The 288,358-nt window shown below is 40.8% G+C and overlaps 1 long non-coding RNA gene across 2 annotated transcripts; it reads right to left on the minus strand.

Annotated features, from left to right (window-relative positions):
- Positions 1-22,113: 22,113 nt before the first annotated feature.
- Positions 22,114-205,069, minus strand: LOC122455815. 2 transcript variants are annotated; one of them, XR_006274306.1, is made up of 5 exons: positions 204,846-205,069; positions 190,893-191,041; positions 54,607-54,752; positions 52,443-52,624; positions 22,114-22,164 (listed from the first exon to the last, which is right to left on the minus strand). It is a non-coding gene; the product is annotated as an uncharacterized LOC122455815 (long non-coding RNA). The 2 variants fall into 2 exon arrangements; XR_006274305.1 differs by lacking the exons at positions 22,114-22,164; positions 52,443-52,624 and having other exon boundaries at positions 53,888-54,752; positions 204,846-205,065.
- Positions 205,070-288,358: the final 83,289 nt, after the last annotated feature.

A 288,358-nucleotide genomic window follows, 5' to 3' on the forward strand; every position in this document is an offset into this window, starting at 1 on the left:
TATTAATTATTATGGGACAGATTTTTCACTACTTTGTCTCTTGAGTCATCATTTGTACCTGCTTGAAGTGGGTTTAAAATGCTGCCATTCCAATTTATTATGATCCTACACCCAATTTTCACAGGTGTAAATCATGACTCAAGGTGCGAGGAATTAAGCCCTATTTTAAATCATCTGTAGTAAGGAAGATAACTTGGCTCAAATTCATCCCGATCTCCTTCCTCTCTTTCCTTACCTTCCTTTTCAATGGCAAAATGGAAAAAGGAAAATAAGGGGAATCATAGAACTGGAAGGGACCTTGAGAGGTCATCTAGTCCAGTCCCCTGCACTCAAGGCAGGACTAAGTATTATCTAGACCATCCCTGACAGGTGTTTGTCCAACCTGCTCTTAAAAATCCCCAATAATGGAGATTCCACAACCTCCCTAGACAATTTATTCCAGTGCTTAACCACTCGGACAATTAGGAAGTTTTTCCTAATGTCCAACCTAAACCGCTCTTGCTGCAATTTAAGCCCATCGCTTCTTGTCCAATCCTCAGAGGTTAAGAAGAACAATTTTTCTCCCTCATCCTTGTACCAACCTTTTATGTACTTGAAAACTGTTATCATGTCCCCTCTCAGTCTTCTCTTCTCCGAACTAAACAAACCTAATTTTTTCAATCTTCCCTCACAAGTAATGTTTTCTAGACCTTTAATCATTTTTGTTGCTCTTCTCTGGATTTCTCCAATTTGTCCGCATCTTTCCTGAAATGTGGCGCCCAGAACTGGACACGATACTCCAGCTGAGGCCTAATCAGCATGGAGTAGAGAGGAAGAATTACTTCTTGTGTCTTGCTTACAATACTCCTGCTAACACATCCTAGAATGATGTTTCCTTTTTTTGCAACTGCATTACATTGTTGACTCATATTTAGCTTGTGATCCACTATGACCCCCAGATCCCTTTCCGCAGTACTCCTTCCTAGGTAGTCAGTTCCTATTTTGTATGTGTGCAACTGATTATTCCTTCCTAAGTGGAGCACTTTGCATTTGTCCTTATTGAATTTCAACCTATTTACTTCAGACCATTTCTCCAGTTCTCTCCAAGTGAGAGAAAGGAAGAAAAACCAAAATGTTTTCATTTTTGGTTTTAAAAAAAATCAGTTTTTTTCTTCTTTCCTATTTTGATTTTTTTCATCTAAAATATCTGAAAATTTGAAAAAAGTGACATTTTCAGAGAAAAAACATTTTCAAAACTTTTTGCAAAACATGCCATTTTCAGTCAGCTCTGGTCCCCGATATGACTCAGAAGTGATGTCAGTTTTACCCAAGGGATGAATAGCATTTACTCCATAATGTTAAAAAGTGGTTTTATACTATACATTTACCCACCGGCACCTTTCTGAACAAATAAGATTTAGTAGACTTAAAAAATTTAGAACCCTTGCACATTTCCTTGAAAGATTTAATATTCCATTTAATCTAATATTAAAACATAACAAGTAAAACTATTATGAAGGCTGGAAAACTCCATCCTTTGCCCATCCAATTATCCCTATTTAGAGCAGGTAGTACAATTTTCCATTAGAGATCTTAAGAGGTGTGGGTGGTCTTACACGCTGGGGCACAAAAAGGTTCATTAAATGGTCAGCTGTATTTTATAATTTCCTTGCTTTTGTTAGTCGAAACCAGGTCCCCATATATGTGAGAGATGGACCTGGACCAAAAGCTTGGATCCAAACACACCAAGACCTTGGAGAAATTCAGCTCCAGATCATTACATTATGATTTATCCTTACCTCCATAAGTCCTAACTTGGTGTTTAAGGCACATATGTTTATCTATATGTGAATGTGTGTTTATCTTTTTGTACACACACATGCTTTATACAGCATCCATCTATATTACATTATGATTACTTTGCTATAGTTATTCTGTTTGCTGGTTTAATGCTGCTGGAATATAATATAACATTTCCTTAAGTACCAGAATCTTTGTATGGTGTCTTTTTATTATTTAAATCTAAAGAAATAAAAACAACCCCCCACATTTTATAGTAGTCATAGAACTATATATCAACACACTGATAAAGAATTAATATTTTCATCTCAACATTTTAGTTCTTACCAAATGCATATTTAGCAGTTCAGATGAGCTGGAATATTTATACTGTAACTGTAAAGCTGCATGTTAGCCCACAGAGCTGAGAGTTGCTAGTTAGTTGTTTATATGTTATACCACAGATGCTCATAAAATAAGCTAGAGAAACAAAGAGAAGTACTTAATTAAGAGAATTCAGTACCTTGAATTTCACCAAGAGCGAATGAATTACAGTGATACTTTTTGAAAGCATAGACAGCATCTATATTGAACCTAAACTAATTATAGCTATTGATGACATTTTTGGAAGAAGAATTAATTCACAATATATGGGCCTTTGGACTCAGCCTTTATATTTGGGCATGCAGACAACTTCTGGTTACCTCATGTGCACACAAATCCAGAGAGACAGAGACAGAGAGAGAGAGAGAGAGAGAGTGAACACACGCATGCACACAAATGCTGTTTACATTTAGAGGCTGATTTTGAAACTGAGGCCACTGGTGTTGCTTAAAAGATTTGAAAAGAGACAAAAAATAGTAATCAATTAAACAGAAGCTTTGCAGATTTTTACCTTAGAATAACAGTTTAAAGTGCCATGGGCTAAGTTCTCTACAGACCGATACTCCTCTGATTTCAGTGGGATTATGTTATATTATGACTATTATTGTTATTTGCATAATAGTAGCACCAAAGGCTCCAGCAAAGATTGAGGCCTCATTGTGCTAGGTGCTGCACAAACAAACACATACAAAGCAACAGTAGTCTCTGCCCCAAAGAGTTTAGATAGACCTAAATAGACAAAGAATGGGAGAGGAAACAAAGAGAGGTGAAGTGACTTGCCCAAAGTCACACAGCAGGTCAGTCGCAGAGCCAGGAATAAAGCCAAGGTCTCCTGACACCTGGCCCAGTCCCCTATCTATCAGATCATGCTGCCTTTCTTAGAGTACAAATCCACACAGGATTTGGTCTGATGAGTTTACATGAAACCAGATTCACAAAATTCTATTTGTCCATTTGCCAGGGGCAAGTAAATAAAAAAAAATCTCTTATTCTCAATCATCATGGCAAAGGGCAGGTGAGTAGATTTTGTGCCTCAGCTGTTGGTAACTTCGGAACAATTTTGGAAAGCTGAATCCTGGACGTTATATTTGGAGAGTTAAGGTCCATATGTTGAAGTGCTCAGCACCCCCAATTGGGGGCAGATTTTCAAAAGTGGGCAGCACCCAGCAATTCCTCTTGTGACACTTACAGCCAGATTTTCAAAAGACATCAGCGTCCAGTATGCTGAGATCTTTGGAAACTGTGGCTGCTTATTTTGGTGCCTAAATGGGAGCAGAGCTCTTTAAAAAAACAAAACAAAACTATTCCTAAGTGGACCCTACAGCATACTTTTAAGACTGGTAGAGATGGTCTCCAGCCTTAGTTCTGAGATCCAAATCTCATATGCTGTATGGTTTAGCGATAGATCAGATCTGAAGATTTTGGTTCACCCCAATATAAAGACAGAGGACTTTACAGCAAAATACAGATCTTGTTGTATCTCTGTCAATAAATTTTATAAAACAAATTCATAGGTGGGGATGGCAAGCAAGTAACGTGCTCAGTTAAGACTCTGCTAGCAAAAAAGTTCAGTTCTGTGGCTTTCCCTCAGCCTGGATGAAAAGTAACAGGTCTTCTTACCAAATACAAACGCTTAAATATGACGAAAGAGGGGACAGAGTTTGTAAATAGCAGCAATTTTTGAGCTTCTAAGTTAAGCAGGAAAAAGAATGATTTTTTTTTGAGTTTTCACAAGAATCTTCTGCTCTCTACATTGTTCTCATTCTTGCAAAACATAAAAAACCCCAAAAATGTGTGGATCCCAGTCTTCCTTTTCACCCCCATTCCAAGTCTAATGGGCAGTTGGCTTGCGAGCTCTTTTATATTATTAACAAGCGAAGAGGGCTTGTTGATCAGAGTTCACCACAGCTCTATTTTCTCCCCTCTCTAATTTTAGGAGCAGACCAGCCCCAATATTTGAAACTCCTCCTGCCCCTCTTCTTTTCATTCTCGCTTTCTTCCTTCCTTCCTTCCCCACCCCCCCCCCCCCCACTCTGTCCCCTTCAGAAGCCCCCGGGATGACACAGCTCATTGATGCATCTCCTTCATTAGCATTTCAGCAGCTTGGCTCAGTAGTTTCAGAGACAATCCATCATGAGAAAACTGAAGAATGTGCCCCATTTGCATGATTCTGTGCCAGAATGCAACTTTTTCTCAGCTGTTCATTGTGCAATTTCCCCTTGAGCCTTCAACTTTCCCATGAAGTCCCAGAAATCATATTATTAGATTTCCAGCCCAAAATGAAATGGCTCCAAAGTTTGGTTTTATGAACATTTTTACCTTACCTCACTGCTATACATAAACAGAGAATTCAAGTACATAAAAAACATGGGTTTGCTTTTTGTTGCTATGGAAGGGAATATGCATTAGCTGAATGAAGTCGCTTTGAAACTACAAGGGGGAATTTATTTTCCATGATCAGAACAATCCACTGAATGCATCCGATGAAGTGAGCTGTAACAAAAGCTTATGCTCAAATAAATTTGTTAGTCTCTAAGGTGCCACAAGTACTCCTTTTCTTTTTGTGAATACAGACTAACACGACTCCTACTCTGAAAAAAATAACACTAGTGAATCCTTAGGCATATTTTGAACTTGCATTTGTCCTTGCTTAACTATTTTATGCCTGTCACAATTAAATGTTTGTAATCCATTGTGAGTGTCTTTCTGAAATGAATGGATATGCAAACAACTTGATTGAAATGCTCAGTGCATATGTCTAAAAGTTACTGGCTCTCACACATAAGCAGAACAAATCAAGCTTTTGGTTAGTTTGTTTTAGAAATCAAAATGCTGTTTATAGAAAGTCGGACATATAAAACCTGCTCCTAATCACATTCCGGAGGGTATCTGCGTCTGTGGAAATAAAGAGCTTGTTATAGTAAAAGTAAACAAAAAAAATTAAAATTGGTGTAAAGCAACCAAACTACTCAATTAAAATGTATCCCAGTAGGAAAATTAGGCACCTGTTCTATAAAGTTATACAATAGGGCATCAGAGAACCACAGTGCATTTTCACAAGCAAAGGAGCTTTTAACAATCCAGTTGCTCATTATAGTCTTTATTTGTGTCTATATACACCAATAATTATATTTTCCTTTGTCTTTTTTTTAAACCTAGTATCAGCAGAACAAATAATATTGTTTTCATTCTTGTGCAGCTAAAAGATTTCAACTCAGTTTCTTCTTCAGCTTTCGTCTCTACTTTCCCAGTTACTCCTATTGAATATAGCTCTACATTAGGCTACTAAAATATTTTCTCTGCCGCTTGGTGGGCTGGGGAAGAGGCACCATGACCAATTTAATCAAGTGTACTGAACAAAATGTAATTTCTTTATCTATATATATGCAAAATGACACATAATTAAAACCTGCTCGTTTTGGAAGAAAACCTAAACAAGAGAGAAATTGGTTGCCAGATAATTTCATGCACAAACAGATAAATTAGAGCCCTTAAGTTGCAGAAGTTTGGTTGCTGGTGGGAAGCTCACACGGTGATTAGAATTAGGTTGCGGAAGATTTCATTAATTATAGGTGACTGGTTTCCCCCTCAGAGGACAGCTCAGGTCCCCTTGTCCCCCCTCCCTGGCTCATCTTAAACTGTTGTCTAACCTTTCCCTTAATCCATCTCATCTTGAGCTGATGGGAACTGCTTTCATTCCACCTTATGTGGAGGTAATGAAACAATCTTCTTATTCACTTGGTTCCTCTGAGCCTGTGACACACAACAAAAAAAAATGAGAGCTCTGATTAATGGCCGCTAATTAGCAATGTTAATGACCAGGTGTCCAAGAGCATGGCCAGCTCCTCTCAGCATGGAGTGATCTCTCAATGAGGGCCCTGCAAATCCATCCCCAGTGACCCTTCCCCTCAGCTGCCAGTAATGAAGCTGAGCTCTCTCATTACACCCAAGAGAGGCTCAGGGGGAGGCCAAGGCCTTGAGAGCCAAACTTTTCCTTTGGGTCTAGTGGGTCTCCATTAATTAAGGTCAGCATTTTTGGGCCCCCCCCCCCCGGCTACCTCTTAAAAAACCCTCCAATGGTAAAAGATTTGAGAAAAAGGAAGCTTAACTCTAACTCATTTGCCATTCTGAGCTTTCCTAGTGATGAAGATGCCTTTTCCAAACAGTCCAGGTTGCTAGTTAAAACTCTTTCCGCCGCCACCTCTGGGTTTCAATCTTGTATAAATATAACTGTATGAAATGAGTGGGAGAAAAACATATATATCATCAGCAACAGCCTCCTCCCTTCACATTCTGCCTAGATGTCTGAAGTTACAGAGTGCTATAGAAGTGAAGAGTTATTTTAGAATGTGATGTTCTATCCCTGAATCAGTAATGATAAAAACTTAACATGTATTAAAAAGCTAACGTGCATTTCCATACAGGTTGCGGTGGGTGAGACGTAGTTTGTTAATTTATTGATTTTTTTTCCCCCAGATGTATAAAATGTGTCCTTCCAGGTATACATAATGTTAATAAAAACACCCACACGGCATGTTGGTAATTCTGGAGAAGTTGGAAACTCACTTGATCTGACAACATGCATCGCAGAAGAATTTTAGGTAAACAGTGAAGCTGATCTTTTCCTCTTCAGAGAGGTTTGATAAAACAGAAACTGGAATTTGCCTTCCCTCCAGTGTGGCCTCAGTTTGAACTATGGTAAAACTAACCAGGCTGCCAGCTGTTAGCTCCAGTCTGAGCCTGTGATGATCAGAACATGAACCTGTATCTTTCAATACAGATTGTGTATGTCTACAATAGTCGATAAGCTTTAGAAATCTACCTTGCTTTTCAAATTAGGGTTTTTTCTTCAATGTGGAAGTAAAAATCAAAATGTTTAAAGACAGAAGAATTTTGGCTTCATCAGTGTGGCAAGTAGCTACTGCTGGTATAAACTTTAGCAGCTATATAAAAATAAATAAATAGTGAGGTGGAAATATCTATGGCGTTTGTACTAAAACACGATTTTGTGTAACTTCATTTAACCTGATTAATTTGACAGTATAAATGCTTACTTTTTCTTGGAAATAAATCTATTAGCAATCTACTGTTTTTCAGATGTGCATTGCAATCGAATTGCACAAGTCAGAACTAAGATGCTTTTCAGGACTCAAGCAGCTAAGGGGATTGGTAATGAGATATGCAGCCTTTCACCTCTAGGTCACCAGATCAAATACATCTTGAGATGGTAGTGGCAGAAAGTTATCACTATCAGATAACTACCATTATTCAGTGGTTGATCTGGGATGACGAGGAGCTCTGACTTCATTTTCTAGTGGACAGGTGTTTTCATAAGGGTGTCCCCAGTATATCTACATGGGCCTAGATACCATACGATAATAAGTGTTGCCCCATAAATACTTAAATGAGATATTCCTAAACTTTTTCATATCACGAACTGCATCTTGACAGAAAGATTGTCTCAGGGACTCCTGCCTTCTGAATCATGACCACCTGGATACCCTCATTTTCTACTGGCCATTGCATAATGTTTCCGCAGGATCTAAATAATTGCTTACATGGAAAATTAATATTAGAACAGTATTTAATGCCATTTTTTACTTTTCTTAATGTAATTGCAGGTGGAATAAAGGAGAAGCGAGCACCCTCTGACTAGTTCTCTGTGGAGCACTGGTAGTTCATTGCCACAGTTTGGAAACTACTTACTCTAAGAGATACCACCATGCCATTTGGCTTTCTAATGAGAAGTTTCATTGGTGAGATTGAGAATTGAATAGGGGTCCCCACCAGGCCAAGATTGGAGCATCTTAGTATGGCGCTGTGGGAAGTTTGCATCACAGCTGCTGGACTTTTTTTGTGGATATATAATTAACTGTGATTTCCAGTGCTATCCATCTGCAATCTTTCACCTGCACTAAATGCACTTTAAAAAAAAACCTAGTAAGATTTACTGGTTCAGTCCACTGTTACGTAATGATTTGTTTCCCACGGAAACATTAGAGATTCTAAAGAGACACAGCAAGTACCTGAGTCAGCATTGCGTATGCCTTTGCCTATGTACCACCAGTGGTATATGTACCGCAGTTTGGGAACCCCTGTCCTAGAGTATGGGACTTGGTGTCATGCTGTAGACCAGGGGTTCCTAAACTTTTGTACATGTACCACTGGTGGTACATGAGCCTGATGTTCCATCAATTCACTCCACAACACTCTTTTGAGAAGATCATACAGGAGCCAATAAACTTCGGTTGCTGCTGCTCTAAATACATAATTCCTGGGTTCTATTCTTGGCTGAGCCACTGATTTGCTTAGTGACCTTAGTCTGTCTAGGTTTTTATACAGAAGCTTATCCCTCTTGTATCCAACCACCTCACAAAGCCACTCTGTGCTTCAGTTTACCCACCTGTAAAATGGACATATGAATACCTTCCTGACAGGGTACAGTGAGGCTTAATTCATTAACGTTTGTACAGCACTGTAGCACTTGGATGAAAAAAGTCATGCAAGCGCAAAGCATTATTAATACGCTAATTGAATAAAAACGTGTGTTGATAACACTTTAGGAAGGAAATATGTGACTATTAATGACAGGCAACTGGAAATAAAGCAGGAACTCTGCCCTTATTTAGAATAACCTAGATGCATAGACAGCTTAAAACAGGCACTCTGTCCTCAATTTTAGGCAATTCAGGCTCCATAATTGACTTGAGAAGAGCTACTCCAGGCTACTGTGTAATTGCAGAAGTATTCTCTCTTCTGGCTCCCAGTCTCCTCATCATATTCTAACTCATTGCTCTTTATGCTAAAGCCTTTGTTGATTAGAGGACGGAAGCAGTAAGTACAAATAAAGCAATTAGCAGGTGGGGGGAAGGCTACCACTGCTTAAGGATAACGTATGCAGTCTTTATTGGGATACTAAGTAATTGGAAGTCTAGAGTATAGAAGACAAGGAAGAAACACAGCAATAATCCAGAAAAATAGATGAAGGAAATACATGGCAAACACACTCTCTCTAACACTGTATTCAGAAAAGATTGGCTCCAAGGGGATTTGGCAAATAGCTTGAATCCCAGATTTGTTTGTTTCATTTTACAGGATTATATTTTGATGGGGAATTTCCCTCAGATTTTTAAAAAAGAAAAATCCTATATTGTCCCCTTTCTTGTTTACATTTTTAACAACAACAACAACAACAAAAGCTGTAATATTTGTAGGGCTAACAATATTTGGTGCTAGACTGCTGCAGAGCCAGCCAGCAGAGGGAGCCGAGGTTATGAACAAACCTTTGTTCTTGCGGCTCTGCTGACACGTACCTTGGCAGAAGGAAGAAGAGCCATCTTGGCTGGTACTTCTTTAGAAACACTGACTAATATTAATGTATACGACAGGAAACAGACAAAAATACCCCAAATAACACATGGTCTTTCCAGGCTTCTAATACTAGATTACAAATAATGGTGATCAAAAGAGAAAAACAAGGTTATTGTGCTTTCCCTTTGGTATTGTCTCCATTGCTGCGGGACAAGTTGGTTTAAGATATGATGTATTCCTGGGATCTGTTCCTAAGATGCTTTTACCTTAATTAGAGATACTCATGAATAAAAAAAGGAGTACTTGTGGCACCTTAGAGACTAGCCCTAAATTTGTTAGTCTCTAAGGTGCCACAAGTACTCCTTTTCTTTTTGCAAATACAGACTAACACGGCTGCTACTCTGCAACCTGTCATGAATAAAAGTCCTGGATTTTAACACTCAGAAATGTTGGACACAGAGACTATGTCAGAACCTGAACGAGGATCAGGATTAGGATTTCAGGGCCCTATAATGAATGAAAACAAGGTCTCAGAAGAAACCCAAACTTTATGCAAGGGGATGTTTCTGGAATCTAAACTCTGACCCCACTCAAAAGGTCAGAGCCGCTCCCTATCTCTAAAATAGACCAAATCAAAATGCCAGATGCAAACACGGCCAGACTTTTAGATGATTTAAAATCCAGATCCAGATATGAGCTGTGCAGGGTTGGGCCATCTGTACATGTAAATGCTTTCTGCCTCAGTTTACTCATTTGTACAATGCGGCTGAGGCTTAACTCAATCATGTTTGAAAAGCACTGAGATCTCACAGGAAAGGTACTATAGAAATACAGTATATTTTTTAATGCTAGAATCAACACCATTACCAGTAGATCCACCAGTATTATTTCCAGTAGATATAATTTCTAGTCTCAGTAGATAGCTGAAAAACTGTAAATCATGTATCGAAGAATTATACTTTAATAAACATTGGCCAAGGAGTGAAAGGAAATAAGAATAAATCATTTTTAGAGCTGACTGAAGACTATTTTATTTCCCCATAAAATTTTTTCATTTGAAATTTTCCACTCAAAATTGTTTGCTCTTCATGGGAAATTTTGAATAAGAATATTTTGGTTTTGTTTCAGTTAAAATCAAAATGTTTATTTGACTTCAAATACAAAATTTCATTTCAGTGTTTGAAACCTGAAAAATGTAGGGTTTCGATTTTCCATTTGTATATTTTTGATTTTCTTCTCCATTATCTTTCATTTCCTATTTCCTGGAAAAAGGAGAAAAAATGGTAAAAAACCAGAGACAAGGTGGGAAAACTCCACTTTCACTTGTTTACTTTTTTCAAGTACAAAAGTGTAAAAAATAGATTTTAAAAGTTTAAAAAGTGAGAGTTTGCCTTTTAACATCTTTCTAGTTGAAAAACATGTGAAAAAGAAGAGGAAATGTTCTTCCCCTCCCACACACACACACATTTTACCACACTTTTAAAAAAAAAATTCTAATTTTTTCCGAGTGAGTCAAAAATAAAAACAAGGTTTTTCTGCACTTTGCCTCAGTTTTTTCCCCTCCCCTCACTCCTTTTCTTCCAGTGGAAAAAGTAACAAGGAGTAGAAAGGGGGGTAGGAGTGTCAAAAAAATCTCAATATCAAAAAAGTCTGTTTTCAAAAACTGAATGAAAAATGGAATTTGAACGGAACTAAAACAAAAATATTCATTTTGTATCATTTTGGAACTTCTCACGGAAAAAAATCAAAATTTGTTGACAATGACATTATCCTGTGAAAATTATTGTTTTTGATGAAATCTGATTTTTGGTCAGAAGATGTTTTGATCAAAAAAATTCAATTGGCTCTAATCATTGTTGATCTTAATGCTGTATTAAGAGACACAATATGTCTTACTGTGCACTGTTACTATCAATTTGACCATAACTATATATAGATCCACAAACACAAATTAGATCCTTACTATTGACTTTAATTTTTGCCTACATTACTTTGAACCTCTTTTCCCCGGTGTGTAGATAGCAACTTCTTAGTTATGCACCCAAAAGGCCTCTCAGCCATGAATTAGTAATAGAACAGACAAATTTAAAGAGCCCCTTCACTTCTTTTCTTTAAAGAACAAAGTATCTGGTCTGGAGAGAAACACACTGGACATTTAACAAGAAAAATCTTATAGAAGTTACCTATGAGATTAACATTTTGATCATAATCTGGAGATGCACTATTCTATGAGATTTGTTACAGTATGCACTCAGCTGCCATTGGATGGATACCACAGTATCCATTTGTGGTATCCTGACTGAATGGGCATGAAGATAAAACTACATTTCACTCCTAGTTGTTGTCTCTTCAGATCAGAATTGAGGCACATTATTAATACCCAGCTCTTAGAAAGTGCTTTTCATCAGTAGAGCTCCAAGTACTTTACAAAGGAGGTCAGTATCACTATCCCCATTTTACAGAAGGAGAAACTGAGACAAAGAGCTGTGAAGTGACTTGCCCAAGGTCACCCAGCAAGGAACTGATAGAGCAGAATTCCCAGTCAAATGCTCTCTCCACTAGGCCACATAGTGCAGCAGTGTTGGGAAACTGGAACTTCTGCTATGCTTGTTCTGTGGATAACAGAGGAATTCATTTCCCCGGCCGTCAGTTGGGCAGCTTCCATCAGCACAAATTAACTAATTGTTTTTAAAGAAATGAAGACAACACACTGATCAAGAGAACTATGTGCCCAAATACCATATGAAGTGAGAGGGTTTTAGAGTAACATCTCTAGCCATTACATGAATCCTCAGTCCACCCTGTAAACCCCGATTAAAGTCAAAGGGAGTTTCACATGTGATACTTAGGGGATGTCTACACTAGCACTTATGTTGGCAAAATTTTTGTTGCTTGGGGTGTGAAAAAACACACCCTAAGCAACATAAGTTTTGCTGGCATAAGCGCTTGGGTGCACAGTGCTACGTCAGTGGGAGACGCTCTCTCGCTGACATAGCTACTACCGCTCATGGAGCTGGTTTTATTATGTCGACCAGAGAGCTCTTTCCTGTGGGCATTACCTGGCTACATGAGCGATCTTGCAGCACTACAGCTATGCTGCTGTAAGCTTGTAAGTGCAGACATAACCTTAGTGACCAGTCACACACTTCAAATAGCAAAGAGCAAATCCATGAAGGCATTGTTTGAAGACAATAGGCTGCGACCAATGTATAGACTGAAATATGTTTGTGAAAAGTGTGCATGGAATGATTTGAATAATGAAGAAATTTGGAAAAATCAAAGTCTATCTGCAGATAATTAAAACAGAAAAAGGGCAGAATTGGTTGGAGATGTCGTTATGAATAGTGTAACAAGCTCTGAGCTATATAAAGAGAATGATCCCATTGTACATAACCTAAACATTCAATATTTATGCAGCACTAGTAGATTGGAAAGCGTGAAATGATCACTGTAACTATTCAGACAAGTGCCTTCCGGTAGTGTGCTGTTGAAAGTAGATTTGTTACAATGTAACAAACACAAAAATCTACACAGCCAGTCTGATGTATCTGCACTCCTTGTTCAGGACTCAGTCTTACATGGTGTTGAGTCCCTGTGAGAGGGGATGAGTTTGGATCAGGCCATATTTATCAAGTCAGGGTATGTCTATACTACACGTGATACAGTGGCACAGCTGCAGCTACATTGCTATAGCGTTATAATGCAGACATTTTTTATAGTGAAGGAAGAGGGTTTTTTTAGTTGCTATAGTAAATCCAACCCCTCAAAAGGCAGTAGCTAGACTGACGGTAGAATTCTTCCATCAACACAGCTGCATCTGCAGTATGGGTTAGGTCAACTTAACTACATTGTACAGGGCACAAAGTTTTTCATAACTCTGATCAACATTACTAGGTTGACCTACGTTTTAGGTGTAGAACAGGCCTCAGAGATAGGTGACCTTGCTGTCACTGCAATGCAATGAAAATAAAAATAATCCTATTGAACGCCCTAGATAGTCTAAAACTCTCAAACAATGGCAAAACCAGAGATTTCACTTTCCTCCCTGCACTGAGATAAGGATCTATGTATTGACTTAGTGAAATCATAAATGTGCATTTGCAGATGAGCTATGTTATTTGCTCTGCACTACACACAAAATCATACCTTCTAGCTCCTAAGTGAAAAGAAAAGGTCAGGAAACCCAGTAGACTCAAGATCAAAACTTCTTTAAAACAGCTTGTAGTGTTTGTTGACATTATTTTCACATTGCTCAAGTGCCCACCTGATGGCATAGCCACATCATTGACTAGGATCATATGGATAACATCTGACATGGCTGATGGCAGGGAATGATCATATGACTGAGAAAGGCAATTTGGGCTTCTAGAAAAACCTTTGATTAAGGTTAGAGCTAGGGAAAACATTTGGTTCATAGGTTTCAGAGTGGTAGACTAACAAATTTATTTGGGCATAAGCTTTCGTGGGCTAAAACCCACTTCATCAGATGCATGGAGTGGAAAATACAGTAGGAAGATAGATAGATAGATAGATAGATAGATAGATAGATAGATACACACAAAGAACATGAAAAGATGGGGGTTGCCTTAACAACTCTAACGAGACAAATCAATTAAAGTGGGCTATTATCAGCAGGAGGAAAATCACTTTTGTAGTGGTAATCAGGATGGCCTATTTCAAACAGTTGACAAGAAGGTGTGAGTAATAGTAGGGGGAAAAATTAGCATGGGGAAATAGTTTTTAGTTTGCGTAATGACCCATCCACTCCCACTTTAGGCCACTTTATTCAGGCCTAATTTGATGGTGTCCAGTTTGCAAATTAATTCCAGTTCTGCAGTTTCTGGACCATCTGAGATATTTATGGTGCATGGTACCTAGTGTATTATCATACACTCAGAGTTTGTCTAAGTGTGAAAGTCAGTCCAGAATAAAATTGGATGTGAATGTAAAGTGGATTAACTATTCCTCATTAACTTCATGTGGGGTTGCTCTTATTTCAAGTGGATTAAGCTAATTAGAACAAGGCATTCTTATTCCAAAATAAGAACATTCACACAAGCAGTTAATCAGGTATAGCTATTCTGGAATACCTTTCCATGGAGACAAGTTCTCAGCGATTGGTCAGGACAACAAAGTGGGTGGGAGAACCCAATCTCCAGAGAAGGTCATACTTCACCAAGAAATTTGGCTCATCCTTAGTTAGCACTATTGACCCTGATGGGTTTACACATGCACCTTTGGAAGAAGAACCTATCATGTTCATCTTGATTCTGTGTGACCATGACTTTCCACTTGGAGGTTTGCATTGGTTTAGTGACCATGACATTCCACTTGGAGGTTTGCATTGGTTTAGTGACCATGACATTCCACTGGGAGGTTTGCATTGGTTTAGTTCAGTGTCTTTTCTGAACCAGATGCAAAAATGGAGGTTTGCATTGGTTTGCATTGGTTTAGTGACCATGACATTCCACTTGGACATTTGCATTGGTTTAGTTCAGTGTCTTTTCTGAACCAGATGCAAAAATGGAGGTTTGCATTGGTTTGCATTGGTTTAGTGACCATGACATTCCACTTGGACGTTTGCATTGGTTTAGTTCAGTATCTTTTCTGAACCAGATGCAAAAATGGCATGTGCCAAGCAGTACAGTACATCAAACCACATGGTGCCTGTATAATGTGTTTTGGGTTTTTTTCAGATTAACTAGACCCACAGGATATTAATGTAGTGGTAACTAGCTCCACAGGAGATAAAACTGGAACACACTGTAAGAGCTGCTATTAGTGTGTAAGCGTCTAGTAAATGTAATGGTCTTTCATGTGAACATGTGGAACTAAAAACAAGCCACAATGGGATTTAAAAGCATTCAGTGCATATTTGTCCATAAGCCCATCATACAAATAAAAGCTCTTTTAAACAAAGTGTCAAATGAATCAATGCGCATTATATTATGGAACAACACATGTTCTCTGCTAGCAAATTGCTTTAACTGATATAATCATATTTTCCATTTTGTGGTATAGCTTATAATTTGACTTGTTGATTAAGGTCCTGTTCCTGAGGATGTCAGTGATCAAACTCCTATGGACTAAAATGGAGCAGGAAATGGCGCTAAATAATTTGACTTTAAGTGAAGAAGCAAATCTATTTTTCCTCCCCTCTCTTTCTGTGAGTGAAGGAAAAAGCCCACTGAGGTCAGTGGAAAGCCTTGCTGCTAACTTCACCATGCTTTGGATTGGGTCCTGAATATACATGTGTGAGGTAGGTTTTGGCTCTATACTGCAAACCCCACCCCATACCTCCCACCGAGACGATGTCATATTTCTATGTGCTCATGCATGCCAAAGCTTTATCTCTTTTGAAATGTTGCCCAGATCCAAACCATGTTTACATAAGTAATAAGGAGATTCTCTTGTATGTGATAATTTCTTCATGGAGAGATGGCCTTTCCCTAGTCATTCTTTAGACTTTGTTCCTAGTTCAGCTTTCATTTTTCTAACTTGATGATTTTATCCACCTTTGACAACAGGGTATTATAATATTTTTTTGAAGTTCCACACCTGGAATTAACTTTTTCTGCCAAGAATTACAGTGCACCTGGAAATACTAAATAACTTTTATCTGTATTTTAGCGGCTGTGCACAATGAAAATAGATCTCCTGAAATCTGGCCTGTCTTTTAGTAAAATTAATTGCAGCTTTACGATTATAGAGGTGCTGATATCATGAAATAACCGTGCACTAGTAGTGTTTGCTTCTACCAATCCCAAGACTAGTTAACTGAGAACCATCTCCCAGAGTCACTCTCCTCCTTAATGGCTCTGCTTACCTACATAACATATGGAAATGTGAGCATACACTTACAGCAGATTGTTTGCTATGTTTACACCAGTTCTAACACTAATCCCCATTAATGTTTGATATAGCTCCCAAAGCATTTAAATAGATGTCAGATCCCAGATCCATTGCATATGTATTGAGCATCATATATACTCCAAAAAGAAAGATACAGAAACACTGGGGGATTTCCTTTTTTGACATGTTTACTGGATTAACCACTTTGTGCATATGCAAAGCTGTGCTATATGCATGATTACTGTCAGCTTTTAACCGCACATAAAGGTCCCATTTGCATAGGAAACATAAAACATTATGGTTTTCCACTGAATGCATGCAATGAAGTGAGCTGTAGCTCATGAAAGCTTATGCTCAAATAAATTTGTTAGTCTCTAAGGTGCCACAAGTACTCCTTTTCTTTTTATAAAACATTAATACTCTCTCTTAGGATTCCAAGTTTTGCAACTGCTTTCAGTTTCTTCCCCTTATTGATAATGTTTCCTGATGTGGAGCAAAAACAACCTGCTGCCACTACATTAGATTAACTAGATTTACAAAATACTACGATACACAAGAATCCTCAAAAGCTACAGTACACAGGTGTCTCTCTCCATTCAAAGATGGCCTGCTGCCATGGTTTTTAACCTTTTCATGCAGGAACGGTGTGTTATAACAGAAAAAAAGTTTTGGTCCCCTCCCCACCCTTCATCTAGCCATAAAAAAAAGAGACTGGTTATAACCCCCCCTGGACCTATTGTGACCCCCAAATTAAGAGCCCACATCCCACTCAATATCACTGTACAAGTGTAAGGAGAAAAAAGAATTCAAAATATGGCAGCATATCATCAGCATTGAGAAACTGTTCAGTTCATCCAGTGTATTATCATTGATACCCGGAAAGAGTTGTCCAAATGTAACCTTTTTTTTAAAGTTACCTCTGCTATATTGTTAGTAGGTTGTTTCTCATATACTATTAAGCATTTTCAACAGTACCATCACTGTTGGCTCTACTTGTATGTTATATCCCTTCCCTAGCTCCAATCCATCTCTCTCTGGTCTATTTAAATTGTAAACTCTTTGGGATAGGGATCATCTCTCACTATATCTTTGCACAATGCCCAAACACCAATCTTGGGTGGGGGCCTTTCTGTGCTACTGCAATGCAAACTTTATTATTATTAATACTACCAGGGTAACAAATTACACCAGTAAAACCAGATAATAGTGTTTGTGCAAAAGCCTTGTGGGAAGGAGAAGCAGAGAGTGGATAAAATAACACTTTTAGAACCAAAGTAAGTTGATCTGTTTCTTGGACAGCAATGAGAATAATTTTCACTTTAGCTGATCATAGGAAAAATAAATGAGAGATATGAATGCAGCCATTTGTATTAAAATATAGAGCACCATTTGTTACGTTCAGAAATAATTAGATTTCACAGATGAATATATTCTGAAGCAGGTATAGTTTTACGATAAAGTGACTAAGTTCAGCCTCAGTTATAGCTAGCCTCATTATATCCTTAAAGAAGTTCAAATTTCCAGATAACCAGCAGTAGAACCAGGTAAGCAGGCAGAATTAGTATCCAAGCCTCATAAATGACTGGGAAAAATTGTATCTGTCACACAGTTCTGGTTCCCACACACTCTGGTTACATCATTAGTTAGTCTGTAAATGAGGAGACCAATTAGACCAGGGAGCTAAGGTCAGGTGACCAAAACATGAAAATGCACAAGAAATCCTACCCTAAAGATGGGATTTCAGTAGGGGCCCTTGGATAGCTGACTCCTCTTCTGCTGCTCTGCAATTTTCGTATTCCATTTCACCTTTGCTTTCAGGCTGAGCGCTTAGGTCCCACAGATTGATGGTTGAAGCTGCCTCGTTGATGTGTTTTTCCCCCCTATGCAGGTGCATTGGCAAAATTATTTCCTGCATCAAAAATTACACAAAATTATGTAATAGTTTTCTCTCTTCTATTCTGTGAAATCTTTCTGCACCTTGTACCTAGAGAAGGCTCCTTTTTGTTTACAGTTTTGAGAGTACGGCAATAGACTCAAAAGTGAATTATATACAATTAATTCCCTATGGATAAGTATATGGGATCATCTTAAAGGAAGGGTGTAGGTGTAACTTTACCACAAAGCTAAAGTTTCAGGGCAAGTATAATGTCAATAATTATTTGTTTTCAGCAAATGTTGAAGGCATTTCTCCCTGTGCTTAGGAAGCAATATAAAGTTAGTGGGGGCTTGCTATGTGGATCTGTGCATGGGGGGTGGTGGAAAGGGGGCGGGGACTGTCAAGGCAGAAGGGAGTCAGTTACCTCCACAGCAAAGTACAGCTGTTCTCCGAGACCCTGAGGAGAGCCCCCTGTGAGGTAGAGGATCCATACATAGAGAGGATAATAGGAGGCAATGGAGCCTGATGCAGGCACATATTATTACATTAGCGCTCTAAAGATATCTTACAGGTGGCACAGGAAATGCTTATAGTTAAGGTTCCCCATCACCTTCCATTATAAGACCCTGTTTTTGGTTACTTATTCATTTGTTAAACTTTAATTGTGCAGGATGAAATTTTCCATACTGGGTGGCTGCCTCAGTGTGATTATTTTTTCTGAAAATTTTAGCTAAAAATGGTTTTGCTATTTCCCAGAATAAGGTTGGAAAATACATGTTTTGCCAACATTAAAAAAATTCTTGCAATTATTTCATTGCTAGACTCTAGCACCCTTCCCCCCCCCTCATAATTTGGAACAGGGAGTTGAAATTTGGCAGAGAGTTGGACTGGACTTCATCCCCATGCCTTTTGTCATGCCCATTAACATCTTCCCAAATTTGAGCAAGTTATAAATTCCTGAAAATCTCAGTTCTCACATGCTCAGTAGAGACTTGTTACAGTTTGGCAGCTAAATGATCTGAAGATTCTGTCTCCACGAAGCATGCCCCATCCCCTCACAGCTCCTAGTGCCAACCAGCACACACACCATCCTCACAGCGTGACTGAGCATGCACAATCCGTGGGCTACGCAGGACTTTCCCTGAAATTGCTCCTCCCAGCAGCCAGGGCTGTGGATCACCACAACTGAGAGCAGGGACACAGTCTCTTCTGTGCTCCCAGTGCCAGTGCCCAGGCAGCCTGGAGGAGCAAGAAGAGCAGGTGGCAACCTGACTGAAATGCAGTGAGACAAGAGATGACAACAGTGGGTGCTCAGGGGGAATGGGAAATAGAAGCAAGAGCTGGAAAGGTTAAAGGAGCAGGAACACAGTGAGGAGAATAGGAGCTGGGGAAAGACAGAGGCACAAGTGGCTTAATGGTGAAATCCTAGCGGATCTTAAACATAAAAAAGAAGCTTACAAGAAGTGGAAGGTTGGACATATGACCAGGCAACCTGACTGAAATGCAGTGAGACAAGAGATGACAACAGTGGGTGCTCAGGGGGAATGGGAAATAGAAACAAGAGCTGGAAAGGTTAAAGGAGCAGGAACACAGTGAGGAGAATAGGAGCTGGGGAAAGACAGAGGCACAAGTGGCTTAATGGTGAAATCCTAGCGGATCTTAAACATAAAAAAGAAGCTTACAAGAAGTGGAAGGTTGGACATATGACCAGGGAAGAGTATAAAAATATTGCTCGGGCATGTAGGAAAGATATCAGGAGGGCCAAATCGCACCTGGAGCTGCAGCTAGCAAGAGATGTCAAGAGTAACAAGAAGGGTTTCTTCAGGTATGTTGGCAACAAGAAGAAAGCCAAGGAAAGTGTGGGCCCCTTACTGAATGAGGGAGGCAAGCTAGTGACAGAGGATGTGGAAAAAGCTAATGTACTCAATGCTTTTTTTGCCTCTGTTTTCACTAACAAGGTCAGCTCCCAGACTGCTGTGCTGGGCAACACAAAATGGGGAAGAGATGGCCAGCCCTCTGTAGAGATAGAGGTGGTTAGGGACTATTTAGAAAAGCTGGACGTGCACAAGTCCATGGGGCCGGACGAATTGCATCCGAGAGTGCTGAAGGAATTGGCGGCTGTGATTGCAGAGCCCTTGGCCATTATCTTTGAAAACTCGTGGCGAACGGGGGAAGTCCCGGATGACTGGAAAAAGGCTAATGTAGTGCCCATCTTTAAAAAAGGGAAGAAGGAGGATCCTGGGAAGTACAGGCCGGTCAGCCTCACCTCAGTCCCTGGAAAAATCATGGAGCAGGTCCTCAAAGAATCAATCCTGAAGCACTTAGAGGAGAGGAAAGTGATCAGGAACAGTCAGCATGGATTCACCAAGGGAAGGTCATGCCTGACTAATCTAATCGCCTTTTATGATGAGATTACTGGTTCTGTGGATGAAGGGAAAGCAGTGGATGTATTGTTTCTTGACTTTAGCAAAGCTTTTGACACGGTCTCCCACAGCATTCTTGTCAGCAAGTTAAGGAAGTATGGGCTGGATGAATGCACTATAAGGTGGGTAGAAAGCTGGCTAGATTGTCGGGCTCAACGGGTAGTGATCAATGGCTCCATGTCTAGTTGGCAGCCGGTGTCAAGTGGAGTGCCCCAGGGGTCGGTCCTGGGGCCCGTTTTGTTCAATATCTTCATAAATGATCTGGAGGATGGTGTGGATTGCACTCTCAGCAAATTTGCGGATGATACTAAACTGGGAGGAGTGGTAGATACGCTGGAGGGGAGGGATAGGATACAGAAGGACCTAGACAAATTGGAGGATTGGGCCAAAAGAAATCTAATGAGGTTCAATAAGGATAAGTGCAGGGTCCTGCACTTAGGATGGAAGAATCCAATGCACCGCTACAGACTAGGGACCGAATGGCTCGGCAGCAGTTCTGCGGAAAAGGACCTAGGGGTGACAGTGGACGAGAAGCTGGATATGAGTCAGCAGTGTGCCCTTGTTGCCAAGAAGGCCAATGGCATTTTGGGATGTATAAGTAGGGGCATAGCGAGCAGATCGAGGGACGTGATCGTTCCCCTCTATTCGACACTGGTGAGGCCTCATCTGGAGTACTGTGTCCAGTTTTGGGCCCCACACTACAGGAAGGATGTGGATAAATTGGAAAGAGTACAACGAAGGGCAACGAAAATGATTAGGGGTCTAGAGCACATGACTTATGAGGAGAGGCTGAGGGAGCTGGGATTGTTTAGTCTGCAGAAGAGAAGAATGAGGGGGGATTTGATAGCTGCTTTCAACTACCTGAAAGGGGGTTTCAAAGAGGATGGCTCTAGACTGTTCTCAATGGTAGCAGATGACAGAACGAGGAGTAATGGTCTCAAGTTGCAATGGGGGAGGTTTAGATTGGATATTAGGAAAAACTTTTTCACTAAGAGGGTGGTGAAACACTGGAATGCGTTACCTAGGGAGGTGGTAGAATCTCCTTCCTTAGAGGTTTTTAAGGTCAGGCTTGACAAAGCCCTGGCTGGGATGATTTAACTGGGACTTGGTCCTGCTTTGAGCAGGGGGTTGGACTAGATGACCTTCTGGGGTCCCTTCCAACCCTGATATTCTATGATTCTATGATTCTAAGTGTGTGGGGAGGGGGGGAGGAACAGGCACCAGGTGGAATTATAATGGCAGTCCATAGCAGCAGGAGCTGGGGATTGGTGCAGAAAGGCACAGCGGGGGGCTGGAGGGAGTTAAGGGCACAAGAGTCCAAAACTTCCAGAACTTCATAGCAGTGTTGTGATCATAAATGTTTGTAAAGAACTAAGATAGTGGAATGAGAGCAGCATAGAAAAGCCCATGAAAAAATTAATCATTCTGTATTCGGTTTTGGATGGTGTACGGTAAAAAATGCATGGGGCAACATACTGAATGATGAGAACAAAAGGAAATATTAAATAGCCATCCAACCGGTGAGCACCATCCACCCTGTGCACGGAATGAGGTGGGATCCTGTAGAAAAAACAGAATACAATTATCTAATTAAAGACTGTATCATAATGCACAAGAGGGCTAGGCAACCTTAATTTTGACAATTGCTAACTTTCGAGAGCTTCACTTTGCAAACTTAATGTTCTTTACTATAGTTTTTTGGATCTATCTATCTAATCTATCTATGATATTACTTTGCTTTGATACAGAACCTTCCCCATAGTCTAAAAGCACTTTGCAAATATGAATTGATTAAATGTCACAACACCCTTTTGAGATAGGAAAATAATGTCCCCATTTTTACTGATGGGGAAACTGAGGCACAAAAGTGACGTGACTTATCCAAAGTCACATAGGAAGTCTGTGGCAAAACTACAAATAGAATCCAGATCCCCCAGCTGCCAGTCACATGCCTGAACCAGAAGAGTATCTTTCCCCCATGTTCTTGTTTTGCTTAGTTGATTCATTTGCATGCTGATTTTCTGTTTGGAATCCGATTAAATAAAATATAGGTGTAAATCATCTGAATTATTAAGTGATGTTTTCTACAAACACATTCAATATTTTGAAAAATATCTGTCAGACAAAACTAAGAAAGTTCCATGCATCTTGCATTAAAGGAGAAAATGGTTTGTTCAAAAATCAACTCAAGATTAAAAAAGAGCATAAGGCGGCTTTTGGGTCATTGGGATTTGGAAAGATGGCAGGTTAGGGAATGTGGGCTCCCAACAATAATCTAACTAAGGCTCCCCAACATCCTAAGAGAAGCATTCAATGGTATTATGTTGATTGGGTTAAAGATTTTTTTTACTATTGTGAATCCTGTAATTTATTGTCTTTCTTCATTACTGTTTTGATCAGTAGAAGTAAACTAATCAGAAATACTTTGCTTCCTGATTATTTAGTCACACAAATAATTTGATCACTGTGCCAGGAAGACCAAACCAGTCTCCACTGGATGTCTGCCAGTGAAAAGAACTAGAGTCTGACATGTTTTCCAGTACAAGTGCCTCATTATTAATTCATGGTCCAGATCTCCTGTACATGCTGTTACTAATATTAGGTTTCTGCAGAGTAATGAGCAGAAGTAATGGACTGACTGTCTTAATATATTGTAAATAAACATTTGCAACATTAAATTCTAGCTTGGGTTTTAATTGGGACTTGACATAAATAAAGGGGTCTGTGCAGGGTATTGAAAATATTGCTAGTGTTTTCTAGCTGACATGCAAATAGGATAAGAAGGGTTCTGATCTAGACAGTGGAAGAGGTTAGTCCAGTTTAGGAAGTTCTGTTTAGGGATGAATCTGCAGTGGAACACCAAACTCCTTTAAGTTTGGGGTAGTTTGGCTCCAGGTTCTGAAGTCAGATTGGGCTCATCCTTATTATAAAGGGGAATTTTCATTATGTGACCTTGGTAAAAGTAGCCTTATTGGGCCAGGTCCTCTGATAGGATATGGGTGCTTCACATCACAAAGGTGGTGTAATCTGATTGTAAACCCAGTTTAACTACTCCAGGGCAGCTGCTGCTATTATGTACAGTTCTAGTACAACCTAGATTAACAGACACAGGAATATTGGGTGAATTATTCCTCTGGCAGAACACAGAGAGGACAGTTTGTTGGGGGTATCTATCTATATATCTAGTGAGGGCAATCGAAAGAGTGGGAGGCAAGTCCAGGTCAAAACCTTAAGGGTCTCCAGAGTCTACTGCATTGTTCCGCTCCAAAGTGCAGCCTAGGTAGTTATCCCCTCCTTGGGTAGCTGGTTACACATAGATCAAAAGACTCATTTAAAAATCTGAGCTGGGCAAAGGGCCACAGACATTTTTCTTGAGTGTGCTGTTCACATTTCTGAACTCATTCTCTTTGACAAGGGAGTTTTAATGAAGGTTTCCCAATTCTAGAACTCACTCCTCCTCCTTGATCAGTTAGAGCCCGAATACATTGACCTATGGGGCACATGGCAAAACCTGTTTTCCCAGGATTTTTCTGAATGAGTGAGTTGAGTAGATAGAGAGGGAAGCATTTCACTTCTGGTGCAAGTGGGTGGATTTTAATTAATAATGGTCACATGTAAATGTGCACTGCATTTTAAATCATCATCATAATTTGAAAGATATGCCTAGATCACTGGATAGTTATATTTCTTTACACTGAAATTAAAACAAACCAAAACCAATAAAGGCAGGACATTTCCACCTCAAGTGACTTTCAGACTTGGTCCTGGGTGGTGCACTACTGAAAGCCCTCAACTCTGTCTGCACTGGGAGTTGAATCTGCTCAAGACCTTGCAGAATCAGGCTCAAAGATTTTTAAAATCACCATAAACCCCACTATCATAATTAGCACCCTTCTCGGTAGTCCCTCCAAAGCGCTCTCCAAAACCCACCTGTGCTGGGATGTCTACAAAAGTACTTGACAACAGCTAAGCTGCCGGTGTGCTAACATCCTGATCATTACACTAAGTAATAATCATCTTGCTGTTACCTTTCCCCTCTCCCCCCCCCCCGCCTGTCGGTTGCTCTATACTTTGCTTGTAAGCTCTTTGAGGCAGAGACCCTCTTTTCATTATGTCTCCATATACAGTACCTAGCACAATGGGCCTTGATTTGCCTGGGGCCTCTAGCGGCTACCACAATACAAATAACCATTATGTCTCAAAGAGGCAAAGCTTCGAATGTGCTTATTTTTCTACAAGTTGTATACTGCATTCAATCACCACAGAATCTGAGGGCCTTCCATGTAAAATTGTAGCAATACAAAAGTCCACAGTGGACTTCATGGAGTTTCCGGCACTTCTTTTTTTGGAGTTAACACTGCGTGCGTGGGTTAGAGTTTCCTCCTCACTCCCCCTCCCACCTTTTTATATATATATTTCATTCGTTTTTCTCCCCTGTCTTTTTCTTTTACTTCTTCTTCTTCTTGTTAGAAGTTATGGGCAGCAGCAAGGGTGTCAGGGTCATTCTTATGATAGAAAGGTTTTTTGGTGGGAGGGGCCCTACAAATGGCCCTGCAGGGGAAGACACATTGCCAGGCTGGGGAAGGTTGTGCTGTTCTCGCTTCTGTTCTCTGGATGGAGGAATTCAATGCATAGGGCTAAGACTCCATATCAGGCTTTTCCAAACAGTAAGTTCCCTTAATTGTTTTTTTGTTAACAGATCATCATCCTTTTTAAAAAAAACCAGACTCTGATCCCACTGCTGAATTTTTATTTTTTTTCACTCACTGTGCTGCCAGGATTGATTTTTCTGATTGGTTACTGGAACGTACTGCCCCTTTCTAGGCTGCCATACAGCCTTCCCTCTACTGCTCAGGCAACGGTGGGGAGAGTGGGGCAAAGAAACTAGCCTACGACTTAGGAAACCTGAGTTCAATTCTCTGTTCTCTTGCAGACTTCCTCTGTGGGCAAGTCGCTTAGCCTCTCTGCAGCTCAGGTCCCCGTCTGTAAAAATGGGGTTAATGGTACTTCCCTACCTCACAGGGGTGTTATGAGGATAAATACATTAAAGATTGTGAAGTGCTTTGAGATCTACCGATGAAAAGCACTATATATTTTATACAGCTGTGCTAAGTATTATTATTGAGTACATACCCTTTTCCAAGAGTCCAGAATACAGAGCTCCATTGAGGAACTGCGTGGGCAACCACATTATTTTTCACCCCTCCCCTTAAAATATGGAGTGTTTTGTGCTTAAGCCAGGCATTGTATGAGCTTCCTCATGCAGCTCTGTCAGTGCACCTCAACCTTGACCTGCAATACTCATGTCTCTCTGCCTCTCTTGAGCAGAAATTGTACTGATTGTACAATTATACTGAATTGTGAGAAGTGCTCAAATTGTTAGTAACACAAGGCCACGGAGCCCATTTTCACTTATAAACTATAGTCCAAATTCTGCCCTCAGATGAGCATGCACAATCATTGCTTTCAACAGGCGCTCACATGGGATGACAACATTTAGTTTTAAGCTAGGGTTTGAACTCTAGTTTCCAGAACAAAAAGGCTGATGCTTTGAACTAATTCACTGAATGACTAATGTATTCTATAGACAATCTATATGGCAACTCATTGTAATATTTTTCCATTGTTATATACCCTGATGTCATGATGTATATTCCTTGTGGTTAAAAAAAATAAGCCAATTTAGGATTTCTTTTACATTGCCCGGGCAGCCCAAGAATTTTCTGATGGGGAAAAAAAATTCCTGGCTCGACATTTAAATCTCGCACAAATGGGGAAAAAATCAAATTATAGATAACAAAAAAAACCAAACCACTTTCCATTTTACTACCACCTTCTGTCTGAAGATCTTAAAGTGTTTTACAAACACTAATCAATGAAATCTGACACACACCCCTGTAAGGTAGGTAAGTATTGTAACATCGAGATATCCAAAGAAAGGAGGTGAGACCCCATTGTGTTAAAACAAAAAATCCAACAGACTTTAATGCTGCCAGAGCCCTCACACAGATGCACCTAATTCTCCTATAGCTGGTGACAGGTGGCACCGCTCAGCAAAATAACACTTTATTTCAGTTCCCATTCTCCCAGCCTCTTTCTCAAACTACACCCAGCTGCACATTAACTAATAGGGGATGAGATGACCACTGCAGCATTATGGTCTCCATTTTATAGTGTACATCAAGCTCTCTAAGATGTTAGGTGACTTGATCTAGGTCAGACGGCAAATCTATAGAAGAGGCAAGGCTAGGACCAGATCTCTTGAGACCCTATCCTATGCTTTAGCCATTATACCACAATTTCTATTGGAGGGGTTATTTTATCTGTCTCTCACTAGGTGTTTATTCAGTGCCCGGCCAATGGGGCCTCAATCTCAGCTGAGGCCCCTAGGTGTTACTGTAATAAAAAATGCAAACAACAATAATGTCTTTGATTTAGCTTTGGCACAACCAGCCCCCTAATGAGTGACCCAGTCTATGCTTTCCTCCAGATAAAAAAGGTATCCCCTCACCCCACACAAATCAAGGAAGGAAATATCCTCTACACACACACACACACACACACACACACACACACACACACACACACACACACAACTAGCTCCTTAAGCTAAAGTCTTCCTCACACGTCCCAGGGCAGAATAAAAAGGAAGAGATGGAGAATGTGTTTCCTATAACTGAATATTGCTGCATATAATAATTACTCTGGGATACCATATAGATGGGTGTGTTGGGAATAGCTAGATAAAGAGACAGATAACTTCAAAGAAAACTAACCTTGCAGAAGGTGCTTTGTAAGAAACACACAATAAAAGGAAGTAAGATGCCAACCAATCCATAGGCAACTCAAATGCAATACAGATTTGCCAGTCCTCCAACAGGGCTCAGTGAGCCTCCGGAGTCCTTTTCCTCCCCCATCACAGCCTTTAGGTAACTGTTTGCAGGAAATTCAAATACTTGTGAGCTGGCAAGCTTTGCTGCTTCACAAGCCCTAACAAATGTAAACACTTCTGTTTCAGCACATCTGCCATTGCAATACCTACAGCTTTTCCAGAACCAAAGGATTAACTTTATTGTGCCTTTGCTCAGCAGATCTGGTCACACAATATTGTACTTCTAAGACGACAGATTACTCACAAGTTTCTGGATGCTACATCTTTAAAAACTCGCTCTACTTAAAGATAAGTGTTGAATCTTGTAATCCCAAAAACATCCAGCTGATGTAAAAACCAGCTATACTACAGACCAGATGGATGCTATTTTTCCTTGGGTTATTTGGATGTTCCAAAGAGTAGTGCCTTTATGATCATTTTTTGCACTTTTATATTAAACAGATGGAGCTTGTTTGTAAAGACAGTTCCAAGCCATTTTTCTTTAAATTTATGAAACAAAACAAAAAGAGTTTTATTTTTTATGATATTGAAATTCACTGTACGAGGGTAAAAGTGTAGACATTATATAAATATAGGGACATTATAGGGTTTTTAAATCTATCTTCTAATATATATCTACACACACACACAAATATAAATAAATATACGTAAGTCTGGCTCTACCCCCACTACCAATAATGTAACTCCATGGACTTCAGTGGAGTTATCCCGGTTTTATACCGTTGTGAATGAAGATCAGGCACTATATATTAGGGTTGCCAACTTTCTAATAGCACAAAACCGAAAACCCTTTCCCCGAGGCTCTGCCTCTGCCCCGCCCCTTTTCCAAGGCCCTACCCCCACTCACTCCATCCCCCGTCCTGTGCTGTCCCCCACCCTCACTGGGCTGGGGAAGGGGGTTGGGGTACAGGATGGGGTGAAGGCTCTGGCTGAGGGTGTGGGCTCCTGGGTGGAGCCAGGGATGAGGGATGTAGTGTGTGGGAGGGAGCTCAGGGCTGGGGTATGGGATGCAGGTTCTGGGATGGTATTTGGGTGCAGGAGGGGGTTCTGACCTGGGACAGGGGGTTGGGGTGTGGGATCTGGGCGGCACTTACCTCAGGTGACTCCTGGAAGTGGCTGGAATGTCTCTGCAGCTCCTAGGCAGAAGCGTGGCCAGGGGGCTCTGAGCACTGCCCCTGCCTGCAGGTGCCACCCCTACAGCTCCCACTGGCCACAGTTACCAGCCAATGGGAGCTGCGGAACCAGTGCTCAGGGCAGGGGCAGCGCGTGGAACCTCTGTGGCCACTCCTTGCACCTAGGAGCAAGATATGCTGGTCACTTCTGGGAGCAATATGGAGCCAGGGCAGGCACGGAGCCTGCCTTAGCCCCGCTGCGCAGCCAACTGGACATTTAGCGGCCTGATCAACAGTGCTGACCGGAGCTGCCAGGGTCCCTTTTCAATCAGGTGTTCTGGTCGAAAACCAGACACCTGGCAACCCTACTATATATTAGTGTATATTCTATATACAGTTCTCTTTATAAAGGCATATTACTAATTGTAAAATGTTTCTGTTGTTCAGTAATATTTAGTACCTGATTCTACGTTCTTACTGATTGAGTACAACAGAAACACTTAAAAACAAAACAGTAAGACACCTTTATAAAGAGTATTCTTTCCCTAGTAGCTGAATGCCAGTTTTTTGACTGATTACATGTAGGGACTGGCATGTGTCCCAATATAGGACCTGAGCATGAAAGGTATTGAGTACTCACAACTTCTGTCTGCTTCCATAGGAGCTGACTGTTCATCATGTCTCAAGATCATTTCCTTAATTTCTATTGCTAGCCAGGCACAGATAGGCTAAAAATAAATATGCATTTGTGTTGTTGAACTAGTCAAACTGTGACTGACAGCCCCTAGAGCAATTTGCTAGCTAATCAGATAGGAGGCTTCTCCCATAACCCTGGCCTCCACATTCAGTTGACCTCATTGTGAAATGTTTTGCCCTTTGACTTAAGAAGAAAATGAAACTCAAACTGACCTTTTTTAAAACCAAACCATGTACAGTATATGACCAATTCCATTACACAGAATGGACACAATACAGTTAGATCTAAAAGCTTTTGAAATTAAATTAACTACTTAAGAAACATACTTAAAACCTGAAATGCAGGATAAGGACCTTCAGTTGGTTGAACGTGCTCCTTTTTCTTTTGGTCTTAAGAGGCCTGACCAAAACTGACCTCATTCCAAAATATTTCACATTCCAAGACTGCCCATTCTCAAATATTTAATTATAAGTAAGCTTGTAAGGATTACATTTTTATTGGTAAATGTCGATTTCATCAGACACACATGAACTGATGAAAAAAATATTTCCATCAATAATAATCAAAAATATATAGACAGGCAAAGTAAGACAAATGCTGCTAGAGAATTGATTAGAGCTTGATTTAAGGAGATTTACTTTGTGTATTTTGACATGTGACATTGACAATTTGTGTCTGAACAGTCATAATGCTTTAATTTTTTGCGTCTCAACACCTACTGTCATTACATAATTACTATCTGACCTTCCCCCATCCCCTGCCAATAATTTCTGGCAAATGTAAAATTTGAAACTGATAAAAATAGAAAAAAGACCTGAAACCCATAATTTCATGCAACTGAAAATTTACATTGACAAAAATATAAAAAAATGCTTAAAAATAAATATCAATATTATCTGTCAAAATTAATAAAATTGAATTCTGCCAAGTCTTATTATGAGTATTGTTATTACTACTGACTATTATTTTCAGTCTGCCCTTGCTTACTTTATTTGTTATAGCCTGAGGCTCTATTATCAAGATTATAAAACAATGCTATTATAATTCTCTATGTTTGGATGACTTAAGTTTTGGAAACATTCATGTTCCGGGCTGAAATTTGTATGCTTGGTTCCCGTTCAAAAGCATTTTTTTACTTTGAAAGTTTGAGCAACAGAACTTCAGGCTTTACTGAATGAGTGAAAAAAATGCATTTCTGCACTACTGTAAAAAATAAATAAATCAGGAGACCCTTTTTGTCACAATATCTTTGCCGCCAAAATGGCCAAAATGGGAGCCGCAGAGCTAGTGTTTGGCACAGGGTGGGGGCAGTGTGCAGAGCCGCCTGCCGTGCCTCTGCCTAGGAGCAGCCAGGACAGGTCGCTGCTTGCGGGGAGCCGCCCGAGGTGAGTGTCCCCAGGATCCAGAACCCCACACTCCTTCTCATGCCCCAACCTGCTGCCCCAAGCCCCCTCCCTCTCAGAGGCCGTGCTCCACACCCCCTCCCATGTCCACTGCCCGTTCCCCTTCCTGTACCCAAACTCCCTCCCTCTTAGTTAACGGGCATTTTTCACTTACTGGCACCCCTGATTCCCCCAACATGCCAGATAAAACAGCTTTGCTGTATATAGAGCAGCATAAACAAATCAGTGTCTGTATGAAATGTTAATTTGTACTGACTTTGGTAGCACTTTTTATGTAGCCTGTTGTAAAACTAAGCAAATATCTAGAGGAGTTGACATGCTCCCTGGAAGACCTCTGTGTATCCAGGGGTACACATAACCCTGGTTGAGAACCACTGCTCTAGTCCCACTGCTCTAGATAGTCCCTTCCTGGCAGCCACCCCTCTCCTTTGATTTCTGTCTTCCCCCAGCTATTGCTGGCCCAGCAATTAGCCACAACTGAGAAGATAACTTGTCTATCTGTTAACCGCTTAGTGGCTGTGGTGGAATGGCATCTATCCACCCCATGACACCCTGCTACTGTCCTCTAGAGTTGACTTTACTGGAATTATTCCAGATTTACACTGGCGTAGCTGAGAGCAGAATTTAAACCTAAACGTTCCCAGTCTGCCTTTCAGAACACTGCAGTGGCGTGACATGGTCACTCTTCTCTTTGGAGAATGGAATGTCCCCTGGGCCTGTCAGACTATTTGAAATTCCTTTCTGAGTTCTCATCTCCACCCTCAAAATGGATCGCTGTGCTGAAAATGGAATTTACCATGCCAGTCTGTGGATGCTCAAAACCTGCTGTCAGAGATATTTCTGTAAAAATATCCCATTATAAATGCTTGGGAGCAATGGGAGCTAATCACACGGGGTTGGTCTGGTTTGGGGGTAAAAGTCATTGATGCAATAGCTACAGACCTCTTCTTCCTGTCTGGAAACTGCCACTTCTAAATTACCCAACTGCGCTCCAGCTGAGAGTCCAGATCTGAACTCTCCCAAATTTGGGGGTATCTGAGTCTCAATACGAGAGCATTTCTAAAATTAACACATAGATAGTACGCTGATCAGGTCTGTGCATTGCCTGTAGCTGAGTTCGTCAGAGTTAGCTGTGGGGCAAATGAACAACCCCTATGGTACAAATACAAAATGAAAATAAGTCAGTCAGAACGGCTTTGCTACAGTATGTGTTCCTGAAGCATTTGGATTATGCTAAAGGATCAAGAGGGGCTCCATAGTTAGCTAGTCTCATGCCGGAGGTGCCAATGTACTGGTTTGTCCTCTTTCACCACATCCCATAAGACCAGCATATCATGGCATGCTAGAGTATCCACTGAAGGTACAGCAGCTCCATCCATCTAACTGATCAGGAGGAAGAATGATCCAGTAATTACAGTGCCAGCCTGAGCCACGGGAGACCTGGGATCAATCTACCACAGGCATCCTATGTGACCCGAGGCAAGTTACTTTGTCTCTCTAGGCCTCAATTCCCTGTAGAATGAGGGAAATAGCTCTGCCCTACCTCACAGGTGTGTTGTGAGGCAGAATAAATGCATTATAGTCTGTGAGGTGCCCAGGTACTATGGTGACGTGGGCCATATAAAGTATCGTAACTAGATTATCAACATACCTGCAACTTGCTGAGCACTTTTTGTGACGTGTTTACAGTTGCTCCATCATACAGCACCCCGCACTCCTAGACTTATACTCTACACGGGCCTCTTTTCTACCCAGGCCCTAGACCAGCTGCCCTCACTCATTGGCAGAACCTTTAATAAGGCATACAGAACAACTGGTTCTGCATAAATTGTTCAGCTCTGCAATGAATGATTATAATTATTAATTATTTGTATTCCAGTAGCACTTAAAGGCTGCAACCAAGATTAATGCCTAGTGTGCTAGGCTCTGAACAGAGTAAGAGAGACTTAACACCAATCTTATATCTATTTTTCTCAGGGTCCCCCCCCCCCAATTTTGAGAAGAAAAATCAATCTTTGTGCCAGAAGACAGACAATGCAAGCAGATGTGAGCATTTACTTTCATGGCCATGCAGTTTGGAAAAGTACTCCAAGACAGGACTCTGAAATGGGGGGTTGGGTGGAGGAGGGAAAGATTATTATTCATCTGGCTCTTTTTTTGGTTACCAAGCAGTTCTATTTATTGAATGACTTGAATGGCCAAGAGAGTAAGGAAAAAGGACAGGTTTCTGCATGTCATAATAAAAATAAACCAAATCTAACAGTGACAATTCACAGCAAGGGTGGGCTCAGCAAAGTGCTGGGAAAAGTGGAGCAAAACACCCCAAAGAAGACTGCTATGAAATTTGGGTTTTTGCTACATTTACCCATATTGCAGCAGATCCATATATATCCTGCTATAGGGGCACTGGTTGGTGAAAAGCATCTATTTTAAATACTTACAGGGCCCTGTCTATGGTAATATCCAAGAGCCTCATAATCTTTTTATGTATTTATCCTCATAACAACCTTGTGCTATGAGGCTAAATAGGGAAGTGCTATTTATCCCTATTTTATAGATGAGGAATGGAGGCAAACAGGCACACTAAGGGCATGTCTAAACTTGCCATTTAAAGCGGAAAAAGTTCCTTTTTTGCGCAAAAACTGTGGGAGTGTCTACACTTGCCAGTGACTTTTTGTGGTGAAACTCAGAAGTTTCACCGCAAAAAGAAAATCACCTCCGCGAGAGGCGTACAGCTCTTACCAGTGATGCTTTTGCGGTGATGTGCAAGTGAAGACATGTTCTTCTTGTTTACACAGCTTTTAGCCTCTTGAGGATATCCCACAGTGCCTAGGTCACCACTCTGGCCAGCAGCTCTGCTGCTCTGATGCCAGGTAAACAGACACCGCCCCTTCCCCTGTAAAGTCCCGGGAACTTTGAAACTCCCCTTCCGTTTTCTTGGCAAGTGCTCACTTATGATCTGGCCAGGTGACAATGCCTGCTCCACGGAGCAAACGATCCCCTGCTTGGAGCAATGCTGAGCTACTGGAGCTGATCAGTGTTTGGGGAGAGGAGGCCGTAGAGGGACCCAGGGTGCCCCGCGATCAGCCCCCCCTTCCCAGAAGACCCATCGTCAAAATGGAGAGAGCTGTACTGTGGGATAGCTGCCCTCAGTGCGCTGCTCTCATTGGCGATGGAAGTGCTGCAAAGTAAACACTCTCCGACACCTGTGGAAGTAGTGAGTACACAAACCAGCACTTTTTTTTCACCAGTTCACTATCACTGTTGAAATGGACAGCGCAAAAACTCTGCAAGTGTAGACATAGCCTAGGGGACAATGTGTTATATTTGGGAAACGGGGGACAATGTGTTATATTTGGGAAAGCACCTGTCATTTTGTAACAGTTTAAAAGTTGTTTTGTAGTCACACGTTTGCACTGAGCAACAGCCTCTGTGTAACATTATTGGCTGGAAAGAGAGTCAACAGAGACTTATACTATCTATCCCGCCTCAATATTTCCCCTTGTCTTATTCTACAGTCTCTTCTGCCATGTTGTTGGATGCATTTTGCTGTATAGTTCAGTATAGTTATTATGTGCAGTAAAGGGCTTTGTACTGCCAGTGTTTCAAATAAATCATTATTATACCTACCTTTTTTATATAATACTTTTGTTCCAAAAAGCTCACACTTTTAAGTGCTTTGCTGATAGGGATGGGATTACTGGCATGTTTTAATTTAAGCACTCGCTCAGCTGCTATACTAGATCAGGGCTCAGCGAATAGAGGCACACATTTTTTATTCAGTTAATTTAATAATAATTTTACTAATGACTTATTGGATGGAATATTTGTAAATACTTCACCCAGCTCTAATTCTGTCATTGGACCACCTCTCATGGCTTGAGTAATGTGTGCTTTGAGATTATTTTAATCTCACCATGCTGGTAATGTGCACTGACCATGTTTTATCTTGTTAAAGTAAATGGTTAGGGAATTGCACGGAGCTGTTTGATTGGTGTAACATTATTTAAGAGAATGGTTATGCCTTTATTCAGTTCATAATCCTGTGTAATATCTCTGTATGATTCATTACAACAATAGGCAAGTTCATAATAGCTGCCAATATATATGTATATGACAGCAAAAAAATATTTCCTGCCTCCTGTTACAATAGATTTGAAGAAAGAAAAGGTGAGCATAAGCTTTCGTGCGCAAATAAATTTGTTAGTCTCTAAGGTGCCATAAGTACCCCCTTCTTTTTGTGAATACAGACTAACACGGCTGCTACTCTGAAACTTAGATTTGAAGAGTTACACTAATGCAAAACCACCTCAAAGAATATTATATTTATTGAAGACAGTCTAACATTAAGTAGCACCTTAGTGGGTAGTCCCACTGAGATCAATGAGGGTAGTAAGCAGTATGAGTCAGGCACCGTAGATCGAGGAGATTTTCTAACACATTTGGGGTTTTTTTAATTTGCTTTCTGTTTTTTCAAACCTTTAGGTTATGCTCAGGTCACATTTTCAAGCTTTTATCTGCAATTGTGAGGCTAGATATGTGCTTAGGAACAGCAGTTTCTCTCACCAAGGCAACAAAGAGAATCTCCATATTCTTCCTCTCTCAGGTCACCTCCCATACCTTTCTTCTCCCTGTCTCCTATCACAAGCATGAAGTCTGCCTATGGGATGTACAAACTACTGTAGCTAAGGTTCACTAGGATTCTTCTCTCTCTGCTCCTTTTTTCTATTCTGTCCTATCACATTTAAGTTTGAGTTGAACTTTTGACCCACAAGCATTAAACTTGCCTTTTTATCTAATGATCATTTTGTATCATGGCACTGGCGTGTGAGTCAGGAGTAGGGTTCTATTCCAGGGCTCTACCAATGACTTGCTGGGTGACCTTGGGCCTATCACTTCATTCCTCCGTGCTTCTTGTTTTCCCATCTATTAAATGGAGAATGGGACTATTTCCTTTGTAAACCACTTTGAGATCTGCAGATAAAAAGTGCTATATAAGAAATTAGTATTTTAAATAATGTTGCTATATTTTAGGATAGGGAAGGAGCTAGATAGTAGTGTGAACTTAATCCTCATCAGGAGATTCTGTATTGTTCTTAGGACCCACCCTCTCAAACCTTAAAAAGAATCTTAGGGCCTGATCCAGTGCCCAGTGAGAATCATTCCACTGACTTCAATGGGACTGGATTAGATCCTTTAATCAGTAACGTTTCCCAAAGCACAGTGTTTGCAATCAAACCACCTAAGCATGTGAACAAGCTCCACTCAAGTTGAGCACATGCTTGCTTGCTTTGTTGAATCAAGTCCTAAAAAGGTGCATAATGTAATACCCCAGTCTTCTAGTATTTCACAGCTGATCATCCAACCTGGATAATTACATTCACTTCTGACCCTTCCTGTTGCACCATGTTAATGTGTGGATTGTCACATTTCATCTCACTGGTAGCTGCATTTCAGTGGCAGGAAACAATCTGAGTATAGTAGGAATATTTGACAGTTAAATGTATAACATGCTTTGGGATCCTTCAAAGGCTCTGTTATAAATACAGATAAATCACTATTATCATTCACAAGAGAAACCCCACTTACAGTTTTCAAGAGGAAATACTTCTACAATTAGATTTATTAATTCAACCATTCTTCTGGCAAGCTAAAAAGAAAGCAATAAGCACTTACCCATGCTCAGCTAATCTTGAATAACTTCTTTACATACCACTTGTTTTGAATTTCCAAGTATATATTCAGGTTGTCGCCTTTGCGTCATTTCTTTATCACTTTTCTCAAATGTACTGCTTCAAAAGGAAGCATATCTACAGATTTCAGAGTAGCAGCCGTGTTAGTCTGTATTCGCAAAAAGAAAAGGAGTACTTGTGGCATCTTAGAAACTAACAAATTTATTTGAGCATAAGCTTTCGTGAGCTACAGCTCACTTCATCGGATGTATCTACAGAATTACTCTAAATTACATGGATGGGATAAATAGGAATCCAAAATGTGACACACTGTCAGTTGAAACACTCCATCGGTTGCTTAATCTCACAGATCAGTTACATTTTGGGGGTTCTCTTTTATATATATGAGCCTCTTTTCATTTTTCAGAAGGATCCTCCAAGTAACAAGGATTTGTGGGTGGGTATAGGTTCAAAGATAAGGTGCGGACAAGATTTCACTAGCTTAACCCAAGGTAAATCTGAAGTAACTCCACTGAAGCGTATGGAAGTACTGGATTTATAAGCAGAATAGCTGAGATCCAAAACTGGATGAAAATTTTTTTTTTAAAAGCCATTTTCTGAAAGACTGAAACAGACTTAACCACTCAGGAAAGAGATCTTGGAGTCATTGTGGATAGTTCTCTGAAAACATCCACTCAATGTGCAGCAGCAGTCAAAAAAGCAAACAGAATGCTGGGAATAATTAAGAAAGGGATAGATAATAGGACAGAAAATGTCATGTTGCCTCTATATAAATCCATGGTACGCCCACATCTTGAATACTGTGTGCAGATGTGGTCACCCCATCTCAAAAAAGATATATTGGAATTGGAAAAGGTTTAGAAAAGGGCAACAAAAATGATTAGGGGTATGGAATGGCTTCCGTATGAGGAGAGATTAATAAGACTGGGACTTTTCATCTTGGAAAAGAGATGGCTAAGGGGAGATATGATTGAGGTCTATAAAATCATGACTGGTGTAGAGAAAGTAGATAAGGAAGTGTTGTTTACTACATCTCATAACACAAGAACTAGGGGTCACCAAATGAAATTAATAGGCAGCAGGTTTAAAACAAAAAAAAGGAAGTATTTCTTCATACAATGCACAGTCCACCTGTTGAACTCCTTGCCAGAGGATATTGTGAAGGCCAAGACTATTACAGGGTTCAAAAAAGAACTAGATAAAGTCATGGAGGATAGGTCCATCAATGGCTATTAGCCAGAATGGGCAGGAATGGTGTCCCAAGCCTCTGTTTGCCAGAAGCTGGGAATGAGCGATGGAATGGATCACTTGATGATTACCTGTTCTGTTCATTCCCTCTGGGGCACCTGGCACTGGCCACTGTTGGAAGACAGGATACTGGGCTAGATGGACCTTTGGTCTGACCCAGTAGGGCCATTCTCATGTTCTTAACCCTAACCTCTGGTTACGAGTGTACACAGGTATGAGCAAGCAAGTGCTTGTGGAAAATGATACAAAGCCTCTTGCATAGCAAGAGGGCAGTATGCCATAATTCTAGAGCAGAAAATTTCATTCTCCATAAAGTTGCAAAGGAGAAGAAAGGGGTGTGGCTTACCGCAAAATAAATGAGGCCTGAACGAACGCCAGCATCAGCAGATCTTTGCTGACAGACTGAGGAGTTTTCAGTATGCAACATCTGACCAATTTATTCTACCTCTGTGGAGTATGTTAAATGCAAGGGGACGTAAAACCATTTTGTACCGTGGTCACATGAGGTTTTTTTCAGGCCCACTGGCCCATCTTTGTGCACAGCACTGTACCTGGTCTGATAATACAGCAATGTATCAATACAACTATTGGTGCACATTCTTGAACTAACCCTTTAGGTATCAAGCAAGCATTTGTTTTTTTTCCCAAGGGCCAGCTGGAATTTGACTTAATGACTTTTCCATGGAAGCATGCTTAAGAAAATTGTGAAGAATTTTTTCCCACTTGAGCTAAGTATCTGAAAGCTCTACCAATTGAGCTAATGCAGTATCTGTGATGAATCATCCCTGAGTTACCTCTGACCCTGCTGGAACCTGAGGAATCATCCCTGAGCCAGAGAGTCTGATGAGTCATCAGAGGTAATTACCTGCAGGTCTTGTGATAGGCCCTATACCATTCAACCAAGGCTCAGCCAATCCTCAAGCAAAGACGCACTCAGGTGATCCAAAGGCAGGTATTTAGGCTCCTAAGGGAAGCAGTTTCTCCATTCTGCTCAATGTCACTACATGGCTGGGAACACTCCCATTGCCTAAGAGTGCTGACAGACTGTCCTTGCTCCTGCACTAGCCGGTGCTTGTTTCTACGCTGGCCACGCCCTGCCTCAGCTGGCCACCTGGTGATTCTGATAGTGTTTCCATTAGATATCAGTAGTGGTAGCATTTATAGCATCTTTCCTGGCCATTAGTCACAAAGACCATTACATGCTTGGCAAGTCTTATTGGACCATATAGGAGTTTTAAATTATTACACAATGTTTCCATGATTTTACCGCTCCAGATCATATGTGTCTTTTAGCCCATCATCTCTTATTGCTCACTTTCTCTCTCTCTTTATTCTATTTGCTTTGACTGTGTTAATCTGGAGTTAAAATGCTTTATAAAATAATTGCAACATTTTTACAACCTGAAGCAAGACGCGTGTGAAAGACAAAAGGAGTAAAAGACACTAACTCAAAAAAATAAAATAAAAAAGGATGTATGCGCCCTTAACATGAGCTCACATTCCTAGTTCCAAGCAATAAATATTTAAATTTCAATATCAGAAACATATTGATCATCAATTGTTTATCCTATATCTAGACTTGGAAGGATTAATGTTTTTAATCAGAAAATGTTGATTTCCCCATACACCCACAATCTTATGAAAAATATTTCCATCCATAATTGAAATTTATAGATAGGCAAAGGGGGGAAAATACTGCTTGAGAACTTTTTAGAGTTTGATTTACGATTATTCACTTTGTATATTTTAATTTGTGATTTAATTTGTGTTTTAATGGTTATAAAACTTTTACTTTTTGAATGTCAACATCTACGGTCATTAAATAATTATTGTCTGACCCCACCAGAATTTCCCAGACATAAAAATTTAAATCAATAAAAAGAGAAACCAAAACCCATAATTTTGCACAACTGTGAAAATTTAAGTATTTTAAAATGCTCCAAAACAAACAATGATATTGTCTGTCGCAATTACAATAAATAAATAAAAATAAATATCATGTTGTGCCAAGCCGACCTATATCACTGCTGTAAATATTGTAATCTAGGAAGAAATTCACCCTGAGTGAGGACCAGCACAAAGCTTATGCATCACTTGAACCCATAAAGCCAGATTTTCAAAAGAGCTCAGCTCTTAAGCACATATTTAAAAGGCAGGGGTAAAAACCTGTCCCCCTTGAATTTAAAGGGATTTTTTGCTTGCAGAAGCTCCCAGTGTGACACTTATTTTGGTGCCTAAACGGGAGCTGAGCTCTTTTGAAAATCTGGGCCAAGGTTCTGTTACAGGTCCAGCCTGCAGCTGGCAATGATCTCTCTCCTTTATAGTAACTGTTGTTGCTACATGCAGGAGAAACCACACTTTGCATAGCAATCAGATTATATTAATGATTAGCCAATAATAATATTCGTTCATAATAACAACTGGTGCTTATACATGCTTTTCATATAGGTGTCAAGAGAAAAAAAAAGCCAAGGTCAGAGATCTTTGCTAAAGGGTATGTCTACAATGCAATAAAAGACCCAAAGCCAGCCTGTGTCAGCTGACTTGGAATCAGGCTGTGGGACTATAAAATTGCAGGGTAGACATTCAGGTTCAGGCTGGAGCCTGGGGTGTGGGACTCCATGAGAGAGGAGGGTCCCAGAGCCCAAGCCTGAACATTTACACTGCCATTTTATAATCCCCACAGCCTTAGCCTGAGTCAGCTGACCGGGGCCAGCTGTGACTGTGCCATGGGTTGTCTATCACAAGGTAGACGTACTCAAAGGTTCTTACCTAAGAAGTATGTCCATCCAAAAGGACCATAAAAATCTTACTTATTCACAGCACGATAGAAGAAAAATGGTTCTAGTTTCCTTTGAAAAATCTGATTTTAAAGACCCACCAAGTTTTGAAATGCCTAATAGTGAAACATTGAGGAAAGTAACTTAGCTTTCCAAGCTCTTTTGAATATTTCTATCTTCAACAAAAACAAAGGGGGGAAACTGATATTTAAGAATAACAATCTGGCTTGCAAGCAGAATTTCGGTGATGCTCTCTGAATAAAAAGTGAAGTGGAACTTTCCCATAGTCCCAAGCACACTGGCCCAAAATGAGCTGTGGGATGCTCAAACAAATAACATGAAAGGGTGCCACGTTCTAAATTTCCAACTCCATTTTAGATACATGGAGCTTCAGCCTCTGACTGCAGACTTTATTGGGCTGGTAGATCTGTGCCTGAGTAAGGAATGGTGGGGAAAGACAAGTTCATTTTTGTGGCCTCCTGTCAAGTCAGGATGGGAATGCATTGGTAGGGTAGTGTAGGGGGAGACTTTTTGCACTGCATTGTGCTGTACCTATTAGGCAGATGAATAGAAGACTTCATTCCTGAGGGCGGTCACTTTGGAGCACTTTTCAGTGGAGTTGGGACCAAGATGCATCATTCAAATATTTTGAGGAATCTGGGCATTTGTGGGCTCCTGCCAATAATGACAATTCTTCAGTTTTAAGGGAAAATGTATACATATTTTAATCATCATCATATGAGCACTCTCCACTCCTACTGGGAATTGAAGGTACTTAGCATTTCAAGATTGGGCTCTCTATTGCTTACAATGTATCTTTGCAAGACATATGTTACTGAAATAGACTAAGAGTTAAAGCATACAATAGATGAGCTGCACAGTTCTTTGACAGCATCTTTGTTAAGGGCTTTTTTCCTTAATCTGAAGTTTTTGTGGTAAGCGTATTCACACCAATATAGGACCGGAATTTACATCTGCTGCAGTAGGTGATTAAACTCCTATTGAGTGCTAAAGGAGCAGGGCCACAGTTAATGTAACCTGTTAACTATCTATTATAATCCCTGTTTTAGGACTTTATAATTCAACCATAAAATGCTCTAGTCAATTCAAAATCTTGACCTGATTTAAAAAGAGACAGACCCAATCTGAGGTAGCTAGATAGATAACAACCATTGTGTGGTAACACCCTCCCTTTTATTAAAAGCCCTTCCCTTCAACATTACTGTTTATATATCTTATAAATATTGTACAAAAACTATATTGGTGTTGATGAAAAGGTCTGACTTAAAGATACATGTAAAAGCAAAGGGATTCAGACTTAACGTTTCCCCTGCTTTCTTGGGGGCTTACTTTCATCTCACCATTAATGGGAGCGGGATGCGTCCACCATCACAGACTTTTGTGATCATTGCATGACAAATATCTTTGGCCTGACCCATTGATTTCTATGGGATTCTGTGTGCGGAGAATTTGCAAGATGGGTTCTGTGTGCTTTGTGAAAACATTAGGCCCATAACTTAGTCAGTGATGAAAAGGATACCCTAGCTATGAATTACTTTTCTTTCATCAGGGTAAATAAGACCCTTCATTAGCCTAATAGATTTTTGCATTAGATAAAAACAATAGCTTATCAACAGAAAAGAATATTTTAGAGGATGAGTCATGCCCATGATCTGAGGAGCACTAAAAATGAGATATTGTACAGGACCTCTTGTAAACCACACGTAGGAACTCTTGTACTTGTAAACCACAGATTAAAACTCCCTAAGCAGGCACTGAAAACCATAATGACTCAAATAAAAAAAATCTTGAGTGTGCTGGTTGAAAATCTAGAGATAGGTACTGTACAAAGCTCATTTAGAAGAATGGTGGCAATGCCTTTGTCAACCTGGTGTGGAAACAACAAATCAGATAATTTTTTGTAAGCCACTGTGAGAGTTGTCAAGTACCTTATGTTCTGAACCCACTCATTCACTATTTTTCTGATATGGGGCTATGTGATCTGTAACAGGCTGCCAGGAGGTTGTAAAGACTTTTATACAATCCGTCTCTCAAGAACTGATGCCAGGTGCCATTGATTAAAGGATTTCTGACCTTGGAGTGTCAAAAACTTTCTTAAAATATTACATTTTTTTTAACATAATGAGAAAAATAATAGATCCAGGATGAAAATGCAGTACTCAGTAAAAATTAAAACACTGCTTTTAAATACAAAGCTTTTGAATATGTAAGCTCAATAGTATACATCTCTATTTTACCACTCTATAATGTATTCTTTTAGAGTGAAGTTCATTGCTATTCAGAGAGCACAGAGAATCAAGTCGATTGGGATAAATCGCAATTTAAAATGTTACATGCCAGCTGAAACATTATATCACATTGTTTAGCCCTACAGACTGGTTACACTGCCAACCCCTAGAATCCCCCAAAATTGTTGACCTAAATCATCTCCTTTTGAAATCAATGCTACAACTCCCACTGATTTTACTGGGAGCAGAAAGCAGAGTCAAGCCAATGCTGAGTGCTTCCCACTCTTATCTTTTAAACATGTCAATCCTAATAAGTACAGGCCCCCTCAATTCCCTTTATTTCAAAGGGGGTTGAGGGCTCTCATCATACCTCAAGCGATGGTTAGAGTTCCACAGCATGAGGCCAAAAGTTTCCAGGCTCTTGAGTAGTTCTAATATTGACGGATCTAAACCCATGAAGCATTAATGAGCCACCTATATCACAACTGTCTCACCAAGAATGTTATACTGACAATTCTATTTTGGCAGCAGGAACAGCTTGACCACAAATGATGATTTATAAACAGCATAAAATGATCTGAAACCCTCACTCAGGTCACACCACGAGGTTGGGTACATTAGAGTAGCAATAACCACATTCTGCATTGTGCAGAGGTCATACCTGCAATGCTTTTGCCAAATTCCTTAGCTGTTCTTCACAGGAACTCCCAGCACACTGTCTGGAAGGCAGTTCTGGAAGTTCCAGTGCAACTTAGAAAGAGTACACCTTCTTCATATTCATAACTCATTTAAAGGTGGCTATTTCATGGCTTCATTTGCATGTTTCTGTGAAGCGACAAGAGGAATGCAATTCATTACGTCCTTTTTGACCATTTCAGGAATTGTATTATTCTCTGGGAAGCAGTTTTGTTAAGATTAAGAATCTCTACTGCCATATTTGGAACAGGTTTCAGAGTAGCAGCCGTGTTAGTCTGTATTCGCAAAAAGAAAAGGAGTACTTGTGGCACCTTAGAGACTAACAAATTTATTAGAGCATAAGCTTTCGTGAGCTACAGCTCACTTCATCGGATGCATTTGGAACAATTATAGTAAAAAATTATAGTAAAAAAAAAATTATGCAACAGTCCAATGCTTGACCAAGTGAGAAAATAGCTGAAAATAAATACAGCAAATTCAGATGGGAAATAAGGTGTAAATTTTTAACAGTGAGAGTAATTAATCATTGGAACAATTTATCAAGGTTCATGGTGGATTCTCTATCACTGACAATTTTTCAATAAAGATTGGATGTTTTTCTAAAAGCCAAGCTCTAGGAATTATTTTGGGAAGTTCTATGGCCCGTGTTTTGCAGGAGGTCTGACTAGGTAACCACAATGGTCCCTTCTGAACTTGGAATCTATAATTTTACAATTAAAGATAGAAATAATGACCAAATTCTACTCTCAAATGATTGATGCAGGTCAAACTGATGTCAAAAACAACTGTACCCATCCCATAAGAGCTGAATCTGAATGTAAATATCCATAGACCTAGATAATGGTAAAGGACAATGAACTCTTTAGAGAGGGATTCATAAGTGTTTAGTTTTGCCCTAACTCTGCTCCCACTGAAGTCTTTTGGGGCCATTATGTAAAATCCTACCCTTAACTTCAGTAGGGCCAGGATTCCATCCAGGAGCACTTCAACAGGAGCATGGAGGCCAACACTGAGTGCTGAGTGCTTTTGAAAATCCAACCCTAAAGATTTCTCTGTCCTCTACCATTGTCTAGACCTGTTGTACATTCACTTATCTGGCACAAATATACAAAGGAGCTTCATGGCCATATATTTGAAAGTTTCTAAATAAATGGAGAAATGACATCTTCTCCGTTTAAATGGCCCACATGGTATTGTTTGCAACTTATATGCAATAACGGACATGTGCGAGTTGATATTACTAACAGAAATTTCTTGCTGTGCAGTCCTTTGTATTGTTCCACTGCTTGACTATGTCTGCTAAATAAATTGATCCTATTTTAACATTGTTTTTAAACATTTTCTTACACTTTGTTATATGTGCTTATTTTGAAAAGAGCAATTCATAAATTGTGAGGAATATGGACTCTCTCCACACACAGTTTTCCTATGAGGCTTTGATAATCAGGATGATTGTTTTGTTGGCATGTGCCCGTATCTACCAGAGCCACTGCCAATTCAGAGGTTTCACCTGAATTATTTTTCCAAGCAAACAATGCAGGTTTTTTTCAATAAACTAAATGAAAATTCCATTATGTGCATTGGGTATAGCAAGCCAGTGCAAGGAGAAGAGCTTTCTTGTTTTGCTTTACACTGTTGCAGGGCTTAGGAGATGACACTTGTGATCTCTCTCATTTACGGATTGTAAAGCCTGATAGAAAGGGAAAAATCTTTTAATTGGAGGTGAAACTGCAGCTCCCCATTAAACAAGCAGATGACTTAACTAGTGTTGTTAATGAAGATGTAAGTTCAGCTGATTCCCCTGAAGATGGGACTTAATTATTTGAACTAAATAGGTCTTTTATAATATTTACAATGATATCCTTACTGTGTAATAAATAGCTGACTTATCAAAAGTAAAAGTGTGTAAGTGAGAGAGAGAGAGAGAGAGAGAGAGAGAGAGAGAGAGAGAGAGACTGAGAAGGAGCAGACATGCAGGTGATTTAACAGCATTAATTGAAGCCATGATGGCAGATAAAATCATCTAGGAAAGGGTGATGGAGTTAAGGACAGAGCCCACACACCCGAAGAGATGCTGAAGACATGGACACAGATGTAGTATTTGAAGAGCTGAACTGTATTGTGATAGGACCTGGGAGAACAAGATGTCAAGAAGCATGTGTGATCAACAGTGGCAAAAGCAAAGGAGAGGTCCAAGAGGATGAAGATGCAGTGAGATTCAGTAATTTGGTCAGAAAGAGGTCCTTGGAAGACCTGACGAGTGCAGTTTCATTGGTGTGGAGAAGGCAGAGGCCAGAAGGGACGGGGGTCCAAAATGGAGTTGGAAGAGAGGAATGGCTGTAGATGACATGTTTAATGAACTTAGAGATGAAGGGAAGAAAAAAGACGGTGCAGTAGTTGGAGAGACAGGTGGGCCAAGAGATAGCTCGTTGAGGCTAGATGAAGTCACTTGTACTTCAAGAAGGGAGAGCTAGAAGACAAGGTGAGGTTAAATAAAGAAAAAGAGGAGGGCTGGGGGGGTGAATGAGTGCAAGAGAGGTTAAGATGTGGAAGGAGATGATGAGTGGACAGGAAAGCACAATGATGGCCACAGGAGAAGGAAGAGAGGGGATGATGGACATCACAGCAAATCTTTCCAATCTCTTTGAAAAAGATGGCAAGATGTTGCATGAACAAGGAGGAGGGTACAAAGGGAGTGGGATCGTTTAAGGACTAGGTGCTGTATGACCAGCTAAAATATTTATTTGTCTAATTAGAAAATAAATGATGCTTCTTACATTTAGAGCTGATATTCCAGTTTGCTGGCTGATCTGAAAAACTGAAAAAAAAATATCGGCAAACTGAAAAACAAACCAAAAAATTTTGGGTCCAACAAAATTTTGTTTTGTCTTTGAGGTTTTTTTTTTAAAATGTGCCTTTAAAATAAAATTGAAGCAAATTTTGAAAAATGAAAAATCGAAACCTTTCATTTTACCAGTGTTGAAACAAAACATTTTGATTTTTTTGGATTTTTTTTTAACCAAAACAATTTCACAAATTCAATATGAATTCATGAAACGTAATTCACACTTTTTGGCAGAAAAAAGTTTCATCAAAAAAATTTCACTCAGCACTACTAGCAGTAATATTTGCCTTACACTAACTTGAGGGTGCTCTAATAGCTGGGCAAGAACAAGCTGAATCTTAGCTACAAGAGCGGCTGTAGATGGCAAAAATATCTGCAACCAATATTAAAAAATATTCAATAGGCCTCTGTTTAGAACATCCTGTACTCAAGAGGAGATGTTTCTGGAAGTGCGATGGGCAAAAGTGACTGCAAGAAATCATATAATGAGTGACTTTTACAGTGGGGTAAAGTTTAAAGGGGAAATACCACAGTTATATTGGAAACAATTTATTTTGCTGATCTTTTTGTATTTCCTTTGCTAGCTTTGAAGACAGTTGAAATTGAATAATGGATTTCACCTTTGCAGCTAGTGTCTCCTGCTTGATCCTTTAGTGAAGTTCAACATCTTCATTAATGATCTGGATGATGGGATGGATTGCACCCTCAGCAAGTTCATGGATGACACTAAACTGGGGGGAGAGGTATACCAGAGGGTAGGAATAGGGTCCAGAGTGCCCTAGACAAATTGGAGGATTTGGCCAAAAGAAATCTGATGAGGTTCAAGAAGGACAAGTGCAGAGTCCTGCCCTTAGGACGGAAGCATGCCATGCACTGCTACAGGCTGGGGACCGACTGGCTAAGTGTCAGTTCTGCAGAAAAGGACCTGGGGATTACAGTAGACGAGAAGCTGGATATGAGTCAGCAGTGTGCCCTTGTTGCCACTGTTTGACCCACATTTAGAATTTTCTTTCTTTCTTTCTTTCTTTCTTTCTTTCTTTCTTTCTTTCTTTCTTTCTTTCTTTCTTGTTTGCTTAAATCTCAATGGCTAAAGTAGATCAAAATTGGAGCGAGGAAGCCACCAGTTTTGATGGATGTCATCACAGGTTTCAAAGTCAAATGGTTATGTTGTTCTACCTCAACTTGTGGTATCACCATGGAGAAGGGAAGGCACAGGTAAGAAATGACTGTGTATGTTCAAGGTGGGTGGAAGGGGCACATCCATTGTGTTCCTCACCCTCATTCTTCTAAGTGGCCTTTAGACTCACCAGAATGGAGGTGCTGCATTGATGTTCCTTAAAACGATGGGCTTGATTCTCAGTTACACACCACTGGCAATGAAAAAAGGCTTTAAAGTGGGCAGAAATTATGATTCCATCCACTTCAAGGCCCCTTACACTGAGAATCAGGCCCAACAAATAGACAATCTAGAGGTTCTTCCCCTAGAAAATACTGAAACACCTCATGCAATTTCTTGCGTTTTAAAAGATGTTAACATAGCGCAGAAAGAAACACTTTATGCAATAAATAAATGAGTAAATAAATAAACGTATTTAAACAGAAACTTCCCAGAGGCAAGGAATGTTCTATTAAAACAACAGGCACAAAAGTCAGCATATAAAACCAGAATGGGTTATTCCTTCTCCTGTCCATAACAAACAAAAGGCACCTTGTGCTTATCTCCTGTCTAAAACCAGGCCACTCAAACACTCTCCCCCTACACAGTCATGTCCTCAGCATCTGTACTGAACACTCCTGTGCTTTTTATTGACATATGTTGACACCAGGCTTTCAATACAACACTTTAAATATTTTTATTATGTCTCTAATGTTTTCTGTTCTTACTGATTCTTTCCCTAAGCCACTCAGCTTTCTTTCTTTCCTTAATTTTTCAGTTTTCACTTATGAATAATTCCCTCTAACATTAGTCATCCCTCTGTCCTCTCCTTTCTTTTCTCTCTTTTCCTCTGCTTTCTTTCCTCTATGCCTCCTCCCTCCTTCCCCACTCATTCCCATCTGGCTCTACATTATCTCCTATATTCCTCCTACAATCACTACCTCTGTCAAGAGTGTGCTCCTAAATTATGAATGAAATTAACATAGTTGTGCATGCAAATTGTGAGTCTGCTTGTACAAATAGGGCCAACTATGCATCCAATTTGCTATTTGCACATGCAGTTTTAGCACACAATCATGGTAACTGCACATGCAAATTAGATGCTCAGTTACACACACATAATTTAGAAAATCAGACCCACAGTTTTATTTAATATATTTTAATTTTTTGCGTGTAAGCTCTCGTATAAATCTGCAAAGCTTTCCTTATATTGTCAATCATCAGTTACTGACTGATTATTAACAAAAATGAGTCATTAACATAAATAAGTAAATAAATAAATAAATAAAAATAAAAAATAAAAAAACACTGACTGACTGACAGTAAAAGCCAGTAAAAATATTCACTTGTCAGTAAAAATGGCAAGATAATTTAGAAATGACTTTTCATTGTTTGGCATAAGTTCCTGGACTACTTGAGTACTTTTAACATCAATGGGTTTTATTTTTGATAGTTGAAATAATGACTTCTATAAAAATGGACACATAGACCATAAACAGACATTGTAAGAGTCCCAAATCATCTTGAAATTCTATATTTCCAAACCATACAGGTTTTAAAATATTAGAAATCTGCATGTATGTTGACAGCCAGAAAGCATTTAGGAACAAAAGACTGGATCAGACCAGTGGTCCATCTAGCCCAGAATCCTGTCTCTGACAATGGCGAATGCCAGATGGTTAAGAGGGAATGAGCAGAACAAGACATTTTGAATGATCCATCCCCTGTTGTCCAGTCCCAGCTTCTGGCAGCTGGAGGTTTAGGGACAACTGGAGCAGAGGGTTGCATCCCTGCTCATCTTGGGTAATAGTCATCGATGGACCTACCCTTTGTGAATCAATCTAATACTTTTTTTGAATTAGATGACATTATCATGTACATTGTTTGGGAAAAGGTCATTTGTTTAACTGAATCAATATTTTGAGCAATATAACTGAAATCACTTAAAATACACAAAGTAAAATATTATGAAAATTTGCTAAATTAATTCAGCTAAGAGGCTTCTATGTTGATTTATCTCTTGAGCAAAAATGTCTGGATATGGGTTAACATTTCCAAAAGCTCTAAATGACTACGTCCCATACTCTTAAACCGTGAAAAATGGTCTTTTATACTAACAATGTACTGAAACTTAAGTACAGTTGATAGTACTGTGACCATCGCTTGGATTAACAGGGCAAAGTCCATTTTTAACATCACTAACTCATTTCTATAGCCCACCCTTGTGAGAAAAGTGGCTTTATTTGGGAACTGCAAAACAGCTGCCCTCTGGGTGTTTTGTTTTGGCTGCCTTTCCCATCTGTTTTACCTGTCTCCGTGTATGAATAATTTATTTCACCATCTGCATAAATAGAGCACCTGGCCTGAGGCTAACTCTTTCACCTAAATTATTTAGAGCTGAAAACTCTTGGTTTTATAGGCGGATAATGTAATGGCTCAACAGGACAATGCCCTTAACTGGAGAACAACAACTACCATTTCTGGGGTCTGACAGTGTTGTGTTAAAAAGTCAGCTTGGTAAAATTTTCAAAGAAACATCACAGATTTTTTTTCTTCAAATGCCTTTACTAATGGTTCTTTCTATATACATCCCTGGCACTGTCTTCAAGAGTAGGACCTGCTTACCATGCTGTCCTCCTGCACCTGCCTGCTACTCTTTTATCCCATGGGTGGCTGTATGATACCTTGTTGTATATACAGTGGAACTATCTTGTCTGCAGTCCTTACGCAGAGCATACTCTCACTAAGTCAATGAGTTAGGGCTGCAGGATTTGACCCTATATACGGAGTTTCATTGGGACTGAGCCCATTACAAGAAGGTTCCAGTGTAGTTCAGAAAGGGTGAAATTAATCCACATGCAGCATATGCTCTACACACCATTTAAGTCCCATTTAAGCCTTAACTGCCACCCTTTACCCTTGGGAATACCTGTCCATCAAAACACAATTTAATTGGTACATAGGCCTAGTGCTGGGCCTATATACAGAAGTGAATTTCACTCAAAGTGGTTTGGGATCCATTATTCTTTTGGATGAAATGTATGATACAAATACAAGATTATTATTATCCTTTTTGGTTGTCGTGTATCTTGAGCAAGTGTGAGTCTTTTATTTTATGGGGAAATTAGGGATGATTAGTGCTTCAGAAATGCTTCCGTGTGTGCTAATGGAGACCTCAGAGATTAAGTCTACACAGCATTTTGGAGCCCATGGGAGCAAGCCTCCCAGCCCAGGTTGACAGAATAGGCTAGCAGAGCTTGTGCTAGTGCTCTATAAACAGCCGCACAGACATACCCTGTGAAGTCTCCATTAGCACACACTGAAGCACTGAAGTGCTTTGAAATTGCAGCTCAGGCTGGAGATTGGGCTCTGAAGCCCACTGCCATCCCTAGGCTTCAGTGACAATCAACTTGAGCCTAAGTGATCCAAGTCTTAGGGAGAAATCCTGGCCCTACTGAACCAGTGTAAGTTTTGCTGTTGACTTCAGCCGAGACAGTATTTTACCCTTTATCTTAAAAAAATAAATACGATATCTGTTTTTCTGCCATGGTGCCAGTGGGTTTTTTTATTTTGTAAGCAAAGTACCCATGGCTTTTTTTTTAATTAGAAATAAAAATATTTTGAAGTGGAATAGTCAATGATAGGAGGTGATTTTCTTTCTTGGAGGATATGTGTAGACATGAGTATGCATACTCAGAGGAAGCAGTTAATATCACTAAACAAATGGTCATGTAGGTTACATCCACACTATGAGCTACAGGCATGATCCTCAGCTTGCATACACATACTTGCACTAGCTCAATGAGAGCTAGCTTGAGTATAAACAGTAATGTAGCCACACTGGTACGGGAGATGTACACTAGTACAAACCTGCCTGAGCCCCCTGGGTACATACTTAGCATGGCTAAGTTGTGCCACCACTGTTGCTGGTGCCTCTGCTGCCCTGGCTTCACTACACTTGCGCTAGGTGTCACTGAGCGACCGTGAGTATGTGCACACGAGCTGGGAATCACATCCCTCGCTCGTAATGCAGATAAAGCCACAGATTTGATAGAAGAAGATATAACCTGAGTCTCCAAGGCAGGGGATATTTTTGGAGCCTTTTCCCAGGTAAATTCTTGGTTGCCAATGACATATGGACCTTCGACCATTAGCACTCATTGAGCTGAGAATTTCAGCTAGATGGGACCCTAGGGAATGATGTAACAGTTTTCAAGGGAGTTGTAAATCCCTTCTGTGTCCGTATGCAATTGCAGAAAAATGGAAACACTGCAAAGTAAACTAGTACATTCTTCAGCTGAATTACTCTGGGTGTACACCAGTATAACAAGGATCAGAATCTGGTCCAGTATGGCTAGACATGCAAAGGTAAATGAATCGTTTAATTGAAATCAGTCTGTAAATAAGAGTAACTTGTTGCTTTATTCTAGAGTCAAATAAAAATTCACGGTGTATGCTCATTTACATGTGCATTCCCCAGAATGAACAGCTTTCATGAAGAAAAAGAAAATTCTGAAATCTTTACTGAGACCTTATCCAGGCAAAACTCTCATTAATTTTCATAGCTGATTTACTTGAGTAAGAACTACAGAATTTGGCACTATCTATAATAAGTAACAATAGCTATCTACTGTAAGGATATCTATAGCATCCATCACCTTAATGCTTATAGGCACTTTATTAACTGTTTCATTTTTCTCCAAGAATTTTATCAAGTATTTGCTTTTTGCTCCTGTCCTGGAAAGCTGTGATCACAGATTTCAAATGAAGTGCTTTCTGCACTCTCAGGGCAGCGAGAAAGCACAATAGCATAGACAAAATCTAATCATGGTATTTTGGCTTTCTGCCTCCTTCTTATTTTACAATGGTGAAAAATAAATTCAAGGTGCGACTCGAATCCCTTTAGGAGTTCCCTTCCTGTGGACACCGTCTCTCGCCAGAAACATGAGACTGACAGGATGATAAAATGCGATGCCAGGCTCCCTTGCCCATTCAAAGACCCTCCCTCAGATATCAGGTGCCTTGCCTGAGCTTTGAGGTCAACCAGACACCTCCCCTGAGGCTTACCTGGGCTGAAGGATATATCTACTAGAAAATCCTCTCAGGTAGAGCAGCTGTTATCTGAGCTAGGATCAAAGTGCCCCTCTGCACTCCAGAAAAACATCTTCCAAACTGCTCTTCTTTCTCCATGATTCAAATGAATGTTGAATGAGTCTCTGGGGACAACAGTTGCTTTGCTGCGGAGCGAGCTGTCAGAAATACTTTGTTATGAAAGTTCAGTTCCTTTTAAGGTCTTTGATCATTAATACTCATAGCTCCAGGAGAGCATTAAACATAGAATCTATTTACGCTACAAACTGACACACTGTAACTAACAAAAGTCATACCGGGGCCTTATTAGTTTACCTGGAATTAGAAAGTGTTGACTAAGCAGAATTGCACAGCCTTTGGATCACCAGAATTTGGAATATGAAATTCGATTTCGCATGGACAGGTCTCACCTGTTCAAAGCACTGTTGGGGAAAACTTGGCTCAGTAGGATGTTTTTTCGGGTGGGCAACAGTGGAGGAGGCAATATGCATTCAGGAGTGCAGGGTGGCTCGGGGTACGCTCAGTGGTACTTGATTCACCTATACAAAAGAGGTAAGCATGCATTCCCCCCTCATTCGCCCCCCCCCGGCCCGTGTTTTTGTCCTAGTACTAGAGGTGAGAAGGGAGGACAGGGCATTCAATATCAGGATTCATTTTAAATGGGAAAGGGGGAATCCTGACAGGGGAAGGGAAGGTCAAGATCCTAACCTGCCCAGATATGCCCACTTTGAGTTGTGCAATCCTGCCAACAGTGCTAGCAACCCCTCTTTTGGATGGGGAGTGCAAAGAGCTGCATCACTGAAGGAGGAAGGGACATACCCTGTACCCCCTTCATACTTGTGAACCTGTACAATCTCAGCCCTAACTTGATTTACGGGGAGCTGCTAGCCACTTAAGTGTTAGTGAAGTATATTAATAGCTGTACTCAAAAGTTCAAGGTGCAGAACAAAACCATGATGTAGCTCAAACAAAACAAAACAGAACAAGAAAGGGATTATTCTACAGGTGCAAGTGGGGAGCATTTAAGTGGTACATAAATGGGGGGGGGAGAGAAGGGTGTTTTTGTCTCTCTCGCATACGACCTCTGGTTACAACCACTCTCCTACCCCACAGGGGTATTTTTGCTCAGATGGTATGGGGCATCTCTTCCATATTTTAGAAGGTGGACAATTAAAAATTGATATTTTGGATGGTACCCCCAGTAGGGTAGCTAAGGAATTCAAACATCTATAACATGGGGTCATGCTGTTGTATTTTGTGTTAATTAGAATCATGCTTCCTAAGCCAGCATTTTCTGGTTTTATATCTTATTTTTTATTGTGAAAATGGCACTGCCTGCATATGCAAACTAGATATTGACTTCATTTTTTTTTCCAGCCACCTCTTTTATTTAGTGTTTCTTTCTTTTTATTTTTGGTGGTATTTTTTCCTCCTATTCAAAAGTACTTTGACTTCTTGTGCCCCTTAATTCTTTGTAGTTAGCTGTCTAATTTCTTCCTTCCTTTCAAAAATATTTTTGTTTTTTATGCTACTTGGTCAGATACAGTGTTACTAATTTTTCATTTCTATTCCGTTAATTTATTGTTGCAGGGAGTTGCTAGTTTACAAGCTACAATAGGCCAGAAACAACACTGGACTAAAGCTTGTACAGATTCCTTTTTGGTTGTGATCACTGATAGTACAGTGATTTCTTATTGTTTCTGTCCTACTATATGCACATCCAGAAAGAGAGTCTCATATGCTGGGAACTAGGGTAAATAGTGATAAAGGGCCTGCCCCTGAGAGGTGCTAAGGGCAACAAGACTTAGGTCTGCTTAGCAACTCCAAGGATTGGGCCTAACAGTCTGAACTCCTCTGGCTTTTTTGGTCCTTCATAATTTGTTCAATTCACTGTTCCTCTATATCTCGTCACCCGCCAACCAAAACTAAAGCCAGCTCTAGAATGCTATTTGAATACTGGGTAATAGTGCTTAAGAGTCATTCCCATCTGACAGATGTTCAGTGGCCTATGTGAAATGAACTGGTGGGCCCAGTCCAGTTCTGAGTGGGCATATTTATATCACTAAAATCACCATTACAACTGACAGAAACTAGTAGTCTCAGATGAGAAGTCAAGAATTAAAGGCCCATGAAGACTGACCTGGTCTCAGCTCCCAATAAGTGGTCTCTTCAGAATAGGCTTGAGGCACATGGGTAGGTGGAAAGGGCAAGCTGACCACTCTGCAGCTGTTCTGTGTTAGAGGCCATTCTTTTCCAAGGCTGTTAGTCTGGCAACCTGAATGAGTACTGTATTAATGATAAAAAAAAAGAATGAAAGGTGGAATAGCCGTCTAATCAAAATACAGAATATTCAAATTGCCAAGTGGTATTTCAACCTCACTGGAGCAAATGCTGATACTTTGTACATTTAAAATACACAGTGTAAAAATAAAACTGAATAGGTGTGTAGCATAGTACATACTGGTAGTGCATAGAAAATTTTAGCCCTAAAAATAATAACTACTCCTGTGGCAAAGTCTTCAATAACAACAGAAACTGCAACAAACATGAGCCTGTTCTCCTGGCAAAGATAGTAAAGATACTGGGAAATGGAATACTCTATTGCAATCCAAAAATTGTAATTTTGTAACCATTCTTGGATTAAACTTCTGAGAAGGACCACACAAGATTAGAGTATTTAGATTGCAGTAAGAATAGTTGACATGTGCTCCATTTCCCATTTCCTTTGCAATCTTTGTTATAAAAGTGGACTCATGCTGTGCCAGTTAGGGTTAATATTGTAACATGAAAGGGCTAGGTTTGTATCATTTTCCACGCACATTGCATTCGCTGATGGGAGGAATGGGCTCATATTGTATTCGAGCAACTTCTTGTCTAGAATGGACCTAATTAAATGCACACAAATACTTCAGAACGTAGGTAGACGTGTCAGCTGCACCATGGCTTCAAATATTATTGGATCTCAACATTCAGAAGTACCTAAGACTTCCTGCTAGGTTGTGAAATAAAGTATCCCATTTAGCTTACACTCGAGGATCTCAGCATGTTCCTTACACTTAGTCTGTTTCACTCTCCCCTGAGAACGTGTTATATGTTCTTTCCATTCGAACTTCTGTCTAAACTGCTCACATTGTCATTGATGTATTTTACCTTATGAAGTCTCACTAGAGTTTTAATGTAGAGCAGTGTGTGGATACATTTTCTCCTTGCTGTATCTTCTAACTTTGAATTCTCCATATTATTAAACTTGTAGTAAAGCTTTATCTCAGAGCCACAATTTCCCATTTTTTGCCATCTTTTCAGCGGGATGACATTATCTGCAAAATGAGCGAGTACCATATTTCACTCTCTTTTTACATTTCACTTTCCCAACTAATCATTTAAAAGGTTTAATATTGTGCAGATTATTCACAAGATGTTGAGGCAATTGCTTCGTACATTTCAGGTACAGGCTGAACTCAGCCACATACCTTGTGATCTAAGGTATATCAGCACTTGGCAAACCGTTTCAAAATAGGTATTAGAAAAATAGTTGAAACAGTGGCGCGATAACATCAAAGAGTGGGCTGGGAACACAAACAGTAATCGCTGTGAAATTTGATTCCTGAGGAACTGCTCTAGGGAGCTCCAAGTTTATTTCTCCCTGTTGTATACTGAAATATAGTGTTTGTTTTAATTCTTAGAATAGAACTCAGTGAGTCACTATTTGCATTTGTTGATCTTTCCCAACATAAATCTCTCCATTATAGTCATATCAACAATGCGTCTCCTTTACTTTAGCATTAAAATTTCATTCATCCTTTTCAAACAGTATTTACTGAGTTGTTGAATCTGTATTTACAGAACTCCTTCAGTATCAAAATCTGAGTGCTATCACTGGGACATAAGGCATAGCACAGGTGTCAGATCTCTATGATCTTCTTTGGCATTGGTTAAAAATAAACCTGTATTTTATTGGAATATGTCCTACTAGGATGAAGATACGTCCTTAATCATAAAACATGCACTATCCTTCTTAACCCTTTGATGTATTACATCAATGGTCTTGTCCTATCATCCTACTGGGAATTTTGTCCATCTGTGGAATCAGGCTCTGTATCTCCCTTTGAGGCTCCTACGGTGACTACTGCAATTTCTTTGAAACTCAGCAAGGCCTGGGTTGCCAGTCTTTGTTTGGCACATGTCAATGTAAAAACGGTAACAACCTCCATCATTGATATACTATTTAGCTGGAGTCCTGCATATGATGAAATATATTTATAGTCTCAGATTTCCATTTTCAGGAGACAGATTTTCTGAAGGGCTTGGTATGATTTTATATGTTCTGCCATACTTCTGACTCTCATCCAATGCTTTTTCAGTAGCATGATAACTGTGTTGGAAATGCAGGGAATTCTCTCTTGTTTGGGTCCTTTCAAGCCTACACTGTATGTCTTTCATGGATATTTTTTTGGTGATGGTGAAAAACAGGTGATTCTCATTTCCTTTCACATACATTTTCTTACTCAACACCATTGTGCACATACATAAGTGCAGATGTTTATTCTGGTGTAATGAATGGGAATTTACCTGGCTTTTTTACACTATGTGAAATATGCACAGAAGTAAACTGACCAAGAGCTGCCTAGGTGCTCCATATTGACATCTTATAAGCCAAGACCATAGCTACGTCCCATAACCCCAGGTAAAACTAAGGTCCTTATGCCACTCATCACCATTACAGAAGAGATAAACTGGTATGCAGTTGAACATGTGGTAAAGCCTACTAACTATCTCAAGGATAGAGCCATGCCACATACCAAATCAAATACTTCTCAGGGGCTGTCTCACAACCAAATGGGGTCGGGGGTTATAAGAACTGGTAAATCCCAGTTAGATATAGGAAATGAGGAACCCAGATCTAACTCCCAGCACAAACAGGAAGACGTGCTCACTTCCTCTTGCCTACAACAGAGTTTTTGGATTGGTTGCACGGTGCCTGCAAATCCATCAGATTGAATAACTAGAAGAGTGAAAAATTCGTTCCCAAACAAAAACAGAGCTGGAAACTATAACAGCAATAATAACTTATTTATAGTCTGGTAGTGGCCACAATAGGTTAGGTAACATCCACACAAAAAAGACAACACAATATGCGCCCGAAGACCACATAGTCTGTGAAGACAAACAACATACAAAGGGGCAGGGAAACAGATGCAATCAAAATATGCACAACTTCTGCATACAGTTTAAAATTAAATAAATAACCAACCCAATACCTACATGATCAACATAATAATGTAGTGAAAAGTATTGATCACAATTAGTCCATTTATTTATTTATTTGATTTATATTTAAAGCTACCATCCACTCACAGAAAATGCATTCCTATGCATATTTCACTACAAACACGCTTTAAAAAAAGTAATCATTCACTGTTGGTTTTGAAAAATCAACTCTGAAACTTTGAACCTGACACAAACAAACAAGACATAATTTCGAAAAGATTAAAAGCAATTGTTCTGTTACCCCAGCAACACAAACTAGGCGCAGCCAATCAGCAAAGCTGATATATTGTTTTGACATACATGAACATATTTCTAACATAAATAGCAACAGAGACCTAACAACAATGGGTTTTAAAGCTAGAAACTGATGTCATTTCAAATGTGTCAATCAAAGACAACCTATGAAAGTGTTTCTTCCATCAAGCTGACATTAAGTATATGCTGTAATGGCTTCATAAGTGACAGTAGACTTCTGACAGGCCATACAGGAGATGCAAAATCTATAATTACATTCTAGCTTCTTGAATTGTGTCCTTTAGTATATCTAAAAAACTTTGAAGAGAAAATAAAACTTGAGGGCTATGATATCTCATTAATTTATCAAAACAGCCCCCCCCCCCAAGTATGCAGCATATCTAAGAAAGGAGAAATATTTAACTGGAGTTAACCTGGTTAGCCCTTAAAATAGATGCACTTACATTTCTTATATCTCATTTTTATGATCAACTAATGCTAGTGAAGTTCTGCAATGTGAGTTTTCAGGGATCCTAAATGTTAACAATAGATGGAGCCTACAAAGGAAGATTGTTAATGGGTTATAGAGCCTTTCCCCTCTTGATCATTGGTTTGAATCTGGCCTATGTCAGCAATAACTGAAAGCCATTATTTTCTGACAGGTGTTCAGAAGTCTGTATAAAAGGAATTAGTTCATGATTGTAATCCAGTACCTAGCAGACTGCTGCCCATATCCCCCAAAACCACCATCAAAATTGGAACCCTGGCTGGACTTCTCAGAAGATAGGGAGAGGTATGAGCAGGCCATGGAAAACGAACTATCTTCTCAATCCTAGCAGTGATTGTCCCAGGTCACTGCCAAGGAAAGTTAACCAAGTAGTTTTGAAAGAGGTCACACTGTCATTGCCTTTCATGTGAACCTGTCCTGTGGGCAAAGTGAGGTCTTTGGTTTCTAATGCTAATTGTGTAGCACTTTAAATGGAAAACTACTTAACAATTTTAAAAAATGAACAGATCTATAAATTTCTTCGTGTCAGCAACACATATTCAGAAAAAACAAAGGCTGTATCATCAGCCTTAGACTTTTGTGAGTGTGTAATAAAAAAAAAAGTCTGTATATGTCAGCACTGTGAAATGAAATACAGATTCATAAAACTCCCAGATACACAGAGACAAGCACCTTATTTTGCTGCTGGATAGGATTATGATACTATTCTAGCACATCATCTATTTTCTCTTTCTTTCTGCAGGTTTATGAGACTCTCATCATAGCAAATGCTAATACTTAGGAATTTCCAACTGGAACACATTGAAAATAAAAAAGAAACAAGACAGCAAACAGCACTGAGGAAGAAATACAAATGACACATAGGGTGTAGTACTCTCCTTTGCCATAATGTGAAAGATGATGTATTTTCTCTGAAAATTTATAATCTTTCTTTAAGGAAAGGTGGCTTTTACTTAGAATCTTAATCTACATTGTTATTGATTTGGTTTTGGAGTGGGGAGAGGAGGTGGAATAGGAAGAATAAAACAATGTAAAATGTATCTGGTTACACTGCCAGAAGTTGGGGAAGGCATTCTCATATTTAACCATTTCATTGCTGCTGAATTGCTAGGTGTAGGGGGCAAAACACCTTTCTAGAGCTGCCTCACGCGTCATGAACCTCACCGTTGAGCTGGCAATGATCCAGTGGAACGTTTCCACTTAGCTGGGACACTGAGGAGGGTTCGATAGTGCCACAGAGTAATGGCAGAAGGTCACACTAAGGTATGCTCTTTAAAATTTTGCCCTGTAGGTTATTAAATCATGATGCTGTAACTTGAATCTGTGCCACACTCTTATACTGGGATGGGACTGGAAGATGTCAATTCTGATACAAAGCAGATGCCCTGCATTGGAGGGTCTATTCCAGTGTTTCTCAAACTGTTTGTGCTGGCAACCCCATTAGGACTTAAAAAAAATTGTGACCCCCCCACCTTCAGCCCTGCGGGGCTTGGCACTTTAGCCATGCTCAGGGCGAGGGCTTCATCTGAAGCAGGGATTTGCACCTGCCTCTCCCAAGAGAGAGTGCCCTAACCCCTGGGCTATGGATACTTTTATCAGCCACTGCCCAATGAAGTGTGGTTTTTTTCTGCCTTTTGCAAGCCAGAACAATGGGGGAAAATATTCCATACTTTTAACCTCCAGACCTTTTACTAATACATATTCCAAAAAGTACAAAGAAAACATGATCCTTACATTTTTTGTAAGTAATAATGTTACTCTACTTCTATAAACAGTATTTCCTCTTATTGAGACATTCAGAGTCCTTTACACATATTAACTAAGCCTCATAACCCATTGTGGAGTAGGTATGCATAATTATGTCCATTATATAGATTAGAAATTTGAGATGAAGAAAAGTTAAGTGAGTTAAGGACCTGAAAAGGAAGGTCTCATCGTTAAATCATTGGGCTGAGATTCAGTAGATCTGAGTTAAATTCCCAGTCCTGCCACAGACTTCCAGTGTCACCTTGCGCATGTCACTTAATCTCTGTGCCTCAGTTCCTACCTGAAAAATGGGGATAGTAATAGGGTGTGATGAGGATAAGAAATACCCACATTAATAAGCAGTACGTCAGTATCTAAACCAAGACTCCTGGTTCCCAGTCTGATGCTCTGGCACTCTTAATCTTTAGATGTTATCATAAAATATTTGGCTAATGAATTCCTAAATGGGAAACGCATCTTAATATTATGAACATAGGTCTCTTACTGATGTCATTTATTTTTCTTATATCTGAATCGAAGTGTAGCAGTGTGTAAAAGTTGTAATTATCTTGTAAAAAGAAAAAAAAGAAAAGAATAACAGATCTCTTAAAATGTTATCTACTCCTAATTGTAATCTCACCTCATCTAATAGAATGAGATATTTTAAATTTGGTGGTGTGCAAGTAGCAGTTATTTCTGAGACTGCAGATTTTTCATACCTTTTCCTGCTCAAACTAATTTGTTACATCCTATGCAACTCTATCTTTCCATAAAATTGAACAGTATGTAATATAAGATATTAGCCCAAAAGAAATTTAGGTCAATTTTTAACTGAGTTTTCTTGTAATGGAATGGAATGGAGTTGTATTTTATATGCAAAAGGCCACACAAAGAGATAATTTGTCTCTGATAGTCTTTGAAAGTTAGCTTTAAAAGATTCAAATATGGAAATAACATAACAAACTAACTAACAAGGGAAACCAAATGGAAATGGTGAGATAAATTATGTTGAGAAGTGTGACAGGTCAGGGAAGCCAAGATAGGGTGGAGGAGGAAAAACCCACAGGTTTGGGGGTTTACTAAGTGAAATCAAAAAGTTTCACTCAGCCAGGGTTCTAATAAAGGAAATTTAAAAAAAAAAGGTTTTTATGACAAGAGGGCCCCTTAACTCAGGGTGTCTGACCTCTTTGCTCAGCCACAAAAGTCAGACAACAGCTCTCAAGAACCCTCTCCCTTCTGAGAAAGTAATTCACTCCTACTGAGTCTGCTATACTTAAGAATGGCCATACTAGGTCAGACCAATGGTCCATCTAGTCCAGTATCCCATCTTCAGACAGCGGTCAATGCCAGGCAGTTCAGAGAGAATGGACAAAACAGAGCAATTATCAAGTGATCAATCCCCTGTCATCCATTCTCAGCTTCTGGCAGTAGGAGGTTTAGGGACACCTGGAGCATGTGGTTGTCCATCTTACCTTTTTAGCTAATAGCCATGAACTTATCTAATTCCTTTTTGAACCCAGTTATACTTTTGGTCTTCATAAATGACAACGGCTATAGAATTCATACTACAAGATTTTGAATGCTGTCCACATCTTTGGCAACATAAGAAACATTATTTTCTATAGCTGAATGGGAAACTGTTTTCCTTTTCCATGAAAATTTGTGAGATTTTAAAATATTTTGCCATCTCAAATCAGGATGAAAAGTTGAAATCTCAAACATTTTAAAGAACTGATAATACTTCCCCCAAATGTTAGGGTCAACCTGATAATTTCAAAATGTTTCATTTTGATTTTTTTCATTTTAATAGGTTTTGTTTACTATAATTAGCCTAAATTTCTAAATGAAAAGTTATTTTGACTCAAAGCCAAAATTTTTCATTTTGAAAATGTCAAAACAAAATGCTTCAACAATTTCAAAATGTTTTTTCCAAAAAAAATTTTGAGTCAAGAAATTGTCCAAACTAACCCTTCCCTGCACAAAATATTTGATTTTGACAAATCGGTATTTTCTGATATAAAAAAAAAGTTCAGTCAAAAAATTTCCAACTAGCTCTATTATTTTCTATGAAGTTCCCTGCAAGGACCCTGATTATGTTTAAACTATCTACAGCAGGGATTCTCAAACTTTTGTACTGGTGACCCCTTTCACATAGCAAGCCTCTGAGTGCAACCTCCCCTTATAAATTAAAAACACTTTTAAAATATATTTAACACCATTATAAACGCTGGAGGCAAAGCGGGGTTTGGGTTGGAGGCTAACAGCTTGTGACCCCCCATGTAATAACCTCGCAACCCCCTGCGGAGTCCCGATCCCAGTTTGAGAACCCCGAACTACAGAGTGAAAAGCATCTGTGCATGGCAAGCAGAGACAGCTCTTTGTATAGGAAGCAAACTGCAAATTATTGAAACAATCCCACCCAGGAGGGACAGAATCCAAAGCAATTCAAACATAGAATGTGGAGTAGGGAAAAAGAACAATCCTTCTTTCCTGGATAGGCTCAGGTAAGGGCAAAGGGGAGGTGAACATTTCTATTGTTTACAAAAGCCCACCGCGAACAATGCATTATACAGAAATGACCATTCATTCTTTCTAACCAGTCAAATTTTGCCCCCCTTGATTACTGATTTCTTATCTCACACCTATTTAATTCAACCAAAATAAAATACAGGGCAAAGGGACCGTCAGGAACTGCTGCATATGTCTGACGGGGGAAGTATTAAATTAGCAAACTGACAGTGAGTGTTACAAGCCGTCCTTTGGAAAGTCTGAAGTCTATAAAGTGTGTCAGTTACATGGGGGTTCTCTGACAAAGGCAAGAGGGGGGCAAAGGGGTATGTTCAGGTTGCAGTAAGTGGAAGGGGAGCTCTCTGTTCTTAAACATGATGCTGTGAGAACTCGAACTCAGCAACATTGCAAGATCAAACTTCCCAAATTAGCTGTCTTCAGTGACAGAAAAATACCAGCCTGTCCCCTTAAGCGAGACTCTTTGCCCTACGTGGGATATTAGAAGCATGGTCCAAGACCAGAACAGGTGTGTAATGGGGAAGCTGAAAGGCAGCAGGCTTCCACATGCAGAAACATTCATGAATTGCTGTAGGGAGTTAACAAGACAAGGGCTTTTTCCTGGGAGAAGTTAAAGGTAGGTTGTGTAATACTGAAGCAGATGGTAAGTGTGTCACCCATGCTGGGGAACCAGGTTGTTCTATCTCTTCCAGCAGTTTGAGTATAGGGGCCTATTGTAGCTCTGCCTCCTGTTTTCAGAAGATGCAAAAACACAGGCCCACATTTTTAAAAACAATTAGTGATTTTGGGTGCCCAACTTAGAGGGGCTGGATTTTCAGAAAGTGCTGAGGAGAGGACCTGTCCTCCAAAAATCAGGTCCCTTTAAGGTGTCAAGTTGGACACCCAAAAATTGGAGCACCCAAAATCACCACTTATTTTTGAAAGCTGAGACCTGTCTGTTAGTTACACTTTCTATCCCACTATTGTTATGGGATCTCTCAGTCTCTTTGCTCAGATGTACTAAGGATTAGTTTTGAACTGAAACCCTGGATCAAAACCCCTCCCAGGCTATGGGAGATTCAGAATCTGGATTTTGCATTTGGGCTTCATTCCTCCTGTGGACTGAATCAAAACCCCAGATCTGAACACTCTGCTTCCCAAACTTTGGGTGTTCGGGATCTGTGCTCTCTGCATTCACTGCATATTCATTCAATTTCTTAGAACAAGAATTTTGTTCTTTTGATCTGTGGGTGGGGTTGCTAGAACCTTGGCTAGTTGCCCCTTTTCATTGTATAAATCCAAAGAAATAATCATGGATTATTAACAATAAGATGCTGAAAGGAAATTGTTTCATACGAATGCGGATAATTTAGGTTTTGGTGATGAACCTCTGTGGCTGTAGGGTCACGTATAGGTCATCTTTTAGAACATGTATCTGGGCAGAATTCCAGTACTGCACCTGGTGTCCATAGGTTCTCTAGAGTCTTTTGTAGATCAGCATAGGCTATAAATGGAGCTCTCTGCTCAGTGTCCCCAGTGTCTCAGTATGTGTGTCCTCATTTAGGCAGCTCCTTTTATTTTCTTACTGCTTTTGTTTTTCCTCTGTTAAACTCCCGGCACCAGGTTACAAAGCAAGTTGGTGTCAGAGCTGGCATTTAGAACTCAAACTTTCTGCTGTCCCGTGCTGTGCCTGATTTTTTTTTAGCAAGCCTTACCTCCATCTCTGGGACATAATAAACTGGAGGGTGGCTGTGGGTCACCTATTCAGAGTCTATGAATTGCATTTGAGTCTGCCTTGGGCTGGAATTTGGGCATCTGCTGGAGGCTGCTGAGAGGCTAAGGCCAGAATTTTCAAACCTTGGTGCCTAATTAGGTATTTAAGCCTATATTTAGGGGCCTGAGGAAGCAGCCTTATTTTCAGAGGTACTGAGTCCCAACAACTGCTGTCCAAGTCAGGCATCGTAGGGTGACCATATTTCCTTATGCTGAATATAGGACACCTAGTAAAATTACTCGTATTCAAGTGAGTTCAATAGCAATCAATCAGAACTATGCAGTACAAACATTCAAATTAACATCAAGTTGACGGAACCCCTGTTAAAAAGAAATACTGCATAGTTGGATTCTTTTTATTTACCTTCTTATCTTTAAGGCTTTAGGGTTCACCCGGGAAGGGGTGACACCCCCACCTCACACCCCACCACACACACACACACACACACACACACTCCCGTATACCTCTCTCACATGGGGCGGGGGGAGGGGGATGTGACCGACTGACCCAACCCTCCCTGCCCAGCACTCTCTGCCCTCCATGCCTGGCTGGGCCCCCAGGATGGACCCACCTCTCCTGGTACCTGGTGCTGCGTCTTACCAAGGCAACATGCGGGAGGGCATGCAGGGTCACAAGGCCCCTCTCCCAGATTTCTGCCAGGGTTCACACCAGAATGTGGCCAGCAGCAGCCTTGCAGCACTGTGTGGGAGGGAAGGGACAGGAACTGCTTCCAGCCACAGGGGAAAAGTAGGTGAGAAAGGGATGACTTGGCCCGTGTCTTTGAGAGCTCATCTCTTCTCTCCTCTCCACCCCCTCCCCATGTAGCTGGAAGCAGCTTGTCCCTTCCTGCCCCCACAGTGTTGCAAAGCAGCTAACACCTCCAGGCTGCTGCTGGCCACAGACATAACCCAGCCACCTCCGACTACATCGTGGGCAGGAGGGAGCTAAGTCCTAAAGATGCATTGTGCATCAGTGCTCAGGGAACCTGACTGCAGGGGCTCAGTGAACCTGGCCAGAGAAGTGGCTCAACAGAGGAGGGTGCTTAGGGGATGGAGCAGTCCCACGTTCCCTGGGGGCAGGTGAATAGGATGCTAAGCTCCTGTCCCGGGGGCTGTTGTGGAGCCTGCAGGTTCGGGGCATGAACAGGCTGGAAATCACTTCCTCTCCTGCCACTCCAGAGCTTAGCTGAGGGGTGGAGAGACTTCCCTGTGCCAGTAATGTGCAGGGCTTTGGCACATGAAGGGCTCGGCTTCTCCTGGCCAGTGCCCTGGGCTGGAGGGTTTTGAGCTTTCCTGGGGTGCTAGCCCAGCCAGAGGCAGTGGGGGAAGTAAGGAGCCTGCCGGCCAGGCTGTTGATGAGCTGAGCGCTCTGATCAGGGGCTGGTTCTCCGCAAGGTCTCTGCATGCTAAGGGCAGCAGAACTTGCACCCAGTTCTGTTCATTTCTGCTGATTTGGAGGGATAGTTATTGTATCTCTGGTTCAACCCAATAGCTAAATTTGGCCCAGAAGCATTGCTAAGAAATGGACCACCCAATAATTTCCCCTGATTCTCTTATCACAGTTGTCACTGGCATAATCATTAGAACACGTATAGCCCAGTCACTCAGTTAACTGCCTTGCCAAGATAGACTGCAATTTATGTGTAGTTGAGGACGTTAGGACATGTGGCACACAGCACTTCTCAGTGAAAGACTGAAATGATAAACATGGCTCAGCCTGATTTTTCTGTGTGTTTTCATATGCAGTGTCCTGGAATGGTAAGATAAAGTGAAGCGTGCTAAACAAAATTATATGTTTCACATATTTATAAAACAAGCAACTAATAAGCCATGCACTGATTCCTGGACTAAAAATCCTTCTGCAAGTGACAAAATCGACATCATATTCCCTTTATGAGATATTTTGCATTTACATCTCTGAATTGGCTGTGAAAGGATTCAAAATATATAGGCTGATATCTTCATCCTGTTTATTATTGTTCTTTTTATTACAGTAGCGCCTAGAGATCCCGACCAAGATTGCAGCCTCATTGTGTTAGGTGCTCTACACACAGAGTAAGAGACAGACCCTGCTCTGAAGAGCTTGCAATCCAAATAAGACAATGGGCAACAGAAAAATAGTATTATTTTGCCCCTGGGGAATTGTGGCACAGAGAAATTAAAGGACTTGCCCAAGGAGTCCATGACAGAAGTGGAACCTGGATCTTCTGAGTCTCAGGCCAGAGCCTTAGGGCTTATCTTCACCAGACGTGCTAAATCAGCCCCCCTGCAATCAATTCAGTGGCATTGATTTAGCATGTCTGGTGAAGACGCCCTTGTCAAGGGGAGCATGTTCTCCAGTCAATGTAATTAATCCACTTCAATTTTTTTTTATACTCCTGAGCGTCATAACTTACATTGATTTAAGCGGTAGACCTGACCTTAATCACAAAACTATCAAATGAGGCTCGAAAGCATAAGCTATTCTTTCCAATGTCAGTTGCAATTTATGCTCAGGAAGTTGCTTCAGATCCACTTTTTTCTTCCAGCAAGTAAAATGGAAAGATTCATTAGGCAAAAAAAAAAATGGCCCATTTTGGTAAAGACCACAAACAGAAAAAAACGGAGAACCTGCAGTTCTAAAGATCCATGCTTTAGAAGGATTGGGGACCACATGGCCGTATGAATGTTTAGCTTGGAAAGTCAGCGTTTCAAATTTATAAATTTATTTCAAATTCTGAGAGCTTCACAGCATGCAATTGAGAGAATGATTTGACCCCAAGGATCTGGGTTTTGCAAGTTTTGTTCAAGAAATCCAAGTTGAAAAAGCTTCTAAAAAAAGCATCAGGAACCTTTTTTTAAAATAAAAAAATCACAAAACTACTTTTGTTGATCCCTGCTGGTAAGATAACTTTCTTATGGAGTATGGAAACAATATTAAATCGCAGAATTGATAGGCACTGTCAAACAGTTGGCCTATAAGCAGTCATTTATGATGCATTATTTGTTAAAGCACTAATGATGCACATACTGCTGTATAAGACACCAAAGAAGACTCGGTCTCAGCCCCAACAAGCTGTGGACAATTCAAAATACACTGGCTGACTTAGGCGCTTTTGAAAATGTATCCTTATGCATCTTTGAATTAAAGCTGAGAGTCAATGTACAGCTTGTCCTACCATACGTTAGAGGATATGTAACAGACACGCATCATAGCAAACATATTTAGTAGCTGCCATTCAATACAGTCTCTATACCGATCAGTCTCTTCCTGAAGCTGTTTTCAAGCATTTCCAGTGAGTTTCAGAAGAGCAATTTCCTGATTTAGGGCCAAGCCCTGCTCATCTTACTCATGTAATCTGTCTCACTGAGTTGTTCCAAACCCCGCTGCTGTGTGGGATGATTGGGCAAGGAGCCTCAAGCCCATGCACAGAAGAGGGGAACAATTGCTCTTGCTGGGCTGTGGATTTCAGGGTAGAATTCTGTGTCCCTTGGGACTGTACAAATCCCCCCCCCCCCATATAGGGGTGTGCCTTAAAGCAACAAATCAGCCCATTGCAGTCAATGGAACTATCTCACATAAGGAAATTTGTTGACTGGGTTTGTCTTATACTTAAATACACACAAAAATTGAAAGATAATGATTCAATATTTTTTCAGAATGCCATCAATTCATAACAAGAAAACAGGACAAGTAATGCCTACAGCTCAGTCTCCACTAAGGGAAGAAATTCAATAATGCATCATTAGCGTAGTTCCCTATATGCCATGGATATTTTTACAGGTCAATTTATTTATAAACACACTTCTATTTAGGATGAATGGTGGCACCATTTTGACCTCTGTGACCTTGTAGAGCAGTAATGCACTTTTCAAGCACCTAAAGCCCTTCTTCAAGATTTGTCTAATCTTACATCTCCCCTGCCATCGTAAGCTATTTGCTGTTAGTGTCCATAAATAGTTAAGCAATAGTACTACTATAACCTTCCCTAACAAAAGACTTTCATTAACATTTCTAGTGACTTGAAGATTGACAAGATCCCTTCCTATTACCCAGACGCATTTCCCACTCCTTCCTGGTGATTTCTTTTCTTGTTTCCAAGAAGAAAAGTGCCTCACTGAGGAATGGCCTCTCTCACTGTAAGAGAGACCTGCTAGATACAATAAATATCATGTTAAATTTCCTGCTAGATGGCATTATGAATGAATGGAGTGCAAGCACCTCTTTGATATGCGATGCACCACTGGCAAGACTTCTCGCGAAACAATTCAATTATAAAAGACACATAAAATACCTTTTGAAAAAATGCTCTGAAATAATGTTTACCTCACTGTAGAGACCGGCAACTATACAAGTTTGAATTTTCCAAACTTATTTAAAGTGGAGAAGATATGCAGAATATTCCCAGAAGCCTGACTAACTGAGCATAACTCCGCTGATGAAATATGGAAGGTGATAATTATAAGGATATTCCAGTAGGTTTCCAGTATAACCCTAATTACTGGATATCCTAAAGTATCGGTCATAGTCTCTTCCTTTTTTGAAGATTTTGCATACTTAAAAATTTCCTTTCAAAAGTGGGAGTGAGTCCTTGTGAGTAAATCATGGGGCCTGGAGTCAGGAATCACTGTTCCAGTTCTGTTGTTTGACTCTAGGCAAGTTACTGAGCTAAAAACCACAAAATAGGCCACTGACTTAGGGTGCCTTGATTTTCAGGTGTCTAATTGTGCCTGTTCTTCTGTTGTGTCAACACATATTCAGAAAGCATTTGAACTGTAGCTCACAGAATAGCTTTATGGAGTCAAAAATCATTATGGAAGGCCAGTACTACTTATGGACCCAGTCCTCCATATTCTGACCTCATCTGATTACTGATTGCAGGATCAGGTCCTATATGCAGTAGATATTTTCCAAACGCAAATAGCTAGGTGCCCCCCGGGGGGGGGGGTCAAGTTGGGCACCGCAAAACTGCGGCATCCCCAAATCAGTGGTTACTTGTGAAAATTTAAGACAGAATCTTTTTGTGGCTCGTCTGTAATATGAGGGTAAGAATAATGCTGACCTACCTCACCGAGAGAGTTGTGAAGGCTAGTTAAAGTTTATAAGGTGGTTTGAGAATCTTGGATGAAAACAGTGACACAATGGGCAGTATTATGTATTGTCTATTTAAGATTTGATTCATAGGACAATGTTGCAAACTAAATAAAAAGTCAGAAAACTGATGCTGACCTTTTCACATGCCATCTTTGACAAGCTAATAAGTTTTTAACAGTTTAATAAGCCTTAACTTACTTCTGGTATACTTATGGGCAAGTGGCAGACTAAAACTTTAGCCTTAGCTTTTCATTTGATGAGGATATGCATCCCTCAGTAGAGTCATTTAACAAAAGAGGAAGACAAAAAAAGCTCAACAACAACATTTTCTTAAACACTTAAATCCCAATTCTCCTCTCTGGATAGAGATAAAACCTCCACGGATGTCAATGGGTATGGTTTTGGATGTCTGGAAGGCAAGCTTTAGTTGATTAATCTTCCATTCCAAATGGAGAGGGAGAGAGTGAATGACTTAATCAGAGATGAGCGAGCAGAGGAAAGTCTGTTCAAGTCTGGATTAGGTTCAGTCTGGGGTTGGTGTTTGAGGCCCAGTGAGGATCTGGGTTCAGGTTTGGGATAAATCATGCCAAAATCTTGTAAGCTAAGAGAGTGAGTTTGGGTCCCAAATGGTGGAAATCTTGAGCAGTAGCTCACGAAAGCTTATGCTCTAATAAATTTGTTAGTCTCTAAGGTTCCACAAGTACTCCTTTTCTTTTTGCAAATACAGACTAACAAGGCTGCTACTCTGAAACCTGTCTTTGAGAGCTGATATTCTCACAAGAGTTCCATCAAGGTGGGTCAGCATTTCAAGAGAATATCTGTCCTTACGTGATTTTGGCTGTATTTGAGACAGTAAAGAGCTGTCAGCCCCTTTAGGTTTGGATTCAACCAGAAACCTAACCCACAAGGGTCAGATCCAAGGACTGGCAATCCAGGCCCCATTGAATTTCAAAGGACTTTTGATTCAAAGTAATGGCCTCCATTTGGTTTCTTAATCTTTCTTCATCCAGATAACTGAGTTTGTTTGGTTTCAGAGTAGCAGCCGTGTTAGTCTGTATTCGCAAAAAGAAAAGGAGTACTTGTGGCACCTTAGAGACTAACAAATTTATTAGAGCATAAGCAGTGAGCTGTAGCTCACGAAAGCTTATGCTCTAATAAATTTGTTAGTCTCTAAGGTGCCACAAGTACTCCTTTTCTTTTTGAGTTTGTTTGGTGACACTGTACAGTCAAAGGGAGACACAAGGTCAAATATTCAAAAGCACACAGGCACCCCAAAACTAGGTGCCTAGATACTATGGCAATCGATGCTGTACAAACATGTAAGATAATAGATAGACTAATCGATCTCCAAACTGTATTAATACCTTTGTTATTTTGCATATGGACATCTGGGAGCTGGTGCCATAAAGTGTGGGCAGTCCCCTGCTTCTCCCTTTCTTCCAAAACACATGTGGGTTGCTCCCGCAGAAAGGCTTCCAAGATGTCCAGGAAGGAGGCAGCACCCTCCAAGTTCCACGAGGACAGGGGAGATCCCCTATGGAAATTTCTCTCTGTGCATCTTTATTGAGGGAATGCTCCAGGCTTGCCTCTTAGCTCACAGTTACCACATTCCTTAACTACCTGAAGTGGGGGACTTTACCAAAAGTCTCTTTAAAGCCAAAATGAATAACATCCACTGGTTCTCCTTCAGCTGCCTTCCTGCCCTGCTATACTACTAAGAACTGGTGCATATGTGTACTACTGACCTCTACTAGGTAGAATCAGAAACCCTCAAACGGTATGTATAGGCCTGTAGCGGGGTGGTCACCTGCTCGGGCCTTAAAGGGCTTAAAACAGCCCTTGAGAGGGCTGTGGCTGGAAGCAAGCAGTTCCCAGGCTGATTGGGGGAAGCAGGCTCAGCTGTGGCGATGCCCCAGTCAGGCCTCAGCTGGCCCTTATAAGAGGGCAGTGGGCCAGGAGCAGACAATCTCCTCTAGCTGTGGAGGGAGATGGGCCTGGCTGCTGGGAAGTGTACCAGAGTACCTGAAGTGGAGCAGGACTGGGGGAAGGGCAAGGGAAATGGGAAGCTCTGGCCTGGAAACCCCCCCAGGGTGCAGGCCTAGTGTAAGGCCGGATATGTACTGGGGTTGCAGGGGGCAGCGCAAAGGTAGGCAGAGGCAGCAAGTCCAAACCCCCCTTGCCTGTGATGATTGGCCTATACACTACAGTCCACCCCAATGTGCAGGGGCTCAATGGTGATTGGCAGTAGCCAAAGACTGAGACAAGGTCGGGATAGTGGGCGGGGGTTCCCCAGGAAGGGGAGACCCAGAGACTGTGGGTGTACCTCCAAGGGGCGGCCCCCTGGGTAAAAGGGACACTGGGGTCCGGGAGGGACACGGGTGCCAGCAGCAAGCAGAGGGCGCTTCGGAGGCTGGAAGAGCTAATTCCCTGAGAGACCAGCAGGAGGTGCTGAAGGAGCGAGTCTCGCACCATGACAATGCCCTATATCACTAATAACTAAGGAGGTGGCTCTTTAACGGAAGCATTAAGGGCTTGTGCTTTTAGTGCAGGAGGAACTGAGTATTCTTCTTCTGCTTTCATGAAGTTCAACGAACCACATTGTGCAGCATTTTCACACCCACGAAGTCCTTAGTGGGGACTGAATCCTTATATTGTGCATTAAGAGACTTTATAACCTTGCTTTCAGTGAACAGATAGTATGAATGAATCTGGATCCAAAGACGCAATGGGGTAATGGAACATCATGACCACGACTGCGTCTTATGGATCTAGATTATTCCATGCCAGCAGCCATGAGACACGCTTCCCGTTAAGCACTAAAAGCATCTCTGTATAGGGGAGGATGAACGTCTCTGGGATAGAATTCCTTTTGCAACATTTTCATTTTTTTTTTTAAACTGGCCATAGGTTTGGCTGCAGTAGAATTTTTAGGATTAGGGCAGCCATCCCAATGGCACAGTTAGAGCTCCGCAATGCATGATTAGAGGCAATGGCATGTGGCAATCTGATTAAGCTCAGGAGTGATCACGGCCTCTAAGGCTCGAGCAGAGCACCGTCTAATAGTTCTTTATGTTCAAACAACAAGAGATATGGGAAACTAATTGAAACAATTTCTGTGCATTTGGATTTTATGTGTGTAATATGTCCCATGTGTGTCACCGCACTCTGAACTCTAATGTGTAAAAAGGGCCAGCTTTATATTGGTTTAAGTCCATTCTATAAAGCATAAGCTAGTTATATGGCATTCATATATGTTAGCTATCTGGATGGATTGGTGGGCCACATGTTCACAACATACCGTCCTTTTTTGAGCATGTATTTGTGTATACGTTATCATTTGCACTACAGCACAATACTGCACACGCACAAAAGCAGAGGTTGCATTGAGTCCCATTTGAAAAGTTGTACTTGTACATGTTATAGGTGGAAACAGGGCATTTGACAAACGTTGAAGATTCTAGGAACAAATTCAAAGCAGATGCAACTTCATTAGAGTCAGTGGAGTTTTGATTGCTCTGCACTTGAGCAGGGCAGTAGGGAAAGTAAAATCACTGTATATATTAAAACTCTCTCAAGCAGTCACTAACGATCCCGCTTCCTTATGTGGTGCAGTGCCTCATGGCTCCTGAAGTAGATCTGTGAGGAAACAATTAGAAATGAGTGGATGGTGACATTCAAATGGAAAGAAATGTCAATGCTAAATTAATTTGCTGAATCAGTATTTGAGTCCAGAGACATTTTCAGATAAGCGTGGTGGCGTTACAGATGTACAAAAGTCAGTGGGAAAAGACCAGGAGGACGACAAATATTGAGAGCAGGGATTATGTTAAATTAAGAGGGGACTTTATCACATGGTGTAAAACGGAATACAGATGCAGCAACTATTTGCCCCTCCCCTTTATTTATTTATTGGCGGACAGCATCTATTTGAAAACATGATTCTAACATGCGTGGTTCAACATGGGCTTGGCAAACATGCTGGAACTTTCAAGGATGGGGTGGGTTCTAGGCCCAAGTGAAGGCACATTTTTCCATTGGCTAGATTTTTAAAATGGAGCAGTACTGAAAGGAATCACTCATATATTCTGGAGTATGGTTACAGCAATGGGGAAGCTGGAACTGGTGGGAGATTGGAATCGACCTAATGTGGAGAAAAAGAGTCTACCCCCGATAAGAAATAATGGTGTATAATTTTTCATTTTTTCTATAGGATTTACACCCTTTTCCTTTTAAAAATCAGTTCCCCTGGATTCTTTCAACACTAATTTTCACTTGGTTTATTTCTTTGCTGCTGCTGCCTGTCTGATTGGCTTTTGGGGTTGATATGTGGAGTGCTCCAAGTTGCTGACATGGGACCACAGAAAGTCAAAGCACCGAGTGAGTAAAGATATTGTGTGTGTCCTCCCTTTGTGCCTTTGAGTATGTGTATGGCAAGGTAAATTACAGCATTTCCATAACCTATGTAGGTGTGTGCTTGTATGTCTTGATTTTGTGGTTACATACTGCACATTCTGAATGTGATGCTATTGTTGACTGGAGAGATCAGTACATGTTTCTCAAAAAGAGGAGGGTACCTTACACCCCTGGCTTATTTATTTCCAGGCAAAGAAGTGGGTTCTTGCACCTTGTATAGGCCAGAGGTTCGGGTGCCTTTGACTGTCAAGTGTGATATTATTCCTACATTAAGAGGGTAACCAGTGAGGTCAACTGTACTCTTGTTCTTTGCTTTTGATACCCTCAAGGTTTATTGCTCGTTAGATAATTCTGTGTTGTAATGATAATAGCTTTTCAGATGAAAACACTCCCTAGTACTGAATTATTCTGATGTAAGAAGAGAGAAGTTGGAGAATGCCAATGCCAGTTTTAAAATAATCAAAGCAACGGCGCACTATTTGTTCATAAAGCGCCTTTTGACAAGGTACTGCTGAAATAAGAGGCAAGAATGAGTAAAATTTTGTAGTGCATCTGTTCTTTTTCTCCATTCATTTATCTCCACTCCAGCAGCATTGTCTTGAATGTCTACAATGCAATCACCTCTTGTCATCTTTCAGTTTCTTTTGATAGGTTTACATTGCACCGTTCGTCCTGAAGGACACCAAAGCACTCTGCAAACTGATGAACAAACTATGGACCGTACAATGTTCTTTCCTGGGGAAGGAGCCAAAAATCTACAGAACAGGTGAGTCGTAAAATGTGACAAAGCAGGAGTTTGGCTCTGTGTGCAAATGAATTTCTACACGCCACAGTTCACAAAAAGTTGTGTGTGGAGGCAAACTCCTGGGAGAAATCATACAGGGAAAAAACCTGTAGGGCTGAGCTCAAGCTCATGAGCTTGCTATGAGTGCAGGAGATCTTTGGTATATGTACTCTAAGTACACCTGATATTTATCAACTTTCATTCAGCTGTGATGAGCCCCACACCTCCATGTTGGATATTGATCGTCTCTGTATATTCTTACAGCTTCCTTCATGCCAGTTGTTTAATCACTGCATTACCTAGCCAGCTGGCTGCTGGTTATTCTGAGGATAGCCTCAGGTTTTTTTGCATTGCTAACTTATACTGTTTTATCTTTGTATCAGGGAGGCATAACTTGCTTTGCTCTTGACTCCTACCTCTTTTATCAAAATCATGCTTCCATTTTTTTGTATTACTCACAATTTACCCACTGGCTGCATGGTGCTATTTCTGGTGCAGCATCATACCAAGTTGGGTTTATTTGCTCGCTGCAAAATACTGCACTGTTGGATTTTGCAGCATTATGCTTTCCCAGCAGGACATTCAACACGTGGGAGCATATAGCTCTATGCATTTAGAGATCTTTTCACCCTGCACTCTACTGCAGCTACTTCTGGGATACAGCACATCAGCTGTCTGATAGCAGAGCAATACTGCAGCAAAATTTGGAAAAAGAAGTGAAGAAGGATATTGTATACAGCTGAAATGACAAGCGGAATTGTAGAGAAAGACAGATAGTAATTATTACTTCAATTGAAATTTGGCCAGGACACAATTTACTATGATTAAATGTATATTTATATTACTTGGAATTATTACAATTGCTTCCCTGTATCTGAACGGAAATTTTCAAGATCAGGACGAAAAATGTGGTTCAGATCATTCCTACCGGTTTTAAAACCAGGCATGGAACCGCAGCCAGCTCTTTCATCCAGAAGAGGTTTAACTGTCATATCAATTCAGAACTTCACTGGTGTTATTTTAAATCTGCATTAATAAAACCTGTAACAAAACATGTCTCTGCTGTCCACATCTTGCATCTGGAGCAAAGTTATGCTTACGTCTGATCTCTAAACTTGGTATGGATATTATATCTGGTATGTTCTGCACTTTGTAATGCAGTCCATGTGGAGTTTTTTTTACTTAGTGATAACACAACTATATGGTAAAAACATTAGATATTCAAAATGACAGTCAAAAGAAGCTAGTGCAAATGCACCAGCATTACACAGGAAAGCTTGTAATATAAAACTAAAAACAAACACCTACATTTATAGGTATTATCTGGCAGCTTACTTTGAAACAACAGTCTGTAGCAAGCAGCGTCATTTTAAAGGCTTAGCATTGGGGTTTCAGGCTGAAAGAGCATAAGCCCAGTGCATTAAGGAGCTGAAATTTTATTGACATTATGGAAAGTATTATTAGTTGGTCTTCTACCATCTGATAATATCCTGCAGATGCAATGGGGAAAAAATATCAAAAGGCAATTCTTAAATATATAACCCTCTCAAATCACAGCCAAAATGTGACTTCATACAAATAATAAATTCAAACACTTATGCGACACATGGCAGAAAAGTATTTTAAAAGTAGAGCATAGTACAGAGGAGAAATTGGATGAGATGATCACCCCTGCTCTGGCTTTTTTCCACCAGGTAAAAGGGCTGGAACAATGTAAAGGGGCTCTAAAAGCCCTCTATCTGGCAATGGAAGGATTCCACTGGTACAGGCACTGCAGAGAGTCCTAAAGCTGCTCTCCAAGGATCCCCCTCACAAGCCTTGGCATGGGGGGCATACCAAAGCTGGGAGTTTGTGGCAGCGGCAGGGCCACAGTACAGAGGGCAGCCTGGAGAGGTCCCCACATCTGTCTAAATTATGTTGGGGGCCTGTTCATCTCCTGGAGCGGCCCAGGATCAGAGGGCACAAAGGTGCAGTACAGAATCTCACCTTGGGTGTAGAGTGAGTTATAGGGTATGTCTACACTGCAGGCAGAGGTAGGATAGGCAGAAAGTGGGGACATACCTGAACTGGTTTTAATCTAGCTAGTGCGAGTACCAACAGCAATGAAATCCAAGCAGTGCACAGGCTTGTCTGAGATCCGGGGTACCTACTTGGGCAGCCATGCTGCTGCCCGAGCTTCACTGCTAATGATGTTCACACTAGCTAGAATAAAGGTAGCTTTGGTAAGTCTACATGTGCTGCAATCACACCTCTGGCTGCAGCATGGACATCTCCAAAGTACCCTTTTAGCAGTGTGAGACCTTCTCATTACAATACATTTCTTCCTTCCATTTAGTCCCGTTACTCAAAACAGATTGTGAAAGCTTCTACAATTAAATACTAAATTGAGTTACACTGAGCATTGAGCATTTACACCAAAGGACAAGAAGCCTAAAAGAAAATCTCTCTTGGGATGATCTCCATCCGGTAGTTTGAGGTTTTAAAGTAGGCTTGTTACACTGAGGTACTGACTAGAGATATGGGCTTAAGCTGAATAGTTTGACTCTTGATCTACAGTTCCCCACTGTTTGGGGGCGTTTGCTTTTGGCTCAGGCTAACCTCGTGCTGGTACATTAGCTATCCATCCAAGCCTGCAAGGTGCTGAATGCTGTCATCTCTCACTGGCTTCAATAGAATCTGAGGTTGTTCAGTTCCTTGCAGGATTGGGCCCCAGATAGGCAACACTGAGCACAACTTTTGGAATCACATAGAAGGTGCCAAAATAACTATCAAATAAGGCCCTATAAATTTAAAATAATTTGAAGAGAAATGGGCCTCTAGCAGATCATCTAGTACCACTTACATTGATTTAATTACCCCCAAATCCACCTCTGATAAACATGTCAATTTCAGCCACTGACTTCTCCAGTGATAAACAGCCTCAATTAACAGTTTGTTCTATTGTCACAATTGGTTTTAGATTTAAAAATATTTAACCTAAATTGCTAAGCCAATTGCTAAGCCAATTGCTCTTTCACCAACAGAGTGCCTCTGTTCCTTCTACAAAATCCATAAGAAAATCTACCTGGAAGTTCATTTACAAACATCTCCCATATAGACTTCAGTTTCAATTGGCAAGTGATACAGTTTCTTTCTGTAAACTTTAACTTAAAAATATTTTTTTATGGGAAGAGTTTTCAGTAACAGCTACAACCATTAAACATGTCTCTTTATCATATCGATTGCACATCTAAAATATCCAGAGACATAGCTGAAGAATTTAAAAGAATGACATCACCTGCCAAGTGTCATGACCAGAAACGTAAAAAGGTATTTTATAATTTGCCAATTAAAAAAACCCCAAACCCAGTTCTGCTATGTTTAACTAGTCAATACATTCCACACCGATCAGTCTTTTTTTTCTTATATAGATCTTGTTTTTGTAACTTTGAAACTAAGTAGTTGGCATCTTGTCAACTCATGGGAGGGAAAAAAAATCACCCTTCTTATTTCCAAGCTGACACAACATGTTTTAAGTAGATGAGTGTTCAGTTTCATTACATTAACAACATCTCTGGGCGCTCTTTGATGCATCGCTCCAGTGCTTAGTAATTTAGTAACAGGTTGGAAATAGGCAGTGGGGTAAAATGAGACTCTGTTGCTAGAGCAACAACTACCCACCTTGAATTAATGGAGTCGCAGAAGTTGACATTTTGCCATGGGGTAATATGAAATACCTTCCAAAACATAGCATAGATGCAAACTCACTTCCTCCAATGAGGGACACGTCTAACCTCATTTTTAAGATAATACAGATAAGATTGTCATACCAAAAAAAAAAAAAGGTTAAAGAGAGACTGTTAACTCTAATTTGCCCCAAAATTTAGTTTGGGGATTTATTATTTTTTAAACCTAGGGCCATTAGAAATGTTTATCTGATTTTTTTTTAAATTTTCAGTGGAGAGTTGTTTTCAAACAAATATTTCCCTGTATTGCATGCAATCCAAACATTGCAGTGTTGTGCTAATGCATGAGAACCTTACCGTGAAACTGATTAACAGCAAGTGAAAATAACATCACTCATTTCATTGTCCAGACGGAGAGAACATGGAGAAAATAAACAGCATAACCTGTGAAAAGCAAATTGAATTTGTGACGTTCTCCCCCAGTTTTACTAATGGCAGGAAATGCTAGTTACAGATGACACCAAGACATGCACATGTCTGATTTCTATATAGATAAGAAGAAATGCTGTGAGCTGCAACTGACAAATTTCAGAGTAGCAGCCCTGTTAGTCTGTATTCGCAAAAAGAAAAGGAGTACTTGTGGTTCAAATCAGCGGCACTGCAATGGGTACCCGCATGGCCCCACAGTATGCCAACATTTTTATGGCTGACTTAGAACAACGCTTCCAACTTAAACCTCCCACACTACAACTTGAGACCATTATTCCTTGTTCTGTCATCTGATACCAGTCTAGAGCCATCCTCTTTGAAAGGGGGTTCCAAAGAGGATGGCTCTAGACTGGTATCAGATGACAGAACAAGGAATAATGGTCTCAAGTTCCAGTGGGGGAGGTTTAGGTTGGATATTAGGAAAAACTTTTTCACTAGGAGGGTGGTGAAACACTGGAATGCGTTACCTAGGGAGGTGGTGGAATCTCCTTCCTTAGAAGTTTTTAAGGTCAGGCTTGACAAAGCCCTGGCTGGAAAGATTTAGTTGGGGATTGGTCCTGCTTTGACCAGGGAGTTGGACTAGATGACCTCCTGAGGTCCCTTCCAACCTTGATATTCTATGATTCTATGATTCCTCAGCTCTCGTCTCCTAATGCCCCTACTCTACGTGTGCTACATTGATGACATCTTCATCATCTGGACTCATGGAAAAGAAGCCCTTGAGGAATTCCACGATTTCAACAATTTCCATCCCACCATCAACCTCAGCCTGGACCAGTCCACACAAGAGATCCACTTCCTGGACATTATGGTGCTAATATGTGACGGTCACATAAACACCACCCTATATTGGAAACCTACTGACCGCTATTCCTACCTACATGCCTCTAACTTTCATCCAGATCATACCACACGATCCATTGTCTACAGCCAAGCTCTACGATATAACCGCATTTGCTCCAACCCCTCAGACAGAGACAAACACCTACAAGATCTCTATCATGCATTCCTACAACTACAATACCCACCTGCTGAAGTGAAGAAACAGATTGACAGAGCCAGAAGAGTACCCAGAAGTCACCTACTACAGGACAGGCCCAACAAAGAAAATAACAGAACGCCACTAGCCATCACCTTCAGCCCCCAACTAAAACCTCTCCAATGCATCATCAAGGATCTACAACCTATCCTGAAGGACGACCCATCACTCTCACAGATCTTGGGAGACAGACCAGTCCTTGCTTACAGACAGCCCCCCAATCTGAAGCAAATACTCACCAGCAACCACACACCACACAACAGAACCACTAACCCAGGAACCTATCCTTGCAACAAAGCCCGTTGCCAACGCTGTCCACATATCTATTCAAGGGACACCATCACAGGGCCTAATCACATCAGCCACACTATCAGAGGTTCGTTCACCTGCGCATCTACCAATGTGATATATGCCATCATGTGCCAGCAATGCCCCTCTGCCACGTACATTGGTCAAACTGGACAGTCTCTACGTAAAAGAATGAATGGACACAAATCAGACTTCAAGAATTATAACATTCAAAAACCAGTCGGAGAATACTTCAATCTCTCTGGTCACTCGATTACAGACCTAAGAGTGGCTATCCTTCAACAAAAAAACTTCAAAAAGAGACTCCAACGAGAGACTGCAGAATTGGAATTAATTTGCAAACTGGATACAATTAACTTAGGCTTGAATAGAGACTGGGAATGGATGAGTCATTACACAAAGTAAAACTATTTCCCCATGTTATTTCTCCCCCCCATCCCACCCCCCCACTGTTCCTCAGATGTTCTTGTTAACTGCTGGAAATAGCCTACCTTGCTTGTCACCATGAAAGGTTTTCCTCCTTTCCCCCCCCCTCCCCCCCGCTGCTGGTGATGGCTCATCTTAAGTGATCACTCTCCTTACAGTGTGTATGATAAAACCCATTGTTTCATGTTCTCTGTGTGTGTATATAAATCTCTCCTCTGTATTTTCCACCAAATGCATCCGATGAAGTGAGCTGTAGCTCACGAAAGCTTATGCTCAAATAAATTTTTAGTCTCTAAGGTGCCACAAGTACTCCTTTTCTTTTTGCAACTGACAAAGTGTCCTTTGAATTCTTCCACTGAGGGGACAATGAGGCTTTACTCCTACCCGTGGAAGAGACTGCAGGCTCCATCCCTAAACCCATTCAGGAAAATTTACCAAGAATCTTCTCCTTACTGCTCAACCCTCTTGGCTCCCTACTGCCCCCAGAGAAGCAATATGATCTAGGAAAGTGGGCCTATGGCTGGAAGCGAGGAGTTATCAGTTCTGTTCCCAGCTCTGCCCCTTCCTTACTTTTACTGAGTCTTTGTGCCTTAATTTCCCCAACTGTAAGATGAGGATAAAGCTACTTTCCTATCTTTGTGAAGCACTTTGAGATCCTCAGATGAAAAGTGTTTATGAAAATGCTAAGCATTAGCAATATGGACATCATGCCTCCCATAGGAGGGATGCTGCTAAAATCTTCCCAACAGAAGTGGCTGTCCCATGATACAATGTGGGAAACCTACACAAGTAACTGCAGACACCGGCTGATCACAACTTAGGAGCGTTTGGGGATGCACGCAAAATTTAATATCATAGGAATTGATGTTTTTATAATCTTTTAAGGTACTTTTAGGGCTGTTATGTATGTCTATAGAAAACCATTTATGAAGCAGAGTAAACCCAGATTTTATAAGGCCAGAACTCTTGTGACTTAATTTAAACCACATTTTCCATGTTCACTTTAAAAATGCATTATCATCAGTTCAGCCTCACACACCACTGACTTAGCAATGAAATACAAGTAGGGCCCTACCAAATTCATGGCCCATTTTGGTCAATTTCACGGTCATGGGATTTTAAAAATCGCAAATTTCATGATTTCAGCTATTTAAATTTGAAATTTCAGTGTTGTAATTGCAGGGGTCCTGATCCAAAAAGGATTTGTGGGGGGACACAAGATTATTGTAGGGGGGTTGTGATACTGCTACCCTTATTTCTGCACTGCTTCTGGCAGGGTACTGCCTTCAGAGTTGGATGCCTGGCCAGCACCTGCCACTGTCTGGCAGCCCAGCTCTAAATACAGCCAAGAAGTAAGGGTGGCAATACCGTGATCCCCCTAAAATAACCTTGTAACATCCCCGCAACTCCCTTTTGGGTCAGGACCCACAGTTTGAGAAATGCTGATCTCCCCCATGAAAACTGTATAGTATAGGGTAAAAGCACATAAAAGATCAGATTTCACTGGGGGAGACCAGATTTCATGGCCCGTGATGTGTTTTTCATGGCTGTGAATTTGCTAGGGCCCTAAATATAAACTTGCAGACAATCTACTCAATCACAGCGAACTTTACGGGTTTGTTGTTGTTTTGGGGTCCCCTTCTAAACCTAGCATCAAGTGCAGTGTTTTCAAGGGCCTGCTCCTGCTCCCAATGAAGTCAATTAGATTAGAGTTTAGTCATTGGGCCTGAGTGGGTATAAAATGCTACCATTCTGAATTGGTAGCATTTTAGTCCCGCTTTGCATGGGTGCAAATAATATAACAATATCTAGCTTATCTACAACCCTTTTTATTGGTAGATCTCCAAGTACTTTACAAAGATTTGTATTGTGATCCCCATTTTACAGATGGGGAAACTGAGGCACAAAGCAGGGATGTGACTTGCACAAGGTCTTCCAGCTGCAGAGCTGGGGACAGAACCCAGGTCTCCTGAGTCCAAGTTCAGTGCTCTATCCACTAAACCCTGCTGCCTCATGTGCATGTAATAATTTCTTATAATATGTAAATGACTGTGCAAAGTACAGGACAATGGAAAATCGGGCACTTTGACATTAATAAGAGCAGGATCAGGTCCCAAACCGAGCACCTTCTGTGCCATCACAGACACAACTAGAACATGGTGAGCACTCTGCAAACAAACTGTCTGAATTTGGAGGGGAATATGTCATTGGACTGATTTACTTTCCAAAGGGAGATGAAAAAAGGTTTGTTTTTTTTTTTTAACAAGGAAAAATGTTTGCCCCCATTGGTAGGTATTAGAGTAAAGGAAGAAAGGTTAGCTGCTCGAAACAAATAGACAGTCCTCTATCCTTTAAGCTCTCTATATCCCAAACTTCATTATACGGTTGGGCACAGAAAGGCAGCTCTCCAGTGGCTGTAAATTGTCATCTCGCTATTAGCTTTAATAGAGTTATGATGCTTCACACCAGCCAAGGATCTGTCCCAGAGGACTTTTAGGATTGGGGCCTTGGAAACATGACTGTATATATGTATAATTATAGTGTGTGTGTGTGTGTGTGTGTATATATATATATAAAGTAGAATTACAATTATTCATACACAGAATGCAAACTATAACATTTATTACAGAGAAAGACACAGAGAAATCAGCCCCTGAAATCAGATGCACTAGGCTGTGTGGACTTGTACCTGTGTGTAGTCCCATAGATTGCACTGGGACTTGCATAGGCCCACTGGTCTGCACCAATGCATCTGTTTGTAGGACCAGGGTCAGAGAGAGAGATGAAAGGGTGTCAAAGGAAATAGCTTTGACATGGAAAATCCTATCAGCTACTGTTATTTTTTATATTCAGATAGAAACTCCTCCCCTTTACACTACAGTAGTGTAGACCAGGACTGGTGCCACTGAAACAAATGTAGCTCCACTGGTGTAAAATTGCCATGAGTGAGAGGTGAATCAGACCTCAGAGATTTAAGGTATTTATAAAGAATTTTCAATTATTGCTAGGAATCAGTCTGAGTTCTGTAATAACCTGTACAAATCTCTGAAGGGAAAACAAAGAACTATTCATATAGATGATCCCCTTGCCAAACTGGGCGTGTGAACGCTTCTAAGAATTTGCTTGTATACCTTTAATATATTGACTTAATACCTTAAGAATAACTCCTTCAAATGCCTTAAATTTCAAGAGAGTTTTATTTTCCATGCTTGCTTTTAAATATGGGGTGCATTTAGAACAATGTAGACAGGCAAACACTTCTTTAAGCATTAAGCTGTGCACCAAAGAGGAATTAAAACATGAGATGTAGAGAATATGTTTTCTAACGTATCAACAGAGCAAGAAAGGAGAAAAGATCAGCACTGGTATTTTCAGCTACCTCTACTATGTAAACGCGAATATGTTTTTATGAGCAAGGCAGCAGCATTGGCAGTGTAGCTAACCACAATCAGCAGATGTGAGTGTGGTGCATGCAAAAGCCACAATATGTGGTGCATAGAAACTATAATGGACTGCTATAATGCAAAGTACTCCAGCTAAGTTATGGCTTAAGGCACAGTTAAACAAATCATGGGACTATTCAAATATTTCTCATCCACATCTAAGTGTAGACAGTAGTAAAAACAACTCTGCATCAATGGAGTCATCACTATTATGCAAACAGTGTGTTAACAATGCTGAAAACAGGAGGTTTTCTATTTATTGACATACAGGTTAGGTTTGGCAGGAAGTGTACAGAAAACAGTTTATAAAGCCAGTTGCACCATTGATAATGGGTGTTTGCAGTAAGCAATACATTTAAACGGGTTTTGTTATTTGTGCTTTATTCTGTTATAGCTTTTCTAGGTACCAGGGTACCAATTATATATCTACAAAAAGAAACAACCCACAACTTACACAGGGCTATTCATAAATAAAGCTCATGAGACTGACAGTGGACCTGAGACCCCTTTGCACAGCCTATTGTGCTAGACACTGTACAAACACAGAACAAGAAGATGGGGCAGGAAATATCTTTTTGTTCTGTTTGTACAAGAGCCAGCACCACAGGGCCCTGGCCCATAATTGGGGCCCCTAGGCACTACTGAAATACAGATAATAATTAATACTAAGGTCCAAGCAGATTTTCAATCTGTGTCCTCATAGGAGTCCAGATACTGCTCTGTCTCTACTCTTCCTAAAAGTTGTGGTTGCCTCCCAGGGGTAGGGGAGAAAGTGGGGCTGTTCACCCATTTCCCCCAGGCACTGATCTGCAGAGGGGGAGCAGGCTGCATTTCCTGACAGGGCACCTCAATGGGCACACACTACACTGCATGCTGGGGGGTTCAGGGAGGCAGCATGCCTGCCCCGGTGTAGACAGATGTGCAAGGTGGGGAGAGCAGAGCAATGGATGTGGGCTTACAAATAAGAAAGCCCAGCAGTTAATACAGGCTGACTGGGAAGGAGAGCAGACAGACTGCTCCTGCTTGCGGGGGAGGAGGAGGAGGGGGTAAGAAGCTTGGGTGAAAGCCATGAGCTGTCCCAGGACTGTAGCTGGCCCAGAGCCCTCTGTAGGAGGTTGGGCCTGGACCAGATTGTTGCGTTGACCAGAGCCCAAACACCTGTTTGTAGACACTGAATCAGGCTGTTTCATCTGAGGCTCTCCTGCAAGGAAGCGGGGCTGGATCTGAGTTTATTGGACTTTGTCGGAAGGACTCGTTTATCCCGAAAAAAGAAAAGGAGTACTTGTGGCACCTTAGAGACTAACAAATTTATTAGAGCATAAGCTTTCGTGAGCTACAGCTCACTTCATCGGATGCATCCGATGAAGTGAGCTGTAGCTCACGAAAGCTTATGCTCTAATAAATTTGTTAGTCTCTAAGGTGCCACAAGTACTCCTTTTCTTTTTGCGAATACAGACTAACACGGATGCTACTCTGAAATTATATATCTATACTGCTATAGAGTATATATTCTGAATGGTCGCTGTATGTATCAATATAATTGAAACTGCCCAAAGGTTCAGAATAACCCCCCCCACACACACACACCCCTTCCAACCATCCATACCCAGGGAAAACCAAGTGAAAAAGGGAGGCTTCCCCGAAGAGTAACAAATCTGTAGAGCTGGTTCGAAAATGAGAATTCAGTTTCGTGAAAAACTTTGAGGTTTCCATATTTGTTTTCCACATCTGAACAAAAAACTAGAACTTCCCATTTTTAATTTTTATTTTATTTTTTTTGCAAGAAGACATGAGACACCCACCCAAGCAGGGCCAAGTGGTTAGGGTATTCACATGGGATGTAGGAGACCCAGGTTCAAGTCCCTGTTCTCTAACCAGCCAGAGCAGGGACTTGAAATGAGGTCTCCCAGGTGACTGCCCTAACCACTGGGGTAAGTCTCTCTCCTTTGTCGCTGCCAGAATTTCCGTCTTGGGCCTGAGAAATGTTCCCCACAAAACTTTTGTCAAAACCAATGTATTTCCTAGAAAAGTTTTGGTTTCGACAAATCTACATTCTGTCGAAAAACTCTTCTAGAGGAGCAAGAAGAAATGCATTCCAAAGCTAAATCTTCTCACTGCGCATGTCTTGTCAGTGGTTATCTCCCATTTACACCTGAAGGCGTTTCATAGCTTGAGTGGGGAGCAGCAGAGACTGCTCAGGGCAGGAACAATTTTGGGGAGCATGGAACATGACCCCATGGCCAGCAGCCCTGCCCAGCCCGAATTGTGGAACCTGGCTGCTGGGCAGCGAGCCCAGTACTTGTGAGTGGGACCTGCTGGCTGGGAGCTGCTCACACAGCAAGGCCTGGGTGCTGGACTGCTCCCAGCGAGGGGCCAAACCCGGTCTTGTGGATGGGTTAGAGGGGTCCATAATCGAATCCATCCCAGTGTGGGCTCGGCCCCATAGCACCACCGTAAACTCGGTACTGATTCAGGCAAGGAGCCAACTCTAAAATGTGTTTTTTCATCCCACAAAATATAAAGTGAACAAGGCAATAATACACATGCTGAGGTGCTGGAACAATTTGTATAGTGGGGGTGCTAAGAGCCATCGAACCAAATGGTAAACCGTATACATGATGGAAACCATTTCTAGCCGGGGGTGCAATAGCAACCCCAGCACTCTTAGTTCCAGCACCTACGTACACGTGGCTTTTCTACATTGCAAGAAGTGCCTCGTGATTTCTTTTGTTAAGTTTAGAACTTTGTTGCTAGAGCCACTGCTGACATATACAGAACTCCCATAAACTTCAATGGGATACTTAGGACTTCATAGTCAAAGTTTTGCCTGAGTAAGCAGGATCAGACTCTGAAATATTCTTAGCATCCTTAAGAACTCAGAACTCTTATGGTCTAGTCTCCACTGACACATTTTTGAGGGAGTTCACAAACACCGTCATAGACCAGAATCATTCAAACCCACCCCCCATTGTCATGAGAAATTAGAGACAAACTGTGAAATAACTCAAACCAAAGAGACAACAAGACACTTTCCGCCATGGATTCTGTTTGGGGGCTCAGCTGGGTCAGTGCATTTTAATGAGACACATTCAAGCAGACACATACACACACTTAAGACACAGAGGACTGTACCTCTAAAAACCCATTTTTCAAATGATAGATGTCTGTCAACTTTGCAAAAGCCGAGCATGCAGTGGCTTGATAGCACAGAATGAAAGCAATCTACAAGTGCAAGTCTGTTTCTTTTGGCAGCGGAAGGAGTTGCTAATGGATTCATCAGTTTCTGTTAAGCATGAGTGTCAAACAAAAAAACATTAAGGGCTCTATTCATCTGAATTTCCGGCTTTGCTCTTGCCAGCCACGGAGGCACGGTGGCTGGAAACTCACAGAGTCCAATTCTGATTCAGTCTCCTAATTTCTGTGGCAAAGGCCGCATGGAACTTGGAATTTGTCCTGTTGGTCCTTGTTCCCAGCCCCCCGTCCCCTTCTCCTCTTGCATGAAGGCTCAGAGTCAAGCTTCCCAAGTGACTGCTATCTGTGGAATAGATCCACTAGCCATCATCATCACCCTATCAATCGGCTCTGCAGTGCATTCTTAGGAGGAAGAGAATGTCTCCCAGATTGATAGATTGCTACTGTACCTTTATGCCAATCAGCCCCAGAAAGTTCCAGCCACCCTTTCAAAAAAGAAAAAAGAAAAAGAAAATGAGAAAGGGTAAAAAGTTGAAAGAGGGCCTAGGAGGTGGACTCCCAGCAAGCAGGAAATCAAGTATTCATTTAAAAAGAAAAAGAACCAAGAGAGTTTAAAGGAGTCTTTGGCCTACCAGGTAAAGGCACCAGGGTGCCAGAAGAGGGGGGGCCAGAAGGCCATGGTCCCCCACTTCTTATTGGCCATAAAGGTGAGTGGGGGAAAGGGGATAGAGAAGAGCGAGCAGGGGATGGAGTCTAAGGGGGGGCAGGGAAGAGGCGGCATGGGAGTGGGGCCTAGGTGAGAAGGGGTGGTCTGGAAGTGTGGCCTCAGAACGGAGGATGGGGCCACAGTTCAGGTGGCCAGTGGCCTCCCCACACTTTTAGGAAGCTTCCGCTGCTCCCAGAAGACACCTTAGTGCTTAGGTGATTGAATGTACTTTCAATTACTGTGCACATTTCCAGGAGGGAGGTGAGTTGCCAACCAAATGCCAGTAAGTGATTCATGCTCTTTAGATACACAAACCACTTAAAGACAAGAACTACACTTGTTTTTGAAGCAATAGAAGACAACCCGGGACAGAAAAGGAGAAGGAATGGCAGAAGCGCTGGGCAGGCAGGCTGGGAGAAGCCCCAGCGCCCCGACCCTAGTCCCCTGCAGAAGCGTGGGGGAAGCCGCAGCACCCAGACCCCCGCTGTGACCTTGGGACTGGAGGAGCTTTCACTCACTGCTGTGGCCCCGGGGCCGGGGCACATGGGCAGAGCTTCTCCAGACTTGGGGCCTCAGTGGAGGGGGGCAGAAAGGAGCAAAAGGGGTTGTGGGGCTGCAGTGAGAGGGTAGAATGGGGGGGGACCCTGGGTGGAACAAGGGTGGGCGGGTCCAGGGAAGGGACAGAAAGGGGCGGAGCTGTGGGTGGGGCCGCAGGTGGAAGGGGGTAGGGAGTAGGGTTGCCAACTTTCCAATTGCAGAAAACCGAACACCCTTGCCTCGCACCTTCCCCGAGGCCCTGCCCGCCACTCACTCCATCCCACCTCCCTCCGTCACTCGCTCTCACCCACCCTCACTCATTTTTACTGGGCTAGGGCAGGGGCTTGGGCTGTGGGAGGGGGTGAAGGCTCCATCTGGGGCTGGGGATGAGGGGTGTGGGAGGGGGTTCAGGGCTGGGGCAGCGGGTTGGGCTGGGGGGGGGCAGTGAAGGCTCTGGCTGGGGTGTGGGCTGTGGGGTGGGGCCAGGGATGAGGGATTTGCAGTGCGGGAGGGGATGCGGGCTCTGGGAGGGATTTGGGGTGCAGGAGGGGGCTCAGGCCTGGGGCAGGGGCACAGGCTCTGGGAGCGAGTTTGGGTGCATGAGGGGGATCAGGGCTGGGGTGGGGGTGTGGGCTCCGGGGGGCGCTTACCTCAAGCGGCTTCCGGAACAGACGGCATGTCCCTGAAGCACCTAGGCGCAGGGGCGGCCAGGCGGTTTTCTGCGCTGCCCCTGGCCACAGGCACCACCCCAGCAGCTCCAATTGGATAAAAAGAGGGGGTTAGTGGATTTATGGTTCAGTACAACAGTCTGACAGAATCTCACACACCTTGTTTTTGTTTAACATGAGCATTTTCTTCCTAAATCACTGGAATTGTTTGCAATGGGAATTTTGCATGAGTAAGAATGGAATAAAGGGTACAGGGCCTTAGTGAAAATCACCACACCATTTACCAGCAGAATACTTTACTGTACATAAGCAATAGTTCATGGCAGGGGCTAAAATTACAGCATTTCATTGAAATGTCATTAGGTTTTGTTTGTTGCCCTCATGTTTTCTTAAAAAAACCCCCCCAGATTGTTTAAAGAACAATTGATATGAGACACCAGACACCCAAAATATTACCTTAACCCCACATAATCGTATTTTTAGATGTCTTGTTTCACTACTAGTTTCAACAAGGAATGCACAGAATGATCAAACGAGATTTAGGTAGTAGCAATTATTGGTACATTTCAGATGAGCACAGCATGAAGGATAAGTCTAAAGAAAGATTAAGACCCAAATACTAAGGGAGAAAAAAATGAAAAGCTAGAGCAAAAAGGCCTGACAAGCAGGAAAGGACTAACTATCTGCAGGAAGCTGGTATTCTTATGTGAGATGTGAGTGACCCAGTCTAGGCTGGAATGTTATCTCTATGTGATCTACAGAATTTCTCTCTTCACTGTAGTAACTGTAGAAGAGTGAATTAAAGTCTTAAGGGAAAAAATCAATAAAGAAAAAAAAATGGCAGAAGAAGAAGCTTTCAACAGCTGTATCAAAAAAATCTCTTAAATGATAATGGATGGCAAACCAATATTTCTAAGTTTGTGACAAAGAAAAAAAAAGAACCCCAAAAACCAAAACAAAAAGAGAAGAGAGGATTTTTTTCTTCTTGAAGAATATTTGTCAATGATCTCGTCTAGTGATCATCTCTCATATGGTCAGAGTTGCCCCTTTAAAAGGCCACATTGGGCTTTTTTTGCCACTCTAGCCCTGAACTAGATTTCTTATTCCTTTTCTCTCAGGGTCTTGAATTATGCCCCAACTACTCTATTGGAACGGAACATATTTACCCCAAAAGTCCTGTCCGAAAGTAAAAAATATATCTGGTTCCTTGAAGCCTAGTCAAACAATAAAGGTCAGGAAATGGGTTACTTCAACAACCCCTTGCAGCATTCAGCTTTGTCCTTAACAGAGGACCCCTACTCTGGGTGTGTTTAACAGCCCCTCCTAGTAAACCTTTGTACTCTCTGGTTTCTACTGGATTGAGCCCTGCTGTACAGGCTCTCAGCATAAGCCTCCTGTTCCTAACTAGAGCACCTCTCTTCTGAGAAAGACAGCTTTTTATACCTGCAGCTGTAATAGGGGCCAGATGAAGTATTTCCTGTTTCTCTCCAGCCTTAATTTAACCTCTTCCCGGCCAGTGGGTATGTGTTCCATCACAATACTGGACACAGCTCATCTCTAACCAATGGGAACCAGCTATTTGTTTTCTTCTGGGGATTCATGCTCCTCGGGCAAGCACATAGTGCATTGAAAGATATCAGCTTAAGTTGGGAACGTCTGAAGTGCACCATTGTTCCCTGCTGGAATCACAAGAAACAGATCCTGGTGGACATACCTGCCTGATCCCAATGGAAGATCCCTGCTTGGTGCGTAAGAAAAAGGCAAACCCTTATAAAGATCTTGGATATTATGCACCAGGGGAAACTTTCTTTTCAATCCAAGCATTTGAGATGGCTTTAATGCTGTGCACATCAGCAAAAATCACCCTTATTAACATCTATGCTCATTTCTAGTTGTACCCCAAAATACCATGGGCTACTCACTGGTAGTACAGGTAAGCATGTGCATAAACATTTGCAGACCCAAGTGATGATCACGTTTTTCTTAAATTCTGGTAAAATGGATTCTGCAGCTACCTCTAGGAGCAGTTACTGCCCACTGAGGGGTTGGAAGGGAGAGAAATAGCCTCATCATGGCCTCCCGCAGTGAGGCAGTCAGCAGCAGGTGTCAGTGCCTTGTGCACAGAAGGCTGAGGTTTCTTTACAGACCATAGTTAAGCCTATCTTTGCTTAGAAAAACAAAATGGATGCCGAGAAAAATTGGAGGGATTCCATTTCCTCTCTTTTGTCATTTCCTTTTTCACTGTTTAGTGGGTGTGTCAATGTATTATGGAGGCTACATCAGTCCTGTGACTTGCGTAAGAATTATCACCATTATTAAAGACAGGTGAACTGAAGCACAGAGGTTTACTTGTGTAAGGTCATACAGCAAGTAAGTGACATACCCAAGAATAGAATCCAGGAGTAGAATTTGACTCGCAGTCTCTTGCTGTAACCACTAGGCACACTGAAATAGAAATCTCTACCATAAGAAAAAGAAATGAATGAGCAGGATTCAGAGAAAGGGAAGCCATTTAAAAAAAGGATGCACAAACTGTCTCTTATGCGGTTTTATAAAGCCAACTCTTTAAACATCAGAATAGTGCTGTTGAGTTTTCATCACAATACAGAATCAAGGGTCAAAAGTTGAATGTGTGTGAGTCATCCATCCTTGTGTTTTTATCAGGTGTGTGCAGTCAGTTATTGAAAAATGCCTAGTGTATTTTAAATCTCTCTTTTTGGGGGTATTCTAAACATAACCCACCTATCCCATAGCCACATCTCTCACTTTAAACAAGAGGAGTGAGACACAATTAACTGGGTGTTTTAAACAGGTGCAATGTTTAGTAATATACACATTTTCATGAGCTCATACTTGGAAATAAAGGAACATATTCCTTTTGTCAGGCAGGGGGTTACGTCTATTGTATTTCCACAATTGTTCACATGGTAAAACTTATTTATTTTGTGTGAGGGAATTTAATATAATTGGGGACCACTGGAAAGACTAACTACTGTTAGGACAAAAGACATTTTTGGGTCTGGGCTTCAAGAGAGATTGTCCTGTTTAAGGATATCTCCTTAAATACCTAAAGATACCAGTTTAGCCTTTTCATTAATCCTGCAAACAGACTGATCAATAGGTCCCTAGAGCAAAATGCAAACACCGTGAGGAGGACAGTCCAAAGAGGGGGGAAATAACTATTTAAAAGTTGCCTAGTCTGGCATGTCTGTTCTAACAGCTGTGTGAACAGTAGTGACACCTAGTGGTGAAAGAGGCCAACTATCTAAAATCAGAAAGGAAGAGGAAGAAGGAGGGTGGAGACAAAGTCTACGAGGTGGGTTGACGTCAATGGGATGTGCGCTGCAGTGGAATACTGGGGTTTTCTTTGAATTACCTAGCATAGAACAGTATGTTGATGTACTGGGTATGTGGGGGCAATACCTGATACCCATATTGCTTCATATGCCAGGAATGTTCTTTTGGGAACTCAGAAGGGGTTAAAATCCAGAACTGCCCCTATTTACCAATGATGAGGTGTCCCTCCATTAAAAAAAATTAACTGTGCCTTTTTGGAAAGGAAGTGACAAGTAAATGATCTACAGATGCCATCGAAATGGTACTCTTTCCTGTGACCTTTCAGGAAAGCTCAAGGTTACGGTAATCGAGACATTTCCATTCAGTCTTGAAATGAAAGCTTGCTCTCTTACTGTTGTGATCACAGTGAGGAATGACTGGTTGCCATAATAACAATGTGCACAATGGCTGATTGACTGGGTGACAGCATCTAACTGCGTGTGTGCATCACACAACCAAGCTGGAGAAATTTGTGGGACTGCTGACAACCCCTTTTCTCCTTCACTCAAATACCTTTGTTACCCACCTGAGGAGCAAGCCCCCAAAATCAAAACCAAGTCAAGTGGAATAAATGGAGCATGCCTGGTACAAAGCATCCATATTCACTGAACAAAAGCTGATAAATGTAAGGAGTGTACACTACAGATCAGGGATAGCTTTACAGAGTATCAACAAGTTACACAGGTTTTACATGACTGTTTAATGTCATTTACTATTTAACAACAAAAGTCACCGCAGCAACTACTACATCACAGAGAGTCAAGACTGGTGCTTGACAGTGTGTTTAAAACAGCACAGGTATGAAAAGATAGTAACAAAGGCAAATTTCTGTATTGATTTGATATTAGGTTGGGAGAAAAATCAGATTTCCTATCCAGTGTTATTTTCCCCAACAGTACATTTTAATTCTGTGGTGGAAAGAATCTACAATCAGTACATAACATACACGGTTGTGTTGCACGGTAAAACATTTTTTTTTGGCATGTTCAGAAGGAGTGAGACCAGGTCATCCCAGATGAATGTTGTTAAAAGCTTGATGCCATACCATCATGTTTCCATACATTACACAGATATTAAAGAAACATCATTTAAAAGATGTTCTAGAACATCTTGAAAAGTTGCATGGCATGATTTGTTGGATCGAGGCTGTGTGCTCCAGCAGACGAAACATTGGACTGGGATCCGGGAGACCTGGAACTGTTACTTGATCTTCTGCGTGAGTCTGGGGAAGTCACTTCAACTCTCTGTAACTCTCCTTCCCCATCCTGTGTCTGTCTATTTAGATTGTAAGCTCTTAGAGGTGACACACAGAAACACTCCCTGCCCCTAAGTGCTACTATAATAAAAGTAATAAGTATTCCTGGGGCAGTAAAAGTAGGTGCCTTAGTTATGCTTGACCCTCCTCCAACTGACTACAAAGGGTGTAGGATCAACCCTTGTGAGTTCAATTTTAAAAGGGCACAGAGAGGGCCACATAATTTATATAATGACCTAAAATAGCTCTCTCTGTAGCAAAAAATGGGACATTTTTAACATCCAATATCTTGGTTCCTTCTAGCAGGCTGAGGCTTCATCTACACTAGGAAATAGCACCACTTCAGCAACTGGTTGGCAGCAATCAGCTTAGCTGAACTGGTGTTGATCACAGTTTAGTTTAAGTGTAAACAAGGACAATCCACGTTCAGCATCAATTCAGTGAACGGTGGTTAAGGCACAGGGGTTAATTATGGTTAGTTGAATGACTGTTGATCATTGAAATGTAGACAAGGCCTTACTTTCTGATGTGAAGCTGGGAAATTTCCTATTTTGAGCTCTGACAAGATGCAAAATATTGGACTTTAAAGTAATGACACAACAAAAACTTTTACTTATGCAAGACTGAACATTGCTCATCCTGGGCCTTGGGCAGATGTAAATACAGTAGAGAGAAAAAAAATCAGATCCGGCGGGAGAAAGGGGAGATTTATCTGCAGCAGGTTGATCTTAAAAATGTGATGGCTGATCAAATGTTCGAAAAGTTAGAATAATTCCTTGGGGGAGATGTATTTAGGTTGTCGAGCGAAGGCAGGATGGTCAAAGGTGAGGGGGCATGATAAATTCATCCAGCAACTCCACATACATGGTGGTTACATAATTTATACTAGTATATTAAGAACATATTAAAGCACAACTACTATAACTTGGCCCTGATTTCTCCTCCTCTTGGGGACCAGTTTCTGAAGATCTGCCCTGCCCCGACTTCACATTAGAAATTGGGTTGGAGTTGTCTTTGAAAAATGTCTCTCCAAATGCCTGTATCCTCCTCTCCCTTGTGTAGATGACAGAGAGCTCCTCTCATCACTCCCTCTTATAAGGGGTCATCTCTCCTTAGCTCGTCCAGCAGGCAGGGAACAGGCTTGGCAAGGCCTGGTGTGAGCTCTGCCAATCTTATTCTGTCTAGCCTCCAGGCAAGAAGAAGCGAAGAGAGCATGGGAAGCAGAGAGTGAACCAGATATTGAGGGATATTGACTCTTTGCTGAATATGGGAGCAGGGGCAGGATGCTGGGAGTCAAGAGGAAATGGGAGTGATGGAAACTACCGATAGGTGAGGCAAAGTTACTGGGAAGAGGTATAAACAGGGAAGGTACAAATTAAAGACAGCAGCTAAGGAGGGACTTCAGAAGAGGAGGAAGCTGGGGGAGTGATAGCTTGGGACAAGGGAGAGGAGAAAGTCAGTCTGATGCATGGGGGTAGGTATGAATAGCTGAACTGGGAGGAAGAATCTGCCTGGTTGGGGTGAGAGGAGACAGAAAGAAAATTCTTTCCAGTGGTGATGTTTCTTCATCTACTGCTTGTTTCTGGAGTTGCTCTGTCCAGCATTCAAGGACTGGAGCATGAGTTTTGCTGACACCTGGTCAGTAAACACAGGGAGAAGACTACTTTGTAGAAGCTGAATGAATGGAGTGAGACCCTAACCAGCCTCAGTTGAGCGCACAGCACCTGGAGTTAGTATCCAAACTCACCCCCTCATCCTAAGCAGCTCAAGACAGTAACAGTATTTAAATCTCAGTCTAAGCTTCCTGCTTGAGCTCAGTGATCTTTGGGGTTTCCCTTCAGGAAATTCTGTCTCCTAGCTCCCTGCTCTCATTGAGATGGAAGGAAGAACATGGCTTAAATTAATATTAGGGCAATATATTCAAATAAGATCTGCTAGGACTTAATGGCAGTATCCTCCTTTCTCCCAGTAGGAGAAATATACTAGCTTGGAAAGTACTCCTAAGAGAGATAAATGATTGAGTCACATGCAGCCTTTTCAAATATTTCTTTTAAATGATGAAACACAAAAGCAGAGCATCATGCCATCGATTGCTAGAGCTGCATTTGGGGCCTGATCCTGCACTGCTTGGATGGGAATTTTGCCTGAGCGAAGCAAGGCAGGATTTGGCACACAAATACGCACAGCTCCACAGCATTCGTGCAGCTCCCAGTTTATCAGCATTGAGCTGCACTGAGTTTGAACGGTCCACTGATGACTGAACTGGTTAGGAATACATCTGAACAGCAGGCTGAATACTCAGCGAGGTATTGTGGGTAATTAGAGATTAATTACAATCCCATAGTTTGTATCATGGATCAGGGTCAGCACGGGGTCAGTGCACATGGCAAATTTAGAGAGCTGTGACTGGATGGATGACGCCAGCTCAGAGCGGCTCAGGAAAGTGAAGCGTATAGAAAAAAGGAGCCAGTGAGACTAGGGAGTGGACTCACAGCCAGGGTGCTGGCGACAGCAGTCACACTGAGTTGTGGAGCCTGGAGGCAATGAGAAATGTTAACAAGCAGCAGAGAGAACACAGCTGCACTAACTACCCTACTGCAGCCCTGACTTCTCCAATTAACTTTCTCCAGCCTTTCTGAGATTTGAGAAATCTGGGGCACAGTCCTGTTGTCAGAGAAAGCTGGTTAAAAGAGAAGGGGGGGAGGGAAAAGCTTCTCCTGCTTAATATGTATATTAGGTTCTTACTGAGGGCTTAATCCAGGAAAATGTTTTTGTCAAATTGAGGTGGGATTTTCATCAGTTTGTATTAAAGGAAGGATGCATGTACATCTCTGAGGCAGAACGCAATTATCATCAAGCCCCCCCCCCTTTGCTAGAGCAATTTATCATATTTTTGTGACAAACAAGGTTCACAAACCAGTCTAGGACAGAAGAAGGGGCAGCCTCATATCCTGAATAGGCAAAATGAATATACTGATAATGCAATAACGGGAAGATCCAGAACAGCAGCATTTGGTGAAAACAGGAGTATATCAATACAGAGCTGCGTAACTGGTCTCACTGGCAATTAGTTATGTGCAGGAAGTTTTTTTTCTTTTTTAAATAAACCATTACAAAAAATTCACTGACCATCAAAGTAAAAAGCTAGTTTGTGGTATTCAGAGATGGAGGAAGAGGGGATTGGTTCTTGCAAGGGACAGCTGGTATATAGAGGATATACCCGTTCTCTTGTGTGCCTTCAGCCGTATCTGCAGGTGGCTACTACTGCTGTGCCTTACTGAATGAGGATCTGTGTAAATTCCTAAACATATGATCATCAGTTCCTCTCTGTATAACAAGGGAGTATTTTCCCCTCTGCCTGGATTTCATTTCCACCTGCATCTGTGCACTTTGCCTAAATCCTGCCCAGTGCCGGGAAGCACTTCCGATTATTCTTTTTAATTTCAGCAGGAGAGGGAGACTAATATTTAGATTAATTATTAAAAAGACACAAAAATGCACTCAAGTTCCTTTTTTGATGCAGGATCTTGGACACAGGACATTTCAGAAGTTTATATTTACTGATTATAACAGTAATAATAATTGCATTTATTGAGTGCTTTGCATCCAAAGATATCAAACCATTTTATATAGAAGTGGGTCTCCATTATTATCTCCCTTTGCTGGTGGGTAAACAGAGAGGTTAAGTGACTTGGTCAAGGTTATGATAATACCTAACTATCCTGCCTCCCAGCTCATTGCCTTATCCATTGAACTGACACTGGCATCAATTTTCTTCTCCTAGATACTTAGCATAAGGATGGTCCGTCCTAAGGTTTGTGGGTCCCTCTCTGAAGATGTGGATAGGCCTCAGGTAGACATCTGCCACCCAAAGAGAGATGAAGGTGAATTCACATTTGCTGTGGGGATAAGTTGGCAGGTATCTGAGGCACTTGTCCACTGCGAAAGATACAGCAGCTGCTGGGGTATGTGGGAAGAAAAAGGGAGGGTAGAGAATAGATTCAGTTGCTTAGGGATTTGGGAGAGGTAGGGAGAGGTCATATTGGCCCATTGGTGTTTGGGGGAGGTTGTAGGGTGGCAGCACTTTGGATATTACAGCAGTATAAATGCTTATAGAAAGATAGGTGAAGGTGGGGGGGTGCTGGAAAATAGAGAAATTCAGAAGTTGCAAAATTAGCACATTCCTTGCCTGTCCCTGAGTCAGCTAACACCTGCATACCCAGAGCTTGTGAAAGCTTCACAGACCTACCATGTGCCATCTCCAGAATATACCCTTACACAAACAGTACAGTACAGTAATAGACCTCAAACTCTGCAGTATCACAAATATAAGATGCATTGTTGGGATCACTAACAGAATACTGTGGATTGATTGTGAGGCTGTTTTTTTTTATTAGCTACAGTAGTAACCCAGTCACTGTGTTTTATTATTTACTGAGCTCTTATGCTTTTCACCAATGATAAAATATTTCTATCTACTTCAATCCAAGGGATACCCAAGCAAAAACGACATAAGAACGCAGTATCAAAGAACTTCTCCCCATGTTTGGCACTGCACAAAATAGATCTGAATAAAAAGTGTTTGAAGTATAATTTGAAACGCTCCCTTTAAAAACTGCTTATTTTTGTTCCATATAGGTGTATATATTTGTATGTATTTCTGTATGTATACATAGATGAAATACACACATACACGACACACACATACACGACACACCCATACGTTTACACCTGTTGGCTCCAAGAATGGGGGATTTCCTGACACTAAGCACTATTGTTAAGTGCATTAGTGCTTAGCACAGTGGGAGCTCCTGACCTGCCTGCACCAAAGGATTAAACCAAATGACACATTTTTGTTTACATCCATCTCTGAGTGGGGAGGTGAAGAGTGATGGGTTGAAGGGACAGCTGCAGTGTGCACAATGCTCCAGTCCCTTTCAATATATCAGAGATTAGCTAATATACAGTTAATTTGAATAGCACAGCCCCCCCACCTCAAAGGACACTGTACATGTTGTCCTTTTATGAATTTTGCATTATGGATAATGTAGTTCTCCAGGGAGCTTAGCTCATAGGACAGAATCAGGGCCCAAACCACAACTCCCATAAAGCAATGCACACAGACTGGGACATGTGGTTTAATGTTTTGTTGAACTGGTTTGAGATGAGTCGTTTGGTCTGAAAACTGTTGTGTGAAAACTGTTGCAAATGAAACCATCTGAGAACCATTTTCAAAACCATAGTCCCAGGCTTGACAAAACTAAGGCCTGGTCTGCATTTGAAAGTTTTATTGGCATAGCTATGTTGGCTAGGAGCATCACTTTTTTTTTTTAATTGACACAGCTATGCCCCGTGGACACAGTTATACTGGCAAAAAAGTCCTTTTGCTGGTATAGCTAATTTTGCACAGGGAACTGCTATAAATAGGGCTTTACCAAATTCAGGGTCCATTCTGGTCAGTTTCATGGTCATAGGATTTTTTAAATAGTCACTTTCATGATTTCAGCTATTTGAATCTGAAATTTCACAGTGTTGTAATTGTAGGGGTCCCAACCCAAAGAGAAAGTGTGTGTGTAGGGGGGAGGGGGGATCACCCTACTACTACTCTTACTTCTGCACTGCTGCCTGCAGAGCTAGACCCTTAGCAGCTGCCACTCTCCAACCGCCCAGCTCTGAAGGCAGCAGTGCAGAAGTAGGGGTGGCATGGTCTGGTATTGCCACCCTTACCTCTGTGCTGCTGCTGGTAGGGTGCTCCCTTCAGAGCTGGGCACCTGGCCAACAGCCACCATTCTCCAGCCCCCCAGCTCTGAAGGCAGTGCATAAATAAGGGTGGCAATACCGTGACCCCCCCAAATAACCTTGTGACACCCCCCCCCACAACTTCCTTTTGGGTCAGGACCCCCAATTTGAGAAATGCTGGTCTCCCCTGTGAAATCTGTATAGTATAGAGTAAAAGCATACAAAAGACCAGATTTCATGGGCAGGAGACCAGACTTCACGGTCCGTGATGCGTCATTTTTCATGGCCGTGAATTTGGTAGGACCTTAGCTATAAACTATCCTGGCAAAAGGACACATTTATGTATATTGAGTCTACACTAGGAGAGTTTGGTATATTTACAAAATACAAATTTTTCAAAATTATTTGAGTCCTATTATTACAAGATCACCCTTTGCAACAATTTATCTATTTTAAATATCTACTTCCATGCTAATTAACCAGTATCTTTTTCTTTATATGTGAGATCACATTGATATATTATTAAAAAAATATTAATCACTACTGTGGAAAGAACTAATATAATCAAGTAATTAATAAGTAATTTGAAAGTAAAGAACATATCCATAGTTTACTATTTCTCATTCAGGTACGCGGAGTATACTTTCTTAGTCATCACTGTTGACCAGCTAGTGGCTAACCACTTGGTTATGTGAGACTTCCCAGACCATATTTCAGAAATTGAAGAAAGTCAGCTCATGTTTCATGGAAGTAATTAGACAGGCCCAATGGCTAATTATACAGGGACATTACAAGGATGATTGACTATCATTTACTTAGTATGAGATAGGTGTATTTTTTCCTCCAGAAATATCTTTATGGGTCTTCTTTGATACAAAAGTTTGAAAGCTGTGCTAATGCAGTTGAAAAAAAATATTAATGAACAGTAAACTGATTGTGTGTAAATTTAAGCCCGGTGGGCAAGTCATGTTTAAGTCTGCTCAACACAATCATTGCATATTTTCTTCAGCACATGTTTGCATCATCCCATAGTAACTTTGTGATGCAAATGTCCTCACAGGGCAATGCCAGCCTGGAAGAGTACAGCGGTGAACTCCTGGCCCCAAGAACTCAATGGGAATTTTGCCCTTGACTTCTGTGGGGCCAGGACTTCACCTCATGTGCCTAACCATGGAATGATGCTAACCGGAGAAGACTCAGACACACAATGACTCTGCCAAGAAAAGTCAATGCTTGAAGCATGAGGAGGAGAGGGGCCGGCTGTTTCCCAATGCTCCAGGGTTGGGTTGAAGGTTCTCCATAGTGCCTACCAATTGCCCTCTGGAGCAGTTTACCAGGGTTCGAGAATCTGTAGAGCTGTGGCCGCTGCCATGGCCTGTGCTCTGCATAGTCCCAGTGAGGCCTTTCACACCAGCCTTTGAGGAGCTGGCTCAGACACGCTTTCTGGGGTGGAGAATTTTGCTAGTGGAAGTTCCAGAAGCATCTCTACAGAGTTGAGTGGCTTAAGGGCCTTCTGGTCGTTTTCAGCACCTCTGCTAAATTCCACTCCAGGGAAGTGGTGCTAATGACCCTCTCATCATTCTATTTATTTTGACTGAACACAGATAAAAAGACACAGGATGAATTTAAAAAGGATGAATTCAAACTGGAGCAGGTACAGAAAAGGGCTACCAGGATGGTCTGAGGAATGGAAAACTTGTCTTATGAAAGGAGACTTAAGGAGCTTGGCTTGTTTAGCCTAACTAAAAGAAGGTTGAGGGGAGATATGATTGCTCTCTATAAATATATCAGAGGGATAAATATAGGAGAGGGAGAGGAATTATTTAAGCTCAGCACCAATGTGGACACAAGAACAAATGGGTATAAACTGGCCACCAGGAAGTTTAGACTTGAAATTAGATGAAGGTTTCTAACTATCAGAGGAGTGAAGTTTTGGAATAGCCTCCCAAGGGAAGCAGTGGGGGCAAAAGATCTATCTGGCTTTAAGATTCTACTGGATAAGTTTATGGAGGAGATGGTATGATGGGATAATGTCATTTTGGTAATTAATTGATCTTTAAATATTAAGGTTAAATAGGCCTAATCCCCTGAGATTGGATATTAGATGGATGGAATCTGAGTACCCAGGAAAGAATTTTCTGTAGTATCTGGCTGGTGAATCTTGCCCATATGCTCAGGGTTTAGCTGATCGCTATATTTGGGGTCGGGAAGGAATTTTCGCCTTCCTCTGTAGCATGGGGCATGGGTCACTTGAAGGAGGATTCTCTGTTCTTTGAAGTCTTTGAACCATGATTTGAGGACTTCAATAGCTCAGACATAGGTGAGGTTTTTCGTAGGAGTGGGTGGGTGAGATTCTGTGGCCTGCGCTGTGCAGGAGGTCGGACTAGATGACCAGAATGGTCCCTTCTGACCTTAGTATCTATGAATCTATGACACCTATCCCACCTTCGAGGCGCCCTGACAAATTATGTGAACTACAACTATAACAAAAGGTGTAGTAGAGGGGAACAGGAAACTGGCAGTAGAAGCCCACAAAACCCAACCCCCTTCCACAATGATCTAACCAAATACCTCTAAGGAAAACAAATTCACTTGGCAGGAGAGGCAGACGGGGGAGGAAGGGAGGTACCTTTCGCCAAACCATCCTTGTTTTCTAAATAAACTGAAAAACTGCAGGTAAGTGCACTCTAATCACTATTTCAGACTTGCAAAATTCTACTCATCGGCTTGTGACGGATAAGTAATTCTTCTTTATGGTCAAATAAAACATTTACTTTTTCATCATCACCATCCTCATCATCCTTGTGGGTGAGCAGATTTTGTACCTGGGCTGGCAAATTTTCAAGACAAATTTACAAAGCTGAATGATTCAGTTGCATCTGGTATTCATATACCATAGATAGGCTTCATAAAATCTTAAATGATTATAGTTAATAAAAGTGAGATCCAATGACAGACAGCAAAATATAGTAAACGTGCAATTAGAGATGATGTATCAGTTGAGTAATGAATATGAAGCTAATTAAAATTCTACTACTTCCCACAAAAAATGGTAGCTGAAGTGTCATTCAGCCTTCCTAATCATTCTTTAAAATATTATACAGGGTACATAAAAAATTCCTTATGTCATGTACATTTCATTATTATATAATGGGATAAATTTCACTTTCTCCAACTCATGTACATCTTTTACTGTTTTTCTGTGAGCCAACAATCATCCAACATTAAGGAGGGCAAATAACACCATTATGTTCTATTTTAGAGTACAAGCCACGAGTTCTGTATTTTCTTATATCTTGTACTAGGACTGAGCTAACTGGTCTCGGTAAAATAAATTAATGATAACTAGAGCTGAATGAATAATTTACAGCAACCAATTTATTACACAGATTTTGCTTCTTTTTCTCTTTGCCAGTTGCTTGCAAGCATCTTACAATTATCTTGATTTTTTTCCCTTGAAATGATTCACTGCATAATTCCAACAAATAATGCACATTGTGCGTGCATGGTTTGTTATAAGGATCTGGTTCTCAGAAATCAAGCCATGAGGGTTAATTTTTATTGGAGAGACAGAACATGTGGTGTATTTCTGGGCTATTTCACAGAGAAGAAAGGTGGTCCAGTAGTTAAGGCACTAGGCTGACCCTCAGAAGGCCTCTGTTCAATTCCTTCCTGAAACATAGACTTCCTGTGCCTTCCTGGGTGAGTTACTCTGTCTGTTTTGTGCATTCTTTCCCCATCTGTAGAGTGGGGATAATAGCACTTCCCTATCTCACAGGGATGTTGTAAGAATAAATACATTAAAGATTGTCAGGCATTCAGACCCTGTGGTAATAGGGGCCATATATGACTGTGAGATAGAGTCTGTTTCCTGATCATATGAGCATAGAATCAAGTTTTTGATACCAAAATTCACTTAAAATGTGTTGTTTCCATAAACACTCCTGCCAGCTACTTTGTCCACTATAATATTCACAGAAAATGAATACAAAAGGGATATGAACATGGTTTATGTACATTCATTTAAAATTGGAACAAAGTGTCACCTAAAATTGGTTGAAGTATTTATCCAGATTTCATTGATCGGATTTTATTAGCCCATTGTTGCTCACAGAGAGAAGATGATAAACACAATATGCTTGAACCTTCACTGGGCAATCTGAATTTATGTACTCATGACATGCGGTGTGGATTTTCTTTTGGAAACGTACTTAGCTATAAGAGTATTCCATGGACTAGATGACTTCCTGAGGTTCCTTCCATCCCTACATTTCTATTATTCTAAACCACAGCAGCAAGAATATTCATTACACTCTTAGTGGCAACAGATCGAGATAATGTATGGTTAATACTCACTGGGAAAAGTACACAACATGTGCAGAACTATTAGCATAACAAGTTAAAAATAATTAACATAAGAATATAAAAATGACCATACTGGTCAGACCAAAGGTCCATCTAGCCCAGTGTCCTGTCTTCTGACAGTGGCCAATGCCAGGTGCCCCTGAGGCAATGAACAGAACAGGTAATCATCCAGTGATCCATCCCCTGTTGCCCATTCCTAGCTTCTGGCAAATAGAGGCTAGGGACAACATCCCTGCCCATCCTGGCAAATAGCCATTGATGTACCTATCCTCCATGAACTTAACTAGTTCTTTTTTTAACCTTGTTATAGTCATGGCCTTCATAACATCCTCTGGCAAAGAGTTCCACAGGTTGACTGTGCGCTGTTTGAAGAAATACTTCCTTATCTTTGTTTAAAACCTGCTGCCTATTAATTTCATTTGGTGACCCCTAGTTCTTGTGTTATGAGAAGGAGTAAATAACACTTCCTTATTTACTTTCTCTATACCAGTCATGATTTTATAGACCTCTGTCATATCCCCCCTTAGTTGTCTCTTTTCCAAGCTGAAAAGTCCCAGTCTTATTAATCTCTTGTCATACAGAAGCCGTTCCATACCACTAGTCATTCATTCATAAATATTAAGTATTTCATACAGGCTATATTATGAAGGTCAAATGCAACTGCTATGAGTTTCAGGAGTATTACCATATTAAACTGAAGATTTATCAGTTATCCTGCAGATGCAAGTCACATTCGCAGCATTATTATTAACAACAAATGTGTGTGAGAGAAAGGAAGAGTGACTGACTATATAGGTTTCAGAGTAGCAGCCGTGTTAGTCTGTATTCGCAAAAAGAAAAGGAGTACTTGTGGCACCTTAGAGACTAACAAATTTATTAGAGCATAAGCTTTCGTGAGCTACAGCTCATAGGCATCAAGATAGAAAAGTATGTGGTCAGGAAACGTACAAACTTAAGTGGTGGTAAGAAGAGAGAACCAGAGATAAGACAAAGTATAAACATGTGACCTTATGCAGGTTAAAATATCTGGAAACCAGTTGAACAGTAGCTGAGCAGAGAAATGTTGGGCATGAGGGTAAAGAGGTTTTGGGCAAAGGGAATGCTGGGCTTGAGAGAATCCAGCATTGGTGAGTTCAGCTAGGTTCCTTCAAGCCTCTGCACAGTCACCAGTGGCATTGCTTTTGGTTTTGTCTAGTATGTAACTGGAAGCTTCTGCTACTAGGCAATTCTAAATGGTGACATCTCCTGATAGATGGGTCTGCTTTGAGTCCAGCCAGGGCCCCTGGGCCGTTCACTCTGGACTGCTCTGATGGAGCCTCTCCCAGCAGGTTTAAACAGTGCATCCATGGATTTCACTAGTACTACGTGCTCTTGATGATTTGTGATTTCACTACTATCTGTACACTATCAGTTCTTTTGCAACTGTCTAGGGTTTACTGGAGCAATGATCTGATTCATTATGGAAAATCCTATGTTCCTAAACATCATGCATCTTTGGAAACAATGCTCAATAATGTTATCATATATAAAGTACATTATTTTACATTAGTGGGGGAGCAGAGAACAGTCTCAAAGTAAGGTCTTTAGCATTCAAGTAGACAGGCGGCTTCTGAATTCCAGCTCAGGCAAACTCCCTTTGAAGTCAATGGGACTATTGCCTGAGTGATGCCTGCAGGATTTGGAATATGCCAAGAGGTTAGTCACTTCATTAAAATAGAAACTGTCTTAGAACATGTACATACTGCTACACTGGGAGCATGTGAGTCACATCAGGCACAGCTGTGCTGTTCTAATCCTCTCTAAAGCAATAATTAGTGCACTACCTGAGTTAGGCACTGGATAATTTCAGAAAATGGTAAACAATTTTGAAAGCATTAGTCAGGCAAGCCCAGATGTTTTGCACAATTTCCCGAGGGCATATGTGCATGACACAGATATTTTCCCAAAATTATTTTCCACACACTCCTCAACAACTGAAAGAACATTTCTAAGTGATTATCACATTCTCCAGTTTACCGAGGTGCATTGACTGAACACATGTGTCCATTGTGCTGTTAATGAGCATGACTCTACAGGTCACTTGTGACCCATCACAATGTCTCTACAAGTGAAGTGGTCAATTAACTGTCATCTTCCATCAATACCAGCACCTTCATGTTTCTGATGCTTTTATTTAGTCAGCTACTCAGAGCATTGACAGTAGATAACATTGATTCTTGTCCCATTTTCTGAGTCATCTATAAATAATATACTTTCATCCCTTTAGATATTCGACTTCACTGAAATTAGATTGGACTGGACCCTGTTGAGTTTTCATGGCGACATCAGATATAATTTTTAACCCTTTTCAGACCACATCCTTCAAACTCTATGTTATGTAACAGTGTAAACTCATAAGGACGCTAACATTAAAAGCATGAAAGGCGAATAGATATTTCTGGTAGATCCTTTGTATAGTGAATTAAAAATGTGTGTATTCCAAAATAAGCAAACAAACACACAAACAAAAAAAAGCAGTGACAAGGCAGTAAAATATTAGCTTGTAGGCTGGTCGATTCTGCTTAGACAATGCATAAAATTTTCAGACACAAGAAGGGGCAGTTGGAGTAGAGCGAGAAGATGGAATTATTGAAAAAATACGACTCTTTCAAGTATTTTCAAGGCACTCAGCACTTTTGTATTTATGTGAGGTGTGTGTTTTGAAGCTAATGTCTGTCCTATTATCATTATTAAGATTTGCATTACAGTAGGACCTAGGAGCTTCAGTCATGAATCAAGACCCCATTATGCTAAGAGCTATGCTAAAAACACAGAACAAAAATATGGTCCCAAAAGAATTTAGTCTTGGAATTCAAAATGTTGTAATACTGTGTGGCTTCTTAAGTCTATTGTTTTCTAAATTATACTCAACTTTTTTCAATTTTAGAGCTTCCTGAAAACTCTGCAATGAATAATTTATCCAATAAATGTAACCTCTTTTTCTTTTGGCAGAATGTCTAACAGCTGATCATGATTTTATTGACTTTATTCATTATTGTCTTTGTGTACTTCTTTTGCTTGTTTTTTGTTCTATGGATTGATCATGAACAGTTCTCTGTCTATGCTGCATAATTAGTTGTGACTGATTAGATAAGCCACATGGTATTGTTTCTGTTCCCTAATGGGACAATGACACAAATATTCACAACATACATGCTCCAATGTACATAAACATTCATCCCAGCAAAAAGACCACACAGATATTTCTGGAAAGCAAACACAAAAAATGTGCAAAGATGACAAAAACTCTGAACATTTCAAGTGAATTTTTATGGATATATTTTTGTATTATTCACACAGCTCTAATGTGTTTCTGCAATCCCCCTATAGCAGCCATTGTCTTAAAGAGATTTCACACTGATAAACGAGGGTAGTTCTATCACCCCCTCTCTTCGTGCAAAAATCACACAGTGAATAGTTTTAAAGGTAAGCATGTTTTCTATTATTTCATCACATTCTCTTTCATTGGTGTCCACATTACTACTCTCTACCTCTTCCATTTGGGACTTCCATGGCTGGCTTTGCTGGCTTTCTGAGGACTGACCAATTACCAGATTCTTCTAATGGTTTGTTTCATGCCAGAATTTCCTCTTCATAGCCCTTGCCCAAAAACAAAGTTGACAATGTTTGGTGACCTTTTGTACTATCACTTAAATCTTCATTGTTTTAAAATGGATTCTTTTTCTGGCACACATTGCGCTAGAGTGTCAAAACCACAGGTGGCCCGTCTTGAAAGGAAACTTCAAACCATTAGAAGAATCTGGTAATTGGTCAGTCCTCAGAAAGCCAGCAAAGCCAGCCATGGAAAGTCCCAAATGGAAGAGGTAGAGACTGCTGGAGTCTACCGAGGAGCATTATTGCTCCTGTCTGCATATCTTCTGCCAAGCTGCTTCATGCACTGAAGGATTTCCAAACTCTGATGTTCTCCATCCTCTTCTCATCCATATCCAACACAAACATTAGCCCACGGCAGTCAAATGTCCTTTGCACCCAAATATTTTATAAGAAGGGGATGGAACCCACACTGCAGCACATCAGTGGCAGAAAGTCTACTGGAGCAGTTGCTGCAGTAGTTCAAGTCAGCTGCATCCTCTACTCCACTGGGATCATGGATGCCAAAGATACAGGCCATGCGAGAAGATGCACTGATTCAGTGATGCTCCTCGGTAGACTCCAGCAGCAGCCACAAAAAGCAGAAGCAACCGATGAGTTGGCAACTGTATGTTCTGGTTTGGTATACAAGATCTTTTTTCATGAGAGCAAACTGAAGATGGGCTAGCTTCAACACCACCAACCACGAACAGTGCATGTCCCATCCCCCAGGCTTCTGCAGGGGCAGGTGTGATGCAGGAGGAATTTTATCCTGGTGGGAGGTGGGACTTTACCAAGGGAGGGCAGGCTACATACCTACCTGGGACTGAGCAGTCCCACCACTAAAATGAGTTACTAACCAATCGATTAGATCCTAGGACTCCCGTTTGAATCTCTGTAGCTTTGCATATCAAGTTTAAACTTCTCAGCTGGAATTTTCAAAAGAGCCCAAGGAAATCTGGCACCCAAATTCTATTGAAATCCTTTAGATTCATCCTTGCCTCCAAGGACCTGCACAACACCACATGGTTTATATCCAATTTCCTATCATGTCACCTTCTGCGTCTCCAACTGCCCCACCCTAATTTATCCCCTCTTATTGCTCCTGTCTGCATATCTTCTGCCAAGTTGCTTCATGCACTGAAGGATTTCCAAACTCTGATGTTCTCCATCCTCTTCTCATCCATATCCAACACAAACATTAGCCCACGGCAGTCAAATGTCCTTTGCACCCAAATATTTTATAAGAAGGGGATGGAACCCACACTGCAGCACATCAGTGGCAGAAAGTCTACTGGAGCAGTTGCTGCAGTAGTTCAAGTCAGCTGCATCCTCTGCTCCACTGGGATCATGGATGCCAAAGATACAGGCCATGCGAGAAGATGCACTGATTCAGTGATGCTCCTCGGTAGACTCCAGCAGTGGGGTTCCTACACAGTCCCAAGAGTCAATGATGACCCAAGGGTTGCAAACCAGAGTATCAGGGATGACAGTGGTGTTATCAACAGTCATGGAGACTGGCCAACATGGTCCTTGAAGGTTCAGCAGGACCATTAAGAAGTGTGGCTTTGGACAATTCTACTTTGGACAATTCTACTTTGAAAAGTAAATGTGTAAAAATGGCACCTTTGCAACAGACCTGCTACCCCTGTGTGCTGTCTTGAATGCTGAGGTAAGTGGCAAAAATATTTTGTTGTACTGCTTGCTTTTTATTTTTGTTAGCCCTGCAGACTTGAAATAGCTATGGGAGAGCAAACAGAATTCTATTATTTGCGATGTATTGATAGAACGGTTTACTAAGTACCATTCAATGGCACCTCTGAAAATCCACAGAAGAACAGAAAACTGCATAATTGTCCCTAAAGGCATGAACTGAAGACAACAGAGTTGCCCAGATATAGCCAAAATTTGGCCTGCAGAAACTATTACTGCTGATAATGTGCTAGAAGGAAAAAAAGAACACAGTTTGACTCTCAGAACACAGGTTGAACAGTGGAGCTGCTTTCTCTTATATAATTCACATGGTCTCCCTTCTTTCTTGTTCCTTCTTGCCTTCCCTGTGACTGCCTGCTCCCTTCGACTTCTGATCCATAGGCATAAGACAAGGGGTGAAATCCTGGCCTCACTGAAGTCAATGACAAAATTTCCATTTACTTCAGTGAATCCAGGATTTCACCTTAGGTTTTTGGCAAGATGCTGGGACTGGACGGGGGTGGCTCACTCGAAATTGCCCTGTTCTGTTCATTCCCACTGAAGCATCTGGCATGGACCACTGTCGAAGACTGGATACCGAGCTAGATGGACCACTGGTCTGATCCAGTATGGATGATCTCATACTCTTATGTTCTCTGTAACTGCAGTAGCCCTGACTCCACCTTTACACTGCTAGATTCTGATTCTTCCAGAATCATCTTGACAGATATGATTGCAGAGAAGGAATCAGCAAAGCTACCATCATGGTTTCATGAGCAAATATCTGGGCTTTGTCAGAGGTGAATCACACCTATAAAAATGCCCAGATGGATAAATCTAAGTGTAGCTATTCTCCTAATTCAGGTAATTAGCACTTGTCAGCAGTTCTGCTTACTTCTGCTATCTCCTCTCAAAAATAGCAGCCCAAAACTTGTTATAGTAAAACCAAAATAGATAAGTTCCAGCCATTTTTTGATGTGTTGATACTGTTTTGATTTGGTGTTCCTTTGTTTCTTAACAGAAAGGTAAGCAGATAAGTTTGAACTTAGAAGCAAAAAGAAAAGGAGTACTTGTGGCACCTTAGAGACTAACAAATTTATTTGAGCATAAGCTTTCGTGAGCTACAGCTCACTTCATCGGATGCATTTGGTGGAAAATACAGTGGGGAGATTTATATACACACACAGAGAACATGAAACAATGGGTTTTATCATACACGCTGTAAGGAGGGTGCTCACTTAAGATGAGCTATTACCAGCAGAAAGGGGAGGGGGCAGGAGGAAAACCTTTTATGGTGATAAAAGGATAGCCACTCTCAGGTCTATAATTGAGTGACCGGAGAGATTCATCTTCAGCCCCCAACTAAAACCTCTCACAGATCTTGGGAGACAGGCCAGTCCTTGCTTACAGACAGCCCCCCAACCTGAAGCAAATACTCACCAGCAACCAACACCACACAACAGAACCACTAACCCAGAAACCTATCCTTGCAATAAAGCCCGTTGCCAACTCTGTCCACATATCTATTCAGGGGACATCATCATAGGGCCTAATCACATCAGCCACACTATCAGAGGCTCGTTCACCTGCACATCTACCAATGTGATATATGCTATCATGTGCCAGCAATGCCCCTCTGCCATGTACATTGGTCAAACTGGATAGTCTCTATTGACACAAATCAGACATCAAGAATTATAACATTCAAAAACCAGTCGGAGATCACTTCAATCTCTCCGGTCACTCGATAACAGACCTGAGGGTGGCTATCCTTCAAAGAAAAAGCTTTAAAAACAGACTCCAACGAGAGACTGCTGAATTGGAATTAATTTGCAAACTGGATACAATTAATTTAGGCTTGAATAGAGACTGGGAGTGGATGGGTCATTACACAAAGTAAAACTATTTCCCCATGTTATTTCTCCGCCCCACCCCACCCCCCACTGTTCCTCAGATGTTCTTGTTAACTGCTGGAAATAGCCCACCTTGATTAACACCATAAAAGGTTTTCCTCCTTCCCGCCCCCCTCCTTCCTGCTGGTAATAGCTCATCTTAAGTGATCACTCTCCTTACAGCGTGTATGATAAAACCCATTGTTTCATGTTCTCTGTGTGTGTATATAAATCTCCCCACTGTATTTTCCACCGAATGCATCCGATGAAGTGAGCTGTAGCTCACGAAAGCTTATGCTCAAATAAATTTATTAGTCTCTAAGGTGCCACAAGTACTCCTTTTCTTTTTGCGAATACAGACTAACACGGCTGCTACTCTGAAACTTAGAAGCAAGGTTCACTTAATTTTGCCAAATCACTAGGAATTGTGTTCCTTGTCTTAGCCCATGAGTTCCTTATGAATTTTAAATTTGCCGAAACAACTATTTGGCAAAGACCAAATACTTGAATTTCTATTCACCTTGCCAGATGCCCTGCCCTTTGCCAATAACAAAAGGATTTAAGATAGAAAGTGCACTATTTAGCCATCATTAATCATTCATACTGTTCAAACACATCATCCAGTAACTGAAGAGGGGTTAATGGTAGCTAAGCTTGAGTCTGTTGTCAAAAGTAGGTTTAACTTTCTATGAACTCACTGGACACAAAGAATGCAGCCTGCTTACTATTCTGAATGTCACCAGCTAGCAGCAAACTGATGACTACTAATGGTAATTAAATACCTCTGAAGCTATTTGTACCAATAACAAAGAGTTACTGTCAGAACTTGAATGAGGTCCATCTGCCCATTTTTAAAGAATGTTAACATTATGTAAGTGATAAAGCAGATGGCAACCCAAAAAGAAAAAAAAAGCAAAGATTTGTATTATAGACCTTTTTTTGGGATTTATTCTTGATTCCCTAATGTTTCCATTCAGAGTCAAAAGCTTAAGAACAACATCCTCATACAGTTTGGTTATTTAATGTCAGATTTTCTCAATATTTACCTCCTTCCATAAAATTAACCCCCAAGAAAATATTTTCTGGCCATTTTGTCTTTGTTGGTAAATCCTACTAAGTTGTTGAGGCAATCACATCCTTATTCTACTCAGCTGATACCCTCCTTGTATTGGAGAATTCCTTATAATGTGATGGCACTCCAATCGGAGTTCATCACATTCCCCGGGAAAGAGTAGGGAATAGGACTTCCCAAAGAGAGGGACATAGCTGCTTGACATTCTTTCTTGGTGGGTTGAACAGCTTGAAAACTTCCAAAGCACATCCATATGTGTGTTTAACTCAGCAGTGTAAGAGGCATCTCTGGGATTCAAGCACAGTTTCTTTCATCAACGACTGAATTACTCCGGCAAGATTCAGAGTAGCAGCCGTGTTAGTCTGTATTCGCAAAAGAAAAGGAGTACTTGTGGCACCTTAGAGACTAACAAATTTATTTGAGCATAAGCTTTCGTGAGCTACAGCTCATCCGATGAAGTGAGCTGTAGCTCACGAAAGCTTATGCTCAAATAAATTTGTTAGTCTCTAAGTTGCCAAAAGTACTCCTTTTCTTTCTTCCAGCAAGATGTTTACTAGTGCATTAAACAACTGTGATTATCCTTGTGATATTATATAGGACAAAAGCTTTTGAAAAGACAGCTAAATGTATTTAAAACTAGGGGGGTATATGGTTGGTTTCCCCCACTCCCTTGCTATCTTAGGCATTTCTATTCTGCCCATCACCATAGTATCTGAGCTCTGCACAGAGGAGGTATATAGTCAAGAGAAGTATGTCAGTTTTCACCAGCTCTGTGGTCTGTTCAATTCACTTCTTAAAAATATCAACTTAACCAAACACTGAAAAGCTTGGGCCAGGCTGTAACCAGTCCATGCACCAGTGTGCAAGATTGCAGAGGGTACAGAGTCTCCCTTCACTGCAGCAGGGCCCAATCCCATTCGGGAGTGCTGGCACTATTCCTTCACGAAGACTAGCTACTTTATTTGAAAGAGGGTAAGGGGTGTCAGGCCCTTTCCACACTGGCCAGCACAGTCATCTTCTCTGCCATTATTAGACTGAAGACTGGAATGAGTGGTTCCCACCACAAAATCCTATTTTTCCCCCATCCACTTCCTCCTATGCATTCTACAGTTTCAAATACATTTGATATAGCTATTTGTAGCGTCTAAAAGGTCAGCTTTACAATGCTCTGTCTAGATCAGGCATTGTCATGTCATGAAAGTGCATACCAACTGTTACCATCTCACATATACAGTTTGATTCTATGGTTTTGGTTCTTTATTCTGAAAATGTTAATGAAAATCTGACTCTCTCTCAGTAGATAGATATGATATAGTATACAATTAGAATTAGAATATATAATTTCTGACAGAGTAACAAGCCTTGTGGAAGGGGGGAAGTGGTAGATATGGTATATCTTGACTTTAGTAAGGTTTATTGGTACTGTCTCACATGACCTTCTCATAAACTAGGGAAATACAACCGAGATGGAGCTACTATAATGTGGGTGCATAACTGGTTGGAAAACTGTTCCTAGAGAGTAGTTATCAGTGGTTCACAATCAAGCTGGAAGGACATAGCAAGTGAGGTCCTGCAGGGATCAGTTCTGGGTCTGGTTTTGTTCATATCTTCATCAGTTATTAGATAATGACATAGAGAATACACTTAAAGGTTTGCAGATGATACCAGGATGGGAGAGGTTGCAAGTGCTTTGGAAACAGGATTAAAATTCAAAATGATCTGGACAAACTGGAGAAATGGTGTGAAGTAAACAGGATGAAAATCAATAAGGATAAACGTAAAGTACTCCACTTAAGAAAGAACAATTAATTGCACACATACAAATGGCAAATGACTGCCTAGGAAGGAGTATTGCAGAAAGGGCTCTGGGGATCAGAGTAGATCACAAGTTAAATATGAGTCCAAAACAAAACAACAAAAACAAACAAACAAACATCATTTTGGGATGTATTAGCAAGAATGTTGTAAGCAAGACACAAGTAGTAATTCTTCTACTCCACACCACGCTGATTAGGCCTCAACTGGAGTACTCAAAAAGAAAAGGAGTACTTGTGGCACCTTAGAGACTAACAAATTTATTAGAGCATAAGCTTTCGTGAGCTACAGCTCACTTCATCGGATGCATTTGGTGGAAAAAACAGAGTAGAGATTTATACCACACACAGAGAACATGAAACAATGGGTTTATCATACACACTGTAAGGAGAGTGATCACTTAAGATAAGCCATCACCAACAGCAGGGGGGGGAAGGAGGAAACCTTTCATGGTGACAAGCAGGTAGGCTAATTCCAGCAGTTAACAAGAATATCAGAGGAACAGTGGGGGGTGGGGTGGGAGGGAGAAATACCATGGGGAAATAGTTTTACTTTGTGTAATGACTCATCCATTCCCAGTCTCTATTCAAGCCTAAGTTAATTGTATCCAGTTTGCAAATTAATTCCAATTCAGCAGTCTCTCCTTGGAGTCTGTTTTTGAAGCTTTTTTTGAAGTATAGCCACTCTTAGGTCTGTGATCGAGTGACCAGGAGATTGAAGTGTTCTCCAACTGGTTTTTGAATGTTATAATTCTTGACGTCTGATTTGTGTCCATTCATTCTTTTACGTAGAGACTGTCCAGTTTGGCCAATGTACATGGCAGAGGGGCATTGCGGCACATGATGGCATATATCACATTGGTAGATGCGCAGGTGAAGGAGCCTCTGATAGTGTGGCTGATGTGATTAGGCCCTATGATGGTATCCCCTGAATAGATATGTGGACAGAGTTGGCAACGGGCTTTGTTGCAAGGATAGGTTCCTGGGTTAGTGGTTCTGTTGTGTGTGTGTGGTTGCTGGTGAGTATTTGCTTCAGATTGGGGGGCTGTCTGTAAGCAAGGACTGGTCTATCTCCCAAGATCTGAGAGAGCGATGGCTCGTCCTCAGGATAGGTTGTAGATCCTGATGATGCTTGGAGGGGTTTTAGTTGGGGGCTGAAGGTGATGGCTAGTGGCGTTCTGTTGTTTCTTTGTTGGGCCTGTCCTGTAGTAGGTGACTCTGGGTACTCTTCGGCTCTGTCAATCTGTTTCTTCACTTCAGCAGGTGGGTACTGTAGTTGTAGGAATGCATGATAGAGATCTTGTAGGTGTTTGTCTCTGTCTGAGGGTTGGAGCAAATGCGGTTATATCGTAGCGCTGGCTGTAGACAATGGATCGAGTGGTATGATCTGGATGAAAGCTAGAGGCATGTAGGTAGGAATAGCGGTCAGTAGTTTCCGATATAGGGTGGTGTTTATGTGACCATCGCTTATTAGCACCGTAGTGTCCAGGAAGTGGATCTCTTGTGTGGACTGGTCCAGGCTGAGGTTGATGGTGGGAAAATTGTTGAAATCATGGTGGAATTCCTCAAGAGCTTCTTTTCCATGGGTCCAGATGATGAAGATGTCATCAATGTAGCGCAAGTAGAGTAGGGGCATTAGGGAACGAGAGCTGAGGAAGCGTTGTTCTAAGTCAGCCATAAAAAGTTGGCATACTGTGGGGCCATGCGGGTACCCATCGCAGTGCCGCTGATTTGAAGGTATACATTGTCACCAAATGTGAAATAGTTATGGGTCAGGACAAAGTCACAAAGTTCTACCACCAGGTTAGCCGTGACAGTATCGGGGATACTGTTCCTGACGGCTTGTAGTCCATCTTGTGTGGAATATTGGTGTAGAGGGCTTCTACATCCATAGTGGCTAGGATGGTGTTTTTAGGAAGATCACCAATGGAAAGAATGAATGGACACAAATCAGACGTCAAGAATTATAACATTCAAAAACCAGTTGGAGAACACTTCAATCTCTCTGGTCACTCGATCACAGACCTAAGAGTGGCTATACTTCAACAAAAAAGCTTCAAAAAGACTCCAACGAGAGACTGCTGAATTGGAATTAATTTGCAAACTGGATACAATTAACTTAGGCTTGAATAGAGACTGGGAATGGATGAGTCATTACACAAAGTAAAACTATTTCCCCTGGTATTTCTCCCTCCCACCCCACCCCCCACTGTTCCTCTGATATTCTTGTTAACTGCTGGAATTAGCCTACCTGCTTGTCACCATGAAAGGTTTTCCTCCTTCCCCCCCTGCTGCGTGGTGATGGCTTATCTTAAGTGATCACTCTCCTTACAGTGTGTATGATAAACCCATTGTTTCATGTTCTCTGTGTGTGTATATAAATCTCTACTCTGTTTTTTCCACCAAATGCATCCGATGAAGTGAGCTGTAGCTCACGAAAGCTTATGCTCTAATAAATTTGTTAGTCTCTAAGGTGCCACAAGTACTCCTTTTCTTTTTGAGAATACAGACTAACACATGGCTACTCTGAAAACTGGAGTACTGTGTTCAGTTCTGGGTGCCACATTTCAGGAAAGATGTAGACAAACTGGAGAAAGTCCAGAGAAGAGCAACAAAAGTGATTAAAGATTTAGAAAACATGACCTATGAGGGAAGATTGAAAAAAATTGGGTTTGTTTAGTCTGGAGAAGAGAAGACAGAGGGAACATGATAACACTTTTCAAGTACATAAAAGGTTGTTACAAGGAGGAGGGAGAGTAATTGTCATCCTTAACCTCTGTGTCTAGGACAAGAAGCAACGGGCTTAAATTGTAGCAAGGGCAATACAGGTTGGACATTAGGAAATATTTCCTAACTCTCAGGGTGGTTAAGCATTGGAATAAATTGCTTAGGGAGGTTGTGGAATCTCCATCACTGGAGATTTTTAAGAGCAGGTTAGACAAACACCTGTTAGGGACGGTCTAGATCAGTGGTGGGCAATCTGCAGCCCGCAGGCCGCACGCAGCCCATCAGGGTAATCTGGTGGCAGGCTGCAAGACATTGTTTACATTGACTGTCCACAGACATGGCCGTCCGCAGCTCCCAGTGGCTGCGGTTCACCGTTACCGGCCAGTCCGCGCCACTTCCTGCAGCTCCCATTGACCGGGAATAGTGAACCGTGGCCACTGGGAGCTGTGGGCAGCCTTGCCTGCGGACGGTCAATGTAAACATGGTCTCGTGGCCTGCCAGCAGTTTACCCCGACGGGCCGCAGGTTGCCCAGCACTGGTCTAATACTTATGATAATAATACTTGCCATGAGTGCCGTGCAGCTGCATAGCCAGGTGGAGGGAACAGGGGGAGCGATCCAAAAAGAAGGCGCCACCCTCTGGAGCACTTTTACTCACCCAGCGGCTCTCCAGTGGCCAGCTCTCACTCACTCCGGGTGCGCCGCCAGGTGAGTAAAAGACCCGGAGTGCCGCTGGGTGAGTAAAAGCACTACAGCGGGTGGCGCCTTTTTTTTTTTTGATTGCTCACCCTGATTCCCTCCACCAGGGAAAATTTTAAAGGCGCCAAGACATTGACAAGGTGCTACTTGTGCTCCATGGGGGAGTGGACACTGCCCCGCTCCCCCCCATAGCTATGCTACTGGTGCAGTGTACTGGACTAGATGACCTCTCGAGGTCCTTTCCAGTACTACGATTCAATAATGTACATCTTTTTACTGCCTCTAAATTTTCTGTTTCAGCTAAAATCAGAAACAAGTTATCTACATGCAGAGATGAAAGCTATCTCCACATTATTTTCTCTTAACATTTAGAACTAATGGAAATCTTGTGAGAAAGATTTTCTATTTCTCTCTTTTCTATTTTACTTACATTTCCAAAGAAAGAAGATGCAGAATCTGAATTTTGGTTTTTATAGATATGAGAACTGAGCCTTTTTGGGGTTGAGTCTAACTGTTTCATTGTTTTATTTATGGTTATTAGCATATTTAATTGGAATTTTAGAATTTGGATCAAGAGAAATACCTTGTGAGTAACAAGAGAAAATTTGTATTAAACGGATAAAGTAAAATTAATTTTAGAACAGGGGAAATCAGGAAGCCTGTATGATTTATGGATCAGAAATATAACTTGCTTTTGTAGTACTGGCTTAAACATTTTGTCTCTCCTTCAAATAAAAGTCCATTCTGAGGCCCCAATTCAGCAAGGCACATAAGCACATACATAACTTAAGCACAATAGTATTCCTGTTGACCTTAAGGAGTACATCACACTGGGCGTTGCTCAGCACCATTGGCTGGATCCTCAGCTGGTTTAAACTGATGTAACTCCATTGATTTCAGTGGAGCTACATTGATTTACGCCAGCTGGGGATCTGGCTCTGTTGTACTTTTGATAAGAAGTATATCAGCTAGCTAGACTGTAACAGAGATACTGCATCAGATAGACTGTAACAGACCCACAGCCACATACAACTTCACAGTCATCACTACACTACACACTGAGACTATCCAGGACTCTGTAGTTGTAAGCTGGTGAGAGCTCAGACCCTACTACTTCAAAAGCAAAGACCGCTAGCCCTAGAGCTAAAGATGAATCTCACTTCACACACACTTACGCAGATCTGACATTCCACCCAGGAGAGAGCAACGTAATATTTTTAAAAGTTAACTGAACTTTTTTTGAACACCACCAAAGGTTCATTTTGGTATTGGATTGAGTTCTCTGTGAAGGTTTGGGCAGCTTCTTATTATAGCTGGCAATATTACAGTCTGACATTGCTAAATAGATGTAAGTCCAGATAACAATGTAAAGGGAAGAGACACTTCAGCCCAGTTGCCTATTCCTCTCTTACCCACCTGGTGACTTCTGAACCCTTTGGCACAAAATGACACCAAGCCACTATGCCACAAGTGGGGGAAGCTTCATTTTACATCACAACTGCAACTAGAGATCATGCTGCTATCAGAGTAATTATTCCAGAGCCTGGATCTATTGCATGGCAGTTAAGATTGTAGTCACTGTCAGAGGAATGACAACACCTTTTGATCCCAGGAACATAATAACTACACATAGCCCTCAATGTCAGAGTGGGCCAGTGAAGCCATCTGGAGGGGGAGCTGAGGACAACTCCTGACTACGCTGGCCAGGAAAGAGGACTTCTCTGTGAAATTCCAGGATCTGTAGAGCTGGGAGACCTCCCCAGCTTTGTGGGGCTGCTTTACAGGAAACTCCTCGATGCCCAACTTGCAGAATTTTACTGTCTCCGTTTGCAAGGGATTCTCCAATCATACACAATTTCTAAGATGACTTCCCAGGTTATTTCTGCAATGACCTACACAAAGATTTTTCTAATAACTGAGAAACTGTATAAAAAATATGTTATAACCTGATGCGGTAAGGCAAAACGCAGTCACTGCGTTACTTCTTTAGTGAGCCATTTATCTCTGTGATTAGATTGATTAAGATGCTGATAAGCATTTGTTTCATAAGCAACAAATTGTTGATTCTTCTCCAGACTCTGTATTCATAGTCTCAGTGAGCAGCTTTTAAAGCTCATTTGTAAAGCTGTCAGGCACATTATAGGTAAACATTCTGTGGTTGATATTGTTTTTGCTGAGAAAGATTTGTAAATTACATTGTTAATCTCTCTTTGAAGGAGAGATTTCTGTTAGTCTAAGAGAAGCGAATTTGTTAGGTGACATGATTTTTGATGAAGAACAGCAGCAGGTTATTCTTCATGTCATCTTCCAGAGGAGAGGGTTTAAATTCCTTCTTCAAAATGAAAAACTAGTGTAAATTCTTTCCCCAAAATAATAATATAAAAGTGGCAAGGATCATGCAACTCACAGGAAATGTGCACATGTTCACGCAGCTTTTTGTCTCCTTGCATTTCTGTTACTTGTTTGTATCTGTTTCACTTGTAAGCTCTTTCAAGACAGTGATCTTGATTTCATTCCTGTTTACACAATGCCTGGTATTTTAAATAACTATCCGCCTCTTCCTCTTCTAAATTAGAGGAAAAATGGTATTTCAGACACATTAAAAATGGGCCTAAATTTTCACTCTGTTTGAACTGATTGATTTGAAACATTTAGTGATTAAAAGAGGCTATCATGTTATTTTCTATTTTTTCCATGTGTCTCTAGCCTTAGCTACTATGTATTCAATAATTCTTTTAGTATCACTTTAGTTAATAAAATTGTAAGAACTTTAAAAACAAAAACCAAAAAACAATTTAATTTCCATCATTGATGCTGGCTTGTTTACTTTTTATACAGCATTCAGACTGGACAATGAAATAAATGAATCAATTCCTTGCTCTCTCTCTCTAGTCAGTTTCACTTTCTACGGCCTAACTGCTGAGCCTGGGGTTCCCGAGCCACAGTGGAATGTTCAATACAAAAAAACCTCAGAATAAACATCAACATTCAAAATTCAAAACACTATGAAAAAGGTTTCCCTTAGACAAAAAAAAAATCTGTTTTTGTTTTAGAAAACCTAAATATGGATCTCTCCGCTCTTGACACAATGTCTCTTTGCCCTACTATGCTTATTTGTATTCTAAAGTTATAATTAACAAAACAAAACTCTCTAAAATCAGAGATAGCAGGTAAGACATCACAAATAATCTTCAGATTCCAAAGTGTCAAGCAAGGGGCAGAAACAAACAAGAGAGACAGAACAAACAAGGAATAACTGACTGACTGACTTAGGACAGGAAACAAAACCAGAAAAACAAACAGACAAGGGAAAGCAACAAAAGATAAACCAACGAAAACAAGTGGCTGCCCTGCCCTGCCCTGCCCTGTCCGGTTTAGTATTTAAGAGTTCACCTGGGGCCCACCTGCTTGGTATCTCTGCAAGAAGGCTCTCAAGTTCCATGAGTGTCCTCTTTGAAAAACAGTTTTAGTTGCACATTAGGATTCTGAATGCAACTATGGCTCCTGTATGACAAGCCACATAAACACATTACCATAGAAATAGCACAAAGTCAGTCAAAAGCAACAGAAAAAGCAGCAGATGGAAAAATGTCAAGTAGGGCAAATATTTACAGTGGTGTTGTAGCTGTTTTGGTCCCAGGAAAAGTGGGTGAGGTAATGCATTTTATCAGACCAACCCCTGTTGGTGTAAGAGACAAGTTTTCGAGCTCCACAGTCGTCATTCCTGTGACAAAAGAGAACCTCTGTGTAAGAAGAAACAACTATCCTGGTCTTCAGCCATGTTGGAGGTCATAATCCAGAACAGCACCCAAGACATGGTGGTGTCATTATCTTGAATAGTTCCTAAAGATTACAGAATGTTGACAGGGGTCACTGCATCAGGCAATGTTCAAGGATTTGTCCAGGCTCTCCACATTCACATTTGGAGTCATTCCTCAACTTCCGCATGTTGTCACCAATCTTTGCCACCCTAACTCTTGCTCAATTTAGAGTGCACCAGTATTTTTCTTTTTAGCTCAGTGCGTGGAGGGAGTTGTTCCGAAGGAATCAGATTCTCCAAAATCCATGGCATTTCCCGCCATTTTCGTACTCTGCGGCTTTCCATGGTGGTATTTTGTGGCAAAGGATTTTCAGAGGCAAAGCTCTTTCTGGATGTCAGCCTCCTGGGTGATGGAATGTGTCCCTGCAGTGGCTGTTTTGAATCATGCACCTATTTTTCTCTCTCCTTTTTACTGAAGGCATCTCTCCTCACTGATGTTTATCCAGTCCCCACAGGGCAATATAGCAACAGAGTGGGAGTTGGTTTCAAAATCCCTGTGATGATCCTACAAGATTGACTGAGTTCACTGTTAATTTTGTGTCCATGGCTCAAGTCTGACCAAACTGTAGCACAGTTACTATGCAGCTGAATAACACAGACTGAGACTGGTTGCTAAGAGTGTTTTAGGATCAGTCCCCCACTTTGTGTTGGCCCGTTTCTGAAGTGCACAATTTCTGGAGTTCATTTTCTTTTTCAGCTTCTTGATGTGTACTCTGAATATCAGCATTCATTCTAATGGAGTGCTCAAGGATTGTACCATCCCACAATATCTGGAGTTTTTGTTTTGTCTGACGTGTTTCAAGTGAAGGGCACACACTTGTGTCTTTGTAGGATGCCATTCATCTGCAACAGAATTTTCCAGGTACACTCCGGGAACCAGGGAGAGTGTGCTCAGTGTCCTCAAATCTTTTCAAATGTGAGGCGATGCAAAGACCATTTGCATAAACGAATCTTCTCACATCGGGGAATTCTGGGTAGTCATTGCTGTAGACTTTAAACAGCCAGGGTGATAGCACTGAACATTGGGGCAATCCAGACTGTTGAGTGCGCCATTGACTTTTCTGACTGACCATCTCAATAAAAAAGCATCAATTCGTGAGCAGGGAAGGGATGACATGGACCATCTTGTTATTTCTCAGAAGTCTTACCAATTTCAGTGGAAGTTGACAATGGTGACATTGCGTGGTTCACGAGCACACCACACCTGTGGCCCTTAAATAAATGTAAGTGATTTTAGTGTTCATGAATTAAGCCAACTGAACTATTTGATGTGAATAAATTATTCATTAGAGTTAGCCATTTTTTCTATTCGTAAATTGTTTGGGAATTGCTAATGATTTTTCTGATTTTGTTCATTATTCATAATTGTCTGAATTGTTTTTATGATAATGTATGATATCAACTGTTCATGGTGAGATCCTTGGAATACTCAAGAGGCAGAATTCTGTATTCTCTTAGTGTGTGTGTGGTCACTTAAGTCACATGGTATGGTTTTTGTTCCTGGACTGGATGACCAATCTTTTTAAACAGGAGCAGCACCAGAAGAAATGTTTAGGGCACTGATTCTCTCAGAGAGATGGTGTGGAACACATTAGTGAAGTGATGTAGGAGATAAGGAGGCCTATAAATTTTTAGGACATTCAACATCCCTTCTTGTCCCCAAGTAAAGTATTATATTTATATTCATCCCATATTAAAAATAGCTGGTTCCTTCCTGACTGAGGTAGAAAGACAGATATAAGCCAGATCTATGGGCTGTCTAGCAGATTAGACATGGAATTATCTCTCGTCACATCCCCACCAAGTATGGGGATGAATATACATGCAGTGCCACCAGATGTGAAAATATTCATTTGTGCTTTAATATGCTTGTTCACAAGGAAATATGCTCACTCATGCATGGCAACCCATATTCACACAAATGAAATTTACTCCCCAAACATCCATGCAAACAAAACCTAGTCATACAAATGTTCACAGAAAAGCAAACAAAAAAGGGTACAGACATGGTGGGACTGAATTGCAAGCTCTATTTGTGAACACATAACCATCTCTGCTCATGGAAAATGCTGTCTTGGCATATCTGGAGGCTAAAGTCTTCTATCGTTCATAGAATAGGTACATTACTGGCAGCAGCAGTACAAGTTTCCCCACACACTAAACCTGCATTGTGCCTGAACCATTATGGGTAGGGACAACCTCTAGAAGAGAAGAGGTACTTTAGTCTCCATTCTGTCTTTTGCCTCTTTGAGACTGACACCACTAACCTATATCACATAAGCCATGGAATGGCCACCAGATGTTGGTAACGACAAGGAAAGATTTGAATGAATTGTTTTGTGTCTCATACCAGTCTCCTGAGCCATGCAGTTCTCAGTCTTGGGATATTTCATAGTAAACCTCACAACACAAGACCTTTGAAAATTCCCATAACATTGTGAAATATCATACTGATTATTGACCATTCAAAGACACTAGATGTCAGACGCTGAAATATGTAACCTAATGCTAGAGGACTAACTTTAGGAGCTCAACTTTGAAGAGAGGGTAAAACAGCTGCATCCTGTTTTACTATTACTAGATATACAGTGGGCTCGACATGTTCCCCTCTCTTTCCCCTCTCACATTTAAGCTTTGATGAGGTCACTTTGAATGTGGCTAAAATTTAATGGCAAGGGGCTGAATTCACAGCTAGTTTATAGCAACGTCTGATGTAAACTAGGATTTTGGGCCACCGTGGCTGCAGAAAGTCCAGTTGAGTACAGATCAAAATGGGAGGGTGGAGCATGCAAAGTGAGCAAGTTGTATCAACCAGGAAGACTCTTGCTCAGAAAAGACCTTATTTAAAAGGGACAAACTTTGAGCAACCCAAGGGAAAAAAGGCATTTTCACTAAAGCGACAGAGCAGTAGAGGTCTCGGTTGCAATGTGCTGGCTCATTTGCACTCAGTGCAGCAAAGACAGCTCACTGTAGATGAAGAAATGTTTCTTCTGTCTCTTGTCTCCTGTTCTGACTACCACCAGAATGCAGAGAGGAGGAATGGAATGGAATTAACTCAAGAGCTCTCCTAACTCTTCTGTCTACCACTTATGTTTTCAGTGGAGGGACAGCTAGAGATATGCTTAATCAGGACACCCAGCCTGCAAGACATTACTCACATGAACAATTCTTACCAACCTGAGTAACCCTACTGAAGTCAGTGGGGGTACTAAAGGACCAGACTACCTATCTTAGGTACTGGTTTCAGAGTAGAAGTCGTGTTAGTCTGTATTTGCAAAAAGAAAAGGAGTACTTGTGGCACCTTAGAGACTAATAAATTTATTTGAGCATAAGCACATCCGATGAAGTGAGCTGTAGCTCATGAAAGCTTATGCTCATATAAATTTGTTAGTCTCTAAGGTGCCACAAGTACTCCTTTTCTTTTTATCTTAGGTACTGATATGGCCTCCACTACCATGATATCTGAGCACCTTGCAATTTTTGTTCTCCCAACACCCTTCTGAGGCAGGGAAGTGCTACTATCCTCATTTTATAGATGGGGGACTGAGGCATAGGACAACTAAGTAATTTGCCCATGGCAGAGCAGGTCAGCTCCTGAGTCCTAGACTAGTGACTTAACCACTGAATCTTCCTTCCTCTCTGTAATTCTTCCCTTGCAAAGTCCATGCAACAAGGGCAGTTGCTCAAGGACCAACTGCAAGAACAGTCCCTGCAAACCCTTTGCTCCCTCCAGGACACACATTGACTCATAAAGGGTGGGGAGAAGGTAGAGCCATGGGCCTTGCCCATCTCTGCACTGGCTTGAAGAGCAGGATTTATGAAACAGAGGAGTACTCCCCATGTACACCAATTAGCTCTGAGAATGGCTGTTCCTCCTAAGGAGCAATGTCTCCTAAGGGTAGGGAAGCTGCCCACTATGCAGAACTTTGTGCTGCACTATCTTGCCGCAAGGAAGGATGACACACAAACCGTTGTTTGCAGGATCAAGACCTTGAAGGTAGTTACTGTGGAACTGGGGACTGTACCTCTATGGGCAAAGTATTCCAGACAGAGTCCGCGTAGGGTGTTGGGAAGCTCTTGTTATGCACAGCCAACTGGAATTGGACAGAGAATAAAGCAAATCTCTTGCAAGCACTTAAGCACGGAGTGACAACTGACCACAGTTACTTCTCGTGGTGGTTTATATGGCCTTTTAGAAGTTGCTCATTGTTTTAGCTGATACAAAGGCAAACCTTAAAGAAACAGAAACCACCCCTCTATAACTGGAAAGTTAGGTGCCAGCTTACGGTGAAAAGTGGTTTTGCTGATGGAGCAGTTTAGCTTAGTGTGGCAATGAGTGATGTTTTCTCCCCCCTCTGCAGAGCTCAGTATTTAGATACACTCTCTTTTGTGCTAAAAATAATGAAGGGAGTATTTGGAAGAAATCACAATAGCTGAGCTGATACATTATTGATAGAAATTTCAAGCAGCCTGCCAATCTGTTTTGTTGTGTGGTTGAATCTCAATTTTTAATGAAGCTACCTATGAAAATCTGATGGGGTGAAAACTCTGACCTCTATATGATACTGTGCAAGAGTCCCCATCGCATAGCTGAGTTGCACTCCTTTCACATCACATACGAGTTTTACCTCAACTTGACCTTACAGTCTACAGGCAAAAGGGACAATACAATACCTTGACTCAGACAGGAAAAGTGGAATTAGAGAGATGCACCACCCTGAAAGAAGACTAAACAAACTACCTCAGTTCAACTATTGTGTAGAGTTTCCATCATTTATATACTGACTAATACACATCCTATTTGACAATACACCTCCGATTTATTGAGAACCTGGTTAATAAAACAATTTTTGTGCAAAGAAATCCTTGGGAGCCACGCTGCCAAGTGCATCAAACCCAGAACACCATGAGAAGCTGGCACACTGAATACCCAAAGATGACAGGCAGAGATAGGTTTAAAAACAACACTGGAATTTGGGTTGGGAAAATCCAGTCCTGGAGCATCCTGCCTCTTTATCACGCAAGTATTGACAATTGAAACACTGGGTGCACTGGATGATGCACAGGCTCAGTTCCCTAGTAAGCAAGGTGACTATTCTGATTTTCTAGGGATTGTGATAGCATCGAGTATCCTCAGTTATCACTGCCTTTCCTCTACCTTCACTCTCTCAAATCCAGAAGAAAAACAAATGACTGATTCTCTGCACCCTGCACAAGCCCAAATGAAAGCATTTTCGTATTGGTGATGGAACTGAAAATATATGTGTTTTCTAAAAAAAATGATTCCAACCATGAAAATAGTCTAATTCTGTAACTATTGCTATATGCATAAAATGGCATTCTAATGGGCTGCCCTGAAATGTTGTTAATCACCAGGAGTAAAAGGCAAATGTTACTGGGGTAAATTCAGCAATTCAGTGTACATGACTAATGGAAAATGGTGTTGTAATGAAAAAGATATGTAACCATGTCAGGGATACAAGTGTAAATGATTTGAAGACTTGGTACCTAATGATGAAGCTCAACAATGGTCACAGAGCACTTGTTAATTAGACTATAAAGATAAGTTAGGTCTACACTGCAATCCGAAGTGTGACTGCAACATGTGCAGACATACCCAAGCTAGCTTTATTCTAGCAAGCTTTAGTACCAACAGCAGGGAAGCCATGGCAGCATGAGCTAGCTGCCTGAGCACATACCCTGGCTCTCTAGCTGCCTTGCCCTATGCTGCAGGTGCTTGAACTGGATAGATTAAAGCTAGCTCAGGTATGTCTACACATACAGCAACCACACCTCTGATTGCAGTATAGACATACCCAAAGTCATATCTAGATTAAGGACCAAATTTAGCCCTGGCATAAATAGGGGAAACTCTAGTGAAGTCAACAGAATTGCATTTGGAAATCCTAATAAGGAGTTTGGTTGTATGTGATGGTTCATCTTGCAATAGTCAAACTGATTGTCCTCCATTATTCAGATCACATTCTCAAACACATAATAGGGTGATATTACAGCACAGAGTCACTGTTTTGCCTTTAGGTTAAGTTTAAGGCCCTGGATCATCTGTCTGTGACTTTCTTTTTAGTTAGCAGATTATACATGATCTTATTGCATATCTACATGTTCTGATATCATTGCATAACTACATCTGAAGAAGTGTTTTTTTACCCACGAAAGCTTATGCCCTAATAAATCTGTTAGTCTTTAAGGTGCCATCAGACTCCTGGTTGTTATTGCATATCTCCATAGCCTAATACTGAATATACCAAAATTACTGGAGAAAACATGGAGTCTTTCAATGGAAATTCACAAATAAGTTCATTCAGGCAGAACAACATACTATGACCCACCCATCTAATAATTATTTACTTGGGGGAAATAATTTCTATTAATTATTTTAATAAAGTATTTCTCCATGTTATTTACATTTTTTAAAGTGCTTCCACTGTGTTACTTACCATCAATCTGAAGTTCACCCATGGGAAGAGAGACACTCACTTTCACAATGGAGGGGCAAGGATAAGAGAAGAGGAGATGGGAAAGGAAGGAGTGGGAGAATGGTTGGCACTGGAAGAAAAATAAGTGGAAAAAATTAAGTAATGTCAACATTAGAGAAAACTTGGCTTTTGTTTTGTTTCTTTAATTGCTCTGAGTTCCACAGGTGGGACTCCACAGAGGTCAGTGGGAGGTGGAATTAGAACTCACCCAGCTCTCAGCCTTACACTGAAGTCACACCGGCTCTTGGTCAGGCAGCCTTCTCCTTTCCTGATTTCTGCACTCAGATCATGACAGGACACTTACTCATACCGAGGATTGTCTTCATACTCCCCTCTGCTGGATATACTGCACCATTTCTCCAGCTATCAGGTGCGATGCACAGGCTCTCTCATTCTGATTACTAGGGAGCCACTTTGCAAATATTTAGTCAATACCAAAACTAAAACTATTGATTTTGATACAGCCCGGAGAGGAAGGACATCTTGTGGGGAAAGCACTGGTCTAGGACTCAGGAGATCTGGGCTGAGTTCCCAGCTCTGCCAAAGATGCACTATATGATCTTAAGCATGTCATTTAGTCTCTCTGTGCCTCCATTTCCAATCATAACATGGGGAAAATAACATTTCCTTCCTCACCCCCACTTTGCGTGTCTGATCTATTGAAATTCTCAGCTTCTTGATACAAGAATTGCTTCTTACCTTATCTTTGTATAGTGCTTTGCACAATGGGGCCCCAATTCTGGTGGAGATCAAGACATGCTACTGTTGTACATATAATGATAAAACCTTTATTAAAATAGCCTACAGAAAATTATCACAGTGAGACAGCTGCCACAGGCAATTGAAGAAGGGACCTCCAGATCTGAAAGTACTTATGCCTACATCTTGAACTAAATAGCCAGTCTCCGTAGCTTAGGGCTGCAATAGGCCCCACAATCTTTGTGGGTTGGGCACCAATAACACACCGTGACCAATCAGTTACGTACTACCTCTGGCCAGAGTAACAATCATTCTGAGTATTTGAGCTATTCAAATCCTGAACAACCCCCCACTTATGTGATAGCTGCCAGGTTGGCCTAGACTGGAATGGAAAAAGGAAGATCTACAGATAAAAGTATAGTTCTCTATTCTTTAAACTAATGAGAGAGGCTCCTACACCTGGGGGCTGTAACAAACTTGCATCCTCCCTGGTGTGGCACAGAGGGAGCATTACATGCCCAGTGGGTTACAAACTACGCTACATCTTATGACAGTGATACTGCAGCATACTGGATGGCATAATACTACAGGGGCGGTGGGGGAGGTTGTTTGTTTTTATGAGGGATCATGCCATTTGCTATGGTAAATTAACATGTGTCAGTGAGGCATCAGTCAGGACTGGATCAAGCCCTGAAACCTACCTGGCCAGGATGTAATTAGTTCATGGGAAAGGAGAACAAGAAACCTTGATCTACATTCTTCACAAAACAGCCCACAAATATGGGGCTGCTCCTGCCACCCTTGCTCAGTGAGTAATATCATTCTTACTCTCAGGACTACTCGTGGCAGTGAGTATTACTCAATGTGAGTAAGGGCTGCAGAGTGAAGGACTAAACTTAAGCTGACTGGCTGGGGTTGGGGTTTTTTCCCATTAATTTTTGAGGGTTAACTTTCTCACAATCAGATATTGGGAGAATCTCCATCGCCTGCCCACCAGCCTGAAGCGAGAGAGTTAAACATGATGTTCCTGATAATTTGTGTGTTTCTCATGCAGTTCTGTTTACCTCAGAGAATAGCTTGGATTCATGTGGTGGCTCATCTGTTTGTTTCCCAGGAGTGTCCTCCTCATCAGGTACAAATGACTTCTTGTTCCCCCATCCCGTCTGCCTCCTTGGTGACGGACAGATGAGAACTGTTCTCTGTGCTTTGGGACTCTAATGTGATCTGGGTCGTGTTTGTGGAAGGAGGGGGGAGGAATACAAGAGTGGGGCAGTTAACACTATGAGAACTACAATTTCTTTGGAGAAAAGTGTGTTTGTGTCTTTCAGAGCTAACTGCCATTCACTCCCAGCTGTTATGCCATCCAGGATTCATGGAATGCTAGAGAAAATCGAGAGCTAAAAATAAAACAATCCTAATTTCTTTGGCAGAATAAACTCCATGAGAACACATTAGAAGAAAAAATTCTAATCTGGTTGTATTTGGTAACTGGTTTGCTTTTGCCAAAAAGGAATAGAACACAGAACTGAATGCTCTGTACTGTATGTATACTCTCGACAACCAGTTGCTGCTCTCAGTAAGACTGGTGTAAATCTGGAGTCATTCTATTCATTTTGGTCGAGTGATTCCAGATTTATATTGGAGTAACTATTATTAAAATCTTAATCTGTGTGCCTAGAGTCATGTTTATAAATTTTCCCTAAATTCCTCTTTATTTTTCCTTTAGCTGATGATTACTTTTAGAGCTGTGCATCCGATGAAGTGAGCTGTAGCTCACGAAAGCTTATGCTCTAATAAATTTGTTAGTCTCTAAGGTGCCACAAGTACTCCTTTCTTTTTTAGAGCTGTGTGTAACTCAGAAGCTATGCTTCATAAGGATTCATATGCACTTCTGCTGTTTGATCCATGTCGTACTGGAATCCCTGAGTCTTCTTTGAATTTCAAGCCCAAACACAAACCTGACGAGTTTCACCAGGTTTGAGGCTGAAATCATGATTGACTGTGAATGTCATGATTTCTACACAAAACCTTAAGCTGACCCCATTTCAGTCAAAACGGGGCACAGATTCACTGAAAAGATATGGGGTCATTGATGAACGTGATTAATAGCTTTATCCTACTCCCAATGACATCAGTGGCAATTATGCCACTGACTTCAAAGACAGCAGGATTGGGCCCCTCGTTAATAAAACTCCCAAACCAGGCATAGTTTGGCATTTTATTGCAAACATTTCACACAACTACAATTAGTTCTATGGGTTGTGGGGGAGGGAAAGAACACTTGTCTCAATCAACTGGCTCAGTTAATAGAAATTTTTAAAAACAAGTCCAGTGAGTTGTTCCTATTGGATTTGCAGTGGTAGATCTGCCTTGCCTGAACTATCTGCTTACATGCCTAGAAGGGAATCCTGTTGATTTCATTTTCCTCTTTTTCTCTCTCCATCTGCAAATAAAATCTATGATTTCCATCATTTCCACTTAGATAGAAATATGTTGTGAAAGGTAATTTTATTGCAGAGAAATAATCTTCCTAATGTCAGCCATTATTTCACTCTCAGTGTGACAACTAGCGTAAGTGTTGGAAATCACTGTATATTTCAGCTAAAGTATCTTGACAACACAAACGAAGAGGAAAAAGGCACTCTTTTTGTTAATGAAAACTGCACTATTATTTTGGTCTATAATGGAGAGATTCATGTAAATGATTGCCTGTCGCCTACACTAAAGAAAAACAGCAAAAAACAGCAAGCAGGAGAAGTGATTTTTTTCCCTTCCTTTTTGAATACATTCTTATCTTATTTATCAACATCATCCTTTTTGCAACGCATTGCCTCTGATGTAACGTTACCTTGCTTCTTTAGTAAAACACATTCAATCCCATATGGGTGCCAGGAGTAGCATAACCGGAACAGTGGTATCTACTGGGATTTTAGCCATCAAGTAATTTAAGGACAATGTTTACCATGCATATAGAGCTACAGACATTTAATTTGTAATATTATGGGCTAGATTTACACCCTAGGTCATGCAGCTCCTGAACATAAGCAAGGCCTGCTGTGTGCATGATGGGGGGTTCCCTCCCTTGGTAGGGGTCAGATGGTGTCTTTCCATTGCCCTGGGGAGCTCTGCTGGTTTGGCATACCTTCCCCACCATTTGCCAATTGTAATACAATGAATGGCGCTGCAGACAGAAGATCAGTAGAGCTGACTGACATTTCATTTGTTCTACAATTGTTTGTTGTTGAAAATTCAAATCTTGACAGACAAAAAGAAAAGTAAAGGAGTACTTGTGGCACCTTAGAGACTAACGAATTTATTTGAGCATAAGCTTTCGTGAGCTATAGCTCAGGCTCACGAAAGCTTATGCTCAAATAAATTTGTTAGTCTCTAGAGTGCCACAAGTACTCCTTTTCTTTTTGCGGATACAGACTAACACGGCTGCTACTCTGAAAAAATAAAAGAATTGAGGAAAATTTTCATCAACAGTTTTTCTCGCTCTCAGTTCTAAGCTGGCCTGAAATTTTCCATTTTGAAAGAATTTTGCTGACATTTTGAAAAAAAATATTCAAAAAATGTTAATTTTTTAAATTGCTTTTTCAGCTAGTTTTAGCTTTTAGGTTTCAGGGTAGAGGTAGACTGGTGAGGTTCAAGCTGGTTAGGAATGCAAACCTGAGCTTCTGGGAATAGCTGCGAGGCAATGACTGGACCTTCAGCAGGTAACATTAGCCTCCTGTTTCACCTTGTAGCATCTTAACTCAATCAGCATTTTGTCTGCTGTGGGCGTTTGACTCTTTTCTCCATCATAATATCACTGAGTATTTGGAGTACATTTTCAGTCCATTATGCTAGCTTCAGTGGTACAACTTCCATTAATATTAATACAAGTCCTACAGCGAAATCTCCATGATGCAACTCATTGAAAAATTCACCTCTTCCTCCAGTGTATTTTAGGCCTTCAATCTGTTAGTCTTTGATTTTCTCACCACAATCTTGTTTTGTACCTTATTTACTACTGCTGCCAATTTTATTTGCATCACCCACACAAAAAAATCATATTTAGGAGGTGAAGATGAGCCATTTGTTGCTTGAATTTTTGTTGGCCAGTTCTGTGGAAAAGGGAAAACAGAAAAGGCAGTATTTTAGGGCTAGACAAGGAAGCTGGCTGATAGCTATAAGTTTCTTTTCAAAGTCTATGCAAGATGGTGGATCGTTGACTAGCCAGGGAAAGCAAATTGAGCCTCAAGCATTGGTCCTTTTATTATCCACAAGACGGTTACACAACAAGAACAAAATCTACTTAGACTTTTAAACTTCTTGGAGCAGAACTTTCTGTTCTGTGTTTGTACAGCATCTAGCACAATTAGGTCCTGGACCATATCTGGGGTCCCTAGGCACAATGGTAATACAGAAAATAAACAACAACAACTGAAAAACACTGGGCAATAATCACCACATGCTTTCCCCCGCCAGAAGAGGAGAAGATCCCTTTAGATCCAGTTTCCTCTTCCTTTTATATTGCACTCCAAGCAACTGTGTGAGAGGTAGGCACCTGTTAATCCTTTACAGGCTACAGCATCTTTACCTGGCCATAGTCTGATATCAAACTTATTTGGTCAAGTTTGATATCTTAATAGCAGAGACAACTCCTGGCACTCCTTAAGTGGTTGAAAATATCTAAGCAAGGCCTGATAAGGTTAAATACTGCATCTTTTACAACAAAATAAAAAATTCAGAGGTGGGTGGGGGCCTTTTTCAAGCTCTCAAAGTCTACATGGTCCAGAAGACCTGCTAAACCTCTGAAGTTTCCTGGTGGACTGGCTGGAACTCAATGAACACCTCTCCCTGGCAGTACTGAGTAGCCTATGCTCTGTGCGCCCAACCCTTGAGTGCAGTAAAGAAAAGGGCCCGTCCAGGTCAAATGGCTGAATGAACATTCCAGTTATCCCCAGACCTGCCTGAAAAGTTCAAATACCGACCTGCATCCAAACTTCTTCCAAGTTCTGGGTGTCTGGTCTGTGGCTCAGGTTTTGGTTCAGCTCTAGAAAATAGGGAGGAGTCAACTAAGAAGTTCAGCTCCAGACGTAGAGCCAAAGTTTGGTTCAGGCTGACGTCTAGTACCAGTGGGCCAACCCAACCCTCCTCTCCCCCGACAGTCAGTGGAATTGGTGCAGTTGCAATGTACATGCGAGAGACAGACAGAATACAGGGAGCTGTGCAGCAGGATCACAGTGCTCCCAGGGAGCCCCACAGAGATGAGACATGGTGTAAAGATCTAGAAGCAAAGCTAGTAAATCTATATATGAGTAGATACACTGATCACCCAGGCCAGAGGCTACTGCAGCCTTGAGGCTGCCACAGTGGCCACTCTCTGGCAGACAGGAGAGAGTTTTCCAAGCTTCATTAAATGCCACAGAAATGTAAATATTTAACAGAGAAAAAAGCCTAGTCTTGCCATTGTTCACTGCACAGAATTTCTACTGAAATCAATAGAAGTTTCCAGTACAGCTTCCTGGTCAGATCAGTTCCTTAGACAATCTCTTTTCCACATTGTTTTATTTGCCACTAACTTTGGGGGGAGGCAGCTGCATGTGCTTTCCTCTTTATTCGGCAGTGTTCCCCTAGATAACTGAGGCCTCAACTCCTCTTCACCTATTGTACATTTTCTAGAACAAACACTATCATTTCCATGTGCTTGTGTCACGTAGATTCCAACTTTAAGGGACAGCCCTTGCAGGGGTGAGAGAGGTCATGCACAATGAAGTTGGCGACGGTTGCAGCCCTTACACTTCCCTGAGTTCACAGACCACTCCTGCCAAGTGGCACTAGCTGAGTAGCTTCAGCCGTTCCAAAAGGGGCAAGAATGAACTGGGGCCATGGCCCTCTGCTCTGTCCTCACTGCAATGGCAAGCAGAGCTAGCCAACCACAGAGGAAGGCATACACTGCACTCCCTTAAGAACTGTAGCCATGGATGTCTCCCTTCTGCATGTCTGGTTGCTACCCCAATGCCTCCTAGAGCTCCTCCTGGAATGGTGGGGGGAGCCTCTGCTACATCCCCTAATGCAACCAGTCCCTTAGGGTATGTCTACACTGCAATAAAACACCCATGGCTCGCCCCTGTCAGCTGACTCAGGGCTTGGGCTATAAAATTGCAGTGTAGACATTCTGGTTTGGGCTCAAACTAGGGTGACCTGACAACAAATGTGAAAAACCAGGACGGGGGTAGGGGGTAATAGGAGCCTATATAAGAAAAAGACCCAAAAATCGGGACTGTCCCTATAACATTGGGACATCTGGTCACTCTAGCTCAAGCCCAGACTCTGGAACTCTGCAAAGGGGGGAGGATTCTGAACTGATCCCTGAAAACTTAAGATAAAAAAAATAACACAATTTGGGCTCGATGCCATAAATCTTTGCTCAAAAGTAGTACATATTCATGTGAAAAGAAAAGGAGTACTTGTGGCACCTTAGAGACTAAGGAATTTATTTGAGCATAAATATGCATAAATAAATTTGTTAGTCTCTAAGGTGCCACAAGTACTCCTTTTCTTTTTGCGAATACAGACTAACACGGCTGCTACTCTGAAATATTCATGTGAGTACTCCCTCTGACATCACTGACTACTTGCAGGAGTAAAGATTACTCTCTTGAGTATAATTTGAAGGATCAAGTCCTTCAGATAAGAGTAATGTGTGGCTTTGTACAGTTCACTATTAAATCATTGTTCAAGCGTGGATGTAGGATGAACCTATTTCCCCTTCTTGTCTTAATTTGCCATCAGACTGAAACCATGGCATTCTAATGACACATATGCATGGACTCAACTGCTTGGATCTTTTCAACATTCTGAAATGTGAGTTGACTGTCAGTTTCCAGTTCTCCACCAATCACTGCCTGATTCACTTGTGAGGACGAGAGGAAAGGACTATTAACCAATAAAAACAAAGAACACTAAAATACTTGCAGTCAGCATACTGTGTAACCTTTGCATCTGCGCCCGAGGCAATTTACCAATGGTTTCCTATTTAAGTGACTGGAAGACAGACAGCAGGGTGGTTAGCATGCAATGACCTCTGGTATTATGAACATACTCAGTGACTGCCACACAGCTACTACTGTGCACAGAATATAAGTTCTGCTTTTAAAATCCAATATATCCTTGTTGCTATAAGAAGTATGATAGGAAAACGTGACAGTCTTGTGACAATAAGATTAACAAGAACAGATTATGAAACAAAACTACCTAGTTATCAGTAGAATCTTTGAGATCTTGGCCTGCAGTCCTGACTCAGTTGGTGACGGCTCCCCAAACGCCTTGCCAGGAACTTTCGCACAGAGGCAGAAGTTATGCTCATCCAGTCAAGAAACTGAAGCAATACCATGTGACTTATGTGACTAACTAAAACAGCCCAAGGTTCAAATTTCAAGTATTGAATTACTAGCAGGCAGAACCAGTCCTTGTGAGCTATGGAGCCCTAGAAATGTAAAGGACAATTTTAGCTTTCATTCAAAATAGAAAAGGAGTACTTGTGGCACCTTGAGACTAACAAATTTATTTGGGCATAAGCTTTCATAAGCTACATAGGTTTCAGAGGGGTAGCCATGTTAGTCTGTATTGGCAAAAACAACGAAGAGTCCTTGTGGCACCTTAGAGACTAACAAATTTATTTGGGCATAAGCGAGTGGGTTTTAGCCCAAGACAGTTTATGCCCCAAAAAATTTGTTAGGTGCCACAAGGACTCCTTGTTGTTTTTATTCAAAATATAGTAAGCTTCTAGGATGGGATGAAAGTCAATGGGAGTTAGGCAAAGAGTCTTGAAAATGGAATGGATGCAAACTGATCATGGGTGTTGAAAAACCTGTCTTGGATTTTTTCCTAAAGATCCCAGCTTATTCACAATCCCATCACAGAGCACCCAGGGCTAGTTTGGGAGACCTAGAAACGTCAGTCATAGGTCCCTTGATTTTTTGGGGGGGGGGAGAGGGAGGGGAAGACAACAGCTCTGTTCATAACTGCAGGGGGCTGTTCTATTATCACGCCAGGAAAAAAGCAAGTTCTCTAGCAGCTGGCTGCCTGAGGCTGAGCCAACTTCTCTGCTGAGCTGCCAATGAGATTGGCCATTACAAGGGGTTGGCTCAGTAGCATGTGGGGCAGTGTAGCCTACTGGACTAAGCCAGAGACTAATCCCATCGCTGACACAGACTTCCATTGTGGCCTCAGTCACATAACACAGGCCTGCTGTTTTCAACAGCTGAGCTGCTCAGTGACTCCTTCAAGTGGCCACTCTGCTGGGGTTCACAAAAACCAGGACAAAACACTATTCTGTGAAGATGAGAGTGACACAGGGTAGACCCTGAAAACGGATACATTTCAGAGACCCTGTTTATTTATAAAAACAGAGGTCATGCTGTTCATTCACATCAGTACACAGTAGACTATGTCATGGTGGACAGAAGTCAGATTTTGGGGGGGGGAGGTGGAGGGAGTGGGAAAGGAATCAGTAATTTGGGGGGGGCAGTGGGGAAAGGTTTGGTAGCAAAGTATTTTGCAGGCCTGGCAAAAAATACCAAGGCCAACCCCAACTTTCCTTTCAGCAAACTCTTTGGGATTAACCCATAGAATTTAAAAAAAAAAATTTGGGAGTAAATTAAAATAACTAATTCAGGGCAGGGATTCTCTTATAGTATGTGTTAATTCAATGCCTAGAACAACTGGGCCTCAATTTGGATTGGGAACTGTGACCAGGAAAAGAAGCTTTTAACAGTAAATAATTTACTGCAAATTATTTGCTTAGTGTCAGTTTGCAGGCTCAGGCTCTTTAGAGACTGGAAATATTTTGTGCTCTTTGCATAATCTACAAAAATAGGTTGAATAATAATAATAATAATAATAATAATAAAAAGACTGCAAACTGTAGCTAACCTGTTCTGATGGCACAAAGAGAGAGTTTTGCACATCCTCTTATAAGGTTTATTTATGGGACAGGAACGGCTACTTTTCAGGACTATACTTAAACTTGAACAAAGGCTGTTGCCTAAAAAGTAGCCATTTGCCTACTTTCTCATGCTAATGTCCTGTTTATAATTGACACCTTTACTGCCTAACAGTATATCAATTTCATCTCCCCAGAGAAAGAAAAATCAGACCCTGTGACTAGTGCACAGGACTGGTAATCTAGCCTAATGCTGATAGATAAATGCACTAATTTTCTTCTGTGATTGGCTCTGCACTGCAGAATAAGCCTACTTCTAACAACTACCTTACAAGGCTCTGTAATTTGTCCAAAAGATGATGTCAAAGGCCTAGGGCCGGTATGGCAGGTAACAGTTACCCTAGGAATAAAGTTACAGGAGAGGCCTTGAATTGAATGGTTTTTTAAATGAAAGTCTGGCTAGAAATATAAGCAAAAACAAAAAAGAAATAAAAGTGTGCAAAGGAATAAACACAATAACTATTTTATGTCATCTTGGAGGAGTGGGGTGTCTTCACTAGGAAAAACAGTGCGTACTTATTTGGTGGTAGTTAACACATGGTAAAATCCTAGTGAAAACTGGCAGTGTATAGTTGTCATGTTAATGGGTTGCCAGAACGCCTATGGGGGAGCCAAGGGTTTACCTTCATCCGCTCATATATTAAAGCTACACACTGCCTTGTCTTCACGAGGATTTAACCCTGGGTTGGCTAAATTGAATTAAGAACATACCTTTTTTCGTAGTAAAGACAACAACGCCTTGGTGTTTGATAAGTGTCAGGAATGTTCCTGGCGAAAAAAAAAGTTGAATTCTAACCCAGCTGTCTGCTAAGAGATTTCATAGCATTTGTAATGTTCCATGGATACGTGAGTATGCTGTTTACTGAACTTCAATCTGAGCCAAGCGCAGCTTTATGGCAGTGTATGCCCCAGATTGGAGCTGAATAGATGGGATTACTGAGGATATTGAAAATTAGAGGGAGTGTTTATGTTTAATTTAGTTCCAAAAAATGTATATTTTTAAATTCCTTTTGAATTCTGTAACCAATATGCGGGTTATTTTCTGGAACCATCAGCAGCAACTGTGGAATGAGGGAGAAATTTCTGCTGCCTTATCCTTATTGGTCTTGTTGAATTCCAGAATCACTACTATGGTTGCTACCAGTTTATAGTGTTGGGAGTGCATTCATCATTTTGACCAAAATGATAACTTTTGTAGGCATTTATTGATTTCCCCTTTGGAAAAGATCAGAGCAATAAGATTTCAAATAAAAAGGGGTTTTGGGTTACATGGAGAGCCCCGACCCTAAGGAATATGTATCTTATGCTTCTTGCTTGTCTAAAATGTTCAATTGCTTCCTAGCCTGAAACAAAACGTAAACCCCATTTAAACTTTCTGTACTGATTTCAACCCCCTCGCCTCACCAAAAAAGTAATACAGTGTGTGAAGTAGATGATGGATAACAATTCAGCTTGGTTTTTTTAGGACACAATTCTGCAACCTTTGCTCAGTTTGAGTAGTTTTTACACTGTTGTAAATAGGACTACATGCCTGAATAACTGATTCCCACCTGAGTCAGGATTGTAGACTCAAACCCTCATCTAAGGAATATTCTCCATGAATATGGATATTGCCTTAAATACACAGAAAAAGTCAGAAGAGAACCAGAACAAACTTTCTAGAAGTAAAACAAAACTGAAGCATGTTCTTTTGTGATTCAGACATGACCCAATCTTAAATGCTATATATTTTTGGCCTAATCCTGCATTCTCTGCACAGCCAGAACTTCTCCTGAAATGAAAAGGATCGTTTGGGTGAGAAACACAGGATCTGGCCCCTCGCTTTTCTCATTTAAATGTATGGCTTTTTTTTTTAAAAGGAGAGGCTGTTTGTTAAATTGAATACAGTGCTCAAGAGAAGAGCTGGATTGACTTGTTGACTTTTTACTGCAAGTTTATACAGCACCTAGCACATTAAGCCCTGAGCAGCGCTCCACAGAACTACTGGAATGCAAACAACAAAAGTTCTCTATCCACAGATAAAGAAAGTACAGCAGGAGCAATGAAAGCGCCAGTTCAGCCACCCTGAAAATGTACAATAAGTAAATTATAGCTTACTGACTTCATTGCTATCAAATTTTGTCTCTTTTCCCCCTTAAAAAACATGCCAACAAATTAAACTACAGAGAGTTAACACTTGAGTAAAATTCTTACATGTTCTCGTCATGCCAATGGTAACAGAGGAAAATGTGTGTGTGGGGAGGGGAGGGGCGGGTTGAGGGGCAATATTATTTAGTGGCAGCAAAAAGCATGCATCCTTTGTTGTATTTTTTGAAAATTTGCCATAACTGGCACATGCTAAAGTGGATTTGTTAAAATCATTGCATTAAAAGTTATTTATCATTTCCATAGCTGATTTTATTGCAAGCTCTTGAACAACAGAAAACTGAATTCTGTATAAGTATTTTACCTGAACTTATTTTTAACAAAAAGAAAATTATATTCACAATGGACACAGTTCTACTCTTATAGAAGTCCTATGGGAGTTTGGCCATTGGTTTCAATGACAACTGGATTGAGCCCTTTGATTGTAAACTCTGTAAGGCTGTGGGTGATAGATACAGGTCAATCAACACTGTTGATGCAAATAATACATAATAGCAATAGAAAAACTTGTATATCTCTTTGTTTGAAATGCCTGCCATGGTTTATTATTAATACCTGCTTTTAAGCAAAAAAAACACCCATTAATTCTGAACAGTAATAAATGTGTTTGTTTATTGGACTGTAATGTTTCCCCCACCCCAACTCATTTTGCAAATAGTTCTGGACATTAGGTTTTGTCCTTGAATAGAAATCCAAACAGAGAATTGTCAGAAAGTCTGGAACGGAGCAGTACTCTGCTTTTCAGATTAGTTGTTAAAATTTTTCACTAGAGGGCACTACCACTTCATCACCAAAAGGTAACAAGGACAAAGGACAAAAGTGACCTGCTTGTTTAACTTATGTACTCTGTGCAGCCCCTGCTCTATGGTTTTGAGAAACAAATTTTAGTCACATTGCTGGAAGTATCTGTGTGATAGTGGGACATGAATAATGGACCACAATATATTAAACTGCTAGTAAATGGAGCCTCCCGTGTAAGAGCAATTCAAAGTTTGGGCTCCTGATCAGACTACAGAGATTACTAGAAATACTTTGTACTGAGTTAGTTGTTCTCATGAGAAGAATAAAGGAAGTAATTCTAGAGGGGGTTATTTCCTTCAATGAAAGACAATTGGTGTTGTACTTGGGAACCGTGCTGCTGAATTAACATACCAAATAACCTATATAGGGCCATAATGTAAGAGGAACTTGCGGTTGGGTTGCTACCCTTCTCTGCCTGTATGTCTGTGGGCACTCTTCCCAGATGAGGCTATGGGAAGAGATGAAGCGGCACTGCCTGCATTATTAATGTAATGCAGTGTTTCACTAAAAGACACAAAGATAGGTTTAAACATTTCTGGCTCTGTAAAAAGAAGTAAAACACACATTTTCTTTAAAAGGTGCTTATTTTATATCAGAGAATAAATCCAAATGAATGCTTTTCTTCCACACTTTGTACTAAGAGGCATCATAGAGATCGCTTGTAAGGTGCCTAATTTTTAGTTTGAAAGTTTTGGCCATACCGTTTCTCAAGGCACTGATTGACTTAGGGAGTGTTGCTGTGCACGCAAAACTCCCACTGATTGTGGGGGAAATTTAGATGCATAAGGAATGCTGGTTTGGGCTCTTGAATTGTAATCACATGGGCCTTGATTCAACAAAGTACATGTATAACTAAGTCTCACATGGACTATTCAGATGCTTAAAGTGATGCATGTGAGTATGCACATTGCGGAATCTGGGTCACAACAGGCAGTGCATTGCTTATAGTACAAGATGATCATTAAGGAAATCATTGTGATCTGCAATTTTTAATAGTGTATTTTATCCTGAAATCTTCTATGATCTTAAGCTTTCATCTGATCTAAATCTGATTTTTAAAAACTGAAAATTTTATGCCTGATAGAAGGCTCAATCCTGCACTCTTTAACATGCAAAAATCTGATTGATTTATAATTGTGGTAAGAGGTGAGCCCTTAGATAGTCAGTAAGTCCTTATAACCAGGGATCATAGATTCTTTAGGATACGTCTACAGTTCGTCTGGGAGTGAGCCTCCCAGTCTAGGGTTGCCAGACTTAGGGTAGTGGGGCTCACACTAGCACACTAAAAATAGCTGTGTGTAAACATTGCTTTGCCTTTGTGACTCAGGCTGGAGCTTGGTCTTCTAAGACTGGGGTGAGGTGGGATAGGTGGGCTTAAAAAGTCCCATACTTTTAATTGCTGTGTTTTCCAATTAAGGGTTATGGGAAGCTAGCCCTGTGCAGATAAGTCTGGGGAAGAGAGATGATTATGCAGAAGGCAAAGACATTGTAATGTAAACAGATTCTTTTGCATCATAACAGCCCTAAAAATGTAAAATGCTCACTCCAGCAGCTAGTGTAGGGCTTTACCATAATTGCTCCTGAAATGTGCATATACCTAAAAACCATGGGATAGATTCTGTAACCTGTTCCAACCTATTTGTGCTGCTGCCATCAAGTTGCATACCTCCCTCCTCACAAGACCCAGGTGCACAGGGTGTGCTGAAGATTGGAAGGAGGAGACCAGAGGGTGGCCCATAGTGCAGGGCACTACAGAGATTCTGGACTACACTGCAGCCTATAACCCACCTAATATACGCTGCTCTATATTAGAGCAGCTCCTGGAGAACCCCAGAATCCAGAATACGCAAAGCTTGTTTCTGCTCCTTCTTTCTCTTGCCCTCTGGACTGCTTCTGGGGTGTGCAGAACAGAATGAATTCCATCCGATGGGTGAAATCCTAACACCTTTGAAGTAAATGCCAAAACTTCTCTTGACTTCTGGGAAGTCAGGATTTCACCCTATGTCTAAATGGAAGCATTGAGACCAGCAACATATAGATTGGGCAGGTATTTTACTAGACCAAGGTACCTGCCCACCATTTTTACTACACCAGCTTTCAACTACAGGTGTCTAAAACTCCAGTTCCAAACAGCCCTATATTTGTGTGGAGTGGGGCTGGAGGTGGGGGATCCAAACCCAGATCCAGATATAAATTTAGTAGCATTCCCCTTCCTTGGTGCTGGAGTAAATCAAAACTAAGGATCCAAACACTCCCAAACTTTGGTCTGGGTAGTGTTAAAATTCAGGTTAGAATTCTACAGCTTGAGCCCACCCTTAGCTTGCACTTTGAACCACCCCGAAGGTTCAAATGGATAGTCAAAGGCAATCAGATTTTTATAGCCACTTTCTTTGTCACAGTATCACTTTTTCTGCCTGCAGCACTTCAATTGGTTTGTCATTGTGCTAGTGGTATCAATGGAAAGAGAATAAAAAGAGAACTAAACGTATTTGATTTTTTAAGGGTTTATGGTGTTTTGTTTCACTTTTGCAACTTTTCTGTTTTTTGAAAGAACCCCCTACTGATACGTACTTACGGGAGATAAAATAGACTGCTACATTAAAATTGTATCCGCTTCTGTTCTTAATTTCTTTCCTTGTCTGCTACTTATTGACGCGAGTTTTCTGGAGGTCTCTGAACTCTGGATTCTAGCAGGGAGCATGGTATAGGCTGACTTGCTTCTTTTTCTCTCCATCCATGTTTAGAGATTGGGGTGAAATCCTGGCCCCACTGAAGTCAATAACACAACTACCTCTGACTTCAGTGGGGCCAGGATTTCACCCAAGAAACACAGCCATGTCGTCTTTTATAGCACTGAACTAAGATGTCTCCAGCAGAGCTCAAAACACCACATGTTGATTTATGCTTAGGAGTTTTATTCCACTATCAAATTGGTCAATGATATTAAAATATGGGAGACTGTAATAGAAAGGGCAAGATTATGCCTCTCTGATTCACACTCAGTGTCACGTTAATCAAGAGATGAAGTACCATTCAGTGTGGACAGAATCTGGCCCCAAGAAAGCAGAAATATCCCCTGGTTGTGCATGTTCTAGGATTTTTTCTCCTTTATTAACCTCATTCTGAGGTGCATTAAGTAGGGACACTCGGGGGTATAACATAAATGAAGACAGTGGGCATTTCTGGTTTAGGCCTACTTTGGACTTCAGAAGAATGCCTACATGGTTTAACATAGTGTAACCCAATGGTCAACATGTATTATGCATACTCCTGGCCCGAACCACAGTCAGAGGATGTGGGTTTGTAACAGACCCTTGCTGTGGAATCGGTTTTTTTATCTCTAGCTGTAGAGGTTTGTGCTTTCAGCTTTAGAGATCCCTGGTTCCATCCCCAGTGTGTTGGCCAAGCTAATGGCTGTCATAATAGCATGCAAAACCACCTATAGGGTTAGAGGAAATTGGACCCATCTGACCTATTTCCTCACATCCTCAAGTTTCATAGGCTGCAAAATCATGAATCACAAAAGACGCATTGTGCCTTAGGCAAAGCCCTGGGAGTCCAAGGGCAGCTTTGGAACTCGGTGGTGTCCTCATCGTTACATCACTTCAGGGAGTACTTTTTGCACCCTCTTCCAAGCTTCCACACAGCGGAGTCTAGCACAATCAGCCCCACCCCCCCAAATATGAAAAGAAAACAAGTTCATGTCAAGACATGTTGGGTTTCACTTAAAAATTAAGAATGATCCACAAAGTAAATTAAGCATCCTCCCGAATTTTCATAAGTATATAAAATTCTTCAGGATCAAGATATCTCCTAGTTTAGCCTCATTTATATATTATAGATATATATAAAATACCTAGCTCTTATATAGTGCTTTTCCTTTGTAGATCTCAATGGACTTCATAAAGAAAGTAAGCATAATTAGCCACATTTTACAAATGAGGAAACTGAGGCACAGGGACTTGCTCAAAGCCACCCAGCAGCCGAACTGGGAATAGTACCCAGGTTTCCTGAGTCCCAATCCAGTACTCTCTCTATGAGGCCCACTGCCTCTGTATGTACGTCTCTCTCAATGCTATCTAAATGCTACTATAGGTATTATTATTAATGGGATTATAAATGATCTGGGAATCTTACCACAGGAGCAATGGAACAAAATTCGAGGGGGAGGGGAACATTAATACTACATCTTGATCTGCATCTGTACCCAAAACCTGATTTTAAAAAAAGCTCTGAGTACTGTGTGATCACCACTCACAATGCACAAAGCTAGTCCATGCACGATTATGTACATCTTGCTTCAGAGTCCTATGACCTGATTATTCTGGGACCAAATTATGGAAATTTCTTTAAAAAAAAAAAAGCTAAATTAAATCTAATGTTAAGCCTGGTCCAAAGTCTATTGAAATCAATGGGAGTCTCTCCAGTGCCTTCAGTAGGCTCTGGATCAGGCCTGTTGAGCATGGCATTAACCATTTTAAAAACTGGCAACTTTAATTGAGATTGCAGTTAAGTACACTGGAACATGTGTACATATAGGGCGGGATTTCAGGAATTTTACCATTGACTTCAGTGGCAACAGTGTGCCAATGCTGAGTGCCTTTAAGAATCCCACAATACCCTATGGGGCCTGATCCAAAACCCACTGAAGTCAATGGAAAGACTTGCATTGTCTTCATATGGGCTTTGGGTCAGGCACACATTCCTGCTTTTTGACCTACACATTTGAAAGAGGTTAGCTTCTTAGTAGTGACAAGATGGAATGTTCCTCAGTGTTAGGAAGCCCATACCAAACTTTTACTCAACACAAATATCTTTATACTCTTCAATTGATCCTTCTCCCTTCCTTTTCTTGTATGAGACTTCTTGGTTCATTATGTTCCTTGGATCTCTTTCTCCTCCATTTTATTTATTGTATCATAATGGGATGTAAAATCCAATACAGATTTTTAAACAAGGTTGCAGGTTCCACTTCACCATCACTGACAGACAAGATGTCATGTATTCCTGCTTTTTGTCAAGATGTTACTATTTTCTCTTGGTTGCATAATCCTCACACAAAGTAAAGAAGAGGATTTTGGAGGTTGTGTAAAAGGATTCAGTTTCATTATACTTTTACAATTGAACTGACAGCAAAATCACTTGTCTCCCTAAAATAAAGTTAAAGCACAGAAAAACTTTTTATTTTTGTTCATAAAAAGTTCTGTATGGGCACAGAGTACAAATATTTCATTTGATAACTTTACACAAGCCATCTCATTTGCCTCACCATTCGCTCTGTCTCCATCAATTTCAATAACGAACGATCAACATTGCATTACTTTCCTCAGTGTTGTACACATTTTTTCCTGTGCTGTTTTGCTGGATGGTTTAGTGAACTTTATGTACCTAGTTTGCTGCTTATTTATAAGGGCTATATTATATGTTTAAAGGTATGATGTGATTTCCACTGCCTTGAGAGCTACCCTGATGCATCCAAGGGTAGAATTTGTAGACTATAGCAAAACTTAGTTTAGAAGAGGACTAAAAGTGAAAGCAGAGCTGAGAACAATGACCAGAGGAACGTCTACCAAATTCCTAGAATATAATCTACTGAAAGAATGTTCCAACTAATCATGAGTTAGAGAGACAAGCTGTAACCATCATTTCTGCTGTTCTACTACTCATTGTCACTGGATCAAACAAAAGAGTTACTACTGAAAGTAGAAAACTCTCAGTCCCAGCTACCAACTTTGAATACCAATCCTGGTGTTAATCATCCTCTCTTATCCTCAGCTCTTCCACGACAGGAAGAGATTACAACATGATGTTTAAAGAGCCAGAATTTAAAGAAATTTCAGTTGTGTGCATGAAGGCACCAGCTGTTTGGTTATTGTGGTAGTCAGCATTTGGCAGTCTGACAGCATTTTACAGTTAGGAGGAGAAAGCAAAGTAGAGGTTAAACCACCACGTTTAATAGGCAAACTGGCTAACCCAAAGCATGCTTAAAGGCACTAAATGGTGGCCACGAAAAACAAGAGTGCAAGGAATTACTTATCTGCAAGAGCACTTGCAATAAAAACACTTCAGATACATCAGTTGATGCTCTTTTTAACATGGTTTCCAACAAACTACTCATGAAATTCCCAACAGTCCCTCTGAGATACCATGTTCTTTCTGAGTACTCTGTTAAAAAAAGGCTTTTCTGCAGCTTTGCAAACATGTGAAAAAGTATTATGGTTGATCCAAAGCCAGTTTTTCCAGATTTATATTAACATCACATGATACACAGAGCAATCTCACAGTCCAACTGTTCACCCTTGCCTAATTTTCACTTCCTCAATATCAAGAATAGTAAGAAAATATGCAGCAACTGCCACTAAAAGTAATAAAGAAGTAAACACTGAAATCAATGGCTGATGGATTTTTATTGTAGCTTCCTCCCAAGGTCAATGAACCCTTATTAAACTTAGTCCATGTTAAAAAGAGTGGGCAAAATTTTGCCCTCACACTCATAAAAACCTCTTGAATTCAACAGGCCCAATTTGGCCCTTGTCTGAGTGGGTGCGCTTCCACTGGAGATAAACTGTGTGGCCCGTTGCCTATGCATATAGACCTTTACTTTACACAGTACTTACATTTGCTGATCCATTACTTTCTGCATGATAACTGCAGAATTAGAATATTTGAATTGAGTATTTTAAGAGTGACCAGTTGGATATTTGGACATTTTTTCCACTTCTGTAAAGACCAGATAATTCTGGACTTAGAGAGTACAGAAAGCTACTGGCTAAATGTTAGTAGAAGCAATGACCAGATAAGATCAGAAAAACAGACCTTATACTCCTGACTACCCACTAACACCTGGTAGGTAACTTAGTTAACATTCTCCACCCACCTGGCTTGGGGAGTCAGAATTCCATATGAAGCATACAAATGTCACCCAGGTTAATGGGTCTGACAAAAAAATGGGAGCCAAGCCTGTTGCCGGGTAGATGACAGATGGGGACAACTGCCACACGCTCACCTTGCCAAGGGAGTTGAGCCTTGAGAGGGGGTGAACCTTAAGGAATGGAAGATTGACTAAGCCAATTAGAGGAAGGAATGAGAGGAGGACAGCTCTGTCCCAGAGAGTGTCCCCTCTGTCTCCCCCAGCCTGGGATGTTGCCTATTTCCCCTTGAAAGGAGTTTGCCCAACTACTCTAGGAGACAGCAACCAGACTTAGAAACATTGAGGAAGCCTCTCTACACTGTAACACCCATTGTTGCTGCAGAGAGGTTAGCCCCGGTGAATCGGTGCCCTCATCACCTCACCGCACTCAAGCGCCTTCAGGCCTGCAATGACTCGTCAAGGTACGTGGGTTAGTCCACATTATGAAGCCCACTTGCCTGGAATAAACTGGACTTCTGAATCCAGGGTTGTACAGTGTTGCTGATGTACCCACTCCAAATCAATCTTCCCCATCTCTTTATGTTTCCCCATGTAAATAAAGTGTATCTTGATTTTGGTTCATCCATTACAGAGGTGTCAGAACAGTATATGTATGGCCGGCATAGGGATAAATATCAGGTAGGGGGATAGTCAAAACTACATAAGGAAGTGTAGAGTTCCTGACTATCTTAAACAGGAAGGTGGAGATACTATTAGTTAGTAGCTAAGAACTCAGGCTGTTGAAACCCACTGCGGTCAAAGCAGAGGATCCCAGGTAAGCGCTCCTGTCAATGATTAGCTGCCCTTATGGGTACAGCAACCCATAAACCCCCTTACATTCCCAGAGGCACTGCTGGGATTTTGAAGAGAAAAAAACAACCCTTCCTACTGACCCCTCACAATTAGTCAGCATGAATAGAGGATAGGTCCTAGAGTGGTGCGAAGGGCATAAAGAAGACTCACAACAGGCGGTAGTGGTGGTGGAAAACTTTGGCAAGAGTATTTCCAGAGCAGACTGTACAGGCTATGGCTACAGTAAAGGCCTTGGAAAAGGTCACTTTCCATGGCAGACCCTACTGGGAGAAAGAACAGAGATGGTAGGTCTTATGTTCTGGATCCAAGAGTTTCAATGGTACCCAACGAAATAACTGTGGATGAAGAGGGGACACAGTCAAGCTGTAAGTGCTATGCCATACTTCAGGGCCCACCAGCCGGGACTTACTGAAAAATAGTGATGTTTCCAGACAGGGACAAGGCTATTGAGACTTTTCAGTTGTTTAATTCCGTAGGGCTATTAAAAAGATAAAGATCAGTCAGTTCACAAGCACAATTCTTGGTTACAATGGAAGAAAAAGCAGCATGAACACCCAGTATCAAGCAAAGTGGAAATAGTCACATGGTGTGGAAAGGAAATGAGAGGAGCTCTTCTCTTGACTGCAGGTCCTTCTGATGAGCTGGAGGGCATTCGCAGTCTAGGAGCTCACCTGAGCCCCTTGTTATTAGCACCAGCCTTTGAGCCTTGCAAAGGAGAATCTCAGCTTTCATTTAAAAAATGTCCCTAGTCCTTTTCTCTGCTAACACAGCATTGCAGACACACTGTGATGCAAACTGATTGTTGAGATTTAAAGAAATGTGAAGCTTGGCTTCAACTTCTGCAGCAAGAGGCTGGGGGGACCTGAAGATTTACTTCTGGCCCAAATTTGAAGAGTAACCCAAAGAATTATCTCATTGACCCTCTTTACAATCCTCAGGCCAGGCAAGTGTGTAGTTTTATGATTATTGTGGACAGAAATTAATTACAGATGAGGAGGTAGTAGCAACCCCCTCCCCCCCCCCCACCAAAACCAAAAAACAAAAAACCACCAACAACTTACAGCCTGCCCCAGATGCTAGTCAGCTCTGGTTGTTATTATTTTCAGCTCTTTCTGGAGCATATACTGCAAAGGGAACTTCTTTCCTGAGACCTTCACCGGTGTTTCTAGCTACAAATGGGAGACACATGATGAGTACCAGCACCAGCACCCATACCACAGCAGCTCCAACAATACATGGGAAGAAATTGATGGCAGGAAATGGGGCCAGGCTAATGTTGCACTGAATAGGAGTCCTGTAGCTGATGCAATCTGCCTCTTTGCTCCCAGCCTGCAAGCTGAACAGCTAAGCACTGAGAGGGAGCTTAGGGCTGTTCTCCTCTTAGCTGGAACACAACCCCATCACCACCTGCTAAGGGAGACCACGTACAGCCATCCCTGACCAACCAGTGAAAACATAAGAGACACAAATGCCAGAGGAAAAACCCACATACCACCACTGCTGCTGTAGTGAGGAACAGCAGCTAGGTAGGAGAACCACTTAGAGAAGTCTCAATGAGGCAATAGAGATGAGGAAACATGGTAGGGCCAACGCAGGTGGGCTGATGGAGTTCAGAAGGGGAGAAATATCTGAAACGGATTGTTTTTATTGGAACTGGTGTGTGTGTGTGTGTGTGTGTGTGTGTGAGAGAGAGAGAGAGAGAGAGAGATCCATGCATCCAAATGGAAATTGTTTGAGGGAGACCCCTTGTTAAAATTCTGGCAGTAAATGACAGCTAGTGAGTTAAAAACTGTGAGTTCAACAAGATAATCTAACTTTACAGTAAAACCATGTTGCAGGGTAAATACCCCACAGACCCCAGGATATAATGCAGAGTTGCTCACCAGTGTGTTCAAAATCTCTCCTGAACCAGGAAGATTAACACTCCTTAGGGTCAACACAAGTTTCTTTCATTGAGATTTCTTTATCTGATCTGGTACATCTATAGTACATGATCTTCATCTACTGGAGGGTCTTTGGGAGAAATTAGTTGGAAGCCTTCTGAACCCCTCTTGTCTATCATCTCTCCGTCAGCAACTCTTGCTATCACTCTTTCTGAAAACTTCCCTCTTCCTCTATATTCTCTCCTTAAAATTAAGGAACTGAAACCAGCTATAAAATTTTTCCAGAAAACAGGTGTGGAAACAATTTTCAAGGAGAGTCTCACATTCTTCTCCCGGTGCTTGGCTGGAAATAGAAGCTACATACTGTATACAAAAACATTTCATATGCTATAGTTACTCAGTTCACTACCCGACAACAGTGGCACAATATGATGAATGCAAGTTAGTTAGTATTATAACCACACATTAATATTGCCTGTACTCGATTTGACCATTTAAACTCATACAAATTGATAGTCTTAAATACATTAAAGCAGTGGATAGAAACAAACATTAGCTGTCAGAGCAGGATTGCATTTATAGAGCCACACAGACCTAGCGGATACCACTACATAAAAGCACACGACTATTCAAATTAGTAGAAAACCTGGTTTCTAACTATCCAACTACTCCAGAACCAGTGGGACATTTGATTGTAAGAAATATGTACTGGCAACACAACCTTATTTAATCCCTGTGTCAAGGACAGACAGATCACTAGAGGAATGGTCTCATAAATAAAAGGGTTTTATTTATGTGTTTTAACCTCCTTCCCCGATTTCAGACCAGGTATACCTCATTATATAAATTTGCTGTTGTTCTCAGAGTCTCAGAGATTGCACAAGAGACTAGTGGAAAAGTAAAAGTCATAGACAGAAGTAGCAATAGAAGCAGCAAAGGCTGGTAGTATTAGCGTGTGCTATGGCTCAGAGGGTGATTTGCCTTTTTCTATCATGACACAGCACGATTGGTTTGGTTAAACTCTGTCCATCTTTTATACTGATGATTGCCTATAAGAGTTACCCTGGAGTTTACTACAATAAATTCTGGGCTTAACTCTGATCTAATACTGGTATAAATCAAGAGCAACTCCACTGAAGTCAATGGACTTACACCATGGTCAAAATTAAGTGAGATCAGAAAAAGGCACACAAGAGCAGAGTCTGCTCTGAGCTACTTCCCTTACAGTCCCAATGACTTCCAGTGACTCCTACTTATTCCTAGCTGGGCACCTTCAGTGATTCTTCTCTTTCCTTGAATTCATAATACAGTCCATTCCAGGGATTTATCAGGCGTGAGCTTTCTCCACCAAAGCCTCTCTCCCACTTCTCACCAGCTTTTTCTATTTCATCCAATAACACACCCCCATTACCTGCCTCAACCTGACCATATTTATTCCCAGTGCCACTTGAACTACATGTTAATGGCAACAATACTCTTTCAAGGCTAAATCTTTGTGTTGGTGTCTATCACCTTGAAACAGGTGTGGAATGATTTGAGATGGCACCAACAGGACCCAGTTTGTTCTTAAAGTGGTTCGTTGAACATGAACTGTTGAAATAATCTGGTTCCACAAAATTTCTAACACTGAAGTTCTATTGTAGAAGTGTTCTTGCTAGTCAACTACTATTGCTGCTACTAAACTTTAGCTCTATGTGAGTTTTTCATTCATAGATTTCAATGCATGGTGGATAAGTACCATTTTCACCATTTTATAGATAGGAAAACTGAGGCACTGAAAGGTTAAATGACTTGCCCAGGGCCACATAAACAGATCAATGGCAGAGCCAGGAATAGAATACACATCTCTTGGCACCCTGACAATGCTGTATCCACTAGACCTCACTGCCTCCTAAGGGAATGTAAGGATACTTTGGGCCTACTCCTGCACCTATTGAAATCAATATAAAAAGTCTCACTAATTTCAGTGGAGTTGGATCAGGCCCTAAAATATACAAACTGATTGGAAGGAAGTTTAAAATCAAGGCATGTACAAACGAATATGTATTTTTATCAGGATAATCATTGTATTTGTGCTGCAGTCGTTATTCTTTCAGTATTTCCATGCCTAAAGTTGAGTTGAGACAATTCTCTTCTAATGTCTAAATTACGAAAGAAGATTTTAATTCCAGTATTTAACTAAACTTAAAAAGATAACAGCAGGAGAACTCTTCTACCCCGTCCCCTATATTCTAGGTGTGCAAAGTCAGTTAAAATGCTTGACTGTCTTGGAAAACATAGCTTTAAAAGAAATATAAATAAAATAAACAGGACCATGTTGCTCAGCTATTGTAAAAAAAAAAAAAAAAAAAAAAAAAAGAGCATGCTTGGGGAAGTGCGATTTGCGTTACACCGCACCTGTAATCAAATTACCCATAAATGTTATGCCATGTCACGTTGTGTTTGAGATGTTGGTGTCAGAAAGTTATACATCAGCTCTGTGGTTCGAATCAACTTGGCTTCATTTTAAGTGATTTTGTATGTCTCTGATTCATTTCCACCAAACGGTAGTAAAATACAGAAGGTAGCAATTCAATTTCATTCAACCTTTCAAGAAGGAAAGAGCAGATAAGCGTTGCTTGTTCATGTCAATGATAATATTCAGCAAAGCCTAAATCTAATACAATAGGTTCACTACTGCTCTCTTGTTATAGTGTCATTTCTGAACCTCAATCCTCCCCCCCCGCAAAAAACACTGCAAAATTTCTGATGTGCTTAACAGATGACAGAATGCCACCTCCCCCATTAAATATACCCTAGTTTAAAACCTTCTTCTTGTGCTTAAGGAAAGGTTAGATTCATTTTCAGGTCCTGGTTGCTGGACACCGTCTCTGATGACCTCATTGTAGTCACAGATGTTTACTGCACTTTAGGAGCTCTGAGTAAAACAGAACAGTAAACTAGGCCAGCTTGCGGTAAGGCTGTTGCCCACAATTCATGGAAAAATGCTGGATAGTTCCCACTAGGTTCTCGTCGGCTAGGAAACGGCAACTTATTAATCTTGTGTCAGAGGGCCAGCTGCAACCGTGGCAGTTACCATATTTCACCACCAACTCCATGTCTGGACAGCCATTGTCTTTTTTATGAAAAACCCAACAAATCAGCTGCTTTCCCCCCCCCCTCTCTACGTGCAGAAACTGAGCTTGGGGGCTGAGGTAGCCCTGGTGCATCATCCATACTGTGGTCAGATTTACTAATCAGAGAGGTGCTTAGTTTCCAACTTTAATGATATTCCCTCAGCATATCACTATGGTTGCCTGGCGACCGGATTTGAGCTAGGCCTCTCATTTGATTCCCACACATCAGACCTGAAAAGCACTTTTTTTCCTCCCTCAGCTTTTGATTCTGCCTCCTCTGAAACCCTTCCCCCTGTGGTGTCAGTATGGGTGGGCAGAACAGTGGTAGAATAAGGCCAGGGGTGAAGGGCGGCCTGTAGGCTAGTGGTCACACATCAAGGCCTGAAAACAAAGCCTCCAGGAACCCTTCCTGACAAACACAAATTCCCTTCAGAGAAAGCAAATTTGGTCTTCCCTTCATAGTGTGGGTGTCATTTTAAGACTTTTCGTAGATACTTTATTAAATCTGACGCTTTCCATTGTTTTTCATGCCATTTCTTACAAAAAGACTTCCTATTATCAACAAGTTGCTATTGGAGTACGCAAACAGGTCGTGAAGACCTGAAATAATCTAATAAGCATCGGACTTGCGTGCTTTATGTACCCATTTCTTTATAGCTTACAGAGTTTGTTTGGATAAACAATTTTCTACTTTGGTTTACTTAGCTTCAATTAAAGCACTCTCTTTAAAACAGAAATTGTGCCAAGAAAATATATTGCCTAATACATACATTTGTCCTCTCCCCATCAAGATGTTTTAATATAAATAATATATTTAAAAGATATTATATCAATTTACTATTTATAGGGCCAGATCCTCAACTGGTGAAAATCAGCGCATCTCCAGTGACTTCCTTATCCTGCTTTCAGCAATAATTAGAAGTCTTTACAAAGTTAATGGATCTACTTCAACAGAGCTTAGTCAATTTACACCAGCTATGGATCTGGCCCTATAAATAAAACAAAATCTAGATTGATTTCAGTAAGTAGAGGACATCTCATGTTAAGAGTAAAGTAGGTCATAAGAGAGCCATCATCATAAGCATATTTAATAAATCACATGTAACATTTTTAAATGGTTCATATTGACAGAAGTGCAAATAACTGCACTTAATAGCAGCTTTATGGAAATACAATTTAAATACAATGTCCCTCCGTTCAAGCACCACTGGCAAATGTTTGCATTAGTTTAGATCATGTCTACTTAAGGTATATTTTAAAATATATTGATGGAGTATGAAAATTCAGGATTTTTTTAATATAACGAACTATTTAAAACTGTATTATTGTGATACTGCTTCCATTCAAGTCAATGGCAAAACCTGAATCAATTTTAGTGGGAACAGGATCAAACTCTGTTAGAGCACATACTGTAATAGAATTGCCAACTTTTCCAATCTTATCATATATCTTGTGATAGTTAGTGTCTCTCTTAAAGCCCAACTCCTGGAGTCATGTAGTTACATGAAAACCACAGCTCTCATTTAAAAACACAGTTTCTAGTTTGCTTGGTTGTGAAGAAAAGCTGGAAAAGATCAATAAAACTCCCCCCTCCCTCAAAACAACAACAAAACAAAAAAGAAAAAAACATAGGAGCCAATGAAAAAATATCACTAATATAATTTTTTTTTAAAATCACATGATTTTGGGTGGGGGATCTGACTCATGATTTTTGAATGCTTGAGACTGGCAATATTGTATATCTGCAATGGGCTAGATTCTGCTTTGGGTTGCCTCTGTCACAACCCAGGGTGAAAGTCCATTGGTAGCAGAAAGGCTGCCCATAGAAAGCTAGTGGTGTCAAAAGGCACTCAACTGCTGATGCGCTCGGGGCTCCACAGCCATGCAGCATAATCCCAGATATCAGTGGTCATGGTTGGGGAGTTTGTGTGGTCAAGGTTACTCTTCAAAGGAGCCCTGTCTACAAGATAAAAGTTGGCCTTCCCTGGAGGGCAGTGATGCTAATGCAATCTACCTTCCCCCACTAGGTGTAGTGGCTCCCCCTGCTGCAGAAGAAAACTGTGTCCCATATACACATTGAACCAAGCTGGGCTCTCAGTTGCACTGGTGTAATCTAGCCACTCAAGTTACGCCCCCTTCATACCGGTTGAACAGAACAGAATTCTGCCCAGCATATAACGTACTGTATACCAAGGTTTCAGAGTAGCAGCCGTGTTAGTCTGTATTCGCAAAAAGAAAGGAGTACCCGTGGCACCTTAGAGACTAACAAATTTATTAGAGCATAAGCTTTCGTGAGCTACAGCTCACTTCATCGGATGCATCCGATGAAGTGAGTTGTAGCTCACGAAAGCTTATGCTCTAATAAATTTGTTAGTCTCTAAGGTGCCACGGGTACTCCTTTTCTTTTTGTATACCAAGGGAAATGCAAATAAAGGAACAATATATTAGAGCTCCCCAGTATATTTCTTTTACAGTACTCCTCCTATAGTTAATACAGTTCAAATGCACCCTATGAAATTGATTTTCACACCAAAAAAAAAGACTTAGATGTGTAGGTCGTATTATCATGTGCAAATCCCCTGAAGGGAGAACAGTCCCCTAAGTCTACACTAGCTGAGAGTAGGATTCTTAACCTTTACTCTCTCTCATTCAAAGTAGAGCAGGCTAAGTTCCATACCCTTTTCTCAGCAACAATTAAAAGTCTTCACAAAGTTAACAGATTTCCACTATGACAGTGTTTCAAAATCAATCATTTTCAGTCGCTGTTATCACTTAAGATCGACTACCTGCTTCAGTGTTTTTTTCTTACTTTATTAAGTTGTTCAGGAAGATGTTTTCGTACCATACACTTCTGACATATTAAAAAGAATGTTTCCAGATTAGTGTTCAAGCTTCATTTTTCTTTTTGCTGAAAGTTTTAATTAATACATTAAACACATTGTAGTTGTGCAGATGGGTAAAAAAGATATCTATTTATACATTCTATTGATTCACTTATTCTAATGTTCAGCACTACACTGTACATGCATCAAGAACACTGTGCCCTTTGAGAATTACTTCCATATTGTTGAGTCTAAATTGAAATGCCAAAAAAATGCCACCTGCAAAACTGGGATGAGTGCCATGGTAAACTTCCCCTACTGTAGGTGTTTGCAATAAAGCGAGGTAAACATACAGTACTGTATTTTTGCTGGGGTTTTTTAGTGCACTATGGAAACAGGATTGCCCTAGAGTTGGCTCACAGCTTTCATCTCTCCAACCCCGCACAGAGCAAAAAATCAGTAAACTTGCGCAATCAGGGCTTCATAGGGAGGCAGGAAGTATGTAATAATTATTTTTCATTTATTGTCTATAAAGCCTTTCATCTGTCCAAAAAGAGAAAAATAGGCTTAACATCTCTAAGAGGTAGGAATCTTCTTTTGTTTTGTTTTGATAGAAGGGCAAAACTGAACTCAGAGAAGTTACAACTTCAAATCCATTCAGGGTTGGGTTTTTTTGTTTGTTTGTTTGTGTTTGACACTACTTTTCACTCCTTTAACAAACACAGCTATCCATGAGTCTCCTGTGACATGTCTTGTGGTTTTACAACCAGGTTTTAAAAACAATTATTTCTCTCTTCCCTGCCATTTGAGAGATCCACACAAATGAGGGGAAACAGAAAAACTGACTATATACAAAGTGCTGTCAAAAAGCATAAAGTAAGGGAACTGGAAATATACAGAATATTTCTCTTTTCTAATATCTTTCACTTACAATAGTAATCTTTGGTGTTCTTGTAACCACAGTAGGTTAAAAAAATTCTGACATAAGTGTAATTTGTAAGTTGATGGTAACCCTGTGAGTGATTTAAGTGACATAATGCCTCGTCCAACGCTCCTTCATTTAGGATCAGACCATTAAGGAATCAGAAACAGAACCAAGAATAGAACATGTAAGTTCTGACTCACAATCCACCTTTCTCAACATGCCCCGCCCTCCCAATTAGACATGTATCCCTTGAATTTGTTGTGAAATATCTAGTCACAAAATTGTTTTTTTTAGAAGCTGCATACAATCAAGAAATTCTCCGTTTGCAGATACAGCTAATGACATTTACATGTTAGATTTAATTTTCACTGGTTTGTGGATATTTTAAATTCCTACTGTAATTATTGCATGTAGTCACATATCAGGCCCTGGATGTGACCATGAACATTAATGTGAACATTAATTTTTCTGACTCCCTTTTCTTGTCCCAGCTTTTTGTTCTTTCACATTTTACACAAGATAATTTACCTATCACTAAAACTTCCTTTACACTAGAGCACAAAAACTTATATTCATGTAACTTTAAGTGTGTAATTCAAATCCACTAAAACAAATGTAATGCAGTATTTAGAGTAGCAGCCATGTTAGTCTGTATCCGCAAAAAGAAAAGGAGTACTTGTGGCATCTTAGAGACTAACAAATTTATTTGAGCATAAGCTTTCGTGAGCTACAGCTCACTTCATCGGATGCATGCAGTAGAAAATACAGTGGGGAGATTTATATACACAGTATGGCTCTCTGTCACCCTCTAGTGGCTGGAACACAGAGATTACTGAGTCTACAACAGCCATAAACTAATGGACCTAGTCTTTTAGTTTAGGCAGGAAAGAGGCTCATACTTTTAGATCCAGATGTTCTCAGGCTAAATCCCTGCAGCTGACAAATCTATCCAGGGGCATTGTGTTATGCAAACAAATCAACTATAAAGCCTGGAACATTTCTTACTCCTTAGCTCTCCGATGGCACTCCAGGTTAAAATTCTAGGTGAGATATTGTACTCCTTCTTAGGGACCTATGCCAATACTAAGTGAAATCACAGTAGTTTTTTCTTTAATGGGATTTTGATCAAGTCCAAGGTGCTCCGCAATTAAGGGCACTTTCCCCCCATCCTCTCTCTGCTGCAACCACAGAGCTAACAGAATGGTTGGCGCACACTCTGACAAGCAACTGTTTCTGTTTTGGAGCCCTCTGCTGGAATGATTAGAACACACTGTGGGAGGCTGAAGTAGCTGCCCATGCATAAATCCTTCAACTAGAAGTGCTACTAAATTGAGATCGATGAGTGCACAGAATTAAATGAAGACAATTAAATGAAAGTAAGATAATTTTACCACAATCATCTGAATGGAGCAATGCACTGGTTGTCCAAAAGCAGAACTGCTTCTGATGATACTTTGGATAAAATAAGTAGTAACTCAAATCTCAACACAAAATTTAAACTGAAGCCAATCCTGAGGATCAAAAAATGCTACTTATCCCCACTCTCCATTTTCACCACTTCGCTTTTCAGGGTCAGAGATACAACTCTGCAAGAAGCTAAAATGTTGAAAAAACCTCTGACAGCTCAAAACAAATACACACCAAACACACAACAAAATAACACTGTACTGGAAACCTCAAGGGAAAAGCTTTTATCTTCTCACTTTGAGAAGAAAAGGTTTGGATAAGTGTGGAATGCTTTTGATAAGCCTCCAAAAATGCTGGAAGCCTATCTGAGCAGATGCTTTTGAAGTGATCCCATAATAAAATATCAATAAAACTTTCACAGCACCATGCAGCCAAGGATCTGAAAGTGCTCTGAAAACATGAATAAAGTCTCACTTTTATAGATGGAAATATTGAGGCACAGAGAGACGATGAAGCGACTTGCCCAAGATGACACAAGAAGCCTGTGTCAGAGCTAGGAATAGATTTTCCAATCCTGTGCCTTAACCAAAAGACCACCTTTTCTCTCATCACTCCATCATTCATTAAGAGACACGTAGGATGTAAAGTGTACTGTTAGCCAACTCTTCCCCAGTCAAGGACAAACCATGGGAAGGGAAAAATTACACACACACAAGTGGGCATGGTAATTCCTTGCTTTCATGCATTTAAATCAGATTGGTTGTATTAGCTGAGGTTGGATTAAAAAAAAATAAGAGGGAGAAGGTGATTTGTGTCACCAACAGAAGTAGACCCAAATAGGTCCATGGACATGTTATGGTTTAAGTATGTCTTTATGTTAGTAATAGGCTTCCACTGCACATCCTAATGGCCGCTCACTTGATATATTGATATATTAATATTAAGTGAATAAGTGGTGAGGATAACCAGGAAAGGCTTCCTTCAGTCAGGTTTTGTGTACAATTCCTGTTATGCATTCACAGCCTCAGCACTCAGAAGGGACCAAAAGAATGATCTATTTTTGTGCAGCATGGCTCTAGAATGCAGAATGAAAGTATTTGACACACAGCCCAGTCTTGATCTCCTTAGTCAGACAAAAACTCCCACTGAAGTCAATGGGAATTTTACCTGAGTTGTTCAGGATTAGCCCCAGTGTCATGACAAAATGATGCTCCATTGTTTAAAGGGAACTTAAATGAGTTATTAAAAAGAAAAACAAAATAACATTTGAAAGCCATATAGAAATCAGATTTCTGAATAGAAGTGTTTTAAAAGAGAGACAAAGATGTGATTTTTTTTTCAAGAGATGGGGCAAAGGGGGAATAAATGAAAGCCTGAATCACATATTGGGTAGGGGATTTTACCCTTTCTAGAGCCAGCAAAATTCATTTTCCAAAATATTTGGCCTTTCTCAAAGCCCACAAAAAAGGTCTCTAAGCTGAATGCTAAATCTACTGATTAGGAAACAATTAATTGGAATGCAAATAAACAGGATACAATATGCTAGGATACAGAAGTAGTTTCTTTACTGAAAGACACACAAATTTGCTATTTTTTCTGACACAGAATTTACATCACCCACTAAAGGCTGGCAGAGTAAAATCTAGACAAAAGCCCTGAGATTTCAGAGATTACTGTGGCACAGAAGAGATTTAGATCCTGTGCCCTTGCTCTGTGCCCCTTGGTGGCAGAACCACTATGTTTCTACTGTGTGAGCAGGACGGGGAACAGGCACAGGGAAACAATATGGCCTATTGGCTAGAGCACGGGCAGGAGACCTGTGTTCTATTCCTGGCTGTGCCATCGGCCTGCTGGGTGACTTCAGTAAGTCACATCACTGCTCCGTGCCTCAGTTTCTCATCTGTAAAATGGGGATAATGATACTGAGCTCCTTCGTAAAGTGCTTTGAGATCTATGGATGAAAAGCACCATATAAGAGCTATGTATTATTATTATTTTGGGGTGGCAAGCCGGGGGCACACACACCCATATCTAGCACGCAGTTCCACAGAAGCTCCCTTGTGTACGTCTGGGGTGGGGTTGGTCAAAATAGGGGAGGATCAGTGGCAAGGCTATTTGATGAATCCTTCTCCCATGGAGGTGATGTGTTAGGAACACAGTAGTTACTGGTGCCTGAGGAGGACTGTCTTCCTATTACAGACAGGCTCTTATACTATGCCTCTGTAACTCCTCAGGCTAGATGCCAGAAGGAGTGTTTCGGCCTTAATACACATTCTGTTGGTTCCTTATATTAGCCAGTTACGGGAGAGAAGCGTCAGGGCAGATCACAAGTACAGCTGAGGCCAGCATCCCTTTGAAACCTGCATTCTGCCTGCTGCATATAAGAAATACCGCTCTCAAAAAAGATCACAACTGCAGATGAATTGCCCTCTTGTGGAAATCCCAAGCTCAGCAAATGCCTCACTAACTTGTATACAAGGAACAGCTCTGGGAAAGCTTGCTGTTTTGAGGGCAATAAGCAGCTGTGGACTAATGTGGATCACCTATAGAGGCTACCTATCTAAGCTCCCTAGGGAGACAAACCTCATCATCACAAAGTCCTGAACTGCAAAGGAAAATGACGCAACTTCACAGATATTCTGACAAATGTACAGATTAAGAGCTTGATGCTGCAAGGAGCAGAGCACTGCCCAGGTGCTTTGCAGGATTGGGGACAGAGCACTGTGTCCCTTGCTGGATCAAGCTCTACATGCAAAAGGCTCATGTGAGATATATACATATATTTTACCTATTGTCTTTTACTCTGATGTGTGTGAAGTATGGATTTATTATGTGAGCCAGTGTTTGCCCCAGTTGAAGTCAATGGGAGTTCTGCCATTGACTTTAAGAGAAATAACAGTTGCCGACTATGTATTTGTCACTGTTAAAATTATGATGAATTTTTTTGAATAAAAACACCTTCAAAATTATTGAAAGGCTATTTGATGGGATCTGCTTTTATCACCACCATGTCTCAGCCAAGTATTTCAGAATGACTCGCTCCTCATTAGGAATAACGGGGTTGTATAAATCTGCTTTCAAAAACAAAGCTCGTTGGTCTTTTATAAAAAAATTAGCATGGAACTCCCATCAGACTGTCATTTCATTTTGTACCCTCTTGTCAATTGAAAATTAAGAATTTATTTTAAAAAGGTATTTAAACATTACTGGGCCAGATTTTCAGTTGCTGCAAATCAGATTTATTCCAAGGACTGCAATAGAAAAACTGATTTACATCAATTGAAAATCCAGCCCATGAGTTGTACCTAAGTATTTACATGGCTTCCCTACTGGAATGCTTGTACCAAATATAAACTCTCCAAGCAAATTTGTCTGGTCTAGTTCTAAACTAAGCAAGTCTCAACTATAGCTAGAGAAGCAGCCACAAACACTTAACTTAGAAACCCACACTAGCTGGCCTAACTACAATGCTGAGCGTTCCCTCCGTTGTACCCATGCAGCTCTACCTCCAAATGCCGATGCACTGATGTAAGCATTTGAAATGAGCTTGCTCAGGAGTGCCCAGATTAGTTGTGTTGCCAGGCTCTAGCCACTCTAACCCCCTTTTCCACTTCAGTGGGCTGAGCTTTTGACACTCTGAAAAGCACCATTTAAAATTAATTAAAGCTTCTTATTTTGCACCAAATCTCACTACTATTGACTCTGTTTATTATGTTTTATTGTAGCGGGGGGGGGGGGGAAGAGGGAAGAAGTGTTTCAAGTCAGTGGTGTGTTCTGTGTTGTGTTACCAAAGCTTACAAGCTAGGAGATATTTGCAGAGTAAACTGGATGTGAATTGGGTTTCTACAAATTGCACTTACTCTATATAGAACATTCCACTCTTCTACTGAAATCCACACATTATGCTGAAAGGGAAGGGTAATGTTCTACTGATGGCTTCTAAAGGAGCTATTTTTTATTATTGCAGATGGCGAATAAAGTTTGTATGTGCAGTATAAGCCGTGGGAATTCTTCAAAATCATTTCCATTAACTATTACAAGACAGTTTAACATATGTATAATCAGGCAAAGTATTTTCCAGTCTATTGGCTTCAGCTGATTTATGAATAATTTCTTTTAACAGCTGGAGGCAAACATTTTCTTTCATTGCTCTTTTCAGAAAGCTATTTTTGCCAATCTGATAAAGACAATAAAAAGACCCCAATGATTCTTTTAGCTGCATGTTTGAATTGTAGCGCCCAGGCCAGCATAAGTGTCATGTAAATCTGTGTATGCAAAATTTTATTAGAGGGAGATCACAACAGTGAACTAATCCAGCACATGAAGTGTTCTTCAACACTTCATATTTGGCAAACATCAAATTTCCGAACTATCCACCAAAATGTAAATGGGATACTTGATATTCAAACTAACAGCAGGATGTCCCATACAAAGTAGTGCTCTTTAAACATTAGGCATTGATTGGGATTACACTCAGTATTTATATGGTATCTTGAAGGATGATGTTGACAAACACTGAGTAGCAAAAGTGTAACACAGTATGAGCAAAGTAGAATGGTATAAAAGCAAAAGTTAGACGTGAGTACCTCGTTCAGAAGTGCAGTTGCATGAAACCTAATGTAGCCACTATATTCATGATCCAGCAAGTTCAGAGGATGCCCCGTTAATCCAAACAATTAGACTGACATGTCATTACTCATTTTGAAACAGCTTCAGTTTATGTTATTTTAGATAGAGCGGTGGCATAGTGGGCTCTTCACAGAGTTTCACAGCAAAATACTTTCTCAGTTTTGAATGCAATTATACATTTGTAGATCCTCCTTCCCAAACAAAAGAAAGGTATTTTTATCCCAAGTTTGGGGTGTGCACATAGAAGATCATGGACGAACACAAGCCCTTGTTTTCTTATTTCCAAATGCTGACCTTTATTTCTGTTGAGTAGCCCCATTCATGACAAAGGGCTACTCAGAGAGCAAAGTACCACTCCTTTGGAAAAAGTGTAGCAAAATCTAACCCTAAAACTGATCAATTTAGCTGTTCTGTCATATGTTTTCAACTTTAACCAAGACAATTACCTCTTTGTGCCAATCCCCTTTTGGCTGCATAGGGCAAAGGAAAATATACTGTACACATAAGTGCTTTCTTCTAAGGTTTAATTAGAACTGTGAACTTTCTTTACCAGGAAAGCATTTCTTCAAGGGAAAGAGTAAACACATATATTTTTCTATTCTGTTGACATAAGTAGGATATATGCTTTTATCTAAAATTGTTACAAAAATCCTTCTCCTAAACATCCCACATATGAAAATTTCCTTGCACTGGTTCTATCCAAATCTCTATTGTTTTGCTCCTTGTACACCCCTGTACAAAGTGGATATAAAATGCTACCAGTCCAGAATGGCACAGATTTAAACCCACTTTGTACTGGGGTAAATGGATACACAAGCTGCAGGGCACCAGAGAATCAGGCCTTTGTAGAAATTACATGCTTGCCACAAACCTAAATGCTATTCATACAGGGCCTAGTCCATCTCCCATTGAAAACAATGGGAGTCCTGCCATTGATCACAATGGAAGTTGCATCAATCCTATGAGCTATATTTTCATTTGGGGTGTGATTGCGCTAAGTGATCTCAACTGAGGTTAGTGGAAGTTCAGGGCCTTGGCATATTGTTGGATTGGGCCCTTGAACTATTTCTGTTGCCTGACTGGGTGATGATAACTAACTAACAGCACAAAACTCAAACAACATCTCTCTAAAATGAGAAATTCCAAATTAACACTGCTCTTGGTTAGTTACAAAGGAAATTCCATACCCTATAAATCTAAGATCCTTCCAGTCTTGCACTTGGTCTCTGACAGTTATGCTAAATTCTTCCAGGCAATGTCTGTCTGGTTTTTGTGTCTTGTACAGTGCAGGGCACATTGTTGGCCCCTAAATAATTGTTCAAAATCTGCTTTCAACAAATACTCAAGCATTAAAGCTCAACATTTGTTTTTTGGGAGTATTTGTGCTGGGAAAGATTATTTGCTAGAGTATTTGTGGAGAGTCACAATGTAGAAGGACTGAAGGTGGTGTCAAAAGGAGTTCATTTTTAAAAAAATGAAAATTCACACACAATTTTTGTGTTATGCATCCTGCTCCGGGAAGATGCGTTTTTTGGTACCCTTGATTTACTGAGATATGCAAATCAATTTATTTCGTGCTAATCCTAATACTGTGGGATAAATCCTGCAATTCTAATCAGGTCAAATTTGTTTTGATTTCAGTGGGATTTTGGATGCACATGGAATGCAAGACTGGGCTTTAAGCAAGAAATACAGTATTTATCTTCAGACTCAGTCCTACATACCCTCACTCACATGAAGCCAATGGAACTACTTCAGTGAAGGACTGCTCATCTGACTGAGGATTATCATCTGTCTGATTAACATTACCTGAAATGTTCAGAATCCATGATCCTCAAATCTAATTATTAAAAAATAAAACCCTTTTAAATTCATCCAACAAAAGTTCAAAACTGGAGTTACTGTGTTCAGGAATTAACTATGCTAAGCAAAACTAACAACAAAACAAACAACCTAACTAACACGATGAGCTATTCTCTACCACCACGGCCCAAATCAAGGATCATCTATGATTCTCTGCTACTGATTTCCGAGCAACTGCTCATGTACGGAGGCCTGTGTTTAAGTTGTAGACTAGTTTGAATACGTAACCGATCTGTTTATGAACTGTCGGTTGCTTGTTGCATTCTACTGACATGACAAATTTTCTTCCCCCACGCTCACGTGGAATAGCACAAACAAATGTTTAAAGAAAAAGCAAAAACCTCATCAGAGCACATTCTCTTTTCTTGTCAGAATGGAAACAACAAAGGAGTAATCCCTTGTTGAGAGTTCTCTCTCTCTTTCTTTTCCTTGCTTAAAAGACTTTGAACATTTGCTTCCCTTGTTTTCCTAAACAAGTCTTTGAAAAACATCAATTCATCCTGCAGGCTTTAGGAAGTTTACTGATCCTATCGGCTTAATAGCACACAGCTACATTCAAAAGAAGGCACTAGTGTTCTTGACTATTATTTCCTTTCTTAAAGCATGGCAAAGACGTCAGGCACTCTATCGTGTCCTTAGCATATGACTAGATTAAATAACTAGATAGTCAGGAATTACTAGGATCAATTAGTATTTTTTCACTCCTAATGCTACATTTTACTTATTTATTTACATCATCACAAGGAAATGATTGCTCGACATCCAGCTGGGCTTCAGTTGTGCTGTGAAAGTGAAATCCTCCCATGAGCGGATTCAACAATTAAGCATAAGGACCCAATCCGACTCAAACTAAAGCCAATAGGAGTTACTTAGTAAGGAGAATTTGGCCCTTCAGGAATAAATATATCGCAGCAAAATCTCTCAGTATCCTAGAAACTGGAAGATCTGGTCCCCACATTTTGGATTTAACATTAATAATGGAGTCTGGTTCTCTCCTGCTAGCGTTGTCCCTAGCCTCTGTTTGCCAGAAGTTGGAAATGGGCGACGGGGGATGGATCACTTGATTACAACCTGTTCTGTTCATTCCCTCTGAAGCACTTGGCATTGGCCAATGTCAGAAGACAGGTTTCAGAGTAGCAGCCGTGTTAGTCTGTATTCGCAAAAAGAAAAGGAGTACTTGTGGCACCTTAGAGATTAACAAATTTATTTGAGCATAAGCTTTTGTGAGCTACAGCTTATGCTCAAATAAATTTGTTAGTCTCTAAGGTGCCACAAGTACTCCTTTTCTTTTTGTCAGAAGACAGGATACTGAGCTCGGTGGACTTTTGGCCTAATTCAGTATAGCCACTATTATGTTCTTATGGTGATGAACAGAGTACCTGTGTGTACTGCAGAGCAGGCAAAGTTAGTTATCCGTAAAGCATGGTGTTTTCTCTCTTTTAGGACCGGATTCTGATAAATTTACTCTGAGTTGTACCTGTCTCCACAAGTAGTCTCACTGACTTACATGGGACTACTCCCTGAGTAAGGTTCTATGGGACTCATGGGACTAGAGGTATCGGATTATACCTCCCTTCCTTATTTTGATTTTATAAATTTGGAAAAGTCCTCAGAAGCTTGAAAAGAGGAATGCTTCCAATGAGACTGGATTGATGCAGCAGGTAAGTTGTTGCAGCTTTTGTTCACGGGTTCGTGTGCTGAAGGACACCAAACCTGCCTAGCAAGATGCTGAGGTGCAGCTGTCTACAAGCAAGACAAAAAATAACAAACAAACCCTCACCTGCATTAGTGAGGGAGGTTCTGTAGCCCAGCAAAAGGAAAGGATCCCAATTTCAGTTGATTAATCTAGCAATCAGAAGCAGCCATTGATATGAAAGGACTGTAATGAATGGTGAAGCCAAGTGGGAGAGGAAAAATCCATCAGTCAGTTTGTTAATGAGACAGTAGAAGAATAAACAGGGGGAAAAACCCAAAGAATAAGTCTGTGCTTGCTCACTATGGGCCTGATCCTGATCTCACTTTTATATTGGTGGAATGCTTGTGACTTCAATGGAGCTACATCTGGTTTGCATTGGTGTAAAAAGATTCAGAATCAGGCCACATGGAAGTAATGCAATGGCACAACTAATGAAGATTTACAAAGAGCCAGATTCTGCCACACTTCTGCATGCTGAGCATTCCCTTTAACCCTTCCATTAGCTCTTGATTTCAGTGATTTCATGAGCAAGCCTGACAGAACCTGGCCCTACATGAACAGAAATGTTTTAAGCCCTCTTAGATAATAAGGGGTAACAAAAAGGCCAGAGAGTATCCCCTTCCCAGGAAAAGGATAATTAATTTAATATAAAGAACAGAATATTTTAATGAAGGCAAATCATTTTCTATGACAGGCTCTTGATCCTGCCTTCATCCTGCACAGTTCCCCGGGAAATGCAACATAGGCCCATAATCAGCACTTCTCTCTGGCCCTGATTCAGGAAACCTCCCTATTCAGTAAAAGCATTTACGCTTGTGAAGTACTGAGGCCAATGGGACGTAAGCACGTGCTTTGCTCATTAGGGGGGAATTAAACACTTCCCTACATCATTTCCTAAATTGGGGCTCTGTGCTGTATTACCTAGCCTCAGGGAACTCTTAGGAACTTCAGATGTTTTTCATTTAACACGGTGGGCTCCCAATGGTTTTTTCAATTACATTTTTAACTTGCCTTTATTATTAACATATCTGCTACTTCCCATAGGCCCTGACTCTGCAAATCACTTAAGCACAAGCTTAACTTTAAGCCTGTGCTTAAGTGCCAATAACTGCACATTTAAGGTGTTTTGACTTCAATGGCACTTAAGAACATGCTTTGCTGAATAGGGATGCTTTCCTGAACCAGGGTCACCCTGCACTAGAGTGGACCTGTATTCATTTGGTAGCTATGTGGATGTGACATGTATCATACCCACTAGTGAATGCTTAGTATTTCCAATGCTTTAACAGATTTGACATATTGATCTAAACTTTACCAATCAATTGGATTTTTGTAGGAGAAAAGGGTTAAGAGTAGCCAATCTTCGTTACTTTTGCTTTATGATATGTGCTGTAATGGACATAAGTTTTTCTTGCATCATTTTATTTATGTAGCGCACTGAGCCTGCCATGGGGGATTCACACCAAACTCCCCATCATGACAATGTGGTTGTGAATCCCAATGTGAAATCAGATCATAGTTTTTGTCAGTCATTTAGGGTTTTTCCCTTTTAAATCAATAGGATTTTTCCCATTGAGTTCATTAGGGTCAGGAGCACTTCATTGCCTACTGAGGGCAAAATCAAACTTGCATTACTCAAATGAATGGGGCCATTGAAACAACTGAAGTCAATAGAAGCAAGTGGTATTTGGCCCTACGTAGTGATTTACGTTATACATTTATTTATTTTTGTTACAGTCCACAAGTACAGATTGCAATGAAGGACAGCACTGTCTCATTAAAATATTAAACACAAATCACTTCAGGAAGATAAAGAAAAAAAAACAGAAAAGCTATAGCATAAGAAAAAAAATAACATTCATTTTAATTCTGCATAATCTCTCCTGCGTACTTTAGAGGTTGTAATTTGGTTATAAAGATTGGTGATGAGTCAAACCCAATCTGTTTCAGAAGAGGATACCAAAACTATTGAATATCAGTGAAATGCAGTTTCAAGTCAATAGGATTGGCCATCTAATGACGATTAAGTATGCTATAAATTTAAATCTTTGAACTACTTGTTGAGATTTATTCAGGCAGACAAACAAAGATAAAAGTCTTTTGTGTGTTTGTCACTCATTTCCACTCCTCTGTTGTTGCAATGTCAAATAATGTCAGTTATTTGAGGACAATTACTATAATTTTAAATTCTCAACAAATTAAACTAGAAAGACTAGCAGTCCAAGGAGGACACTACCCATTTCTCTTCCACATTTTCTTTCCCCCGCCCCCTTCCGTTTTACAAGTAAATTTTAAGTGACAGAGGCTGAATTTTACTCTGACTGTTTAGAGCACTGGCCCATTTAATTTTTAACAAATTCATTTTCAATCCAGTAGAAGCTATGTCTCCCTAGTAGAAGCATCTTGGGATTTAGTAAAGGTTTTAGATAACTAAAAAACTTTTAGAAAGTGATGGAAGAAGTTCTCCATTTCAAGCCGCTCCAAGGAGTAATTATTTAAATTTTTGATTGCATGTGTTCATTTAGTGTTGGTACACCTACGTTTTTAAATCCTGCATTTAATGTGGTTATTAACTTTATTTTACTGAATTGGAATAAGGCATTTTAAAACAATGCCATAATACGAATGACTATTGAAGGGAAACTGGAAGCAAGATAAGGGAATACACAGTTGTTTTATCTTCTTCATAAAAGAACATTAGTCCTTAGTTTAGAAATCTTGAAAATTAATTGAAGACAAAGAGATTGTCTACCTATAGTCTTAATTAATTAAAATGGGATCAGGGAAGTTATTCCATAAAAGAAACTTAAAGCCGGTCATCTACAGAAATGAAATTACCACCCATTGTGCTTAAATTACGTTGAATGTTACATAATTTAGGGAGACAGGAGCAAGATATTTTACATTTCATGAGATCTTTCCTTAAGATTTACTACAGCATCTAGAATTTCTGTGCAGTAATAAAGACAATGATCCATTGTGTACTTCTATTACTAATTATTCTGTAAAGATTGTCTGTTCCAAAAGATAATTAGAAAGGGTGAAATTTAATTCCATTAAACAGAACTCAACTGGGACATAATGAAATTTTGTTGTGAAGTAGTAGGCTCACTTTGAAGCCAAATAAAATAGCTCCTACATAGACGGAATTAATAATATTGTAAAAGCTCACACCTTTTTTGCACAAGCAGCATTTAAAAATCAATGGAATCAGATTGTGTTAAACTGGCAATGAGTTTATGAGTTCTCAGATATTTTATAAAGAGGCACTCCCCCTCACTGCCTCTACTACAAGTAAATAATTAGTGCCAGTGAAAAGTGCCAGAAGTCAACGGAAGGTACAGCACAGATAACCCCCAATACAGGTGTTACCCACTGGTGCATGGGAGTTGCAGGTCCCACTCAGTGCCCATCCACAGAGGATATGAGTTGCTAGTGACCCCAGCTACAGAGCCTTGGCTTTTTAGCTCCAACTACAGCTCCCTCTTTTAGCTCTGGTGATGTGTCAGACAAGACGCTGGCCATGACACAAGCATTTCCCATACACCAATGTGGCTCAACTCTGGCCAGTGAGAGGGTCTTCAGGCTGGTTCCATTCTTTGCTTAAACTACCAACATATTGGTGGTTGTCCTAGTCATGATTTTGTGATGTGAACACTTGTCCATTAGGAATTGGTCTGAGATCTTTAGCTGAACTCCTATATTTGAATATTTCACAGGCTGCCAAACAGCCATTAGTAATGAATAAGGCTGCGAGTTTGTCACGGAGGTCACGAATTCTGTGACTTTCCGGGATCTCTGTGACTTTTGCAGCAGACAGTGTGGCTGGCCCAGGGGCCGCCTGAGCAACTCGGGCAGCCCCCGGGCCAGCTGCACCAGCCGCTGTTGGGGCAGTCTCAGGCCATCATGCCCCCGCCCCTCAGCAGCAGCAGGAGTTTGGGTGTAGGAGGGGGCTCAGGGCTGGGGGTTGGGGCACAGGAGGAGGTGAGGGCTCTTACCTCAGGGGGCTCCCCGCCCCAGAAGCGGCGACATCACCCTCGCTCAGCTCCTAGGCAGAAGCATGGCCAGGCAGCTCTGTGCGCTGCATCTGTCTGCAGGCATCACCCCCACCAGCACCCATTGGCCACGGTTGCCGGTCAATGGGAGCTGCAGAACTAGTTCTCGGGGCAGAGGCAGCATGCAGATCTGCCTGGCCATGCCTCCGCCGAGAACTGAGGAAGAGGAATATCACAACTTGGGGAGGCGCGGAGCCAGGTAAGAAGCCTGCCAGCCCTGCCAACTGCACCCCCCCCAGCACTAGCGGAGGTCCCAAGCCACGCGCCGCCGCCCCCTCCAGCACCCATGGAGCCTCCATGCCATGCCCCATCTCCCCCCCAAAAAAAGATTTAGTCAGAAGTATATAGTACAAGTCATGGGCAGGTCACGGGCCGTGAATTTTTGTTTACAGCCCATGACCTGTCCATGACTTTTACTAAAAATACCCGTGACTAAAATGTAGCCTTAGTAATGAATAAAAGGTGTGCTTGTAATAATGGTCAGTAATTGGGTGTAGGTCTTTCTTGTCTCATTTAAAGGTCATATGAGCCTGTTTAGTATCACAGAAAAGAATGTCAGGAATACTTTAGTAACCCATTTCTTTGAGGCAAACCACTAAACACAATACAGCAGTAGGTAATACACTTGGGAAAGCACATGAATTTGCTTCAGCCAAACTGCTTGAATTCATTGTACCAAGTCCAAACATTGCAGGTTTGTGTTTATCTGACTCAGCCTTGGAGGAGATATCATCACAGTGTGATGACGTTACATCACGCTGTGACAATGATTCACATCACAACCTCTATGCATCCTCCTACCACCACAGAAGACTGCATGTCCTGGAAGCCCATCTCTGGGGGATGAGTTGGAGTAAGAGGAAAGAGTGCCTGGAGAAGTGACTGGCCAAGAGGAGTTTTTGAACCCATTTCCTTGAGAAAGGAGAGAAATAATCTTTCTTAAAAATGTTTCAGCTACTCCATCTGCAGTGCTCAACTTCAATAGCTTTGCCTGCATTAGCACTTCAGAATCAGACTCATGGGTGATATCACCAAAAGTGACTTCAGTGGGAGCACTGAACAAGAAATAGCTACAAAATCAGTTTCAGTGCAATCTATTTTAGGTATTTATAGGCCCCCATTACCACTGGACCTTAGCCCTTCATAATCTTCAATGCATTTATCCCCACAGTACCCCTGTGAGGTAGGGAAATGCAATCCCCATTTTACAGATAGGGAACTGAGGGAGAGAGAGGTAAGTAACTTTCCTAAAGTCACACAGGATGCCTATGACAGAGCAGGGAATTCAGTGTAAAGTAACTTCCTCATTATATTCCTTGTTTTTTTTATTATTCTCTTAAAGTAACCACCCTCATTTTCTTTCATTCACAATGCACTGTATCCACACACAGGACCCCCCTGAACACAAGATATCCAAAACAAAAAAAGATGTCAAGGTCATTTTAAGAAGAATTTTAAGTGCTGTTGCTAAATTCCTAAAATTTAAAAGATTTACAGCAGATGCTGAGAACACATGCAGCTCTTCCTAGCTTTGTGGAATATTCCCATGAAGAGATTCTTAGCAAATGCAGCTTTGTGTACATTTCACAGAAATCTGCCAGCATTACTGACTTTTACCAGGTCTGAGCCCTGCACTAGACAGAAGTCACAAAAGAGGGGATTAGTGTGGTTACTCTCCGGCTGGCTGTCACATACATAGCTAATTAACTCCTGACTGGATCCTGTTAAGTCTGTTTCCTTTAGAATGTTATCCACCCTCCCCCCACACACAAAAATATTTAGCACGTTTAGAAAAAATAAAATAAAATTTGTAGATGAGGGCCTGAACAAGAGTTATTTTACAATGTGTGACAACAATGCATTCCCTCTTTACTTCCTTTTGCAAGTAATTTGATTTCTTCCTTGAAATGGTCACAGCCACCACATCTAATTATGTCCTGAAAATGTAAATTTAATATATATGTTCTCTGCTGAGATTTTTTTTTTAAAGAGTAGAATTTCTCAGTATATATGCTGGTACCTAACCTAATTCTCGGCTCAGTTCTACTGGGGTAAATTTGGAGTAACTCTACAGAGGTTAATGAAGTTACACACTGATGTTGAACAGGTGTAAGTGAGATCAGAATCAGCTCCACAATAGTTATACACGTGGGGCCTGAGATGCTGCTGCCTTGCACCTTGTGAAATCCTTTACACCAGTGCTAAGAGGGTAGAAAATGGTACTATTTCCCTCCCACGTTGCATTGGTGTAAAAGATTACACAAGGTGCAAGGCAGCAGAGACGCAGGCCCATATGTTTTCATTCACATCAGCAGTTTATACTGTACCAGATAAATGTCAGCCTTAAGAGTTCTCAGTCAGGAAGGTAATTGAAAGCTAAGACCTTCTTTCCATATATAGAGCAACAATAACATCCGCGCTCTCTCTCTCTCGTATTATATAGTATACTCTTCCTTGTGTACTATATTGTTCAATAGATGGCTTGTTTCAATAGATGTAAATCTTGCATCGTATATTCGTAGATTTCAAGGCCAGAAAGGATCATTGCGATCATCTAGTCTGGCTTCCTGTACAACACAGGCCACATAATAATACCTAGAGCAGATCTCTTTAAAAAAATCCAATCTTCATCTGAAAATTGTCAGTGAGAGAGAATCCACCACAAATCTCAGTAAATTGTTCCAATGGTTAATTACTCATACTATTAAAAATATATTTCTAGTCTGAATTTGTCTAGCTTCCACCCCCTGCCTTTGATCATGTTATACCTTTCTCTACCAGTTAAAGAGCCCACTATTAAATATTGATTCCCCATGTAAATACTTATAGACTGTAATCAAGTCAACTCTTAACCTTTTCTCTGTTAAGCTAAATAGATTGAGTTTTTTTAGTCTATTACTATAAGGCATATTTTCCAATCCTTTAATCATTCTCTGAACCCTCTACATCATACTTCTTGAATTGTGGGCCCCAAAACTGGACAAAGTATTCCAGCAGGGATTGCACCCGTGCCAAATATAGAGGTAAGATGGCCTCTCTACTTCTCTCCAGATGCCCATGTTTATGCTTCCCTGGATCACACAGCATCTCACAGGAAGCTCATGTTCAGCTGATTCCACCATGACCCCTAAATCTTTTTCAGAGTCACTGCTTCTCAGAATAGAGCCCCCCCTTCCTGTAAGTATAATCTCTATTCTTTGTTCCTAGATCTGAACATTTACATTTAGCCATATTAAAATGTGTATTCATTGCTTGCACCCAGAGTAGTGTGTATCTGTGACCTGCCCTCTTCATTTATCTACCACTCCCCCTATTTTTGTGTCATCTGCCAACCAAAGCAGTGATGATTTTATGTTTTCTTCCAGGTCATTGACAAAAACGTTAAATAGCGTAGAGCTGAGAACCAATCCTTGCAGGACACCACTGGAAATACACCACTCAATTATGATTCCCCATTTACAATTACATTTTGAGACCAGTTAGCCAGTTTTTAATCCATATAATGTGTGCCATGTTAATCTGATATTGTTCTAGTCTTTTTCATCAAAATGTTGTACGTTCCAAGTCAAACGCCTTACACAAGTCTATTACGTCAACTCCATTACCTTTATCAACTAAACTTGGAATCACATTAAGAAAAAGACACCAAGTTAGTTTGACAGGATCTATTTTCCATAAACTCATGTTGATTTGCATTAATTACATTACCCTCCTTTAATTCTTTATTAATCGAGTCCTGTATCAGTTGCTCCATTATCTTCCCCAGGAGTGATGTCAAGCCTGTAAATTATCCAGGCCATCCCATTTACCTTTTTAAAAAACTGGCACAACTTTAGCTTTCTTCCAGGCTTCTGGAACTTCCCTAGGTTCCAGAACTTATTGAAAATCAACATTAGTGGTCCAATAAACTCCTCAGCCAGCTCTTGGATGCAAGTCATCTGGACCTCTTGCTTTAAAAATGTCTAATTTTAGTAGCTCTTGTTTAACATCCTCCAGGAACACCAATAGAATTAAAAGAGTTATCACTATATGATGAGCCAATATCATCTGTTTTTCCTTTAATACTGAACAAAAATATTTATTGAACACTTCTGCCTTTTCTACTTTCTTGGTGATAATTCTATCATTTCCATCTAATAATGGACCAATAGCATCATCAGGATTCTTTTTGTTCCTAATATATTTTTAAAACTCCTTCTTATTGTCCTTAACTCTGCTGCCCATAGACTTCTCCTTGTGTTACTTTGCTTCTCTTACCAAATTTCTACAATTCTTAACTTCTGATTTATAAGCATTAGTATCAAATTCCCCTTTCTTCCACTTGTTGTATATATGTATTTTTTATTTTTATAGCTCCTTTCACTTCCCCTCTAAACCATGTCAGGCTTCTTCCTCGGTCATGGGCTTGTGGCTTTTTGGGCCTCTAGTAAGGTGTTCTGAAATTATTCTCAATTATCCGATTAAATTCTTCCTCCCAGTTAATTTGGCTCATAGTTATTTTTAGCTTTGTGAAACTGGCCTTATTACAGCACCAAGTATACTTCTTGTCTGGATTTTATTCTGTTTACACATTCTAAATGTGATCAAGTCATGATCACTTGTACCTAAGATACCATTAATTTTTTGTTCTCTGATCAATTCCTCTTTATCTCTTAGGCAGAGGTGTAATAAAGAATTCCCCCCCTTTCGGCTGCAACACTTTTTGTGTTAGGAAATTTTATATCTAATGTTTAGATACCCTAAGGATGTTTTAGTATAGGCATCATGAGACCTCCAGCATGTGTCACTCAAATTGAAGTCCCCCCTGATCATTCAGATTTTTCCCCCCACATTTCCCCCTCACCCCCATATAGATAGATGTGCAAGGAAGCCATCATCCTGTTCCCCAGCACAATTTACTGATCTGTAGCAGACCCCAACTAATATCCCATCTTGTGCATTATCTGTTAAGATGTCGATCCATAAGCATTCAAGATTCTGCACATAGCTGAATGGGCACTTTGGCTGTAATACAGTTAGTCTAAATATTTTTAAAATAACAAGTAGAAGAGCTAATCTTTTCAAATGTAATGCAAGTCATTAGAGCAGGTTGTAAAAAGGAAGCAACTTCAACTAGATCTACAACTCATTTGATAAGTTTTGAAAGATCAACATCTGATTTTATTTTCCAACTGCAAAGAGAAACCAGGTTTCAGAGTAGCAGCCGTGTTAGTCTGTATTCGCAAAAAGAAAAGGAGTACTTGTGGCACCTTAGAGACTAACAAATTTATTAGAGCATAAGCTTTCGTGAGCTACAGCTCACTTCATCGGATGCATGAAACAGCCAGCAACACTCATCTATTTGTGTCTGAGCTTCTGAAGTCCTCACCACCTGTGGTGAAGTACTGTGCACCCTCAACCTCTATTAAAGTGGTCAAGGGACAGATGGAGTATGGCTCTAACCCTATTTACCCCTTGATGACTCCACTTTACTAATTAGGTAGAGGAAAGGTTCAACAGAAGAGAACAATATACTCCTCAGTCTGAATCACATCTGACAGTGCAAGTTGTCTTAAATGTATATAGCAAATAAAACGTATTGAAGTCTCATTTTTGTGTATGTTAATACAAAATAAGGTACTACATAAAAATGCTTTACACGCTAACAAATTCAAGGCTACAGTTCAGTTGCACAGAGAAGCTGTTTTGAGAATGCCCTTCTCATGGATTAGGGTTCCCCTTTTCCAAGGATTCCCTGAATCTGCTTTTATAGATTGAGAGATGGCAACCCCTGCCTCCTTTGTGCTTCCCAAACCCCTTCCCTTCCTGCAGAGATAATTTTCCAAGGCAAGGAGACCCTCAGAGTTTATGGATCTATCTTGTTTGCTTCTAATGCACTCATCATCCCTAAGGTTGGTACTTCCACAGACAGATATGTTCTGACCCATAATAATGAAGACAGCAATCAGAGACTTGGATTTGTTTGTGTTTTTATTTTTCCTATGTGGGCTATGTAGTTATAGCATACACTGAAGAACTAAAACCCCATACCCTACAATGAAAAAAGAAGCTTGCCAAAGAGAAAACTATCCCTTTAAAGAACAGGAACAACCATTTCTTGGTGGTAGAGGTTTTTTCCCTTCCATTCCCATCCCCCACTCCCTGCCTCCATTATTTTAAAGTCTTTCCCTATACAAACAGGAACATTCACTGATCACCACCAGTATCTCTTTTCTTTTGATGTACATTAAGAAAATTAAAAGGAATATTCTTAGAAAGACATCTGTGCCTGGGGTGACTCACATTTGATCAATCCCTATGAACTGTGCTTTTCAGGGGATGTGCAATTATTTGCTCAGTTAGGCTTAAACTTTTTATTTATCTAATCGCCCCCCTGCAATGCTTTGATCTGAGCTTCCAAAACCTATTTTCCGACCACTTTAGCTACATATTTTAATTCTTATGGTCTAATCAACTTCAGCCTGTAAAACACGCAATGTCTGCTTAATGCATCCTATTAGGAAATCAGGCTGCCACGTGGATTTTTTAGATCTCTCATTTTGCGACCCTGTGAGCCATTTGGAAGTGTCATTAATGTCATTATTCCAAGGGAGAAGGAGAGCTGGCAGCAGAGTGAGCCCTCTACACTGCTGTCAGCCTTGCCCTCCTAACATTTGCAGAGTGACTCAGAGGTGAATCACAGGTTTCTGCAGGTGTACGCTGGGGATGGCTGGAAGATTTCCATGTCACAGTGGTTGCAAATGTTTACTTCATTAGTTCATGGGGTTACTCAGCAGTTCTAGCAAACTCAATTTCTCAGTCTTACTGTACGGTAGTTAAAAAAATAACAATAATTCAGGAGTACACCACAGCTTTGAAATAAAAAAAACAGCTATCATTTTGTAATTAGAAAATGTCTTGTTAATTTGAGCAGTGCTGGAAGGAGAATGGTGTGCGGTCACTATGTTTCAGAATACACACACATTGTGAAATATACCAGATTAATAACCAATATGTCCTTATCTAAAGGGGATTGGACTCTGGGATTTAAGGATTTTCTACCCATTAAAAATATTATCATGTTGGTAATAAAAAATCTTTGAGGCTGAAGTTTCTAACTAGAATTCTGTTTCAAAGGATTCCTTGCAATCTTGAAGTGAAGGTGTGCCAAAACCCTCAAGTACTGTAATAAATCCATGACCATCTAGAACTTCACACAGTGGTCACTTGGAACTTCATAGCATTAACAGGGACAAAAGCTCAGATCACTCTGTTACAAAGGTTCAGGATCCTATGACTTGAGCTAAAGAAGACTCAATCTGCTCTGACTCTTACCAGTAGAGAAACTAAAATACACCATTATACAATTCTGAGTCCATCCAACAGAAGGCAATGGTGTGTACATCTACACACACACACGCACACACACACACACACACACACACACACACACACACACACACACACAGTGTAGCTCTCTTTCTACTCCTGATACAGATTAGATAAAATGGCCATTTTCAAGACAGCCATGGTATGTATTGATTGTTCATGACAGTACTGGGAAGGTACTGGGACAGTACTTGTCATAGGAAAATAATAGTGTTGTGAGCTATACACTGATAAAGATTAGGTTAATTTTAGCTTTCTCAGAAGAGAGGAAGTTAGTCAGGATTTTCCCAACTATTTATTATTCTGACAATTTAAGAAACCATTGTTCCATAGTTTTTACAGTCCCTGTGGAGTTCAGGCTCCCAAAAAAGTTAGAAAGCCCCAGGCCCAACTTGCAAGGATGGCCACATGCTTGTGTGTGGTTATAGTTCTGTCTCCACAACCCATTTCATCTTTGGTCATTGGACAGAGACTGTCAACTAGAGTGCCATTTAGTGTCTCTTGGTGTCATGACTTTTTTTGAGAATACTGGTGGGTGAACCTCATCTGGCTGGTTTTAGATAAACACCCAGAAGTTTGGATTCTTCTCTGTACATTCTTTCTTGGGCCTGCAGAATTGGGCTGGAAAAGATCACAAAAACAGGCTGTGCCATGAGATTTCCAATACTTCCCACTTCTGATTATGATGAAAATCCTACAAGAATTGCAGCATGCATAATAAAGTGGTGGAGAAAATAAGTTATCCAAAAACTTAATTGAACATCAGAACTGGTTTGAGTTTGGGGCAAAGTATCAGCTTTGATTTTATCTAAACAGGTTAACATATTCACATATACAATGTGGAAAACTCCCTGTAAGAACTGGAACGAGGCCACAAACTCACCTCACAAAGGTCACTGAATAGCCAACCGATGTCTATGACTCATACCTCTATACTGAGCTAGGCTGGATATAAATTCACGTAGCTTACAGAACTGATGGGAGATCACTCATTCCAAGCCCCTGTGCTAGGCACTTCCTCCAGAGGAGCAGACCTAAGGGCACACAGCTTGTAGCTCTCTATATTGTGATGATTTAACTACAGCTAGTTCTGTTTCTGAATTACAACATTGGCCCTATGTAAGAACACTTCAATCTCTCCGGTCACTCGATTGCAGACCTGAGGGTGGCTATCCTTCAAACAAAAAAACTTCAAAAACAGACTCCAGTGAGAGACTGCTGAATTGGAATTAATTTGCAAACTGGATACAATTAATTTAGGTTTGAATAGAGACTGGGAGTGGATGAGTCATTACACAAAATAAAACTATTTCCCCATGTTATTTCTCCCCCCCACCCCACCCCTCACTGTTCCTCAGACATTCTTGTTAACTGCTGGAAATAGCCCACCTTGCTTGTCTCCATGAAAGGTTTTCCACCTTCCCCCCAACCCCTGCTGGTGATGGCTCATCTTAAGTGATCACTCACCTTACAGTGTGTACGATAAAACCCATTGTTTCATGTTCTCTGTGTGTGTATATAAATCTCCCCACTGTATTTTCCACCGAATGCATCCGATGAAGTGAGCTGTAGCTCACGAAAGCTTATGCTCAAATAAATTTGTTAGTCTCTAAGGTGCCACAAGTACTCCTTTTCTTTTTGCGAATACAGACTAACATGGCTGCTACTCTGAAACCTGTCATTATGCAAGGCACTGAATTTAGCCGTATAGAGTGGAAATCTATCAACTTCATGAAAAAACTCATACAGATACAGACAGACATCATCTTCTTCTCCAAATGCAAACAGATGGACATCATACCAAAAGGACTGAAGGTAAAAAATCCATTACAATCTACATACCACACAGACTATGGTGACAGCTTGTGCCACACGCTCTCAAAGAAACTGCGGAACCACCTGATCAACATCCTCTACAGCAAACAGGGAAAGATTAAGAATGAGCTCTCAAAACTGGATACTCTCATAAAGAACCAGCCTTCCACACAAACTTCCTTGTGGCTGGACTTTACAAAAACTAGACAAGCCATCTACAACAGACACTTTGCTTCTCTACAAAAGAAAAAGGACACTAAACTCTCAAAACTACTACATGCCACAAGGGGCCACAACAGTGGTTCCCTTAACCCACTCAGCAATATTGTTAATCTATCCAACTATACTCTTAGCCCAGCAGAAGAATCTGTCCTATCTCGGGGCCTCTCCTTTTGCCCCTCCACCCCCACGAACATGATACAGTTCTGTGGTGACCTAGAATCCTATTTTCGACGTCTCTGACTCAAGGAATATTTCCAACACACCTCTGACCAACATATTAACCCACAGAGACCTTCCTACCTACACTACAAAAAGAAGAATTCTGGGTTGATTCCTCCTGAAGGTCGAAACAGCAGCCTGGACTTCTACATAGAGTGCTTCCGCCAACGTGCATGGCTAAAATTGTGGAAAAGCAGCATCACTTGCCCCATAACCTCAGCCGTGCAGAACACAATGCCATCCACAGCCTCAGAAACAACTCTGACATCATAATGAAAAAGGCTGGCAAAGGAGGTGCTGCCGTCATCATGAATAGGTCGGATTATGAACAAGAGGCTACTAGGCAGCTCTCCAACACCACTTTCTACAAGCCATTACCATCTGATCCCACTGAGGGTTACCAAAAGAAACTACAGCATTTGCTCAAGAAACTCTCTGAAAAAGCACAAGAACAAATCCGCACAGACACACCCCTGGAACCCCGACCTGGGATCTGCTACCCAAGATCCATAAACCTGGAAATCCTGGACGCCCCATCATCTCAGGCATTAGCACCCTGACAGCAGGATTGTCTGGCTATGTAGACTCCCTCCTCAGACCCTACGTTACCAGCACTCCCTGCTATCTTCGAGACACCACTGACTTCCTGAGGAAACTACAACCCATTGGTGATCTTCCTAAAAACACCATCCTAGCCACTATGGATGTAGAAGCCTCTACACCAACATTCCACACAAAGATGGACTACAAGCCGTCAGGAACAGTATCCCCGATAATGTCACGGCTAACCTGGTGGCTGAACTTTGTGACTTTGTCCTCACCCATAACTATTTCACATTTGGGGACAATGTATACCTTCAAATCAGCGGCACTGCGATGGGTACCCGCATGGCCCCACAGTATGCCAACATTTTTATAGCTGACTTAGAACAACGCTTCCTCAGCTCTCGCCCCTAGTGCCCCTACTCTACTTGCGCTACATTGATGACATCTTCATCATCTGGACCCATGGAAAAGAAGCTCTTGAGGAATTCCACCATGATTTCAACAATTTCCATCCCACCATCAACCTCAGCCTGGACCAGTCCACACAAGAGATCCACTTCCTGGACACTACTGTGCTGATAAACGATGGTCACATAAACACCACCCTATATTGGAAACCTACTGACTGCTATGCCTACCTACATGCCTCTAGCTTTCATCCAGATCACACCACACGATCCATTGTCTACAGCCAAGCTCTACGATATAACCGCATTTGCTCCAACCCCTCAGACAGAGACAAACACCTACAAGATTTCTATCATGCATTCTTACAACTACAATACCCACCCACTGAAGTGAAGAAACAGACTGACAGAGCCAGAAGAGTACCCTGAAGTCACCTACTACAGGACAGGCCCAACAAAGAAAATAACAGAACGCCACTAGCCATCACCTTCAGCCCCCAACTAAAACCTCTCCAACGCATCATCAAGGATCTACAACCCATCCTGAAGGACGACCCATCACTCTCACAGATCTTGCGAGGCAGGCCAGTCCTTGCTTACAGACAGCCCCCCAACCTGAAGCAAATACTCACCAGCATCCACACACCACACACCAGAATCACTAACCCAGGAACCTATCCTTGCAACAAAGCCCGTTGCCAACTCTGTCCACATATCTATTTAGGGGACACCATCATAGGGCCTAATCACATCAGCCACACTATCAGAGGCTCGTTCACCTGCGCATCTACCAATGTGATATATGCCATCATGTGCCAGCAATGCCCCTCTGCCATGTACATTGGTCAAACTGGATAGTCTCTACGTAAAAGAATAAATGGACACAAATCAGACATCAAGAATTATAACATTCAAAAACCAGTCGGAGAACACTTCAATCTCTCCGGTCACTCGATTACAGACCTGAGGGTGGCTATCCTTCAACAAAAAAACTTCAAAAACAGACTCCAACGAGAGACTGCTGAATTGGAATTAATTTGCAAACTGGATACAATTAACTTAGGCTTGAATAGAGACTGGGAGTGGATGAGTCATTACACAAAGTAAAACTATTTCCCCATGTTATTTCTCCCTCCCACCCCACCCCATCCCCCACTGTTCCTCAGACGTTCTTGTTAACTGCTGGAAATGGCCCACCTTGCTTGTCACCATGAAAGGTTTTCCTCCTTCCCCCCTCCTCCTGCTGGTAATGGCTTATCTTAAGTGATCACTCTCCTTACAGTGTGTATGATAAAACCCATTGTTTCATGTTCTCTGTGTGTCTATATAAATCTCCCCACTGTATTTTCCACCGAATGCATCTGATGAAGTGAGCTGTAGCTCACGAAAGCTTATGCTCAAATAAATTTGTTATTCTCTAAGGTGCCACAAGTACTCCTTTTCTTTTTGCGAATACAGACTAACATGGCTGCTACTCTGAAACCTGTTTCTTCTGTGTGGGTTTGGCATTGGCAGAGCCTGTGTATTCATGAGCAGAAAGCTATCATCACTGCGGGGAGGCATGACATTTGAGAAAGGTGAAGCACCTTTTAGACAGCTATAAGCATAACAGGAATAGCACATAGGGATTTTCAGGATGGAAAGTGACCTCATCTGTCTTCTTCCAAATCAGGGTTCAATTGTGCCTTTAAGGTGGGAGCTATCAAGCTGCCCATACATTACTCCTCCAAGTAGTGCAATGGACTCTCCCATCCAGGACTGGCTAATTTGGCTGCAGGTGCAGAAGGGGAGTGGCCATGGCCTCACCTTCTTTCTTACCTCCTTTGATCACCCTTTTTGGGGAGCTAGTGCAGGGCAGCACAAGGACTGCAAGTGTGCTGGCCTTATTACCTTTTATTTCTATAAATGGCATTCCATAAGCCACTTATCTACTCATTTTCCTAGTCTATTCAAGCTATTTTGAATTTTCCAGTCCTCTGACCTTGTATTGACTTGTTCCCCACAGGATTTTGTCATCACCAAATGTTATCACTTTATTTCATGTTTCTATTTTAAGGCTATTAACATATAAAGTGAACAGAATCAGGCCTCCCAGTAGTGCTCCTTGATCTATGCCACACTGTAAATCATCTCCAGACGTCATGAACTTCCAGCTGTTTCTGTTTACACGTACTCTGTACCTCAGATGTAAAACCTAGTTCTTCCTACACTCAAGCAACTGCCCCTCCTCATCTCCTTCTTTATTACACCGTGTAGATTAGTCTTTTGCATGGTTACCATTTCAAAAGATTTGCTAAATTGTGGAGCCAGATTCTGATCTCTGAGACTACAGTACTGTATATTTATACTGATGTAATACCCCCCTCCCCCACCCCGCTAATGGTAACAGAGTCAAGTTAGCTCCTCCTTATAATTTGCATTGATTGGTCTTTCTTGCACCCGTTGGAACAAGAAACAAAGTAAAGACATCACCCTGCTATCCTCTCTCAACCAATTAGTTCTGTTAAAATCAATGGGACTGCTTGCATGAGTGACTGATTGTCTTCACTATGGGGAGATAGACACTGCTGCAATCACTGCAGCAGGGGTCGATTTAGCGGGTCTACTGAAAACCTGCTAGATTGACAGCAGAGTGCTCTCTGGACGACCCCGGTACTCCAGCTCCCCAACGAGAGTAAGGGAAGTCAACCGGAGAGCATCTCCCATCAATGCAGCGCAGGGAAGACACAGGGGTAAAGCGACCTAAGCTACGTCGACTCCAACTACATTATTCCCATAGTTGGAGTAGTATAATTTAGATCGACTTGCCCCCATAGGGAAGACAAGCACTTAGTAAGAACTACTTAAGGGTTGCCCCTGAAGATTGTAAAAGTAAAAGGCCAGATAAGTAAAGCAGTTTAGAGGGGCTATTTCAGATAAGGATGTAAAGGAATAAAAAAGTAAAAATACTGGACAAAGATCTGAACTCATCTACCTCCGGTCACAACTCACTCCAGACTCACAGGAGAAAAATGGCATCAGCAGACTATGAAAGTTGAAAGCATTCTGTTTAATCCCAGATTTCCTCCCCATTGTTAGAAGTTTTTCATTTGGTATCACAGTTTGTACAACCGCAACTCATATGCAAACAGAGATGTCACCAGCAGCCACCCAACAGGAGAACAGAGCTCTGGCCAAGCAATGCCAGCCACCACAGACTCTACACTACCGTTGATGGTTTATACACCAGAGTTGCACTTCCAGCACTTTTTTATAGCTAAGTTATAAATTCCTGAAAATAAGGGTGTTGGGGCAGTTCATGGAAAAATGGAGTTGCTTACCACTCAAAGATACCACTCAAAGAACATTGTACAACTCACTGCCCCCAGGGTGCTCCTTAGTGGCACCATGTGGCATTGCAGCTACTCTGCCTCAGCTTCCCCACCACGCTCTTCTGCATAGTCTCCAGTGGTAGATATGACTTGGCCCTGCAGCTAAGCCAGCTTAGAGAGTTCAATCCCTTCGGGATAACAGGTTTCAGAGTAGCAGCCATGTTAGTCTGTATTCGCAAAAAGAAAAGGAGTACTTGTGGCACCTTAGAGACTAACAAATTTATTAGAGCATAAGCTTTCGTGAGCTACAGCTCACTTCATCGGATGCATGAAGTGAGCTGTACCTCACGAAAGCTTATGCTCTAATAAATTTGTTAGTCTCTAAGGTGCCACAAGTACTCCTTTTCTTTTTTCGGGATAACGGAGTCCTTCCGACAAAGTCCAATAAACTCAGATCCAGCCCCGCTTCCTTGCAGGAGAGCCTCAGATGAAACAGCCTGATTCAGTGTCTACAAACAGGTGCTTGGGCTCTGGTCAACGCAACAATCTGGTCCAGGCCCAACCTCCTACAGAGGGCTCTGGGCCAGCTACAGTCCTGGGACAGCTCATGGCTTTCACCCAAGCTTCTTACCCCCACCTCCTCCTCCCCCGCAAGCAGGAGCAGTCTGTCTGCTCTCCTTCCCAGTCAGCCTGTATTAACTGCTGGGCTTTCTTATTTGTAAGCCCACATCCATTGCTCTGCTCTCCCCACCTTGCACATCTGTCTACACCGGGGCAGGCATGCTGCCTCCCTGAACCCCCCAGCATGCAGTGTAGTGTGTGCCCATTGAGGTGCCCTGTCAGGAAATGCAGCCTGCTCCCCCTCTGCAGATCAGTGCCTGGGGGAAATGGGTGAACAGCCCCACTTTCTCCCCTACCCCTGGGGGGCAACCACAACTTTTAGGAAGAGTAGAGACAGAGCAGTATCTGGACTCCTATGAGGACACAGATTGAAAATCTGCTTGGACCTTAGTATTAATTATTATCTGTATTTCAGTAGTGCCTAGGGGCCCCAATTATGGGCCAGGGCCCTGTGGTGCTGGCTCTTGTACAAACAGAACAAAAAGATATTTCCTGCCCCATCTTCTTGTTCTGTGTTTGTACAGTGTCTAGCACAATAGGCTGTGCAAAGGGGTCTCAGGTCCACTGTCAGTCTCATGAGCTTTATTTATGAATAGCCCTGTGTAAGTTGTGGGTTGTATCTAGCTTATCCATCACTTCTGTCTCAGATGACAGAACAGCATCCCCAGGGGATGACTGACTAAATGTCCACTTTCTGTCAACAGCAACTTTTAAAAATTTGTTTCAAAGTATATATTTTTGAAGTTTGATTAAAAATGTGTTAATTAAGATAAGATCGTTAAATCGGGGCTGAACAGACATCTCGACAATTTTTAAATTAAAAAAAACACATTACAAGGTAATCAAAGTATGAAGCTGATACAATCAGGACAGTAACTGTGCTGCATGTCACACAGCATATTAACAACATGCTTTGAGATTTGTTTTCCTTAAAAATCATTAGCATATGTCATATTTATTAAAGTAAACCATAAAAACCTCATGGAAATCGGCATAAGTGATTATAAATCCATTTCTGCAATGAGTGTACTGCCCCAGGGTAAATGAACACTATGGCTTAATACAGCTATAAATATCTTGTTTTTCTATGGGCTAATTAAAAATTATGTGGGTGTGCTTGGCATTTAACTTGGGAGAGTTGTTTCATTCCTCCCCCTACCCCTCTCCCTCTTGCTAACAATGCCTTTTGGCAACTTTTCTCTTTGTAGAAGAAATGCCAGTTTATTTTATGGGGATAGTTAATCTGACAGGAGTAGATTCAAGTTTTGGCAAAGATCTGTGATGAAACAGAGTTTGATTGAAAGGATAAGCTTGAATGACACCCTTCTTAAATGGCTGGGTCTTCTCACAGGGCTTGGACTGGGAAATCAAGACTAACATTTTTGCAAGAGCTTTCATTAGCCAGTAATCAGGTTCTAAACTCAGTTATTTGAACAGTGCAAGAGATTATGTGACCTGAATCTCCACTATCTTGCAACATGCATCATCATGTACCCCATACAAAACAAGTGAAAACTGCAACTGCTTTGCAGTTAGGAATCAGGCCCCCATATTTACATTTTTTTCTTGATTTCTACCTTTATTCATTAATCAGCCTGTGTTGCGCAAACTGATGAATTATTATTGCAATAATGCATAGAAGGTAATTAAAAAGCATAAAACAGAGTAGTTCCAATGATTTAACTATTAGCGTATAATTAGCACATGCAACTTTTGAGCCTTATTTGTGAATCACATAACTAAGTATAGGGAGTTTGGAAAACAAACAAAACAAAAACCTATCTATTATTGGTTTCAGAGTAGCATCCGTGTTAGTCTGTATTCGCAAAAAGAAAAGGAGTACCCGTGGCACCTTAGAGACTAACAAATTTATTAGAGCATAAGCTTTCGTGAGCTACAGCTCACTTCATCGGATGCATTTGATGGAAAGAGCAGAGGAGAGATTTATATACACACACACACACACACACACACACACAGATCTTGTAATGGCAAAAGGTGCTAATGGATTGTGCGTTTGGAGCTGATAATATGTAAGCACCCAAGATGAAACTCCCCACTGAAGGAGTTAAAGGGATTGTCTATACACAAAAGTTGTACTGCTTTAATTATATTGGTATAGTTAAAATGATACAATCTCCCCCCTCTTGCCCCAGTATGGACACAATTATACAGCTATAACGGTGCTTATGCCAGTATAGCTTATTCCAGTACTGGAAGAAAACTAAACTATACTGATATAAGGCCCCTTTATGGTGGTAAAATTGTCCCCACACTGGGGTCTGTACCATAACTACTTCACTTAAAAAGAAATCACATCCCTAGCTGAAATAGTTTTAGCAGTACACTAATTGTGTGTGGACCATGTCAAAGATGCCATGAAGTAACCACACCCAAAAAGTCATTAAGGGGTATTGTGTGGGCTAAACTCTTCTCCGTCTGGAACACTTTCCTCCTTTCCCCCCCCGCTGCTGGTGATGGCTCATCTTAAGTGATCACTCTCCTTACAGTGTGTATGATAAAACCCATTGTTTCATGTTCTCTGTGTGTGTATATAAATCTCCCCACTGTATTTTCCACCAAATGCATCCGATGAAGTGAGCTGTAGCTCATGAAAGCTTATGCTCAAATAAATTTGTTAGTCTCTAAGGTGCCACAAGTACTCCTTTTCTTTTTGCAAATACAGACTAACACGGCTGCCACTCTGAAACCTTTGTATTGGAAAGCTAGGTAAAAAGTGCAGAGAAGGAAAGACTGACGGGAGGAAAAGAGGCATAAAGCGAGATAAGTTATACCGACCTAAGCTCTGTTGTACACAGCACTATGTCGGTGGATGAACTCTTTACCGTCAACTTAGAGCTTCCACCCACACAAGCGCTACAGCTGCACCACTGTAAGTGCTGTTTTGTAGATGTAGCCATAGAGTTTGTTAAGCAGTTAAAGAGACTTAGGAGAGGCACTGCAGAGAGACAGAGTCACAAGACAGCTGCTTCTGGGGATGGGGCAGTGGTATCTGACCTGAGGTTTCTACAAGGAAGAGTTGCAGTGTGCAGGTTGTTGCTATCCCTGTTCAAAAAAGTGGGACTTGCATACATTTTCTAAATAAACTAATTACACTAGAAAATGTTTGATTCCACATCACCTGTTTCTGCTCCCAACAGGAAGCTGACCTGCAAAGACCCATATTCTGCCACCACTTATTTATTGTTCATACTAGGTACTATCTAGACTCCCCAGCCAAGACTGGGGCCTCACTGTGGTATGCCCTGTACAAATATAAAATAAGAGACATTCCTCTACTCAGAAAGTTTACAATCTAAATAGACAAAACAAGGGGAAACAGGCACAGAAAGGTGAAGTGACCTGCCCGAGGTGACACAGCAGATCAGTGGCAGAGCCAAGGATGGACCTCCCAGTCCAGTGCTATATCCACTGGACTATGCTGCCTCTACACAGTAAGATTTCCCACTTTGTATATTTACATAGCTTTGTTGATGCGCCAGAGAAGCGATGTTTGGATCTGGAACTTGAATAGACTTAGGTTTAAGGATAGGCAGTTTGATATGAAGCCAAATGAGAACTTGGGCTGAGTTGCGTGTTTGCATTCAATGGCACCAAAATCTCATGGAACCGTTCTTGTTAGATTTCTGTTCAGAATTGCAGGATTTTTTCAGGATCAGCAAGATCCTGAGATCTCTCGGACATACTGTACCAAAATATTGTGCTAAGGGCTGTTCTTGCCACCCCCTCAGAGACAAAATTTAGCTCCAAATGTTGCAAGCAAAATGAAGTTATGGCAAAGATAAGAACTACAATTGTAACTCTTGAAAATAATTTTCTTGAAACAAGTTTAAAATGCACTCACTTTTTTTTTAAAAGGATGTACAATTGACTAACCGCAATTGTGCAATAGTAGATTGCATCCACAACCTGATATCAGCAAGGCACTTCAACACTTCCAGTAATATTGACCATTATTGATTTTGCAAAGAAAATGAATGCTGTAAGAATAAACCAAAGTGAACTGAAAGTAACTACTATTCTATTCTATACAGGTTCTTGTACCACCCTGATCATTGTAGTATCTGAATGTCTTAGTGCATTAAGTGATGTAACTCACATCAATCACATGTGGTTTGTTTTCTCTCATCTTCTCCCAAACTGCTATTACGGACCAGATCATCATCTGCTCCAAAGTTAATGGAGCAATTATGATTTGCACCAGCTGAGGATCTGGCTCCATGTGTTTAAAATTAAGCACCCCAACACCCAACCTAACAAGCCCCTGCAGTGGCTGAACCACAAGTTGATTGAAAACTCCAACATTTAAAAAAGGAGTCTGATTTAAGAATTCATCTCAACTCCCTCAATCATACTTCCATATGAAAAAAATGGAATGGTCTTACAGCCTTTACATTTATCCTGTATCAAAATCAATATAATGGGTTACTGTTTATAGTCATCCTCTTAAAAACAGTCAGTATTTCCAACAGAGATACCCAGACTAAAAGTTTCTGTACCTCAAGTTGCACAAATACATCACTAATTGGTCAGCTTTTAAATGGTCTCTGCTTTTGAGAAAGGAATATTGAAAAAGCCAGAAATATGACACATGATACTGAAGGTATTTTTTTCATAATTGGATTCATTAGCATTATCACAAAAACTGAAGGAACAAAGCTACCAGTATGTGGAGCATTAATCATATCGCCAGTAATTAGTGTCAGAAAATAGAAATACAAGACAAAACAAGGAAGTAAGCAATAATTCTAAAACCCAACCATGGTTTACAGGAAACACTGTCTAAGAAAGACTCAGAAGTTACACAATTACATTTATTAAAACAGCTAAAGGGAGGAGTATGATTGTCTAGGTCAGTTCAGCAGAGCATGGACGAAAAAGAAATATCTAAACATCTGAACGAAAATGGGAAGCACTGTCGAAACCTGGCTTATCCAAAGATGCCATGATAGGCCAGGTGCAGAGTCATCAGTGGGCAATGTATAAAGAAGTGCATCGTGTCCACATGTGGATGAGGGCTGTTGCTATAACTCATGTAATATGTTGCTCCTTGATGGCTCATGGCGAATGACACACAATCAAACAACAGCATACAATGTCAGGCATGAAACAAGACCGCATCCAGGGATCCACACTTGGCAATCAGTGACACAAATGAAAATGGAAGCTACTCACATAATGACCACTTGTGCTCAGCAGCCCAAGTTTGTGTGTCTTAGTGTCATCAATTTGGAAGTTCTAGAGTAACACAGAACTGGAGGACTTCACTGGCCATTTATGCAACCATCAGATACACTGTCAAACATTAGGACAGTTCCCACATTTGGAATATGAACAATGAACATGCACGATTACGTCCATGACAACTACTGAGCATAGCAAAGCAAGCAGGTGTGAGAGATGCCAAGAAGATATCCAGGTTGTCATCATAGAATCATACGACCAGACATGTCCAGAGCCTCTATTATGCAATGAGTAAACAACATGTAGGTAGTGAAATATGCATCAGGTATCATTGGTCCCTGAGAACAAGCCTCCAACACATCCCCATCCACAATCCATCCCGGTTAGTGATGCTAACACATACCCTTGGAAAAAGAAAAGGAGTACTTGTGGCACCTTAGAGACTAACAAATTTATTTGAGCATAAGCTTTCGTGAGCTACTGAATGCATCCGATGCAGTGAGCTGTAGCTCACGAAAGCTTATGCTCAAATAAATTGGTTAGTCTCTAAGGTGCCACAAGTACTCCTTTTCTTTTTGCGAATACAGACTAACACGGCTGCTACTCTGAAATATACCCTTGGCAAATACTTTACACATACCTGGACTGTATTTTGCTTTAATTTGCATCTCTGATATCGTTATGGTTCCTGATACTGAGTCTAGGTTGGCATGAAGGTTTCAAGTTGATAGGTGTGTTACTGGCAGTCGATAGAGGTGGCTCTTGTAAAATCTCGGAACCTTCACAAACCTGCAATGAAATTATTTTATTCTTAAAAATTAGCTAACATCTTTGAAGTATTAACTACAATTTCTCACTTAGTTCCTTATTTTGACATGCATATTTTCATATCTAGTCAGGAAGTTTCCTAGTTTGAATTGTGTATTACATCTTAAGGAGAGAGCAATAATTAGCAATCAAAAGGAGAGGAGTTACAATTCTTTTTAATTCTCTGAATCCTTTCTAAACTTCTCCATAGAGTACAGGCATTATAGGGATTCTGTTACAGATTATTTTAACTACAGCTGGTCAAACTGTAGTGAAATGTGTGAATTGGAATTGTGACTAAATTACCTGAAACTTTTAGCCAGTTTTTCTGTTCTCAAATACTTCACAGACTGGATGAATGAATGCTATTCATAGTTTGGATAAACGATTTTCAGCCATAGGGTGAACACAAAGTGATGACTTTTGACTATTTGCTCTTCATTATTTGTAGTCTGTGAACAATCATTTAAGTCACATGGTTTCAATGCAAAATTTGGCTTCTCATCATTCAGGTCTTGTGCCAGCAAAGTGCTTAACTACATGTTGCTGAAAGGGATGGCATTGCTCATGGATTTATGCTGAATCGGGCCACAGTGATTTTATTCTAACAAAAAGCCTAAAAACCAGCAGTACAGTAAGATCTTTTCTTCACGTATGGTTCATTTGTTTGTTTGTGGATAACCACTCAGATTCAAATAATAATTTGAAAGAAAACAGCCTGAGATACAATCAGTCTGGAAGCAATTAGCCAAATTATTCAATGGATTAATATAAATTACATTGTTTAATTAAAAGATCGTATCAAATAAATACTGGTTTCAATTAGAGCAAAAACATAATTGAAGCCAGCGAAGAGGCAAGGAAACCAAGTGATTTTCAGATGCCTTCGGGATCTCAGAAGTTCTTCCACACAAAGATGTTATATTCAATACACAGACACTAGCAAATCTGCAGTAGCAACAACTGAATTCTAAATAGCTGCTTAGTGACTCTTGAATGTAGTTCATCAACTAGTCAGTCACTTGGTTTCATTAGTGCAAGCTAAATGAGAGAGAAAGAGACTGGGCGACCAATAGAACCAGGAATTTACCTTTTTAATGTTTGCTGTATAAAAATTGCCTAGTGGGTGATACTAAGTTGTATTAATTGTATTATTTATTTCTATTATTTTAATTAGTTTGTGTATATAGCACCAAAGATGAGCCTACCTCACAGACACAGATGAAGACAAAGGAGCAGACATTCGGCTGGTATAAACTGGCATAGCCCCTATTCATTTACACCAGTTCATTTGCACCAGCTGAATATAAGGTCCTCTGGCCCTGTCCCAAGTCATCAGCAATGCCATCCTAGAAAACCTGCCCAACAACATCCTTGAACAAGCCCCTGCGGTGCTTTAAAATATTAAGGGCTCTATTATGCTTTTACAACATTGAGCAATGCTGCCAGGACCAAATGGACAGGTGGGAGAGCAGTAGCCTCTCGGAGCGCTAGGCCTTTGCAAGGCTCAATAAACATGGGTGTCAGGAAAGCTCAGTGAGCAGTGGACTTGCTACGTTTGTAGCCAGTACTGGCAATCCACTAACTGCAGTGTGAAGCAGGGCTATAGCCATGCTCTCAACCTTGGTCAGATATGCCCCTTCTGAGGCGGGAAATACTACTGGCAATACAAGCCATTTGCTCTTTGTGGGTCGAACTACTGGAAGCCAAACTCTAGCTTCCTTCTGAGTAGGGACAAAGAGCAGTTCCAGTGTCTTCTTGTCCTCTTAACACACCTGCTACCATAACGTAGCTTTAAAACTCCAGTGGTTCCTCCATTCATTTCCGGGCCTACTTCACTAGTGATTTTAAACTCTTCATGCCAATCTACCTCATGGCTTGCCTTCCTGCACTCCTTTTTTTCTACTTGCCTATCCCTGGCCACCCCTCTGCTCCTCCACAGTCTCACCACTGCTGCTTTTAAAGGATTCTGCTGTCTGGCTCCTTTGATCCGGAATAGCCCTACTGTATCTCTCCACCTCCTCAACTCCCCATCTGACTTCTAGTCTCCCCTGAAAATCATCCTTCCTCAGTGTCCTACAGTAATTAATTCCTCTCTACCTGATCATATCTCTGTGCTTAGCTTTGTAACTGCATTATTTAACTCTGTGGACTATTTAGGGATGTACGAAAGGTACCAAATGAAATAAAATGGTCTCATCAGGAGGTTGTTCTTTGGTGGCAGAAAGATTAAGTTGCTGCATCCTGGGTCAGATCAACGCAACGAGTCCCAGCAGGTCCCCAAATTGCACCCCATCATCATCATCTTAACCCTTGCATTACTTCAATGAGAGCTCAGGAAACACAGTGATGCAGCAATACCAGCGAGTTACAACCCTTTGTTTTTGGAGTACTCGCTTTCCTTGACAAACTCTGCTTCTCTTTTCTCAGCCCCTCACCTCTCCTTCAGAATTTACTTAGGCCTTCTCTGCTGGCCTGCACACTGCTCAGCCAGCCTGCAAACAACTGCCAGCAGTCACGAAGAACAACCAGCATGCAACTGCAGCTCCTTCCCTAGGCCAGCCAGCGTAGCTGCACCTACTAAACATATGCAAGTCAGACAGATTGGGCTGAGGGTCACTCTGCCCACTCAGCTTCCCTTGCTGCTGCTGTTCTGAGCTCTCACTAAAACAGTGCAGCACCACCTGCCTCTCAAAAGCAACAGGAACAACCTAGGCCCAAGCTGCACGTGCCTAATGGGTGCCATCACCCTGACTGCACTCTAGTGGCCCTGCACCCTTTCAGCATTAATGTTTTGGTCACTCACTAGCCACCAGATCCAATTCCCACATGAACTATTCATATAAAAAGGAGCAAAAATCAAAACAAATGCCCTGCACACTCATTAGGCCTAGCCCAGGAATGGCCAAACTCTGGCTCGTGAGCTGCATGCAGCTCTTTTACAGTTAAAATATGATTCTCTGAGCCCCCCGCCCCCCACACCATCCCATTTTCTGTCTACCAGCCTAGGTGTGGGGGAGGGAGCTCAAGGCTTCTTCCTGCAACGGGGTGGTGGAACTAGGGGCTTCTGTGCTGCAGGGAGGGGAAATATAAGGGCTTTAGCCCTGTGCGGGGGTGCATTGGGGCAGAAGCTCCATGCCCCGGCAGGCACCACCCCATAGAGCAGGTTGTGCATGTCTTGTGACTCTCAAACTTCTGAAGATTATTGTAGGCAGCTTGGAGGGTCAGTTTTGCCACTCCTGGTCTACCCCAATCCATTCAGATTCATTTGTAAATGGGGAGCAGTTATAATAGCCAACAAGCATCAGAGGGAGACGACTGTATACATATACTAAATGTTGTTATTGCAACTGGGCCAACAGTCAGTGACTCAGACTGAAGCTCAATTTTGCATTGAAAACAAATATGTAGTGAGAGACAGCTCCTGCCCCAAAGAGCTTCCAAACTAAATAGGGAGGCAGTGTTTCCAACTGGATATAGCACTGGGCAGGAACTCAGCAGACTAGGGTTCTAATCATGACTTGGCCACCGACCTTCTGGGTGAACTTGGGCAAGTCTTGGGAGGAGGGATAGCTCAGAGGTTTGAGCATTGGCCTGCTAAACCCAGGGTTGTGAGTTTAATCCTTGAGGGGGCCATTTAGGGATCTGGGGCAAAAATTGGGGATTCATCCTGCTTTGAGCAGGGGGGTTGGACTAGATGACCTCCTGAGGTCCCTTCCAACCCTGATATTCTATGATTCTATGAAGTCTCTTTCCCTCTCTGTGACTCAGTTTCCTCATCTTTAAAATGGGGATAGTGCTACTGACCTTTGCAAAGCAGTTTGAAATCTACGGAAGAAAAAATCTATATAAGTGCTAGGCATTGTTAATAAATAGACAATTCAGATAAGGGATGGGAGGGGAAATAGAAGCAGAGAAAGATGAAGTGGCCAAGGTTACATAGCAGGTTAGTGGCCACATCATGAACACAATCCAGGTCTCCTGGCTCCTTATGTACTAGACCATGATGCATATATAAACGTTAAAAAAATATTTTATACAGTGCAGCTAAACAACATCTTCCAGCAACATTAGCAGAAACAAATTTCTGTTGAGTTTTGCCATTAATATTTGTATAAATCACCCAAAATACCATAACATCACAACTACTTATTTTTCAGCTGTTTTGCAATACAGTGTAGAAATTGACTTTCTTTAAAGCCACTGTATTTATTTGCACACCAGATCTACTGCAACATCATTACAGCCAGAGAAGTTGTTTCATCCAGCATTAACACTGGATTTAGTCTTCATTTTAATAATGTTAATAACATTCAATTACATATTGGAATGTGTGTACTTGAATGGATTTGCAGGTATTAGAGATTATTAGTCATTAGCACTTTGTTTTCTACAGGAAAATACTTGATTTGTTCATGAGCTACATGCAAAATGAGTTTAAAGGAAGAGCCAATGGGTTTATTATTACATGAGGTTCAAGCAGACAAAAATTTAAAGCTGTTAATGAAAAATGTATCTAAAGCACTACAGGATAAATTAAAAACAAATATCTCCCCTTGTTTAAATATGTCCCCCTCATCCCCACCCTCAACTCTGCCTCTCATCCTTCTGGCCATTAATAACAAAAACAAAAATAGGGCTGAAGAAAATGGCTCTGAGCAAACTAAACCAATATGAATTATGCTAACCTGCCCATGAGAATCTTTAAATGGTGTTAGGTTTTGCTCTGCTGTTTGTATCCCCAACAATGTAACACTGTTGCTTTACAGAAATACATGCACAGCTAGTATCAGGAGAATGCTGATGATTTCTGCTCAGGACTCGCGGGGAAAAACAGATCTAAAGCTTGAGCTCACTGCAGCTCTAATTAAAAATAAAGTATGGATGACTCATTTCACTGCTTATTGTTAATGGTTAAGCTACTGGAAGAAGCCCTACCAGAGTTCCTCCTGACCGAACAAACTCTTGCACTAGGTCTAGCTGGGATCTTGTTCTATTAAGATCAGGAATACTGTCATAGGTTAACAAGCAACAGTTAGAGACCTCGAGTTCAGAAAATGTATTTGTAATATGTTAAAACAGATGTCCACACTAGAGAGAAAAATACACACACGTACTGTGTAATTACTTTCTTTTCTTGTTTGTATTTAAGGTTATTCTTGCCCATCAGCTCTAACTTGAAGCATAAGATAAAGAATTATTCCCCCTCTAAAGAAGAAACTGAAATTGACTGGAGTGAGGTTGCGTGCATGTCCATTTTTTGCTGAAAAGTTGGTCCAATAAAAGATTACCTCACTTACCTTGTCTCTCTAATATCCTGGGACAGACCCAGCTACAAAACTGCATACAACATTTTTTGATGGACATACTTCCTAAGAAAACAGAACTTTTGGACCTGATCTCTCCATTTACATTCAGGCCTTTGAAACTCAGGCAGACTATGGAGGCCTTAAAGGGGAGCAAGTTACATTCAGGCCATATCTACACTAGGAGCATTTTGCTGGCATAGTTATACCGGTTTACCATACCGGCAATGAGCTCCTAATGTGGATGCGGCTTGTACCAACAAAACTGCATTTATGCCTGTATAGCTCATTCCAGCTCATAAACCCCCCACTCCCAGGGGTAAAATAAACCATGCCAACAAGAGCACAGCTTTTGCTTGTACACGAGAGGCTTTTGCTGGCACAGCTATGTCAGTCACAAATCACAACTCATCACATCCCTGACTGACAAAAGGCTGTAGAGTAGAACTGGACCTATACTCATTATAAGGCCCCTTTGCACTACCACAGTGCTGTAAGGTGGGCTTAGCGTAAATAAGAATCATTTGGTCCTTACAGCCTAACATCCCATTGGGTACATATTCCTTTGAGTGGTTTGGGGTAATCTGTTAACATAGAACTCTTAGCCGTTATTTAAAAAAATACTAGAGTAATGACTAACGCTTTCAATCGTCATGCTGAAATGTTTTGAGCTAGAAGACTAGATGAACTAGATGTTTTGAGCTGCAATGTTTTTGCATAAGACTTAGTATGTTTATATTTCATATCCCAATTCTCATGGGGCCGGTGGGAAGGTTGGTGGTGCTAAAAGCTATTTTGACTGCATTGTCTCTCTTTATTTTATATTTGTTGATTGAGACAGAAAACATTTCCAATATGATCAAGAGTAAAAGTGTGTGTTAACTACAGCAGAGCCTACTGTATTATCAAGGCAGATTTGTTTTAAGTTCAATGGAGAAAAGTTACCTTTGAATCTGAGAAGTTAAAACGTGTTGCAATACCTAGGCACAATGGGATAAGTTAATGATGAAGTTTCAGCTTTAACTCAGGTTTCAGAGTAGCAGCCGTGTTAGTCTGTATTCGCAAAAGGAAAAAGAGTACTTGTGGCACCTTAGAGACTAACAAATTTATTTGAGCATAAGCTTTCGTGAGCTACAGCTCACTTCATCAGATTCATGAATGCATCCGATGAAGTGAGCTGTAGCTCATGAAAGCTTATGCTCAAATAAATTTGTTAGCTTTAACTCAAACTCCTGGCTTTTGTAGGTTTCAGCCTGACACTAATAGGTATATTTTAACGAGATACATGGGGATTTAGGGAGAACAACTCCCATTAATGTTAATGGGATTCACACAGCTTGTTCCTCTAATGTATCTTTTTTGTGTGTGTGTGGGAGATGTGTGTGTGTGGGGGGGGAACGTGTGTGTGTGTGTGTGTGTGTGTGTGTGAGTGGTTAAATACATAAATAGGAATGTTAGGCCTGATAAGTGTCACAGTTTCATTCTATGACATGTGGATAAACTGGAGGTAAAGTACAGTTCCTGGGACTGTCACTTTTCAACAGCAATGGGAGTGAACCTGGGAAAGTTTGAAGGGGGGCTAGATTCTCCTTTGTGGGCACAGGGAAGTGCAATCTGCCTCCCCTGCCCCGACAGGAGCAGCTGCAGTGAAGGTACGGTTTGCTCGTTACGCAATCGTTGCCTCCCACCACAGCAACAGTTTTGCCAGAGGAGGGCTGTTGTAAGTCTGGTCAGAGCTCCATAAAAGAGGACCCCCCACCTCAATCTCAGGGCTGCCCAAGAAAGGTGCTATATCATTGCATGACCTGAAGTCTGTCCTGAGCACTTTTGTTGCTGCACCAAGCAACTACCGGGTCCCGTGTAATAATCTGCATGGAACTTGGAGAGAGGAACATAGATGGCAGGGGGGTAGAGTTTAAGGGAGTCACCAGGAAGCCAGTCTCTGTGCACCTGCCTGGAATTCTAGCTGCAGCAACAGCACCTCGGTCAATAGTTCTCTTAATAAAGAGCCAGTTTAGTTTTAGAAACATGGAGCCCTCTCATGTTATCACCCAGCATATCGTACATGAAACACCCTAGAGGGGTAGGAAAAGGAGGGATCTGAAAGTCCCTGTATTCCCTTTCCAGGTGCAATTACTGCTTCCGCAGGCCTAGGTAGCCTTGGGCTGGCTGATTCCCAGGAACAAACATCCATTATTTGGTTTGGATCAGGGACCCAAAGTTTGGGTGCTTACACATGCCCCAACTAAATCTCTTCAGCTAAGTGCCCCCAAAGGACCCTTAAAGGTTAATGTGAATCTATTGTAAGGAGTAGGGAATGTGGTGCTGGGAATTAATTATTATCTTCATGTCTGTTTACTGAAGAGAGTAGAGGGATAAATATCAGGGCCAAGCTTAACAACAGGTGTAAATCCTTTCAAATCAATGGCCATGGGTTGCTAGATTTTTTGCAACACAAAACAGAGACAAATTTATTACTTAACATTGTCAGGGGGAGTAGGAAGAATGGGAAGAGAACAATTAAAGGTTGGCAGTTTTAAAATCATGGGGGCAAATTCATCCCTAGTTTGACACCTTTGAAGCCAGTAATATATATTTTGGGTGGCATAAGATGTTAGACTCATAGAATCATAGAATATCAGGGTTGGAAGGGACCTCAGGAGGTCATCTAGTCCAACGCCCTGCTCAAAGCAGGACCAATCCCCAACTAAATCATCCCAGCCAGGGCTTTGTCAAGCCTGACCTTAAAAACCTCAAAGGAAGGAGATTCAACCACCTCCCTAGGTAACGCATTCCAGTGCTTCATCATCCTCCTAGTGAAAAAGTTTTTCCTAATATCCAACCTAAACCTCCCCCACTGCAACTTGAGACCATTACTCCTTGTTCTGTCATCTGCTACAACTGAGGACAGTATAGATCCATCCTCTTTGGAACCCCCTTTCAGGTAGTTGAAAGCAGCTATCAAATTCCCCCTCATTCTTCTCTTCCACAGACTAAATAATCTCAGTTCCCTGGATGTGAAGAATGGGATGTTTTGGTTTACAGAAGAAAAACAGACTATTACTTCTACGCAGTTGAAATAGTTCATCCATCCATACTTTCAAACTGTATTAGCTAGTAGTGTTGGTCCCAGGATTTATTAGCCGCCAGGCATATAGCTAGTCTATATAAGCATGAGAACCATGAGTTTCTATCACTCTTACCCTTGTCTTCCAATTGCTACTTACACCCACTTGTATCTTGACCTAAGCTCACTGGGGTAATGAATCTCTGACTCTATATGTTTATCTAGCAGCCAGCAGAATGGGGCCTTGAGCCTGACTGGGACTTGTGGTTATTGCTTCATACTAATAAATTAATTATGGAGGAAGCCTTTAAGTGATGGCCAAGTTAACATGTACTGGAAAAAGTGTGACTTTTTAAAAGTGGCTACGTAACAGGGGATTACCTGTTGGAGATGGTTCTTGCCATAGCTTTGACTGTAGCGCACAAACCTGATTCAGCCTGTGCTTGCACACAAAATGGCCCAGCTTTTATATGTCTAAACATTTCACATCCACTTGAAAATCCAGCCTCCTATGGCTAATGTGTGCTAGAATCAAATATTTTACTAGCAAAAAGAGTCATGATGACTGGTGCCTTCAGTACCTGACTCAAATTTGTAATTTTCCATCTACTAGCACAACACGGATAATGGGACACATGGTAGATACGACGTGTAGTCTAATATTCCGTATTAATGCTATTATAAAGGCTTACTCTTATCTCATCTTGTAAAGGCATTAGACATTACTACTAAAATACCTTAAAGAGCTTTTGTGTCCAATGAGACCTTCTAACCCCCTTGCCTTCTCCACATGCCCCACATGCCTGTAATCTCTCTTTCTTTTAACATAAAGGTGTGAAAAGAAAAAGGGAAACAAATGAAATACTTTTGTTTATGACTGCCAAATACAATATTGCAAATTAGCAACAAATGCTGGAAAGCTTTCTGCACCTGACACAATGTAAAGGGATCAAGAGATCTCACTTCAGTGGGTGCCTTTTCCATAAGCAGATATTACAAAGTTCAGTGATTTAGCAGATACTATGCTTCATGTGAGAATCTGATTTCAGCCAATTATCTTTGCTTAATAAGCATGGCCAAAAAAAATGTAGTGAATAATCCAGAATAAAATCTTCAATGAGGGACTCGAGCACATGTAAAATCGAATTCTAAGCAGGTTTGACTTTATCCAGGAATTCTTATATTTAAATAAATTGTACAGATTGGAGTCGAATAACCTGTATTTGTCATTGTGTAATTATGTCCCATATGGCAGAATAGACTATAACTCAGACAAGATTCAGAATACACTGTATGATCTAGCCATTGGAATTTACTTAAGACATAGGGTAGCTACCACCCCACTCTTGTAAGTAGCTGCAAGTTGAGAGTGTTTTAATTATACTTCTCAGTTGAAAGGTGACCTCTCCAGCACCTCCGTGACTCCTGACACTGTAAGGGGACACCAACTCAGAGAGAAGAGTGCTGCAGTTGAACAACCATCCCTGCATCCATAGCCCCAAGATTTTCCTGGGATATCTTCCCATCCAGCTATTGACCAGGTTTGTTTAGCCTGACAAGATCGTAACATCGGATTGTGCTGCCAAATGGACTTCCAAAATATTTCCACATGACCATACGCTCATGCACTTTTGAAGTATCTGGGTAGAGGTGGATTGGTGAGGAGGAAGTTTGCACAGTCTCTGCTTGGGCTGTAATTTTCCCCTGGAGAGTGTTAAAATCTCCAGGTATGTCAATCATTAACACTGTGGCACTGTTAATCACAGGGCTCTTGCCTCAGGGTCATAAATATCCATCCTATAGATAAGACTGTCTAGTACAGTGTATTTATCTGTGTTGGTGTGCTGGCTGTCCACATTTTCTGAAGTGTTCATGCAGCACACTCCACATGCCCAAGGCTCAGCGTGCGTGTTCAGTTCACGGTATGCAAGTATGTACATCTGTAAACAGAACATGCAGTGAACTGTGAACTCAGTTCTGAGTTTTGCATGCATGTCAACTGGCATTGCGTGCCTGCAAGTCAGTCGCATGCTTGGGCTGCAGTGAAACAGAGTCTGGGTTCCCCCCATCCCCGTTTTTACAGTAAAATGTAGATGCCCCAATCAAGGTTGGGACCCCATTGTGCTAGGCTCTATACAAACTCATAGTAGGACATAGTCCCTGCTCCAAAAAGCTTACAACCTAAAGAGATGAAGAGTGGGAGGAAGGGAGTATTATTATCAATGCCATTTTACAACTGAGGTGCAGAACAGTTGATCCTGCACCACTGAAGTCAACAGCAAATCTCCTTGATAGGTGTTTTACTGTTGACTTCAGTGAGAACCACATGAGGACCAAAGAGATCAAGTGACTTGCTCAAGTTCACAAAGGAACTCTGGTAAAGTCAGGAATTGAACTAGGTCTCAAGAGTTTCAATCCATTGTCTTAATTACAAGGCATTCTTTCCTCTTTACAGACATGCACGCACACGTGTGCGTATACAAAGGTTAACTTTATTATTATTATTGTAGCAATTCATTAGAAATAACTAGCAATATGGCCATTAGCATGTGTATTCCAATGGAATCAATTTATCTTGCTGTATGGAATTTGATAATACTGCTTACATTATGAAGATTTACAAAAATAAGCTCAATAACTGCCCAAAACAACAACAAAAATAGAGACTTCCCTATTTCGTATATAAAAATGAGATTCCATTTTGTTTCACTTTGCCAGCTCCTTTGGTGAACCACATTTTTCATTTGAGTGCCACGTTCACTGTGATAACAGATCATTCTCCTTCTTTCATATCTCTCTGCCAAGAGGGACTCACCTGTTATCTCCAATTGCAGGCAATTCAAACTTTAAACCAGCTTGTCTTTATCAACTACTGTTTTAACATCTGATTAATTAGGGCTACAGGGATCCAGTGGAGAGCTTTATCTGAAGAGCAGTTCAACCATTAGTAGAAGAAACTTCCCTGTACACTCCTAGCTCAGATAACAAGTTAAGATAGTAGTTCACAATCCTTCTCTGGCTAATGCAAATAGAGGCACTCCCTTTCTCCTAACATATATGTGTCAAACAAATCCCCATGATATACCACTACAATACTGAATTCCCTAATGTGTCTGAAAGCGAATATTGGAAAACAAACACCTAAGTGCTACACATTGTTAAATCAGAAGTGACATCAGGGATGAATTTGGGACACCATTTTTTTTTTAAACAAAAGTTCAAAGTTGGCCAGTTAATAGAGAAATCTAAGAAATCTCAGGATGGTCACTGCTCCTGGAATCCTCTCCAATCACTCACTCCTGATAACAAGTTTTTCTTTTCATCTTCCAAATACTTTAACTTGCTGCTTAAAATTATTTAAACTAGTTGAACCTTGGAATTATTATATTCTATATAGTAAGAAACTCCTCCAACATTTTACAGTGCTAGTCTCTCTCCTAAACTAAATTCATGCCTCATCATTTGTACACCGTAATTCTATGATTATCTCTTCCCCCGTTCCTTTTTGACCCTATATAGACCTCTATAAGGGTCTGATCCCCCATTTAAGTTAATTGGAGCCTTCCATTGATTTCAATGGCCTTAGGATCAGACCCTTAAACAAAAAGAACTGAGAGCACTCACAGAACAGTAGGGTCTGGACCTATAACTCCTGGGTTGCCAAGAAGAGCAGACAAAACTCCTCTAACGTTTTGGAACAAGAAAGATGGTCTCCAAATGATACCTGTGTATAATATTCACTGCTAAACGACAAACTCAGCATGTGCCCTTTTCTGAATATTCAGCCAGGTGGTCTGAACTAAAAGCAGTATTTCCAAGGAACCTCGCATTAATTTGATTGACGGTGGCCATGAAATCTTCTCTCATTATCTGGTCTCAGTGATCATTTCAATGCTGCTTTGCATGGCGCATTTTCATGTTACATCTGGATTGGCTGGGTTTCAAATACCTGAAGTCACATGTTGTTTCTTCAAGCTCCATCCCTGATTGTACGTGCCCAATGGGTTCAGGAGGGCTAGCAGATGTTATTTTTCACCTATTTTGCAAGAATCTGAGAGAGAGAGAGAGAGAGAGAGAGAGAGAGATGTCCCCAAAGGATACCTGAAAGGGAATCAAGGCCTCACATCCAAAAGAACAAAAGATCTTGGACAGAAATAGCATTCCACCAGTTGACGACAACAAGACAACACCACCAGGTAAGGAGAGGAGAAAAGCTGTTGGGGTAGAAATGTCTGCTGCAGGACCTATTTGGAGGAGGAAGGCTGCTGGGGATGATCGGAGAACAACTTATCTGGGGCTTATGTAGGTCTGGGTAGTCATCCATTTTTTGACTTGTGTGAATTCAACTCTAAACCTGTAGACATATCCATATGTAGGTACCTTATATTAATTTTGCCAATATTGAGGCTGTTGTACTATGTAATTTAAAGCAGTTTTTCAAGATTCGGGCTGCTTGAATAGTTTGGCAAGAAAGGGGTGAAAGTGTCATTGCTTGAGATATGACAATAAAAATATATACTAGGGAATGTTCTGCCCTGGCAGGTTGAAGTGCATAGTACACATGTGAGTTTTTTGTTTTGTTTTGTTTTTTCAAGAGGAATTTGTGTAACAAGGAAAAGATGTAGGCCTTCAGGTTTCCTGCTAACAATCCTCTCATCTTTATTTTTTCCCTTCAAAACACACACGTGCATAACTTCCTGATATGGGGTGCTGTGTAGTGTAATCTAGCAAGTGTTTACTGTTCAAAAAGGTACAATAATCATCACTACTCAAGAGGGCATTCAAAACATTATGGGCCAAATTCTAGTCTCAGACACCAGCATGTAACTCCCACTGAAGTCACTGTGATTTGTGCTGTGCTTTCATGAGCTGAACTTGTTCCTGTGTGCAGCTAAGTCACTCAGGGTATACATTAGAGGATTCTCACTAGCTTCAAAGGGCCAGATTCTACACACTTGCATTCTCCATTGATTGCAATGGGAGTTGCGGATGCTCACCACCTCTTAGGATTTGGCCATTTGATTCTATGACACTTTTACAAGAAACTCCGTCTCGGAGAATTCCCTCGCAGCAAGAAGCAGCGGTGCAGTGCTCTACCTCAGTTTCCTCACAATGGTCTTCAGCCTACACCAGCAATAGAAGTGACTTGCTGCAGTGATTTAGCCCTCCAGTTAAGTCATTAACAAAACTCCATTCCAATTCCAAAATGAACAAAACACAAAGTCTCTTCCCCAGTCTGAAACTGGGCTTACCCCTTCCTTACTGAGGGATCTGTCTTCTCCCCTCTAATTCAAGCACTCTTCTGCCCACCCTCTGGGCTCAGTTTTTACCCCTCCAGGCTCCTTTTCACCTCTACCCTCAGCCCCTCCTGGGCTCCTTTGGGTTGCTCTCTGCTCTTTCCAGGCTTTCCTACCTAGAGTCTTCCACTGGCCGTGTGGTCTCCTCTGGTCCATCATAGTCTTCGGCTCACCCTTCCAGCCAACCTCCACTGCTGGGCTTCCTTCCTTTTTACACCCAGCACAAATGTAGCAGGACAGGGCTAGATGAACAGGGCTGACTGGTCTAAGGCTGCCCTGTTCCCGAAACCTTTCTACAAACTTTTTTTCTTTGAGACTTGTGGTACAATGAGGTTCCGATGCTCTCCTGATGGGAATCCAAAACACACAATTTTCAATCCTTTCCTATACAAATATTAAAATTTTCTGCCCTGACAACTTTATTTTTTGCAATTTTAAATATATATATAAAAAATAGGCCTGGGCAGTTATTTAAAACAATCCAGACAAGCAATAACCACCTGGCAGCACAGCAAAGCCCCCATACTGAATTGAACAAATAAGACAGTAATTCAGAAGAACAAAATATGCCCCCACACTTCTAAAAAAAAAACCCTAAGAATTCCTGCATCAAGTCCTTTCAAACAGACTATTTTTGAGGCATGTCAGACACAAGAGGAGCAATTTCCAGAGTCAAAAGGCCCCCTTCACTGAGAATGTCCTCTCCAATCCTTTATATCTTCAACTCTCAAAATATTGCTCTTCCATTCATCCCCCTGTTCAGAATTTCCTGCGCTCGGTTTGTACCAGATTTCAGTTTGCATGGTCTTATTACAGACACATGCATATTAGGAACCCCTTTAAAAATCTTTTCTTCCACATAAGGAGAATGTACCCTACTTCCCAATTCTGAAATTCACAGCCACACCCTTGCAGTGGTTGCTGCTTCATCTCGCTGAGTGCAGGTTCCTTTAAGATGGTACTTAAGCAGTGCTTTAATCGAAGAATAAACAGATTGCTTGTCAAGGTCTCTGTCTGCTTTGCTGTGGCTTGTTAACATTTATATTACTCTGGGTTGTACTGCAAAATGGTTGGTTGTCTCCTGGTACAAGTTGCAAAGTACGCACTTTCTGGAAGAACTCTTGCAATGCAAAGTGAAATTAACATGCTTCCTACAGGCTGTTCGGAGGAGTTCCTCAACATATGTTCCTGCCTCTTAACTTATGTAGAAATCTCTGTGACAGAAAATTTTTAAATAAGATGTTGAAAAACTATTATAAAAACGGTTTGCTTTTATGCAAAGCCTTTTTACTCCCATTCAAAGGGCAAGCACAACAGTTGACATGGTAGAGTGGAATACCAACATCAATGGTATTTTTAATGTAAGAAGTAAGGCAAAATCCTGTTTCCATTCAAGTCAGTGTCCAAATTCCCCATTGACTTTAATAGGAGTAGGATTGGGCCCTTATACAAAAAATGATCTCATGAGAGAAATTATATTTTAAATTAGTTTTATCCATGAAATGCTTTTGTGTGAGATTCATTTATACAGAATGGCTTTTTCTCCCACATTTTCTAGGAAATAAAGCTGTATGTACAGTATATAATTAATCATTTTGGAGAACCCTGTACCCAGATTTATGCCATGAAATGAATGACATATGGTATCACTCCTAGATCTGCGAGACACAAAGAAAGGGAAAGAGGACCCCTTTTATTATAGCGTAATAACATGCTTGCAATATTTCAATAGCTATACGTGATAAGTATGACAGCCAGGATCCGTTTCCAGAGATGTCTCAAGCCATTGGTAGAATTACACACTTCAGAAAATGTGTCATGTCACAGCTAAATGCAGAATTCCTAGAAATTTGAAAAAATATCTTAATTTTCATGTTTTGCTGTGATCAGCAATTTTCAAATCACCAGTTTACAGGAAGTGCTGTAAATTGTTTCTTGTTCTAAAAGAAATTGACTTTTTCCTTATCTTGGGATGATTTCCCAAGGTCTGGCTTAGTGACCTATGTTACTGAATATTATATTTACTTGAAGAAGAAAAATATTCTTGTAGATGAAGGAAAACCACAAGAAAGAAAGTCGTAAACGTCAGGAAAGCGAACATAAGAACATAAGCAAAAAGAAAAGGAGTACCCGTGGCACCTTAGAGACTAACAAATTTATTAGAGCATAAGCTTTCGTGAGCTACAGCTCACTTCATCGGATGCATAAGAACATAAGAATAGCCATATTGGGTCAGACCAAAGGTCCACCCAGCCCAGTATCCTGTCTATCGACAGTGGCCAATGCCAGGTGCCCTCGAGGGAGTGAACCTAACAGGTAATGATCAAGTGATCTCTCTCCTGCCATCCCTCTCCACTGTCTGACAAATAGAAACTAGGGACACTATTCCTTACCCATCCTGGCTAATAGCCATTAATGGACTTAACCTCCATGAATTTATCCACTTCTCTTTTAAACCCTGTTAAAGAGCACATCTGTCTCCTCTCTTCCAGGCTGCAGCAAATCAGAATAAAAAGATGACTGCTGAAAGTCTGCCCATGGGGTGTGTTCTTAGAAACATAATTGTGCAATAAATAGAAGACATGATGCATCACAGTTTCATAGCTACATGCACCACATAAGAGCTCAAAGTGCAAATTATGATCCTAAAGCTAGGCGAGTGGATCCTCAGCAGGTGTAAACTGTCATAGCTCTATTGACTTCAGAGGTAGTATTAGCCCAATGGGGACCCTAAGCAGGAATATTTCACCCCCTACACACACACGAATAGGAGGCCCCGATGAGCAATTGCTTAGTCTGCCTACGCCAACTCTGATTGACGTCAATGGATCTGTGACAATTTACACCAGCTGAGGTTCTGTCTCTAGTTTGCTTTATGGAAGACTGCCAACTCTAAGCATTCAGAAATCATGAGTCAGGCCTTCCGAACATCATGAGATAAGCTTAAAAATCATGAGATTTACAAACTAATCAATATTATAGGTTTTGTTTTGTTTTTTTGCCTTTTGGTTTTTGACCCATTATGGATCACGTTTTCAAATGTTTTCTCACAACCACAAAGTCTAGAAACTTACTTCTTGTCTTAAATGAAAGCTGAGAATCTCATATAATCACTTAATGAGGCTTTAAACAAAACATGAAATATCAGGAGACTCTCAAAAAAATCGCAAAAGTTGCCAGCACTGTTTATGAGCCCAGTTCTGCAGACAAAATTCCTACTCAAGACAAGAGAGCCAGGAACACATACAGAAAAAAAATCCTTCTGAAAGGGGAAGAGAGTTTTGTCTGACAAAGGACTGAGCAAAGACTCTGGGCCTGGATCCTACATTACAATATAGTATGAAACTAGTAATTCTATTCGCTTTTATTTTCTGTACAGAATACCCGCTACTGGGTGTCAGCACTATGTAGAAGAAAGGGAAGGAATCCAGACCAGCTGATATTATCTGGAGGGATGAGCAAATATGGTTGGAGTAAAAACTACTGTGCTAAAGCAATACCTTCTATGCTTCCTGAATTGGAAGGGAAAGTACTAAAATATAGGCTGTTCTCATATGTTTCCAGCCTGATATCTAGATGAACAGATTCCAAGGTCAGAAGGGACCATTGAGAACATCTAATCTGAACTTCTGTATAACACAGGCCACAGAACTTCCCCCAAATAATTCCTAGAGCTGAGCTTTTAGAAAATCATCCAAACTTGATCTAAAAATTGTCAGGCATAGAGAATCCATCACGACCCTTAGTAAATTGCTCCAGTGGTTAATTACTCTCGCTGTTAAAAACGTACGCCTTATTTTCAGTCTGAATTTGTCTAGTTTAAGCTTCTAGATGTTGGACTGTGTTATATTTTTCTCTGCTAGATTAATGAGCCCATTATTAAATATTTGTTCCCCAGGTATATACTTATAGACTGTAACCAAGTCACAATCTTCCTTTGTTAAGCTAAATAGATTGAGCTCTCTTGAGTCTATCCATGTAAGGTATGTTTTCTAATTCTTTAATAATTTTCGTGGCTCTTCTCTGAACCCTCTCCACTTTGTTAACATCCTTCTTCAATTGTGAGCACCAGAACTGGACAAAGTATTCCAGAAGCAAATGCACCAGTGCCAAATATAGAAGTAAATTAACCTCTCCCCTCCACCAGATTACCCTTTTTATGCATCTCAAGATCTCATTAGCTCCTCTGACCACAGCGTCAGAGTGGGAGCTCATGTTCAGCTGATTACCCACCACAACCCCAAAATCTTTTTCAGAGTCACTGCTTCCCAGAATAGAGCCCCCCTTTCTGTAGGTATAGTCTCCATCCTTTGTTCCTAGATCTGTACATTTACATTTAGCCATATTAAAATGCATATTAACTGCTTGAACCCAGAGTAGTCTGTATCAGTGACTTGTCCTCTTCATTTATCTACCACTCCTCCTATTTTTGTGTCATCTGACAACTTCATCTGTGATGATTTCATGTTTTCTTCCAGGTCATTGATAAAACTGTTAAATAGCTCAGGGCCAAGAACTGATCCCTGGGGGACTCTTCTGGAAACACACCTGCTTGATGATGATTCCCCTTTTACAATTACATTTGGAAATCTATCAGTTAGCAAGGTTTTAATCCATTTAACGTGTGCCCTCTTCATTTTATATCATTCTCGTTTTTTAATCAAAATATTATGCACCGACTCCGTGGGTGCTCCGGGGCTGGAGCACTCACTGGGGGAAAATGGTGGGTGCTGAGCACCGACTGGCAGCCCTGCTACCAGAACCTCCCCCTCTCGCCCAGCACCTACCACCTGCATCGGATCAGCTGTTTCGCGGTGTCAGGAGGCGCTAAGGGGGTGGAGGGAGGAGCGAGGGTGCAGCGTGCTCCGGGGAGGGGAAGGAAATGGGTGGGGAAGAGGCAGGGTGGGGGCTGGAAGAGGTGGGGTGGAGCATAGGTGGGAAGAAGCAGGGTGGGAGTGGGGCCTTGGGGGAAAGGGTGGAGTGGGAGCAGGGCCTGGTCGAAGCCAAGGGGAACACCCTCTGGCCAATTAGAAACTCGGCACCTATCTCTGCATTCCAAGTCAAACGCCTAACACAGGTTAAATATATTACATTAACACTATTACCTTTGTCAACCAAACTTGGAATCTCATCAAAATGATATCAAGTTAATCTGACAAGATCTATTTTCCATAAACTCATGTTGATTTGCATTAATTACTTTAACCTCCTTTAATTCTTTATTAATCGAGTCCTGTATCAGCTGCTCCATTATCTTGTCAGGGATCACTGTCAGGCTGACAGGCCTAGCATTACCCAGGTCATCCCATTTACCCTTTTGAAAAAATAGCACAACATTAGCTTTCTTCAAATCGTCTGGAACTTCCCCAGTTTCCTGGTGCTTCAAGATTTATTGAAAGTCAACATTAATGTTCAGCAAGCTCATCAGCCAGCTATTTTAAAACTCGTGGATGCAAGTCATCTGGACCTGCTGACTTAAAAATGTCTGACTTTAATAGCTTCTATTTAATACCCTCCAGAGCTACTAGTGGAATGGAAAGCATGTTATAATCCCCATATGAGACTATATCATCTGATTTTTTTCCCAAATACAGAACAGAAATATTTATTGAACACTTCTGCCTTTTCTGTGTTATTGATAATTTTACCATTTCCATCTGGTAATCGACCAATACTATTGTGAGGATTCTTTTTGTTCCTAATATATTTTAAAAACTCCTTTTTATTGCACTTAACTGTACTGGCCATAGATTTCCCCTTGTGTCCCTTTGCTTCCCTTGTCAATTTTTTTTACAGGTCCTAACTTCTGATTTGTATTCATTACTATTAATTTCCCCTTTTTTCCATTTGTTTGTTTATACATATATTTTCCCTCCTCTAAACCAGGTCAGTTTTTAATCAGTATGGCCTTCTTCCTCAATTATAGCTTTTTGGGCATCTAGTAAGGTGTTCTGAAATGATTCCCAATTATCATTCACATTTTTCTGATTAAATTCTCCTTTCTAGCTGATTTGGCACATAATCGTTTTCAGCTTTGTGAAATTGGCCCTATTAAAGCATCAAATATATATATTACTGATCTGGACTGTATTCTGTATCTAGACTCATTATGACTTGTACCTAAGGTACCATTAATTTTTAGTTCTGTGACCAGGTCCTCCTCTTCTCTTAGGACAAAGTCTAATCAAGAATTCCCCCTTGCTGGCTGTAACAGTTTTTGAGTTAGGAAATTGTTATCTATAATGTTAAGAAATTCCAAGAAATTCAGCAGCATGAGATCTCCAGCATATGTCACTCAAACCTAGACTGGTAGAGAGGGCCAGATAAGCTTTACAAGAGCATCCAATTTGTTGTATATTTATCCACTTCAAACATCCTGTAATCAATGGAGTTCCTTGTGCTGCTCCAAACAGGCTAGGCACACACAGTGCGGACAGTCCAAAACTCACTTTTTTTCCTGGGCTAGCCTTTATTGTTAACTTAATTAACAAAACATAAACCTTGCCTAATCTGTCTGAACAGGTTGACTTTTCTTAAAGTGTTTTCCTCTATATCCCTCATTCTCTCTGCCTCCATGAAACACTCAAAACCCTTAAATACTCCTGCATTGGAGCTAATAGGACCCCGCTGATCAGAAATGAGGGCGAGCCAGCAAAAAGAACTGCATTTTATGCAAGAACTGACGTTGTGGTGACATAACAGAGTAGCCCTGCATTCCTATGAAGAGCCCTAAAATCTGCCACCCTCTTACACATTCATATTTTGTAACATATACCCAATGTTCATGCCCCCTCTTTGCTACATGTTACCTGTATTATTATATAAAATTACAGATTATTGAGAAACCAGAGTGGCAGAAAATGTTGATGAGTTAAAACACATATGATAATCAATTGGTTTCATGTTTCATTACAGAGTCAAAGCTCATCTCTCAGGAAACTTAGTAAACCTTTCAGACACATCTGTATCCAGTTTGGAATAAACCTGGGTCTGGATTTGTGCTTTCCACATATAACCAGCTGCTATTGGAAACTGAGTGGATTCCAACATGAAACCATGGGGATTCATTCAAATAAAAAAAATCAAAGTGAAACTAATGGAAGACTACATATGGATCATAACCAAAAAAATTCTGCTTTCAGTTTCTTTACTTCATTGGGGTTCATGTTGTTCAGAGCAGAATACAGTCCTAATAAGTATATGCCGGTAAGGAACAAGGCCAAATGAGCTATAAAGAAACTAAACATGTGTCCAATTCTCAACAAATGACATACACTTCAAAAATATATAGTACTTTCAGAGCCTCCCATTACACAAGTGAAAATCCACACTAACTCCACTGAAGACAATGAGTGTTTCCACCTCTGTAACCAAGATCAGAATCTGTCCATGGAGGGTTTTTATTTTAATGAAATCTTCAAACAGAGATTTTAAGTGAACAAAGTCCCCACCAGAAAATGAACTGTTCACAAACTGACAAATGGGAAAATTAACGGATAAAAAAGCCACATTAAAACTGGATGACTGGGATATTTCATATTGACAATGCTCTGCCGGAATTGTGAAGAGGGCTCTAAAGAATCTGTACATGAATGGAGATGTCAGATTAGCTTTCCTGCTGGTTGTGATTTCAATAACTAACAGGCAGATAAGATGCAATGTATTCGCATATTGAGGGCCGAGATTTGGAACCATTTTTCAATTGTCTAGCATTGAAAAAGTGTAAGCTGCTTTATTCAATTTTTTCAATATATTTTAAGAATAAAAATCCCTTTGCCTCACCGGGAGGAAAAAAGGTAGATGATTGTTTTAATGTTTCAACCAGTGGACAACCAACCACGAAGCAAATGAAGTTTGAGAGGGTAGGAAACTGTTACTGACATATGAAGACTTCCACTATACTTGAAAGGTGCCTGGGTCAGAGTTGCAGGAAGTCACATTTTGAGATCCAGCTATGAAGATATAAGAATGGCCTGAAGATACACCCCACATCAAATGGCTGACCCCCTGCACTCCCATACTGCAGGTCAGCTTATGTTTTTTAGCTGGAGGCTCTTGCTGTACCCACACAAGCTGTTAATGTTTCCCTTTAGTAAAATGCTGGAACAAAGAAGCACACACTCAACTTTATAGGAAGCCTTCCTGAGTTACCTAGAACAGTGGCCCTCATTAGAAAAAGGATAAATAATAACACAATAAATATAATGCCACTACATAAATCCTTGCTATGCCTACGCCTTGAACACTGCATGCAGTTCTGGTCACCCGGTCTCAAAAAACATATTTTAGAATTGGCAAAGGTACAGAGAAGGGCAGCAAAAATGAGTAAGGGGATGGAGCAGCTTCCAGATGAGGAGGAATCAAAAAGAGTGAGACTGTTCAGCTTGGAAAAGAGACGACTAAGGGGGGATATAGGAGAAGTCCATAAAATCATGACTGGTGTGGAGAAAAAGTGTTGTTTACCTCTTTACATAACACAAGAACCAGAGGTCACCTGATTAAATTAATGGGCAGAAGGTTTAAAACAAACAAAACCAAGTACTTCTTCACAAAACACAGTCAACCTGTGGAACTTGTTGCCGGGGATCTTGTGAAAGCCAAAAGTATAACTGGGTTCAAAAAAGAATTAAATAAGTTCATGGAGGATAGGTCCATCAATGGCTATTGGCCATGATGGTTAGGGATGCAGTTCCATGCTCTGGGTATCCCTAAGCCTCTGACTGCCAGAAGCTGGAACTAGACAACACGGGATGGATCGTTCAACAATTGTCTTGTTTTGTTCATCCCCTCTGAAGCACTTGGCATCAACCACTGTCAAAAGACAAAAAGAAAAGGAGTACCGGTGGCACCTTAGAGACTAACAAATTTATTAGAGCATAAGCTTTCGTGAGCTACAGCTCACTTCATCGGAAAGCTTATGCTCTAATAAATTTGTTAGTCTCTAAGGTGCCACCGGTACTCCTTTTCTTTTTGCGAATACAGACTAACACGGCTGCTACTCTGAAACCTGTCAAAAGACAGGATACTGAGCTAGATGGACCATTGGTCTGACCCAGTATGGCCGTTCTTATGTTCTAAAACAGCCATAGACTTCTTACAAACAAAATCATCCCTTTCAAATGGAGACTATGGCAATGTGCATATAACTGCTAAAGTCGGAGGGAAAAAACGTCTTGGTATTTGAAGATTTCATAGATTTCCAGAAACCATCGGCGGTAAGTGTGCCAATGACTGACTTTACTAAAATAAGAAGTTAGGGTGGAAGTTAACAGTGCTTTAGATTTTATGGTGTAGCAAAGGTGAGACAATGACTTACAGAGACAACTTACCATCTTGAAAGGTCAGTTGGTCCTACAGCTACGCACTCTACTATTGTAATGGAATCGCCAACCAACAGTTCTTTTTTAAAAACACACACACACACACACACACACACACACACACACACACACACACACACACATACACACACACACACACAGAGAGTTGTAATGAATTAGCTAGTGAGTGTGCGTGTACGCATCACTGCTCTCTCAAGGATGAGACTGAAACTGTTCAAACATATGACAGAAGCCCAAGGCCGCAAAACAGGTAAATAGGATGATCCTTTTGCTCAAGAATGAGGTGACTTTTCTTTTGCGGATCTGAGCTCCATCCTTGTACATTCCACAAAGTTCCCATTGGCCACAGTGTGCAGCAATAAATATGGAGTCCCAGGAAGTCATGTGTTTGGTACAAAGTTTGACTGAAAAATTCATGCAAGTGGAAATACTGGTTTTCAGTCTAGCAGAATCTTGTTAAAGGTGCATCATTGCCATGTTGGATATCCTTAGCTGGTGAATTTAATGTATTACACTCTCATCTGATCTTATATTCTTAGATCTTAATGTCAGTTCCCTATACGCTCCATTATAATTACTCTCATTAAACTTTATTATGAAAATACCACTTAACTTGCAAAGTGTTGGGCTCTTCAAAATGCTAAAAGAATGCAAATGATTCAGCATATTTGTTAATATTAATTATTACAATGTATTAATGTTCTGCTGGCTCCCTAATGAGTTTATTACCTCTATAACATAAAACATAATCTATAGGAATTTTGTTACTCTCTGTTCTGCTAGAGGCAGCTAATAAACAAATGTTGTGTATAGTAAATTGCAACAAAAATGTTTAATAGCTGTCATCAAAATTAAAATAGTATAACAGTTTCCAGTAAAGCATACACTGTAATCATGGGCATTGATTAAATACAATAAATTATACCAATTACAAAAGTCTAGATTTCAGAGAAAGAACACAATAGATATAAACGGGTATTGTCAGTTTGAACCAGTGATTAAAAGGAAATCCACAGAAGGACACTACAGGTTGATCCTGCAAGATGTTGAGAAATTTGGCCCTAGTCTAGCAAAGCTTTTAAACATGTGCTAAATTTAAATACATGAGCAGCCCTGTTGATTTTAATGGGACCAATCAAAAGTTAAGCACATGCTTAAGTGTTGTTTGGAATTGGCACCAGAATGCTCAGCATCTTGCAGGATCAAGCCAATTTCTCAAGTGATTGATAATGCTACCAAAACCCAGGCACTAAGGTCAAATTCAGATTAAGACCCTGATCATGCTATCAGACCCATGTAAGCAGACCCTGATTTCAGTGGGATTAGTTTGTATAAATATCCAAAAGTTCAGATTCTTACTATGAACCTCTTTTGTCTGAGAATTGGGCTGGAAATCTTCCAAGATCCTTGAGGTTTCCAATTCATTCTGGGTTCTGCAGGGCTGGAAGTACTACGAGAACGGCTTTTCTCATAATACTTCAGTGCTTCAGCATCTAAACTGGGAAGTGCACAGTCCTGCAATAATAATAATAAAACAAACAACATTTTGAGGTTTAACAGAAACATTAAGTTCTGTTCTTTCATCGGGGTGGATTGCCTAGTTCCAGTGCAATGAAACATCAATTTTAGGATTCATAACATTTTGAGTGAGAAAGGACTAATAAGATCATTTAGCTTGATCTCCTGTGCAACATAGGCTAACAACCCTCACCCTATAAAGGAGATAATTGTTCTTACAGAATCATTGCCTACGAAAATGAACAGAGTACCTAAAAAATTACTAAACTTGACTTAAAGACTCGGATGCTTGGAGCTGTCATTAAAAGGTTGCCTCTGAAATTAATACAGGCAATTTTATTAAAGATAATAACTGACTGGCCTCAACTTACTTATGGAAAATTATTTGCATTTCACTTTAACTTTATTTTGTTTTCCATTTCAGAGTTAAATATAATCACTGCACAAGTACAAAGACACCACTTGCATGGTTTATTTCCATTTCAGGTAGGTGGAAAGATGTGTGAGCAACATTTGCATCAGTATCTCATTTACTGCATCTTTTTTTGCTTTCTGTGGATGTGTTTGTATTTGGTGGTTGTAAAAAAGTAGAAGTGGGCCCAGATTACAACCCCACTGTCCAGTTTTGGAGGTGGGAACTAGTTTTCAAAAATCAAATCCCTAGGTTCTGACCCACAGCTATAACTTTATGATGAAAGGCTCCATTTTCTGGATCCTGCTTGTAGTGGCTCAAGGTGGCAAAAATCTCATGGAAACATCAGACATTGTGAGATTTTTATCATCTGAGGTTAAAATCCTATGAGAATAAGTTCTTGGAATAGCACCACTGACCTTCTCAGAATTTGAGGTGATAGTACTGCTGAATGTACCTTACAATTTCCTGCAGGCGGTGCCCCGGCAATATTCTGCAAAGGACACAGCTAGCTTCTGGGCCCAATCCATCTTCAAAGAAACAGCTGCAATTCCCAGTGAAGACAGCAGACCTCATCCTGCAGGTCCTCCATACAGGGAACTCACCATGGGAGCCGTGTGCATTAAGGGCTTGCTGGATCAGCCCCAGTAGGGATCGTACCCATGTATCAGAAGGGAAGAATCCTCTGCTAGTTAATTTAAGGAGGAGAAATCAATCACTCTGGAATGCTGTGTGTACTTAATCTTTTTTCTTTAAAGAGGCATTGAAAAGAGCTACCCTATATGTACACACACACACACACACACACACACACACAGAGTTACTAGTAAAAATGTGTGCGCTTAATGGTTGAATAGCCCTGCTCGATTTGGAGTACTCCTTTATACAATTCTCAGGCTTAGTCCCCATTATTACTGACATGAGAAGTGAGGCTAGTGTTGCAGCTTCAAAACATAATCTTTTCACAGAAGACTAGACATCTGCTGTATTTGTTTTACTGCAGATGATTTTAGAGAAAAATTAAATAGGAGAGAGTGATGTGTGGGGAGAATTTTTTTTTTAAATGTACAGGAAAGAGCTCTTTCCTAATGTTACTATAACAATCATCATTTAAAGAGAGCTGGTGCAAGCAGGATGGTTCCTACTCATGAGTATATTTGATTAGCATATTCATGAGAGGTATCATGGTCCAGCTGGATAGGTTACAGGACTGGGAATCAGGAGACCTAGGTTCCATTCCTGGCTCTGTCATTGTCCTGCTATGTGACCCAGGGCAAGTTATTTTGCCTTTGCTTCCTTCCCAACCTTTGTCTGTTTAGATTGCAAGTTCGTCAGAGCAGAGACTATTTCCCATGGTGTGTTTGTACAGTGCCTGGCACAGTGGGGCCATGGCCTCAGCTGGGGCCTATAGCAGCTGCTGTAATAGAAAATATTTTAAATAATTGCTGTTAGGGCCTCATCCTTTGCGGTGCTGAGCAGCCACATCTCCCATTCAAGTCAATAGGACTTCAGTTCTCAGGATAAAGCCCTGACTTGTCAGAGCCAGATAATACAGTTATCAGAATACCTGAGCTGCTGGACTTTGTGTGCTTAGCATCAAGGGAAGATTTCTATTTGTAAGCTTCTGCTTACAAATAAAAACAAAAGTGAAGAAACTGCAGGCAATTTTATGGGGCTTGTCTACACTGCGACGTTGTTGACAAAACTTTTGTCTTTCACAGGTACATAAACAAGTACCCCTGCCCCCATGAAAGACAAAAGTTTTGCAGATGTAGGTGGCAGTGTGAATGTGGCTTTGTCGGCAGGAGCACTCTCCTGCAGACAAACATAACGCCACTCGCGGGGCTGGAAGTATTTTGTCAGCAAAAGTGCCAACAAAATACTGACAGAGAGCATTTACACATGCTGACTTTTAGCGACAGGCTGTGTCGACACAGCCTTGTCACTAAAAGCTGTGTAGCGTAGACACACCCATGTAAAGGGGGATTTTCTCAACTGTACTGCAATGGGTATTCCTTTGTGGCTTTCTCTAATAGAATATACTTGTCAGTCAGAGATCCATCACACCACCATGCAATAGGAATGGTTTCCAAAGACAACATTCCACAAGTTTACATCATCCTGTACTAGAAGGCAAAAATAAAGATTGTGTGCAGCTTTTCATTGGCATTATACTTTAAAATTAAAGCGTACGCACAGACACGAATACCGTGCAGGTGATAAAACTACATGGTATATTGTAGCCCTATGCAATAAATGGATTTATCATGAACTTTTGACTGCCCTACTGCCCTTTGTCCATTAACCCATTTCCCCAGGACTACTTCTAACAACATAACCCCTTGAGTGGCTTTAAACAGCTGCTATTTAAAAAAAGTTAGACTGCCAGAAAAATGTTTCCAACCTGGGGAATTTTAACCTCATATTACACCTGCCTGGGGCCTAGGATAAGCGAAGTACAAAACAGACTTTTAAAAGCCTGTTTAACCATATTTTTATGTAGGTAAAAATTTTTCACAAAATCCATCATGTCATGGGATATATACTTGGCCAATATGCCATTTTTGTATAGTGATTCAGTCTATTACACCTTGGCAGAAAGTTGTTCCTAAATTATCAGTCTTTTTGCTTTCCTTATCCATTGCAAGAAATTGCAATGCAAATCATTTGACAGACAATAGCTTATTCAGTTTCTCCCAAATCAACAATATCATGGGTGGAATTCTGAGGCACATTTTCAGTCTGGCTTTAACTCTTTATAATGGGCATAAAACTCAGAGTGCAAACAGAATTCTGGGTTCAAAATTGCACCCACATTTATTTGTGTCAGCAGAAGTGGAGGCCAGTAACTGAAAACAGTGATCCATAGAGTCAGCTTTAGCAATGTCTCCTCATAGCATTTGCAAATGCACAAACATCTCTAATAAGAATTTAAAAAATTGATTAAAAATACAAGCACGGACTGCAGTAAAATATGTCAGAAGGATTAAGGAAGTTTCTTGGATTCAGCAACATTGCCTTCAATGGAAAAGCACGATCACAGGAATATTTTTAACACTGGAGAAATACTTGATTGCCACTGCCTTTCTACCCAATTAGTAAGGGCCAGATTTTCAAAAGAGCTCAGTACCTAACAGCTCCCCTTGTGACACTTATGGCCAAATTTTCATGAGTTTGGCATGCTGGGTAAAAAAGCAATTACCAAATTAGCACATGATCTTGTGTTAAGGCTAGAGCTGGTCAAAAATGTTTTGATAGAACCGTTTTCCATTGGAAAACACAGTTTAATTGAAATCAAAATGTTTTGTGGGAATGTGTCAATTTCAAAGAAATTTTCACTGGGAAAAAGTCAAATTGAATCATTTCATGTTTGTCATTTTATTTTGACTGTATATTAAAATATTAGTTGTAATATTATATATACCACCACATATATTTAATTTATATACACAAGGTTTATTATATTAAAATGTTTCAACATTATCATTATTGAAACAAAATGTTTCAGTGTTTCCCATTTGAAATTTTCCATGTAAAATTTTTAAATTTTGACTTTTCATTCTGATGCAGAACAGAAATATATGTCAAAAGGTCAGAATTTTCTGCTGAATGGAAATCTGGTTTTTCTGTCCAGCCTTAATTAGGGCTCTGCACGCATGTAAGGGTCTGCCTGCAGAGATAAATTTTGCAACATTGAGACCTCTCTTTTGTCACTATAAGCAGCCATGTGCTACATTATTACCTTCTGTGTTCAAGTATCTAATGCCTTTTCCAGAACTACCCCAGATTTTTATTCATTCAGCAACTTCACTTTAATTTTCATTTCACTGTATCGCAAAACAAAAACTGCATCTTATTGTAAGTAATGTAATTTATTTATACTTGATGATATTTGAAAAAGTGATGACACTATCAACTCAAGCATGAAGCCTTTTTCCCCCCAATTCTTCCAGATGAGTGAGAAATGATCAAATAACACCCTAAGATTTAAATGCTGGCAAAAAAATGATCTGTTTATTTTCTAATGAGTATGAAACGCACCATACAGAGGTTCATCTGATCTTTATTTTTCATTGTCCTTCCAACATTAGGAGAATGTCTGTGGTGACAGTGTCATACAGGCAATGAAATCTGTGCCATCAGTGCATCTTAGCTAGGTGCATAAAAGATTTTCTCCTATGCATTGGTTGTTCATTGCCAAGAATTTTACCTGTTAATGTTTTCAGCACTCATATTCTATTTATCCATCCTCTGACTCACTATTCTTCCTGACAAGGCCTTTTTTACCCAATTCTTTCCCCCTGTACCATCTGAGCAGGGATGGTATCCCTAGCTTCTGTTTGCCAGAAGCTGGGAATGGGCGACAGGGGATGGATCACTTGATGATTACCTGTTCTGTTCATTCCCTCTGGGGCACCTCGCATTGGCCCCTGTTGGAAGACAGGATACTGGGCTAGATGGACCTTTGGTCTGACCCAGTATGGCCGTTCTTATCTACAAACAATAATACCTTTTAAAAATTTTACTAAGTTTGTCTTTACTTATTCTATTTGCCTTTTAACAGTGTGCAGTTTGCCAGTATAAATATAACCCTAGTACATTGGCCAATAATAAACCACATGAGCAAAAGAAACTAAACATTTAGTTAAACATTTAGTTAATTAAAGTGGGTGAAATTCTCCCTATTTTAAAGGCTTATGTGTGACTTTATTGGTGCATAAGCTTTAAACTGGCCCTCTGCACAGGGGTGAATTTCACTCTTTGGAAAAATACACTGCTCACACAAAACTAGGATTCAAGAGTTTGGGACCATTTTAAAGGCCTCAGAATGACCTGTCTTACATTCTTCTTCTCATCCCAAAGCATCTTTACAGACGCGGGGAACAGTACAAGGTCGCCATTCAGTCTTGTCCACCTGTTTGTCTTCTACAATGCCCCCAGCATCACAATCTTTTCAATTGCAGCCAATCCCATACCCTGGTTTCATATCCTACTCACTTTCTAACTTAGAATCATAGAATCATAGAATATCAGGGTTGGAAGGGACCCCAGAAGGTCATCTAGTCCAACCCCCTGCTCAAAGCAGGACCAAGTCCCAGTTAAATCATCCTAGCCAGGGCTTTGTCAAGCCTGACCTTAAAAACCTCTAAGGAAGGAGATTCTACCACCTCCCTAGGTAACGCATTCCAGTGTTTCACCACCCTCTTAGTGAAAAAGTTTTTCCTAATATCCAATCTAAACCTCCCCCATTGCAACTTGAGACCATTACTCCTCGTTCTGTCATCTGCTACCATTGAGAACAGTCTAGAGCCATCCTCTTTGAAACCCCCGATCTTCAACTTCAAAACAAACTTCATTTGTCTTAAAGTCTTTCCACTTCACACCTGCATCTTCCGAACAACTCTCATCTCTATTGCTTCCAGCCTTCTGATGTGTGTTTCATTTAATGCAGATGCTTCCAGACCATAGAATAATACTGCTAGTATATAGGCTTGACAAATTTTCACTTTTGGTACCAAACGTAATGTTTTTATTAGTCTATAATTTCATCAAATCTGTGCTGCACTTGTGACTAAAGCACATTTCCTTTTATCCTCATCCTTTATGGAAGCATTGGCATTGATCAAGCTTCTTAAATATGTTTAAGATTTTACTTGTCCAAAAACTTCACAGCAGCTGCTTTTTAACACTATTGTCCCTTTTCCAAGAGGCAACCCCTTTGTCTTTTTGGAAGTCCAGGTCAACTACAACAATTTTCCAAGGTAGCTAAGAGTATCATCATTAATTCAAACATAGAATCATAGAATATCAGGGTTGGAAAGGACCACAGGAGGTCATCTAGTCCAACCCCCTGCTCAAAGCAGGAACAATCCCCAACTAAATCATCCCAGCCAGGGCTTTGTCAAGCCTGACCTTAAAAACCTCTAAGGAAGGAGATTCCATCACGTCCCTAGATAATGTCTGCCGATTGTATGATGTCATCAGCATATGCTAAAGAGCTTAAATCCAGTTCATCTATTGTCATGCCCTCCAACTTCTCTACCATTCTTAACATCCAATTTAATGACATGATGAAAAGCAACAGTGATTCCATGTCCCCCTTGTCTTACACCAAAGTTTGACTTGAATCAGCTGCTTAATTTTCCAACAATTCTTACAGCACCACAGGAGTCTTCTTACATAACGTTTATAATTGCCATTACCCTATCTGAAACACCATATGATTCTACTAGTTTCATCATGCTTCCCTCCAAACTGAATCTAATGCCTTCATGAAGTCGATGAAAATAGCAAATGTCTAATTCCCATTCTTGGTTTTTTCCTCCATCAACTGTCAGACTGTGAATATCTGATCAATGCAACTTCAGCCTGGGCTGAAGCCCCATTGCTCTTTGTCTAGTACTTCCTCTAAAATTGCCCTTTGTCTGTTGACAACTACTTTCATCATGATTTTCCCCAGTACTGATAATAAGGTTATACCTCTATAATTATTCAGATCAGCAGGATCTCCTGTTTTCAGGATTGGTACGACTATTGCCTTTAGCCATTCATCCGGTACCTCCTCGTGCTCCCATACTTTCTTGTATACTAATGCTCTAATAGCACATGACCCGCTTAATTTTAGCAGCTCAGCAGTAAAAATTCCTGCAGCTTTCCCAATTTTTAACTAGTTCACTGCTTTCCATTCTTCTTTTGATGGTGGTCTAGTGCTGATATCCATTCTGTCTTGCAAGCTGACATGTTCATCTGGAATGCTTGCATCTGGATTAACTAGAGGGTTCAGCACTTTGTCAAAATGCTCCTTCCACGCCTCCTTGCGTTTGACAATGGTTCACCAGTAGCCTCTCTTACGCTTGCATTGTTGCCCTGACTGTGCTCCCGTAGCCTGTTCATTTTTTGTTTTTCTTGGTACGCCCTCTAGTTGCTGAACCTCTTCATTCCTGAACTTTTGTTTGTCCAATCTTTGTGATTTCTTCTTCGCTCTACGCCACACTTTGACTACTTCTGCTTTTCCAGCAATTATCTCTTTACACTTTTCCTGCAATGTTCTTGTTTTACTGTTTGTCCATCTTTTTCTTGTTTCCCTACACCGTCCAATAACTGCCACTGGATTTTCTATGGCTTCACTGAATCTGTACCCAATCTGTAGTGAGATTTCTTTGCCATTGCAAATTAATGGCCTGAAATGCCCTCCTAGCATCTCCTTGTATGCCTCCCTCACAGAGATATCCTTTAATTTCACAAGCTCAAATTTGGCTCCAGTTGAACCCATTTTTTTCTTGGATTTTAATTTAATCTTAATCTTTTGCTATCACTGCCACATTGGGCACTTCCATAGGCTCTAGCCTCCCACAGTGACCTTCTGTGCCTTTTACCGATGATAATGTGGCCACTCTGGTTTTTGGTTTGGCCATCTGGTCAATTCCTTAAAACCACATGCATATCTTTGTGAGGAAACCAATACTGCCAATAATCAGATGGTGATTCTCAAAGAAAGTTCCTAACCTTTCCCCATTATTGTTTGCCATCCCAATGCCATGTGGTCCAGCACCATTCATTCGCTTATTATGTCCCTCCCAAAACTGTGCATTCATATCTCCCATTATCAAAATCACATCATGATCAGGCATCTCATTTACAGTGCTCTCCATCTGTTGATAAAACCCATCCTTCTCTTCCTTTTCTGCTGTTTCTGTTGGTGTGTAAGAGCTGACAACAGTTATGCACACTTTATTGTAGGCATCAGCAATCTTTGCTATGACAATCTACTCAGACACTCATTCCCAGCTGTTAACTAAAGTAACTGTTGCCTTGTCCACTGCTCTAGCTGTGTTTTGCTTGTCCACTTGAATGTCTGGAATACAGTTAAGGATAATTTCCAACTGTGAACTTTCCTATACCCAACCAACGTGTCTCTGCATGACAGAAACTTGTAACTTCCTTAATTCCTCCACTACTAGCTCAGAGCAAATAGATACGTGTAATATGTTTAACCGATATCCAAAAGCTATGACCACTTCCATTTGCTAGGCTTGGCAGGCCTGGGTCTAAGTCCATATAAGTCAGTCTGGCTTGCTGTACCATTTCTATAACAAATACATTTTGGATATTAATGGCTTGTTAGCCCAATCCAGCCTATCCAGCTCACAGGACTGCCATGTCATAGCGGTTCCACCCTGGTTCTCTTGCCTTCTGAGGCTAATGAGCTGGGATTTGAAATCAGACAGAGACTTAAGTGCTTTGCTGAAGAGGGATGGACTACAGAATTAGGGTCCAGGAAAGAAGGTCTCATTCTTGGGGGTATAACACCAAAAGCAATTAAAAATAAAAGCTCTATCACTATTTTAAGGAAACCAAAGAACTAATGGACACCTCTCCCTCTTTTACTCTTCCTTTTTTATGAAAAGGTTTCAGGTCTGAAATTGATCCTTATGAATAGTGAAACAGCCAATGTATTTGTTCCTGTAATGGCATATGCCTGAATCCTGTCAGATATCTCAAGATATCCAGAAAGGTAGTTAGAAGTTCACTTGATGGTTTCACTGCCCATTAGCTGGACTTATTCTTAGTGGCAACACAGTGAGAGCACAGAATGTTTTGATGAATGCCATTGACCTGCTGGGTGACCTTGAGCTAATCACTGCCTCTCTCCATGCTCAGTTTCCCCAGTTGTAAAATGGAGATAAAGATACTGACTTCCTTAGCAAAGCGCTTGGAGATTGAATGATGAAAAGTACTATATAATCATTAGGTGGTATTATGAGAAGATATATGATAGAATTCTCCTTTTGCTGCAGCTTTAATAATTTCCAGGTCCAAGTGAACTTTTACTAAGGCTATGTCTACACTACAGTTTATGTCAGCATAACTTATGTTGCTCTGGGGTGTGAATAAGCCACCCCCTGAGCGACGTAAGTTACACAGACATAAGGGCGGGTGTGGACTGCACTATGTTGGCGGGAGGGCTTCTCATGCTGACCTAGCTACTGCTACTCATGGGGGCTGGAGTAACTAAGCCGATGGGAGAGCTCTCCCCCATCAATATAGAGCATCTGCACTAACAGCGCTACAGCAGCACAGCTGTATCAGTGCAGCTGCACCGCTGTACGCTCTGTAGCATAGCAGTAGCCTCAGTCTCACAAATGCTTTATTTCACTGCCCAGCTGTGGTAAAATCACCTTGTATCCCACCTTGCTGGAAGCAAAATGCTAACTTATTTTCTGTCCAAAGTAAACTCACTTCTGGACCAGCGTGGAGAACATTCGTGGAGACTTAACTGCAGATATGCCATGCAAATGTAATGACAATGCATTTTAACTTGCTTCTAGCTAAATGCAATATTTGTTTTGATGTTCAATGGTGCCCAGCTCATGTTTGTAACAAAGTTGTCTATTACCGTAAGCAAAGAATCCTTGCAGCGCTGGTCATTTACATTGACCGAGCATAGTTATTGTAGAGTACAAAGAGGAATGCTGAAGTTCTGCTAATAAAATAGTGTTAGACATGTCCCTTTGTGTGCTTGCCTGAATATACTTCCCACAAGACAGGTAAAATGTCTACATGAGGCACTGTTGGCAGAGGTGTTAATTCCATGACACTGCATTAACTTGTATGATGACCTCTTGATGGCCATGAATATAGCGCTTCATGAAAGTAGATATGAACAAATGGCAATCCAGTTTAGACTCCAAGATTGTTCCCTTTGTCTCTCTTCCTTTGTCTATTTCGGTATCCAACCCTCAAAACGTTGGATATCTGTAATGCAAACCATAACCTGAAAAAGCCATAGTTCTTAGATTTGGAAATGTCCTAATCTTACCAGGTCCTTATCAAATAGTATTACAGCAGACTGAGCTACTGGCCACATCTTCTGGATGTCTTAGGAGTTTTAGCATTTCTCCTTCAAAGAGTCCAGATAACTTATGCACCATAGTGCTCCAGGGTTGTTTCTTGAACTGTGATACCTAGAAGAACATGATACTGGCTTTTGGTCACAATGTGTTTTTTTGATATTTAAGACTGACGCTGGCTGCAATTACCCTTTCCACGAGATTCTGCCCCAGAGATGCACAGCCTCTCAAATTTCTGACAGCCCTGCCACAAACCTGACTTTGTTCTTTTAACCAACTGTTCTCAATGGCATCTCAATAAAGGGATATTTTGAGTGAAAGCAATCCTTCCAAATACCTTTCTGCTCATAAACTAGTCTATAGTTCCATTTCTGGCTCCCACTGTTGAATGACTTGTAGATTCAGAGGTAATCCAATTAACAAGTGGAGCAATTAATATCACAAACTGTCATCCATGTTAACTTCCTGAAATGAAGGGTTAAACATTTTCCAGTAATGTACGTAATCTACACAGTATATTAATATCACCTTATATTCATGCCGCCCTTTCATACTGAAGGATCTTAAAGCATTTTACAGACTGTGGGCTATATCCATTCACATGGAATTCCCTAGGAACTCAGTGGGATTTTTGTATCAACAATTGTCACAAGACATCTCTTTGAGAGGAAAAACCCATCCACCAATGCAATGTAGGCATCTCTAAGGGGGGATGTGACAACTGTTTAACAGAGCGCAGCAACACTAAACAACAGTTTGAGGGAGGAGTAGAGCTGGAGAATTTGGACCCAGGTTGGGGGTCAGTCAGATATGAGGTTCCAGTCTGGTCAAGTTTCTGCCACCTATACATTGAATAGTACCTTGCCACTTGAGAAGAACCAGAGAAAGTTACAGGGTCTGTCCATGTACAAAAACTTCAATATTCTGTTTGTATTCTTGATACCAAATTCGGTTTCTTCTCTGTTGTGACATGCTATAATATAGTCAGAGGGCTGGTCTTCACTACGGGGAGGTCGACACTGCTGCAATCGATGCAGAAGGGGTCGATTTAGCAGGTCTAGTGAAGACCCGCTAAATTGACCACAGAGCACTCTCCAGTTGACCCCAGTACTCCAGCTCCCTGAGACGATTAAGGTAAATCGATAGGAGAGCATCTCCCGTCGACACAGTGCAGTGAAGACACTGGGGTAAATCGACCTAAGATACATTGACTCCAGTTACGTTATTCACATAGCTGGAGTAGCATAACTTAGGTCGACTTATCCCGGTAGTGAAGACAAGTCCAGAGAGATTGGTCTAAACTAGACTGTGGAGACTATAATTAAGAAAATGTTAGTTTTTGTTAAATATTTTTTGAAAATGTCTTATCTAAATATCTGAAACTTTCCTAGTGTAACTTTACAGTAATCTGTTCACTGTGATGCGTATGAGAGAAAGTATGAGAGTTCAGCTACTCACAGAACAGAAGCTACATTGTACCTACCTTTTTAAACTAGCCTTCAAGGATCAAACAGATCCTGGTAAAAGCTGTAGTGGAATTGTGCCTTCTTACATCAGGGCTGAATTTAACGCCAAATCTTTGGTTAAGGCCATCAAAAATAGCAAAACATACTGAAAAACAAGGAGGACAACACAAGGTCACTGTGACAGAACAGAAACATCTGATGACTTAGTGGTCTCGCCTTTTCATAAATTGCTATTCAGTTATTTGGAATTTGTTGGACTTACTGAAAATCAAGGGGGCTAACTCATGCAGTGAGTCTACAGGATTGTGTGTGTGAGCAGAGACTGAAGGAGCAGATCTCTGGAAATTCTGTTCAAAAAAGAAAAATCTTTAAAAAGAGGAATCATTAACCCTGTTTGTTTGCCAAACTGCTGACCCCAGTTACTCCCGCCTTCTCATTTAAACATTGTTGTATACATTGTTGTAGCCTTGTACATCCCAACATATTAGAGAGACAAGGTGGGTGATAGCTTTTGGTTGACCCAATAAAAAATATTACCTTATCCACCTTGTTTCTCATTTAAATATTTGTCCGATGACTGTAGAGGTGTTAGCTGCCCACTTGGCCTTGAATGGTCTCTTGCAACATGGATTAACTCCTTATCTGTTTCACCTTGTATTGAGCTGTGACACTCTGCGTACTTTTCCTAGACCTGAAAGAGAGCTCTCTGTAAGCTTGGAAGTGTGTCTCTTTCACCAACAAAAATGGGTCCAATAAAAGATATTACTTCACCCACCTTGTCTCTCTAATACCCTGGGACCAACACAGCTACAACAACACTGCAAAACACAGGGTAAGGCATTCATCTTAAACCACTCAGTTCCCACATATGACAGTAATATAAAACACAACTCAGTTAATACATTTTGGGCCAAAGCCTGCTCTCCTTACTCGAGTAATTAGTTCCACTGACTTCAATGATATTATGGTGTGAGAGACACAAACAGGATTTGATCCTTTGATTCCCTTTTTTGGAGAAATGTAGATGGTAGGGTCAAAAGAGACTACTTGGGCCACACAGTCTGACCCACTGCATTTTGTAGGACTGTTCACTTCTTAATATATACAGTTCTTAAGCTGTGCTATGATGAAGTCACAACCCTCTCTTTTGATATTTATAAGCATATTACAACAATTAACTCTTCCCCTACAGAATCTTCACAGAAGAAAGCATAAATCCCATTTTCTGGGTTGTTTTTTTTTAAAATAACCTGATTAGTAATTTTAGCAAGTGATGCCCATGCTCCAGTGCTGTGCAGACCACCTGCAAAGTATCCACAGTTGCACTTCTTCTGCCCAAACCCCTGCTGATGGCCTGATGTTACTGTCCTGCTGTCACAAACAACCTGGTGAATGTCTAATGTCCTTCTGATGTGTTCGGTGCCCCAGATCAGGCTCTCATAGCACTAACTTCAAACATCTTGAATTAGGAGGGAGACAGCGGCAATTCTGTCCCAATTCTGAAATAAACCAGGATTGCGCTAATACTACATTTAGAATCATTGTCACAGAAATGGCTTGGCTCTTGTCTTCTTCCTGTATCCCTCACAGTTGCAGTATTTCCAAAATTGGTACCGCTAAATTCAAGCTACAGATGAGCCCAAATCAAAACCTTGGATCTTAACCTCAAGTTTTTGGGGTTTGCAGAGTCCAAACGCAGATCTGCATCCAAATTTTGCAAATACCCCGTTATCCCTATTTTTATTAAGAGCTGAATGAAATCCCAGATCTGAACACCCTCAAACGTTGAGGTGTCTGAAATCCAAATAAATTCTGAATCTTAGGTCTTCCAATTTTTCTAACAGTTTAGCGGGAAGTGGACAATTATAGATTTTATGGGTCCCTTGAAAAGGTTCAAAGAGTCTGAGTTTATGTTTGAAAATCTGTTTGCAAACAGCAAAAATGACGAAAATTGCCTCTACTGTACACAGAAATAATAGGTTGCAGCAGAGTTAAGATACCAGGTGTTTTACAAGTGACATTAGCAGAAAAATAATGGAAAGTGCTCAAAATGTTAGTGCATCCCTGTAGCTAAGAGTGCAGCATATGTCTAATGTTACTTATATGTACTAACTGCAATGAAAGGAAAAGGGCAACAATAAATTAAAGAGAGGGGACAAAAAAATCCAGTCAATGCAACTCTGCATCCCCCTATATTATGGGAAGTGGTTTTATTTCTGTGTCAAGGTGGCTAATGCTACAGAGCATTTAGTACATTGATAATTTTACAGCAGATGGAGTCCTAACATTATATCTTCTGGTGAATTATTCTGATGTTACCTGACGGTGTGATTCTTTATTTCTGATACATACATGTATCACACATTTGTGACACATACGATGTGTGATACATACACACAACACGTATATCATTTACAGACACACTCGTACAAAAAACTATACTAAAAGTACATTATTTAGGCTGCAAAGTCAAGCACTCAAAAGTTGGAAAATTCCCAGATTACCCTTGTCCATGCAACTTTAATTCTGAACCCCAAGCACCCATCCTGTGCATGGAATGAAGCCAGAACCTCTGGAAATAATGTATAATTAATGACTCTAGCATGCTCACAAGGAGATCGAATTAACAATGCACCCACACACCTGACATTTCCTAGCTTTTGAGCATGTGGCTTTTCAACCTAAATAACCTTCTTGTAATATAGTTTTATTTTGTATGACATGGACCTAGTTATTTTTATAAAAGGAAGAAGGTAAAAAAATGTATTATGTGCAATTGGAACAACTCTCTCTTACACCGTGCATCATCATGGTCTGGACTCTGAACCTTGAGCACAAACCGCTATCATTTGAACTATAGGACCAACTACATTAGCTGGAGGAGGAGATAAAGGGCTGTGGGGCCATGGCCATCATGTGCTGGAGGAAGTCATGGTAGCTCAGTCCAGCTTTCTCTCTCCTGCCTCCAGGAGTCGGGGGAAAACTCCTGCCATAGGTGTTCCCCCCATAAGGGAGGATAGATTACCGGGCCACATCTTGAAAATGGTGGGAGAGGAGGCCTGCACAGCTCTTTTCCCTCATACTATCCCTCCCTGTCCTTCCACCCTTACTTCCACTGCTACAGCAGCTCTGGCTGGGCGCTGCTGCTGCAGTGGGTGGTGGAACATAACTGACTCTCTAGAATATTCATGGTTCTGTTATTAGTTTGGCAGGCTGACTATTTTTTCTTGAGGCAACAAGCAAGAGCAGGGAAGGGGTGATCTTCAAAAGTTTATAACTGAGCCGAACCTCAACAGAATTTCATGGGACAAGTGAAAGGCACGGCTTTACCCTATAGCTTCGGCCCTGCCATATTTCAAACACCTTCTGCAAACAACGGAGGTGTTAAAGCTTCTCAAATAAAGAGTGTGTGTATATGTGACACACATATGTACATCAAAAGTACATTATATAATGTATATGTTAGATACACAGTCTCTCTCTTACCCACACACTCACACATTTTTCATACGAACATAAAGGATTAATTCCATCTATGCATCTTTCAATTCAACAGGAAAAGCTAAAGTGATCAAATATATTTTGTGTGTGAAAGAGATTTTAGCTTATACAGACAAAAAGAAAAAAATCATAAAAGGAACATGCCCAAAACAATACCATTAAAGTAGCAGTTATAATAACAGCACTCAGCAATTGTAGAGCTTCTTCCCTCTGACAATCTCAAAGCACTTTACAAACACGAATGAATGGAGCTGCACAACATCCCCTGAGGTAAAGTAACACAGAGAAGTTAAGTGACCTGCCCCAGGCCAGACCAACAGGCCCCTGGCTAAGCTGGGAACACACTGCTCCTGGCTCACAACTCTATGCTATTACCATTAGAACATGCTTCCTCTCAAAACAGTGCTAACTGGATGGAATAGGAAAAGAAGAATTTCCTTTATTAAAATATCCATTATTTTGCTACACCTGTTCCAAAAACCCTCAATCTTTTCTTTTTATTTCACTTTTTTTTTTAATTAGATTTGTCTAGCAGTGGATTGAGGCACAGGGTCAAATAAACTTGGGCCTGGTATTCCAGCTAAGAAAAGGTACGAACAGTAGAAATATATTTCAAATGGTCTTATGCACACACAGAAATAAAAAGGAGATGCACAATGGCTTCTTTATTTTTCCAGTGCATTTCAATTCTTGCATCCTAAAAGCTTCATAAAACCTAGCCCTGGATAAAGCATAATAGAAATACAGATTTGCTAACTAGTGATCCAGTTTAAAAAAAAATCAAACTGCATGATACTTGGTCTCAGAATTCCCTTTTAAACTGAAAGTATATATTACATTTAGCTCATGATCCATTAAAAATGCCCATCTTTAAACAAGATAATAAATAATAAATAATAATAATAATAATAAAAACTCTCTCTCTCTCTCTGGTTATATAAGACTTTACTGCTGTCTTTACTATGATAACACTCCAACAGTCTAAAAAATACATTTCAGGTGTTCACATGAAGGAGGTTGTGTGAGTTTAACCTTCCTCAGGATCCCCGTGAGCTTTTTGTATTTAATACTTGTTTTATCTGAAGCCTGTGGAGGTTCTAAAATATTAGAAGACACACTTTCTGAGAACTACCTTTCTAGTAGCCTGAAGATATAGCCTTGATGTTGGGCAACAAAGTTATTCTCTGTAATCCTCTTGATGCTGTAAATGAAAAAGAGGATGGAGCTAACATCATCTGAACTTTTGGCAAACCATTTGCTCAAAAGCACCATCAAAGACCAAACCCTGCCCAAAAAAAAAACAAAAAAACCCCCAAACCCTGAAGCATACACAAAATGAAATTGGTGCAAATTAACTCCATTGTGTCTGAAGACCCATACAAAACAAAACCCACCACAGTCGATAAAGGAAAGTCAGAAAAGACAGGGATTGAAGTTGTAGCTTCACAGCGGCCATCTTTTAACAGCTTTCTTTCTTGGATGCTTTAACCTAAAAAAAAAAAATCCTTCCCATTGTTATGCCCCTATTCAACCTTCATTCGAAGTCATTCACTATGCATTAATTACCACTTTCTTCAATGCATCGGGAAGCTCCCAAACATATTCCTGTTTTCAAAGAGGCACACTTCCATGCCTCAGCTTTTTATATGCAGAGCCTGGTGAAATTTTCCCCTGCATACTTTGAGATTATCCTAATTTTTGCATACTGTAACTGTTCATAAAGGGGAAAAAAAAGACAAAAGGCTGATTTCATGCTTCCAGGACAGTTGTTTGCATCTCTTTCATTTTTCTTTCCAGCTGTGACTGGAAGCAGAAGGTTCTTTAGCAGGTGTCCTGTCTGCCCTATGGTAATTTTTAACTTTCCTTCACTTTCTTTTATGTCTGTCACATTTGCAGAGACTTTTTCTTCTTCCCCTCAGTGATGGATTTTTCCCTTTCTCCAAACTAAATATCTGGATTTTCCCTATTATGTCATTCTGTTCAGCAGTGATTTAGATTATGGGAAAATGAACAAGCTAAGAGAGATGTGTTCACAAACCCACATAAGATATAATATTTCCTTTATTCACTGCATGAAACTAACACAATCTATAATGTGTGTGTCAACAGGAGTAAAGATGCAACTGACACATGGTAGGCAGCACCAGTGGCAAGATACGTCACCCACACCAAAATTTTAAATTAATTGCTCCATACTACTAACCAAAGCCCTAATTCTGCGTATTGTTTATTTTATACCTCATTGACTCCAGTTGGGTTACTGATGTGCAGAAAGTGAAGCAAACATGTAAATCTTTGCAGGATTGGGGCTCATAACTGTGCATCTAGGGAAACACTTAGGAATTAAATGATCCAAAATGTGTATATATTTGGGGGAAAACAAATCTTTTAAAGAACACCACCATACAGATTTCATTTTCATTAACAAAGCCTCTACATATTAGCAAGCACTGTAGAAAGAAAAATAAATAAGGGGTTTTTTGTTTGTTTTTTTAAAGATATGTTGAATTACAACAGAAAGAACGAAGGATTGTCTCAAGAGAATTCTGTTCTAGGTTATTATTTAGGTAGGAGTAAGACGTCTTCAGATTTTTAAAGACTGATCTAGCTGAAATTTAACATTCTGCATGTTTACTACTGTAATTTATACTTTTTTACTGAAGCCAAAAAGAATAATATCCATTCAATGTTAATTTCTACCTCCTGCCCCAAAATCTTTGCATCTTGATTCTAAACTGATCTCCTCACTAATTAGTTTCTAACAGGCTTATTTTGAGCATTTTTTTTTTACATTGGTAAGCGAAATCTATACAGATTGTTTGAAATACAGAAAGATAGTTATTGATTTTATTAAAAAGGTCACTGGGGATCTCTATAGCTTTACAGGCATAGCAATTTGAATAATCACAGCTTTTATAACTAAACATCACAATGTAAACGCCCCCAGACCCATCCATTACAAAAAGGCCTGATTCGCTGAAAATTACACAGGTGATTTTTGATGGATTCTGACACACTTTAATCATTTTTAGAAGTGTGCAAATATTGTACCAAAGCTCATACTGCTTGAGTTGCTAAATGCATTACAGGAATAATCTACCTCTTCTTTAAGCAATTGCAGGCTGAGTAACCATGAAAAGGAACATATCTAGATTTTTTTTAATCAGTTTTCTTCACTCTAATGCAAAAACAAGGTCTGCATGTGGTATATTCTCTCTAAGATGCAGGATAGCTTATTTGAAAAGGTAAGTGTTTTATGCCAATGCTCTCATTTCTTTTAACGGCTAAAAGTTAAATGATTTGCAAGTAAATTGTCACAACTTTTACAGTTTTCAGAGTAGCAGCCGTGTTAGTCTTTTACAGTATTTTTTTTTTTGGACTCCATGTGAAGTTTCTTCCTATGTTTGGTTTTCTTTCTCCAATTAACTTCCCACCTCATTTCCCCCAGTGAGAACTGTATCTAATTAAAAACAATCTGGAAGGCCTGTGACATAAGAACACTGTTTTATGGAAAGGTGTCTTACTACTCCAAAACATAGGCCTTATTAATTTAATGCATATGATCTTAGGGCAAGAAAGAGTGAAGTGACTTTTAAGACTGACATTGTGCCAGTCAGTTCCATATTAACAATAATTCAAGCATCGAACTATTTGCTGCTTTTAAAAATGATTCCACATTAAGAAATATGCATTTTGCCTGTAGGGCAAAACAGTGTCACACCTTTGTATTCAAAGAAAGAATGTTGAATGCCACGGTCTTTATTCCTTCCCGTTCTGCACATTTAGGGTAAAATTTTCAAGAGTTTCTAAGTGACTTAGGAGCCAAAGGGCTTGTCTGCATGGTACTGCAGTCCACATTACGGGGTGTGATTTGTAAAGCTCCCTTATGTTTGTGCTAATGAATAGATACCTTTTAGTTCACACCAGCAGGCTCCACACTGGGCAGTTAGCACACAACACTTTAGAGCACTCTACAAATCATACCCCCATAAACTGCTCACTGTGGTGCCATGTAGACAAGCTCTACTCCCATTGACTTTCTATGAGATTTAGGCTTATAAGTGCCTAAGTTATTATTCGCAAAAAGAAAAGGAGTACTTGTGGCACCTTAGAGACTAACAAATTTATTAGAGCATAAGCTTTCGTGAGCTACAGCTCACTTCATCGAATGCATCCGATGAAGTGAGCTGTAGCTCACGAAAGCTTATGCTCTAATAAATTTGTTAGTCTCTAAGGTGCCACAAGTACTCCTTTTCTTTTTGCGAATACAGACTAACACGGCTGCTACTCTGAAACCTAAGTTATTATTGAAAATGGGATGTAGCCTCCTAAGTCATTTAGGTGTTCTTGAAAATTTTAGCGTGTCATTTTAGGGGTAAATGTTGTGGGATCCACCACTCAGGATCTAACTTTCAAGCACGTCTAAACCCCTGTCTACAACCTGGTTTCTCATGCTTTGAATGTGCACATTGGCTCCTATGCAAAAAGCTTTACCAAAACAAAAACTTCATGTATTATTTGAGAATTATTTACACCCTCACGGCCAAATTGTTAATGGTCCTCAACCCTGTTTCTAAGACTCAATCCTGCCATCTGATCCACAAAGGCAAATGCAGATCCTTACATGGAATCCCACTGAAGACACTCAGGGCTCCTGGGCAAAGGGGTCTTGCACACGAGATTGAAGTCATTGGGACTACTCCCTTGAGTAAAGCTAAGCATGCAGGTAAGTGTTTGCAGAATCAGGGTCTAACTTTATATCTACTGTTTCTAGGCTACATAATATATATACATATTACAATGTTATTTCCATTTTTAAAAACAACAACAGATGGGGCAGTCTTTTTGTTCTGTTTTTAGAGTAGCAGCCGTGTTAGTCTGTATTCGCAAAAAGAAAAGGAGTACTTGTGGCACCTTAGAGACTAACAAATTTATTAGAGCATAAGCTTTCGTGAGCTACAGCTCACTTCATCGGATGCTGAAGTGAGCTGTAGCTCACGAAAGCTTATGCTCTAATAAATTTGTTAGTCTCTAAGGTGCCACAAGTACTCCTTTTCTTTTTGTTCTGTTTTTGTACAGCACCTAGCACAATGGGGTCCTGGCCCATTACTAGGGCTCCTAGGTGCTACAGTAATACAAACAACAAACAATTAGTATTATTATTTCCTAATGGTGATATATTTTATATATATATATATATATATATATATATATATATATATATATATATATACATACATATACACACACACACACACACACACACACACACACACAGTTGCTCTTTGTGTACAGAAAAACAGAACATTATTTCCTATTAACAGTGTTGCCAACTGTGTCAATTTTATTGCTCAATATTAAAGCGTCACATGGTACAATCAAGAGTTTGCACAAGAATCTCAGCTTCCATTTTTAAAAAACACAAGTTTCTAGCGCTCATGTTTGAAAATGTTAAGTGAGTGCTCCTTATGGGCCATAGGCCGCAGAGCTAGGAGGGCCACCCAGGCCTTGTCTTGGCCACTTTTTGGCTGGGCCAAACCTCTGTCATGAGGCAGGGGGCTGGGCCAAATATAAGTGAGGGCATTGTCACCTGGCACATGGGGTCACTGCATGCAAATCTGGGTAGCACTGCTACTTTGTGTACCAAGTTGCAACCTCTCTCACTCAAATTTGGAGGGGGGTGGGTGTAGGGGCTTATTGACCAGAGGGGTCAGATTGCTGATTGGTGAGGAGGGGATGGTGCCTGAGAGAGGAAGAGGAGGGTCAGGTACAAGAGGGGTGGCAAAACTATGTTCTCCCCAACTTTAAATAGTGCTCCACGGCCCCTGCTACAGGCTCAGAAACCAGAAGGGAAAGAAAAACTACACATAATGTTGGGTGAGTGGGGGGTAATCTTGTTGTTTTTAAGCCTATTTCATGATCTCAGGGAGCCCCAACTCATGATTTTTCAATGTTTGAGGCAGGCAATACTTTGCTAAGTATATATACTGTGATCAGAATGGCATGAGACTGAAAAAAACCCCTCAGTGTTCATCCGGTGTGCCAGGAAGCCCAGTGATTTCAATGGACCAGCCGTGTGGGTACGGTTGAGTGTGAGTATAAATGTTTGCAGGATCCAGACCCAAGACTTTAGGAGTAACAATAATACACTGCAGCTGAGAATTTCAAAACCAGTGTAGGGGATCTGAATGCCCAATTCATTTTCAATTTCAGCCAGAGAATTTCCCTGAATGTTTGTGATGAGTCCCAAAGACTCAGAACCTTATGTCCTAAATACCTTTGAGCATTTGAGCCATAGTGTTTATGTCCTCAAGTATAAGTGCATCTTCAGGAACAATTTACACTGTTTATTTTCTCCCACCAAACAAAACAAGAACAGGTTTCTACTCTCAATACAAAGACTACATTTTTTAAAAACAGGATGGAAAAAAAACCTTCTTATAAGAAACAAGGCACAACATACAGACAAAAGGTCCTATGGCAGCCTTTTGCGATTATTTTCTTACTTCCTATTATTGTGCACTAATGTATACTTTCCCAAATTATAGAGAGCTGCAGAATACACTCCAGGCTGCATGGAAAAAGCTCCTTTTGTGATGAGCAACAAAAGGCCCTATTAAAACTTAACATTTAATAATTTGACCCCCCCAAAATTCTATATTTGGTTTCTGGTGTGGTGGGAAAGAGCTTGTGCTGTTTTCGCTATATTGTCGACTTTAGGAAGAATTGTTTCTCCTGTTGCAGAGACAGGGGTAATAATTAGGGAATGTTGTGGATGTACCTGTATGTTGATTACAAATAAATTAGAGAAAAATATATACTGAAAGGCAAATCCTATACTCAGCACACAGCCCCAGTAACTACTGTGCTGGAGGGCTTCTTTGGGGTTGTGACTAGCAATCCTTTCCCCACAGGCTGCTATGTGGCCAGGACTACAGTGACACCCACATTTGGAGGGAATGGCCAATATATCGGACATTATGAAAGCAACAACAGCTTGCATAGGGTATTAAAACACATGGTGGCACAAACTCTTAGGCTGTACAGTTAATTTTGACTAATCTTGTCAGAAATGACCATGTTTAATGAAAAGTCTTTTTCAATAGATCACTGGGTGAATTGCTCATATTATCAGAGAGAATTTTGACACATAAGGCGTGTGTTTGCAGCTTCTTAGAATAATAAAATTTGCAACTCCACCTTAACCCTCATAGCTATTTGTCACCCTTCGGAGCATGACAGACAAAAGGGATTTGACATCTGACCTTTTAACCTCTCATCCAGCACTTTACATTCTCACAGCATTAAACTCTGCAATCTTTGGGGAATAGTGTTTGTTTGCTACTTCCTCCCTGACTCTCTGCTGTTTGTTTTACAGAGACCATTATAGTTATGTTGCTGTTGTATATGCAGAGAAAGGTACAAGTGCATGCACGCACACATGCACAGGGGAGATTCAATACATTTCAGCTGGTGGTTAACCATACAATAAATATCAAGAGTACTGATGTAGTATATCAGCACTATATTTATATGGAAATACATTCAAGGGGAATTGTTCAGTATAGTCTAGTGGGTAGAGCATTAGATTGAAAGCCAGGAAACCTGGGTTCTGTTCCTAGCTTTGTCACTGACCTTTCATTTCACTTCTCTGTGTCACCCTTTGCCTGTTTTCCTTACTTACATTGCAAACTTTTAGGGGGCCAGGACTTTCTCTCTTTGTGTTGGTACAGTGTCTGACGCAATGGGGCCCCCTCTAGGCACTCCTGTATTCAGGGATAATACGGGGCTGCACACAGAGCCATGCCTAGTCAGTTGTCTTAAACAGGAACAGTTGCCAGTCACAACTCAAGTCTTTGAAGGTGCGTGGAACAAAATATGGAAAACGGGGCCCATTAGAACGATTTGAGAGGGGCTTACAGGATGCCTGGTTGGGAATATACTAATAGCAGGATAACATGGAGGATAGGGGACTTTTCCCTTAAATTAAAATCCCCAGGTCTAAACTCCTCAGAATAGTAATATGCAACAATTGAGACAGGTATGGGAATTTCCTGCAAGATCTTACTGTAAAAATTTATGTATCGCTGTGGGCCGGGGATTGTATTTAATTCCATGGGGGAGAGCAATCACACTCCTCCAGGAATTAAGAAGAGTGGGGAATGATTAGGCAAATTCACTCAAGTTGTAACACCTCTAGAGAGGTACCAGGCTTGCATATACTGGTTCAAACTGGATTCTCCAGAAATCAATAGACGAAGATAGGATTTTTGGATAAATAGCCTGAGTTTAAACTGATTCAGGCCCTTCTTTCTGATTCAGCAAACAGACAGGATCCCCCCTTCTGTCCAAGGGGAGGCCCAATCGTTAGGGAAGGGTTGGAAGGACTGACACCTGCCAAAGCCTGGGATTGGAGTTGCAGGGACTTCTGGTTTTTAGCATGCGTGTAGGTTCTTTTATTGTATTTAATATGTTTTTTTCTGAAATACTTTTACCTTCAGAGTAAATATGCCTGCTTAGAAAAAGCTGTGTGGGACTTATAAGTTACAACTGTGGGCAATTACAAATGTTCATAGCCTCTGAGGAGAAAGCAAAGAGCAGGCACAGACCTGCTGAGGCAGTCTGGCTTCCTGGAGCATGCACCGTGTAGACAGGGAACTGTGTAGCCTGGAAAACCCCCAGTCAGGATGGAGAGAGATACAGGTCTCTGCCCAAGAGAGGTGACAGCTGAGGAGCTGGCAACATAGAATGGGAGCCCTTGCTGGACCACAGACGGGGAATACAGATGCATTTGACCTGAACTGTGACAACAGTAACAACAACTACTATACAATTTCAAATAAAGGTGTTTGTTTTTGTGGTTCAGGTAAACCTAGCAACAACTGTAATGACAACGACATTAGGAAATCTGAGAACAATATACGATCAGTATAGTACAAAGACCTCCATATCTAACTTTTTTACACTGTAGAAATAACACTTTTTCTTCCCAATTCTTTGGCATGCAATTCTCTGTGTAAAATGTTACTTTCATGAGAGGTCTATTATGTACCATGGACTTTGACTTAGTCTTCTTTTACCCTTCTTTCTCTTCCTTGTATATCTATAATCACAGCTAAGGAATATGCTGTCCTGGGACTCAAAAGGACCCCCCCCCCCAGAGGTGAATCCATACTTCTGAACTGTGGGGAAACTTCAGGTCTGCATCTTATGTCATAGAATCATAGAATCATAGAATATCAGGGTTGGAAGGGACCCCAGAAGGTCATCTAGTCCAACCCCCTGCTCAAAGCAGGACCAAGTCCCAGTTAAATCATCCTAGCCAGGGCTTTGTCAAGCCTGACCTTAAAAACCTCTAAGGAAGGAGATTCTACCACCTCCCTAGATAACGCATTCCAGTGTTTCACCACCCTCTTAGTGAAAAAGTTTTTCCTAATATCCAATCTAAACCTCCCCCATTGCAACTTGAGACCATTACTCCTCGTTCTGTCATCTGCTACCATTGAGAACAGTCTAGAGCCATCCTCTTTGAAACCCCCTTTCAGGTAGTTGAAAGCAGCTATCAAATCCCCCCTCATTCTTCTCTTCTGCAGACTGAACAATCCCAGCTCCCTCAGCCTCTCCTCATAAGTCATGTGCTCTAGACCCCTAATCATTTTTGTTGCCCTTCGCTGTACTCTTTCCAATTTATCCACATCCTTCTTGTAGTGTGGGGCCCAAAACTGGACACAGTACTCCAGATGAGGCCTCACCAGTGTCGAATAGAGGGGAACGATCACGTCCCTTGATCTGCTCGCTATGCCCCTACTTATACATCCCAAAATGCCATTGGCCTTCTTGGCAACAAGGGCACACTGCTGACTCATATCCAGCTTCTCGTCCACTGTCACCCCTAGGTCCTTTTCCGCAGAACTGCTGCCGAGCCATTCGGTCCCTAGTCTGTAGCGGTGCATTGGATTCTTCCATCCTAAGTGCAGGACCCTGCACTTATCCTTATTGAACCTCATTAGATTTCTTTTGGCCCAATCTTCCAATTTGTCTAGGTCCTTCTGTATCCTATCCCTCCCCTCCAGCGTATCTACCACTCCTCCCAGTTTAGTATCATCCGCAAATTTGCTGAGAGTGCAATCCACACCATCCTCCAGATCATTTATGAAGATATTGAACAAAACGGGCCCCAGGACCGACCCCTGGGGCACTCCACTTGACACCGGCTGCCAACTAGACATGGAGCCATTGATCACTACCCATTGAGCCCGACAATCTAGCCAGCTTTCTACCCACCTTATAGTGCATTCATCCAGCCCATACTTCCTTAACTTGCTGACAAGAATGCTTTGGGAGACCGTGTCAAAAGCTTTGCTAAAGTCAAGAAACAATACATCCACTGCTTTCCCTTCATCCACAGAACCAGTAATCTCATCATAAAAGGCGATTAGATTAGTCAGGCATGACCTTCCCTTGGTGAATCCATGCTGACTGTTCCTGATCACTTTCCTCTCCTCTAAGTGCTTCAGGATTGATTCTTTGAGGACCTGCTCCATGATTTTTCCAGGGACTGAGGTGAGGCTGACCGGCCTGTAGTTCCCAGGATCCTCCTTCTTCCCTTTTTTAAAGATGGGCACTACATTAGCCTTTTTCCAGTCATCCGGGACTTCCCCCGTTCGCCACGAGTTTTCAAAGATAATGGCCAAGGGCTCTGCAATCACAGCCGCCAATTCCCTCAGCACTCTCGGATGCAATTCGTCCGGCCCCATGGACTTGTGCACGTCCAGCTTTTCTAAATAGTCCCTAACCACCTCTATCTCTACAGAGGGCTGGCCATCTCTTCCCCATTTTGTGATGCCCAGCACAGCAGTCTGGGAGCTGACCTTGTTAGTGAAAACAGAGGCAAAAAAAGCATTGAGTACATTAGCTTTTTCCACATCCTCTGTCACTAGCTTGCCTCCCTCATTCAGTAAGGGGCCCACACTTTCCTTGGCTTTCTTCTTGTTGCCAACATACCTGAAGAAACCCTTCTTGTTACTCTTGACATCTCTTGCTAGCTGCAGCTCCAGGTGCGATTTGGCCCTTCTGATATCTTTCCTACATGCCCGAGCAATATTTTTATACTCTTCCCTGGTCATATGTCCAACCTTCCACTTCTTGTAAGCTTCTTTTTTATGTTTAAGATCCGCTAGGATTTCACCATTAAGCCAAGCTGGTCGCCTGCCATATTTACTATTCTTTCGACTCATCGGGATGGTTTGTCCCTGTAACCTCAACAGGGATTCCTTGAAATACAGCCAGCTCTCCTGGACTCCCTTCCCTTTCATGTTAGTCCCCCAGGGGATCCTGGCCATCTGTTCCCTGAGGGAGTCAAAGTCTGCTTTCCTGAAGTCCAGGGTCCGTATCCTGCTGCTTACCTTTCTTCCCTGCGTCAGGATCCTGAACTCAACCAACTCATGGTCACTGCCTCCCAGATTCCCATCCACTTTTGCTTCCCCCACTAATTCTACCCGGTTTGTGAGCAGCAGGTCAAGAAAAGCGCTCCCCCTAGTTGGCTCCCCTAGCACTTGCACCAGGAAATTGTCCCCTACGCTTTCCAAAAACTTCCTGGATTGTCTATGCACCGCTGTATTGCTCTCCCAGCAGATATCAGGAAAATTAAAGTCACCCATGAGAATCAGGGCATGCGATCTAGTAGCTTCCGTGAGTTGCCGGAAGAAAGCCTCATCCACCTCATCCCCCTGGTCCGGTGGTCTATAGCAGACTCCCACCATGACATCACTCTTGTTGCACACACTTCTAAACTTAATCCAGAGACACTCAGGTTTTTCCACAGTTTCGTACCGGAGCTCTGAGCAGTCATACTGCTCCCTTACATACAGTGCTACTCCCCCACCTTTTCTGCCCTGCCTGTCCATCCTGAAGTGATGTCCATCACTTTAATCTCATCATCTTCTTACTAGGAAACAATATCTCTAATAGCAAAAAGAGCCAAATCCTCTTTCTTATAAACTGCCTCAGAAGACACAATCCTTCTCTGAGTTCCATATCACTCTCAAGGCAAGCAAGTCTTAAACTGAACACATCTGGGCAAAAAGATACTTGCCATCTTTACTGAAAGTGATAGATGAAATTCAGAGAATGGAACAGAAAATTCAGAGCTCAATAAGACCTTGTTCTCTAGGTGTGGTTCAGCAACCATCGACATCAATGGAAAGACTCCTTTTGATTTCATTGAGCATTGAATTAGGTTGCTAATAAAAAAATTTGTTTCAGAATGTATTCCTCATGTGCACATTACCAATACAGAGGAAAGTGAATGACCTGAATGGTTTTAGCAATGTGCAGAATGTACTTCAGTTTATTCTTGGACTTGGGTTTGGGGGAAAGTAAAAGAAATTCCTGCCCCCCTATTTCTAGTCATCCCATTAGTTGCCAGCCAGTGAATTTATTTTTGTCATTTCTCTGTATATTTTTCTGTTGTTTGCAATGTCCATTGCTGAATATTTTGGTTTCCACTTCAATACTTCCAACCTCAAATATTCAAAAGTTGTGAGTCAAGCACCAAAAATTATGAGACTAAGTTTACAAATCATTACGTTTTTTTACTTCTGGTTTTTGAACCTAGAGCGTCACATTTCAATCTTTTCTCTGCAACCATGAAGGATAGAGACTTAATTTCCTTAATTTAATGAAAGATTCTCACAAGATTCCAGAAGCTGAAGTTTTAAGAACAACAATAGTGCAAGACTTGTGATAAAATAGCAAGAGTTGGACACATTGTGAAAAAAATTGCTTTTCACTTTGTCCAGGCAGATATGCCTGTGCAAAGGGATGTAAAACAGTACTAAATCAGAACAGTATCTCTTCACATGCAAATGTGACATGCGCAAGCATGACTCCAAAAAGTACAAAGCAATGAAGAGTCTGCCCAATTATAACTTGAAACATGCACAAGGTATGAAATTCAAATCCACATCAGTGCTCAAATTTCAACTCCCCTCTCCTCAAAAAGTCTGGAACTATTTGGTTCAGATCAGTCTGTAGAGGCCAGCTGCAAAGTATGGATCCAGAGTCTGTCCCCAAAGAGTCCTCTTCCTAAAGGTTCAGGGGTATGTAGATCCAGGATTTTAGTAATAACTCCCTACTGCTCTTGGTATTTACCAGTAGGAGGAATGTTGCAAAGAAATCACTGCAAGTGCATGTCAGTCAGATTGCAATTTTGTTTTTTGCTAGCTACAAAATGCTAAAATAAATAAGTAAATAAATAAATAAATAAGCAGTATAAAAGTGCGGATTAAGCTTTAAAACAGTCTTGCCTGCAATGGAAGCTTTGTAGTAGTGTGACTGCATTTTTAGTTTTATGCAATTAGCTACTTATTCTTCTTCATGTAATCTGTAGTTTTTATGATTTGCACCCTTCATTGCCTTTTGATAGTGAACACTTAACATATTTATATACCAAAGGTGTAACTTTTAAAATACCAATTTTCTTTCCACAGTGAACTCATTAATTTTGGTATGTGTTTTCTTATTTGAAATGTCTGCACAGTATACAAATAGCTTACAGTTCTTCATGTACTTCTAACAAAAAAAACAGATCCCAAAAATAAACGTAATCTTAATATTGTAGTCAGAATCTGAATGTGTTTCAGTAAAGAATTAAGAGTAAACATTCATCTTGTGTTAATTGCATCTGATTAAATAATGGCAAGTACCAGCAAGTACCATAAGATTGACTGTCTTAATTGTGTGCTTGTTTCTATTTGTAACCAGTTTCCAGTTTCTAAACAGTTTTTCTGTATCATTAAAAGATTTTACTTTTACATGGTGAAGATGATTTCTGTGCACTACATTAATTAAAGAAACAGTAAGGTATAGCATAGGCATGACCATCCACAAAAAGATGTTTACAGTAGGTAACATATCAAAATGTAATATAATGTAGTGACTGGAGAGGAAGGAGGACAGAGCCTAATATAACAAAATATGTGTAAGCAGTGCCCTCTACTGGATGGAATCAGGAATACTTAACTGAGTGCATAAACCCTATGCCGCAAATAGCCAACAGAGATTCTCCTTTAGCTGAAAAAGACCTTTACTTTTGGGATAGGAGGATCTATGAGGGGGATGTCAGGGATGATCTAGATAATACTTAGTCCTGCCATAAGTGCAGGTGACTGGACTAGATGACCTCTTGAGGTCCCTTCCAGTCCTATGGTTATTTTTCTGAAGAACCACTGTGGAAGCACAGACATATATACACTGTTTGATTAGTTCAGAATTGGATAATAGTTATGAATACAGGTTTCAGCGAATCAGGATGAATCTATTCACCAACATGATCTGAATGATTAACATTGCTTTAGCCTTCAGTATTAGTGTTAGTATTAGAAACAGAACAACAGAAACATCCTGAGTCATTATACAAGTGTTCTCAGACAATCATGAGCAGGGATTTTCTTTTTATGTGCAACAATAATTAATGACAACATAGAGCATCAATGAAGGCAGATATGGGCTCTTAGCTTTTGGGCCTAGTTTCAACCGTAACCATAGATTCATAGATTTTAAGGCCAGCGGGGAATAGTCTGACCTCCTGAATAACACAGGTCATAATATTTAATCCACTTACTCCTATATTGACCACTTTATTTGTGCTTGAGTAAAGTGTTCCAGAATGGCATCCAGTATTGATTTGAAAATACCATCACTTCCTTTGGCAGTTTGTTCCAATGGCTAATCACCCTCACTGTTAAAAATGTGTTCCTTTTTTCTAGTTTGAATGTGTCTAGCTTCAATCTCCAGCCATGGGATCTTGTTATATCTATCTTCACTAGATTAAAGAGTTCTTTCAGTATTTTCTCCCTGTGAAGCGACTCATACATAGAGCTGGGTGGGCAATGGTTTTCCCATCCCACGGAAAAATCTGAATCAAAATGAAAAGTCAAAATTTCAAAAACTTTTCACAAACCGGAAAACTGAAAATGTTTTTGGCTTGGGTCAGTAATTTCAAAAATATTTCATTTTGATCTTGGCCTCTGTTTAATTCTCTTTTTTTAATTGTTTATTATAAGTTAATTTAAATTTCAAAATCAAAAGTAATTTCAATGAAAAGCAGAATTTTTTGTTTTGAAAATGTTGAAATGGAATATTTTGACAATTCTAAAACTTTTTTCTTCATTTTTTTTTTCCTGAAACAGGTAATTCGTTGAACTGACCCTTTCTCACAAAAAGTTTTGGTTTCAACAAATCACTACTTTCAATGGAAAAACCTTCCATCAACAAATTCTTGATCTGCTCTATGAGACATTACAGAAAAGTCGTCAGTGCTCATCCATCCCTCTGACTAGTACCCCTTGCTTCTTATCCATGTGGACACTAATGATACTGCCATGTATTACCCGGAGTAGATCAGCAGTGACTATAGTGCTCTAGGAACAAGGGTGAAGGAGTCTTGTCCATTGTCCTGGTTGAGGGTATCGGCCCAAGCAGGGACATGCACCCTGGAGATGAAGGCATGGCTGCACAGATAGTGTCAATGGCAGGCCTTTTGCTTTCTCAACGATGGGATGCTTTCTCAACGATGGGATGCCAGAAAGATGGGGTCCATCTGACCAGGAAGGGGAAGAGCATCTTCATGCACCAATTCACCAACCTAGGGAGGTCTTTGCACTAAGTTCAAAGGAGGCAGATGACAAAAGCCCATGGGTAAGCATAAAAAAAGGTGACTTTAGGGAGGACATGGAAAATTACCATAGAGTCACAGGCGCAACAAAAGGAAAATCTGCTCAACTTCTTAGATATCTATACACAAATGTAAGGAGTACGGGGGTTAACAGGAAGCACTGGAAGAATTAATACATAATCTAAATTGTTACTTAATTGGCATTACAGAGACGTAATGAGAAGTCTCATGACTGAAATATTGGTATAGAGAGGTATAGCTTTTTCAGGAAGAACAGGGAAGATAAAAAGGGAGGAGGTTTTGCATTATACATTAAAAATATATACACTTCTTCTGAGGTCCAGAAAGAGGTGAGAGGCAGAGCACTTGAAAATCTCTGGGTAAAGAGAAAAAGGACAAAATTAGGGGTGACATCGTGGTAGAGGTCTACCACACATCACCAAATCAGGAACAGGAGGAGGATTAAGCATTTCTAGAACAAATAACAGAAATATCCAAAACACAAAATGTGGTAATAATGGGGGACTTTTAACTACTTGATGCAAAGGAAAGACAGAATAGTAAAAGGCCAATATGGTTCCCTCAGGAGCTCTTTAATGACCTGAAAATCAAAAAAGAATCCTACAAAAAGTGGAAACATGGATGAATTAAGAAAGTATACCAAAAGAATAGCACAAGCATGTAGGGACAAAATGAGAAAGGCTAAGGAAAAACTGAGTTACCTCTAGAAAGAGATATATAAGGTGATAAGAAGAGGTTCTTTAAATATAGTAGGAGTAAGAAAAACATGATGGAAAGTGTAAGTCCTTTATACAGCATGGAAGGAGATCTAACAACTGATTACATCAAGAAGGCTGAAGTGGTTAAAGCCTGTTTTGCTTCAGTCTTCACTAAAGAGATTAATTGTGACCAGGTTTCAGAGTAGCAGTCATGAATGCATCCGATGAAGTGAGCTGTAGCTCACGAAAGCTTATGCTCAAATTAGTTTCTAAGGTGCCACAAGTCCTCCTTTTCTTTTTTTAATGGTGACCAGGTACTCAACACAACTAATATTAGTAACAAGTGGGAAGGAAGGCAAGACAAAATATCGAAAAAACAGTTTAAAAATATTTAGGTAAGTCAACTTGGCAGAGTCTGGTGAAATTCATCCTAGGGTACTTATTGAACTAGCTGAAGCAATCTCGGAACCATTAGCAATTATCTTCAAGAACTTATGAAGGTGAGGTCCCAGAAAACTGGAGAAGTACAAACATAGTATCTATTTTTAAAAAGGGGGAACAAAAAGGATCTGTGAAAATACAGACTGACTGACACAGCCTAACTTCGATACCTGGAAATATATTGAAATATAATATTCAACAATTTGTAAGCACCTAAAGGATAATGGAGTGATAAGGAATAGTCAGCATGGATTTGCCAAACCAACCTAATTTCTTTCTTTGACAGAGTTACCAGCCTAGTGAATAGGTGAGAAGCAGTAGATGTAATATATCTTTATTTTAGTAAGGCTTTCGATACAGTTACACACGACATTCTCATAAGCAAACTAGGGAAATGTCTAGATGAAATTACTATAAGGCAGATGCATAACTGGTTGAAAGACCATGCTCAAAAATTAGTTATCAATGATTTGCTATCAAACTGGGAGCATGTATCTAGTGGGGTCCCACAGGGGTAAGTCCTGGGTCCAGGACTATTCATTATTTTCATTAATGACTTGGATAATGGAGTAGAGAGTAATTCTCATAAAACTTCCAGATGACATCAGACTGGGAGGAGTTGTAAGCACTTTGGAGGATAAGCTAAGAATTCAAAACAACCTTATCTTTATTGAATTTCCCATTTGTCAAGTTCAAAGTACTTCACTTAGGAAGGAAATCAAATGAACAACTACAAAATGGGGAATAACTGGCTAGGCAGTAGTTCTGCTGAAAAGGATCTGGAGGTTACAATAGATCACAACTTGAAAATGAGTCAACAATATGATGGACTAACTAATATCATTCATGGGTGTATTAACAGGAGTGTTGTATGTAAGACATTGGGAGGTAATTGTCCTGCTCTACTCAGCACTGGTGAGGCATCACCTGGAAGAGTGAAATCAGCTGGAATTCTGGGCACCACACTTTAGGAAAAGATGTGGACAAATTGGAGGAAGACCAGAGAAGAGCAACAAGAATAATAAAAGTTTTAGAAAACCTGGCCTCTGAGGAAAGGTTAAAAAAACTAGGCATGTTTAATCTTGAGAAAAGAAGACTCAGGGGGAACCTGATAAGTCTTCAAATATGTTAAGGGCTGTTAAAAAGAGGACTGTGATAAATTTTTTTCCATGTCCACTGAAGGTAGGACAAGAAGCAATGGACTTAATCTCCAGTAGGGGAGATTTAGGTCAGATATTAGGAAAAATATTATAACTCTAAACTGTGGAATAGGCTTCTAAGGGAGGTTGTAGAATCCCTATTCAATGGAGGTTTTTAAGAACAGATTGGACAAACACCTTTCAGGGACAGTCTAGGTTTACTTGGTTCTACCTCAGTGCAAGGGGTTGTTCTTGATGCCTTCTCAAAGTCCCTTCCAGTCTTCCATTTCTACGATTCTACTTAAGGACAGTGATCAACTCAACTCTTGATCTTCTTTTTCATAAAATAAAATTTGATTGAGCTCCTTAAATCGCCATTGTAAGGCATTTTTTTCCAGAATTTTTGAATAATTTGTGTGGCTCTTTTCTACACCCTCTCCAGTTCTCAATATCCATATACAGTGATGAAATATTCCCTTAAATTATCTTACTGACAGATTTGTAGGCCTTACTTTCCATAACAAAGTTTTCAAAATACCAACTTATTTTATGTCTGTAGTAAGATTTTAACACTTCATTCAGGACTTCTGGGGAGAAAAAAAAGGAGTGTGTGTCTGTCTTTTATTTGAACTGCATGGCAGTTAGCTCTTTCTTGTTTGCTTTGATATATTTTTATTAAAAGGATTAGGTTACTTTGCATTCCACTATGGGTTCAGACTTGGTATAAGTAAGGCTATGTTTTAGTCATGGGTATTTTTAGTAAAAGTCACGCACAGGTCACAAGCAGTAAACGAAAATTCATGGCCCATGACCTGTTCATGACTTTCACTATATACCCCTGAATAAAACTTGGGGAGATGGTCTAGGGGAGGGTGGCCCAGGGTGCTGGGGGAAGGGGGAGGGAGCCGGTAGGTTCCCTATCTGGCTCTGTGCCTCCCCCCACCAGCAGCAGCAGAGTTTGGGTGTGAGAGGGGGTGGGGGTTGGGGCATGGTGAGACAGGCTCTGGGTGGTGATTTCCTGGAGGGCTCCCCGGAATTGGCGATATCCCTCTTGCTCAGCTGCTAGGTGGAGGCGTGGCTGCCTCCTCCTGCAGGCACTGCTCCCGCAGCTCCCATTGGCCACAGTTCCTGGCCAATAGGAGCTGTGAAACCAGCGCTCTGGGTGGAGGCAGCACACAGAGCTGCCTGGCCATGCCTCTGCCTAGCAGCTGAGCAAGGGGGATGTCACCACTTCTGGGGAATCCCCCAGGTAAGCGCCACCCAGAGCCCACCTCACTCCGCCCCATGCCCCTACCCCCTCCCACACCCAAACTCTGCTGCTGCAGGGGGGTGTGGGGCATGGCGCGGTTGCCCGAGACTGCCCCAGCAGCGGCTGGTGCAACTGATGCAGGGGCTGCCTGAGCTGTCCCTGAGCCAAGCGCACCGGCCGCTTCAGAAGTTACGAAAAGTCACGGAATCCAGGACTTCCTTGACCTCTGGGACAAACCCACAGCCTTAGGTATAAGTACCTGAGCAGGTCAAGTTCCTTTCCCTATTTGCAAATATAATATCAGTCTCTGTGCCTCTGGTTACAACTTCTTCATTAATTGTCTGAATAGTACTCAGATCTGTGAACTCACACCCAAAAGAAAACTCATTTTAATAACTTCTCTCTTTCATTGGCTCTCTTACTTTTAAAAAACAAAAAAGAAGAAATTCAAATGTACTCTAGAGATTGTTTAATTCCTTTCGAGTATTTTCTGGTTGCCCTTGGAAGATTTTTTTCTTTATAGGTTAGGTGACATGAAGGTTGCTTCACAGTCACATTCTGCTTTGTATTGCTTTCAAGAGATGATGTCTGGGATTGTCTGTTCAGAAAACCAATTGGTTTACTGAAACAAAAGACTGTAATTTCCACATTTTCCAGTACGGCAGTTTAACTCCTCCTCTGTCAGGGAAGCTATGTGAGCCCAATCAAATTAAATGAAACAACTAGTCAGACATGCTATAGCATAAAATGTAGACAAAGTCATCTGTGTCACTGGTTCTCAGTCACACTCGAATTGGTATTTCAGGTTTAGATGACTGTACTCAAGTCTAGAACCCCCTTTGCTGAGGTTCTGTGTTGGGCTTTGGAGCATCACCACCGCGCCCTCCTCTACACAGTTGTATACGCTCGGTACCACTGTTGTTCTTGGGCATCAACCAGAAACTCTGGTATAATTATCCATCTGTTGTCTCTTGTATAGATTGTGAGCTCTTTAGGGGCAGAGAACATCTTTATGTCTGTACAGCGCCTTGCACAATGGGGTCCTGGTCCATGACTAGAGCTCCCAGGCACTACCACTATACAAATAATAATTATGTTAAAAGCTGAAATCGTGCTTACCCTTTTACAAAGGAAGATGACGTCCTTGTCTCAATGAACTTACAATCAAAATGAACAAACTGCACCTGGATGCACCGGGAGTCCCAACAGCTCATATTGATTGGCACTGCAGTAATGTGCAAAGACACCTACCACTCCTTTGTGCTAGGCACTGGACTAACACAGGCATCTGTCCTGAAGAGCTTGCAGTTTTATTCAAGACAACAAGTGAGTGCAACACTCAGGCAGGAAAATGGGGAGGATGAATTATTAAATTGGGAAGTTATACAGGCTGATGATGTGTAAGACAGTGGGCAGTTTTTCAAAGAGACATTATTAAGCGCACAAGAACTTCCTAACTGGCAGGGTGGTTAAACACTGGAATAAACTGCCTAGGGAGGTTGTAGAATCACCATCACTGGAGGTTTTTAACAGACAAACACCAGTCAGGGATGGTCTAGATAATACTTAGTCCTGCCATGAGTGCAGGGGACTGGACAAAATGACATCTTTAGGTCCCTTCGAGTCCTGAGTACTTAGCTCCCTTTCACACACCTCGCACTTCCAACAGACAATGTGATAACCCCACAGAGCAAGTCACCGAGTCTGGAACTGCGCTCCAGAGGTTGTGACAGCAGAACTGCCATGTGTCCTGTATCTCGTGTGATGCTTGTGCACGTGGCAGCCCTGTCACGTCTGTCCACACCTCAGCCTGAGCCCCAGGCATCTTCCTGCAAAGCTGGGGGCAGGAGTTACAGTTGGGCCTTCTGGCCATGAGAAGGTGCTGTGAGGCCTACTCACTAGTTGCTCCCTCCTGCTGATTCCTGGTTATGGAGGAGTCACGTGAGGCAGCTGCAGAGGAAGGGATGTCAGCAGAAGCTCAGGGGAGAGACCACTTGTTCCCCCCCAGGGAAATGTTTGAAGTTGGATATACATGAGTTGGTGGCAAGAACCAAAGAGTCGTTGATCCCAATAACTCGGTTGATCCAACAGCAAGTGACTGAAGTAGAAAAAGTAGAAAAGGAGGTGGTGCCTGGTAGGCAATCCCAGAGGATGTGACCTTACATCCAGTGGTCTGAACCCTTAGTGTGATCTTGATGGGAATCCCGGCACTAGCAGTTGTTGCTCTCACGGGAATGTGCTGTTACATGGTATGCCAAACCAAGAAAGCTAAGCTACAGTGTCAAATACAGAAAGGGATGGAAATGGCAGTTAATACTGCTGTGGTACAACCAAATAATTATTTTAAGTAGTAAGGAGTTATGGCAGTATGCTATAACACACAACATATTTCTCCTTGAATAATTATAGCATAGCCATATATACTCATAGATACTCATGTGCTTATATATTCACCTAGCATTAACTTTTATATATTCTCATTTATCAACAAATATATATTCTGATTTATAGCCACATAGTTGTGTCCATAGACTTAGATATTTGTATGCTTTGGACATTTATCCTATCCTCCCAAAGCCCTCAGGTGACCAACAGGCCATCACATTTCTGTAAACAACGTTGACACATACACAAACCCCACACATCTATACCAGGTCTCGGGCCTAACATTCCCAGGCCCACGATAAGGGACTAAAATTAATTGGATAATAAAATCTGTCTGTCAGTCATACGAGGGAATGTGCAGACTGGATGACAGGTGGGGCATGAGTGTATGGATGGTAAAAGGAGGTAGCCACATAACAGTGTTTAGCCCACTGGGTTATCTTCGATCCAGACACTATGCTTTTCCAGGACAATGGGTAAACATCCTCCCCTTTAAAAGATAAAAAGTGGGGGGAATGTAGAAAGAGGAGGCCCTGAAACATAAACTGTTTTATCAGAGGCCCAGTCTGAAGCCTGAACCAAAGTACTTCCAGGCAGTGTTAAGCAAAGCTGGGCTTTAAGCCAGCGGCAGGTCCCACTCACAGAAGTTGGCAAGAAAAGGATGTTAGAAGCACATGCACACACACATAAGTGCTAATGAGAGGAACTTGCACCAAGATGGCATCAGAACACTCCACAGACATAACAAGAAACATGCAAGTGCATCTTAAAGACAGGGTCAAAAGGACAACATGATGGATAGATTCGTTTGAACTATGACGAGTAATCTGTCCTGCAACTGTATAAAAATAGGTCCAGGAGCGCACATCTTTGTCCAGCCTAAGGGGCAGTGGAGTGTCCCACCACTGACTGAGCTGTGTCCATCGCCAGGGGCACAAATTCATTATATGCCCTATAGAGTCTACAGGGAACTATTACTCTGCTTCGTTTGACAATAAACCTGGCTGGGTGCCTTCGTATCTTACTAGAGTCTGTGGTTTTTGGGGGTTCTCTCAGGGTCTGCCGCGTTAGCTATCTGCGCAAAGCTGGGGCAGCACACAGAGGGAACACGCACGCAGCTGACTGTTATCATCGAACAAGAGCAGAGCACCACACCGGTAGCTACCGACAACAAGACCCACTACTGGCACCAGGCCCCCTTGTCTGCACTAGGCAACTCCAAATAAACACCCTCTAACCCTACCAGCGAGCTACCCTTGCATGCAGTCACCTCCCATCTCTCCACCAGCATACCTCAGCAGCCGCTCAACCCCCAGCAACAGTCCTAGGGCCACACCCAGCCAACTCTTATGACCCTCCACCACCCAGCAAACAGCCCCAGGCACCCACAGCAAACAAAAAACACCCATCCCCAGGCACTCACCACCAATAGCTACCCCAGCACTGCCAAAGTTACCCCCCCGGACAGCTTCCAGCTTATCCCAGCCACAGTTGCCAAACTTTGTACAGCTCCATGTTCTAACCTGGACATTCTTTGGGACTGGGTGTGTTGCTCATAAGCTGAATTTTGACCATAAAATAAATTGTGTTGTAGACAAATTTTTCACTTATAAATAGGCAAATTAGACCATTAAGTGATTTGCACAAAACTGTGCAGCTATGTGTAACAGTGTCACTTCCTGTTGCTTCTGAGAGGCAGGGGAGCTGCTGGGACCCTGTGCCCCCAAGGTGCTGGCTCGGGAGGAGATCGTGAAACCCCCTCCCCATATCCCCGGTGCTGCTAAAAATGGCAGTTGCTGCTGGAGTTTTGCCTTCTTGGTTGTTCGGATCCTCTTATAAAGCCACTCTGTCTGGGAAATTCCATAGAGGGGCTCCTGTCCACCTAGTGCCCCTGGGAGCAGGGAATGGTGTACTCAGGTGGTCCCAAGGCCTGTTTCTGGGTCTTCCCATCCTGGAAGATGCTGGGGCCTTTACCAAGAGTCCACACCCCTTGGGAAATTCTGTAGCAGATCTATCAGCACAATAATTTGAACACCGAGCATTCAGTTTAATTTCATAAGCGGGAGGGAAAGACAGAAAGAAAGGCAAGCCAGCCTTTCCTGTGGATACCCAAAACAAATTGTAGTCAGTGTTCTAAAGACCATTTTCCCTTGGTAACAGAGGCATTTACCTAGCTCTTCCCAGAGCTGGTCTGTGCAGGTTGCAAATTTGGAATGGGGGAGAAGAATGGCCAACGCTCACCGTTTTGTACATTTCTAGCCCTGTTTTCATTGTGAGGATGGCCTTCAAAATTTAATCCTACGTTGGGTGGAAAATCTGTCACAGATTTGGCCTCGTACTTCTGGTTCATCCCCTACATGTGGGCTGGTTTTTGAGCTCTTAGAAAACCATGTCCAGAGCTCTCTTGATTTTTGATAGGGTTCTGGGGCTTGTCTACATGGCAAGTAACAGTGCAGCAAGCCGGGCTGTGAATCTGAACCACACCCGCTTGCCGTGCAGTAAAGTTCCATGTGGATGCTACTACCGCACACTGAAAATGCTGGCGCACGGCTTGGCGTGCTATTCCACACTCAGGGACTTTCACTGCACTGTAGCAGTCCAGCGCACACAGGACGTTACTGCATGGCAAGTTGATGCATGGTAGATTCACACCCCAGCTTGCTATGCAGTATCTTGCCAGGTAGACAAGCCCTTACATTATTTCACAGCTGGGAGAAATGACACCGCCCCAGGCTGTTGCTGATGGCACTAACTCCCTCTTAGCGCTGCCTGTGGCACAGCCAGCTCCTCTCTCCAGGGACAGGGCTGTTATATAGTGTGAGAGGCAGTATGGTTACTTTAGTGGACTATGAATGGGGGCTGGCAGTGAGAGAATTCTGCCTTTTATTCCTTGCTCGGATACTAACTCCATTTTATGGTCTTAGTCAAGTCACTTAGCCTTTCTGCTTTTGGTTCTGCATGTAAATGATAATATTTACCGTAGTTTGACAACATTTCTTGATAAAACTTTTAATCAAAATTTCAATTTTTGATTAGAAATGGGGGCGGAAGGGGCGGAGGGAATGTGAAAATTATAAAATTTATGTCTTCCTGTTCTTTGTCCAGCCCTAATAGTTGCCTACTTCCCATAAGAAGTTGTAATGTTTGCAAAGGGCTAGATGTACACTTCAATTCAACAGAATGCACACAAAACCCTACAGTGGCTCTGGACCTTGGACAACTGCCCCTTATAAAACTTTTTAAATAATGGCATCTATGCAAAGACCCTAGCACAAACCACTGTGCTTCTCTGCTCTGCAAGAAGGATATTCCCCTCATGTAAAATGAATGTTCCTCCAAGAATCGTTATGCTGCACCTCAGGCCAGTCCTTGACAGAGTGGTGCAAATCATGGTGAACAGGAATCTGTTATACCTTGGCAGAGAGGAGTTTGAAACCTGTTTGACAGCATCCTGCCCCCCCCCCCCCCCCGCAAATTGCATCTGTCTTCTCTAGTTCTCCCTGCTTGGCTCAAGAAAGTGCTGCTCAGCTCAGTTTTCAATTATGTTCCCATCGCAATTTACCACAGACTGTGTGTAATTTATGGCAATTACCTCTCTGAAGTCCCCCCTTTAAAAAATTCAGATAAAGAGACAGACAAAACCTGAATGTGAGCCAGGCTCACCTGGCTTGCCTGCTGTACTAAGTTGACATTATGGGGAGAAAAAGGTATGCCTGACAGGGCTGTGAAGGAGATACTTAACAGAGACATGAATGCACACTGACAACTAAATCAAGCAGAAGAGGAACATAATTGTTGAGGATGCATTCCTTTATTTGTTAATGCTTATATACAATATCATAACAACCGAATATTGTGTAAAGGGTGATAGGCAACACACACTGTCATTCTGGGTTAAAGACCTGTGATAAAATGGCTTTACTACAACAATTGTCCATGATAATTTATTTGTTGTTGTTGTTGTAGTACTTACTTTTGTACTGACAAACTCCTGAGCTTTGTGATGAAAGTAAATAAGCAGTAATAATACATACCACCATCAATATAATACAGGCCTTCTGGGAAGGGAAACTAAACACATCGGAGAGATCTGTGCAGAAATTGAATCCTAAACAGATTTATAAGATGCTTTAGCTATCCGGACAATCTCATGGGAAATAAATAGATAGCTTTTATCAGAAACTATTTAAGTTAAGGGTTTTTTTTACTGTGATGTAATGATTTTAAACCAAAACAAATTTATTTCCTACTCTCCTTGTTGCCTGCAATTGAGAGGTTAGTTTCAGAAATCATTCTAAAAATGGCTTCAGGTGGGTGTGCCACTTTCATCAACCACTCTTGGAATTCTTCATATACACACACACACACACACACACACACACACACACACAGAGAGAGAAAATAAAAGCAAAGAGCCAAATGCTTACATGGTGTCACATCTAAGGTCCATAAGAATAGAGCAGACAAGACTGCGAATGCATTTTGGATTTTCCCAAGGTATAAAAACTAAGCTTAAAGGTCTTTCCAAAGCAAAACATTGGTGGGGGGGGAGGGTACTCTGGTTCCCGTCCCATTGAAGTCAATGAGCATTTTGCCATGACTTCAACTGGGCCAGGATTTCACCATTAGTGATTTAAAGCAGTCATGAAAGTGGATGTCAAAAGGGGAGATTTATTTACATGGTGAAGTGTTCATGGGTTTATAAACAGAAAACTTAGCCTACAGAAATTGTGGCTCAATTCTTCCTTTCCTTCCTGGGAGAGAAAAAAAAGTAAATCCTTATAATCTGATTCACTGAGAAATGTTAAGTCCTCAGTTACACCAAAGTCAAAGGAAAATACTCTTAATTTACATTGGTGTAACCAAGATCAGTATTTCACCCAAAATGGCACCTTTCACCTCTAGGTTGTCATTTCAAATCTAGCCCCCCTTGGCAGTGACCAAGAGCCTGATTCTGATCTCTCTTCTGTTGTAAACCAAGAGCGACCCCTGAAGTCAAAGACACAGTTACTTCTATGGAGGAAGTGCTCAGCATCTTGGACAACCAAGCCTTGTATTTACAAATGGCCATGAGAGAGGAGGATGTGTCCTGGTCAGCACTGTATCAGGTTGTGCTCTTTTCAGGAATCTCAAGTATAACAATTCAAGTCATTATATCGGTTTAATTTCAACCACCAATATTCTGCCTCAGTGTTTACTAAATAATGAAATCTGAAAGATAATAATACTAATACTTAGCACTTATATAGCACTTTCCAACAATAGATCTCAAAAGCACTTCACAAAGGAGGTCAGTATCATTATCCCCATTTTACAGATGGGGAAACTGAGGCATGGGGAGGTGAAATGTCTTGCCGAAGGTTGTCCAATCAACTGAGCCAGGACTGAAACCAGGTCTTCCGAGTCCCAGTCCAGCACTGTATCCAACTGGAAACATTGCCTCCCTACCCATTATATTATTATTCTCAACAAACTGTGCATGTGTTAAGATAAAACACACACTGCCATATAATAAATAATAACATGATATTTTGTCCTATCTTTTATATTACAGCAGCCCTAATAAATTCAGCATTGATCAGCAACCACTGTGGTAGGTGCTGCACAAATACATAGAGACAGTTCCTGCCCCAAAGAACTTACAATTCAGACAGAAAGGAAGGAAGGGGAAACAAAGACTCAGAAAAGTGAAGTGACTTGCCTGAAATCATACATGCAGTCAGCAGCACAGCCAGGAATAGAACTCAGGTCTCCTGACTCCCAGCCCAGTGCCCTACCTACACTGCCTCTATCATAGACTTTGAAGATATGCGCTTGAAAGGAGCATCAATGAAAAATACTTAGATGTAATAACTCATCAGCTGAAGACCAGATTGCAGGTATGATCAAAATCTGAAACCCTGACTACAGTATGAAAACTTAAAAGCTTCGAACTAACCAATTTATATTAAATATGGCGCTTACACAGCGCCATCAGCGGGAAAGTATAGCAAATTGCAGGAATTCACACTGCAGACATGTTCAGCAGAATGTCTGTGCAGTTCTATAGAAAGCCCACAAAATTCTGTAGTACCCTGGGCACTACAGGGATCCAGCGCTTTTTAGTGGATGACGCATCACAAATTACAGAAGTACTGGCCTTCCAGTGAAGGAAGGGCAAACACAGATGGGTGGGGGAATGGGCTTCCATTCTGGGGTTGACCTAAAGATCAAACAACTGGTACTCACATGCACCAATCAATATATCTTTTTTAAAAAAACTAATTCTGTCCATAAGACTCCAGAGTCTGCAAAAATTTCATGAGACATACTGCACAAAAATAAAACAGTGGTGAAAGTAAGAGACTGGCATCTTCTTGTGTCAGTGAACTTCACCTTCTTGGAATGGTGCTGTTCCCTCTTTAATGGGTGATCCTTAACTATTGAAGTTGATTCTTATTTATTTAAAAATCTATCAAAGGATTTGTCTACACTGAGGATTTGCCCCATTTTACAGCCATCTGTGGCCAGCAGACAGCGTAGCTGCTCCAATACAAACTCTCTAGTGTAGACAGGAAAACCTCTAAGTTCAGGGCATCAGTGCAGTTTTGCCTGTCTATAGAAGGTATTTGCATCAGTGGATGGTGGCTGATGACTGCAACCCTCAATGTACACAAGACCTTAGAAAGCCTGCCCCACTAAAGTCAAGGGAAAAAAACCTCCCATTGAATTCAGTGGGGCCGGAATTTCATCCTCAATGCCTGAAGCAGTAGTTCTCAACCTTTTTCATATTGTGACCCATGATCCAATAGAAAAAATTTCAAAACTCCCCTTTTATCTAGCCAGGAAGGTGATCATGACCCCCGAAACATCAGGGCTCACGACTCGACCCCACCCCCAACCCTGGTTGAGAATCCATGATCTGAAGAAATAAGTTCACATATGCAGCATCAAATAAATCACACAGTCCACTCTGTGATGAATACACATTAGCCACAGAACCATCCTAATGCACCTTAAAGAAAAACTCAAGTAACGTCAAAGATACTTCATAATGACCTCAAGAGATCAGCATGAAAAGGAGAGGAAATTCCCCTTTGGAAAATGGAGGGAGGGTATATGGCTTGTGGCAGGAAGCAAAGAAGTGTGTGTTTTTGTATGTGACCCTCTTTCTGCAGTGAGGTAACAGAAATAACTGCATATAATTTCACCATACTCGTATCACAGAACCACATACTAGCGGGATAGCCAAAACACTTGTTGGACAGCTCCTGTCCTTCTTGTGAATCAAGTTACTGTTAATAGAAAAGGGTTATTTTATGAACCAGCTATTCTATTTAGATGTCAAGGCTTTTGGAACAGGGACAGCCTCTATATTTAAACAGCACCTAGCACAACTGGGTCCTGATCTTGACTGGGGCCTCCAGAGGCAACTGTAACATAAATAATAAACTAAATATTTTGGATTTATACACATGGGGCACCATCCAACACTCACTGAAGTCAATGGAAAGTCTCCTTCTGTCTTTGAACAATTCACAGTGCGCAAGGATAGCTTTCATCCCACTTTCAGTGTGTACTGCACTGCTACAGATTAGGCCAAGGGTGATTTACTGCATGACATATTTTCCATGTCTTCTCATCATTAAATATTAAGAGCACATTCTATTTTGACAGAGTAAGAGCTGCCAAAAAGCAAGCTCCTTCGGCCTCTTTTATATTAGAAAAATTAACAAAGGTAACGCCCAATAGCGAAATGGTTTTATTTTGCCACATAAATGCTATCAGATTAGATTAGTATAGATATTTGTTTTGTTTTGTTTCTTCACATGCAACAGAAATCTTTTTCAAGACAGCTAATGAGAGATTTCTCATATGTCTACTGAACCTTGAAACATTCAAAGGGAAGGATTGGGGAAAGAGGTGCACTGAATCCTCATTTATTCTTTAGCATCAAGTCCTGTTTTAAAGAGAGACGTCTTGATCCAAAACCACAGATCAGATAACACACACACACACACCAACTGCCCTAGGAATGTTCAAAATAGATCCCAACATTACAGTTCTATACGGTGTGGGTGAAATCCTGGCTTCATTGAAGCAAATGGCAAAACCCTCATTGACTTCAGAAGATGGGAAAGTTTGGATCTGGAGCCAGACTTTACCATTTTGGCCTACCTTTAATTTAAACATTGCCTGGTTTGCATTCCATTAGAACTGGGGAAGCAGGCAGACACAAAATTCTCCTACTGAGAATAAAATAGAGGAAAAGGCTAAGCAGATGTAACACACTGGTTATATAGCTGGGTTTTTATAAACCCAGTTATACAAAATTATTTGAAATTCTGTTGATACTTTATGTGCAATTCATAATCAATGAAAACTTAAAACTTGTTACAAATCAGAATTTGAATCGTCCTTTTTTTAAAAAAAGCACAACTCACCAGGATTTTACCTTTGGAAGCTTACAGACCTAGCTGTAGCTAACTCAATAATTACATTGTACTGCCATCAACAATTCAATGTTTTTTTCTTGCCTGAGGGTTACAACACATTTGCACCATAGGGAAGCTTTTTCTCTTTACATCTCAAAACTCTACCACAAACTCTTCCTTTATTCATAACAGCTAGATCTCCAGCTGAGATAGGCACTTTCGTATTGCTCTAGATGACAGTTTTCTGTGTTCTTTCCAAGCTCAGGGGGTTTAATAAACATATCTGGCAATTTTTCGATAGCTGGAAGGCCTGGGATGACACTGTGTGCAAACAATATGCTCTCACTGCTAGGGAAACAAGTTTATTCAATTATTCAATTAATAGATTACAGTCAAGATACTTGTTATCCTACAATGCAAAATAGGAAAAGAACTCAGGGAATTAGGGTAGGTCCCAGGATTAGCACCAGGCAACGCAGCAAGTTGGGCAAAATGAAGAAAAAACACATGTTGATGGAGCTCCATCTATAAAGAGAGGTGCAGTCAACTGGTTTGAGACCAGGTTTGAGTTTTAATATCAACACTGACACCGACTCCTCCTGTTTCTTTGGGCAAGTCATTATACATCTCTCAGTTTCGCCTTCTGTAAAACAGGAATAATACTCATCAGGAGCAATTTTTCCCCTGGTGTCACTCTGCTACTTTCAGTGGAATTTCATCAGCAAAGAATTTGGCCCAAAATTTTATAAAAACAGTTTAAAAGTCCTAGGGTCAAATTCTGTCTTGATTTTAACTCCATTCAATCTCATTTTTTAAATTATTTTTTAAACAAAAAATCGAAGTTTCAGTGGGTAGAAGTTAAGTCATGGCAGAATTTGACCCTCTGTATTCTTGTTGATGGGGATCTTGGACAAAATTACATAGAACTAGGAAGGGGAGAAACTTGGACTCTACTCATGGAGCTGAGCTGATTGGTCCTGTATTCCTTGGACATGTTCCCTTTGAAAATTTGGGCTGTGGTACACCAAAATCTTGTCTATGCTGAAATATACTCAAGCTGGAGTTTGCCCCACAAGAGTTTACCACAAGGGCAAAATGTGTCTTATTTGATGAGACACAAATTTGCCTGGAGGATGGTTTGTGGTGAAGGTACTCCACAGGGTCACCAGCTACAGGGGTTCTTTTCAGGTCTCTGCCACAGATTTAGGTAAGTCAGATAATCTCTCTAGCACAAATCCTCAAAGGTATTTAAACACCTAACTCCTATTGATCTCAATAGGATTTAGGTGCTCAAAAACCTTTGAGGATCTGAGCCTCTGTTCTTCATTTGCAAACTGGGGATAATAATAATTCCTTTGTTTGGCTTGTCTATTTCCATTGTAAGCTCTTCAGGGCAGAGACCATCCTTTACTGTGCATCTACACTATGTCTAGTACAGGAGGAGGCGGGGGGAACCAGTCGCGATGGGGCCTGTAGACGCTTCTGCAATACTGCTAATAAGCAGACAAACTGAGATGCCGTAGATTGACCAGACCCTAGCATAGGTGCTATAAAAAGTAGAAAGAAATTACCACCACCACTATGGAACAAATTCAGAGCTACTCTGGATGAGTTCAACTCCAGAGACTTCATAGATTTATTGTGAGAGGGGAACAAGAAAATCAAAAATTGAGGTAAATGGGAGCTGTGCTTGGAGTGTTTTAGAGAACAATTTGGCCAACGGTGTGCACAGTGGGTATCTTTTAGCTACAATAATTTCTTCTCCAAATGAAATTTTATTACATTTGAAATTATTTTAACAGAAGAAAAGGTAACTAGATCACAGCTTTATAAACCATATACACCTCTGGGTATATGAAAAGGGCATATCTAGGTATTTGCTATTATAAGCACAGCAAAGGCAGATTTTAGTTAGGGAATGCTACAGAATAACGTTACGCACCCTCCTGCCTCCAGTGGATGGGAGAGACTTCTTGTCTCAGTATTTCCTACTAAATGCCTCTTTGCATTACTTCTACATATGCCCCAAGGATTTACTGCAGTATTTTAGAGAAAGAAACACTCTAGTAATTATGGAAAAAATGTCCTGGGAACAAGCAGAAAAGGATGGAATTAATGCATTTTACACCCACCTTTTGCCTTGGGGTGGAGGTTTTTAATTCAAGCTCTGCATATGCATAGAACATACAAAAACAACGAGGAGTTTGGTGGCACCTTAAAGACTAACCGATTTATCTGGGCATAAGCTTTTGTGAGTAAAAAACCACTTCTTCAGATGCATGGAGTGAAAATTACAGATACAAGCATAAATATACTGACACATGAAGAGAAGGGAGTTACCTTACAAGTGGAGAACCAGTGGTGACAAGGCCAATTCAATCAGAGTGGATGTGTCCACTCCCAATAATTGATGAGGAGGTGTGAATACCAAGAACATGTCTCTAAAATGTCTCTAAAATGCAGCTGTATCTTGGAAGATTGCATCTAGCTAAGGCATAACACTCTAGAGGAAGAAAAGGATATTTTGGACAAAGACACTGTGCCAAACATGACTAACAAACCCCAAATCTTACTGAAAATCTCAGAGCACCTTTGTATCATCCCCAGGGCAGATAGGACTCTTTATTAGAAGGTTCCTTTCCAAAGACACCCAACACTATTAATTACATGGAACAAAGTTTGATCTAGAGATGGGCCTGAGCCAAAGAGACTGGACCTACTCCCAGACTTCATGAGGCATTCAGTTCTGGCCATTATTATTTGTGATACAGTAACAGATAGAGGACCCATTTTGGGGCCCTGCCCTGCTATGGCATAGCAAGAAACAGTTCCTGTCCTGAGGAGCTTACAATCTAAATAGGCAAAACAGATAAAAGGTCAAAGAAAAGAGCTATTATCCCCATTTTAAAGATGGGGAATTGAGGCACAGAGAGATTAGGTGATGTGCCCCACGTCAACCAGGAAGTTTGTTGCAATGGCAGGAATTGAACTCCTGCCTCCCAGCCTAATGCCTAAATCATAGATTGTCCTTTTCTCTTCATCACACTGATAATATCCACCCACAAAGCTTGGATCCAGATCCAAATTTCAAAAGGCAGGATGCAGGATTTTAGTTCAGGCCCATCTCCAGTTTTACCTTTCACTGAAGGGCAGAGTTGACCCTGCTGGGATATGAACCTGTGATGATAGTGAGCCTAAGTGTTTCCAAGCTGAGGCTTCCTCCATGAACCAATCCCCCTGCTTTAGATGAGGAAGAACTACGAAATGAATATCCACATTGCTTCAGCTCCTGCTGACCAGCACACATACCTCAATTCAATCATGTTTATGTACCAACATTCATGTCCCCAGAAGTATCTGCAAGTGAATAATCAACCACAAACCATTTCAAGGACCATTCCTAGTCCTCATTTCTGGTATAGTAACAGGAGGAGAGAAAGCTCTGAGATCCAATTAAGTCTATCCATTGATCAGTCTTGTGTTTGTAACCTGGAAAGCTTTCTTCTCTAATATTAAAATCCTGTGCCCAATGCACAGCTTAAGTAACTAGGCTGTCCACAGGTGTCTGGATAACTCCTCCCAAGCTGTGGAGCAAATGCAGAGATGCTTTACAGACCCAGGTCTTCTGCAGCCCCAGGTGGGAAAGTGAAGTGTCCCCCATAGTCACAGATCCAGTGGACACACACTTGATCCTACCCGGACCTATCACCGCTCCTAAACTTTCCCCCTTTGTGGTTTTGGGGCAATGAGCACCAACAGAGCTGCATTCCATGATGGATGCATAAGAAAGCTACATTGGTTCCACTTCACTCAGTGTCCTCTCTGCCTGCATGGAAGGGCATGGACAGGGTCAGCTCTATATGCTCATCTAACTCTGGATATATTATGGTCAATAGCCTCTATTTCCACCCCCTGCCCTCCCCGATAGTCTAACCTACACACACTAATTTCTATTGACCCAGAGTCCGTAGTCAAGCAAAACTCCTATTGATTTTAATGATGACTTTCAATGGGATCTTTGCCTGAATAAGAATTGGCTCATAGTAATTAGCAGAGCTGAGTCAATAATTAGAAATGAATAATTTATTCACCTAATTTAGCCCCTTTTAGCCACACAGAATATTCATGAGCTGATGTGGTTTCCTCAAATTTATTCATTAGTCACATGTGTTCAGCAAATATCTTTGAATTCTCCACACCACTGCCACCACTTTCTGGCCTGATCATGAATACTTGAAGTTTGAACTATGTTGTTTGGTTATGAGTTGACCGAGAGTTCACAGGATATCTCTGATGATTCTTGAGTGGATAAGCATGCAAACACTTCTAGCACAAATACTTGCGCATGCAAATTTCAAATTCAGTTTCTAAGAATTTCAAAGTCAGATGCGTCTTTTGCAAACACTTTTGCCAAAACAACTCAGTTACCCAAATGTGTGTATGAAGCAAAAACAAACACAGGACGAAGATGGCTGAAATGCACACATTTTAAAATTTGAAAACAATATTCACAGATTTTTCCCCCCATTATTGATTCAACTGCAGTAACTACTGCTTGGAACACCTGGGGAATTGGCTTTTCCCTACATCAATAACATTTCTCATTAGTGCTAGGTCCTCTTTTACCCTTATGGGAAAACCCCATGAAATTAAATAGGGATGGAACTAAATAGGGCTTATTTAGAAATCAAACATGGCTTTAAAAATTACTCTGCATCCTACAGAATTTAATAGGCAATTACATTCCAGCTAGAGAATTCTATTTTTTTTTTACAAATTCTAAAAAAGGGCATCATTCTGTATCAAAATCTACAGAACTTTTCCATAAATTTTTATTTTAAAATATCTAAATACTTCCTGACAAACACTAACTCTAATTTCAGCTTTCTCCCAACAGTTGGCTTAATGGAAGGGATGACACTTAAATAAAAGGCAAGGCCAAAAATGGAATGAGCCATTTTTACTGCACAGACTTATACACATACCTGGGGGTAGACCTATTGACTTCAAAGATACAGTGTGCAAAATTAAACCCAGGTATAAAAGTCTCTGCAGGAGCAGGGCCCAAGTTTCCCATGAGATGTGAGGGAGTGGCATCTACAGATTAGCTACATGTTTTCAAAATACTGAGAAACTGCATGAAAGCCTCTGAATTTCTGGGCAAGGCCCTAATCTGCTCCCACTGATGTCAATAGTAAAACTAACTTGAAGGGTGCAAGATGAAGCTGGGAAATTTGTAGCAAATGTTTGCAAAGGCAAGCTGAATAAAACCATATAATACAGAACAGGAAGGAAAAAAAAAGAACAAAACACAGCCCATACTGTACAATGCCATGCTGTGATTTTGTTTACAGAAAAGACTGTGCGAAGAAATTCTACCACTTACAATAAAAGTCTTTCCTATGGCAAAGTTTGGTAAGTTTTTTTCCTATATTTAGAAATAAGGTATTCACAGGTTCAATTCTTTAAATATTTTTCTCTTAAAAATGTAGGGAAAGATAATTTGCTTTTAGGAAAATAAATTACATCATCAAAACAGCCACATTTTGCTAGGAATGAATGAATTCAGCTGAATGGACCAAATCCTGAATTCCTTGCTCACTTCTGCTGTTTGTGTCCACAGACAAAGCTTTTACTTCAATGAGTGTTTTGCCTGAGGAAGGACTTTGGGATTCAGATCAACATTAATATTAGAAAATAATTTACACCAATCACCGCTATTAAGTCAGAAGTGCAACAGCACTGACTAGCATGGTGCTGAGATTTTGTGATCCCACAATGTAAGCAGTTAAATATTTGTAAACAGGGCACTGGACTAAATTCCACCCTCAATTACAACTGCACAACTTCAGTGAAATCAACAGGGTTGCAAATTTGCAAATGAGGAAAGAGTTTGTTCCAGTCCTGGGGGTGGGGGGAGGAATAATTTTGAAAAAAAAGTCATAAAAGTTTCATTCTAGAGACAACGATTGTGCTTTTCTCTCTGTAGTTCCATGTCTCATAACTAACATCTGGTGGAAATTAAGTAGCAGTTTTTTCCCCCTTCTCCCTCATCCCCCAACCAAATAAACCTCTAACACAAAACCCTGCATATATATCTGATGTATTTTATACATATTCATCCTCATAACTTGACAGATGGGAGGAATCTTGCAGTCATTTCTAAAAGCAGACAAAAGGCCGTTGGTTCTGCTCCACATGATGATTTGTGAAGACAGAATATCACCCGCTTCCGTTGATGATTATATAGTTCTATCCATCTGTCTGCCACTGGAGGTTGTGAGAGTGAGATACAGCTCACACCGTCTTCATAAACAAAAGTAGACTGTGCTGTCAGTAGTCAGACATGCCAACTAATTGGAGCTGTCGACAGACACAATATTCTGTGTCAACAGCTCTGGTAACAGTTTGAAACAGCAATGATATGTTGGGTGATGGTGAGGATGACACATATGTCTCTAATAGCACGCTAGAAATCTGACATAACTAGAAAAGAATTACTAAAATGTGATTCCCAGCCTCTAGTTTTGCTGTTAAGACTTACCAGTCTACACAGAGAGGGGAAAAAATGGTATGTGCATGTTGTAGTGGCACACATCTTCCTCTGTATCATTTCCCATGCTGACAGCTTAATTTGATACTCATAATGCATAACTGCAAAATTAAGCTTGCCACCAAATTTTCAGCAAGCTACCAAATTTTTAATTGGTGTTTGAAAGATAATCAAATAAGAAAAAAAATGTTTGACTGAGTTGGAACCAGGTTAAAATAGGTCTCACGGAACCATATTAAATGGATCTTTCTTTACATTTTTTCATGGTAATGCTGAAAGATTATTCTGTGGACTCATATCTGTAAAATAAATTGGGCCCCGATCCTGCAAAGACTATGAATAGGTTTAACTTTAAAGTTAAGCACTATGCAACACTTGGGCCTTCATCGGTACATTGTTACAGATAGAAAGTGCCTTTACTGTAATCACTTCTCTAAGATACGAAAGGAAAGGAGAGGCCCATTTAGAAAATACTGGTAAATTAAATATTTGAAAGGAGAAGAAAAATTGTCAATTTCTTTGCTGTAATTGCCTATCTGTCTAACCACCCAAATTTGTGTATTTGGCAATATTTAAGTCACAGTTTTAAAATGTGCTAATTAATTGTAAATATTATACCATTTTAAAGTGATGTAACACCTTTTATCCCAATGGATTCCTGAAGTGCATTACAGACAACATAATACCAGTACCAATAAAATGCAGCCACTTCTTGGGGGTGGAGGGCAGCAACCAGCTAGCACACAATGCACCACAATAGCCTGCTTAATGTCTGATGGGAAAGATCCTGCCCACATTAAACTCCATTAATTTGTCTTGCATGGATGGAGGACCAAGTTGACACTGCCAGGATTTGAACAAGTAAATTCCCAGAAGTCTAGTAATTCCAAATTAAAGGTCAAATCCTGCAGCGTTTCCCTTCCGCTCCCTTTTCTCTGCAGAGTTTTGCAGGGCTTAAATGGTGGCTCTCAACCAGGGGTATGTATAATCCTGGGGGTACACAGTGTTCTTCCAGGGGGTACATCAACTCATCTAGATATTTGCCTAGTTTTACAACAGACTACATAAAAAGCATTAGCGAAGTCAGTACAAACTTAAATTTCATAGAGACAATGACTTCTTTGTACTGCTCTATACACAATACACTGAAATGTAAGTACAATATTTATATTCCAGTTGATTTATTTTATAATTAAATAGAAAAATGAGAAAATGAGCAATTTTTCAGTAACAGTGTGCTGTGACACTTGTATTTTTAGGTCTGATTTTGTAAGCAAGTATTTTTTACATGAGGTGTAGCTTGGGGGTATGCAAGACAAATCAGATTCCTGAAAGGGGTGCAGTAGTCTGAAAAGCTTGAGAGCCACTGGCCTAAAACACAGCAGAAAAACACAGTCTAATATTCCATTACCCTGCACCTTTACCAGAGTAAAGTAAGTGTAAAGACGGTGTAAAATGCTACTATTCTGATTTGGCAGCATTAAGCTCTGTGGAGGTAGGGACCATCTTTTTGTTCTGTGTTTGTACCGTGCCTGAGACAATGGGGTCCCGGTCCATGACACAATACAAACCATAAATAATAATGCTTGTGAAAGAACATGCAATGCAACAAAAATCAGTCTTCTCACAGGACTGCAGGCTGGGAACTTGATGCTTTAGTTAATTGCATCACAACAGTGTGGCGGGGATTTCCACTGACTAAAAGGTAAGGGAGGGACGGAGCATGGCTCCATCCCATAATACTCTAGGTAACCCAGTTAACCCCATCATGACCACTTTACTACAATAATAATAATTTTACCCCCAAGTTGCACTCACTTGACTGTGTAAGTACCTACACAACACCCAGAGCAATGGAGAACCAGGTCCACAACTGTTTTTGCTTCATGGTGGGGGACAGGAGGGATGCAAAACAGAAAAGCCAGGCAGGGGCTCGGATGTGGCTGTACTCACAGCCCCATGAGCTGGGGAGCTGGTGGAAGCAGCATGGTCAGTGGGTTAGTGAATTACAAGGATCAGAACCTGTGGAGGGAAAGAATCTGTAAAGCTAAAACCCAGCTCTTCCTACTCCACAAGCAAAACAATCCACTGTGAGAATGTCCCACCCACCTCCTCAGGAATAAGCAAAGGAAAAACAGAAAAAAACATAACAGGACTTACCAACAGCGAGCTACATCAAAGCAGTAACAAATTACAAAATGGCCACCTAAGGGCTGCAGTAGCTGCTTTCTGCCAAATTTAAAGGATCAGCCCCCTGAGAAGCATACTGGGAAAAGAAGTCCTATAAAGGGGGAAACCTGTTTGTAGAAGAATTAGTAAGGAACAGAGATAGTCGCCATAGAAGGTGTTTCTGGGGAAGGGGCTACTTCTACATCCAAGCACTAGATTATGCCTGTTACTTGATTTTCATGAGGTGCTAGTGGTAGAGAGCCTATGACACACAGAGCTGAGCAGTTCCAGTAGAGGGTACATGTGTCTGTTTATTGCAATACTTCATGATTTTCAGTGATAAGCGTTTGCACGTTTATGGCTGTGTTTTGCGTCAACATTTCTTCCTAAGTACCCCAAACTGACTGTTCAAAGTAATAATAATATAAGCCTTAATAAGGAAATAAGCCAAAAAAAGCCACAGTTGCCATGAGGCTAGAAAAATCTGTCAAAAAAGTTCCGGGGAGGGAATGAAGAAACAAAAAAAAATCCCAAATTCAGGCAATATTATTTTCTCCATCTAGCCAAGGCGCAAGTTACTAAGCGCAACAAGAAATGTGTATAAATAGTGTGACAGCCATTTACTCTGACTGTGACTCTAGCAGCCTGGCTGTTGGCATAATATGCAAATTAAGCATCATTCAGAAATGGAAGAATGAATGCTTTGGCACTTGCAGGGCAAACACTAACTGGTATGGGAAAAGGTCCAGCAAAAGACAAACTGCACAGAAGAGAGTGGGTGGCGAGGATCAGGACAATGAAGTGTTGGACAAAATACCTCCAACGATGCGGACGGCACAAAACAAACAATTCCAAAGTTTCAGTGTTCTGATTCCAAACATCAGCAAACAACATATTGCAAGGTACAGTGCAGGAGATGAGGCAACATTCATGGCTCGGCCCACAATGCCCATATTGTCTTGCGTTACATTCTTATATGCCCGCTGGATCTGGCTCAGAGTCATTACTAGACATCAGGATAGCTCTATTAGCTGTCATGTTCAGTGCAAGGTGAAAAATACATGTAAAACCCATGGTCACAGAGCGAGATCAAAATGCTGTGGAAAACTTGAGGCTACTTACAGTAATGGTCCAAACCAGCTGAAAAGTTTCCATTGATTTCACTGCGGTTTGGATCAAACCCTGTATCTTATGACTGGGATACAAGAGTATTTCTTGCCCTGATCCTCCACTGGGTTCTGTGGGGACAGACTCTTACATCTCCTTGAAGTTAATGGGCCTCCATAAGATTTCAGTCATTCAAATACCTTTGCTGGATCTGGGCCGTAGGTAACTTCTAAAGAATAGTGCGGTATCTTTTAAATAAAAGTGAATCTAGAGCCGCAGTAGCTTGTATGTGCTAATTCACAGCTATGTGTATTCCCAAAACAAATGAACACTTGGAGCATTTTATCCTAGTTTCACTATTCAAACTTTTGATGCCTTTTAAAGCTGTTGAGATTGGCTTCCCTATTTAATAATTATTCTAGCTGTTCCCAAAGTCCTTTCACCATACCTGGTGTGGCACATTACAGACTGTACAGACTGTTCTCCAGGTGCAAATTGCTAAACAATTACTGATGAGAGAAAAAAAGAAAAGGAGTACTTGTGGCACCATAGAGACTAACAAATTTATTTAAGCATAAACTTTCGTGAGCTACAGCTCACTTCATCGGATGCATCGTGAGCTGTAGCTCACGAAAGCTTATGCTCAAATAAATTTGTTAGTCTCTAAGGTGCCACAAGTACTCCTTTTCTTTTTTGCGAATATAGACTAACACGGCTGCTACTCTGAAACCTGTGATGAGAGAAAGGTCATAATAATAGGTTACTTGAAGCCTTTGCAGCCTGCCTTTACTTCAGGGCCATTTGTAAAGAACCATTTCATCCCATTGTTATAATGATGAGAAGAAAGTAGTTTAAGGTAGTTAAAGACAAGCAAACAAAAGGCAGGAGAGCAGTGCTGTACAACTTCTACTTTCACTTCCTGCCTACTCCATTACCTCTGGCATTATGGGAGAAATAACATGATTGGAATGACTGAAAGGTTATAAGGGTGGGCAAGGTTTACCTTGTGGAAAGCAGTGTGAACGCTGTTGGCTAAACTGTTTTGAAAGCTAAAAGCGATGCCGTTTAACAAAAATACTAAGCTGTCCTTGAAAGCTATCCTTGAAAAAGGTGAATTATATAGAAATACTATTTCTTCATGGGCTCTTTCGTCTCTATTTTCCCCCTTAAATGTTTCTCCATTCCCCCCCTTTTTTTTAAAAAGGGGCATAAAGATCAAATATGTGTCTGAAAACTTGAAAGAGCATAGGAGAGATTCTGATCTCAATTTCATTTGTGTAGATCAAGAGAAATTCCATTGATTTCTGAAGTCAGAGTCTGGCCTGATCTACAGAAACACTTAGCAGACAGGCAAACTTCTTCAACACCTGGATTTTTTCCAGTTGCTATGATAATTTGCCTTTAATTTTGCAACAAACAGCTGAGCTAGCAGGCTTTCTCAGCACCTGTGGTCTTGAGAGTAGATTTCAAGATCTGGGGAAATTTCGAGCATCCAAGTTACTGAAAAATATCTGCCCTCAGGGAAGGAAAATCCAGATAGAGAGTCTGAGTGACCAGGCAACAATGACCTTGAGTACAACCATGTAACAATAACCCATTGCTGGAACTGTTTGGGATGGAGGTTCCTCTAAGAGGATGAGTTCCTCTAAGCACTACTAAAAAAGAGAAGCTGGAAGTTTTAAAAGAATAAAATACTAAGGGTAACAAGAGAATGATATGTCCTAACATTTCCTGCTATGTGCAACACACACTGTGTTCAGCTGTAAAGGAGTTTTGTTACAGGCTGCCCTTCCGATAAGTCTGAGGCAAGTATACCAACTGGACAACCACCTTGCAGCTAAAGCACAGGACTAGCTATCTGGAGAGCTGAGCCTGGGTTGCTTTTTGTCAGAGATGCCTCCTGTGCCACCATGGGCAAAGTCACTTAATGACTCTGCACTTCGGTTTCCCCATCTGTAAAATGGGGATTATGATACAGGACTTGATGGACCAGAGAGGTTCTCCACATGGAGATGTCTCTCCTTCTGTCCCTTGGATGGGGCCTGGGTTTACACTTCTCACCTCAAAACAAACCTGGGGCCCACCTGCAAAACCCATACGTTCACACTGGCTCCAAGTCTCAGACTTCCCCCTCCCCACTGTGGCCCCACTGGAGCCACATTGCCAAGGCTTCCAAAGCCAATGTCTGCTCTAGGTGTATCCCTGTTAAGGGGTAATCCCCACTGCCGGGCAACTATACACCATGGCGCTGAACCCTCCCGCAGTCTACGGCAGTGGTCTGTGGGGAGGGGAGGGAGGTGGTGTGGGTGGATCAGTGGAGTGACAGGTGAACGACCAGTGAATTTATGAATTGCTCAGACCTCATGTGGGGAGGTTCAAGTGGATGCTGGTTCTGCTGCAGCCCTGGCTTTAGATAGGGGAGGTTTCTAGTCCTCATTTACTCGGGCTTTGCACAGGGGAAATGAATTTCACCATAAATTCATTTAAATCTGGAATAAGAACACAACATCAGGGATCTGTCTGGTAACGAAGGGATCGTTTAATGCTTGCAGCACTGATGGCCACATTTGTGTTTTCTATTTGTTACCTTAATTTTTTGAGGATGGTGAAGGGGATTATTTAGAAAAGCTCACAACAGTTATACAACATTTTCAAGGCACGATAGTTTATAGCCCAGATTATTGTGCTAAACTGTGTCCTACTCTCACCACAGGAATCTAGTCAGACAAACTTGTGCTCCGTTGTCCAGTTGCTGAAATAATAGTTTCTGCTTTTGTTTCGTCATGACTTGATTACTATAATTATTTGCTTGCTAGACTTCCAGCCACTGCTCCCTGATTGTGGCGAGGACAGAATTCAACTTCAAGACGACATACTGCATCTAAGTCTTTCCGTCAAATTACCCCTATAGCCCCATATTAAGAGAGCTCCATTGGTTCCCAATACAGCAGCCGTCTGATTTTTTAGATCTTGGTACTAATTTACAAGCTTTACATTGGAAGCCTTAGATAAATCTTTTGCTGCTCCATGTCTGAAGAGTCTGGGGACGTTCTGATATATGCCTTTGTCTACCCCATAGTGATTTAGACCCTGAACTTGTTCAGCCTTACTCACATGATTAGCTTTACTGACTTCAATGGGACGACTTGTGAGAGTAAGGAGTACTCACGTGAGTAAATGTTTTCAGACTCAGCCCCTAAGTGAGACGGAGGACTTTACTATTATTCATTTCTTGAAAAGCACTTGAAAAGAAACAAGAGAAGACTTATCGTATTTATCCATAGTTATTATAGGGTCACTGTGTCTGTTTCTTAAGTCCTCTTTGTTCTTTAGTATATGCAGTCAACATACAGTAGTGAAACGCTACAGTTCCCTTTGTGGATTTTCACATGTGAAAAGAGAGGGAGTTTATTTTTTTCCCTGGGAGAATTTGTAGGGACAAAAATGGTGATATTCTAACCTGAGACAAAGTGTGAATTTTTACCATTTCTATTATGATAGCACCAGCAAGGCTCTCTCAGAGATCAGTGTGCCAGGCACTGTACACACATGTAACAACCACCACTGCCCCAAAGAGGTTAAAATCCACAGTTTGCTACAGATGAAAGTGGATGTTACTATTTTCATAATTAAAAAAAATTGTTGTTCATTTATGAGCTGAAGAGGGCAGTCAGAAAATACATTAAGACGGTGGATTTTGGAGATCGTCAGCTTACAGTGGCTCATTTGCATCATATTAAAAAGCACACACATACATTTATGGAATGAGGGAAACTCTCTTCTCTGGAAGACTCTCATATTCCTTGACAGAAGAAAAAGCTGCATTGATCTGTAGTTTTCCCTGTAAAGAAGTTCCCATCCCTGGACGTACTGGAGATGTTAGGATAAATGTGTGAATTGGTACACTAAATGCCCCAGATCTTTTAAAATTAACTACAACTTTTTCTCAATTAAATACAATGGAAATGAATGAAAGGGGCATTAAAACTGGAGTTTTTCGGAGGCTCTCACTGGTAATATTTCTTCCAAAGCACTGGACACTCAATCCTGCTGAAGTCACAGAGGAGCTGAGGGCGCTTAATACCTCACAGGATTGCTCAGCACTTTATGGGGTCAAGCTCTAAAAGCCTGATCTTGCATTTCTTGCACATCCAAATCTGTTGTTGAATTCTATGCAAGTTTTGACTATCCAAGAAATATAGGATCAGGACCTATGGGCTTGTCTAGTGAACATTTTTGCACTGCGGTAGCTGCCCCAACATACCAAACCCTTAGAGTAGATGTGCTGCAACCAGTGGAAAACATGAATTGCAATGGTGCAACCTGGATTGTTTTCAAATTGAGATAAGCTGCACCCATACAAGTCACTTTTAAACCAGTACAGCATGTCTACATTAGGACAACTTCCTCAACTTTAACTGAGAAAACTGGAAAACTTTTTGAGGGTTGAAAGGGGGAAGAAAACTTGCTCCCAGGGCTTTTCCACTCCAAGTTCTCACAGCCTAGTCAAACTGATTTTCTCAACCTTTAAGAAATCCTGACATGCTACTGTCTTGTGTCAATTTTCATGGGTCACCATGAAAACGAGATGGGTGGCATGAAATTAAAAGAGTTTTTGTTAAACTTGCAGCCTTTGAAATCTTTTAGGTCTAAGGGATGACAACCTTTTTCACTTCCCCAATTTACCCTTTTGATCTACAGTAAATTATTGCCCTGATAACACTCTCCCTTAATCCTGTCACTCTCAAGGGAGGGAAATGGAATTCTAAACTAATTCATTTGTTACTCGGTTTAAGCAAGCACAATATACTAAGAAGCAAAAAAAAAATTATAATGATCTTTCTTTAATCAGACTTAATCAAAGCAGCTGGCATCCAGGACTATTACAATCAAATTCAAATTATGTGTCCTACTGCTATAAAAACCTAAATAAAAGATAGATGGAAACATGGATAAGGAAACAAAAAACTAGAAAGCAAGACTGAAACGTTTTCTTTTTTAAAAAAAAAGTCTTAATTTTGATAATTAAATATCTCTTTTACAAAAAGCATTTTTATATTATATACAGTTTTAACAATTTATGTTCCCTACCCACATTTAATATTTCAATAACAAAACTCACATCTTATTAACATGAAACCACTAATGCTATAATTAGTGTTTTGAAGTAATGAAAACATAATCTACTGTGATAATACTTGATAATCTCTCAGATGAGTGAAATCAGCCTGGCTCCAAAAAGAAAAAAACAACGTGCATTAATTAAAAAAATATTTGTCCCAAATTGGCACTTTTTCCTCCATATGCCCTGTCTTTTCCTTATATAAGGAAAGATCATGAAATAGCAATTAATAGTAGAGTATGTTTCTGACATAGTAGCTTTCAGCCTCACAAATTCTTGACCTGAATATAAAGCCCTTGCCAAGGTGAAGAGCTACAATAGAACCCTGAGAATTACAAACACCAGCGTTACAAAAAGACCGGTCAGCCACACACCTCATTTGGAACCCGGAAGTACGCAACCAGGCAGCAGCAGAGATGACAGAAAAAAAAAGCAAATACAGTACAACACTGTGTTAAACACAAACTGCTAAAAATAATAAAGGGAAAGTTTAAAAAGAAGATTTGACAAGGTAAGGAAACTGTTTCTCTGCTTTCAGAGTAGCAGCCGTGTTAGTCTGTATTCGCAAAACTTTTCCACCAAATGCATCCGATGAAGTGAGCTGTAGCTCACGAAAGCTTATGCTCTAATAAATTTGTTAGTCTCTAAGGTGCCACAAGTACTCCTTTTCTTTTTGTTTCTCTGCTTGTTTCATTTAAATTAAGATATCTAAAAGCAGCATTTTTCTTCTGAATAGTAAAGTTTCCCATTCAAAGTCAATGTTCAGTTGTAACCTTTTGAAAGAACCACAATAATGTTTTCTTCAGGGTTACAAACATTTCAGACTTGTGAACAACCTCCATCCCCATGGTGGTTGTAACTCTGAGGTTCTCTGAACTTAGGGCCCACATTTTCAGAATGTGGCTTCTAATTTGGGGTCCCTTAAATTTTCAGGTCCTATAGACAAGAACAAATGGATATAAACTGGCCATCAGGAAGTTTAGACTTGAAATTAGACAAAGGTTTCTAACCATCAGAGGAGTGAAGTTCTGGAACAGCCTTCCAAGGGAAGCAGTGGGGGCAAAAGACCTATCTGGCTTCAAGATTAAGCTCGATAAGTTCATGGAGGAGATGGTATGATGGGATAACATGATTTTGGCAATTAATTGATCTTGGACTGTTAGTGGTAAATAAGCCCAATGGCCTGTGATGGGATGTTAGATAGGGTGGGATCTGAGTTACTACAGAGAATTCTTTCCTGGGTATCTGGCTGGTGAATCTTGCCCACATGCTCAGGGTTCAGCTGATGGCCATATTTAGGGTTGGGAAGGAATTTTCCCTCAGGGCAGATTGGCAGAGGCCCTGGGGGTTTTTCACCTTCCCATGCAGCGTGGGGCACGGGTCACTTGCTGGAGGATCCTCTGCACCTTGAAGTCTTTAAACCATGATTTGAGGACTTCAATAGCTCAGACATAGGTTAGGGGGTTGTTACAGGAGTCAGTGGATGAGATTCTGTGACCTGAGTTGTGCAGAAAGTCAGACTAGATGATCATAATGGTCCCTTCTGACCTTAAAGTCTATGAGTCTATGAGACACTGACATTTACATTCAATGGTGTGACTGCTAGCACCTCTAAATATCAAGCCTGAGGGGTCTTCAGTTGGCCACGCAGAAATGGAGGTGCAAAAATTGGAGCCATCTTTCGAACATTTGCGCCATGGTGTTTTCTGGGGCTAATTCTGTTTGTAAGAACTGTATGACAAGGCACTACCTCTGAAATGCAGCCCTATCTAGGGTGGAAGGTGTTAACCAAGGGGCAAATAACATCGTGCACTACAGTACAATAGAAAGGAAATTTTGGCCAAAATCACTGAGTAAACACCCACATCTCATTGAAAGAAAGGTCTTCACAAAGCAGGTAGGGAATTGTTTTTTAAGAACTTTTCTGAGAGAATCACACAGAGTAAACACATGGTATGCACCAGAGTCACGTGAGAAGGATAAAAGGAGAGCTGGTTGGGAATTTTCCATTGGAATGATTTTACAATGGAAAACTCCCTCTTTATAAAATCAAATTTTTCTGCAGAAAAATTTCAATTTTGCTCAAAAAAACCCAACCCCAAAACCCTGATTTTCTGTCAGGAAAATCCCTGAAAAAAATTGGCATGTTTGACTTTTCATCCCCATTTGGGACCAAAAAAAAAAAAATCAAAACCATTAAATTGTCGATGGGAAGGGATTTCTATTTTCTGGTCAGTTCTAGATGAAAGGCTGGCAGCCTTCTGGGATTTGAACTGGAGGATCCAAGAAGTCCAGATATTCCAAACCTAGGGCAACATTCATCCTGATGCAGATAGCTAATGCAAGGCTTTTCACACCACTTGTGTAGGGCTGGCATAAAGTGTGTGATGGGGATAGGTGAGGATAAGGGGCATTCCAGAGAATGAGTTATATAGGATCCAAGTTAAAGCAGATCCATTGCCCTGGAAACACAACAACTAAGTCCTATTGATGGTTAAGCACATGCCTAAAGTTAAGCTTGTGCTTAAATGCTTTGCTAAATAGGGATAGACTGTTGAATCAAGGCCAAATGCACAAGGTAGATCCACAGAATTACATGAATAAGCTTTTAGGGGATGCACTCTAAAGATCCAAATGAAGTTCATTTTATTATGAAGGAGCAGCCCTGTGTATTCATGATAGTCCCTTGAGTATTTTATTGGCCAGTGCCACACAAATAAAAGTTATGTTTGATGCAGAGCATTTGTCTCTGTAATAGCCGAGAAATCGAAATGGAGGGATAGGACTAAGCTCTCATCTGAACACATCCAAGTGTTGGATTAGCAGGTAAAATGAGAATCACACTTTCAATAACTGTGGAGCATGTGTGAACAAGTGGATACATTCCAAGGGCTTTGTGCGAAGGAGGTTTTACCACTTCCTTTTACTGGGTAATTTCGTATTTTAAACATGAGAAAAATAAACCTTAAATACAAAGCATTTGCTTTTAAGCAAATCCAGCCTTATTTCAATGGTTTATGGTCAACATTATCACATAACATGCTGCTATTTACATCAGCAGGCTGGGAGGTAGTTTTTCCCTCTACAACTCCGGAAGTTCTAAAGTTATCATTGAATATTATGTTATTTAATGGACTTACAGTGGTAGAAATAATTTGTTTTGAAAATCAGACAGTTCACCATCACTAAGATATTTGTAAATCTCTACAGGATTATTTGGAATGAAAGAGACTGTATAAGTGGAAGATATTTTTATATATCACAAAATTTGGTAACTTTCAAGCAGTTTATGATGTTTTGGTACCAGATCACAGGAATATACATACTCATACACAATCAGACATTCTAAGAGACTGATTCTGTACTACATTACTCCAGTTTCACACCAATATACTGCCATTGAAATAAATGGATTTACACCAGTGGAAAAAGAGAAAAAAGGCAAAGAATCAGACTCTAAGATTCTTAAACAGACCTTCAGCTGGTATAATTCAGCCTTCTACCTCTATCCTTCATTTTACAGTATCGATCCTCAACTGGTGTAAATTGGCCTACCTCCACTGAGGTCAGCAGAGACAATTTACACTAGCTGAGGATATGACCCTATAAAATTAAGGACAGAGATATAAACATAGTCTAGGAATTTTGGCATCGTCAGGCCAAATATGTACACATCTGGTTCTTTTCTCTTGTCCTGCAAAGGATGCAGCTTGTTAAGTTCCTATCCAGCAAAATATATATGTTTAATTTATGTGATTAATTTCTGTGTTAATGAAAGTTGAAGGACCAAGAAGGCTGAATGAATCTATTTATCCAGAGGCCAGATAAAAGTTGTTGCTCAACTAGCTACCTGAACCCTAATGTGGAAGGCCCTACCCTTATTCAGGATAAGAGGACAATTAAATTTTTATGCTCATTTAATCCTGTGCCCTTTCGGAGCAAAGGCTAACAATTGTGTCCAATTTTTCCAAATGTTTGGTGTTATGTAACCTAGATGAAGCCACCACACTCAATCTGTGGACAAAAATCTGAACGCAGTAATATCCTGACACTCCATCGGGTTAAATCCTGCCCTGAAAGGTTACAAAAAAACATTTGCATCCTAAACTGACTCTTCATTATTTTCTATCTCTAGCTGCTAAATTCATAGTGCTGTAGAAATTTAGTCAATGAATTGCTTCTGTATAAAGAGAAATCGTTTTAAAGGCCTTTCAGGCACTGAAGAGCTGACCATAAGGCTGTTAGCGTTTTGCTCTGATACACAGAAAAATTGATTCTTTTAACAGGTTAAATTATTTTTGTATTTTTCCTTTTTCATGCACAGGAACTCCATTCTGTCCCTGGTCACTTTCTTAACAGAGATTCATTTAGGGGAGCTGAATTGCATTGTTATCTATGCTGCTGTGGTTTAGTGCAAGAGTCAGTTTATCTTATTAAGGTTACGTTCTTAAAGAGAGTCATTTAAGTGTGACCTAGTGTATTTTTCCAGGTGCCTCTTGCATCTCTATTGGACACTGGAGAGTTGTAGAACGCTCTAATTTGTTTAAGCAGGTCATTTTAAAGCAATAGCTCAGTAATTTTCATTGAGTTTAAGGGGCCCTTCTACGTTTTCAAAACTGCTTGAAGTTTCTCTGGTCTTCTAAGGACGGCAAATATTTGAACAACAAATAAAAATGTTTCCCAGGAAGAAAAGAGAGTGAGAAACAGGCACAGAGGCAGAGAGAGAGACACAGACAGATGGAAATGGGGAATAAAGTAGAGAGTGGTTGCCTGGGTCACACTGCAAGAGCAATGAAAGTAGCCAGAAAAATTTGATTAGCTAAATGAAAACTGACTGTAACCCACTGGGATCAATTAGTAACTTTTCTCTCTTAGATTTAGGATTTTCAAATTGCCCATGACTATTCTGTGTAATAAAAAACTCTAAAAGCCCAAGGAAACCTTTGCAAGTTACTGCTGCTTGCAGCAGCAAAATTTTTTATTAAGTAACCCCCCCATCAGTGTGGCGGCAGGCATGTTACTGGCAAAAAGGGAGGAGCCAATGGAAGCAGAGTACATACTGCATGTGGTAGAGAGGCCAGAGAGTACTGGGGAGATGGGGATACACAGTGGCAGTACGGGCCTGATCCAATATCCACTGAAGTCAGTAGAAAGACCCCCATTCAACTGAATGGGGGCAATGGGAACACACTGGTATCCTTTTGTATTCAGACCTCTTCTCCCAGGCCTTTGTAAGATATGGGCCCTGGAGGCACAAACTGAGAGAGAGGGTTTTGAATGGCGACAGAAAATGGGAAGAGCAATGGGGAAGCAACCATGAAAAGGAGAGAAAAATCATTCATACCAAAGGAAAATCCAGCCAGGAACACTGGTCAGGGACTGGGGGGATGATACAGAAAAGCCAGTAGTCGCAGCAATGCTTCTGCTATCAATGACGACACTTTGGGTATGCTTATTGTGCAGCTGGGAGCATGCCTCCCAGCCTGGATAGACAGATGCAATTGCTCTCTTTGAGCTAATACAGAAATAGTAGTGTGGACCTTGTGTCATGGGCTGGAGCTTGGGCTAGCCACCTGGCTACAAGCCCACCTGACCCGTTTAGTATTTATGTATTTTTAGCAAACACTGCATTTGGAAGACTCAAAAACATCTAGCAACTCAAAACCATCTCCTTCAAGACAAAACTGAATGTGTACAAAGCAATTGTTATCACCATCACAACATATAGTAGTGAGACATGGCAACCTACCAAGAAAGATACACAAAAGCTGGAAGCATTTCATCACAAATGTCTGAAAAGAATATTGGGAATAACATAAAGAGATAGGAAGATGAATGAAGAAGTCAGAAAAATTACTGGACAAGGCACCCGCTCACAAATAATCTGCAAAAGAAGACATCAGTGGCTGGCACATGTGCTGAGAATGGAAAATGAACTTTTACCAAATACTGCCCTCGAATGGAAGCCAGAAAAGGCAAGAAGAAAGAGAGAAAGACTGCGAATAACATGGAAATGAACAGTTCTGAATGACATCAAGCACCTCAACATGAAATGGAAAGATCTGGAGAGAAGGGCAGTTGACAGGCAAGGATGGCAAATGTGGGTAGCCCAATATGCAGCAAAGCACGGGATGGACTAAAATCTAAGTTAAGCTTGAGCAGAGCTAGTGCATGTGTGTCTACCTAGACTGGGTGGCACATGCCTCGCTGCAGTGTAGGCATCCTTCTCGGGCCAAATAGTGCTCTTTTGTTGTGCATCTCTCATTGACATCACTAAGAGTTGCATGCGCTGACTATGGGCATGGCCCAAAGTAATTTATTTAATAATCATAAGGAGGAGACCCCTCTCACTATCATCACCATCACATCATTCATCATCTGTGTGCTCCTTAGCTAGTAGACATGTTGTTAATTTATAGCTAATTTTATTCTACATGGCTTGTTTCTCTGCCTCTTATCATTTATTTATTGTGAAAAAGAAACACAACATTTGGTGTTTTTCTTTGGAAGGGGGAATCCTAAGATTGGTAATTCACATGATCTAACCTGCCAACTGTTCATTTGTTTTCCAGTGGAACATAAGGAGTGTCTCAGCTTTTGTTGCAGGGCCTCTGAAATGCATTTTAAAACAAATGTAGTACTTATAAAAAATGCTGGACCAGCATCCCTACTGACAGAATTTCTCCATCTGCTTAAAATGCAGAGACTAAGTGAGTAGGATAAACTTCTCCCACACCCTGGCAAATGGCACAACCTGCTGAAAATCATGATGCTTGGCAAGCCAAGTGAAAATGATCACCCAAGGATTTTCTGAAGCATATATCTTAAGGGACTTGAGAGTTACAGCAATCCAGAAGGTGAGCTATTAGTTCATCCCTTGCCAGCGCTGGACTATTCTTCCACGTACCTTGGAAGATTATTTCACAGACTAATAAATCTCATTACATCTCTTAAATGGAAGTGAAAGCTAGACAAATTCAAATTAGAAATAAGGCACAAATGTTTAACAGTGAGGGTGATTAACCCTTGGAACAAGCTATCATGGGAAGTGATGGGTTCTCCATTTCTTGAAGTCTTCTGATCAAGACTGGATGCCTTGCTGTAAGATATGCTTTAGTAAAACCTGTTATTGGTTCAATGCAGGAGTAACTATATGAAATTCTATGGCCTATCTTATACAAGAGGTTAGATTGGATGGACTTCAGAACTGAAGAGACTGGGCCAAATTCTCTGCTGGTTTACTTCCAGAGAAGTCAATAGTGTTATACCGAGCAAAAATTGCAACCATTGCTAAGTGCGGTTCTACTACAATCATACAGAGAGGTACTTTCACCTCCCGAGACCATGACATAATGCTCCTGGGTGTGCAGACAAACATCATCTTGACTTTTTTTTTTGTCATCAGCATGTTGCATTGTAAGCTCTTAGCTAATTTGCCCTCTATTCTGACCCCAGAGATCTCCCAGTATTACTGCTTTCCAGGTATTCCCACCCCTCATTGATCTCTATTTCAGGGGCTTTCCCATCCCTGGTGTATTATTATATATTTTCAAAGGTTTAATCTCATTTTGTTGCTCTTGTCCACAGTTGATGTCATCACTAACACCTACAGAAGTATGGGGAAATAGCTCCCTGTTCTGTTTTTGCTAGTTGTGTAATGCCATTAACTAAAGTTGGAAGAATACAAAAGCCTAGACTCAGGTCTCTTGTCAGGTAAATAGAGGAGGAAGTGATCTTACTCAGGGGAATTTTCAATTTAATCTCCCCCAACAGATAAAGCACGACTTGACTTAGAAGAACACTGTGGTTGGTCCCAGTAGATGTGAAAGAGTTAAGTTTGTAAAGCACTTCATTTTTCAGCCACTGGCTATGGTATCCTGGGTAATTACTGCAGCTTAAGCTAGACCACACCTTAGATAAACCTGTAATGCTGGTGTTTAGCGCAAACATTTTCTTTTCTGCAAGCTGTGGCTTGCCTCTCACATATATTTGTGCTCTGTTTCCAACTTGGTTTTTCCTTAGCTAGTTTGTACTTGGGTGAACCAACAAATCAGAATCTGTTGATTTAGCTCCATACCTCTTCAGTGTTTGCATGAGACAACCATGCCAGTTATGTGGTAACTAATACCATGGAAGCCTGATGACTTTATTTTTCCACTACATGGAGAAAGGTGGAGAGGGAAAAATGAGGAAATAGTTCACATAAAGTTGACCATTTCATTTTTCTTAAAAGAGAGAATTTTATTAGCAGGTCAGCAGGACAGCTAAATTCAGATTCTAAATGAATTTACTTTGTAGCTCTTAAACATACATTTTTATTATCTATTAGAAGTAAATGTGGTAGTATCTCTTCAGCAAAGCTAAAAGGAAAGAAAAAACTTTGCAGTCTCCCTACAGTCTAATGACTGGCACACTGTACAAAATTAATTGTAGCTAAAACCGGCAGCTAATAATGCTGGCTTTTTACATATAGTGCCTTAAATCAAAAACTAAATCCTTACACTAGCCCACACTTACATATAAATACAAGTCCCCGTGGGACACAAATGTCTATATTAAAAAGTTAAAGAAAGAACAAGATTAATGGTGGGGATCTTCCAAAGTACTCAGTATTGGCCTGACTCTTCTCCCATTGATTTCAATGGGAACAGAATTCAACTAATACCTGGCAACTTCTGAAAATCCTAGCCTGAAAGGATAGGGGCTGAAGCTATTGTAGATTATCACATATGCCACCAGTGGGATTTCCCACATTGGTGTTTGATTTTTCCCTCACCAAGTTGAGCTTTAGGAACTGTAGGCTCAATTCTGCGCTAGTAGTTACTTGCACAAAACTCCCACCCGCTTCTAATTTTGCCTGTACAAGGAGGGCTCAGAAGGCAACTACAGATTCGCCTATCCCCAAAAGTATTAAATACTTATTCTGGGATAGTAATCATATTTTATTTCTTTCATTGTAACAGTGCTCAAATTCTAACACAAATGAGAACAGCTTTACACTTCTCCAGGACCTGTCATCCAGCACTTGGTAAAATATTCATTGTTTAAGCCTTAGCACCCTGTTAGGTAGGTTTTTAAAAAAGGGAAAGTAAGACACTGAGAGGTTAAAGCCTAAGAGTTCAGAAGTGTCAACTAATTTAGGGTGCTTCCATTTTTTGTGAACCCAGCTTTTGACACTTTGGGCCAGATTTACAAAAGTGCTATGTGCCCATCATCCTCATTACTGGATGATTTTGAAAAGATAGGCCTAAGTGACTAGATGATGGTCACACAGTAAATCAATGGAGTTAGAAAACTAGGAACTAGGACACCCAGTTCAGTGCTCTAACTAGTAGACTACAACCCATGTATGACAACAGTTCACAGTGTATAAAATATCTAGTGAAAAAAGTACTATGGACTTGATGAAAATCAACACATCTCCATTGACTTCACAGTAGCCTTTACCTCTGAATGCCTTAGGCCTGGTCTACACTAGGGGACAGAGATCAATCTAAGTTACTCAACTCAACAAAGTCGACGTACTTAGATCTACTTACCGCAGGGTCTTCACGGCGGTGAGTCAACTGCTGACACTCCCCCATCGACTCCACCTGCGCCTCTCACTCGGTGGAGTACTGGAGTCGACGGGAGAGCACTCAGCAGTCGATTTATCGCGTCTAGACTAGACGCGATAAATCAACCCCTGCTGGATCGATCACTCCAGAGGTAAGTGTAGATATGTCCTTAGTTTCCATATTTGTCCACTTTTCTAGAGAACTAATACAGCTATCCATATTTTCTGAACAGTTACTTTCTCCAAACAATTCTGAGGGTGATTAATTCCTCTTCAGCTGCTCTTTTATTAGCTATCTAAAAAGTTTTCTTCTCTAATCTGATATCTTGGCCCTGAACCTATCATCATGTCACTAGCTAAAAGATGACCATGGAGACATGACGACTGGTGACCATGGCAGCCTCAAAGAACAAGCAGCTTTTACATCCCCATAACATGTCATTAAACAAAGAAACAATAACGTTTTGTAGGTTTCTCGATTGTTTTAGAATTGGATTATACTGGTAGAAGGAAAAAATGGTTATGCTAATTACATCCACAGGAATTACCATTCAGGAAAAGTAGGACTGAAAAGACTCCTGTGATCTTGTTGTTGTTGCATCATTCCTGTCTATCTCTTTCTGACCCTACCATACAATGCATTCTAGAGCTCATTAAGCCCAGGAATGAGGTAAACAATCTTTAAAGTGGAGGCATTTTCTGTGCCTACCACAGTAACTATGGTCAGGGAAAAAGAAAAGGAGTACTTGTGGCACCTTAGAGACTAACAAATTTATTAGAGCATAAGCTTTCGTGAGCTACAGCTCACTTCAGGGAAGTAGCCTATTTCTCCGAAGATGTCTCCTTTTGTCTGGGGAAGCAGTCTCATGCTGCTGGTCCCTGAAGATTTCATGGAGAAGGCCACCTGGCTTATCCTTAAAAATCCAGGATGGGGCATAAGGCTAGAAATTGGGAGTGAAGGGGCAACTCTGCCACAAACAACCTTTTTAAGGTATGGTCCTGAGACTGGGAGGCTGTGTGTGGGGAAAGGGGGAGAGACCTATTTGTGTGAGGATACCAAATATACTCATGGCTTGTTTGGGAAATTTTTTATTCTTACAGACCAAAAACTTCATGCCAACCAAGCCTGTCAAGTTTGGGTTCAGCAACACATTAAGAGCGAGAACCAGAAGATCAGGCAATACTGGTATAGCTGCCAAAAAACTGCATATACAGTAGAACCTCAGGGTTATGAACATCACCAGCATTACGACCTGACCGGACAGCCACATGCCTCATTTGAAACCGGAAGCATGCAGTCAGGCAGCAGAGACAAAAAACGGTGAATACGGTATAGCACAGTACTGTGTTAAACATAAAATAGTAAAAAAATAAAGGGAATGTTTAAAAATAAAGATTTGACAAGGTAACAGGTTTCAGAGTAGCAGCCGTGTTAGTCTGTATTCACAAAAAGAAAAGGAGTACTTGTGGCACCTTAGAGACTAACAAATTTATTAGAGCATAAGCTTTTGTGAGCTACAGCTCACTTCATCGGATGCATCGAAATGCATTCGATGAAGTGAGCTGTAGCTCACGAAAGCTTATGCTCTAATAAATTTGTTAGTCTCTAAGGTGCCACAAGTACTCCTTTTCTTTTTGACAAGGTAAGTGAACTGTATCTGTGCTTCAGAGTAGCAGCCGTGTTAGTCTGTATTCGCAAAAAGAAAAGGAGTACTTGTGGCACTTGTGGAGTACTGATACATCCGATGAAGTGAGCTGTAGCTCATGAAAGCTTATGCTCTAATAAATTTGTTAGTCTCTAAGGTGCCACAAGTACTCCTTTTCTTTTTGTATCTGTGCTTGTTTCATTAAAATTAAGATAGTTAAAAGCACCATTTTTCCTCTGCCTAGTAAAGTTTCAAAGCTGTATTAAGTCAATGTTCAGTTGTAAGCTTCTGAAAGAACCACCATAATGTTTTGTTCAAAGTTATGAACATTTCAGAGTTATGAACAGCTTCCATTCCCGAGATGTTCATAACTCTGAGGTTCTACTGTCGGTATTTAACTAAGCTTTTCAAAAACAGAAAAGCCCACTAGGACTGCTGACTCCATGTTGTGACTATGGCTACTCCAGTGATTACAGTCTCCCAATTTGGTATTTTTCTGTAGATTCCTGACCTGCCTCTGCTGTGTAGTGTTGTTCAATACTTGTCATGTTTCACCCTACAAATGGCTGCACTTCGGGGGAAGGAGCGGTGATTCCAACACACCAATCCTGCCAAATGGTAATGAAAAGGCACAGTTTACCCACCCATCCATTATAATAAGAATAATGTTTTACTCTTCCTTTTAAAAAAAGTTACTCATGCTAGGTGAGTGGAATTTTGCCAGACTGCTGTATGCACCTTGTAAATTGCCTGTGTTCCTATGGTGATGAAAGCTAAGAGTCTCTTTTATAGTTATGATCTAAAATACTTGAAAGGTGAGGAGTTTAATGTAAGCCATTACTCTTTAAAAAATGTATGCCCTATGAAAAATCTATTTTCCAAAATTCTAACCATATGAAGAAAGTAGAAGAAACATTTTATCAAATCTCTGCATGGTCTAAGGAAAGCAAAATTTAGATCATACGCTGTTCTTTGATTTTCATGGACTGTGTTTGCAGTTTCAGCTACAGACAGGGATATTCAAATCTAGAAGTGATGTTTTCAAACCTCCGTGCATCATTCATAGGCTTCAACTTACATGCTGTTTTGTGCTTAGAATGTGCCATACTCTGGTTCGCCAATCCAAAATGAATGTCTCAGACTTTTTCTTTAATAGACAAACATAGGCTGGAATCAGCAGAATGGAAGGGATAAACAACAGTTAACTTTAACTGCAGGAATCAAATACATGTATCAGCATGGAATCAGTATTAGTATATTATATACTGTACATACACATGACAAATGAGGGAATATCCCTATGTTAAATTGCAGCGTCATAGGATACATTGTGGAACTACTGTGTTAAACGGATTTATCACACA

Source organism: Dermochelys coriacea, chromosome 9 (assembly GCF_009764565.3).
Source record: "Dermochelys coriacea isolate rDerCor1 chromosome 9, rDerCor1.pri.v4, whole genome shotgun sequence".
NCBI lineage: Eukaryota > Metazoa > Chordata > Testudines > Dermochelyidae > Dermochelys > Dermochelys coriacea.